The 271,574-nt window shown below is 40.0% G+C and overlaps 4 protein-coding genes and 1 pseudogene across 16 annotated transcripts; 3 read left to right on the top strand and 2 right to left on the bottom strand.

Moving 5' to 3' along the window:
• Positions 1-1,917: 1,917 nt before the first annotated feature.
• On the top strand, positions 1,918-2,440 carry LOC100972205 (small ribosomal subunit protein uS19). Its single transcript, XM_008978022.5, has one exon. It carries the CDS (start codon positions 1,958-1,960, stop codon positions 2,393-2,395), a length of 438 nt encoding a protein of 145 aa, XP_008976270.1. The 5' UTR covers positions 1,918-1,957; the 3' UTR covers positions 2,396-2,440.
• Positions 2,441-34,611: 32,171 nt separating this feature from the next.
• DCAF17 (DDB1 and CUL4 associated factor 17) lies at positions 34,612-85,432 on the bottom strand. 4 transcript variants are annotated; one of them, XM_034954482.2, is made up of 14 exons: positions 84,949-85,432; positions 84,439-84,542; positions 76,028-76,118; positions 70,836-70,972; positions 69,687-69,765; positions 66,434-66,523; positions 61,590-61,694; positions 61,190-61,295; positions 50,622-50,764; positions 45,678-45,787; positions 42,708-42,798; positions 41,588-41,671; positions 39,465-39,620; positions 34,612-38,683 (listed from the first exon to the last, which is right to left on the bottom strand). In XM_034954482.2, the coding sequence occupies exons 1-14, from the start codon at positions 85,072-85,074 to the stop codon at positions 38,543-38,545; spliced, it is 1,563 nt and encodes a 520-aa protein (XP_034810373.1). In that variant the 5' UTR covers positions 85,075-85,432; the 3' UTR covers positions 34,612-38,542. The 4 variants fall into 4 exon arrangements, with proteins under 4 accessions (XP_034810373.1, XP_014199498.1, XP_024783791.1 ...); XM_014344012.3 differs by having other exon boundaries at positions 85,386-85,425; XM_024928023.3 differs by lacking the exon at positions 84,949-85,432 and adding an exon at positions 84,645-84,680.
• Positions 84,852-211,234, top strand: METTL8 (methyltransferase 8, tRNA N3-cytidine). Of its 10 annotated transcripts, none has more exons than XM_034954484.3 (11): positions 84,855-84,978; positions 104,926-105,049; positions 127,438-127,592; positions 161,931-162,022; positions 182,966-183,336; positions 185,002-185,051; positions 190,621-190,684; positions 191,803-191,942; positions 196,357-196,463; positions 196,600-196,665; positions 198,171-211,234. In XM_034954484.3, the coding sequence occupies exons 1-11, from the start codon at positions 84,971-84,973 to the stop codon at positions 198,359-198,361; spliced, it is 1,368 nt and encodes a 455-aa protein (XP_034810375.2). In that variant the 5' UTR covers positions 84,855-84,970; the 3' UTR covers positions 198,362-211,234. The 10 variants fall into 10 exon arrangements, 8 of the variants coding, with proteins under 8 accessions (XP_034810376.2, XP_034810375.2, XP_063451512.1 ...); XM_034954486.3 differs by lacking the exon at positions 84,855-84,978 and adding an exon at positions 85,497-85,763; XM_034954485.3 differs by lacking the exon at positions 104,926-105,049 and having other exon boundaries at positions 84,852-84,978.
• LOC100973805 (small ribosomal subunit protein eS26-like) lies at positions 147,008-147,621 on the top strand. The gene has a single exon (XM_014343998.6). The coding sequence runs from the start codon at positions 147,127-147,129 to the stop codon at positions 147,490-147,492; it is 366 nt and encodes a 121-aa protein (XP_014199484.2). The 5' UTR covers positions 147,008-147,126; the 3' UTR covers positions 147,493-147,621.
• Positions 211,235-228,773: 17,539 nt separating the features above from the next.
• On the bottom strand, positions 228,774-244,750 carry LOC117979408 (small integral membrane protein 26-like; annotated as a pseudogene).
• Positions 244,751-271,574: the final 26,824 nt, after the last annotated feature.

Raw genomic sequence — 271,574 nt, 5'->3', positions numbered from 1 at the left:
GACTGAGTGTGTTAATCAGGGTCCTGGCAGAAAACAAACAGCATATTGGAATTGAGTAATTTCATAATGAACAAGACTGTTTATGAAGTTGTGGGCAGTGTAGGAAACCTCAGGGTTAGGCAGTGCCCCAGGTCTGAAGGGCAGAGAATTACTGGAATCCAGAGAGAAAATTGTGCGGAGGGGGAAGTCCTATAGAGGCCTTGAGTACAGGGATGCAGCCAGCCTGCAGAGACCCCATAGGGAGAAAGATGGAAGCAGATAAATATTCCAGCCTTACTCTTCTCCCCTCTGATCTTCTGCCTAGGGTGTCCCAGGGGCTAACCAGAACCTAATCAGAAGCCACAGGGCAGTCCATGTATCCATCCCAGGTCAACTTAGGGCACAGAGCAGAAGAGAGAAGAGTGAGAGCGGATCCCTAGGAATAAAAGGAAACTATCCCTGAATCTTCTGGTTTTATTTTTTCAGACCTTTTTTTGGTTCCTGAGTGCTGCAAACATTGCCTGTTTCATCTTACACTGATTCTTTTCCTTTGCGAACTTTAGCTTGTAATTCTATAATGACATCATTGTATCCCTATCCCTCTCCCTAAAAGTGTCTAGTCTTTGTCCTCAATTAATGTTTTCACCCCATTGACCTAACACCTTCACTCCACTCTTGAGTTAATTTTGCTTCATAGCAGCAGCAGATGAGAATCTCTGGGATTCCAGACCCCATTTAACAAAACATTTCGGGAGGATGAAAACATGGCCAAATGGTACCAATGGTGTTGAATCATCTTGAAGTTATATGTAAAACTGAGAGAATTTCAACTTTTAAATTATCTTTTAAGAACCTAACTTTGATATTAAATAAAACTGTCACTGAGAAGGGGAAATTTTTCAATAAACATTGTTGTGGCTTACTGTTAACCTTTTAATTAATTAATTAATTATTTTTCTTTTTGAGACAGGGTCCCACTCTGTCACCCAGATTGGAGTGCAGTGGCATGATCTTGGCTCACTGCAACCTCCACCTCCTGGACTCACCCTCCTGCCTCAGCCTCCCAAGTAGCTGGGACCACAGGCGTGTGTCACCATGCCTGGCTAATTTTTGTATGTTTGGTAGAAAGGGGGTTTCATCATGTTGCTCAGGCTGGTCTCGAACTCCTGAGCTCAGGAGATCCACCTGCCTTGGCGGCCCAAAGTGCTGGCATTATAGGCATGAGCCACCACCCCTGCCTGTGAACTTTTTTAAAACAGAGTTGTTAAATGATAGAAGTTTCCCTCTGGAGATTGTAAGCAGTTTGTCACCAAAGTACCTAATCAGACTCAATAACCTGTCAGCAATGCTGTTGGGTGATTCCTGATGTAGCAGGTGGGGGAGAGCATTGAAGAAGATGGCCTTCCTAAAAACCTAGAAGCTGGCCGGGCGCAGTGGCTCATGCCTGTAATCCCAGCACTTTGGGAGGCCAAGGCGGGCAGATCTTGAGGTCAGGAGATCGAGACCATCCTGGCTAACACGGTGAAACCCTGTCTCTACTAAAAATACAAAAAATTGGCCAGGCGTGGTGGCAGGCACCTGTAGTCCCAGCTACTCGGGAGGCTGAGGCAGGAGAATGGCGTGAACCAGGGAGGCGGAGCTTGCAGTAAGACGAGATCACGCCACTGCACTCCAGCCTGGGCGACAGAGCGAGACTCTGTCTCAAAAAAAAACAAAAACAAAAACAAAAACAAAAACAAAACAAAACAAAAAAACAACTAGATGCTAGAAACATGCTCATGCAGAATTTTTTGTCCCTCACACAGATGTAGAATGTAGAGTAAGGAGACATGTTGTGAGGGTTGTGGAAAGAAAATCCAAATCCTACCCACTGGGAGCCCTAGATGCCATCTGTCTTTTGAACTTCCACAAAATAATGTTGCATTTCTTCTGGTGCATACAGAAGTCCAGTATGCTGCTCTTCTGAGGATCCGGCAAGATGGCAGAAGTAGAGCAGAAGAAGAAGCGGACCTTCCGCAAGTTCACCTACCGCGGCGTGGACCTGGACCAGCTGCTGGACATGTCCTACGAGCAGCTGATGCAGCTGTACAGTGCGCGCCAGCGGCGGCGGCTGAACCGGGGCCTGCAGCGGAAGCAGCACTCCCTGCTGAAGCGCCTGCGCAAGGCCAAGAAGGAGGCGCCGCCCATGGAGAAGCCGGAAGTGGTGAAGACGCACCTGCGGGACATGATCATCCTACCCGAGATGGTGGGCAGCATGGTGGGCGTCTACAACGGCAAGACCTTCAACCAGGTGGAGATCAAGCCCGAGATGATCGGCCACTACCTGGGCGAGTTCTCCATCACCTACAAGCCCGTAAAGCACGGCCGGCCCGGCATCGGGGCCACCCACTCCTCCCGCTTCGTCCCTCTCAAGTAATGGCTCAGCTAATAAAGGCGCACATGACTCCAAAAAAAAAAAAAAGAAGTCCAGTATGCTAACAGAAAGTCGTAATAAGCTGCACACAGTGGTTTGCTTTGTGGGATAAGCCGAACATTTTTCACTTATGATTGTTGACTGTGTGTTGGTTCCTCTCTGTTTTCCCCTCCACTCTCCACCCTTTGCCTTGGCTTGTGCTCTGGGAGGCTGACGCCTACAACTGTGTCATCTGACCCTCCTTGTCCTCTGGCTTCCAATTGGGTTTGGCTGATGGCTGGTGCTGACTGGGGATTAGAAGGCAGGAAGCCAGGTCAGCCTATTTATCCCACTGTGACTCCTTGTTGGGACATGGTTTTGCAGTGGCTGCATTCCTCTTTGCCACGGGACTTTCAAGTGTTCCCTTCTCCACAGCTGTGGCTCTCACAGGGGTCCAGTAACACCATCACCACTTGCTTCTACGCGTCTATGAGTGGCATTGGCTTCCTGCTGTGCTTGTCCCTGGTCTTCACCACTCTTTGCCGAGTTCCCTTAAGGCTGTTGCACCTCTGTTAATAGTCCATTTATTAAACTCACTTCAATTAAATCCTTTGTGCAAACCAGCTATTTCTTGCAAGACCAGATACAAGTGGGGAAATATTCTGACCTGATACTACTGTTCTCCTAGCCTTTTGTTCATGCCTTCTGAAGACATATGATGAATGGAGGAACGGACGCAGTGTGAGAAAATCACAGGCAGGAGGGATGAACTCACATGCTTTCCCTTCCCACTTTCTCTTTTCCTCCCTTCTTCTGGTTAAGAGATTTGGACCAGTGGCTGGGCACAGTGGCTCACGCCTGTAATCCGAGCACTTTGGGAGGCAGAGGTGGGTGGATCACGAGGTCAGGAGCTCGAGACTAGCCTGGCTAACATAGTGAAGCCCCATCTCTCCTAAAAATACAAAAGATTAGCCAGGTGGGTGCCTGTAATTCCAGCTACCTGGGAGGCTGAGGCAGGAGAACCGCTTGAACCCAGGAGGCGGAGGTTGCAGTGAGCCAAGATCGTGCCATTGCACTCCAGCCTGGACAATAAGAGTGAAACTCCGCCTAAAAAAAAAAAAAGATTTGGACCAGAAAGCTGCCCCAGATGACCAAGACAAAGGAACTCCCTGCTGGCACCATGACTCATGAGGCAAGCCAAGCCCCAGAGTGGTCAGAGGCTTCTTGATGAAATAAAGCAAGGATTAATGCTTTGAAGAGAACATAGCCAAACCCATGTTAAATGGGAGGAATAAACTTTCTTCATGTAAGGCTGGACTGTGTTGTCTAAAACAAACACCTGCATTGCTGAGGGATTTTTCCTCTGAGGGAACTGGAGAGATTAGCTTCTGCTCTCACTGTGGGGATACTGGCTGTGGAAGCAGCCTCTACCAGTTCTCCAATTCAAGAGGCTCTGGGTCCACCTGCCCCACGTGGGCAGGGCTGGGGCAGTGAAAGATTTCATTTGTATTGGTCCATAGCCTCTTCCTTTGAGAAGAGGCAGGAAGAAACTCTCTCACTAAGGGAAGAGAGTAAGACACTGGACTGACAAGCAGACACAAGGATAAGAGGAAGGTATCTGGGAGAATGGGGAGTGAGCAGAGCATCTTTGAGAGGCATTCCAGCAAAATGTCTAATTCAGTACAGCCTCTTTTGTGCTACGTGGGGAGCATGGGAGAAGAAGAGCATGGGAAGAAGAGTAGGTTAGACCTAGGCATGACTTCTGTTCCCTCCACACTATACTGCTTTGTAAGATCTGTCTGATCCTCCATTTAAATTTTCAATACTTCTGTGAACTCCAAGTATCTGAGACAGGTCCCAGTCAATTTAGAAAGTTTATTTTGCCAAGGTTAAGGACATGTGCCCATGTCATAGCCTCACGAGGTCCTGACGACATGTGCCCAAGGTGGTTGGGGCACAGCTTGGTTTTACACATTTTAGGGAGACATGAGACATTAATTAATATATGTAAGATGTACATTGGTTCGGTCTGGAAAGGCAGGACAACTAAAAATGGGGAGGGGCTTCCAGATTATAGAAATTTGCATTTTTTAAAGTTTCTGATTAGCCTTTTTAAAGGAGGCAATCAGATATGCATTTATCTCAGTAAGCAGAGGGATGACTGGATAGAATAGAGAGGCAGGTTTGCCCTAAGCAGTTCCCAGCTTGACTTTTCCCTTTAGCTGAGTGATTTGGGGGCCCCAAGAGTTACTTTCCTTTCACACTTCCGTCACCATCCAGTGCAAGTTTGGTTTAAGGAAAACTGGTAAGGCAGGAAGCACTCAGGAAAGACATTGGTAAGTCTTCCTAATCATCTCCCTCCCCCTCCTTTTTTTTTTTTCTTTTGAGACAGGCTCTCCCACTGTCACCTAGGCTGAAATGCAGTGGCATGATCACAGCTCACTCCAGCCTCAAACTCCTGGGCTCAAGCAATCCTCCCACCTCAGTCTCTAGAGTAACTGGGAGTACAGGTGTGTGCCAGCACACCCAGCTAATTTTTAAAATTTTTTATAGAGACAGAGTTTCCCTATATTGCCCAGGCTGATCTTGAACTCCTGGACTCAAGGGATCCTCCTGCTTCAGCCTCCCAAAGTGCTGGGATTACAGGTGTGAGTCACCACACCTATTCCTAATCATCTTGCATCTTCCTAATCATGTGGCAAGATAAAATTAAAAGGACCCCATCCTGGTCGTTTCTCCCCAGCCTAGGCATTAGTAGGTGGAGTGTGCTCTAGGCAGAGTCTGGTCTTTATCCAGGCAAAAGAGAATTAGGATTAAATCCTTGATTCCCCAATTCTCATCTACTACCTTTATCCCATATGTTAGCAGAAAATACCCAGATGGGGAAGAAAAGGATGGTGCTTGATCACATCTAGGTTCTATTTATTTTAGAGCCCTCGCTCATGCAAATGTATAAACCCTAGGCTAAAATATAAGCTCCTTCAAGGATCTTCAGCTTTTCAAAGACAGATTTGGTGTGTCTTACTTGCTGCTGTTCTTCCAGCCTATTGTCTAAAAATTTACCTGGAAATTGTTTTGAGCAGATATAGTACAACACACAGACACAAAATGCCATGAAGGAAGGAGGTTTTTTATGTTCACAGTCCCCTGGAAACAGGAGGCAAGCCATGGCAGGCAGGGCCACATAGGGAAGCACTGAAGCCAGATGAGCAGGCAGAAAGGGCAGAAGCCTTTATTGTGGCTTTTGAAAAGAGGAAAGGGGAAAGTGAAGTAAGCAAGCAGAACAACCTTATGATTGGACAGTTTGAATAATTTCAGCAGGCCCTGTAGTGATCTGATAAAAGCAGGTAGGTTGGGGCGTGGAACCCTAATTGGTTGGTCTGCATATCAAAGATGTGCTGGCAGGCAAATTCTTATCTCTAGGAATTAGTTAACTCTGGGAGGAGTGGTTCCCCAGGTCCACAAGGCTCCACATGCCAGAGATCTAAGAATACAGAGAAATAGTTAACATAGCCTAGAACAGTTGTCAACAGAGAAGAGGCCGTTAAAAACACATTCAAGCACTGACTGGCTGACAGACTGATGAGAAGTTTAGAGAGCCTAAGACAGAGAATTAGCAAGGAAAGAAATGCCCTGGCACATTTTTCTTATAACCAAATTTTATGACATTGGACTGTTTGGATGGCACATTTTAGTATGTAAGAACTGGGTTATACGATTATCATAGAGTAGCCAGAAACATTGTTTTGCCTTTGGAGACTTTTTTTTTTTTTTTGAGATGGAGTCTTGCTCTGTTGCGCAGGCTGGAGTGCAGTGGCGCAATCTTGGCTCACTGCAACCTCCGCCTCCCGGGTTCAAGCGATTCTCCTGCCTTAGCCTCCTGAGTAGCTGGGACTACAGGCGCATGCCACCACATTCGGCTAATTTTTTTGTATTTTTAGTAGAGACAGGGTTTTACCGTGTTAGCCAGGATGGTCTTAATCTCCTGACCTCGTGATCCGCCCACTTCAGCCTCCCAAAGTGCTGGGATTACAGGCCTGAGCCACCACGCCTGGCTCTGGAGAACTTTTATTGGATGCTTTCTTGTTTGGCTTTGTAATAACAGGAATAAATGTTCTAATTATAATCTCTGTCACATGCATTTTTTAAAGGACGTTCAGTGGCAGTGTCTCAGAATTTTGGCTCATAGATCTGAGGGCCTTATTGAAGTATGAAGGAATCATGCAAGTCCAAAAAGAACTCTGAATGTAGACCAGAGAGGCCCTCTTAATAGGTCAAGTGTTTGGCTAGATAAATTTTGCCTACAAACTTTATCTTACACTTCAGTGGATCTTAGGAAGGCTTGACTACATTTCTGTTAGCAGATAAAGCTTTTTTTAAAAGAGAAATCAAATGGTATAAGTCAGCATTTTACCTTTGTTGGAAAATAATTTAGCTTGACTTCTGTCATTTGCATGTTGCTAAAGCCAATGCTGAATCCTTGAGATTCTAGTCAACATGAAGCAGTTTGGAATAAGGGAATAGATATTGTTCTAGGCCTTCAATCTGCTACTAGTTTACTTTGTCATCAAACAATTCACAGGGGTCAAAAACTGGGCTGCAGTTTGCTAATCCGTGACAGGACACTTTGGGACTAGATTAGTGTTCTTAACCCGGTATATGTGGACAGGACATGGATGAGGGGAAATTGCATCTTTATTTTCAGTAACTCCTAACTAAAATTTAGCAATCTCTTTATTATGAATACAGACAACAAACCCCACTAGTATTCATAGGACCTGTGACCTTGTCACCAATATAAATCACTGATAATTTCATGTTGCATGAGAATTTTTGCAGATATCTCAATTTATCAATTATACCCAGCACTTCTTCAAAGTAACCCTAGTTACTTTGTAGGGAGGGAGGAGGGGGAAGTTCTTACTTGATTTACTGTCATAGGCTGGCACACATGCAAAGCTGAATACCTCTCATGGAAAAACACCCATGGGTTCTTTGGGGGCTCCCCTGCTGAGCCCCTCTAGCTATAATTCCTCTGTCACTGCTGTACAGCCTATTCCTCGGCTACTGTTATCCGCTCAGCTCTGGGTTTTTCATTCAGACTCTTCCTATTGCAACTTCATCATCTGCTTCCTCTTTCCTAAGGCAGGAGCAAAAACACTTGTTCCACAGAAATGACCTATTTACTCTGTCATGACAAACTCTGGGAGAGACAGGCTGAGCTGAACGCAGCTGCAGACCTTCATCCTCTGAAACCAAAGCAGATCACCAGCTCATCTTTCTTGCCCTTTAGGTTTCCTGTGCAGCAGTTAGACTCAGTCCTTTGTGGCCCCAAACTCAAGGGGATACAGACTAAGTTCTTAAAGCCCCTCTAATTAGTGAAGGGAAGGGGAAGTTACCCTCAGTCCCCCTCTCCTGCTGGGAGGGAGAGTGCAAAGTCACAGCTGTGCCCAAAGAAAACCTCACAAAGTAGTCCATCTCTGCTTTTGCCATCTTTCTATATCTTCCTTTGAGTTTGAGAGCCACATCATATGTTCTAGGCCATCCACTTGGAAATTCCCACTTGGTATTGTGGCATGCATGGTGGCCTTGACCATTTATTATGTTACAGTGCAGTATTAGTTTTCCATTGCTGCTGCAACAAATGACCACATGGCAGCTTAGCTAACACAAATGTATTATCTTACAGTTGTGGAGCATATAAGTATGACATGGGTCTCACTGGGCCAAAATCAAGGGTTCACAGGGCTGCTGAGCTCCTCTCTGAAGCTTCTAGGGGAGAATCCATTTATCTGCCTTTCCAGCTTCTATAGGCCACCGACATTCCTTAGCTCATGGCCCCCTCCTCCACTTCAAAGCAAACAATACCTGCAGCTCTCTGAGCCTTTCTTCCATCATCACAACTCTTTCTCTGACCCTCTTCTCCTGCCCTCTTCCACTTTCATGCACTCTTAAATGTTCCACCTAGATAATTCAAAATAATCTCTACTTTAAAGTCAGCTGATGATCAACCTTAATAATTCTATCTGTAACTTTAATTCTCCTCTGCTGTGTAAGCTAACACATTCACAAGTTCTGGGATTAGGAAGTGGCCATCTTTGGGATGCTGTTAGTCTGTTTGCCATAGTGACTCAATAACATTTCGTATTTACACAACCAGGTACAATAGTAATGTATTGTGAACATACACTCGTGGGCTTAAACATCCTTTATAATATATTATATTTTAATTTTAATTTTAATTTGTTTTTGAGACAGAGTCTCACTCTGTCGCCCAGGCTGGAGTGCAGTGGCACAATCTCAGCTCACTGCAACCTCCACCTCCCAGGTTCAAAAGATTCTCGAGCCTCAGCCTGCTAAGTAGCTGGAATTACAGGCGTGTGCCACCACGCCCAGCCAATTTTATATTTTTGGTAAAAACAGGGGTTTCGCCATGTTGGTCAGGCTGGTCTTGAACTCCTGGGCTCAAGTGATCCACCTGCCTTGGCCTCCCAAAGTTGGGGATTATGGGTGTGAGCCACCACACCCAGCCCCCTTTGTAATATATTATGTTCTAATGTGTGGATGTTTCATACATTTTTAACCATTTCCGTATTGTTGGAAGTTAGGTTGTATCCTATTCTTTATTATCACAAGTAATACTGCAATAAAAATCTCTGTAGTTAATTTGTGACACGCGTTACACAGTGACTTTGTATGGTGTCACGTAAACTGGACTTTACGTTTCCCAGACCCCGCCTCCCTGCATGCTTCTGAGCTAATGAGAACCATAAAAAAATTGCATGAGATTTGGATGGTGGAATAGTAGTAGCAATCATGCTTAGGCTTGGAAGATTGGTGCAGGGTCAGGCACCATTGCAGCTCACATACATTGTCATGCTGCCTCACCTTGTTAAAGGAGCCAGCAACCAGACCAGTAGCAATTCCAGCTCTGTCTCCATGGGGTAATATCTGGGTCCAACAGATCCAGCTTTCAACTTCTCCAGATTTTGGCCCTTGTACATGTGCAGCTCCATGGTGGAATGCATTAGATCATCTCGAAGTCTTCCACATCATTGAAGTTGAATGTTTGGAAACAATGAGAGGCAGATGCAAATTTTAGTTTCACTTTATCAGTTTTAGCTCAACCTGTGAATCCCCGTTTGTCCTTGCTCACTCCCACTTCACATGCATCTTCCCTTCCTAACTACGGGCCCTGCTGACTTCAGGCTCAGTACCACACAAAGGATCACAGTCATACAAAGACTGCACAACCAGCTCCTACACTGACTTAATGTGTAAGGTCTGTCCTCTACACAAATCCCTCTGGATCACTCATAGTTGTTCTGCTTCTCTGATCAAATTTTAATTGACATTCATAATTATTTCCTTTGGATAAATTCCTAGACATGCAAAAGCTGAGCAAAGATAGTTAGTTCAATTTTATATTACCTTAAATATTTATTTTTTGTTCATTTTTTGTATTTAGTAAAATCTTCTTTTAAGAAAAATTTCAGTTTATTTCTATTCTATCAAGAATTAAAAGAAGGTATTTTGCCCACTTGTGTGAGAACTTTAATGGCAGAGTAGTGCACCACTGAGCCACAGTGCCCATGGCAATAGCAAGAATCCAGAGGAGGTGAAATTCAAGGTGACGCCTACTGAATCACTCCTTGATGACACCCCGAGCTGCCAAAACCTTTAAGATTCTGTTTTCTGTTAAAGACAGAAATATTTCCTTTTGGGTCCATCTTCTTAGTCTGGAGTCCTACCTCTGAATCTTTGACTATTAGTAGGCTTTCTCTGTTCCAACTGTATGTATTTCCTATTTGGACAACTATTTATTTATCATTCCTGCATTCCCAATCTATGCTTGGTCTATTTGTTAGGACATACCATCTAGGTAAATAGCATCATCTAGGGTTGTGCAGTGCATGATCTGAACAACCATATGTGGGAGCCTAGATCAGTTTTATGATACGTTAGGTTGCATTTTCCTGTTATTGACTTGGTCTTTCTAACTGTTGTTTACGGCCATAGCTTTTGGATACCACGTTCTGACTGCTGGGCTGGACATCCACTCATGGTCATCATTAGCTGGGTCTGTCCCTTCAGGGTCTTCTTCAACCTGGTAGGCCAATTAATTCTGAAATGAGAAACTACAGAAAGCAGCACAACCCAGATCATAGCCATTAACCAAACCAAGTCCAGGTCCAGCCATGTTCCAAACTATGACAAACCCAGCTTCTAGAAATTCCTCCAAGCCCACCTTCCTGTCTCGTAGGTAATACATTTACATTTGAGATGTGTCAAGATGATTACTTAGCTCTAAAGTACTAAAAAGGTGTTAGTAACCTCCTGGCTTTCCTTCTGTAACATCATAAAGGCTTCCTTTACTATTTAATCAAATATAACTTAATCAGTGGCTCAAGCAAAGAAAGTATAAGAATATATTCTGCTAGTAAAATACACATAAGCTATTTGGTCCTTGAAGACTTCAAGTAATGTGAGCATTAACTTGCTTTACTCCGAAGATATTCTGCATTAGATACCCTGGTGTTCTAAACTGGAAAACTTGGAAGACATGAACGTCCTTTTTCTTTATTTGCTTCCAAAACCTTACAACTATAATCTTAAAGCAAGAAATGGACTTCAGTTCAATTAGTAATGTACTAAGTTAATGATTATTTATATTCTTATCATTTAGATTTATTTATGAATGCTTAAGAGGCAGGGCTAGTTTTCTATCATCAAAGTATCATGGGAAGGTGCTATTAACTTCGGTGTGCAAAGGAAGAAACATAAAAGAATCTGTTACTGATTTTAGCATCATACCTTTAATTCCATGACATCTAATCTGTTGTGAGACTTCAGACTTCCATGCTCATTTAAACTACTTTCAAATAAATGATTCACAAATTTATTGACTAGATTAAAAGTTTGAGAGTAATAAATCTTTGTAAAGATTGGTTCTTGATAGGGAAAGAAAAATAAGATATTCTTCCGCATGTAAAGAATAGCATTTGAGACACTTGAAGCTCATGAAGCAATGAACTTGCATTTGATCAATTTTGATTAGTATTCCATGTGTACTCGGAAGGTTTTACTTTTTCCTTCAAATCTCATAAAATCTCCTTCTTAATGAGTTCAATGAAATACCCAAATTGTAACACTGCATTGATTCTTTGTCAAAAAGTAATGTGGTATATTTCTTTTAAATTACATAAAGCAACTATTCCATGTAAATGTCAGCATGTATAAACAATATAAAATTATAAATTGATACAACCTCTATAGAGGAAATGTGACGCAGTAATTCTATTTCTAGGAATTTATAATACAGATATACTCACACAGGTGTGAAATGACACTGCAACATTGCTTGTGATAGCAAACAATTGGATGGAATCTACAGATCAATAATTGGGAAATGGGCTAAATAGATCCCATACAACAGATGGCTATGCAGCCTTATAAAATGAAGACGCTCTATATGTAATGATCTGGAGCACTGTGCAAAATATATTATTAGGGACTTTCAAATATCCTATAAAGGCTGACTAGGTTTGCTGAAGCATCCTTCTGCTATGGAATAATTAGACCTTGGATAGACTCATTTCTCTGAGACAGTGTTAGTCTCTTAAGAGGTAGCGAAGGTCTCTAAAGAAACTTCCCCTCCAAAAAAGAAAACAAAACCAGAGTTGTCCTGAGCAAAATGCTGATAGTAGCAGCACTGCTATTAAGATACTATAGTTTTGGCCAACACACGGTTGGGAAGGATGAATTGAGCCAAGACGCTGAAGTGGTCCTGAAATGGTATTAGGTTGGTGCAAAAGAAATTGTGGTTTCGGCCGTGTGGTGGTTCATGCCTGTAATCCCAGCACTTTGGGAGGCCAAGGCAGGTAGATCACCTGAGGTCAGGAGACCAGCCTGGCTAAGATGGTGAAACCCCAACTCTACTAAAAATACAAAAATTAACCAGGCGTGGTGGCATGCACCTGTAATCCCAGCCACTCAGGAGTCTGAGGCAGGAGAATTGCTTGAAACTGGGAGGTGGAGTTTGCAGTGAGCTGAGATTGTGCCATTGAACTCCAGCCTGGGCGACAAAAGCAAGACTACATCTCAAAAAATAAAAAATAAAGAAATTGTGGTTTTGCCATTAAAAGTAATTGCAAAAACTGCGATTACTTTTGCACCAACCTAGCATCTTTGGCTACAAACAGAAGCAGGAACAAATCCTCTCTGGAAGAGAGCTTTCCACTTTGGAGCTATAGGACCCACAGATTCAGATCGAGCTTGCAATCAAAGATGATCAAGTTCATGAGAAGGCAAAGCAAGCCACCCTTAGTGAGAATCTGCATAAACAATAAACAAAATATAAAAAAGCTATAAATGAAATGTTTAAGAAAGTTTTTTAAAAACACAAAAATCAGTTCCAGGGATATGAAAGACCTAGCTAAGAAAAGAAAAATAATGCTCCTAGAAAAGAATGTGTAATAATATCTAATAACAATGGAGCCTTTTGAGGAATAGATGTTCTTAATTTTAATGTGGTTGAATTTATCAGTCTTTTATTTTGTGGTTGTTATAGTTTGGATCTTTTTTCTTACATTCTTTACTATTCTAAGGCATGGCCTGTAACAAAGCAAATAACCACAAAACTCATTCTCCAGGTCAAAAAATAGATTATCATTGTACCCTACAAGCTACATGCATACGCCTTTCTGATAATAATTCTACCTCTCCTCCAAGATATAATCAGTATCCTGACTTCCATTATACTAGTTATCCCGCTCTACTTTATAAATTTACTATCTCTGTATGCATCTCTAAGCAAAAGAGCTTATTTTATCCTCTTCTTGGACTTTTTAAATTCCCTCACACCATACAAAACATAATTTGTGATAGATTATGAACTTAAATATAAAAGCTAAAACCATAAAACTTTTAGAGGAAATTGAATATCTTCATATTCAGAGATAGGTAAAAGGTCCTTAGATAAGACACAGAAAGCAATCGCCATATAAGAAAAGATGATAAACTTCATCAAAATTAAAAACTTTGGCTCACCAAAAGGCACCATTGAAAAGAAATATAGGTCTGGATGTGGTGGCTCATGCCTGTAATTCCAGCAGTTTGGGAGGCCGAGGCAGATGGATTGCTTGAGCTCAGGAGTCTGAGACTAGCCTGGCCAACATGGTGAAACCCCCGTCTGTACAAAAAAGATGAAAACTAGCTGGGCGTGGTGGCTCACGCTAGTAGTCCCAGCTACTTGGGAGGCAGAAGCAGGAGTATCACTTAAGCCTAGGAGGCGGAGGTTGCAGTGAGCCGACATCATACCATTGCACTCCAGCCTGGGCAACAGGGTGAGACCCTGTCTTAAAAATAATAAAATAAAGTAATAAATAAATGAATAAAAAGAAATATAGCAAACCACAGACTGTGAAAGAATATTTCCAAAATGTATACCTGAGGGCAGTTTAACATAAGAAAATCAATCAATGTTGTATACCACATTAATAGAATGAAGAAAAAAAAGGCAGATGATATTTCAATTGATGAAGAAAAAGCATTTGACAAAATCCAACACCCATTCATGATAAGGGACACTCAGAGAACCAGGAATAAAAAGAGAACTTCCTCAACATGATAAAGGGCATTTGTGACACTTCCCTCCAACATACACAAAGCCCTCAGTTAACATCACACGCACTGGGGAAAGACTGAAAGCTTTCCCTTTAAGATCAAGAAAAAGATTGGGATGCTTGCTTTCATTGCTGCGGTTCAACATTGTACTGGAAATTCCAGTGAGAGTAATCAGGCAAGAAAAAGAAAAGGCATCCAAATCAGAAAAGAAGAAATAAAACTATCTTTATTTGCAGATGACATGATCCCATATATAGAAAATCCCAAAGAATACACACACACACACAAAATACCACCACCACAACTAACAACAAAACCACTAGAGGTAATAAATTCAGCAAATTTGCAGAGTACAAAATCAACACACAAAAGTCAGTAGCGTTTCCTTTTTTCTTTCTTTTTTTTTGAGACAGAGTCTTGCTCTGTCGCCCAGGCTGGAGTGCAATGGCACAACCCCGGCTCACTGCAACATCTGCCTCCCGGGTTCGAGGAATTCTCCTGCCTCAGCCTCCAGAGCAGCTGGGATTACAGGTGCCTGCCACCACACTCAGCTACTTGTTTGTATTTTTAGTAGAGATGGGGTTTCACCATTTTGGTCAGGCTGGTCTTGAACTCCTGACCTCAAGTGATCCACCCGCCTTAGCCTCCCAAAGTGCTGAGATTACAGATGTGGGCCACTGCGCCTGGCCAGGAGTGTTTCCATATGTCAGTAATGAGCAAATTCAAAAGAAAATTAAGAAAACAATTCCATTTACAATAATGTCCAAAAGAATAAAATACTTAGGAATAGATTTATCCAAGGAGGTTGTTCTGCAGTGGGCAGATCTATGCAAATCTGCCCCAAAGTCTGAGGAAGCTGAGAGGGTGAAGAAAGAGATTGATAAATCCAATTTCTTGGAAAGAAACATTTAATAGGAACTTAAGAACAGAAGTCATGTCCGTGTCTTGGGTGGTGGTGAGACAAGATGGTGGATCCCTGCACCATTACCCCTCAGACCCAGGGCTTATCTACCACAGGGAAAGAGTGATTCAGAAGGGATGTGTAGGACAATTGAAGTACAATAACATCAAGGTCGTTTGACACAAGCACAGGATTTATGGTTAGTGCCTGCTCTTAAACAAGGAACAATAAGTAAACTAGAAATCTTAGAGGCCTTTCCAGAACTTGGATTAATCAGAAGCCCATGTGGTGGATTAGCAGCCAAGATGGAGTTGCTTTGGCCTCCACAGAGGTAAAGCTTGGGCACTGAAAAGTATAAGACATTGCTGAAAGAAATTAAAGATAATCTGTGTTCATGGATTGGAAAACAATGTTGTTAAGACGGCAATACTATCTAAGCAATCTGTAGATTCGATGGAATCCCTATCAAAATGCCAATACCTTTCTTTTTGCTGAAATGGAAAAATTGATCCAATAATATAAAAGAAGAAAAAGGTTGGAAGACTTACACTCTCTGATTTCAAAACTTACTACAAAACTACAGTAATTAAAAGAGTGTGGTACTGGCATAAGGATAGACACATAAACCAATTAAATAGAATTGAGAGTCCAGAACTAAACTCATCCATCTATGGCAAATTGATTTTTAGCAAGGTTGGTAAGACCATTCTAGGAGGGAAAGAATAGTCTTTTCAGAGAATAGTGCATGACAACTAAATATCCACATGCATAAGAATGAAATTGAACCTCTACCTCACACCATATACAAAATTAACTCAAAATAGATCAGCAACTGCTATTGACTGAATGCTTGTGTCACCCTAAAATTCATACATTGAAAACCTAACTCCCAATATGGTAGTGTTAGGTGGTAGGGCTTTTGGTAGGTGATTAGGCCATGAAGTCAGAGCCCTCATGAATGAGATTAGTGTCCTTCTATTAGGCTAGTGCAAAAATAATTGCAGTTATAAAAGAGTCTCCAGAGATCTCTCTTGCCTCTTCCAGCATGTGAAGACACAAAAAGAAGGTAGCCTCTATGAACCAGGAAGCCCTCACCAGACAGCAAATCTGTTGGCACCTTGATCTTGAACTTCCTAACCTCCAGAACTACAAAAAATGAATTTCTGTTGTGTATAAGCCACCCAGTCTATGGTATTCTGTTATAGCAGCCCCAACAGGCTAAGACAAGTACCTAAATAGAACTAAACCCATAAAATTCTTGGGATAAAACATTGAAGGAAATCTTTATTACCTTGGATTTGGCAATGGAGTCTTAGATATGACACCAAAGCAAGATAAATAAATAAATTAAAGGCTGGACACAGTGGCTCATGCCTGTAATCCTAGCACTTTGGGAGGCTAAGGTGGGCGGATTGATTGAGTCCAGGAGTTTGAGACCAGCCTGGGCAACATGGCGAAACTCTGGCTTTATCAAAAAAGATACAAAAATTAGCCAGGTATGGTGGCTCCTGCCTGTAGTCCCAGCTGTGTGGGAGGCTAAGGTGGGAGGATTGCTGGAGCCCAGGAGGCAGAGGTTGCGGTGAGCTGAAATGGCGCTACTACACTCCAGCATGGGTGACAAAGAGACCCTGTCTGAAAAATAAATAAATAAAAATAAAATAAATTGGACTTTATCCAAATTAAAAACTTTTGTACATCAAAGAACACTATCAAGAACAGTGAAAAGACAACTTACAGAATGGGAGAAGGGAGAAAATATTTGCAAATCATACATCTGATAAAGGTCTAACATCCAGAAAAAGAACTCTTAATCACTCAACAACAAAAATACAAACAATCCAATTTAAAAATGGGGAAAGGACTTGAAAAGATATTTCTCAAAGAAGATAAAAAATGGCCAAGAAGCACATGAAAAGACGATCAACATCGTTAGTCTTTAGGGAAATGCAAATCAAAACCACAATGAGATATCACTTCATACCAACTAGTATAGCTATAATTTTTTGAAGGGGAAAATAATAAGCTTTGGTAAGGATTTGAAGAAATAGAATGGCTATAACTTTTTTAAAGGGAAAATAATAAGCTTTGGTAAGGATTTGAAGAAATAGAGATCCTCATACATTGCTTAAGGAAATGTAAAATGGTATGGATGCTGTGGAAAAGGGTGGGACAGTTTCTCAAAAAGTTAAACATAGAATATGACCCACCAATTCCACATCTAGGAATATGCCCCAAGTAATTGAAAACAGGTACCCAAAGACATACATGTACATGCATATTCATAGAAGCACTATTCACAAAACTTTAAAGGTGGAGACAACCCAGATGCCCATCAATTGATGGATAAACATATTGTGGCATACACATACCATGGAATGTTAATCAGCCCTGAAAAGGAATGAAATAGCGACACATGTTACAACATGAATGAATTTTGAAAACGTTATACTAAGTGAAAGAAGCCAAACACAAAAAGTCACATATTATATGAATTCATTTATATGAAATATCTAGATTAGGCAAATTCATAGAGATAGAATACAGATTAGTGGTTGCCAAGGGCTGTGGGGAAGGGAGACTGGAGAGTAACTGTTTAATGACTATAAAGTTTCCTTTTGGAGTAATAAAAATGTTTTGGAACTAGATAGAGATGTTGGTTGTACAATATCATGAATATACTAAATGCCACAGCATTGTTCACTTTTAATGGTTAATTTTATGTTATGTATATTTACCTCAGTTTTAATTTTTATTGATTGATTGACTGACTGATTGATTCAGATAGGATCTTGCTCTGTTGTCCAGACTGGAGTGCAGTGGTGTGATACTATTTCACTGCAGCCTCGAACTCTCGGGCTCAAGCAATCCTCCTGCCTCAGCTGCCAGAGTAGCTGGGACTACAGGCATGCGCCACCATGCCTGACTAATTTTTTTAAACTTTTTATAGAGACAGAGTCTCGCTATGTTGCCCAGGCTGGTCTCGAACTCCTGGGCTCAACTGATTGTCCTGCCTTGGCCTCCTAAAGTGTTTGGATTATAGGCATGAGCCACTGCACCCAGCCTCACCTCAATTTTTTAAAAATTTGAATATTTGAGAAAAAATTTCTATATACTTGAGAAAGTTCTGGTATTCAGGGTATAAAAGGAATATCTACAACTCAAGATGTACACAACTCAATGTGTTGGGAATATCTACACGAATATCTACAACTCAATGTGTTGTTTCTATAAGCACAAACAACACATTTCTTAAAAAATGGCCCAGAGATTTGAACAGATACTTTACCAAAAAAGATATGAGTGGCCAAGATATGAGTGGCCAAGAAGCACATAATTTTCTGTTTCTTTACAATCTTTTTCCTCCTTGTAGTTTAATGTTTTCTAATAGCCTGTCTTTCATTCACTAATCCAATCCTGCTGTTTCCAGTCTGCTGTTAAAGCCATCCAGTGAGTTCTTAATTTCACAGATTATGTGTTTCAGTTCTAGAATGTTCATCCTGTTTTTTAAAATATATTTCAATTCCATGTTGAAATTCTCCATGTTTTCATCCATCTTTTCTATATTTTCCTCTAACTTAACATATTATAACAGTTAAAGTCTTTGCTATTTCTGATATCTGGATCCTCCATTGGTCTACTTCTATTGTTAATATTTTCTCTTGGTCATTGGTCATATTTTTCTGCTTCTTTTTTTCTTTTCTTTTCTTTCTTTTTTTGAGACAGGGTCTCACTCTGTTGTCCAGCCACTGGAGTGCAGTGGCATGGCCAGGACTCACTGCAGCCTTCACCACCCAGGCTCAAGCAGTCCTCCCACCTTAGCCTCTGAGTAGTTGGGGCTACAGGCATGTGCCACCATGCCCAGGTAATTTTTGTATTTTTTGTACAGATGAGGTTTCACTATGTTGCCCAGGCTGGTCTTAAACTCCTGGGCTCAAGTGATCTGCCTGCCTTAGCCTCCCAAAGTGCTGGGATTATAGGTGTGAGCCACCATGCCTGGACAGGTTTTCTGCTTCTTTACATGTCTTTTATTATATGACAGACCTTGTGTATAAGAGATGAAGGCTCCAACTGACATCTCTTACTAGTGGGTATTCCTCCTTTCCTCAGTTAGACAGATAGACTGAAGGACAGTCCACTCCAATCAGTGATTGAGTTGGGTCAGGGCTTTTAATTGAGAGTTTGTAAAGTCCTGATTTTACAAGTCCTAATTGAGTCCTCAGCCCTGAAAACATGAAGTCCTGTGCTTTAGAGGTGTGAGCTTAGCTCTTTGGCCTCCATTGTTATGGGCCGAATTGTGTCCCTCACAAATTCATATGTTGAGGTCCTCACCCCCAATACCTCACAATGTGATTATATTTGGAGATGGGGTCTTTAAAGAGGTAATTAAGTTTAACCGGGCTCATTAGGCCGGGCGTGGTGGCTCACCCTGTAATCTCAGCACTTTGGGAGGCCAAGGCGGGTGGATCACCTGAGGTCGAGAGTTTGAGACCAGCCTGGTGAAACCCTGTCTCTACTAAAAATACAGAAATTAGCTGGATGTGGTGCCTATAGTCCCAGCTACTCAGGAGGCTGAGACAGGAAAATTGCTTGAACCTGGGAGGTGGAAGTTGCAGTGAGCCGAGATCGCGCCACTGCACTCCAGCCTGGGCCACAGAGCGAGACTTCATCTCAAAAAAAGATAATAAAATAAAAAAATTAAAAGGCGGGGGGTTCATTAGGGTGGGTAGTGGGTAATGTGACTATGTCCTTATAAGAAGAGGAGATTGGGACATAGACACACACATAGAGGAAAGACCATGTGAGGACACAGGGAGGATACTGTTATCTACAAGCCAAAGAAAGAGGCCTCAGAAAAAACAACCCAATTGACATCTTTTTCTCCCCTCATTGGTCCATTGGGAGAAGACTAATTGACATCTTGATCTCCAGCTTCTAGCCTCCAGAAATGTGACAGTATGAATTTCTGTCTTTTAAGCTTTGTAGTCTATGGTACTTTGTTATGGCATTCCTAGCAAACTAATACTGTGTCAGTCCATTTTTTTGTTTGTTGCTATAAAGGAATACCTGAGGCTGGGTAATTTATAAAGAAAAGTTTATTTGGCTCACAATTCTTCAGGCTGAACAAGCATGTCACCAGCATGAGTGACAGACTAGTTGTGAATTTGTGAAAGACTCCTTTCCCTTCGTAGAATTTTTTTCCCTAAGCAGAACAAGACAATGGGAGAGTTCAGTTTGCCTTTTTGGCCCAGCTCCCAGCCTCACAGATCACCCTAAAACTCAGAAAATGTCTCACACGGGAAACTAGCCTTGCATTTGGGCTCTTCCAGTTTCTCATAGGTCACAACAGCCCTGTGCGACTGTCAAAAGTTCTACTGGTTTCTCCTTCTTCTACTAGCGTCTTTCTGCCTGGGGGTCAGGCCCGCAGGTGAAGAAAACAAAGACGATTGTTAGTTCACCTAGAGAGGGTTCTTACCCTTCTAGAATTTCAGTTCATCTATTCCTCCTTGTTCCAAAACTCTCTAATATCTTTAAAAGTATAATTTTGCAATTTATCCATTTTATTTTCTGATTGTTGCAGCAAAAACATTAGACTACCTCAAATTAATATAAACTGCTTATAAGTTAAAGTCTTCATTAAACAAAATAATGGCAAACTAAATATAAAAAAACTTAAAATGATACATCACAACAAAGTTGGGTTTATTTCATGAATATATGATTTTTTTTTTTTTTTTTGAGATGGAGTCTTGCTCTGTCACCAGGCTGGAGTGCAGTGGCATGATCTCGGCTCACTGCAACCTCTGCCTCCCGGGTTCAAGCGATTCTCCTGCCTCAGCCTCCTGAGTAGCTGGGACTACAGGCGTGCACAACCATGCCCAGCTACTTTTCTTGTATTTTTAGTAGAGACAGGGTTTCACCATGTTGGTCAGGCCGGTCTTGAACTCCTGACCTCGTGATCCGCCCGCCTCAGCCTCCCAAAGTGCTGGTATTACAGGCGTGAGCCACTGCGCCTGGCCCTATTTTTTAATACTACAGAAAACATTGTACTTAATGGTTGAAACTGTTTACTCTAAACATTTAGAGTACTAATTATACTGGAGGTCCCAACCAGTACAACAACAACAACAACAACAACAACAACAACAACAACTACAAAACAGAATTAAGGATAGAGGAAGAAATAAAACTGAATTCTTTGCATTCCTAGTTAAGCATCAAATGATTAAAAAATGAAATTTAAGAGAGATTCTCTTTACCATAGCATCAAAACATATCAAATATCTAGTAACAAATCTAAAAAAAGGTGTGTAATACCTCTGTCAGGCCTCTGAGCCCAAGCTAAGCCATCATATCCCCTGTGACCTGCATGTATACATCCAGATGGCCTGAAGCAACTGAAGAACCACAGAAGATGACATTCCAGCCAGGCACGGTGGCTCACGCCTGTAATCCCAGCACTTTGGGAGGCCGAGGTGGGCAGATCACAAGGTCAGGAGACTGAGACCATCCTGGCTAACACAGTGAAACCCTGTCTCTACTAAAAAATACAAAAAATTAGCCAGGCGTGGTGGCAGGCACCTGTAGTCCTAGCTACTCGGGAGGCTGAGGCAGGAGAATGGTGTGAACCCAGGAGGCAGAGGTTGCAGTGAGCTGAGACTGCGCCACTGCACTCCAGCCTAGGCGACAGAGCAAGACTCCGTATCAAAAAAAAAAAAAAAAGATGACACTCCACCATTGTGATCTGTTCCTGCCCCACCCTAACTGATCAATTGACTTTGTGACAATACACCCTCCCTGCCCTTGCAATATTCTTTGTGATATTCCCCTGCCCTTGTGAATGTACTTTGTACAATACACCCACCCCACCCTTGAGAAGGTACTTTGTAATATCCTCCCTCGCCCTTAAGAAGGTGCTTTGTAATATTCTCCCTGTCCTTGAGAATGTACTTTGTGAGATCCAGCCCCTGCTCGCAAAAAATTGCTCCTAACTCCACCGCCTATCCCAAACCTATAAGAACCAATGATAATCCCAACACCCTTTGCTGACTCTCTTTTCGGACTCAGCCCACCTGCACCCAGGTGAAACAAACAGTCTTGTTGCTCACACAAAGCCTGTTGGTGGACTCTCTTCACACAGATGTGTGTGACAACCTCTATACAAAAAACCTAAAAATATTTTTAAAGAAATGGAAAATGTCCTAAATAAATAGAGGTGTGTGCTTTGTTGATGTATTGGAAGACCTAAAATAGTAAAGATGTCATTTCTCCTTAAATGACAGTAGAGTCAATAGAGTCAATGAAGTCCCAATCAAAATTGCAATGAGTTAATTTTTGTGGAATTGACAAGTGGATTCTAAAATGTATATTTTTTATGGTCAAGAATAATCATGACAATCCTGAGAAAGAAGAATGTGCAAGGACATACTCTACTAGATATTAAGACATGTTATAAGTCTACAGTAATTGAGACAGTGTGATACTGGTAGAGATATGGACAAATAAACCGATAGAACAGAACCCATATGTAGAGAACTGATTTATGACAAAGGTGGTGTGCATGATGCTGGACTAATAAACTATTTTTTTTTTTTTTTTGAAACGGAGTCTCACTATGTTTGCCAGGCTGGTCTTGAACTCCTGGGCTCAAGTGATCCTCCCGCCTTGGCCTCTCAAAGTACTGCGATTACAGGCATGAGTCACTATGCCTAGCCTAATGGAAATTTTTTATGAAGGCAAGGAAGAGTTAGTCCCCATTTCACATTATAGATGAAAACAATTCTAGGTGGATTGTAGCTCTAAATGTAAAAGATAAGGCTCAGGAAGAGAGATAATATGGTTTGGGTGTTTGTCCCCTCCAAATCTCATGTTGAAATGTGATTCCCAATGTTGGAGGTGAAGCGTGGTGAAAGGCCATTAGGTCATGGGGGCCCATCCCTCATGAATGGTTTTGCACCATCCCCTTGGTGATAAGTGAGTTCTTGCTCAGTTAATTCACACAAGATGTGGTTGTTTAAAAGCATGTGGCACCTCCCCCTCCACTCTTACTCCCCTCTTACCCTGTGATGTGCCTGCTCCTTCTTCACCTTCTGCCATGATTGGAAGCTTCCTGAGGCCTCACCAGAAGCTGAGCAATGCTGGCACCATGCTTGTACAGCCTGCAGAACCATGAGCCATTAAACCTTTTTTCTTTATAAATTACCCAGCCTCAGATATTTCTTTATAGTAATGCAAGAACAAACCTAGAGAGTTCAGAAACAGACCGAGAAAGAGGGTGAGAGGGTGATTTACTTTTCATTTTTGAACATTTTGAATTTTGTAATTGCAAATGAACTTGTGTGTGTATGTGTGTGTGTGTGTTGTGTGTGTGTGTGTGTGTATTTTCTTTGCCAGTGACCATACAGCAAATTAACTTTGAGGTACCCTGCTACAGTACATCTAAGTGACACTGGGACAAGGTGGTTCACAGTAATTCTTGAGTCTTTGTTTTTTTGTTTTGTTTTGTTTTTTTGAGACAGAGTCTCTCTCTGTTGCCCAGGCTGGAGTGCAGTGGCACCATCTCGGCTCGCTGCAACCTCTGCCTCCCAGGTTCAAGCAATTCTTCTGCCTCAGCCTCCCAAGTAGCTGAGATTACAGGTGTGTGCCACCACGCCAGGCTAATTTTTTGGTATTTTTAGTAGAGACGGAGTTTCACCATTGTGGCCAGGTTGGTTCCCTGACCTCAAGTGATCCATCCACCTCGGACTCCCACATTGCTGGGATTACAGGCGTGAGCCACTGTGCCTGTCCAGGTTCTTTGAAGAGATCTAGACCTCTTTCCTGAGATAAAGGCCCAACTTTAGGAACTATGCTGTCAGAAACCATTTCAAACCAGGTTCCTTCCTTTGTGATGCTGATCGTGAGGCCAAGGAGCTCCACCGAACTGTGATCCCCAGGTTTCCTGTCCTCAGTTATATCCTGAAACAGTCCAGTCCCAAGTGGGGCATTTCCAGCTGCTTTGCACATCTTGGATAGCTGCCGCATTAAGACATTTCCCTATCCTGCAGTGTAGTTCATTCATAGACCTTCATGAGTCTGGGCAGTTATGCTAAAAAGAACTATGTGCCAATTCTGCTCCTTCCTGATAAATCTGTGGATTCTCTTTGAATTGCCAATATATTTTTCAAGACTTCAAAGATGAGTATTACATGTTCTAGGTATTTAAACACATTAACTGCAGTACCATAACCCAAATGACATTCTCAGAATGACTGTCAGGGACTATGCACTTCTGAACACACCTAAATACGGGATTTCTTATTTAACAGAATTTTAAGGTAACATCAGCACAGATGAAAATAGTTTTGCTTCATCAGTCTGTATATAATCATAGTATTCTTTGATGTGGAAATTCTACTTTTTAGCTACATCTCCCTATCTAATATACATATCTTCTAGCAGGTATCAATAGTTATTAAAATGCATTTTGTTTTATTCCTACATCATTAAAAGCACAATTGACTTCTGGTTTTTTCTTTTTTCTTTTTTTTTTTGCTGATAGAGAGCACCTACTGAGTTCAGTGATCAAAGTCATGAAATAGCCACACAGGTCATTGTGTCTAAATATAGCAGTTATTATTTTGTAATGTAGTTATTATTATAGTAGTTATTACTCTGTGGTGTAGTTATTACTCTGTGAGGACTCAAAAGCCTTCTTAAACACTTGTATGTAGTCTATTAAGTTCAAAATGATAACAAATATTTATCACAGCACATTGACGAAATTCTGATAGGTTCAAAGGCTGAAAAGGTTAACAATTGCTCAGAAGTGCATACAAGCTAATAACATAGCCACTATTTTGCTGTCACCTAGTAGTGTCAACATTTATAAAATAACAGGTATTAATTTCATAGCATCATACAATGTGCAGTCACTTACTGTAGGAGCATATGAAAACCATATCCACCTGAAGGTTGGGGAAATATGCTTAAGTATTATAGAATAGATAGCCCCTCTCAGTGAGCCTGTACTGGTGTGTTGGCAGTATCTTTGTGTTTCTCCCATACTTCCTCTTAGGACTGGATAAAATCTTGTTCCTCCAGCTCTAAGTGAGGCCAGTGGCTGGGGCTTGCTTCTGTCACCAACTCCTGTTTCAAAGTGGGCTCCCAGCAATATCTCTTATGGCCCTCATGCTCATCCCTCATGGGGCAGTCCCCAGCCTTGTGTTAGTGAATACACTTAGAATCAAACTGCCATTTGTTTCCTGCGTAATAGAAGGAGGGAGTAAGAAAGTAAATAGTGTTAACATTAAATTCCATTCGTTCCAAGATTATAGATTAAAATAATGTAAAGGTAAGAGCTAACTGAATCCTCTTAGAAGAACACATAGGAGTAAGTCTTTGTGAACTTAGATTAGACAGTTGTTTCTTAAATATGACATGAAAAAATAAGTAACAAAATTTAAAAAATGAATCAGACTTTACCAAAATTAAAACTTTTTGTGCTTCAAAGAACACCATCGAGAAAAAGACAACCCACAAAATGAGAGAAAATATTTGCAAACTACATATCTGATAAGAGGTTTGTAACCAGAGTATATTAAAAAATTGTTACAACTCAACAACAAAAAGACCATCCCATTAAAAATTGCCCACAGATTTGAGCAGATATTTCTCCAAAGAAGATATACAAATAGCCAATAAACACATGAGAAGATGCTCAAAATCCTTAGCCATTAGGGAAATACAAATCAAAACCATAATGAAATACCACTTCATACCAACTACGATAGCTATAATCAAAAAACGGAAAATAACAAGTGTTGGCAAGGATTTGGAGGAATTGAAACGTTCATACCTTGCTGCTGGGAATGTAAAATGGTGTAACAGTTTGGCAGTTGCTCAAAAAGTTAAACATAGTTACCAAATGGCCATTGATTTCATTCTAAGTATTTACCCAGGAGAATTGAAAACATATGTCTACACACAAACTTGTATATAAATGTTTACAGCAGTGGTATTATTATTTTATTTAGAAAGAGGGTCTTGCTGTGTTGTCCAGTCTGGTCTTGAACTCCTGGCCTCAAGTGATCCTCCTGCCTTGGCCTCTCAAAGTGCTGAGATTACAGGTATAAGCCACTGTGTCTGGCCTACAGCAGCATTATTGATAATAACTAAAATATGAAAATTATCCAATATCCATAAACAGATGAATGGATGTGACACATACACACAAAATGTGATACATTCATAAAGTAGAATATCATTTGGACAGAAAAAAATGAAATTCTGATACATGCTACAGCATGGATGATATTTTGAAAACATTATGCTAAGTGACAGAAGCCAGACACAACAGGTCACATTTTGTGTGATTTCATTTATATGAAATGTCAAGAATAGGCAAATCCATGGAGACAGAAAGTAGATTAGTGGTTGCCAGAAGTTGTGGGGAGAGGGGCATGAGAGTGACTGCTAATGTGTACAGGGTTTCTTTTGGGGCTATAAAATGTTCTGGAATTATATAGTGATGACGGTTGCACACCTTTGTGAATACACTAAAAACCACTGAATTCTACACTTTAAAAAAAAATTAGCATTATTTATTCTGAAAAGTAATCATACTTTCAAGTAACAGATATTACCTTCCAATATAATCTCCAGGCATACTTTGTAGTTCTGAACCAGCAGTCTGTGCAGAATTTATTTATATTCCATCACTGGCAGTAATTGCACTTGTTGTAGCAGGACTTTAAATTATTCTGCTGCAATCTTTAAGACTGCTGTGAAAGGTGTACTTTGAGGAACACTGAGTACTTTGTACAGCAGCCGCAGGTCGGACGTCAGAGTGATCTTAAAGGAAAGCTTTGACATGGTGGAGCTGGTAGAAGCAGAGAATTTGTGCCAACTCCAAGTAGCCCCACTTCCTCTGTGAATTGTATACTTTGAAACGGTGAATTTTATGGTATAGGAATCAGAGCTCAATAACAGTATTGTATTATAAAAAAAGCAGTAAGGCAGAGTCTTGCTCTGTCGCTCAGGCTGGAGTGCAGTGGCTCGATCTGGGCTCACTGCAGCCTCTACCTCCAAGGTTCAAGAGATTCTCTTGCCTCAGCTCCTGAGTAGCTGGGACTATAGGTGCCCGCCACCACACCCAGCTAATTTTTGTATTTTTTTAGTAGAGACGGGGGTTTCACCATATTGGCCAGGCTGGTCTTAAACTCCTAACCTTGTGATCCACCCACCTCGGCCTCTCAAAGTGCTGGGATTACAGGCGTGAGCCACCGTGCCCTACCTTTTTTTTTTTTTGTGATAGAATCTCGCTCTGTTGCCCAGGCTGGAGTGCAGTGGTGCAATCTCAGATCACTGCAACCTCTGCCTTCTGGGTTCAAGCGATTCTCCTGCCTTAGCCTCCTGAGTAGCTGGGACTACAGGTGCACCACCACGCCTGGCTAATTTTTGTATTTTTAGTAGAGACGGGTTTCCACCATACTGGGCAGGCTGGTCTCAAACTCCTGACCTTGTGATCTGCTCGCCTCAGCAGAATTTTTTTTTTTTAGACAGATACTTTATTTTTTAGGAAAAGAGCCATAATTATCTTAAATGTGAAAAACCACATCCAGTAAACCCATATAAGTTTCTGGAACAAGGGAATATCTCGTCACATGTTCACAGTGAAACCCATTTTAATGCAGGTCCAGCGCCAACTGCAGTCCTGTCCAATCCCCCATAGGTACAAGGGCCTGGCTCCTCTTCCTGTATACTGCCAGACTTCCTCATCTCACTGGGTTCAGCCTAAAGCAGATGTCCATTGTCTTCCTCGCATATTGTGATTGTGGCTTAGAGGTAGGCACAGCACCACTCCAGCAGCGAGGGGTTTGCCTTACTTAAGAACAGCGCTCTTTTTTCTCTTCTGTATGAGCTTTCTCATGTTAAAGCCAATTGTTTTCCAAACAATACTGAATACGACTTTCAAATTCCTTTGGGTTATATTTGGAAACCAGGATGGGAATAAAGGGATCCAGGGCATCAAATCTTTCCTTTACCAGCAACTCCTGGAGCAGATAGGCTTTCCGGGGCTTAAAGAGAGACCCAGTCTGGTTCAAAGTCAACACAATGGCACCTCCATGCCAATCATTTTTCATCATTTTCCTCAGGTTGTGAAACAAGTGCTAATTCCTCTGGGGCAATCAGGCATTTATCTTCTCTTTTCAGAGCGGTCCTTCCCCAAAGAGCATTGATTCCATCCACGGCCACCAGGAGGTGGAAAACACCCAAAGAACTTTGCCTATTTAGCTCTTTCAGCACAATTCCAGCGGCATCTGTGGCGTTCCTCACCCGTGTTATGCCCTATTGGGAGAGACAGTGGATTGCAGTGCTGCCAGAGGCCTTCTCTCATTATTGCATGTTACACGTTCAGTGACTTCTTTTTTTCTTTTCTTTTCTTTTTTTTTTTTTGAGATGAAGTCTCACTCTGTTGCCCAAGCTGGAGTACAGTGGCGTGATCTCGGCTCACTGCAACCTCCACTGCCCGAGTTCAAGTGATTCTCCTGCCTCAGCCTCCTGGGTAGCTGGGACTACAGGCACGCGCCTGGCTAATTTTTGTATTTTTAGTACAGACAGAGTTTCACTATGTTGGCCAGGCTGGTCTCTAACTCCTGACCTCCTGATCCTCCCACCTTGGCCTCCCAAAGTGTTGGGATTACAGGCATGAGCCACCGCGCCTGGCCTCAAGAATTGTTATTTTTACAGTGGATCAGAACTCAAAGACGCATATGAAGAAATCTGAGCCCAGGATCCAAGTTTTTTTTCATTTACCTCTTTTATCAAACAGCTTGCATTAATTCCGATCTTCTTGGCCTCACTATTCTCTTGTTCCAGCCACCGCTACCAAGACTGTTCTGTGTGGACTCTGAACTCCCTGCTGGCACAACCTGCCAAGCCAACAGTACTTCATGTACGTCATGTTGCTCTGAGTCCTCCTTGCTTCCTGTCCACTGATGTCAAGGTGAATTCTGCCTTGGGCAATCTGAAAATTCAGGAGAGATTATGTTCTGGGGTGAATCTTTGAGGAGTGGCAGATAAGAGCTGAGGAATCATAAATTCTTCCCAACCCATCTCACACATACTGTTTGGAGGTGTGGTTTATGTGATTTCTCAGAGGTGTGACCATGAGATTAAGCATTTCATTGCATTTATTGGTGGCCAGCTTGATGTCACATCCTCATATTGGGTTTCCTTCTGGATCTGCTTCACTCTGCTGACCCCCCATTTTTGCTCTCTGAGATTTCACTCCTTACCAAGGAGGTAGCATATAAGCTTTTGCCTCAGGCTCTCCTTTTGGGAGCACCCAAGCTAAGACATCTCTCAATCTTTTACAATTATTTTGAACACACTGCATTTGACAGCAATTTCTAGTGACCTGATTTTAGCGAGTCTTTCCAAAGTTCTCAATCTTTTTAAAAGAAAAAGCAAATTTTTAATCACATTTCATGGGTTAAAGTCATAAATATATAATTATAATAACACACATAACTGGCAAAAAGAGGTTTAGAAATAAACATACTTGGCCCTTGCTAGGGATACAGCCCATGAGTATATTGGAGAGAAGTCATGAGCCTGCAGGTTAATTTTGTTTGGCTTGTGCAATATTTTAAGATTCTAATTAAGGGCTGTCATTTAAAAAACTGGAACATTTAACATAAATCAAGATTTCTACCATTAAAAAAATGGCAAGACCTGGCAACATTGGACTCGTAGAAATGGACTCCAGACAGGTATGGGGAAGTCTAGGCCTGCTAAGGGATATTAAAACTAGGAAATTAGGGCTGGGCACGGCGGCTCACGCCTGTAATCCCAGCACTTAGGGAGGCTGAGGCAGGCGGATCACGAGGTCAGGAGATCGAGACCATCCTGGCTAACATGGTGAAACCCCTTCTGTACTAAAAATACAAAAAATCAGCCAGGCATGGTGGCGGGCGCCTGTAGTCCCAGCTACTCGGGAGGCTGAGGCAGGAGAATGGCGTGAACCCAGGAGGCGGAGCTTGCAGTGAGCCGAGATTGCGCCACTGCACTCCAGCCTGGGTGACAGAGCAAGACTCTGTTTCAAAAAAAAAAAACAAAAAACTAGGAAATTATGCTTCATCTTATGTAGTCTCACAGTAAAAACTGAGGCATGTGCTGAGATTGCTTTGTATTAGTTGTACCTCAACAGGTGGCACTTAAAGAGTCTCTAGAACCAGGAAAGTATAAAATTCCCTATAACGGAGCAAAATTGAGTAGCTCATGCCTGGATGAACATCACTGTGTGTAACGGGTAACATCGTCAGCTATATATCCTTGTGAGAATTTGTAAACCCTGTGCCTCCAGCATGCTGTGTTGTTCCATCATTTTTGGGATCATCTCTGTACATTTCATGTACTTTTCTATTACGGAAATGTTTCCCATCCTGTCTGTTAGTGTTTTTATATTACTTTATATCACTTTCCTGTTTGACAGTACAAATTGGTGTCAGAAGTGAGACTAATACAAAGACAGCAGACCTTAATGGCTAGGTTAATTTGAGGGAGACATAGATAAACTGCAAGAGAAAATATGATCCAGGAATACCAGGGTAGCAATAGGACCACCCTTGGCAGAGGGGATTGTAAATGGCTTATAGATAAAAATGGAAAATTGTTTCAATGGACTATGTCCATTACCCCCTTGATTCATTATGGGAAGTCTGGCATACCAGATTGAAAAGAAATAATAATCTGTAAATGGGCAGATTTACGATTTCCTGGTTACTTTTATTAACTCTAGCTAGGGTGACCATATGCCCCCTTTTGCTCAGAATAGGCTTGGTTTGTGCCTGTTGTCCAGACATAATGATTATTGGTATCTCCTTTCACTTTCAAAAGTGTCTGAGTTTGGACAATAAATTATATGATCACTCCAGAGGGGCAGAGGCACTCAAGACTTTCTACAGAAATTGAAACAGGAAACTACTGGATCATGAGTCCAGCTGGTAGGGCAGACCAAGACAAACTCTGGGAATGGGACATTTGGGATGTTCTATTAGGTGTGGCAGTGAGGCCGAAGGACTTCTTCAAGTCTACACTGGATTCAGCACATCCTCAAGTAGACGTTGTGTAACAGCTGAGGTTTTAGATGAGGTTGGGGTTGGGAATTCCTTTACTTCTCACTGGTTTTGCTCTTTAAAGAGAGGCAGACAGATCAGAGACAGGAAAATGAAGTGTTATAATGGCTTTTAAAGTGTAATTCTTTTAACATGCTTTAACTAGTCTTGTTGCTCTAACAGGTAAAACTTGAAAAGCTGTGCCTTTGGAGCTTGTGCTTTTCAAAAACACAAGTCGTGTTTAGAATAGGATTCAAAAACGGTTGTCTACTTGAGCACATACCCTTTTAAGAGAAAATAAAAAATACTTAATTGAGCCGTAAAACATTTGTTACAGAGCATTTGCTGGTAAATGCTATATGGCAAAAAAAATTGCTAAATTATTGGTAATTTTCTTTTGAAAATTTCATTTAAGAGGTCAATTTATAGATGCATATTATCTTGGCAGGTAGAGTGTCCTGAGTATGAATTTCACTTTCACCGACTGTTACTTTTATGAATTTTGTTAACTAGAAGTTTCATCACTTCCATGGTGATCCAAGGTTTCAAAGTACATTGAACTAAAATAGGTTCAAGGCATTAACTAGGTCAGAGCAGGTATTAACTAACTTTAGACATAATTTAGATATACTACTTTAGATATGAAGTATTTCTGATATAATTTTATTCAGTATATGATCCTTCTGAACTGAGATAAGACTGGGAGAGGCTGGCAACATGCCCAGAGCTTCTCCAAGGTTGTAAGTCCTGGGAAGAAAATAATTTGAGTCTGTTAGTATTTGTGTCTTTGGCCGGGTGCAGTGGCTCACACCTGTAATCTCAGCACTTCGGGAGACTGAGGTGGGAGAATTGCTTGAGCCCAGGAGTCTGAGAACAGCCTGGGCAACATAACATAGTAAGTCTCTCTCTCTCTCTCTATTTTAAGTGCAGAAGATTTTGGCTAGGCACCTGTAATTCCAGCACTTTGGGAGGCCAAGGTGAGTGGATCACTTGAGGTTAGGAGTTTGAGACCAGCTTGGCCAACATGGTGAAACCCCATCTCTACTAGAAATACAAAATTAGCTGGGCATGATGGTGCACACCTGTCGTCCCAGCTACTTGGGAGGCTGAGGCACGAGAATCTCTTGAGTCCGGGAGGTGGAGGCTGGAATGAGCTGAGATTGAGCCACTGCACTCCAGCCTGGGTGACAAAACGAGACTCCGTCTCAAAATAAAGAAAGAAAAATAAGTACAGAAGATTTCACTATGTCATCAAAAAGATATACACACAACAAATAAACATGAAAATGTGCTTATCATTATTGGTCAAAAGGGAAATGTAAATTTAAACCACATTGAGATGCTACTACCTATTAGAATGTCTAAAATTAAAAAAAAAATCCAGGGTCCTGAGATCATAAAAACAATTTCATATATGTAATATATATATATATATATATACACCCATACACAATTAAAAAGATTGGCCATATCAAGTGCTGGCAAAGATATGAAGCAACTAGAACTCTCATATACTGATAATGGGAATATAAAGTGGTACAGCCATTTTGGAAAACCAGTTTGGAAACTTCTTAAAAAGTTAAGCATACACCTAACGTAGGAGCCAGCCATTCCCTCCTCAGTATTTACCCAACATAAAGCGTATGTCCATACAAATAATTATACCTCGTAGCTTCATTTGTAGTAGCCCAAACTGGAAACAACTGAAATGTCCATGAAAGGCAACAGTATAAACAAACTGCAGACATATCCATACAATGGAGATTACTCCACAATAAAAAGGAATGATCTATTGATACATGCAATACAGATGAATCTCCAAATAACTGTACTGAATGAAAGCAGCCAGCCAATAAAAATACTTACTGTTTTATTTCATTTATATAAAATTCTAGAAAACACAAACTAACCTGAAGTTACAGAAACAGATCCGAGGTTGTCTTGGGAAGTGGGGACAGAGGGGCAGAAGGGAGGGATCACAAAGGTGCAGGAAAAAAACTTTTTGGGTAATGGGTATGTCCTTTATCTTGATTGTGGTGATAGTTTCGTGGCAAAACTTATCAAATTGTATACTTTAAATACATGCAGTTTACTTTGGAAGGCCCAGGCAGGCAGATCAGTTGAGGTCAGGAGTTCGAGACCAGCCTTGCCAACATGGTGAAACCACATCTCTCCTAAAAATACAAAAATAAGCTGGGTGTGGTGGTGCCTATACTCCCAGCTACTCTGGAGGCTGAAGTGGGAGGATCACTTGAACCCGAGAGGCAGAGGTTGCAGCGAGCTGAGATCGTGCTGCTGCACTCCAGCCTGGGTGACAGAGCGAGATTCTGTCTCAAAAAAAAAGTGTTTACTGCACGTCAATTATACTTTAATAAGTCTATAAACAAAATTTAAAGATCTCTGATAATTCTAAGTAATAATTTGATTTTATTTGCTGACATCTTTTTATTGGATTTACCACCTTTACAAAGTTGGTTTTTCTGAGAAAAAAAAGTGTAGCCAAAATTCTTTATGAAACTAAAATTCAGTGTTGCCTCTAATCAGGAATAACACTTGTATTCATGAAAACAAAGAATTAAAGGAGAGTATCAGACAAATATTACAGGCTATTGCTGATCTCAATCCTCCCTTTCCTTGCTATTGTCTGTTAATCTCAGTGGGTTCTATCTGAGAGCTTAGTGTTCACAGCATGGTGTTTTTTAATGTGCCTATATAGGAGGCTGAGAGTCCCCCTCCTTTCCACCTTCACCCTTCTATAGGACTCAGGTTATAATGAGGAAAGGAATTGAACCTGCAAACTTCGGCACAAATTCTAAGACACTTGAATCGAGAATCAAAAAGCATATAAATAAATAAATACTTCTGAAATTTTGTGCACCTCTAAAATTTGAATATACTAATTTGCTATCACAACATATCCGGCCTAGAATACTACAGTTAGTGAGAAAAGGATACAGCTTGTTTAATATGCTCTCATATTAGAGAAAAAAAATTCACCTGATTTCACCTGTTATCATGTACATGATAACATGAACTCATAACTTTTGAAGAAAAAAGTCACCTTTCTGCTTTTATTATAATGATTGTTGTGACCTCTTCTCCAGTGCCATTTTGTCCAGTTCCAGTAGTAATGTGAAACGGTGGAACACGTGCCCTTAGAACCCAGGTTGTTCCCAACTATGATCTCCATTAAAGGAATCAGGGTTCTTTGATGAGCAATGTATCCCATGTTTGAGAAAGAATAATTCAAGCTGAGTTTTGGGGTATCTTAACTATTATCACAAAGAATGTTTTCAGCAGTTCCTGGGGAAGGAAGGAGGTCAAGTTGACAAGAGGGTTGCTAACCACAAGTAGAAACAATCTGAGTATCAACTAGAAATGATTACACACCCAGCATAAATACTAAGATAAAGAAGACTAACAACCACAAATGTTGGAGAATGTGTGGAGCAAGTGGAAGTCTCCCACATTGCTGCAAGCATGTAAAATCGTACAATCCTTTGGGGAAAAGGTCTGGCAGTTTCTTATTAAACTAAACATACACCTATCCAAGGACCCGAAAATTCCATCCCCAGATATTTACCCAAGAGAAATAAAGACATATGTTCACAAAAGAATTGTCTAAGAATGTTCATAGCAGCTTTATTCATAACAGTAAAAAACAAGCAGAAAGAGCCCAGTGTCCATCAACAGAAAGATAAAAAAACAAACTGTGATATATTCATACAAAAGAATACTCAGCAATAAAAAGAAATGAATCACTGACACATGCAACAACATGAATAAATCTCAAAAACATGCTAAGTGAAAGAAGCATTACATTCTGTATAATTTCACTTATATGAAGTTTAGAACAGGTAAATTTAACCTTTGATATAAAAGAATGAGAACAGTAGTTATACCTGAGGGGTGGGGAGGGGATAGACTGGGAGAGGGATTTAGGAAACTTTCTGAAGATGATTGCAATGTTCTAAATTTTGGAAAGGGTTTGGGTTACACAGGTGTATATGTCTGCAAGAACTCAGTAAATTTATACTTAAGATTTGTGCATTTTATTGCAGGTAAATCTTAAATCAAAAAAATTTAAAAACTAAATAAATACTAAACTCTAGTTAATAATCTGCAGTTGAAGTACTAGGGGGAAGTATATCAGCAACTGCAATTTATTTTGAAATCCATCAAAAAGTACGCTGGATAGGAAAATAATAAAACAAGTAGAGTAAGATGTAGAATCCCCGTGGTCAGTATTTACTATAAAATTCTTTCAACTTTACTGTATGTTTGAACATTTTTTATAATAAAATGATGGGAAAAAGACCTCAGTAGGTCTTATCTTTCTATTGTATGTCCCTTGTTTGAAATAAATTATTCTTTCTGCAAGATACAGATTTGATAGCAACACAGGGACCAGAAATTAGCTCCCTGGGATTCTAAAAGATGGATGATATAAGTAAACATGGTAAGAAGGAGAAGAAAATATAAAAATTATTAATATGGAAGCCAAATAATATGAAAACTACTAATACTGATTATCACCACAAACAAAGGGAAAGTACCTTTTAATGACTGCTAACCATTGAATGAAGAACTACATTTTCTGTCAATTTATGTGTGACTTGTATCTTACCCAAATTTGTTCAAAATTTAGACACTGAATCATCAGTAAAAAACGATTATTAAGCACTTTCCTACATATCTAGTATTATAGTTGTTGGTATGCTAAATTGGGATAAAATAACATGCCTTGCCTTTTGAGAGCTTTGGAGGAAATTTGGCACAAGTTCATGCCGAACAAATCTGGTTATGTTTCCCACCTCTGCACTGACTAGTTGTGGGACCCTGGGCCAATTAACTTCTGTGAGCCTCACTTTCCTCATTTGTACAAAGGGGAAAGATAATGGCAGTTCATACTTCATGTGGTTATTCTGAATATTAAATGAGACAACCCATTTTACTTATACTGTATCACAGTGACTAGTAGATAGAAAGTGCTCAATAAATATATTATTTTAAAAAAGAACTGTAAGATACAAAACTTTCAATTGGTGGAAGAATGTGAAGTGTCTTAATTTGTCTAAACAGAGCAGTATCTCCTCACTAGGTAGCACAAATAGTAAATAGGATAAGATTTGTTTTGTTTTCTCCCAGAGTTGTGATAAATGTTGTAAAAAATTGAGGAACAATAAGCTTGCTGCATTGATGCTCTGAGAATACAGAAACTTAGATCCAGGAGTGCAATGCAGAATGCACCTCTTTTCAGCTAACGTCTGTACCTGCTGATGGAAGCTACCCTGCTTCACCTGGGCTTGCATTAAACACTCAGAATTGTTACCCATAATGTTTTGTACCTGTCACTAGTACCTGTTAAGTAGGTGGGCATGTAACTAGAGTCTCGAATTAAAATATCAGGTAAAGAGGGGGTTTAGGTAGGGCAGGAAGACATTAATGTCTGGCAGGTGGCAGAATGAGCAGCTGTGTGACACTCTGGCGAGCTGGGAAGCATGCTTCATTGTCTCTCGCTATGTGTGGTATCCAAATTCCCCACATTCTTTGCTATCTTCTGTATCTTCTGGCATCTTTTTACCATCTATCTTTTTAACAACCAGGCAGCCTACATTCCCACATACTGTTGCAACTGGCTGAAACTAAGCAGTAGCAGCTGCTCCTTTTAGTTGGGGCATAGCTCTCCTGTTTGTTACACTGCCCACAACTCCTTACTGTCTTTCACATGAGGTATATTTCCTGCCTGGCCTGGATGGCATTTGGACCCTGGTCTAGTTAGATTTAGGCAGTGGTGACATACTGGGGGTTTCTTAGTGGTAAGTTATATCTAGACCAGAAGTATTCCACCCTCTACCCCCAGCAAAAAAGCAGCCAGGAATTCAGCTATTTCTCAAATGCCTTTCAGAATAGACGAGTTCCTTACTATCATTTCATAAAAGGAAGGTGATGACTTAAAGGAGAAGGAGAAACTCAATAATCACCTAAAAAAAAATCTCTGACATGACTGAAGTCTTAAGACATCCTATTCTGAAACACTCTTGGAAATGGAGAATGAACATTCTACTTTTACACAGCATTGCAGCTGCTTTGAAACTCACACGACATTGGTTTCTTTCTTTAGTACTTTCACTGGCCTCTTACTGGTCTTGTTTTTCAAGATGTAAGTTTACTGAGTGGGACTATTTAGATACAGCTAGTGTCTAATTGAAAGTATGGGGCAATGTCTAGCACCAGGGCAGAACTGGGAAGAATTCACATCATTCTTAACATGGCATCAAGCCAAAACTGAAAAAAAAAATGGAAAGATTTTAATATAAATCATCCAAGCTAAAAATTCCATATTTTAACCTTAAACTTGAATCAGCAATGATTGTTGCTGCTGTTTCCTTCCCTTATTACCAGTTATTCTTTTGAGGTTACATCGGATAAATGTGCAGAACATGCGAAATGGAAGCAACTGAACTTCTCAAACAGGAAGCACAAAGAAACATTTTCTCCCTTTACTTGGGTTGCCTTTATTTAACATTCTAAAGAATGATTATTAAAAGTCAAGGATCATATTTAGATCTTTCCTAACAAAGAAGAAATAATGCTTGTTCCATAAGTAAGCCAAAAATTTTCTCTGGTTAATCAGGCAACTCCCAAGCTAGTAAGAACTTCTTCTGGGACACTTTATCCACTCTTCTACAGGAAACAGAACTACTGCAGGCAAGGGTACCTTTATCTTATTGCATAAGTATGCAAATATTGCCTAAACAAGATCAGAAAACTCACTAAATGAGTAGAATGGTGAGATGAGAACATCCTTAGATACATTAAGAGCTAAACAGGATGCAAATCAGAAAACAATTTCACTTAAGGTTTGCTTGGAATCTTTTACATTAGCCTATATAGAAACACAAATATTCAATATGAACATCAAGCCAGGAGAACAAAACCAAGGAAGAAAAGATAATTTGGGAACTAGAACCAATTCCTGATACTATATACAAATATGAAACACATATAAATACATATATAAGATTTTTAAAAACTGTGATGACACATTTTGGGCTCAAAATAATGTTCTCACATAACACATCTCATTTCTCATCCTTAAGCAAAGTTTGGTATAGAGGATATAAGATTTCTTTCTGCATGTTTACTTTTGTCTCTCCCTGTCTTTCCTAGCCTTAACAAACAAAATTCCATACCATCCTTTAAGAACTCATCAATGACCCACCCCATCAATGACTTACTCCTCAACAATTGGAATTAACCTGTCCTTTTCTGTTCCCAGCATTTTATATTTGCATTACCACCTAGCTCAAAGCTGCAAAACACTAAACTTCTTGGAACAGTATTCTAAAAAACCTTTAAAAAAAAAGAAGTCCTCACCATCTTTTACAGCAAGAGTTTCAAAAAGAAGTCATAGTCATCTGAAGTCAACACAAGACTTTTTTGGAAAATACTGGAGAATGTGCCATGCAGATAATAAAATGGATTGGACGCAGCTGCTGGGGTGTTTGGCTAAAAGTCTCTTAGGTTACAATTATCTCACTCTTTTTAACAGCTTCTGTTTATGGTTTCTTCTTCTTCCCCAGTGTCACATATCATCTGGTAAACATAGCAGCTGAAGACTCTGTTGGGTTTCTGCTCTATGTGTAGCACCAAGTCTCTGTCAAAGTAGACTTCATGGCTATATGTCTGTAACAAAACACAATCATATGGAGTCCTTTTCACACAGCCATATTCACTACTGTGTTACTAAAATGTCACAGTACCTATGCTAGGGATCTTCAAACATACACTTAGAAGAAAATAGTTGCTAGAAAGAGGTTTATTTTTCATTATTTGTGGATATGCAGATTATTAACAAAAAAGGCATTCTACAAAATATAGAGAATAAAAAGAACTCTGGACCCAGGAGTCTAAATACCCAGATTCTATTGCCAACGCTGCTATTGTCTATCTCACTGTGTGATCATTTATGAGTTGCCAAACTTCCCAGGTTCTCCACTGATAAAACAAGACCTGGATAAAATGATGTCTATTGTTCCTTACAACTTTGACATTCTATAATAGTTGAAATATCAGACAAATGTATACAAGAGTACCTGGGAATCCCGCATGCTTAGATATGGTCTCTATTAAATAATTGTGGGGATTACCATATTCTCTTATTTTAAAAAATTTTTCCAAATTTATAATTGAAAGAAAATCAAAGACTAGGGTAGGGAAAGAGACAACATGTCTCAGGAAAACACATGAAGTTTTATCTTTAAGGCCACTGGTAAGGATCCCCTAGTGCCCAGGGGAGGAAGGCTTAAGAAGTACTCTTTTGTCCTGTATATAGGACAATAACCTCTTTCACAGGGTCATTGGCATAGGTGAGTCTGGACTGACATGAACACAATAACATCTGTTCTAATAAATGGCACCTATAAAGAAAAGGTTTACAACTTTGTATTCCACGGACTCTACTTACCACATCCCATGACTCCACTAGTGGAATGCTTTTAAGTAAAGTTCCATATTCATTACAGTGGAAATCCAGGTGAGCTTTTCCTTCAGCATCTATTTGAGTAACAGCTACCACAGAAAGCAAATCTAACTCATCTTCATAGTCCACAATTTTGAAAGTCTTTGGGATAGATAGATAAAATAGAGGGAAAGGGGCAAAATCCAGTTATTCAGGTAGGCTTATTTCTGCATTTATAGTTTAAGTATTCTATTACTTACAAAAATATGGGAGAAGAATGAATGAATGGGAAGAATAATAGGTAGAAATGTATCTGTTTATATGCCTAGTAAAACATCAGCTCCAAGATTTTCAAGAGTTAAGCAGTATCCTACAGATTTGATAAACAAAACCAAGTCTATGTAGATCTCAAAGTATAAATGAAATTCTCTACAGTGACAGCAAATCAGAGATTCTCTAAATTTAAAAGAGTATTCAACTGCTGCCTCTCACAAGTGTGTTTGCTGATTCCTGGACAGGACTAAACACATGAAGCTCGGTCCTGAAACCTAAAGACTGCTCACTGAGCTCTGAAATTTCTCACACCAGAAAAACACAGTCATTTCTAGAAGGACGGATAACCCATCATACACTATTTATGACTTTTTACCACCTTTTAAAAAAAATCCTTTTGGTTTTTTAAATAAAGCAAAAATGGCTGCTTATACTTGAGGGAGAATATTAGGAAATGAAATCCAACCCACAGAACAGGACTGGGACAAGAGGGTTAGCTATGGTAAAGAGAGAAAAATCCCAGAACTGTGTCTCAAGGAAGAAAACCTGAGACTCCAGAAACCTTGCACGGAAAGCAGATCAGTGCCCAAGCATCCAGGAATAGACCACAGGAAGGTACATCTTGGCTGAATGCCTGGCATCAACTTTAAAGACAGGCATAGCATGTTTCCCTCAATCACTATGCACTAATTCTTCACCTACGTTTGGTCAAACTGCTCTCTAATCCACTGACATTTTCTGCCTTTACCACCTTAAGACATAAAAATTTATATGGATTTATTACGTTTGATTATTAAAATGGACTTTTACGTTATTTCCTTTTTGCCTTCACCTTACCATGGTCAAACTTCAAAGGGTGACTTCTTGCCTTGGTGTCTGTGATTTTATAGATTTTAGTCACTATTTCTTCAAACTTTTCCTTTACAGGCTAAAATATTTTGTTTTTTAATCTCATGATACAGAGCATCTCCTGTTTTGCTACCACCTCTCCCCCCTTAATGAATTATGCTACCTTTTGGAAATTTTAGTACATCTTTCTGGAATACAGTTTTATATGCAGAGTATGTTGCTTTCTTCTTTGTTCTCAATAGGTTTGTGTGGTCCAAAATAATACTTTTTTGTGTGTTTTTTTGAGAACAGCTACATACTGGGCCACCTCTAACCTATTTTAAAAGAAGTTCAAAAACTGTCCTTAGAAGGCCACTCTAATGTTTCTACCTAAAAATGGTCCTACAAATAATATAGTTAGATAGTCTAAATGGATTTAGAATTTACACAATGGTTTATATGTTTAAAGCATGATCACTATCAGTTGATTTCATAAATACTTCCAATGCCTTTTTAAAGGAAGGGGATAAAAATGTATTAGTTCAGTGACTCATAAAACCAACTTGAAGATAAGAGCTGAACTGATTTATCACGCCCTCACATCCTCTTCCTCTGGACTATGGACATTAACAAACATATTCAAGTCTAGCAAGTAAAAAATGAGGCAAAAACCATAAAGTCCTCAGGATATAACTCAAGAATTTTCCCTTAAGAGATTTCCCTAGAAAATATACACATCAACAAAACAAAACAATACAAAACAAAACAAAACAATAAGCTAATCGTGTTTTCAAATTATTTTGGTCCTATCAACTTTTCTGCAAATAAAACTTTAAGAATAATTACAATATGAAAAGAGAGGATGATGGGTTTGCACTGGTTGAAATAGCATGCGCAACCCCACCCAACTGGCCTGCCTGCAACCCCTCAACCCCAACCTCTACCCCAGGATATGGGGAAGTATTAATATGAAATTCACAATGCAAGGACACACTGGTTTGGTTTGTCATCTCTGGCCAAAGCAATACCTCTTGTTCTGGGTCATCATCCAGAAGGTTAAAACTTTTTTTTACCACCCGTCCAGAAGCTGTAACAGTGAGTACATTTTCATTCTATCATATGGAAAGAAATAAAAAGATATGACAAGTTCTATTACATGCAGTCAAAGGTAAAACTGTATTAACAAATTTGGTAAAACTTACCAACCCTTCTCCCACATCCACAATTCTTTCCTCAACTGAGAAAATTCTGAATCAGATTTCTGATCCTCCGTTTCATATTTTGAGACAGGGTCTCATTCTGTCGCCTAGGCTGGAGTGCCGTGGTGTGATCTTGCCTCACTGTAGTGGCACAATCTTGGCTCACTGCATCCTCTGCCTCCCAGGCTCAAGTGATCCTCCCAGCTCAGCCTCCCCAGTAGCTGGGGCTACAGGCATACACCACCATGCCTGGCTAATTTTCTACTTTTTGTAGAGACAGGTTTTACCATGTCACCCAGGGTGATCTCGAACTCCTGAACTCAAGCAATCTGTCTGCCTTGGCCTTCCAAAGTGCTGAGATTACAGGTGTGAGCCACCATGCCCGGCTCAAAAATACTTCATTAAAGTTTTTAATGGCTAAAATGCCAGAATGGGCAAAAAAAAAATTATTTAAAAGATTATAGATTAGCTGCCTCATTCACCTGACTTTTGCCTTAGTATATAGCACAGCAAATAAAAAGTGGATCTGTTTTTGAAATTGCTCTCCCCATAATTTTCTTTGTGGTCTTAATTTATACACTAAAAGAAAAGTACCATCTGGAGTTAAAGTATGGTATGTGATTTTTAAAGACTTATATATTACCCCAATTAAATTTAAGTTTGCACAATTAATTAGACCCAAAGGTTGATAATTCATCAATAAAAACTTAAAAGGAAACTCAGAAAAGAAGCGGAAATCAGCAAAAGACAAACTCAATATAGTCAACTTTCTTTAAATCTGAAATGTACATGGGGCTAAAACTGGCTACCCATGTAGACAAAATGTACAGACTTTTATAGGGCTGTGCTGTTGTTTTCTGCTACACTCAAAGGCAAATATATTAGCATATTATAGTCTTATATAGAAAGACAATGATATATAAAGGATTTTAAAGTACTCTTGACTTACTTTATTGTTCTCCCTGTTGGCCAAAATGACAAAATCTTCAGAGATCTGATGCTGAGAACTATTATTTTCTATTTCAGTTAGCTTCAAAACTCTGAGAAGGGAAAAAGGATTCTGAGAACCTAAGACTTCAAAACACCATCAAAGTGCCAAAGTTTAAGTACTGAAATAAAACTCAACAAATAAAAATTATAGTAACACTGAGGTAGTTCTCTTGATTAGTCTGCAATACTAATAAGTGATCACTAAATGTCCATGAACTCCTTCAAATTTGGAGATTCTGTTAAACAGAAAAACGTGGGAACTGTGACAACAGGTGCCACTGAAGTAGGTAATGATCAGCTTGGCCAGGCCTAAGCTATTTTCCAAACTGGCTTAATGAAAGTTACTCTGAAGAACCTTACCTCTGCTATGCTGTAACAGGTCTCTAACATTTCAGCTCTAACAATTAAAGCAGATATTTGCATTTTTATTTCTGAAGTAGGATGAGATATCTATGAGCAACACTTAGGGTTAACTAAAAAGAAATTCAATCAGCAATGAAATCTATACCTAAATAGAAACTAAGAGTTTTCATGATAGATTAATATTTAAAAACTACAACTGAAAATACTATTCTTTTTTCTTAGGATTGGTTATATTTAAAGATTTGGGGGTTTGGAGTGCAAATGGCCTCATGGATCAAGCCTATTAAAAGAAAATAAAATAATTTGCTCACCACCCACAGAAATCTGTTTACATTGTTAACAAGCTTCAAAAGCACAATGTTTTACAAGCTCAAAGTCTCAAATGCAAAAAAAAAAGAACAGCAGAGAGAAGCAGCTATGTGTCCAGAGAGTGCTGGAGACCTCAGAGTTCCCAAAGACCAAGAGATCAAATAATAATTTAAATTATTCACTTAGTTTTTTTAGTGGCAATATTTTTAAATGCTTATATTGTAAAACCTGGCAAAAGGCCATACACTCTTTGTGGGCCTTGTTTTCTTAAGTTCAAACTAATATGGGTGGTAACAAACATTAAAAGTAAGGCTTACTGAAGCGGAACCACAGTTTAAAATGTGTAAAAATAATCTTATTTCATTAAATCCTTTCATCTTCCTTATATTAAATAGATCCAGAGAGGTAGACTGATTACCATGAAGCATAAAAAATAAAGGCAGACACTTCCCTTTGTTGTTTTTTATTTTTTAAGAGACAGGGTCTTACTCCATTACCCAGGCTGGAGTACAGCGCTACAATCATAGCTCACTGCAGCCTCGAACTCCTGGGCTCAGCTGATCCTCCTGCCCCAGACTCCTGAGGAGCTAAGACTACAGGTGCCCACCATCATGCCTGGCTATTTTTTATTTTTTGTAGAGACGAAGTCTCACTATGTTGCCCAGGCTGATCTCAAACTGCTGGTTTCAGGGGATCCTCCTGCTTCGGCCTCCCAAAGTGCAGGATTATAGGCCTAAACCACCAAGCCCAGCCCCTTCTCTTCTTATTCAACAAATACTGAGCATCTACTCTGTGCAAAGGGCTATGCTTAGTGCTGGGGTCATAGGTGTCAGCAAAACAGACTCTTTCCCTGTCATCATAGAGTTTATGATACCAAATAAGTTATTTAAGCAGAAGATCACAAAAATAATTTATTTAAGTTGCCCTAAGTGCTACAAAGGAAGACGACACAGTGGGTGCAATGAAAATATGATGGGCAAGCAAATCTAACAAGGGCATCAGGGAAGGTCTGTGGAAAAGTGACATTGAAGCTGGGCCATAAAATATGAATAGAAATTAGGCAGAAGAGGTAGGGTAAACAGACTCCAAACAGAGGGAACAGGCCCTCAGTTTTCTGAAAAGACAGCATGACTAGAGTAAACTGAGTTGAAGGAGGGTCTTTCGGACCATGCTAACTATATTGGTTTTTATCCTAAGAGCAATGAAAAGCCATTAAAAGGTTAAAGCATTTGAATTCACTTGCATAGGTTTTTATATTTCTTCATGTTCTTAAAAATCATGCTAGCTGCTGAGAAGAAAACAGACAGCGCAAGAGTGATCCTGGAGCCCTGGAGTGGGCTATTACTGTAGCCTTGGCTAGTGATGACAGTGACCTGGCCAAGACGAAGACAGTGGCCAAGGGCAGAAATAGGCAGATTTAAAAAATATTTTGTAGCAAAATAAACTGGATTAAGAGGATATATGGTGTGTATGTATGAGAGAAAGAGAATGCCTGTGTTTAAATGTATGTACATTGATGAAAGACAAATTGCTAAGAAGGTATCAGGAATGATTCAAGATTTCTGGAATGAGTTTAGATGAGAGGTTGAGGCTAGTATATACATTTTGGAGTTCTCATGTATACATGATCTTGAAGCCAAAGGAATAAATAGAATCATGCAGAATGGAAATAGTGAGAAAAGAAGAGGGCCTAAGACCCAACTATGGACATTCAACAATTAAAGTCTGGGTAGAGAAGGAAGAACATGAAAGCAAACTAAAAAATATAGATGAAATAGGAAAATATTCAGAATTGTGGTGTCAGGGATGCCAAATGAAAAGTGTTTAAGGGAAGGAGAGCTCAGTTTGTGGGAGTTGTGTGTGCCCTGAAACCAATCAAAATAAAACAAGATTTACTTCAAACAATCTACTTCCTTTCCTGTGTCTAGGCTGCCTTTCAGAACAAAGACAAATACTCTTCTTTCTTATTAACCTTATAGGATTAACTAAGACCTGATGAGAAAGGGCCAGTCTGTAATTCCCTTTTACTTGCATATCATCCATCAAATAACGTTTTCAAATTTAATATTTACAAACAGTAATGTTGAGTCTCAAAGAATAAATTCAGGTTTTCTGTATGCCAGTCTCTGAGGAAGCACCCAACAACAAGCTAATTATTTCCATTAATTGGCTCACTAGTTCGCTGGCAAAAATAAAGATGCCAATAAATGCTACCAAAAGCTGCTCTTAACTTTCAAGTGCTAATGAGATTACTCACTTGACTTGATTTGGACCAACATGTATTATTCTACCAGAAGCATCAGGATGGAAATAGATCCAGTCAGATTCTAGAGAACAACAATCCATTTCTTGGATCCCATTTTTTGCCTGAAGTTGGAAAAAAGTATTAAAGACAAAGATTAAGGGAAAATCAAATGATTTTACAAATCTAACCCAAGTGATAGATCAGTAGGTCAAAGGTACACGGAAGAAAAAATATTAACCAGTTAAAGTGGAATATATTTGAGGGCCAAATGAGGACATGCAAATTTGAGAAATTCTGAACATTTAAATTCAGAAATGTCATGGATTTGTTCTGTAACATACCCTATATCTCACAAACAGGAGTAATAACACAAGAGATACCATATCTCAAGCATCTACTTTGTGTCAGGAACTGCGTTTGATGCTTTATAGGCACTGTTTCGTTTAATCTTAGTAACACTCAAAGGAAGTACTGAAAACTGATACACAAAGAGAATAAATCATTTGCCCAATTTTTTTTGGTGTATGTTGTTTGTTTTTTTTTAAATAGAGATAGAGTCTCGCTATGTTGCCCAGGCTGGTATCAAACTCCTGGCCTCAAGTGATCCTCTCACCTTAGCCTCTTAAAGTGCTAGGACTACATGCGTAAGCCACTGCACCTGAACTTTTCCAATATTTTCAACCTACTAAACAGCAGATCTGACTCCAAAATCCATGGACTTTCCATTATATAACTCTGCCATAATCATGCACATGCAGTTCTCCACAACTTCTTCCTCTCTTCCCTATCCCCAACTATCTTTCAATCAGAAGAGCAGATAACAAAAAATGAACATGTAAACAAACCTAAAGCCTCAGACATGGGTCACAGAATCTTGGATAAGTCAAATGTTGAACTCTAATATCTGAGGAAATGATCTAATACTGCTTAGCTTTTAAGGCAAGAAGAGATTTCACTGTAGTATATTTAGAAATTAAAATAAAGAAAAAAACCATCTGATATGTTATCACATGTGTACACAAATGTATTACCTTATATCCAGAAGCACTGGGAACGAACGCCAACTTGGATATATTAACTTCACTGGCTTTACAGAAGTCATTTAATTTAATTTCTCTAATGTAAAATGAAATGATGCCATATTTCCTACTAGATATTCATGAGTTTTGAAACACTAAAGCTTTTAAATTCCATTAGCATATATTGATAGGCTACTATGTTCTAGGTATCAGACTAGGCATTCATACCTCACATCAATTAAACATAATCCTTGTCATCAAGAAGCTTATAGTCTGGGGGGAGGCAGAAACATAAACAAAAAATAATAAGGCAGTTACTGTGAGCTATGATTGTGCCACTGTACTCCAATAAGTGATTGACCCATGCACCAGATATCCAAGTGAACAGAATTTTGGGAGTTAAAAAAAGGCTGAAATGAGCCTTAAAGGATAAGTAGAAAATAGCTACAAATAAGAGACAGTAAAATCAAAAGTACAGAAGTGTTAATCGGCCGGGGGCAGTGGCTTACGCCTGTAATCCTAGCACTTTGGGAGGCCGAGGCAGGTGGATCACTTGAGGTCAGGAGATTGAGACTAGCGTGGCCAACAAGATGAAACCCTGTTTCTACTAAAAATACAAAAATTAGTGGGCATGGTGGTGTGTGCCTGTAATCCCAGCTACTCAGGAGGCTGAGGCAGGAGAATGGCTTGAACCCAGGAGGCAGAGCTTGCAGTAAGCCGAGATCGTGCCACTGCACTCCAGCCTGGGCAACAGAGTAAAACCCTGTCTCAAAACAAAACAAACAAAAAAACCAAAAGTATAGAAGTGTTAATCCATATAGTATGCATATAAACATGAGTAGGAGGTAAAATTAAACTGAAAAGTAGCATCCAGCCATGATACTGGAGAGGTAGGCTGGGGTTATATTGTAAGTGCTTTCTATGCCATGATTTATTTTTATTTTTTATTTTTTGAGACAGGGTCTCACTCTGTTGCACAGGCTGGAGTGCAGTGGTGTGATCTTGGCTCACTGGAGCCTTGACCTCTTGGCCTCAATCAATTCTCTCACCTCAGCCTCCCAAGTAGCTGGGACCACAGGTGCACACCACCACACTCGGCTAATTTTTGTATTTTTTGTGGAGGCAGGGTTTCACCATGCTGCCCAGGCTGATCTTGAACTCCTGGGCTCAAGCCATCTGCCTGCCTAGGCCTCCCAAAGTGCTGGAATTACAGGCATGAGCCACTGTGCCTGGCCTCATGATTTTTAAATTTTTTGGAATGTAATACATTTTATGTATCAAATCAATGAATGAGTTTCAATTTTTCAAGAATTTCTACAAGAATCCTAATTATATCTAATAGAAATAGTGGTATTATTGCATTTTACATAAAAGAAAATTAATGTAATTAAATATGTTGATTGATTGTAACCACTGAAATTAATGTGTCCATGATGGTATTAGCTCCAGATGCTCCTTTAATACACAATATGCACACACTATACATATCTTTTTAGGAGATTGTTCTCTTTACTGTAATATCTAATTAAAATATGAAAAAAAGATTTTTGTGTGAAATACTGGGCAGCTTATTATCAGCTTCTATTGTTTTTATTTGCTCAAATGTTAGATTTTAAAGCTCAGTTTAATAGAGAAAGCTATGAAACATTTTCTGAAATCTTAAGTTCGGCTGCTTACTTTTTTTTAGTTATCTACTCTTCTGACTAACAGGTGGGGAGTTAATAGGCATACAAATCATTAAAGCAATGTCACAGTGATAAAGTTGTGATAAAAGGACTAAAAACTTCCCCTGAATTTGGCAGCTCTTTAAGAGTATGCTGAAATATAGATTGGAATAAATGTTATAATCAGTTATTATAGAAGGAGAGTATGTGACAAGCATGCTTGATATACATGTTGAAGGCCATTATTTAGATTTAAAGTAATTCCTTGGAAACCACAGGGGATTGCTTCCAGGACCCCTCACAAATACCAAAACCCACGGATGCTCAAGTACCTTATATAAAATGGTGCAGTATTTGCATATAATCTATGCATCTATGCACATCATCCCTTATACCATCCTTTTTTTTCTGAATATTTCCAATCCATAGTTGGTTGAATCCACAGATGTGGAACCCACGGATATAGAAGGCCGGCTGTATCTGTACGTGTGCGTGTGTTTGTGTATGAAATAATAGGTATTATCAGTTCTTATAAAAAAGAATACGTGTTAAATGTCCAGAATGTGAACTGTGCAGGATTTCACTAGATCCAAAGTTAAGTGAAAAAGGGATGTGACAGGTCCTGGTGGCTGAATGATGTCCACTTGCTGGGAGGTGACCAATCAAACCAAGACTTGTCACAGTGGAAAACAGCCCTTAGAGAGTCCTTTATAAAAGAGAATGTCACTGGGCTGGGCCAAATAGGAGCTGCCATGTGATAAGTACTTGGGTAAATGGAAGGGAACAATGCTCCTACAAAAGAAAACTAGAAGACACATTGTCCCCTGATGGCCATGACATCAAGGGAAGTGGATAAATGGACCCAACGCTATGCTGATCTGCAACATGGTAAAAGGTGATCTGTAACGTGCGTGGTGAAAGGTGATCTGTGACTCTAAAAGCCACTGGAGCCAACAGTGACTGATTGAGCAAGGTCAGCATAAGCTGAACCTGCCTCAAAAAAAAAAAAAGCAAATTCTTCTGATATATCAAGAGGGAGGATCACTTGAGGCCAGGAGTTTGAGACTACCCTGGGAAACATAGCGAGGCCCCATCTCTACAAAAAATAAAAAAGTAGCCAGGCATGGTGGTGCGCTCCTATAGTCCCAGATGCTCAGGAGGCTGAGGTGGGAGGATCACTTGAGCCCAGGAGGTTGAGGCTGCAGTGAGCTCTGATTGTGCCACTGCACGCCAGGCTGGGCAACAGAGTGAGACTCTGTCTCTAAATAAATAAAAAATAAATAAAAGTAGTGTTGCACTGACATGTCCACATGAAATGAGAAAAAATATCAACAATTAAAGCTTGAGTGATTTTTCTATAGTGCTAGCTACTCAGGAGGTTGTGGCAGGAGGATCACTTCAGCCCAGGAGGTTGAGGCTACAGTGAGCTGTGATTGTGCCACTGTACTCCAGCGTGGATGACACAGTGAGATCCTGTCTCGAAAAACAAACTAACCAACAAAAAACATAATCAGCAATACAAAATAAAAATGGAACTCCCCCCTTAACTCACTTTTTGCACTTATCACAATCACTGTACTTAATACACTGCATCTTATTTTTCTACATGTTTCCTTTAAGAGTATAACTTGAGGGAAGAGATTGTGTCCTTAGTCATGTCTGGCACATGGTAGGCCCTCAATAAATGTTTATTAAATGACAAATCAACACCTAAGCCATTTTAAAAAAGAAAATAAAAATGAATTCGAAGGGTAGAAATTTCCATTGTTTTGCCACGTACCATTTCTACCTACTCTGCCATAAATAACTTAAGAATATCCTTAAAAATTCAAAGTGCTTCAATTTACCTACACTGTGACCACCAGAGTTCCATCTGGTTCTGCTCTGGAAGGCAAAGAGCAACAAGCCATGGAGAAGCAGAACCAACAACACATTCCACCAGCAATTTCAGAAGCAATGTGAACACATTCCATTGGTGATTCCCACTGTGGAGAGGTTTTACATGAGATTCCTTGCTGGGAGATTGGTGAGATTAAAAAAACTATAAAATTCTTGTTGCTATAAGAATTTTCAAATGTTAATGTTTTTAAATTATGGGTGATACATACAAATGTTTTCTATATTGTCTGTATTCTTCTGTATTTTAAATTGTTTGCAAATTGTTAAAACAAATGCATAAAAAAGTAATTCTTAGGAATGTGGGCCTATTTGAGAGGTAGAAAATAAAGAACTTGATACAAATCTGCTAATAAAAAGTCTGATCACTCATTTACCAGGGAATTGTCTTTTAGGGCACAAATATGGAAAACTCCTTTCTGTTTCTTCTTATTAGGTGTGATGATGTAGTGCCAAGGATGGCCTCCAATCTGAAAAGCATTCTCCAGGGATGACACCTCAAAGAGCAGTGGTGGCATGTCTGTAGAGACAGGAAAAGGAATTCATTAGCTGTACTGTTCTGGGGGCTCTGGACTATTCATTAACTGAATTCAACCTTTCTTTGCATGCAACATCTATTAATTTCTATTAATGAAAAATTACTATGTTCAAGGAAATAAAATACAATCAGGTAAGGAGTTTATTGTAAGAAAAGAAACAGCCAGTCGGAACCTAAATTAGGCTGAATCAACTTTCTAGGTATCTGTTTTCAGGAGGTATATGTGGCCCGCAGGTGAGCAGAGATTAAAACTGGACTAAAGGTATTTATGATGGTAAGAAATGACAAAGTACATTTAATAAAAGTAGCGGCCATTTATTGAACATCTACTATGTAAAAGACTCTGGGTTAGATACTATTTCCAACTCTCATAATAATCCTACAAGGTAATTAGGTCTAATAATGCCTTCAAATGTGAGGAAGAGATCTTCCACATCCTGGACTAACAGCCATACTCAGGTATACATCTATCTTGCTTAAGATTTCCAGTACAGAGGAGTATTAGTCCCAATGAATGTAACCACTTAGGAAAGGGCCTGTCACAATGAAAGCTTTATTATAGGATAGTCACTACTACCACTATCATCATCAGACAAGTTAACTTTAAGGTAGTTCAGATATATCCAGTCAGTTTCTTTTGAAGACTGACACTGTAAAATAAATTTCTCTTGGTGCTAAAAAGCACCAAGAGAAATTTTTAGTCATCTTCTTTTATCACAACTTTAAGTAGGGCATAATAGATCTATTCTTAGATGCATAAATAGAAGGTATAGCAATTTTAGAAGACCCGAATTCATTTCAAGCAGCCTTTAGGAAACACCACATGGTCTGTTTGGGCAGGTGGCTAACCTATGACTCCCTTATTTACCCTCTAACTTGAGAATTTAATTTTTAGTTTATGAGGCCACTACTATTAGTAAAGGGGCTTGTCTTAGGAAGATCATTCGTGTAAGAGTCACATGTTATATACAGAAGTGCATACTTCATTAAGCATCTTCATAAGGACAATGTACTACTTAGAGCTATACATGGGAAAAAAAACCAAATGGTTCACCCTTAAACAACATGAGGGTTAGGGGCACCAATCCCCTGTGTAGTCAAAAATCCACGTACAACTTTTTGTTTTTGTTTTTGTTTTTGTTTTGAGACAGTCTTGCTCTGTCACCTAGGCTGGAGTGCAGTAGCACAATCTTGGCTCACTGCAACCTTCACTTCCTGGGTTCAAGCAATTCTCATGCCTCAGCCTCCTAAGTATTACACAGCCTCCTAAGTATTACAACCTCCTAAGTATTACAACTGGAATTACGGGTGTATGCCACCACACTCAGCTAGTTTTTGTCTTTTTAGTAGAGACAGGGTTTCACTACGTTGGCCAGGCTGGTCTCAAACTCCTGGCCACAAGTGATCCGCCTGCCTCGGCCTCCCAAAGTGCTTGGATTACAGGTGAGCCACTGTGCCCAGCCAAACTTTTGACTTCCCCAAAACTTAACTACTAATAGCCTACTGTTGACCAGAAGCCTTACCAATAACATAAATAGTCAATTAACACATAAATTAGTATCTACATATGTTTGATGCACTCATCATGTACCTAAATTTTTCTTAATTTTTTCCATATTTCTAGGCTATGCGGTTCATCTGTGATTTTTTTTTCAAATTGTGGCAAATCTCCAAAAAATTTTCCTGTATTTATTGAAAAACATCTGTGTATAAGTGGACTTGTGCAGTTCAAACCTGTGTAAAGGGTCAACTTTCATAAAAAGTGGTTCACAAAAAATCTTGAGGAAAAAGAAGAGACAGGCATAAACATATCAAATATATGTCAAGTGCTTATTTTTTTAACCTTTTAAGAAAAGGGTAGTATCTTTAATATATAAAGGTCTTTTAAGCAATAAAAAATATAAACACCCCAATAGAAAAAGGGACAAAAGGCATGAGTTGGCAAATTATAAGAGAAATACACACATTGTATGTGATGATATGGTGGATGAAGAAGAGAAAAATTATTAAAAGAAAAACATACAATTAGAGTTTGAATTTGGGGTTGAAATCAACTAGGTATGTTATACAGAATGTGAAATTTCATATATAAAGAATATGAAATTCAATATAGAGGACATAGGAATTCAAAATAGAAAAAAAAACAGTACAAACAGATGTACTTAAAAAGAAATACCTTTCCCAGTAAATGCAAAAAATGACCCAAAAGTAGCACTATTTCACTGTCCACAACTCTAATGTGCCCTGCGAACCCAAGAGTCCCAATTTTGATCTCTAATATTATTCTCAATGAAAAAGGCCTAAAAATTCTCAGAGTAGCTGATTCCATGTCTTGTGGTAAGAAAATTTTATGACGGGTGTGGACAATCTGTTGTTTCGAGAAAGCAAGGATGTTCACAAGGATATCAGAGAGAAGTGTTAAAAGAGTAGGAGAGCCAGCAAAAGGGCTTCCACTTCCCACATTGTGAAAAAAAGGGGCCTTAAAAAGAAAACAAATATTATGATTAATTAAAATACTTTGAATCTGTGAAAGGTCAAATAATACTTTAAAAGACAATTTTAACATAAAGCATACAAAATAACTTTACTATTAATCAAAGAAGAAGGGCTACACCTGTAATACAATATGATTTTTTCTAGAATTTTTAAATGTAGGGGATAATTAACTTGATATATTTCTTCTACCGAATAAATGTTTACTTAGAAAATTTGCCCAGGTGTGGTGGCTCACGCCTGTAATCCCAACACTGCAGGAAGCCAAGGTGGGTGGATTGCTTGAGCCCAGGAGTTCGAGACCAGCCTGGGAAACATGGCAAAACCTCACCTCCACTAAAAATAAAAATTTTTTTTTAAAATTTAGATACATGTTAAGTAAAATTATAAGGTATAGAACAGAGGATATGATATACTGCATTTGATGTAAGAAAGAAGATTAAATATTTAAAGTATGCAAACATATATTTGCTTATTTTTGCAAAAAGAAACAATAGTAAGATAAACCAGAATCTAAAAACAATTAATCCTGTTACTGATGAGAGTTAACAGGATTAAAGGAAATAATAAAAAATAAAAACAGAAAGCAATGAAATAGAAAATGGGGCTGGGCACAGTGGCCCATGTCTGTAATCCCAGCACCTTGGGAGGCCAAAGCGGGTAGATTGCCTGAGGTCAGGTGTTCAAGACCAGCCTGGCCAAGGTGGCAAAACCCCACCTCTACTAAGAATACAAAAAAACAATTAGCCAGGTGTGGTGGTGTGTGCCTGTAGTCCCAGCTACCCAGGAGGCTGAGGCAGAATTGGTTGAACCAAGGAGTGGAGGTTGCAGTCAGCTGAGATCACGCCACTGCACTCCACCCTGGGTGACAGAGCAAAACTCTCAAAACAAAAAGAAAAGAAATTTCCAAGAGTGTATCTTTTTATTCGGTTTCAACCTTTCAACTATATACACATTTCACAATTTCAAGAATAAACTCAAAAGGAAAACAGCAAACCCCAAAATCTAAAACAAAATGAAACAAATGAATCTAATTAGGTCATGCTGGTAGCTTAATCCTATAGAAAAATGATTTCAAATTGCCTTTGAACACATCACTCCATGTGTATACTTACAGGGCTGTACACTAAGGAGAAAAGAAACTGCAGGGAAATCTTAACCTTCACTCCATACTTTTTTTTTTTTTTTCCTTTTTGAGACAGAGTTTCACTCTGTCACCCAGGCTGGAGTGCAGTGGCGCAATCTCGGCTCACTGCAACCTCCACCTCCCGGGTTCATGTGATTCTCCTGCCTCAGCCTCCCGAGTAGCTGGGATTACAAGTGCACACCACCACGCCTGGCTAAATTTTTCTATTTTTAGTAGAGACAGGGTTTCACCATGTTGGCCAGGCTAGTCTTGAACTCCTGACCTCAAGTGATCCACCTGCCTTGGCCTCCCAAAGTGCTGGGATTACAGGTGTGAGCCACTGCACCTGGCCCATACTTTAGTTCTTAGTAGTAACACTGGTACTGCAATTTTAAGACTACCATATATATATAGTAGGATAAAGTTTTATTAGAAATCAGGAAGCTCAGTATGAGTTAAGAGAAATACAAATATAATCAAAAAAGAACGGCTAAATTTGGAAGTATGAAAATGAGCCAATGAATTTTTGTTTTAATGTATTTCTCAGCTCTGCTCATTGAAAGGACCTAAAAGTAAAGATATCCAACTGCAATGAACACAACTAGATCTGGGTCTCTGTTGTGAGTTGACTTGTGTTCCCTCAAAAGATATGTTAAAGTCCTAACCCCCAGTACTGGTAAATGTGACTTTATTTGCAAATAGGATCTTTATAGATATAATCAAGTTAAGATCATACTGGATAAGGATAGGACCTAAATTCAATGACTGGTGTCCTTATAAGGAGAAAGAGATTTGAAGACACAGAGGGAGAAAGGCCATGGAAAAGTGAGAGGCAGAATTTGGAGTTATGCTGCCACAAGCCAAGAAACACCAAAGATTGTGAACACCCACCAGAATCGAGAAGGGGTAAGAAAGGATTCTTCCCTAGAGCCTTCAGAGGGAGGCTACCTCTGCCAACACCTTAATTCTGAACTTCTAGCCTCCAGAACTGTGAGAGAATCAATTTCCATTGTTTAAAGCTGCCCAGTTTGTAGTGTTGCTCTCTAGGAAACTGATGGTCTCTAATGACGTTCTCTACTAAAATGGCCCCCTATCAGAAATAGGAAAGTTAAAGGTAAGCCTGGGACACATTATTGTTCTAGAAAGCGAGGAAATTCTCTGAGATTACTGGAGTGTGTCAAAATGGAGTTTCTGTTGGCCAAATTCAGGACAATTTGAACATCATTAAGAATAATAACTATTACTATATAATATTGGACAAATAAAAAATCCATGAGTCTATTGTGTTTATATATGTGTGTTTGTCTGTAAAACATTTTGCTGGCATCAAAAGTGACTATTATACCAACTCCTTGCTCTGAATATTGATAATTAAAGGGAAGAAATAAGTCTTTAACTTGCCTTTTGGAAGGAATTACAGTTTATCTCTAGTTGATGAGTTAAAGCTTTTATTTCTAGAAAAATGCCAGCTATTGAAGGTAAAAGCAGTAACAGAATTTTTAAAACTGCCATTCTGCAAATCACATGACATAACTGATTCAGGGAAGGATCACTAATAGTTATAGAAATATGCTATTTGTAATCACAAAATTAGAAACAAACTAAATGTCCAAAGTAGGGAACTGGTTAAGTAAATTATGGTTCATTTGTAAAATGGCATATAGGTCAAGTTCTGAACATCTCAAGGAGATGCACACACACAGAACCACTTTTTCACACAGGTAATACAAGCACTACATTTTAAAAGTATCAGAAGATATAATGAAAACAAAGTCTTCCTTTGATCTGTATCTCTTCCGATTTATCAAGTTTTTATGTGTCCTTTCAGATATTCCAAGCAAATCCAAAAGCACATCACCATATATACATTCCTTTAATACATGAGTATGAATACTTTACACAATACTTTACACAAATGAAGATTTTTATATACACAGTTTTGCACCGATTTTTTTTTTTTTTTACTTAATAGTACACATCCTGGAAATTATCCTATACCAGTGCAAAAAGAATTCTTCTTTCTGTTTTTTTTTTTTTTTAAATCTTGCTCCGTCGCCCAGGCTGGAGTGCAGTGGCGCAATCTCACTCACCGCAACCTCTGTCTCCTGGGTTCAAGTGATTCTCGTGCCTCAGCCTCCTGAGTAGCTGGGATCACAGGTGCTCGCCACCACACCTGGCTAATTTTTGTATTTTTAGTAGAGACAGGTTTCGCCATGTTGGCTAGGCTGGTCTCGAACTCCTGACCTCAAGTGATCCACCTGCCTCCGCTTCCCAAAGTGCTCAGATTACAGGCATGAGCCACTATGCCCAGTTAAAACTCCTCCGTCTTTTTAACAATTTAGCAATTAAATTTGTGATACAGCTATATGATGATATAATAATACTAATGCCACTTATCAATGTATAGATTGTTTCCAATCTTTTGTATACGATGATATAATAATACTAATGTCACTTACCAATGTATAGATTGTTTCCAATCTTTTGCTATTAGAAACAATGTTTTAATTGTACATTTATCACTTTCTGTACAAGTGAATATATCTGGGATAAATTCCTAGTACTGGAGTTGCTGGGTTCAAGGAGTACATGCATTTAAAATTTTGATACATATTAACAAACTGCCATATTGACAAATTGTTGGAGGCCATAAAGGGTCCCAACAATAAATGAAAGTGCCTAAACTTTTACCAACCATATTGTATTGAAAGTTCTAACTTTCTGATATTTAAGAATCTGAAGAGATGTTATCTTATAATAATTTTAATTTACATTTCTCTTATCAGTGACATTGAGCTTTGCACTCCCCTAATTAAAAGTCATTTATATTTCTGTTTCTTTTAAACAATATCCTTTGATCATTTTGTAATTGTGCTATCACTCCTTTTCTTATTGATCTATAGAACCCTTCACATATTAAGGAAATTGCCTTACAGTATGATTTGTAACTATGTCTCCTGTTGTTATTTGAGTTGGTTTATGTTGTATATTTCTGGGGATTTTTTGCCATGCAGAATTTTATTTTTATATAATCAAATTTATCAATCTCTTCTTTTATGGCTTTGGGTTTTGTGCCATACTTAAAAAGGTCTTCCCCACACTGAGATAAAAAGATTCTCCCAAGTTTTCTTCTAAAACTTTTAAGTCTTTGATCCATCTATTATTTAAGAGTGAGATAGGATTACAACTTTGTTGTTTTCACAAGGCCACCTATTAAATAATCTAGATGGAAATATTCATAATATATTAACATCAAAAAGTGGGTTAGCTATAGCTACATGCAACAACATGAAACGAATCTCAAATATAATATCCTGAGTGAAAGAAGCCAAACCAAAAAATACATGCCATGTGATTTCATTAATATAAAACTCCAGAAAATATAAATTTAATCTACTGTGAAAAAAAAGCAGATCACTGGTTGCCTAGGGCTGGGTTAAGAGAGGAATTTACTGGGAAGAGCACAGGGGAACTTTTTGAGATGATGGAAAGATTCTAAATCTTGACTGTAGCGGTGATTTCGTGGATGTATACATTTGACAAAACTCAAACTGTACAGTTAAAATGGGTGCATTTTAATTATATGCAAATTATACCTCAATAGAGTTGATTTCTTAACAAGTGAGTTATAAAAGAGCACTTATGGTATGATTCTTTTCTTGGTTTTAAACATATAGAAATATATACATTATAAGATTAGAAAATAACACATCAAGGAGATAACAGTTAACCCCATGTAAGAGGACTATAATGTTTTACATTTTCTCTTTTGCTTATCTTTATTTCCCAATTTTTAAATTTTATTTTCTTTTTTCTTTTTTTCTTTCCTTTTGAGACAGAGTCTTGCTCTGTCGCCCAGGCTGGAGTGCAGTGGCACGATCTCGGCTCACTGCAACCTCCGCCTCCTGGGTTCAAGCAATTCTCCTGCCTTAGCCTCCTGAGTAGCTGAGATTACAGGCTAATTTTTTGTATTTTTGGTAGAGACGGGGTTTCACTGTGTTGGCCAGCCTGGTCTTGCACTCCTGACCTCAAGTGATCTGCCCGCCTCAGCCTCCTAAAGTGCTGGGATTACAGGCATGAGGCACCATGCCTGGCCAATTTCCCAATTTTTTAAATAATGCAAAGGAACTGCTTTTGCACTAAGAAAAAAAATTATTTAAAGTTAAAATAAATACTATTTGTATAGACCTTAAGATTGAAAAACAAATTTGGAGAAATGAATGGGATTTAAGTCTCTACAGTATGAAATAAACACTGAAAGCTTCCAATATAATGTGCTAATTTTCTTAGTCAAACATACAAAAATCATTGAATTATTTTTTTTACAATGACAAATGATTTCATAGATCATGTTTTCAAATATTATTATTTCAAAGTTTCAAAATTTGAGGCCCAGAGAGGTTAAATAACTTGCCCACTATCAGCTGGGCACAGTGGCTCATGCCTATAATCCCAGCACTTTGGGTGGATGAGGTAGGCAGACTGCTTGAGCCCAGGAGTTCAAGGCCAAATTGAGCAACATAGTGAAACACCATCTCCACCAAACAAAAAATACAAAAATTAGCTGGGTGTGGTGGCATGCCCCTGTAGTGCCAGCTACTTGGGAGGCTAATGTAGGACGATCACTTGAGCCCAAGAGGTGGAGGTGGCAGTGAGCTGTGATCTCTCCACTGCACTCCAGTCTGGGCAACAGAGTGAGACCCTGTCTCAAAATACTAATAATACTAATAATACTAATAATACTACTACTAATAATAATTTGCCCACTATCATACCACCAATTAGTAGCAGAGTGTCACCCTTACTATTCAGCAGACTAAGATTCTGATCCCAAATCCAGTCTTCTTTCTTAAAAAAAGGGATAAAACTCCAGGACAATTCTTCAGGCTCTATGTACTTTGTCTTTATCATCTTTGTTCTTTTGTTTTACTCACTTTTTTTTTTTTTTTAGATGGAATCTTGCTCAATCGCCCAGGCTAGAGTGCAGTGGCGCGATCTCGGCTCACTGCAACCTCCATCTCCTGGGTTCAAACAATTCTCCTGCCTCAGCCTCCCAAGTAGCTGGGATTACAGATGCCTGCCACTGTGCCTAGCTAATTTTTGTATTTTTAGTAGAGATGGGGTTTCACCATGTTAGCCAGGCTGGTCTCGAACTCCTGACCTCGTGATCCACCCGCCTCAGCCTCCCAAAGTGCTGGAATTACAGTCTTGAGCCACTGTGCCCAGCCTTTACTTACTTTTTATTTGCATTTCAACAAGAATAATGCTACCATTTGGAAAAACTCTGTCCGAAATAACCCATTTCAAAATAACCCGGTTACCACTGCAGCCTACAGTTTTAAAATTCTTAATAGATTGCTTTTAATGTATTTGTACTGAATACAGGAGGTATTGCTAGGGCTGAATTTTCATACAACTGCCTAATTCAGTTTGTCCAAGGCATCTAAAAACTTGAGTAATTTTTAAAATATTTATTTTGAACTTCATGAATAACTTACTTGAACTCCCAGTAGTTTTTATAATTTGTCATTTACTACCAAAAATAATATTTTTTTCCCTTTGAACAATGAGATCGTTCATTTCTGTTTCTTGGTCTATTACTAATAAAATGTTAAGGAAAAATGACAGAAAAAATTCTTATCTTATTCTGCATATATTAGAAAATCCTTTGGCGTTTCACCTAAAAATATAATGCTTATTGGTTGGTTATAAATAAGAGGAATGTCTTCAACATGATAAGGAATGAGTCTTAATGAACAAGAATTAAGATAAACAGATATTAGGATAATTAAAAAAATTTTCTCTTTTAGTTTACTCATGTGATCTTTATAGCTATTAAATTTGTAAACATTAAACCATCCTTGGATTCCTGAGATGAACTCTGAACAGTCATGATCTATTTCTTTTAATGTACTACTACTGAATTTGAGTAATAGTTGATTTCTTTTCTTTTTTTTTGAGATGGAGTTTCGCTCTTGTTGCCCAGGCTGGAGTGCAATGGCATGATCTTGGCTCACCACAACCTCTGCCTCCTAGGTCTAAGTTATTCTCCTGCCTCAGCCTCCCTTGCGAGTAGGTGGGATTACAGGTGCCACCATGCCTGGCTAATTTGTATTTTTAGTAGAGATGGGGTTTCTCCACATTGGTCAGGCTGGTCTCGAACTCCCAACCTCAAGTGATCCGCCCGCCTCAGCCTCCCAAAGTGCTGGGATTACAGGCATGGGCCACCATGCCTGGCCAGTTGATTTCTTTTCTAACAACTGAATTTGATAAGCTAAATATAGAACATTTTTACTATATTTATAGAATTGGATATAATTTTCTTTTTGTGATTTTGCACTCTTTAAGTATACTGGGAAGTTCTGTCTGTGTCTAAGCTCTATGTTCAGATGGCATGATAAAAATTTTTTCTTGGAAAACACCTTTCTTAGAGAGGGGGTAAATTTCATCGAATTGTAAAATACTAAGTTATAAGAGAGCTAAGATGGTATCATTTGCTGCAACTCATTTTGCAGATAAGGAAATCAAGGATCAGAAAAGTAAAGTGAATTGCTGAAGGTCTGTGGCCAAGCAAGGCTCAGCATCCCCAGGCCTTTGGTTCAATGAATAACTGATAGATTTTCCTCGAAGCTTATTCGTTATTGAATAGCAAGGCACATGATGTATAGGAGTAAAATGAATTGAGTTTTTTAAATAAATGAGAAAAACATTTGGATGACTATAATTAATAACTATTTATATGACCACTTATTTTTTTAAGGTGAAAAAATACTATAGAGTAGCCATACCTGTGATTTTAATATTACAAGGAATGCCAAAAGGAGCCTCTCCTACAGTTCCAGTAGTCCCACCCCATCTGCATGCACACCCTAAGTCAAGTTTCTGTTGCATGAACTAAAAACAAAACAAAACAAAAATGGTGGCTTTAGCACCTATTTATTTGATATCTGGAGAGAACAAAAATAAAATTCACATGTATATGACAAAGAAAATGTCTTTTTCCAATGGCCTTTCTGTTTATCTTCCCCACCCCTGCTTTAAAGGTTACTTGTCTTCTACATTTCTACAGTTTTTTAGAGCCAAAATCTACAGAAGTGCCTTACTCTAAAAGCATCTCACTAAAAAAAAATCATACTTTAGTCGAAAACTCATGCTAATAGTAACATGACAAATTTCAGTTTTCTCTACCTGTTCAGCGATGGTTTGGAAGCTATAAAGTCTGACCAGTCCTGAGCTGTACATCACAATCAGTATTCCATGAGACAAGGTAGCATCTGTAACGTTCCCAAAAATCTGGCGGGGGGAAAGACAGATATCACCTGAGAAAAGACTGGAAGTCCAATCCTCTGAATGTTCACAGTGGTTTGTACTCTTGCTTAATATTCATGTCACTATGATAACACTGCTGCCTAGCATTAAAACCTCATTATAATTTATCACCTTGAGGCTAGGGTGTTATTAAGAGTGAGCAGTAAGCCACTGGATTCTCATACTGGAGCGCTAATGGAAGTGCGGCACATATCCCTCAGAATAATGCACCAGCATTCATTTGCTTCATAGCATTGTCAATATCTATTAATAACAAATTCCATTCCTCATAGACACTGGCATACACCAAGGCCATGTCGTTCTAAATGAATATTTAATCTACTATTCATACTCTTCCAAGGATCCATTCTTTATGCTAAAATGTTCTTTATAAAATAGAGACAAATTTTTAGTTAATTAGAGGTGCCCAGCCCCTGGATAGTCTTTCATGCATGGTAAGTGAAAGATGTTCTTCAATCCCAAGTAACAATATTTAAAACCAAATCTCTCTAATTGCATATTTTTCTATTATTCTTATTTTTATACAATTCACCAGCTTAATCAAAAACAAACTACTTAAATGAAGATGTCCTTGTCCAATTACCTTGGAAATACAGGAATAGAGGAAGATGTCCAATTACCTTGGACATACAGGAATAAATAGAAACAGTTTATTACTTTGCCACATATTCATTTCTGTTGCAGACTGTAATAAGCAAACATAAGTACTTAACCTACAGGCACAGAGAAAACAATTAAATTATGAGTTGTATTTTTTGTCATCTCTTAGAAGGATAAGTATTGTTTACTCTGACATTGACTAGTTCATGACTTTTTAATTCACTGATCCTAGTTTCCCACTTTGAAAAAAGACAACTTGTCACTCCCCTTGAAAACCAGAACAAGACAAGGATGTCCACTCTCACCATTCCTATTCAACAGTGTGTTGGAAATTCTGGCCAGAGCCATCAGGCAAGAGAAACAAATAAAAGGCATTCAAATAGGAAGAAAGGGAGTCAAACTATCCCTCTTTTCAAACAACATGATCCTGTATCTAGAAAACCCCATTGTCTAATCCAAAAGCTTCTTAAACTGATAAGCAACATCAGCAAAGTCTCAGGATACAAAATCAATGTGCAAAAATTGCTAGCATTCCTATACAACAACAACAGTCAAGCCGAGAGTTAAATAATGAACAAACTCTCATTCACAGTTGTCCTAAAAAGAATAAAATACCTAGGAATACAGCTAACAGAGGAAGTGAAAGATCTCTACAAGGAGATCTACAAAGATGACACAAACAAATGGAAAAACACTCCATGTTCATGGTTAGGAAGAATCAATAGCATTAAAATGGCCATATTGGCCAAAGCAATTTATATATTTAATGCTATTCCCATTAAACTACCATTGATGTTCTTCACAGAACTAGAAAAAACTATTTTAGAATTCATATGGAACCAAAACAGAGGCTGAATTAGCCAAGGCAATCCTAAGCAAAAAGAACAAAGCTGGAGACATCACGCTATCTGACTTCAAACTATACTACATGGCTACAGTAACCAAAACAGCATGGTACTGGTACAAGAACAGAAACATAAACCAAGAGAGAACCCAGAAATATTAATAAGACTGCACACCTGTAACTATCTGATCTTCGACAAACTTGACAAAAACAAGCAATGGGGAAAGGATTCCCTGTGGTGCTGGGATAACTGGCTAGCCATGTGCAGAAAATTGAAACTGGACCCCTTCCTTACACTATATACAAAAATTAACTCAAGATGGATTAAAGACTTAAATGTAAAACCCAAAACTATAAAAACCCTGGAAGATAACCTAGGCAATATCATTCTGGACATAGGCATGGGCAAAGATTTCATGATGAAAACACCAAAAGCAATTGCAACAGAAGCAAAAATTGACAAATAGGATCTACTTAAACTAAAGAGCTTATGCACAGCAAAAGAAACCATCAACAGAGTCAACAGACATCCTACAGTATGGAAGAACATTTTTGCAATCCATACCTCTGACAAAGGTCTAATATCCAGAATCTAAAAGGAACTTCAACATATTTACAAGAAAAAAAAACCCATTAAAAAGTGGGCAAAGGACATGAACAGATATTTCTCAAAAGATGGCATACATGTGGCCAACAAGCACATGAAAAAAAGCTCAACATCACTGATCATCAGAGAAATGCAAATCAAAACCACAATGAGGTACCATTTCACACCAGTCAGAATGGATATTATTAAAAAGTCAAAAAATAACAGATGCTGGCAAGGTTGTGGAGAAAAGGAAACACTTATACACTGTTTGTGACAATGGAAATTAGTCTGACCATTATGGAAGACAGTGTGGTGGTTCCTCAAAGACCTAAAGACAGAAATACCAGTTAACCCTGCAATCCCATTACTGGGTATATATCCAAAGGGATATAAATCCTTCTATTATAAATATAAAAGACACATGCACATATATGTTCACTGCAGCACTATTCACAAGAGCAAAGACATGGAACCAACCTAAATGTCCATCAGTGATAGACTGGGTAACGAAAATGTTGTACGTATACACCAGGGAATACTATGCAGCCACAAAAAGAACAAGATCATGTCCTTTGCAGGGACGTGGATGGAGCCAGAGGCCATTAACCTTAGCAAACTAAAACAGGAACAGAAAACCAAGTACTCCATGTTCTCGCTTGTAAGTGGGAGTTAAATGATGAGAACACATGGAATGATGAGAATACATGGACACATAGAGGGGAACAACACACACTCGGGCCTATCGGAGGGTGGAGGGTGGGAGGAGGGAAAGGATCAGGAAAAATAACTAATAGATATTAGGCTTAAACCTGAGGAATGAAATAATCTGTACAACAAACCCCCATGACACATGTTTATCTATATAACAAACCTGCACATAATGCACATGTACCCCTGAACTTAGAAGTTAAAAAAAAAAGTATATAAAGAAAAGCTTTAAAAAAAGAAAGAAAACGTAAAAGAAGAAAAAGAGGACTTGCGCAATTCAAACTTTTTTTTTTTTGAGATGGAGTTTTGCTCTGTTGCCGTGGCGCAATCCTGGCTCACTGCAATATCTACCTCCTAGGTTCAAGCGATTCTCCCACCTCAGCCTCCCGAGTAGCTGGGACTACAGGCGTGCACTACCACCCGTGGCTAATTTTTATATTTTTAGTAGAGACGGGGCTTCACCATGTTGGCCAGGCTGGTACTGATCTCCTAACCTCAAATGACCGGCCTGCCTCAGCCTCCCAAAGTGCTGAAATTACAGGTGTGAGCCACTGTACCAGGCCAATTCAAACATATTTTAAGATAATGAGTGCTGGCCAGGTGTGGTGGCTTATGCCTGTAATCCCAGCACTTTGGGAGGCTGAGGTGAGCAGATCACAAAGTCAGGAGATCGAGACCATCCTGGCTAACACGGTGAAACCCCGTCTCTACTAAAAATACAAAAAATTAGCCAGGTGTGGTGGCAGGCGCCTGTAGTCCCAGCTACTCAGGAGGCTGAGGCAGAAGAATTGTTTGAACCCAGGAGGCAGAGATTGCAGTGGGCAGAGATCGCGCCACTGCACTGCAGCCTGGGTGACAGAGCAAGACTGTCTCAAAAAAAAAAAACAAAATTAATAATAATAATGACTGCTATAATAAAGTAGCCAATCTATTTTAATTCTAGATCCTCTACTTGCCACCTTTAGGATTTAGGTAGCTGCTTTTTATTTTTTATTTTAATTTTTTAGAGACAGAGTCTAACTCTGTCACCCAGGCTGGAGTGTAGTGGTGCAATCATAATTCATCAAAGCCTTGAATTCCTGGGCTCAAACCATTCTCCTGCCTCAGCCTTCTGAGTAGCTGGGACTGCTGCTTAACTTAATTAAATATATACATTACAATGTTGTAAAATATTCAAAGTGCATGGCACAAAATAAGCAATGAATGGTAACTAATATTACTCTTTAGCCATTATGCAGTTTAGTATATAATGCTTACATAATGTAAAATTTTAATACATTCATCTTGTTTGCTTATAAAGATCAGTAGATCCTCAAGATACTGTCCTCTACAATACTTCAGGTGCTGAATTAAAGACCAGTAGGAGAGCTCAATAAATAACTATGCACCAAGAGTAAGTAACTTTTTTTTTTTAAAGTAGAATCCTATTCATTATTTTACTCAAAGGAAATTTGCTCCTTCTTTCCTCCCATGTAACTGCTCCACAAGTCAAGAACAAATGGGAACAACAATAAAACCCAAAACTGAATGAATTGGAAAATTTACATATTTAAATATAAGGCTTGTTATATATCATAAAGCAAGTTTTAGACCTATACCTTGCAATTAAAATGAAATATTTTGTTGCAACTTTTCACCTTCCTTTAATGATCTTTTTAACGAGCTTTGGAATGTTCCTTCTGAAAAAAAAAACCTTACTCATTTTGTAATTTCATAACATAGTAGTTTGTTAATGACCACAGGTATCCAATATGATCCACTTGAGAGGCATAAAAACATGCAGAAAGATGAAGGGATATTAGGCAAATGTTCTCATGTATTTTGTTACAAAATAAACCAAGTTAGTGAACTTTTTATAGTGAGGGGAGCATTTCCAATCAAATATCTCATAAATAATTAAATAATGACATTACAACTTATTGTCAATAAAATATTGCAATCAAATAAGAAAGGAGTTCTTACCTTTTTGTTGATCTCTAGAATCCCTACAAGTGAAAAAGGTAGAACTCGGAACACTGCAAGGTACAGCAAAACATGTTGTTGAATGCCTGCCTAGAAGGAAAGACTACAATTACACACAGCTCTCAAAAGTACTTCAGAAACACAGTGTTTTCATTAGTTGAAAAAATCCATCTGTTTTAGCATGTAGTTATACAAACATTTTCATATTATGAAAACATCCATCTATTTAGATTGCAAAGTTACTTAAACGGAAGGGCAACATATTCAAAACATGTCCACTAAAGCTTCAGCCCTTCAGACACACACGCGCATATATACAGACAAAAATCCATAAAAGTAAACATTTCTTAGCAATAAAATACCATGCATTTATATTTTGAATTGGAGTTTGAACAATAAAGAGCCTAATAAAAAGATATGTAGTTATCATGCTCATATCATTTGAAAGTTGCTGGATCAGGTAGCTCACGCCTATAATCCTAGCCCTTTGGGAGGCTAAGGCAGGAGGATCGCTTGAGGCTAGGAGTCTGAGACCAGCCTGGCCACTCACTGTAGAAATAGTGAGACCTCGTTTATACAAAAAATAAAAAAATTAGCTGGACATGGTGGTGCATGCCTGTAGTCCCAGCTACTCAGGAGGCTGACGTGAGAGGAGCACTTCAGCCCAGGAGTTTGAAGCTGCAGTGAACTCTGATCAAGCCATTGCACTCTAGCCTGGGCATCAGACATGCTGTCTCTAAATAAATAAATATATAATGAAAGTAGTGTTGTGCTGACTCCTTTACAGGAAATTAGAAATAATAACATCAATGAAAGCTTGAGTGACTTTTCTGCTTGAAAAGGATAGCCTCCTTACTTTGAAGAACAAGGTCCAATTTCTTGCCACTATGAAATGTAAAACAATCTGTTGTACTTCTCCAATACAGTTTTGAAGGGAATTTCTTAAATTTGTGTTAGGCAAAGCTGTCTGCCCCATCACAGCCAGTCTCTGCTTCAATAGAACTTTTAAGGCTGGAACCACCAATCAAAACTGCTATAACTAAAATTTAGAAAACAAATAAACAGCAAATAAAAAAGATTGTAATGCTTAAAGCCCAAAAGATTCTCACTTTGAAAGGGATAAATTTTTATTGAACTAATATCTTCAAGGTAAATCAGACTCCTTCTGTGTTCCTTAAACCCAAAGGATTTGGGTTTATACCCAAACTAAGAGCTACTACTTGTTGGCTGGAGACTGTAGGAAAACAGTCCAGAATATAGAAATACTGACAAGATTTTATTAACATTATCAGGTGATGGTAAATGTAAAACATTAACATATGATAACGTATAGAATTAAACTTAAAAAAATTCTTGGCTGGGAGTGGTGGTTCACGCCTGTAAATCCCAGCACTTTGGGAGGTCAAGAGATCGAGACCATGCTGGCCAACATGGTGAAACCCCGTCTCTAGTAAAAATACAAAAATTAGCTGGGCGTGGTGGTGCACGCCTGTAGTCCCAGCTACTCAGGAGACTGAATCAGGAGAACTGCTTGAACCTGGGAGGCGGAGGATGCCGTGAGCTGAGATCTCACCACTACACTCTAGCCTGGCAACAAAGCAAGACTCCGTCTCAAAACAAAACAAAACAAAAATTCTTGCTCTTTAGCAATTTAAATTATTAAAAAGGTACATCAGACAAGACACTTTAGAATTCTCAAAGTAGCAAAATGTTTTGCTTTTTTATACTATCCCACTTTTCTGAATTTTCCTTTACCAAAGTAAAAGCAAGGTAGTAAGAGTATAAAGAGAGAAGTATTACTAAGAGAGAGACAGCATCTCTCTTTCTTAGATGTCATACTAAATAAATCAGGAAAAGGGTAAGGAGATTCCAATAAAAGGCATGCAGTTAAGTTATTAATGTGACTGGGCAGGATTAGTAAAGGGTAGGAAAACATTCAGATAACCATGATAAAAAGTAAGTAGAAGCAGCCAACAAATAGTTTGCTTGGCTTCAGGGGCATACAGAAAAAGTAGACAAGAGAGATGAGGGAGGAATGAAAAGCAGAGTTCACAGACCCAGCGTGTATGGGAATACACTGTAGGGTTGACAAGGAAATGCTTGATGTAGTTATCTAAACAAGGTAAAATTAGAGGAACTACTTAACTTTTTTTTTTTTTTTAATGCTAGAGTTCTATATAAACTTCACCTGCCAGTCCATATTACAGAAATTTCAAGAAGGGGCAGCTTGCTACAGTGCATAAGAGCAGGGACTCTAGAGCTAAACTGCCTGAGTTTGAGCCTAGGTTACCAACACTATGATGTTGGATAAGTTACTTAGCCTCTCTGGGGCTCAGAATCCTCACCTGTAAAATGGGATGATGAAAGTATCTACTGAAAGGAGTGTGCTGAAGATTAAATTAGTAAATACAGGTAAAGAACTCAGATCAGTGCCTGCCTGTTTTGCCATCAAGGACACTAGTGAGAAAAAGCTGAAGTAGTTCAAATTAAAAATGAGAAAGAACTACAACAGACTCTGCCAAGGGGAGACACAAAATAAGTATTTGCTTTTTCTAGGTGTCCAGGTGTATAAAGAAACAGAAAACCTCTAAAAGCAGTCTATATCTATTTTTTAAGTGCTCAATAAATGCTTTCCATAGTATTTCCCCATAAGTCACCAATAGAAACAAAAAGTTTCTTGATATAAATTTCCAGACTTTATAAAATCTAGTAAATCCTGGGTAATTCTTTGAGAAAGAGAAAAATCTCTTTAAATAGCACGCTTCAGAAAAAAAAAAAATCTACCTATCAACTTTTCTTTTTAAAAATATTTTTATTATTATTTTATTTCAATAGGTTTTTGAGGAACAGGTGGTGTTGGGTCACATGAGTAAGTTCTTTAGTGGTGATTTCTCAGATTTTGGTGCACATATCACCTGAGTGGTATACACTATACCCAATGTGTAGTGTTTCATCCCTCACCCACCTCCCACCCTTTCACCCGAGTCTCCAGAGTAAATTGTATCATTCTTATGCCTTTGCATCCTCAAAGCTTAGCTCTCACTTATGAGTGAGAAAATACAATGTCTGGTTTTCCATTTCTTAGTTACTTCACTTAGAATAATGGTCTCCGATTCCATCCAGGTTGCCGTGAATCCTATCTTTTACAGCATGCTTCAGAAATAAAAGATCATTAGATTTTTTCATAACAAATCTGCAGACAAATTCCTATGAAAAAGAGTCTTCATTTTATTGAATGTTTAAATATGTATACCTGCCGGGCCACTGCTGAGCCTCTGTTCTGAGCTGACTTAACTGCAATGACTTCTTGAGGAGTGTCCCAGCTCAAGTATCTTTTAAAAGAATGAAGAGAAGTTTATTTATTTGGGTCACTTTCCTTATACTTAAAACCAAAATATTATATTTTATAAGTAAACTATTTTTTAGTTATTTAAATTATAAAAGCAAAGTGATCTATTCTAAAAAATAAATAGCTAAAAAAATTTCCTCTATATCCCTATATGGACATATCCCTATTTAAATACATACATAATTTTAATCTTTCTAGAGCATTGGTGAATAAAAATTGTTTTTGATCTAAGAGTATTCAAAACTTAGAAAACAAAATAACCATTTCTACTTTAAAATGGAAGTATAAAAAGCACTAAAAATGTTACTTTCACACATTCCATGAACATATTCACTCCAAACATTTACATCTAATTTATAAAACTAATAGTTAAAATAACAGTTCTTGGATTGTACACAGCAGACAATTTAACTGAAACAGACTAGCCTTCAGGAAAATCTACCATAAAGAGCATCTTACATAGAAAATACTATTTGTAGAATACAGGGAATTTTTTTTTTTTAAAGTTTATTTAAACTACTACAGGTTAGTTACTTATTAGGGATACAAAGATAAATGACAGCTGGGCACGATGGCTCACGCCTGTAATCCCAGAACTTTAGGAGGCTGAGGTGGGCAGATCACTTGAGGTCAGGAGTTTGAGACCAGCCTGGCCAACATAGGGAAACCTCAGCTCTACCAAAAATAAAAAAGTAGCTGGGCATGGGGTGTACACCCAAAATCCCAGCTACTCGGAAGGCTGAGGCCGGAGAATCACCTGAACCTGGTAGGTGGAGGTTGCAGTAAGCAGAGATCACGCCACTGCACTCCAGCCTGGGAGACAGAGCAAGACCTTGTCTTAAAAAAGAAAAAAAAAAAAAAGACAAATGATAGAGGGTCTCTATACTCAGACCTCTAAATGTAGTCATGAGGGGAGAAAAAGAAAATAGGTTTATTAATTGAGATCTGGTAATGGATTAGAAAACTGACAGGGAAAAAAGGCTTGAAATTTCCTGGGCCACAGGTTTCAAATTTTTAAAATAAAATCTTGAATAATAAATTCACAGTAAATACCTGAATTTGCAATAAGCTGCAAGATATATTTTCTCAAGGATTTTTCCCGTAGTTGCTGATATACGAAGTAGCCAATTATGAGCAGTCAGTGCTATGAGTGAGGACTTATAATCTGATGAATTGGGAAGTATATCTCCCTAAAAAAAAAAATGAGATATAAAAATGAAACTGCTTGGCCATAAACAATTTGCAGTAATCAATGTTCAAAGAAAATAGCTAAATATTCAAATAGCCAAATAAATAAACCACAAAAGAAAGATTAAATGCCCAACTAGAGAATTAAGACAAGGAAAGATAAGATTGTGGGTAATTATTTCATCATCACTTATTGAGTTTATTCACATAAAGCACTTAAACATGGCCTGAAATAATTTATTATTATGAATTAGTTATTATTTTATTAAGTATTCACAAATGTTAATCGTAACAGTAGAAGACAATGATGCTACTTCTGTGATAACAATAACAACAATAACAGCTCTTAAAATCATGTATATAGCATAGCGATTAAGAGTCCTCTGCTATTAGCATGGTGGTGAGTGCCTGGAGTCCCAACTACTTAGGAGGCTGAGGCAAGAGGATCGCTTGAGGCTGGGAGGTCAAGGCTGCAGTGAGTGATGACTATGCCACTGCACTCCAGCCTGGGTGACAGAGTGAGATCCTGTCTCAAAAAAAAAGGGTTCTCTGCTAGAATAGACATTCATATTGCCCCCTTTTTCCTTTACCACAGGACTTGTTTCCTTTAGATGGAAGTCAAAACTGGCAAAATGCAAATTACTTCATTATTCACTGTGGTTCTGACCTAAGCTCAAATGAAAAGCTAGAAACCAATGAAGACAGCTAAAGTACAGAAAATGGACCTGGTTTGAAAGATGACCTATGTCACCAATGAATTATCCTAGAAAAGGGAGAGGATAGCTGCATGGGCACTCCTGTCACTGAGGAGCCACCACAAGGTGGAAGTCTAAGGCAGGAAGAAAAAGAGAAGCAAAGTTTTCTTCTTTAATTTGTAGACTAAAAGGGCATCGTGGTCCCCACCTGTAATCCCAGCACTTTGTGAGAGTGAGGCAGAAGCATTACTTGAGCCCAGGAGTTCGATATCAGCCTGGGCAACATAGCAAGACTCTGTTTCTAGATAAAAAAGAAAAAAAGAAGTGGCTAGGTGCAGTGGCTCACACCTGTAATCCCAGCACTTTGGGAGGCTGAGGTGGCTGGATCACGAGGTCAGGAGATTGAGACCAGCCTGGCCAACATGGCGAAACCCCATCTCTACTAAAAAAAATACAAAAATTAGCTGGGCGTGGCGGTGCATGCTTATAATCCCAGCTACTTGGGAGGCTGAGGCAGGAGAATCACTTGAACCCGGGCGGTGGAGGTTGTGGTGAGCTGAGATCGCGCCACTGCACTCCAGCCTGGCGACAGAAGACTCCATCTCAAAAAAGAAAGAAAGAAAGAAAGAAAAGAGAGGCTGAAATTAATCTAGTATCTGCTTAGGCCAAAAAGTGAATAGAAAAGAATGAAGACATAGTTATTTTATATATGCTCCCTAAAAATTTGTCTTGCCTTTCAAATGTTAAGGAAAAAAATAATTTTTGTTTGTATGCTAGTGTTTTTTTTTGTATAACTACATATAATTGAATAACACATTATACACCATTAAATACTAAAACAATACAAAAAACCCACAATTATAAATTTCAGCAAGAAATAACATAATGACATATACCCAAAACAAACCCAGGAAAACAGCGTTCCTTAATGTGGTCAGAAATCTCTATGAAGCTGAAATTAACTGTCCGAGAAAAAACTGAAAGTAGAGTTCTTGATAGTAAAGACAATACATTTCAGTCTTGACCCTTCATATTGGTCATACCATTGTCCCTTGATCTCAAATAGTTTTTTGAAATTAGGCTTTTTTGTTATATTTTTCATACTCAAAGATCTGAAACATCTTATTAAAATTTCATAATATTTTCTATTTAACATTTTCTCAATATGTCTAAAAGGGTGAGATTAAAGGATTGATAAAAAATGTTACATTCACAATGCAATTTAAAAAATCTTATGTTCTCATTTGTTTTAAATTCTCAACTTAGCAGTCTCCACACTGTTATCCTGCTCTTTTCCCCTGGAAACCTAAAAAGAACCCTGAGATATTAAGATTGTAAATAAATCTCTTATTTAGAGAATTTCCTGAATGTTTATCACTTAGATTCATTATTTTTCTTAGTTGACTCTCCTAGATTTTTTTTTTTCTTTTGAGACAGAGTCTTGCTCTGTCACCCAGGCTGGAGTGCAGTGGCATGATCTCTGCTCACTGCAACCTCTGCCTCCCAGGTTCAAGCAATTCTCCGCCTCAGCCTCCCGAGTATCTGGGATTACAGGTGCGTGCCACCACACCTGGCTAATTTTTGTATTTTTAGTAGAGACGGGGTTTCACTATGTTGGTCAGGCTGGTGTTGAACACCCGATCTCGTGATCTGCCCGCCTCGGCCTCCCAAAGTGCTGGGATTACAGGCGTGAGCCACCACACCTGGCCACTCTCCTAGATATTTCTTACAAGAAGGTTGGAATGAATCATTTTGCTAAAATTAATTCCTTTGTTAGGTAAAGGAATAAAGCTCTCCATATTTAAAAGAACAGAAAACAAACAATGTTCCTTTGGTAAGTATAATCAAGTTTCTTAAAATACTGGCTATAAGATTTTTATTTTTTAAGTTTATTAACCCTTGGAGTCTTACACTGGATTCAGGGCAATGATATAAATGCATTTATTCTACAATGTCTTATCTAAATGTTGTTTCATGAAGATTTAAAAGTTTTTGGCTGAGCGTGGTGACTCACACTTATAATCCCAGCACTTCAGGAGGCCAAGGCGGGCAGATCACTTGAGCCCAGGAGTTCAAGACTAGCCTAGGCAACATGACAAAACCCCACCTCTACAAAAAATACAAAAATTAGCTGGGTTTGTTGGTGCACATTTGTAGTCCCAGCTACTCAGGAGGCCAAGGTGGAAAGATCACTTGAGCCCAGGAGGTAGAGGCTACAGTGAGCTGTGATTGTGCCACTGGACTCCAGCTTAGGCAACAGAGTGAGACCCTGTCTTAAAAAAATATATTTAAAAAATTTAAATTTAAAAAAATATACTATTTATATCTTGCCTATCAAAATAATTTGAAGCAGCAAATATAATACGTTTGAAATATTTTCTTAAACAAAAAGCTGTAATTCACACAGAGTCTTGGAAAAGATGGACACTAACTTAAAAGTAGTTTCATATCAGTGTGTTAATAACAATTCAATATGCTTCTGGTTTTTCTTAAGAGAAAATCTTGCTGCAGTTGAAATGAGAATAAAATGTTTAAAAATAAGTGAGAATACGGACCGGGCATGGTGGCTTATGCCTGTAATCCCAGCACTTTGGGAGTCCAAGGAGGGTGGATCACTTGAGGTCAGGAGTTCGAGACCAGCCTGGCCAACACGGCGAAACCCCGTCTCTACTAAAAATACAAAAATTAGTGGGGCATGGTGCTGGGTGCCTGTAGTCCCAGCTACTTGGGAGGCTGAGGCAGGAGAATTGCTTGAGCCTGGGAGGCAGAGGTTGCAGTGAGCGGAGATCATGCCACTGCACTGCAGCCTGGGCAACAAAGGGAGACCATCTCAAAAAAAAAAAAAATAGTGAGAGTAGGAATTAGGTTACTAAATTTTTGGTGTTTTATACTAGTGTATTAAAAACTTTCTCAATTAAGAAATCTGTCGTCTTCCCCCATACTCCCCAGTGAAAATGGATCAAAAAGCTTTAAATTGCTAAAGGCACAACAGTTACTTTTAGCTTTCAATAAGGAGTTGAAGAAGAAAACATAGGTTTAAAAGCTTTCTAATTTTTAAATAGGAGCCTTCAATGAACAGACAATAAGTATTCAGAGAAAAAGAAAGCAGCAGCTCCAGAAAACTAAAACTTTATGTAAAATTGATAGCCTGAAAAAAAAATTAACAATAAATTTAGCATATAGCCTCTTATCCTTTAAAAATTATTTTTGGTCACATATTATGAGTTCCGTTTTTCCTAAAGGACAACCAACCAGATTCAAAGACCTGATTAATCTGTTGTAGTATTTCCTAAGTGCATTTCTTAGAATAAACACTGATCCTATAGAAAACAAATACAGGTCGATTATCCCTTCTCCTACTGAAACATTTGGGACTAGAAGTGTTTCAGATTTGAATTTCTTTGGATTTGGGGATATTTGCATATGCATAATGAGGTATCTTGGGGATGGGACCCAAGTCTAAACACAAAATTCATTTATGTTTCATATCTATCTTATACATGTAGCCTGAAGATAATTTTACATAATATTTTCAATTTTGTGCCTGTCACATGAGGTCAGGTGTAAAATTTTCCACTTGTGGCGTCATGTCGGCATTCAAAAAGTTTTGAATTTTGGAGCATGTTGGATCTCAGATTTTCAGATTAGGGATGCTCAACCTGTACTCAGAAATATTCCTTAAACAAGGAAGTTCTATGATCAAAAGAATTTGGGGAAATGGCTTGATAATCATCATACCTATTAGTATTATTGTATTATTATTATTATTATTATTAAAGGCTCTGAGAAGTAATTCTATCAATAGACATGTTTACAGTCTCAAACTCGGAATGTCACAAACTTAGTTTTTCACAGCCCAATTCCCCCTAACTCCTCTGACACCCGTTAACATTCCATGAAAACAGTGTTCTGAAAAATATACACCCAGGCAAAGCTAGCCTTATGAAATGAGCTTATCCTATTATTTTATTTTTATTATTTTCCTAACACGTAAAATAACTGTTGCTCTAAATACTTTGTTACTGTTTCAGTATATTGAGTGGAATGATCTCTTAAACACTAAGATAATTATACATTAGCTTATGCTGCTTATATAACTTTTAATCGATTTATAACTTTTTAGTTTTCAGTATCTAAAAAAAAATCTATCTAATTTTAAAAACACATTCATATTAGTAGTATTTTTAATACAGAAATTATTTCATGAGGAAAATAAAAGATACACGCTCATCTTGATTGCTTTAAAGATGCAAGAGTCACTATGATATTTAAGTTGTATTATTTTATGCAATATGTTAATAATAACTGGTTCTTCTAGGCTAAAAATGCTTTAGAAACAAATGCTCTAAAAAGAAATCTTACCACTGGGCATTCCCATAATAAAGCATCCTCTATTTTTTCTGATTTGGAACATTTTGGCATTTCATAAAGTTTTCTTGGCTCAGATGCAACACTGGGAAAAAAGAAAAATAAATGATTATTATTCTTGATAACCAAGACAGTATTTGTTCAGGTTTGAGAGACTATTTTTATTCAGAGATATGAAATACCAAGGCACAATTTATTTGCTTTCCTCGTCTTAACTAAATGTTAATATTTTTTTCTGATCCCATAATTCATAGAAAAAAATTTTAAAAATATAACAAGATTAAAATAGTTTACAATACTATAAAACTGCCAAAAATAACCCTTATTAACATTTTGGTTCATTTCCTTCTGGTTTATATACATATACGTACCTGGACGTTGTTTTCCAAAAATGGTTCATATTAAATTCTTTCTTTACTTCTGAACATTTACTAAGAATATCTCTGTTGAATTCCATCAAGATCAAAAACTATTGTTCTGATATTTAAAATGAAAATTACTGGATAAAATGGGTCCCATTATTTTAGAATGAAAACTAGTGGATTTAAAAAAAACAAAAAACAAAAAACCCTTTATGGTTTTTGTTTTACTCCCCAATTACTTTTCAGAAAGGTTGAGTAAATTTATACTTCTGCCAATATTGAATGCTATATCTTTGATGTGAAAAAGTCTCTTTTAATTTGTACTTCTCTGATTAGTTGAGATGTGATCATAAATGTTTAATTTTATTTTGTTCCTTTTTTTTGAGACAGTTTCTCGCACTCCAGGCTGGAGTGCAATGGCATGATCTTAGCTCACTTCAACCTCCACCTCCCAGGCTCATGTAATTGTCCTGCCTCAGCCTCCCAAGTAACTGGGACTACAAGCTCATGCTACTACGCTTAGCTAATTGTTACATTTTTTGTAGAGGCAGAGTTTTGCCATGTTGCCCAGGATGGTCTTGAACTCCTGGACTCAAGTAATCCACCTGCCTCAGCCTCCCGAAGTGTTGGGATTACAGGTGTGAGCCACTTTGCCTGGCGCTTTTCTTTTTTTTTTTGAGATGGAGTCTCACTCTGTCTCCCAGGCTGGAGAGCAATGGCACTATCTCGGTTCACTGCAACCTCCGCTTCCCAGGTTCAAGTGATTCTCCTGCCTCAGCCTCCTGAGTAGCTGGGATTACAGGTGCATGCTACCATGCCCAGCTAATTTTTGTATTTTGTATTTTTGGTAGAGACAGGGTTTCACCATGTTGGTCAGGCTGGTCTTGAACTCCTGACCTCATGATCTGCCTGCCTCAGCCTCCCAAAGTGCTGGGATTACAGGCGTGAGCCACCGCGCCCAGCCCCTTTTCATTTTTTTAAATGAACTTTGAAATTAAATTACTGTTGAAAGAGAAACAATTTTCAGGTGATAATTTTATTGTACCTCTTTGACATTCTCTCACTGATTCAAAAGTTTAAACCAAACAGTTTCACAAGAATGAAGGCAACTTCATATGCGATTATAACCTGTGGATAAAACACCATTGGACATTAAATAACTCAATAATATTTAATCATTAGAACACTAATCAACACCACTTACTCTAATTTAATTTTTTTTTTTAAGTTAAAGCAGGAAGTTATAAACTTGACATTAAATGATCCTGAAGAATTGTTGCTCATTTTCCTAGGTGTGATAATGACGTGATAAGAACATGTCCAGATTTCCACTTCCAGCATGAGGGCATGAAGAGCTCTGTGGACAAACTCTTTGGCAAAACTGGTGAAAATCATAAAAGGACAACTATTTAAAGTCTCTGCAAATGGTCCCGGGGACATACAGCATATGAAGAAACATTTATTCAAGAAAACCTACTACTGCTCAGTAAGAATAGTGAGTCAGTGGTGTCTGAACCAGGGCATAGTCCCTTCCTTCCCAATCCCAGCTCAGCAAGATGGAAACTCCACTCCAGACTGGTGCAGCCAAGAGTACAAGGCTCCCTGTTTTCCAAGCTTCCACTCAGAGAGCTATCTTCCTAGGAGGGGTGGGATGACAGCATTTCTCATCCAGTCCCCAGCTGCCTATTGCTGGGGCTGAGTCTTGGGTCAGTATAGTCAAGAGGTGGGGGTCCCTTCTTCCGCCCAGCCCCTATTCATGGGATGGAGGATCTACCTTGGATGTAGCACAGCTGAGGACACTGAGGCCCTAACTGGCCTTATCCTCCTTAGAAAACAGTGGTTCTACACTGAGAGAGAGACAAGGTGGGAAGATCTGAGGTCAGTGTTTCCTCAACTCCAAGTGCTCAGCTTCTAGAGTAGGGGAGTCACTCAGAGAGAAGCATGGCATTGACTCCCACAACCAGGTAAAGAGCCTTAGTTCAAAAACTGTGCAGGAGGGGAGAAGCAGGCCATAAAACAGATAGCTCCGTGGCTCTTTCCAGAAAAACTAATTTTATTTGCAACAGAGTGTGGAGAAGTTAAGGCCTAGGAGCACTAACAAAACCTGTGGAGTTTGTGATGAAAGGCAAATGGGAGGAGACTGGTAGACTCAGCGGAGATACAGGCTAAATTGTAGGCTGGCTAATTTGCCAGAAATAACCAGAAAAAGATAGCATGACAGAGCCCTCTTGGGGTTAGAACAAATCTCAAAAGCTGACTATTCTCTCTAAATTCTGGTTTCTGGTCCAAGACGAAAACAGCCTGGAAGTGCCACCCCTGTCTGTCCTCACAACACGAAAAATGCTGAACAATCTGAAAATCCATAATTATTCTTAGATCCATCAGAGAATTCAGGTCACAGGGCAAACTGCTGCCTCCAAAACTGGAGAGAAAGGTGGATACTGACAATTACAGCTTTCCAGGAACATAAGCCCAGGAACAAGCCACTGGAGCCAACAATGGGGGAGACAAAAATAAGCACACTAGAGGAAATTTTAACCTCTAATACCTACAGCTACAACAAACAATAATCATAGCCAAACTCCTACTCAGATAAACATAAAATCTCACTCTAAAGGCCTATTTAATTCTTTTTATCCAATATATCTTAAATTTGTAAAATTTTTTGAGACAGGGTCTCGCTCTGTTGCTCAGGCTGGAGTGCAGTGGCATGCGGACGGCTCGAGCAGCCTTGACCTCCTGGGCTCAAGCGATCCTCCCACCTCATCCTCCCTGGTAGCTGGGACTACAGGTGTGTGCCACCATGCCCAGCTAATGTTGATATTTTTTGTAGAGATGGGGTTTTGCCATGTTGCTTAGGCTGGTCTCAAACTCCTAGGCTCAAGCAACCCCAGACGTTGGCCTCCAAAAGTGCTGGGATGACAGGAGTAAGCCACTGTGCCTGGCCTATCCAATATATCATACGTAGCCCTCAACCAAAAAAATGACAAGGCATGCTAACAGGCAAAATACAAAAGTTTGAAAAAACAAAACAAACATCAGAACTGGATTCAGATATGGCAGAGATTTTAGAGTTAGCAGACCAGTAATTAAAATAACTATGATTAAGCCAGGTGCAATGGTATGTGACTATAGTTCCAGCTATAATCAGGAGGCTAAGGGAGGAGGATCACTGGAGTGCAGGAGTTTGGGGCTACAGTGCACTATTATCATACCTGTGAAAAGCCACTGCACTCTAGCCTGGGCAACAAAGCAACACCTCATTTCTTGTTTTTTATTGTTTGTTTGGGGTTTTTTGGGGTTTTCTTTTTTGAGTCTCGCTCTGTTACCCAGGCTGGAGTGCAGTGGCATGCAATCACAACTCACTGCAACCTCCACCTCCCAGATTCAAGCAATTCTTCTGCCTTGGCCTCTGGAGTAGCTGGGATTATGGGTGTGTGCCACCATGCCCAGCTAATTTTTGTTTTTTTAGTAGAGATGGGGTTTCACCATGTTGGCCAGGCTGGTCTCGAACTCCTAGCCTCAAGTGATCTGCCCACCTAGGCCTCCCAAAGTGTGAGATTACAGGTGTAAGCCTCCGCACCCAGTCACAAGACCTCATTTCTAAACTAATTAATTAAATAGCTGATTAACAGGATCAGAGCTGGGAAAAGTGGACACCATGCAAGAAAAGATGGGTAAATTAAACACAGATAAAAATTCTAAAAAAAAAAAAAAAAAAAAAAGGAAAAAAAAGAAATACTAAGAATCAAAAAACACCATAAGAGAAATGAAGAACGCCTTTAACAGTCATCAGTAGACTGGATGCAGCCAAGGACAGAATCAGTGAGTTTGAAGATAGGTCAACAGAAATTTCCCAAGCTGGGGGAATAAAAGAGGAAAAAGAAAGAAAAAGTAGAACAGAATATTCAAGTATTACAGGAAAATTGGAGAACATATAACATCCACATAATGGGAATACCAGAAGGAAGAAAAAGAGAAAAATAAATATTTGAAGTAATAATGGCTGAGAATTTTCCAAAACTGACAGATACCAAGCCCCAAATCTGGGAAGCATATTCAAACTGCAGAAAATCAAAAGTGAAGAGAAAATCTTCAAAGAAGCCAGATGAAAAAAAAGCACCTTAACTATATAGGGGAACAATAAGAATTAATTTGGATTTCTCTTCAGAGAGCATAAGAGCAAGTAGAGAGAGACATAAATACCTAAAGTGTTCTGGTGGCTCGTGTCTGTAATCCTCAGCAGAGGCTGAGGTGGGAGGACTACTTCAGGTCAGGAGTATGAGATCAGCCTGGGCAACACAGCACAACTGAGACCCCTATCTCTAAAAAAATTGTTTTAAAAATAGCCACATGCCTATAGTCCTAGCTACTTGGGAGGCTGAGATGGTCGGATTGCTTCAGTCCAGGAGTTTGGGGTTACAGTGAGCTATGATTGTGCCACTGCACTCCAGCCTGGGAGACACAGCCAGACCCTGACTTTGGGGGGAAAAAAAAGGCACAGATAGATTAAAAGTAAAGGAATGGCAAAAGATACAATGTGTAAACACTAAACAAAAGAAAGCTGGAGTAGCTATACTAATTTCAGACAAAGTGGAATTTGGCAAGGAAAATTACCAGGGATTAAGTGGGCATAAGATAATGAAAAAGGTGTCAATTCTCCAAGAAGGTATAACAATATTTAATATATATGCATCTAACAACAGAGTATCAAAACGCAATGTGGCAAACACGGATAGAAATGCAAGGAGAAATAGATAAATCCACTCACTATTATAGAGATTTCAATACCCATCAGTAATTAACTCATCCAGCTGGCAGAAAGTTAGTAATTATGCATATACTTAAACTGAAAGGTACAATCAGTCAACTGGATCAAACAGAATATCTCATCCAACGACAGCAGAACACACATTCTTCTCAAGCTTACACGAAACGTTCACCAAGGTAGACCACATTCTGAGCCATAAAAGACACCTTAACAAATTTAAAAGACTAGAACTAATATAAAGTATGCTCTTGGGTCATAGTGGTATTAAACCACAAATCAATAAAACAATGATAACTGGAAAATCCCAATATACTTGCAGAGTGAACAACACACATCTAAATAACACATGGGTCAAAGAAGTCTCAGGAGAAATTTAAAAATATTCTGAACTAAATGAAAATGCATATACAACGTATCAACATTTGTGGGATGCAACAAAAACAATGCTTAGAGGAAAAGGTATAGCAGTAAGTGCATATGCAGAAAAGGAGAAAGACTTCAAATCGTAATCTAAGTTTCTACCTTAGGAAACTAGTAAAAGAAGAGCAAATTAAATCCAAAGTAAGCAAAGAAATAACAAAAATTAGCTCAGAAAGTAGTAAAATTGAAAACCAAAAATCAATAGAGAAAATCAACAAAACCAAAAGCTGTTTTTTTGAAAAGGTCAACAAAATTGATTACTAATATGAGAAATTAAAGAGTGGCTATCACTACCGATCTCATGGATGTTAAAACAATAATAAAGAAATATCATGAATAAGTCTAGGCTCACAAGTTTGGATAATTTAGATGAATTCCTTGAAAGACACCATCTATCAAAATTTACCGAAGGAGAATTAGATAACTTGAATAAGTCTGTATGTATTAAAGAAATGTAATCAATAATGAACAACCTACCAAAACAGAAAGTGCCAAGCCCAGATGCTTTCAATGGTTAATTCCACCAAGCATTTAAAGAAGAAATAACACAGCAGCAGTGATCAAGACAATGTGGTATTGACATAAGGACAGACATACAGATCAGTGGAACAGACTTGAACGTCCGGAAATAAATCCAAAAGTGTCTATGGTCAATTGATTTTTGACAAGGGTGGCAAGGCCTTGCAATGAAGAAAGAAAAGTCTTTCTAATAAATGGTGCTAGGACAAATGTATAGCTGCATGTTAAAAAAAATGGAGTTGTATACCTACCTTATATCCTATACTAAAATTAACTCAAAGTGGATCAACCACCTAAATATGAGCTAAAACTATAAACCCTTTAGAAAAAAACCTAGGAGCAAATCTTAATGACCGCAAATTTTGCAATGGATTCTTAGATATGACACCAAAAGCATGAGTAATGAAAAAAATTTAGATAAATTGGACTTCATCAAAATTAACCTCTCTGTGGCTGGACGCGGTGGCTCATGCCTGTAATCCCAGCACTTTGGGAGGCTGAGGCGGCCGGATTACCTGAGGCTGGGAGTTCGAGACCAGCCTGACCAACATGGAGAAACCCCGTCTCTACCAAAAATACAAAATTAGCCAGGCGTGGTAGCGCATGCCTGTAGTCCCAGCTACTCGGGAGGCTGAGGCAGGAGAATCACCTGAACCCAGGAGGTGGAGATTGCAGTGAGCTGAGATCACACCATTGCACTCCAGCCTGGGCAACAAGAGCAAAACTCTGTCTCAAAAAAAAAAAAAAAAAAATTAAACTGTGTTTCAAACAATAACATCAGGAAAGTAAAAAGACAATCTACACAATGGGAGAAAGTATTTGAAATCATATATCTGATAAGGGACTTGTATCTAAAATATATAAGGATTTTTGTAAAAAAAAAAAAATTTACAAGTGGGCAAAATATCTAACCAAACATTTCTCCAAAGAATAACATACAAATGGCTAATATGCACAAGAAAAGATGCCTGGCGTCACTAGTCATCAGGAAAATGGAATCAAAACCACAGTGAGATGCTGTGAGTCACACATCAAGTGTTGACAAGAATGTGGAAAAATCAGAACCCTCATATACTGCTTATGGGAACATAAAATGGTACTACCACTTTAGAAAAGTGTATGGCAGTTCTTCTAGCTATTAAACGCAGTTATAGTATAATCTTATGACCTACCAATTCCATTCCTAGGTATAATCTAGGAGAAGTGAAAATAAATGCCCACATAAAAACTTACATGGAAATGTTTATAGCAGCATTATTTATAATAGCTAAAAGGTAGAAACACCAATGTCTAACAACTGATAAATGGATAAGTAAAATGTGGCAATTGATACAATGCAATATTATTCAACTTTATAAAGGAATTCTGATGCATGTGACAACATGGATGAACCTTGAAAACACGCAAAGTGAAAAAGCCAGTCACAAAAGACCATATATTATATGATTCCATTTATATGAAAAGTACAGAATAGGTGAATCTACAGACAGAAAACAGACTAGCGGTTGCTTAGCGCTGAGGGTAATGGTGGTACTGAGGTGACTGCTTAAAGGTACATGGTTCTGTTTTGAGGTGATGAAAATGCTCTAAAATTAACTGTGGTAGTGATTACATGTATCTGTGAATGTATTAAATATTACTGAACTGTACACTTTAAATGGGTAAATATATGGTATGTGAATTATATCCTAATAAAGCCTATAAAAAAAGCCCATTTTTTAAAAAATGCAAACTGATGTATGTTTAGAATATGCTTTAAAAGAGGTCATGCAAAAGGAAAAGTGGGTTAGATAAAGCAAATGTGGCAAATCTTGATAGTTTTTGAATCTGGGTAATGAGTATATGGGGATGCATTGTGGCTTTCCTTCCCCCCTCATGTTGGACAGTTGTGGATAAGGTTGACTGTTAAACATTTTGGATCTCTAAATACTAGGCTTTTGCTTGAAAAAATTTCTCTAAAAAAAAAAAAAAAGGCAAGTACTTCCAAAACACAATCCATCAATTCTCCAAAGCAGCATCTAATTATTTGATTGGCAACTGGATTTCTTGACTGTGGTGTAAGTAGATTAAACGCTAAACAGTACTCTGAACAATCGGTGGTTTTGCCTGCACTGTAGTTTTGCTTTAAGTTGGTATTTACAAAAATGACACCTGCAACTTTAGATTTAACAAGAGTCTAAAATTACATGCATTTTTTACTGCCTAGTCTTATTTTGGACCCATTTTTTTCATTCTATTTCACTAGGCACTAATGTAGGCATGTGGTTCTATACAAATTATAGTTAAGATCAACAGTGAGGTGAATTACAGCAAAATTATCAATAAAAAGTTACCTGCTGACACAGCGCCGATAATTGTCAAAATATATTCTTCCTCTCTCATAGGCTATAGGTGACCTGGAATGAGTTGTCCAAACATTCTTAAATTTAGTACTTTCCTAAAAGACATAAAGAATTTCCGTTCAGGAAAGAACTCTTAGGCTTCCACTGTAGACCACTTTTAAGTTAGATTTTAAATTTTCAAAGCAACATAATTTCACCTATATTATTTAAAAACTTTTTGCATCCTTCCTCCACTCTGCCCTCATGTTTTGGCTTAATGAGGTGACCAACTTTTAGAATAATTGTTTCCAGGTAAGACATAAGAAGCGTAAAACTAAAAGCAGCTGGTGGCCCTATTACCACCTATTGACTAATCTCCCAGATTCCGGGCTTGTATCCTCCTCCCCATCACATGTGACCCTATAAAGGGAGGCCCCAGCGCGTTAAAACCACATCCCCGCAGGAGGCTCGGCCGCCGGGCGCCCGCGGCCCTCCGTCCCGCCCCGGCCGGCTGGCGGTCACCTGGCACACCAGCGCCCGCAGGATGCCCAGGTTGGTCCTCTGCACCACGCCTGCGTCGCGCGAGAAGCAGCCCAGCGCCCGGCGACTCAGCCGGCTGCACACGTTGGGCTTCCGGGTCGGGCCCATGGAGGCGCGGGCCGGGCCCTGGGGAGGCTGGGCCGCCGAGTGGCGCGCCCCACACTCCCGTGCTGGGCAGCCGCCGCTGCCTTCGAATTTCGAGGCCCAGACTTTCCCGGCGGGGCCCAGGGAAAGTTGACACGGGGAGGCGGGCAGGGAGCACCCGACGGCGGGGCGAGGGAAAGCAGAGCCGCTTGCACCGCCACAGCGCGGAGAGAAGGGAAGAAGCACTCCCTTTTTGATCTGCCCCTCCCAGGCTCTCTGGCCGCTGACAGTGCGACGCTCCGGTACCGCGCGGCCGGCCGGAGCCGCTCTCTCACCGGGAAATGTAGTTCCCAGTGCCTCGTGAGTTCTCCCAGGAACTACAATTCCCGTCAGGCGGCGGGGAGCGAGGGCTTGCCCGGCCCCGCCTCTGCCTGCCGCGGCCCCGCCTCCTCCGGCCCGCGGAGGCTGCGCTGTCTTGCGGGCGCGCTTCTCTGTGCTGCGAGTGGCTAGCTGGGCAGAGCCCTGGGGGCGCGGTGCTGCCGCCTCCAGGTCTCCGCCCCGTGTGTGCGCCCTGCGCTGAGGGATCCCTCCCTCACTGCCCCTGTACTCACAAGCTTCTCGGCCCCGACCTTCGCCCTGGGAGGTTCTGGCCGGGTGCCGGGAGGGGCGCTGTGTCGAGGGCGATCCCCCCAAAGTAGCGTCCCGTGCTAAAGGTACGCCCCGCGGCTTTCCCTTCAGCCGCACGTTGGCTGAGGGGGACGGTAAACTGTACTTTTGTATTAGGAAGATGCTGGCTTCCCCTTCACTCTTAGTTTCACCCTCCAAACTGGGATTGAGTTACTCTTTCCCGGAGGCTCGTCCTTGGGTGGCCTGCGGGGACACTGACTGGTTTTGCGATAATTGCTTCATTTCATTTCCTCTCGCCTCCATTCTTTTTTCTTTATAGGGAATAAAATATGAAATGCTTACATTCTTATTGGACGGCCTAAGATATTCCTCGTCGATGTCTTTAAGTAAAAGATATACTTTGTTAACTAGCCCTGCCTGTATGTTCAAAGTTCCCAGCACACTAAACTTTCAGCAAGCTTGCACCACATGTGTCCCACCGCCTTGCTCTAAGTCCCTTAAGGGTGGGGCCGCTGTATCTCCCACGTGGACTTGGGCATGCTACCTCTTGTTCATAGGTGCTCAAAGAAAGCCAGCTATCGCACCTGACTGGCAGAGCAAAAAGTACAGTACAGCAGGTCCTCGAATCGCATTTTATCGTTCAGTGTCATTTTGTATAACTTGATGAGAAAAAATAATAATTTCCTACCGGGGCTACTGTTTGTGTGGACCTTGCCCCTTCTCCCCACGTCTGCATGGGTTTTCACCAGGTACCCCAGGGTACTGCCTCCCACATCTCAGTGCAGGCTGGATGAATTGGCCTTGTCTGTGTTTCCTGTCTGAGTGTGAGTGTGAGTGCTCCCTGCGATGGAATGTCGTCGTGTCCAAGGGTTGGTTCCCACCTTGCACCCTGAGCTGAGGGGATAGGCTTCAGCCACCCTCGACCCTGAACTGGAATAATTAGATAAATAACTATCTTACTTGTTTTTATTAATTTTCCTTAAATGTATGTATAGCTCCCATTTATTTCAATGTTTAATATTAGAAGTGTTTTGGTTTGTATTTAGGAGTTTGGTGATGTTTTTGTGACCAGAAATATGTTATAGGAACTTAACTTTTGTTTATATCAATTGGCCTATGGTAAAAATGGTTTTGTTATATGTCATTTTGATTACAGTCGGTTTCCAAAAATCTGTTGATGACATTAAGTGAGTACTTACAGTACTGGGTGAGTGTGTTGGGTCACAGTTTAAGGGTTTAGTAAAAATTGGCCATATCTCTTTTTAACCCTGCTGAATTTCCTTCAGGGCTCGAGCTTTTGCTGATTTTTCATGACTTATTTACAGCATACGGTAGAGTGCTTTGTATATTTTTAGAGAGTGCTACAATAGTTAATTTGGTAATTCATGAATGCAGCTGTCACTGAGAAAACTGGAACCCAGAAAAGATAACTGGGTTTTCTTTGGCTTAAATGAAATTCAAATCATTTCTGAATTGAATTCATCAACTCTCTCATTTCTCTTTCCTCTTTGCCCCCACTTGTTTGTCTTCTTTCCTGTGGCCTTTATTTCACCACCAAGTCGTCACCAAGGGAGAGTCATCCTGGATGCTTTGCTGTTCCTCACCCACAACCAAGTCCTTTAGACTCTCTTATCCATCTCATCTTCATTTCACCTAAGTAATTTAGGGCCTCACCATTTTTTTATCACATTATTAAGTAGTCTCTTAATTTCTGCCTTACTTGTGACACAGGAATTTTTTTTTTTGACGTTGCTTTGCCACTGGAGACCTCCGCAGCTGGAGACCTACCCAGGCCTTGCTCGGGCTGGGCTTGCCACAGGAGGTGCCCTGCACAACTGGCCCACTAGGCCACTCCTGGATTGCACGCAGGTGTGGATCCTGTGGCCACCTGACTGTGGGCTCAGCCCCTGGCAGGAGAGGGTGTCTGAGCTGGTGAGTGCAGAGTTGTGTGGTATCCAGCTGGTTGCTCCAAGTGCCGGCACAGGAGCTGGCTCCATGCACCGCTTGTGGCTGGACCAGGCATGTCACAAGTGACTCCCACAGTGGACTCTGGAGTCCAGACTAGGGGAAGGTGGTGGTAACCAAATGGGTCAGGCAACCCAGAAGCCCCAGAGGTGGGTGTTACAGCATGCTAACAGCTCTTTTAGATCTGCCGTCTGCAGCCTGACGAACAGGGGCATGTTAACAGCCCTATCAGTCCTGTTACCCCACTCCCGCCCATGGCCCTGGGGCTGGCCTGGCCCCCCGCCCTGCTTCTTGTTGCATAGGGTGGCTACCAGGCGCTGCTGGTGGGGCAGAGAGCTACCATGTTACTCTCTTCTTCCTACCCATGTTTGGTGGCATCCTGAGCTCTTGTCCTGTGTCCAAGAATGAGATTACACTAACAATCGGAGGGTGAGGAGGACAGAGAAGAGTTTTATTGAGCAACAAAACAGCTCTTGATGCAGGATTTTTGCTCTTAGCTCAGCTAGGTCTGAGTTTTTGTCTCACAATCAGTAAGAATTAGGTGTGTGGACCCCAGAGAGTGAGTGGAGTAGAATTTATTTAGTGAAAGGAAAGCTCCCAGTAAAGAAAGGGGTCCTGAAAGCAGGTTGCTGGTTGCCCCCTTTACAGTTGAATACCTGGGCTTAAGGTGCAAATTTCTGGAGGCTCCACCCCATCCTTCCAGTGTGCTCGTGGGCCCTTAGTCTGAGCTACTCCATATTGGTTATTTCCCTTACTGCACATGTGTTAGGGAATGGAATTTTCTATTGTGGGCATGTTTAGGCAAGCCCCCTGTGCAAATTCCCTTATGTGCACAAAGCATCTGGTGTAAGCACTTTTGGGGCAGGTTGTAGGTTCTTCAGGGATGCTTCCCTTACTGTCTGCCTAAAGCAAGCTGGCTAACTCCTTTCATTCTCAGCCAAGAGGGGACGCAAGGGTGGTCCCCCACCCAAAGTATGGTGGCCTGTCTTCTGGCATGGCTGGGTTTGGGGCTTTTATGGGCTCAGAATGGGGAAGTGCATGCTGATTGGTTTGTGAGTATGCAAAAGAGGCTAAAACAAAGGCACCACTCAAAGGTGGGCACAACAGTGTGAAAAAACAAAGTAGAGAAGGGTGGGTATATGTAAAATAGGTGAAGGGTGGGGATCAATCAGAGGAAAGTGCGCCAAATGGGAAGAGAGGTTCTCGATCTGGTCCATAGATTTATCCAGGACATGTAGCTAGGCTTTAAGCTGTCTTCAGCTTGAAGGTCAGGTTTCACTGGGGACCCACTCCCATCTGCCTAGGATTTGTCTGCCTCCTGCTGCTATCACTTGGGTACTTTTAATTCCAGCCCTCCTCCATACTGCTGCCAGAGTGATTTTCCTAAAGCACAAGCTGTCACTTGCCTGTTGCATTCTTTCAGCAGCTCCGAACACCCATAGCAGAATTTCTTATTTATTTATTTATTTTTATTATACTGTAAGTTCTGGGGTACATGTGTAGAATGTGCAGTTTTGTTATATAGGTATACATGTGCCATCGTGATTTGCTGCACCCATCAACCCGTCACCTACATTAAGTATTTCTCCTAATGCTATCCCTCCCCTAGCCCCTAGACAGGCTCCCTTTTTTTTTTGTTTTTTTGTTTTTGAGATGGAGTCTTGCTCTGTTGCCCAGGCTGGAGTGCGGTGGGGCTATCTCGGCTCACTGCAGCCTCCACCTCCCAGGTTCAAGTGATTCTCCTGCCTCAGCCTCCCCAGTTGCTGGCATTACAGGCGCGCACCACCACCCCTGGCTAATTTTAATATTTTTAGTAGAGACGGGGTTTCACCATGTTGGCCAGGCTGGTTGTGAACTCCTGACCTCAGATGATCTGCCCACTTTGGCCTCCCAAAGTGCTGAGATTATAGGCATGAGCTACCGCTCCCGGCCCATAGCAGAATTTCTTTTTTTTTTTTCTTTTTGAGACGGAGTTTTTTTGCTCTTGTTGCCCAGGCTAGAGTGCAATGGTGTGATCTCGGCTCACTGCAACCTCTGCTTCCCGGGTTCAAGTGATTCTCCTGTCTTAGCCTCCCGAGTAGCTGGGATTACAGGCGCATGCCACCACACCCACCTAATTTTTGTATTTTTAGTAGAGATGGGGTTTCATCATATTGGTCAGGCTGGTCTCAAACTCCTGACCTCAGGTGATCTGCCTGCGTCTGCCTCCCAAAATTCTGGGATTACAGGCGTGAGCCACCACGCCTGGCTGAGCAGTATTTCTTATACCCAAATAAGATACCCAGGATCCTCCATTGTTAACTTAAAACCTTTTTAGTATGTCACATATATGCAAAGATAAAATTAGGTATAAACTCCTCATCTTGTCTCTTTCTTGTTTTTTGTCTTTTTAATTTTTTTTGTGTGTGTGTTGTATCTTTTATACACCGATAACACCCGAACATTTACAAGTTAAATGAAACAAAGCTATAAAACCAATAAATTCAAATGATTGTGAGCAATGAGACTTTAGTTGGACCTAAAAAGCTCTAATCATGAATGTCCTCTGTGGCGTACCTTCCTTACAGAAAGGTCTGTCCATATTGCCCTTGTGTTGAGAGATTACTTGATGCCTTCACCTCTTTTCTTTATATAAATCACCACAAAACCTTCATTTGTTCAGTATGTCATGGCTTCATTTGTCCTTTACTTGACAAACAACATCATTTACATACAGTAGTCCCCATTTCATTCTCATTAACATGTATCAATGACAAACAGCACCACTTGTTTAGCAATACACTCCTAAACACACGTGTGAATTCAAATCTTGTGACAGCACTCAATTAAAAAGTGCTCATTCAGATGATCCAGAGTGTCCTTTTGTTAATATTCTTTTTTTTTTGAAAGATTTTTATCAAATTGAAAATGAAAGGTTTCTCCTACAGAAATCTCATAGCCTTGAAGATATGTGTACAAAATCCCTAGGGGTTCACGTAAGGTACCTTATAGTACAAAATCTGAATCTCTTTGGGTAGAATACCAGGCACTTCATTATCTCCCACGTTTTCATTATCTTGCCCACATTTTCAGCCTCATCTCTTTGGCCATCCCTCATGTTTGCTTTTGTGGTTCTGACATGTTTGCTGACTTTCTCAAGCCAATGTGCCTTTATATTTGAGATTTTCTTTATCTGAAGCTTCCTTTCCTCTCCTCTTATCAGTTGATCTCAAGACTCATCCCAGGTATCACAGCTCCACTGAGACCCTTCCCCTAACTCCTCCAGCTTGGTTAGTAGCCTTTTCTGTGCTTCCATGTTACTGTGTATACTGTTGTGGCACTATTCTAGAATTGTCATTTGTCTGTCTTCTCAACTAACCTGGGCAGAAACTGAGTAGTAATATAATTCTCCCTGCTTTACACTACCTAAAATGTGGTTAATGCATATGTATGTTGAATAAATGAATGGGCTATAAAAAACAATATGTTTATATAGAATCTATTATCAACAGCTAAGTACTTTTTTTTTTTTTTTTAACTTTATTTTATTTGCTTGAGAAGAAATCTCAAAGGCTGGTGCTGAACTCCTGGGCTCAAGTGATCATCCCGCCTCAGCCTCCTGAGTAGCTGGCATGTATAGTGGGATTACAGGCATATACCACAATACTTGGCAATAGCAGCTACTTTTAGCTTAGATGCAGATTTAGTCTCCACTTATTCCTTAAATCAGTAGGAAGTCACAATATTAATAACGTTCAAAAAAACTTAAATCCTTAAGACTTCTACCTATGAAGTAGATATTTTCCATTTGTTGAAGGTAAAATGGCATAAATAGATACAGTTTTATGATTGGAAAATGATTTCTCTTAGTTTTGGGCATAGAACAAATATTAGTTCTTCTTTTTTTCTATTCTTTGTCTGTGTTATGTTTACAGAATACTTAACCATCCTAGCCATGATATTTTAAAGACAAGAAAGAAGAAATATTAATTCAAAAGTTAATAAAATGCTTTTTGTTCATATACTTTGTTTAAAGAAACATAGTATAACTGAATAAATGTATAAAATACTCAGGTTATTAAACTTTAACATTTATTCAGAGACAAATTTTAACTAAGCTATAGGAAGCCATTTGTTCAACATGTTTTTGTTTTTCATCCATAATGTGCAGGGGAAAATTTTGGCATAGGGTATAGCAGTAAACAGGATAGACAGGGTCCCTACAGGTGGGAGGAGATAGACAATAAATAAATAGATGAAAAAATAAGATTTCCAGGTAGCAATAAGTGCTGTGAAGAAAATAAAACAGGGTGATGTGCTGGAGGGTGGTTGAACACCCTGCTTTAGCCAGAGTGGTCAGGGAAGGCCTTTCTAAAGAGAACACATGTAAGCTGAGCCCTGAATGATGAGGAGGAGCTGATCTGCAACAGTCCAGAGTAGTAGTCCAGGCAAAGGGATGCTTGAGTTCAGGATTCCTAAGGCTTATAATAAGAAGTCGAAAACTCTCAGAAGGCCAGTGTGGCTCTTTAGTGTGCAGGAGGGAGGTAAACTTGGAGCAGTCGGATGGGAGCAAGACGTTAAGCTTTGTAGGCAATGGTAAAGAATTTTGGATTTTATTCTGATAGGAGGCTTTGAAGAGGGGAGTGATATGATCTATTTTGTGTTATAAAAAGGTCATTATGGCTATAGAGTGGAAAATACATTGTGGAAGGCAAGAATAATTGTAAGGAGACAGGTGGCTATTGCATTCGTCCAGGTAAGAGATTATAGTGTTTTGGACTAGAGTGGTAACAGGAGAGATGGAAAGAAGTGAACAAGATTCAAGATATATTTTGGAAGTAGAGTTGATAGGACTTCTGATATAGTGGATATTAAGGATGAGGAAAAGAAAAGAATCAAGTGAAATCCTAATAAAACAGAACCATGATAAATATTCCCAAACTCTTCAAAACAAATTGGAAACATGATGTGATGCCAAAGAAACAATGCCTGGATTTTATTAAAGGTGCACATCAGCATTATACATTAGTGCTAAGGAATGTTAGGATTTGTTATGTGGCTAGGGCATGTGGGAAAAGTGAATAAAATCAGATCTCAGAAGTACGTAGGGGTCAGACCATGTGGAACTGTGGAAATGTGATGGAAAACCCTTAGAGTGATATGACATTCTTCTTAAACAGATACTTGGCTGCAGCATCAAGAACAAGAGTGAAATATAAGAGACCACTTAGCAGGTGATTGTAGTAGTCCAGGTGCAAGTCACTTTTAGAAATTTATTTTGAAGTTATTGAACCTTTTGACCACAAGTTTGGTTCTTATGTTTTCTTTCCTCTCTATATTTTAATGATGTGTGTCTGAACACACAGTATATTAATGCATATACGAAGTTTTCAGCAAGATTTAGGTTTAAAGGATTGATAGTAAAGCTCGCAGACTCACCCTCTTATTTTAGACAATATTTATTCAAAAGAATATCAATCCTTTTATGCTATATTACAGATATCATAGCATAATATACAAATAACAATTATAAAATGAACACCCATATACTTATCATCAACTTAAAAATAAACAGAATATTACCTAAAACTTTGACATCTCTTATGTGCCCTGCTGGTTCCCAGATCCCTCTTTCCTCTTTAGATAAATAAAAAATTGTTTTAAATGTTTTTGAACATCATTCATATTATATATGTGTACTCTTCTATAGCTTGTCTATATTTTTCTCAACATTACATTTTACGACATACCTGTAATTCATTCATGTTTACTACTGTGTAGTATTTCCTTGTATAAATTTATTACAATTAATTTATCCCCTTTCTACTAGCCAGGCTTTTTGTTTCTTTCATGTTTTTTGTTTTGTTTTTGTGTTTTTTGAAATGGAGTCTTACTCTATTGCCCAGGCTGGAGTGCAGTGGCGCAATCTCAGCTCACTGCAACCTCCGCCTCCTGGGTTCAAGCGATTCTCCTGCCTCAGCCTCCTGCGTAGCTGGGATTACAGGTGCCCACCACCATGCCCGGCTAATTTTTGTATTTTTAGTAGAGATGAGATTTCACTATGTTGGCTAGGCTGGTCTCGAACACCTGACTTCATGATCTGCCTGCCTCAGCCTCCCAAAGTGCTGGGATTACAGGCGTGAGCCACCACACCTGGCCTCTTTCAGGTTTTTTATTTCTAGGAAAGTGCTGTTATAGACATTCTTATCCCTGTCTCCTGGCACACGTTAAAGAATGCGTTAGTTTTCTTTTGCTGTATAACAAATTACCACAGTTTTAGTAGCTTAAATTAACACCCATTCATTACCTCAAATTCCTGTAGAAGTCCTAAAACAGCGTAACCTAATTCTCTGCTCAGGATCTCACCAGGCTGAAATTATGGTGTCAGCCTGGGCTGTGGTCTCATCTGCGACTCACAGTCCTGTTCTACCCTCACTGGATATTGACACAATTCCATTCCTAGCAGCTATAGGACTGAAGCCCTCAGCTCTGAGACGTTGCCCACTATTCCCTGCCTCATGGCCCTTTTCACAACCTGGCAGTCTGCTTCTTCAAGGCAAATAGGAGAATGTCTCTCTGACCTCCTCTGCTAAGATGAGGTCTTACATAAAAGTAACCTATGAAGGAGATGACTGTCCATCATTTTCACAGGTCCCATCCACACTGATGGACTATGCAGAGGATGAGGGGGTATCTTGGGGACTGTGTTATAATTCTGCTGCCACAAAGAGTTGCTCCAGAGTTTATACCTAGGTACTTAATTTCTGAATTATATGGTATGTGCATTGTATTAGTCCATTCTCACACTGCTAATAAAGACATACCTGAGACTGGGTAATTTATAAAGGGAAGAGGTTTAATTGATTCACAGTTCCTCATGGCTGGGGAGGCCTCAGGAAACTTACAGTCATGGCGGAAGGAGAAGCAAACACACCCTTCTTCACATGGCAGCAGCAAGGAGAAGTGCAGAGCAAAGTGGAGGAAAAGCCCCTTATAAAACCATCAGATCTCATGAGAACACACTCACTATCATGAGAACAGCATGAGGGTAACCACCCCCATGATTCAGTTACCTCCCACTGGGTCCCTCCCACAACATGTAGAGATTATGGGAACTACAATTCAAGATGAGATTTGGGTGGGGACACAGCCAAACCATATCATTCTGCCCCTGGCCCCTCCCAGAGCTCATGTCCTCACATTTCAGAACACAATCATGTCCTTCCAACTGTCTCCCAAAGTCTTATTCCAGCATTAACTCAAAAATCTAAGTCCAAAGTCTCATCTGAGACAAGGCAAGTCCCTTCTGCCTATGAGCCTGTAAAATCAAAAGCAAGTTATTTATTTCCTAGATACAATGGGGGTACAGGCATTGGGTAAATACACCCATTCCAAATGGGAGAAATTGGCCAAAACAAAGGGGCTACAGGCCCTATGCAAGTCCAAAATCCAATAGAGTAGTCATTAAACCTTAAAGTTCCAAAATGATCTCCTTTGACTCCATGTCTCATATCCAGGGCATGCTGATACAAGAGGTGGGCTCCTATGGCCTTGGGCAGCTCCACACCTGTGGCTTTGCAGGGTACAGCCCCTGTCCTGGCTGCTTTCATGGGCTGGTGTTGAGTGTCTGAGGCTTTTCCAGGCACATGGTGCAAGCTGTCAGTGGATCTACAGTTCTGGAGTCTGGAGGATGGGGGCCCTCTTCTCACATCTCCACTAGGCAGTGTCCCAGTAGGGACTCTGTGTGGGGGCTCCAATCCCACATTTCCCTTCCGCACTGCCATAGCAGAGGTTCTCCATGAGGGCTCCACCCATGCAGCAAACTTCTGCTTGGACATCCAGGCATTTCTATACATCTTCTGAAATCTAGGCAGAGGTTCCTCAAACTCAGTTCTTGACTTCTGTGCACCCGCAGGCCCAATAACACGTGGAAGCTGCCAAGGCTTGGAGCTTGCCCCCTCTGAAGCCATGGCCTGTGCTGTACCTTGGCCCCTTTTAGCCACAGCTGGAGCAGCTGGGGTGCAGGGCACCAAGTCCTGAGGCTGCACACAGTAGGAGGGCCCTGCATCCAGCCCAGGAAACCACTTTTCCCTCCTAGGCCTCTAGGCCTGTGATGGGAGGGGCTGCCTCAAAGTTCTCTGACATGCCTTGGAGACATTTTCCCCATTGTCTTGGTGATTAGCATTTGGCTCCTTGTTACTTATGCAAATTTCTGCAGCTTGCTTGAATTTCTCCCCAGAATATGGGTTTTTCATTTCTACTGCATTATCAGGCTGCACATTTTTCAAACGTTTATGCTCTGCTTCCTCTTGAGCACTTTGCTGCTTAGAAATTTCTTTCTCTAGATACCCTAAAACATCTCTCTCAAGTTCAAAGTTCCACAGATCTCTAGGGCAGGGACAAAATGCCTCCAGTATCTTTGCATAGCAAGAATGACTTTTAGTCCAGTTCCCAACAAGTTCTTCATCTCCATCTGAGATGACCTCAGGTGGGGGGCTCTATTGTCCATATCACTATCAATATTTTGGTCAAAACCATTTAACAGGTCTCTAGGAAGTTCCAAACTTTCCCACATCTTCCTGTCTTCTGAGCCCTCCAAGTCTCTAGGAAGTTTCAAACTTTCTCACATTTTCCTGTCTTTTGAGCCCTCCAAACAGTTCCAACCTCTGCCTGTTACCCAGTTCCAAAGTTGCTTCCACATTTTTGGGTATCTTTACAGCAGCACCCCATTCCTGGTACCAATTTACTATATTAGTCTGTTCTCACGCTACTAATAAAGACATACCTGAGACTGGGTAATTTATAAAGGGAAGAGGTTTAATTGTCTCACAGTTCCACATGGCTCAAGAGGCTTCAGGAGACTTACAATCATGGCAGAAGGGGAAGCAAACACATCCTTCTTCACATGGCAGCAACAAGGAGAAGTGCAGAGTGAAGCAGGGGAGAAGCCCCTTATAAACCCTCAGATCTCATGAGAACTCACTATCACAAGATCAGCATGAGGATAACCACCCCCCATAATTCAATTACCTCCCACTGTGTCCCTCCCACGACATGTGGAGATTATGGGAACTACAATTCAAGATGTGATTTGGTTGAGGACACAACCAAACCATATTATGCACCTTCAGCTTTTTTAGGTGATACCATGTTGACTCTATATGTCATTATAGTAATTTCTATCCTGTTAGCTGACTTCCCATTACTTTACATCCTTGCCTGCATTTGTATTGTCAGACTTAAGTTTTTGCCAATGTAGTGAATATAAGACTATCATATTATGATTTTTATGCATTTTCCATATTATAAATACAGTTGAGCATCTATTTTTAATGTCACTAGGCATTCCTGTTTTCATTCTTGTGCAAAGCCTGATCATGACTTTTGCCCATTTTCTATTAGATTGTGTGTCTTTTTCTTCTTGAGTTTAGAATGTTTCTGCATGTTTCTCCGTAACAATTCTTCATTATAATATGTGTTACAAATGTCTTCTCCCAATATGTGGCTTATTTGATACTATATAAAAAAAGAAGCTCACATTAAATGTGGTAAAAGTAGTCAGTATTTCCTTTTATGGTTATAATTTGACTATTGTTTAAGAATTGCTTAACTTGAGGTCATAAAGATATCCTCTTATTCTTTTTCTAGGTTTTAAAGTTTTAACTTTCCCACTTAAGTCTTCAGTCAGTGATGAAATTGATTTGAGGGTATGGTATAAATTAGAGATCCTTTCATTATTATTATTTTTTGTATATGAATAATCACTTGTTCCAGACCCACTTATTGAATAGTCTCTTCATTTCTTCACAGATCTGTGGTGCTAGTTCTGTTGTAGATCAAGTTACCTATCTGGTCAAGTCTATTTCTATGCTCTGTTTTCTGTTCCATTATCTTATTTTTCTGTCCCTGGGGTGATAAGTGACCACTTATTCACTGCAGTTTTATCATGAGGCTTGAGAGCTGGTAGGGGAAGTGTTCCATCTTACTCCTCTTCTTTAGGAGTGTCTTATTTCTTTTTTGCCATTGACACTTTCATATACCTTTTAAAATCAGCTTGGGCTTCCCAAAAGCCTTATTGAAATTTTGATTGGGATGGCATTAAATCTGTATATCAGTTTGAAGAGAACTGACATCTTTACAATATCAAATAATCCTATCTATGAAGACTATAGAGTCTTTCCTCAGTATACTAGGGAGATTGGTTCCAGGATGCCCGCATATACCAAAATCCACACATCCTCAAGTCTTTCAGTTGACCCTGTGGAACCCAAGTATATGAAAAGTTGGCCCTCCTTATATGCAGATTTCACATCCTCCAAATACTGTATTTTCAATCTGAGTTTGGTTAAAAAAATCCTCATATAAGTGGACCCATGAAGTTTAAACCCATTGTATTCAAGAGTCACTATGTAGCTCTCCATTTATTTAGTTAGATCTTCATTAGTGGCTCAGTGAAGTTTTATAATTTTTTCTTTAAAGGACTTGCATATTTTACAACTTCCTAAGTATATCATATTTTTGGTCATTGTTATAAATGATGTGTGTGTGTGTGTATGGATGTGTGTATGTATTTTTTTTTGAAGTAGGGTCTCACTGTGCTGCCCAGGCTGGAGTGCAGTGGCTATTCACATGTGTGATCATGGTGCATTACAGCCTCAAACTCCTAGGCTCAAGTCATCCTCCTGCCTCAGCCTCCTGAGTAGCTGGGAGTACAAGTGGTGCCACTGTGCCTTGCTAAATAGTATATTTTAAAATTAGGTTTTCTAACTATATGTTTGCTAGTATATGAAAATATAATTGTCTGTTTTTGTATATTGATCTTTTATTTGGCAATCTTGCCAAACTTTCCATTTAATAGTAATAATTGTCATTTGTAGGGTTTAGGGAATTTTTTCTGTGTAAATAATCATATCCTTAGGAAACTGTGACAGTTTGTTACTTCCTCCTCCACCTTTTACTTTTTATTTCTCTTTCCTTTCTGACTGTCCTGGCCAAGACCTCCATTGCAGTGTTGAGTAGAACCATTGATAATGGACATCCTTGTCTTATTCATGTTTATAAAGGGAATACTTCTAATATTTCACCATTAAGGATGACATCATAAGTTTTTGGCAGCTACCCTTTATCAAGTTAATGAAATTGTCTTCCATTTCACAGTCACTGAAAGTTTTGATTTTTAATCATGAGCGAATGTTGAATTTTATCAGATGCCTTTTCTGTATCTGCTGAGGTCATTATATGATTTTTTATTTTAATCTGGTAATGTGGCAAATTACATTGATATACTTTCTATTGTTAAACCAAACTTGGGTTTATTTAGATCAATTTTTGTGACACATTTTGTTTTTTATACATTGTAGGCTTTGGGTGGTTGCTAACCTCAGTGCTCATTCAGCTCTGGACTTTTGCGAGCTTTTGGTCTCTGAGTATTTCTCTTTCTTGCTGGCTCAGGGGTATGTTTAATAAGATTTCTTTTTAAAACATATTAATCCAGCCATTTAGGGGTGGTTGATAGCAGCAAGGATTTTGGAGTATAAAGTTCACCTAATTTGCAGAACTAAAATTCCACTTTATTATACTTTTAGTTTAAAAGCTTCTGTTAATAATATATGCTTTCAATAATCACTTACCACCATGTCTGCCTCATCTTCTTTTTCTTCTTCTTGTCTCTCTGCATAACCATGCCACTCTCTACTGAAAAGACAAAAGAATAGTCTAGCGGGAAGAGCATCATACCAGGAGTCAAAAGCTACAAGTTCTAGTGCCAGCACCATCACTCCCTGAGATCTTGACCAAGCCGCTTTCTTTTGTTGTTGTTTTTAAATAAAATTTTTATATTTTTTGTAGAGACAGGGTTTCACCACATTGCCCAGGCTGGTCTTGAACTCCTGAGCTCAAGTGATCCGCCCACCTTGGCCTCCCAAAGTGCTGGGATTACAGGTGTGAGCCACCGTGCCCAGCCAACACTTTGTTTCTCTAAGTTTTACTCAGTCATCTGCTTGGTGGGAACACTCAGGATTGAAGTGAGATCACATATTTATAAATGTGAACATGTTGTTAGGGGAAAGGATGAGAAGCAATGATATACAGTACATTCTCTGTTTAGAAAATGTAACAGAAACAGGGAGTTTGGGGAAGGGAGAGATTTAAATCAGTCACATGGGATTTTTTTAGGGTGGTGGAACTATTTTGTCTGAGACTATAATGGTGGGTACATGACACCATGCATGTGTTATGTACAGCACAGAGTGGAATTTAACATGTTCAGAATTTTTAAAATGATATCAGGAGTGTGGGGATTCCAGGATGGAATGCAGAGTGACAAAATAATCTAACTGTATTACAAATGTATGCAATAACCTGACTGAAGGGGGCCAGAGAAAAGGTGTTGACCTGAGTAACTTTGGAAATGAGACCGTAAGACTAAAGGCAATGGGAACTGTACATAAGCACTATACTGCAGTTGATAAAGTTTCCTGTGGCAGTATGGGGTAATAATTCTGAAACCACTATACAGGTGTACTAGACTCGAACAATTTATTAACTGGATGGTGATGATGGGAACCAGGTTTCTTACTGTTGGAGTAGAAGGCTATAGACAAGCAAGAAGGGAAGGCTGGAGTTATCTGTGTGGTAATAGATTAGAGTTGGAGCTAGTAGTATGAACTCTAGTTTAATATAGATACAAATGAATGCATATAGAAACACATTATATATAGATATATGTATATACTTGGTTTATTATGCACACCTATATTTCCTTGCTTTGTCCCTTGAGAGGACTGAGAAGCAAGGACAACCTAGTAACAAGGAACACACCTGGTGCCCAGACCATTCTCTAATAAAAGGAACAAAGATTCTTTGGAGAAATGGCTGTTTCTAGGACTAGATCAAGGAATACACAAAATGAGTGCCAGAAAGTAAGGAAGTGCTAAAAACAAAAACACAGTGATGGAACTATGTCAAAAGGAATATAGGAGCCAACTGAAAGAGGATTTTTTTTTTTTTTTTGAGACAGGGTCTCACTCTGTCACGCTGCGTGACTATACTCATACTGGAGTATACTCATACTGGACTATACTTATACTGGAGTATAGTCACCCAGGCTGGAGTACAGTGGCATGATCTCGGCTCACTGCAGCCTCTGCCTCCCGGGGTCAAGCAGTCTTCCCACCTCAGCCTCCCAAGTAGCTGGGGCCACAGGCACATGCTACTATGCCTGGCTAATTTTTTGTATTTTTGGTAGAGATGGGGTTTCGCCATGTTGTCCAGACTGGTCTTGAACTCCTGAGCTTAGGTGATCCTCCAGCTTCGGCCTCCCAAAGTGCTGGGATTATAGGCATAAGCCACCGTGCCTGGCCTGAAAGAGTTCTTAATGGCCAAAGCTCAAAATAATTTGAGCAGCAAAATAACTGTTAGTATTTAGTTATAACATGAAGTGTAACATAAGTATCCCTGGTCCGTACTGATATAAATAAAGGATTGAATAAATAAATGAATGGGAGAGAAGAGACAAATTGTCCATGCAAAAGAATTCCAAATATTTTGTGTAGATATTCTGCCCTTAAGGAGGTAGAGCCTAAGTGCCCACTTTTTAAATGTGGGCTCTGCATAATGATTTCCTTCCAAAGAGTACGCTATGTAAAAGGGGCATATACCTTAACAGTAGGGAGAAACCTGTTAAACCCTGACTAGTATACCTCAAAACTGTCAAGGTCTTCATAAACAAGGAAAATCTGAGATACTGTCAGAATAAATAGGAGCCTAAGAAGATATGATGACATGGCCGGGTGCGGTGGCTCACACCTGTAATCCCAGCACTTTGGGAGATTGACACGGGTGGATCATGAGGTCAGGAGATCGAGACCATCCTGGCTAACACAGTGAAACCCCATCTCTACTAAAAATACAAAAAATTAGCCGGGCATGGTGGCGGGCACCTGTAGTCCCAGCTACTCGGGAGGCTGAGGCAGGAGAAAGGCGTGAACCCAGGAGGCGGAGCTTGCAGTGAGCCGAGACTGCGCCACTGCGCTCCAGCCTGGATGACAGAGTGAGACTCCATCTCAAAAAAAAAAGACATGATGACATGATCTCATGTAATAAGGGATCCCGGAACAGAAAAAGGACATTAGATAAAAATTAAGGAAATTGAATAAAGTATGGACTTAAGTTTATAATAATGTATTACTATTGAGTTGTTAATTATAATAAACATACCATAATAATGTAAGATTTAATAGTGGGGGAAACTATATCACATATATGGAAACTCTCTGTACTATCTGTAACATTTTTATAAATCTGAAATTAAAAGTTTACTTTAGAAATGCAGCAGGAATATGGTAGACACCACTATATAGGGATAGCACAACTTAGTAATTAAGAAGATGAACTCATGTACCAGCCTGCCTGGGTTCAGATCTCAGCCTCACTGCTTAGTATCTGTGTAACCCTGGTTACCTTAAGTAACTAGAACTACTTAACTTCTCTGTGCTTCAATTTCTTTATCTGTTAGTGAAGATTCTTGGGAGGACTAAATGAATTTGTGTGTGTGTGCATGTGTATGACTTGGAGTAGTGCCTAGCACAAAGCAAACCTTATATAATTGTTTGAATCTGTTTATTATTACTACTTTTGTTCTTTAGTTTTGGTGATTATGGCTAAATTTCACTGCATCTCTCTTCTTCAGCATACTGATTTTTAGCTTGGCACTCCAACAAAACAGTATCCATAGTACTTTGTTTTCATGGGGGAAAATCATCGAGATTATAAAGATTCAAGAGAAAGCAGGACCAGAACTTGAGAATCCCCAACCCAGTTTCATGCTTCATATATAGCATTGACTTAGTGAAAGCTACAAAGCCTGACAGGATATACTTTTTATGGGCATAGACATGCCACACATAGAAATTCTAAGTTAATTTTATTTGGTTTTCAGTAGATTTCTTACTAAGATATCCACTTCCCTTGTTAAGCTGATGTTCTTTTTGGGAAAAGCACTGCCTGCAATGCAAACCCCTCAGATGTAGGGTTCAGCATCTAAAATTTAGATGACATTTGAAGCAAAAGTGGGATGTATTATGGAAACATGTATTTCCGGTCTCTTACCTCTCTGCTAAAATTCATGCCAACTCTTTAGAAAACTTCTGATGGATCAGCAGCTCAGATGGAATAGCGTACTAAGTAGAATATAGAATCTGGAGTCAGGAGCCTGCTTGGAGAGTGGACTCTTGTGGCTATGTGACCAAGTGCTCGAGCCTCAGCTCCTGCATCTGTACAACAGTGATAACAGAAATGCTTTTCCCACCCTTGTCCCTCACTTACAGGATAGTTGAAGATCAGATGTGAAAATGAATGTGAGAGCTTTTGTAAGTTATAAAATCTGTACAAATAAGATCTGTTAGAGTGGTTCTCAGATTTTCAACCAGAGTAAACGCTAATGGAGCTTTATAGCCATATTAAGTGTTGCAGCCATTTGGACACCTTTAATTATTAAGTAATAAGGTGAAATCGTTGAACTTAAAATGCTCTTGATGGAAAATTTTCTCACAGCACTTTAGTTTTTAGGATGTTTCTCTTTGGCATAATAAAGGAAGGCATTGTTTTAGTCTGGAATTGTCTGTTTGAGGTGGCAGTTTGAGGAAATGGTTCCCAAAGTCTTCACTGAAATTAGCTGGAGAATACAAAGGTGAATCCCTGTGATATGGGAAGCTACCTACCTCCTTTGGACACAGATCCTCTTGTCCTGGTGTAGAGATGACCAGCAGAGGGTGCACGAGCTTTCCTAGGAGCTGACTCCAGCTTCAGCAGCAAGGCTGGGCAGACCTGACTGGTACCATCTGTGTTTGCTGTCTGATGATTAACAAGTACTATAAATGAAACGATCCTGGCGCGTCAGAAACACAGTCACCAAATGGAAAGAGAGAGCAGCCATAATGTCAAACAACAGTGTAGCAAGTGCCTGCCATAGTTGATGAATAGGAGGTTTCTAGATAACTGGAATTCAGCATTCTAGCATGGGCTGTTTGTTTCCCACATTCTCCTGTTACCCTTTTCCTTTTCTAATAATTTCTTTCTACTTCCTGGTTCTTTGCTCCACCTTAATCAGCATCCATAATCATCTGCCTTACCCAGTCTGACAATTAGAGGTCTTTTAAGCAACTCTTCTCTGGACATTTACCCTTGGGTATTTGGGTCCAGAATCCAGCATTCTAGTGTTGCTGTCACCTACTGCCTATTATACCATCTTTTATTCCCTAGAGTGGATCCTCTACTCATGAGTATTATATAGAATTTGTATATTTAGTGATTTTAAAATATTTTTATATTTTCTAATTATAAAGGTAATTTGGGTTTACATAGAAAAAAGAATATTTTAGGCCAGGCGTGGTAGCTAATGCCTGTAATCCCAGCACTTTGGGAGGCCAAGGTGGGTGGATCACAAGGTCAGGAGTTCAAGACCAGCCTGGCCAACATGGTGAAACCCCACCTGTACTAAAAATACAAAAATTAGCCAGGCATGGTGACAGGGGCCTATAATCCCAGCTACTTGGGAGGCTGAGGCAGAGAATTGCTTGAACCCGGGTGGCAGAGGTTGCAGTGAGCCAAGATCGCGCCACTGCACTCCAGCCTGGGCAACAGAGTGAGACTCTGTCAAAAAAAAAAAAAAAAAAAAAAAAAGATTTCGAGATATATTAAGAAGAAAATGCAAGGAAGATCTGTGAGCCTTTCAATCAGTGACAACTGCTATAAATTCTACTAGACTTTCCCTATGCATATGCATGTTTCTTGGTATATAGACATTAATTTTTTAAGATGAGACTGTACTATAAATACTATCTTGTACCTGACTTTTTTTTTCTACCTAATAAATCATGGACATCTTTTCATACCGTGTTAGTTCATTTTCATGCTGCTGATAAAGACATACCCCAGACTGGGTAATTTATAAAGAAAAAGAGGTTTAATGGACTCACAGTTTCATGTGGCTGGGGAGGCCTCACAATCATGGCAGAAGGCAAAAGGCATAGTTTACATGGCAGCAGGCAAGAGAGAGAATGTGAGCCAAGTGAAAGGGGTTTCCCCTTATAAAACCATCAGATCTCGTGAGACTTATTCACTACCACGAGAACAGTATGGGAGAAACCGCCCCCATGATTCATTTATCTCCCACCAGATGCCTCCTGCAACATGTGGGAATTATGAGAGCTACAATTCAAGATAAGATTTGGGTGGAGACACAGCCAAACCATATCACATACCAATAAATTTAGGGTTTTAGTAACCTTTTTTTTTTTTTTTTAGAAACAGAGCCTCACTCTGTCACCTAGGCTGGAGTGCAGTGGTGCAATTATGGCTCACTGCAGTTTCAACCTCCCAGATTCCAGTCATCCTCCTGCCTCAGCCTCCCAAGAAGCTGGGACCACAGGTACGCACCACCATGCCCAGCTAATTTTTTAATTTTTTGTAGAGATGGGGGTCTCACTATGTTTCCCAGTCTGGTCTTTAACTCCTGGCCTCAAATGATCTGCCTGTCTTGGCCTCCCAAAGTGCTGGGATTACAGGTGTGAGCTACTGGGGCCAGCCTTTAGCAAGATTTTTTTTTTTTTTTTGAGACGGAGTTTCGCTCTTGTTGCCCAGGCTGGAGTGCAGTGGTACGATCTCAGCTCACCGCATCCTCCGCCTCCCGGGTTCAAGCGATTCTCCTGCCTCAGCCTCTCGAGTAGCTGGGATTACAGGCATGTACCACCACACCCGGCTAATTTCGTAGTTTTAGTAGAAATGGGGTTTCTCCACGTTGGTCAGGCTGGTCTCAAACTCCCAACCTCAGGTGATCCGCCCACCTTGGCCTCTCAAAGGGCTGGAATTACAGGGATGAGCCACTGTGCCTGGCTTTAGCAACATTTTTAAGCAGCTACATAATTTTCCTTTCTATGCATGTACAATAATTTAGTCAGTCTTCTAAAAATTAATATTTGTATTGTAGTTTTTCAGTATAATATACAAATAATGCTATGACAAATCCTTAATATATTCTTCTGATTATATCCATAGGATATATTTTTAGAAACGAAATTTTCTTTCTAATTTTTTCTTTAAAATTTTCATATGTATTACCAAAGCCCCCTCAGGAAAGGTCTCTCAGTTCAGTGCCCCCTCAGTTTGCCAGAATGCCTGTTCCTGCACACCATTTATCACAGTGTTTTTACCTTTGCCAAAATGACAGAAGATTATTTTACTGTTTTCTGTGTGATGGGCTTTCCGCTATCCATATCACCCAGAAAATTAATCTAAGGCAGCGAGTCTCCAGCTTTTTGGTCTCAGGACCTCTTGACACTGAAAAATTATAAAGGCTCCAAAGAACATTTGTTTATGTGGCTTGTAGCTATGGATATTTACTACATTTGAAATGTAACCTAAGAAAAAATTAATTGTTTAAATATTTATTAAATCTTTTTGATCACAACACCTGTAAAAACTGCATTATTAAGTGATTTAAAAATAAGACTAATAAACTCATTGTATGTTATTATGGCATATTTTTATAAAAAATATTTTCCAAAAGAAAAATATTAGAAGAATGGCATTGTTTTACATTTTTTGCAAATCTCAATGTCTCACCTAAGAGATGACTGGATTCTTATATCTGTTTCTGCATTAAGTCTGTTGTGATATGTTGTTCTGGTTGACATATGTGAAGAAATCTGATCTCACACAGATATATTTTATAAGTGGTTAGAAAGGGGAGGAGTGCTTTGTCTCTTCAGATGAATATGGGTATTCTACTTTGCTACTACACCAAATCCCAGTAAGTGGTAGTATCTTAAAGGTTAATTGCAATATTACAATTTGAAGCCTTGTCAGTGAATTTTTCATATTCTGCTACATTAAAATCCATTGGTCTGTCTTGTATTATACTTTGACTGGATCTTTAGCCCGTGCTTGATTTTGTATCATCTTATGTTGGTCATCTGGAAAATACTGGCTCATTGAGTTGTATAGGTCTTCCAAATGTTGACACATTTCATTTTATAGTACCAAAAATATCTTGTTCTCATCTGAACAGTGTTTAAGAATTAGAAAGCTGTTAGGCTTATAGTGGTGAACACAGGTTTTCCAGAATTCTAATTTTTGCTTAAAAGCTTAAATTTTATCAAAGGCAACAAATGGTGTCAGTTGTTTTCTTGGCAGTCTTACTTCATTTATTTTTGAGAAAATACCAAAGTTAAAATGATGCTCTGTGAAAACAATTTTTATTGCTTCATCAAGGAAATGCTTACGTGAAACTGCCTTTTTTTTTTTCTGTGAGTCCATAGTTGGTGAAGAAGACAGTGATCTTCTGTATAGTTTGATGCCACTGTTTTGATTTAGGCAAAGGTGCTAATGCTTTTATCCACATTGCCTGTGCACCATCGGTGCAAATGGCACTACAGTGTTTTTTTTTTTTTTAAGGCAAATAATATGTTGATATTATCATGAAAATAATTCTAGCCTTTTGAAGACTGCCTAAAGGGGGGTAGGGTTCCCCAGGAATTCGTGAACCATACTCTGAGAACTTCTAGCTTAAGATTCTCTTACCAGAGATTGATTTGGGAATAGTTTGTGACCAAATTCTGGCCAGTGAAATCTGAGAGCAAGTCTGGCTGGGAAGTTGTGGATAAGTTTCCTCCTCCCTAAAAAGAGACACAAGAAAGAGATGGTCCTTTTCTTTTGCTGGATGTTGCCATGTCTGTGTGATGCTTGGGACTGCTGCAGCCATTTTGTAATTGACAGAGGGACTTAGCCTTAGGATGAAGGTGATGCTGCGGAGAGCAGGATGGAGAAATGGCAGGAACCTGGATCCTCGATGACATTGTAGAATAGCAGATGAAACCTTACCTGGAACTTGCCCAATCTTTGGGCTTTCAGTTATGACAGATATTATTTCCTTATCATTTAAGCCACTTTGAGTAGTGCCTTCTGTTATTTGCAGTCAAAAGAATCCTAAAGAGACATTTATTATTAGTGTGATGAACAGTGTCAAGTGTCTAGTGGCCATCTGCATTTCTTTAGTAAATGCTTATTCATAGCATTAGCACATTTCCTGCTGAGGTCATTTCTACTTATTATTTTCTAAGCATTCCTTATAAACTAACACATTGTAATATTTTGCAGGTTATTTCCACCAGTGTCTTTTATAGCATATTTTCCCATACATTTAAATGTAAGCAATCTATTTGTCTTGTTCTCCTTTTTTAAATAGTTTGTGGCTTTGGTATCATGTTTAAGAGTCTTTTTTACCCCATTTTTTGGGAAAATATTCACTTTTTTTCTAGACTAATAAAGATTTAATTTTTCACATTTAAAAGTTTAACTCATCTGGAATTTATTTTGATGTTAGATATGGAGTAGCGATGTACCTTTTTTTTCCAAACGGGTGGCCCTTTTCTTAATATACATCTTTGAATAGGCCAGCTCTAACCCACTAATTTGAAATACTAGCTTTATTACAAATGGAATTCTTATATATGTATTCTAACTCATTTCTGGACTTTCTATTCTGTTCCATTTGCTTTGACTGTATCTCCTGTGTTAGAGGTATGCCCAAGACTTATTTGTTTGACAGCGTGTTGTAATGTCTGGAAGGACAGGTACACACCATCCCCCAACTCCACCCAACACAATCACATCACTCTTTCTCCCTGTAGTATTTTTCTGGTGCTTCCTGCATGTTTATTTGTCCAGATGAACTTTTAAATTATTTGTTAAAGTTCTCCCAAAACATTTTTGGAATTTCTATTGGAATTACTTTAATTTTATAGATGATTTGGTGAGAATTTATATTTTTACAGTATTGAATCTTCAGCCCCAGAAACCCATGTACTGTCTTCCTACTTATTAAAATTGTCTTCCATGTCCCTCTGTACAGTTGTATAGCTTTCTTCATATTGGTCTTGTATATTTCTGGCTAGGTTTATTCCTAGGTATTTCATATTATTTTATGTTGAATTTGTAGAGGGATCTTTCCCACTGTATATGTTCCATTTAAATAAAAACACTTTTTAAAAACATCCAGCTCATATTTCCAGATAACTTTGGCTTCTTAGAAAAGAGTAACATTTAAGGATATTATCTAAGTAATATCTAAAGATACTATCATTTGTGGTATTACAGTATGTACTATGTGAACTGGATTTATGAGGTATGACTGCTTAAGACTGTTCAAGGAAATAACATACCAGAAGCTGTATCTTAATGAGTATTATTCTTCCAAGCTGTTTATGTCAGGAGTTTATACATGTATGGCAACAAGAACAACAACTTACTCTGAAAGCAAAAGGTATTCTTCTAAAGCAAAGAGTTTGCCATCATTGAGGATATGAAAAAGAACAATAGCTTGCTATGAGGACATTATCTGAAAATGGAATTTGAAAAATGTTTTGCTATTATTGGAATAAATAGTAATATCTTAAAGTCACTTATTTGAAGGGACAGCACTTATTTTGAGGTACAGGTTTAGTTTTTAGCTAAACAACATTAGTACCTTCTAGACACATCTTAGGTTGTCAGGTGGCAGGGAGTTGGTTGACAGGTTTTATGTGTTTTGTTGTTGTTTGGAAAGAATCATATTTAATCAGATTGTTTTTGTATTAAATAAGATTCGAGTTGCCCCAGGCAGTGTGGATTGGCAATGTTTCAGCTATTTGGGAAAATAGGATTTGCCAGTTTTCTAAGACCATTTAAAATAAACAAGGACATTTCTTTTCATCCACGTTATGGATTTAAAAAGCATGTGTGGACTAGCCTGGTTTCTTAATCACCATTTAAAATGTTCCTATAGAAAATGTGGTTCTGAGCTCTTAACAGCTGTCTTACAAATGAGCGTAGGAATAAGACCGTTCATAGGTGAAAGATTACTAAGGTTTCTCTATATGATGTATTCCTTGGAGATTAAGAACATAATTAATATTCTCAATTATTCTTTAGCAGCTTGCTGTGACATTATTATTCATGGGCTTTTCTAAACCTTTCTTAAATTTATTGATTTTTTAAAGTTTATATAGTTTCCTGGGATAAGGTTTACTTCTTTGTGGGTGAGGAGTCTGGCTCTAGGTCGAAATTCCACATGTGATCTTTCCGGCCTGACCGTAGACAATTACAAGGCTCTGCCTGGAGGGCCTCATGGGGAGAAGCTGCCTTCCCCACACCATAGTTGGTGCACAGCTAGAACATTGCAGTTTCCTGGAGGGGCTGTAGTCTAGGAATCAGCCCCCTGCATTCCTAGCCCAGATGCCTCCATTCAGAGGACTTCCTTCCATTCCAGGCTCCCTTCTCTGCCCTCCCGCGTCCCTGACCACCTCCACCCCAGGGGTCCATTTAGAAAAGCGAGAGCCTTCTCCCACCCCTCCTTGACAGTAAGACAGTGTCCCCATCTATGCCGTGTCTACTTGATCCTCACCCAGTGCTGCCATTCAGTGGGGGAGAAAGGAAAGCTGGGGAGCTAGCACTTCTTTTTGCCTCCCGCTTGCACTGTTGCAGAAAGTAAGACTTGATTGTTACTTTCATTTTAGCTTGTGGTCCTAACTGACTGCCTCAGTACCTGATTGCTAGACAGTGGGAGGTGGGAGGGTGTTCGTAATTATTTATTAATTTTATTTTGTGGGATTTTTTTTTTCTGTTTTAGTTTTAAGAGGTGCCCCTTAGAAATGTTTCCGGAATTTGTTGAATAATAATTTGACTTTACATTTGTAAGGCACTATGTAGTTTATAATTTTCTTTGTAAGAACTTCGTGACTTAAGAATTCTCTCCATTTTACGAACGCACTGATAGGCGTAAGCAAAGTGACTTTCCCTAAAAAATCATGAACTGACAACAGACTTAATCTCAACTTCAAGTCCCGGCTCAGCCACCTATTAAGTGACTTGAACTTGGGACTAAGCCTGTTGTCGGTTCAGCCCTCTACTATACCATCCTGCTTCATTGGTAAATTAGTCTTTTGTCTTCTTGAAAAGTTGGGACTACTTAGGGCTGTTCAAATTAAGCAGCATCTTAGTGGAAGGCTTGATCCTGTGGTATTCACAAAGCCCTGTGGAAATTGTGAGGAGACGCAGACTAATGATAACAGCAAATGGGTTAGCACTGATTGAACACTTACCACGCACCCAGCACTAAGCTACATGTGTTACCTCCCAGAAGCTTCCTATCTTTGGAAATAACCTTATTAGCCACATTTTATTAAAGAAATTGAGACTAGCGAAGTTAGGTATCATGCCAGAGGTTGTAAAACTAAGACAACCTCTGGTAGTGATACAACCTGTGGTAGTAAGTGGCAGATCCTGAACCAACCTAGTCCATACCCTTCAGCGCCTCCTGAAATTGCTTTCTGCAGAGAATTGAGGTGACTCTGCCCTACTTAGGGATATTTCTGCTATTAAGGAGCAGTAAGAGTAGAATTCCCAGCAGCTGGTCACGGTGGCTCACACCTGTAATCCCAGCACTTTGGGAGGCCGAGGTGGGTGGATCATGTGAGATCGGGAGTTCGAGACCAGCCTGACCAACATGGAGAAACCACATCTCTACTAAAAATAAAAAAAGCCAAGCGTGGTGGTGCATGCCTGTAATCCCAGCTACTCAGGAGGCTGAGGCAGGAGAATCACTTGAACTGGGGAGGCGGAGGTTGCGGTGAGCCAAAATCTTGCCATTGCACTCCAGCCTGGGGAACAAGAGTGAAACTCCATCTCAAAAAAAAAAAAAAAAAAAAAAACTGTAGAATTCTCTGGAACAGAATTTTCTAATACTATTTCTAAATGCTGAGAAATAAATCTCTGTTTAAAGGAAAAATATTCTCAGGTCCCTCAGTTGACTTAAAATATTCTTACTATGTTGTTTATGAACACAAATCCAGGTATAAGCTCCTTGTACATAGAGCTCCTATTCAGCCACAGAATCAAAATAAGTAGAAGTACAACCACAAAACCAATAAAACTCGAATTAACAGCAGTATAGTGTGACTGCTGATGTTTTACTGAAAATAAATTGCAACTCTCATTATAAAGAAGCTACTGACCATCATCACGCAGGTTCTTTTGACTTCAGCCCATCTGTGCTGTTGTGTGCTATGTGTCTTCCCAATTCCCTCACCACTTTTCTCTATTCAAAATACTGCAGAATCTTTTTACAGTGTGCTGTATACTCAGATGCATCATTTATGTATTACATCTGTGCTGCTTATTGCCAGCAAGATCATAAATGCAAACACAGGCACTGAAATCAAGTAGCAGTTATACATGGCTCCTATTGAATTTTAGATTATTATCATAATAAAAATGCAATTTAAATAATTGTCATAGGACCTTGGTTGGACAAACCCTGTTTTAGCAGATGTGTCCAGTGGGGGACTGTTCCTGAAGAGCAAGGGATGGAGATCTATTATAATGACTTTCAGAAGATTAACATAAGATGGTGGACGGGAGTCCATGTTTTAGCTTTTGTCAATACTAAAAGCTTTCTCTTTCATAGGCATTTGTGGCCTTGTGGTTTTGGCCACACTGTAAGAGCCTCTCGTTCAAAGCAGTAGTTCCTTCTCATTGTTACAGTGTTTACTGTTTTTGTTACTAGGTGAGATGGGTTAAAAAAAAAAACTTAGAAGGCCTCATTCCTAACCAGTACCTCCTATCTGTCTTCTCCCTCCCCCGTTTCTTTCCATTTCCCCCCCGCTTTTAGAGTCCGGGTCTTGCCCTGTCACCTAGGCATGATCAATGCTCACTGCAGCCTCAAAATCCTGGGCTCAAGTGATCCTCCCACCTCAGCCTCCCAAGTTGCTGGGTCCCTCCCCTTGTTTCTTTTAAACCCAGACTCTAGCCACTTTAAGTCCATCAGCTCCTCCAATTCCTTCTACCCTCCTCTTCCCTCTCTATTATTTTTTTCCCAGTCAGCATGGGCTTACTCTGTGGTTACTAGTTATATTTTCCTTCAGTTCCACCATCTTAAATCACCATTGCTTTCCATACTACAAGCCTAAATAGTCCTAATCCAGATCAAACCAAATATTTCGCCCCACAAACTAGGTACTAGAGGAAATCAATAACTGCCCTATCAGTTAGGTTACTTTTGGTTGCAGATAACAGAAAACTCAGATGGCTTAAACAATTAAGAAATGTATTGGCTCGATAACTGAAAAAAAAAAAAGAGGAATTTAATCCAACTACTTAACAATGGGACTTATGAACCTCTTTTTAGCTTCCTAGTTTTCTTGCCTCATAGTTGGCTTCATCCTATATTTGTACCATGCATACCTAACGTTAGGCCCACTCATGGCTCCAAGGTGGCTTTTGTTATGGACTGCATTGTGTCCCCCTAAATTCATATGCTGAAGGCCTACCCCACAATGTGACTTTATTTAGAGATGGGCCTTTATGGAGGTAATAAAGATCAAGTGAGGTCTTAGGAGTGAGGCCCTAATTCAATAGAACTGGTGTCCTTATAAAAAGAGGAGAAGATATCAAAGATACCTCTCTCCCTCTGCGAATGTACAGAGGCCATTGGAGGACACAATGAGAAGGTGGCTGTCTACAAGCCAGGAACCAAATCAGCCAGCACTTTGATATGGGACTTCTAGCCTCCAGACCTGTGAGAAAATAAAATTTCTGTTGTTTAAGCAACCTAGTCTATGATATTTTGTTGTGGCAGCCCAAGCTGACCAATATAGCTTTCAACAGCTTTGGGGCTGTTGAAAAAGCCCCTCTTTCATACATAACAGGTGCTTCCTCTTTCATACCTAATAGGTATTAAAAATTATCTTTGTTCCCAGATCTCTAGCAGTAAAACAGAAAGGTACTCTGTTGGACAGGTTTGGCCACATGCCCACTTCCTAACCAATCACTATGCCCAGAGGTATAGAAGTGTGCCAATTGGCTTAGCATAGGGTATATGTTCACCTCTGGCTTCAATCATGTCCACTCTGGCCTCTCAGAAAATGTACAGATTTCAAGTCCATGAGCTATGGGAAGTAGGGAGTGAATACTTGAGAGACAACCAATAAATAACCACTAATTTGAGCTGCATCTTTAGATAGGCAACTTATATTCATTGACATTCTTTTATTCAAATGTTGTTAGTGTCCTTTCCCATTTTTTTTCTGTTCCTCCTTTTCTCATGCCCCCTACCTTACAGCCTCTTACTTCACGAAGAAGAGCTCATTGGGAAAGGAGTGTCTTAGCCATCTTCTCTTCTACTACAAACTCACCTGTTCTTACTCTTCAGAGCATAAAGTTGTTCTAGATACCTCACATAGCTGATGTGTTTTCTGTGTACTTATTTCCCCTTTCTTTGGCCTACTTATTCTCAAAACTTGTTTTGTCAGCAATTTTCTTTTTTCAGTATCTTCAGTCTTTGTGTGTGTGTGTTCTCTCTTCCTACAATGATACTCAAGAATCTTTGCAGCTTAACAAATACCCTTCTTTCACCTACATGATCCCTCAAAATACAGCCCAACTTCTCTCCTTTTCTCTCCTCTGCCTGTCAGTCTTCTACATTCATTACCTCCTTTACTCCAGTGACTTATATATTGATTAAACTGTTTTCTGCTGGCAGAGCCAGGTTTCAAATCACCTTGATAAAGGTCATCACTGATTTCCTATATTTCTAAAACCAATTGTTTATTTTTGGCTTCTTTTAATATTCTTTAGTATTCAGTCCCATAAACTAACCCCTCTTCTTCCTAAATATCAGTATTACCATTAGTTCCATCTGCCCTATTTTTTTTTTCTTGATCAGTCCCTCTCGACTTCAGCCACCACCTGTAAAACCAGGACTTGATTCCCAGATACACATCTCTAGCACCTACCACTCACATGAATTCATTTCTAAGTACCTATTGGGGCTATCCATTTGAATATATTGTAGAATCCTTAAAGTTTGTCATGTGCAAATTGAACTCATTATCTTCCCTTCCCTACCTTCATCCCACCATTATCCAGCCTTTTTGCCTGTGTGTATGAACTCTGTTTTGAATACCATCAACATCTACTCAGCCATGCAAGCCAGAAACCTTGTCTCCTGTTTCACTGCACACAACTTTTACATCTAGTCATTGCAAGAAATTCATTGATTCTCCCTCTGAAGTGTGACTTGAATATGTGCCCTCGCTGATACTCATGGCCACTGTTTTCTTTAGCTGTCATGATCTAATAGTCTTAGTGTGTAGCCCTGGGCCTCTTTCTCTTCTCATTAATTCTGTATCTGAGTGGTTCTCAATCCTCAATGTACACCAAGATTGTATGGGGAGATTTTAAATGCTACACATGCCCTGGTCCCAGAACTTTGATTTTCACTGATCAGTCATTGGTAGTATAAGGCCATTATAATGTATATAAATACATTTTATAAATCTTTATAATCTTTATAAATAATGTCTCCCATTATCCATGGTTTCACTTTCCATGGTTCATTTACCCACTGTCAACCATAGTTTGAAAATATTACATGGAAAATTCCAGAAATAAACAAGGCAGAAGTTTTAGACTGCATGCCATTCTGAATAGCATGATGAAATGTCACACCATCTCACTCTGTCCTGCCCAGGAAGTGAATCACTCTTTTGTCCAGTGTATCCACTCTATAAATTCTAACTACCCGGTAGTCATCATCTGCTCCTGACAGCCAGCCATTGACACCGTCATGGCTCCATGATCCAGGATTACCTGAAGCAGCTGATCGTCCTTCAGATGTAGGTCAATAGTAGCTTAACACTATGTCACGATGCCTGCATCATTCACCTCACTGCATCTTATCACGTAGGCATTTTATCATCTCACATCAACACAGGAAGGGTTAATACAGTATAATAAGATATTTTGAGAGAGAGGGAGAGACTATATTCACATAACTTATTGTATATTGTTACAAGTGTTCTGTTTTATTAGTTATTGCTAATCTCTTAAGCCTAATTTGTAAGTTAAACTATCATATATATATATATATATTTATATATATATGAGAAAGCATAGTATGTATAGGGTTTGTTACTATTCACAGTTTCAGGCATCCACTAGGGATCTTGGAACCTATCCCCTGCAGACAGGATGAGGGGGGGACCACTGAACAGATCTCATCATCTTGCTCTCTTATTTAAAATTCTGTTTGTTGCATTGCCTGTGAGAAAATATTCAAACTGCTTAATTTGGTGTACATGAAGATTCCTATCTGGCCTCTGCCTAACTTTCCAGCCTTATAACCACCTCCCCACCCCACCTGTCTGCCCCTCACATCATAGTCTGTAGTCATACAAAATTATTTTGTTTTACATTTTTAATTTTAGAACACTTTTAGATTTATGAAGAAATTGTGAAGTTAGTATAGAGAGATTCCATATAGTCCATACCCCGTCTCCCTTGTTAGTAACAGATTCGTATGGTACATTTGTTACAGTTAATGAACCAATATTGATACATTATTGTTAACTAAAGTCCATATTTTATTCAGATTTCCTTACTTTTTACCTAATGTCTTTTTTGAGTTCCAGGATTCCATCCAGGATACCACATTACATGTAGTCATCATGTCTCCTTATTTTGCTTGGCTCTGGCAGTTTCTCAGACTTTCTTTGTTTTTGATGACCTTGACAGTTTGGGGAGTATTAGTCATATTTTATAGAATGTCTGTCAACTGGGGTTTATCTGATAGTTTTCTTATGATTAGACTGAAGTTATGGGGGTTGGGGAAGAAGAACATAGAGGTAAAGTGCTGTTTTTGTCACATCATATCAAGAGTACATGCTATCAGCACTATCACTGTTTGTGTTAACCTTGATCACCTGGCTGAGGAAGTCTTTGTGAAGTTACTCTGCTGCAGAGTTATTTTTCCCCCTTTCCACACTGAACTCTTTAGAAAGAAGTCACTATGTGCTGCCCACACTTAATAAGGAGTTATGTTCCACTTCCTTAAGGGAAGAGTATTTATTTACATAAATTATTTAGAACTGTTTGCATGGACGATTTCTCTCTTCTCCCTCATTTATTTGTTTATTTAATCATTTATATCAGTATGGATACATGGATATTTATTTTATACTTTGGGTTGTAATCCAAAACTACTTTTTATTTTGTTGCTCAGAGTGTTCTAGCTTTGGCCATTGGCTACACGTTCAGTTGGCTCCCGTGTCCTTTTGACAATACCCTCAGCACTGTAGGTTTTTTTGGTTTTTCGGGTGTATGTGTGTGCACTTCCTTACTTTCTGGCACTATAAGATGCTCTAGGCTCATCTTATATTCTCTACCTCAATCCTAGAATCAGCCAGTTCTCCAAGCAGCCATGGTTCTGTTTTATTAGAGAATGGTTAGAAACGAAGATCTGGGTACTGGGTGTGCTTGTTGCCACCGGGATGTGATGACTTCTAGGCCCTCTCAGATGACAGAGTAAGGAAATATATGTGTGTATACTAATGAATGTATACATACATATCTACAGATATTTCTATATATAACGTATGTATATTAAGCTAAATATGAGTGCATACAAATGACTCGCATTCTAAGTCATTACCATATAGATTATTCTAGCCTTTTCTTCTCCCTTGTTTGTAACCTCCCACTCCAACAATGAGAAACCTGGCTTCTGCCAAGTATCACCTACTTCCTAATTGTTCAATTCTGATTTCCTTGTATACTGATTTCAGAATTGTTAACCCTTTATCAACTAGAGTACAGTGCTTATTACCATTCCTATTGCCTTCAGTTTTATAGACACTATTCATATCCAGAATTATTTAGGTCAGCACCTTTTTCTATATTATTTTTATTCTCTGAATATTCCATGTTTTCACACCTGTTTAATCTTTATTTGTGCTAATCCTCCTGCCTGAAATTCCCTGGCTTTTACCCTTTTCTCCGTGGAATGTTACTCATTCTTCTATACCCAGCACAAATATTGCCTCCACCAGAAAGCTTCTCAGAGCCACCACTAGTAGACTTAATCATTCATTCCTCTGTGCTCCAATAGCATTTTGTACTTACCTTTACTATATATCATGTCAGGATTCTTTGTTTGCATCTCTTTCTTCTTCACTTAATGGTAATTCTTGAGAGCAGAAACCAAATGGATTTGTCTCTGAAATCCCAGGACTTAACAATAATACATATTACGTAACAGAAAACCTAATAGTGGCTAAAATACAAAAGGATTTACTTTTTTCACCTAGCAAGAAGTCCAGAGATAGACTATCATTGGTTTACCTGTTCAATGATGCCATCAAGAATCCAGGCTTTTTTCCTTCTTCCGTACACAGAAGTCTAAATGTGAAATGCCAGGTAAATAAGTTAAAACCAATTTCATTCTGGCCCAGTATAATGTGTTTGGAGACAACGTCCAGAGAAATAAGAATAGTTCAGATATTTTGGATTGAGATGGCTTTGAGATGAGCTTACATTAAATCCCTTAGAGAAATAACTTCTGAGTCCCAGTTGCCTCTTTTTGTGTGAGTGAGTGTATCATGTAGCCACCATTCAGGGCAGTCATGGAGAACAAACACTAAGCATGAAATTCCCATTTTGAAGCTGCAGAGTTACTGACGTCATAGTGTGATCAAAGTGCTCTGCAAATACTTACTGTAATTATTGTTGTTGTTCTGTTCTTGCTAATAACCTTATTTATACCCTGAAATTATAATCATCCAAAGAAAGATTAAAACAAGATGCATGAGTTGCCTAAGCTGTTTGTCTGGCAGATGGTCACCCTCTGAGTTCTCTGAAATTGCCAGGGTTAATTGAAGCTTCAGTTTTCACTGCAGTGTAGTTGATACTTAAGTGTTTCTTACCTGTCAGCTTTTGCTCTCCAAAAAAGTACAACAGTAGCGCTTAATTTGTTCTCATTAATGCTAGCCTCTCAGGTAATGTTTAGTGCAACTTCATTCTAGATGATGTTTGCTTCCCAGCTTCCCAGCTGAGAAGAAATGCTAAACAGTTACAAAGGTGAAAACATGAATGTCTCACTAATTTATTTATTTAAAGGATACTCAGAACTCAGGAAACATTGAAGGGAAGTTAACTTTTAAATGGTGGACTGGCATTTAGTGTATGGTTAATAGCAGTTCCTCTCCCTGGGGTTGCAGTGAGCTGAGACAACTGGGAATCATCCTTGGGGAGTTTTACAAATAGTTTTTCCTAGAGCTAGCTAAGTGCTCCAAGGATAATCGTTATAGATTCACACAAACAGCAGTACTGTTTGCTCTATTTCTTTGGTGTTCCTCTAGTAGTATTAAAATGCAAGAAAGCAGTCTTAGGAACCATCTTAAAAAGCAATGGAACTAAGAAGCCGTTCTTTGCCTCTACTACTCAGCTCTGCAGAAGCAAACCAGTGAAAAGACGTGGGTGTTAAAATGTTACATTATTTAGGTGATGCAAGAGCCTTTTGTCTGCACCTGGAGGTTTGAGTACAGATTATACATATTGTTATGTATGGGTTCAGCACATATAGTAATATGACAAGCCAAATAAGAGAATGACTGTGCTTTCCTAAATCTGGGGACTGCTGACTACCAATGGCATTGCTTGCTATTTGATTAAGGCCCAAGAGAAAAACAGAGTTGAGAGATGAAGGGAGAGAAGGAATTCTGGGCCTCCTTAAATCAGTTACAACAAAATTAGCAACCCCATTAAAGACTGGGGAATCAGTAACATGATCCTTCTTGTATATGTGGTGTACAAAAGTAGAAGGCAAATGGGTGAATTATATGTATGTGAATAATAATGCTGTTCAAAAAAGCAAAAACAAAAACATCCAAAAAGGTAGAATGTGGATTCTTTAATTAGACTGCTTGGACTGGAATTGAATCTCTATCAATTTTTAGCTGGGTGACTTTAGGCCTGTTAGTTTACTTCGTCCTTTATAGGTTTTTTTTCTTAAAATAGTACCCCTTGATAGGGAAATGGAAGCTAAATAAGATAATATACTGTATATAAGTGCTTAGGATAGGTCATCACACATGGTAAATATTTAACTTTTTTTTAAAAAATGAAATTTACATGGAAGAGATATTGGAATTGGTGCTTTATTTCCTTTTATTTATTTATTTTTATTTTGAGATGAGGTCTCTCTATGTTGCCCAGGCTGATCTCAAACTCCTAGGCTCAAGCAATCCTCCTGCCTCAGCCTCCAAAAGTGCTGGGATTACAGGCATGAACCACTGTGCTCAGCCTTTACTTTCTAAAATATTTTTTCAATTTGCAAAATATACTATGGAGTCTTTCCTTTTATTAAAATCCTTCTTTAAAAAAAAGTATTACTCAAAACTATTGCTCCCCAAAAGCAAAATTTGCAGTTAAGAGGTATTTTGTCATGTGCATTACATGCATTTTACCTATTCCTGTAGCATATGTTATAGTTTGTTGATATGGTCAGGCAGATGTATGAATCATTGTGAAAAGGATCCCATTTTAGTGGTAGGCAAAGCATCTAGCCAAAATTTGTAGCTGGGGAGAGATCTGCTCCCCATAAGTTGGCCTTCTGTATCAAGGCTGCTGCTTTTGCCACTATGCTCATTGTGGTGGTAGTCTGCTCAGGAAACTGGGAACTATTAAAACCACCTTCTCCTTGGCTTGTCATAGTTACTATGTATGCTGAACCCAAGTCCTTTTATACATTTGTTCTTTTCCTTACATTCTAAAATAGGCACATACCTACCTACACCTAGAGCTGGCAGGAAGTCTGTCAGCTTTTCTTGGTATGCCTCTTTATACTTGGTAGCATAATAAATGCGATTTTTAATGACACTGTCAATCTAATACTTGAATGAGCTTCATTTCCTTTCTCGTCTGTTCCTTAGTGATTGCTTTAACCATTGCCTATTCATGACTGAGCCTTGGCATTAAGATCTCATAGGGGCATGGCCCTAAAGTCTTGCTTGTTCTGTTTCATTTTGGCCTTCTTAGGATTCAAGAGGAAGGACCTTCATAGGATGGTGAGCTGAAAATGGGAACCTGTGGGCAAAGTTGGTACAATATATACCTTTGATGTGACATTAATTTGAGTTAAGTGAAGGGTCAGGACCGCGTTTTCAGATTTTTCACATAGTAAATTTTAAAAAACTGAAACACCTTATCAGGATTTGTGGAAATTTTTGTTGCCTTCTTCATACTTCATCCATTTCCAGAACTTTTTCATCTTCCCTAAATGAAACTCTTTATCTATTTATTTTTTACTTTTTTGGTATCTAGCTTCTCTTCTTTAATTGTATATATAAGGTATACAAGAAGATGTTTTAATATACATATACACAGTGAAGTGGTTGCCATAGGCAAGCAGATTAACAAATGTATCTTCTCACATAGTTACCTTTGTGTGTATGTGTGGCAAGTGTACCTGAAATCTACTCTTTCAGCAAAAATCCCAAATATAATACAATATTATTAACTGTAGTCCTCGTATTGTACATTAGATCTGTAGACGTGTTCATCCTACATATCTGCAACTTTGTATCCTTTGATCTATGTCTCCCGGTTTCCTCTCGCCCCTCCCCTATCCATTAAAAACTTAATTCCCCATTCCCCCTTCCCCAACCTCTGCCAAACACCACTCCACTTCCTGTCTCTATCAGTTTGACTACTCTAGGAACCTCATATAAGAGGAATCATACAATATCTATCCTTTTATGACTAGCTTATTTCACTTAGCATAATATCTTTAAGATTCATCCATGGTTGTATCATGTGTCAAAATTTCCTTTCTTTTTAAGGCTGGATAATGTTCCATTGTACATATATATATATATGTATGTATCACATTTTGTTTATCCATTTATCTTCAATGGACACGTGGGTTGCTTCTACCTTTTGTCTATTGTGAATGATGTTGCTATGAATATGGGTGTACAAATATCTCTTTGGTCTCTGCTTTCACTTCTTTTGGGTATATACCCAGAAGTAGAATTGCTGAATCATATGGTAATTCTATGTTTAATTTCTGAGGATTCACCATAATGTTTTTTCATAGCCGCTGTATCATTTTATATTCCAATAGCAATGAATAAGGGCTCCAATTTCCTAATTTCTCCACATCCTCACCAATACTTGTTATATTCTGGGTTGTTGTTGCTGTTTTTAAATACCAGCCATCCTATTAGGTGTGCTGTTTGTTTTGATTTTAATTACAAATGTAATTAATAAATTTAGGGCTATTCAGATTTTCTCTTGTGTTATTTTGTTATTATTGGTAAGTTATGGTTTTCAAGGACTTTGTCCCATCTAATGAATGCAATAAAATTGTCCATAATATCCCAGTATTAGCTTTTCAATGTCTGTGAGGTCTGTGGTGATATCTCATTTTTCATTCCTATTATTGGAAGTTTGTGTTTTGTGAAACACATGTTTGATATCAGTCTTGCCAGAAGTTTATCAGTTTTATTAATCTTTCCAAAGAACTTAACTTTTGACTTTGACTTTTCCCTGCTTTGCTCATTTTCCCTCCCTCCCTCTCTCTTTTTTTTTTTTTTTTTTTTTTTTTTTGAGGCAGGGTATTGCTCTGTCGCCCAGAATGCAGTGCAGTAGCATGATCATAGTTCACTGCAGCCTTGAACTCCTGAACTCAAGTGATCCTCCCTCGTTGGCCTCCCAAGTAGCTGGGACTACAGGCACTGGCTAATTTTGTTTGTTTGAAGTTTTTTGTTGTTGTTGATGTTGTTTTGTTTTTTTTTTTTTTTTTTTTAGAGACAAGGTCTCACTATTTTGCCTAGGCTAGTCTCAAAGTCTTGGCCTCAAGCCATCTGCCCACCTTGACCTCCCTCCCAAAGCTCTGAGATTACAGACGTGAACCACCATGCCTGGCCCTGTTTTCTATTTCATTGCTTTCTGTTTTTATTTTTTATTATTTCCTTCTTTCTACTTACTTTGGGTCTAATTTATTCTTATTTTTCTAGCTTGTGAAGATAGAAGCTGAGGCCAGGCAAGATGGCTGATGCCTGTAATCCCAGCACTTTGGGAGGCTGAGGTGGGAGGATCCCTTGAGCCCAGGAGTTCAAGACTAGCCTGGGCAACATAGGGAGACCCTCTCTTAAAAAAAAAAAAAAAAAAAGTAGCCAGGTGTGGTGGTACATGCCTGTAGTACCAGCTACTTGGGAGGCCAAAGCAGGCCTATGAGCTATGATCGTGCCATTGCACTCTAGTCTGGGTGATAGAGCAAGACCTTGTCTCAAAAAAAAAAAGATAGAAGCTGAGATTATTGATTTGACATCTTTCTCTTTTGTAATAAAAATATGTAAAACTATAAATTTCTCTCTATACACTGCTTTAGTTGCATCCCATACATTTTGATATTTTGAGATTTTGTTATCATTCAGTTCAACATATTTTCTAATTTCTCTTCAGATTTGTTCTTTTACTCATAGGTTATTTATAGCTGTGTTGCTTAATTCCTTAACATTTGGAAATTTTTGTAGCTATCTTATTATTATTTCGAATTTGGATACAAAAGCAAGGATTGACAATATGCTGCCTATTAGAAAAGCACTGCCTATTAGAAAAGCACACAAATAGACTAAAATTTTTTTAAAAGATACACAGCATGCCATACATGACATTACATTAGACAACTGGTAGGGCTGTATTAATATCAGACAAAGTAGACCTCAAGAAAATGACTGTTACCAGAGATAAGAAGGGATATTTATTAATACAAGTTAATTCATCAAAATATTAACATTTAATATTATTATAGTCAAAAAGCACACTCTATGATTTTAATACTTTGGGATTTATTTTTATTTATTTATTTATTTATTTATTCATTGAGACGGAGTCCCACTCTGTCACCCAGGCTGGAGTGCAGTGGCACTGCAACCTCCGCCTCCTGGGTTCAAGTGATTCTTGTGCCTCAGCTGATTATAGGCACCCGCCACCATACCCAGCTAATTTTTTTTTGGATTTTTAGTAGAGATGGGGTTTCACCATGTTGGCCAGGCTGGTCTCAAACTCCTGACCTCAGGTGATCTGCCCGCCTCGGACTCCCAAAGTGCTGGTATTACAGGCATGAGCCACTGTGCCTGGCCAGCCAAATTTATCTATTTATTGAGACTTGTTTTATAGCCCAGCATATGGTCTACCTTGGTGAATGTTCCATGTTCATTTGAAAAGAATGTGTATTCTTGCTATTGCTGTATGATGTTCTTTCTATAAATGTCATCTAGGTCAAGTTAATAATGTTCAAATCTTCTTTATCCTTTTTGATTTTTAGATAGCTTGTCGCTGGTTATTTTTCTATTTATTACTGGAAAAGGGTTGTTAAAATCTCCAAGTATTACTGTGAATTTGTTAAGTTCTCCTTTTAGAAAGTTCTATCTTTTTGCTTTATTTATTTTACAGCTTTGTTATTAGGTACATGCATATTTAAGACTGCTATGTTGTCTTGATGAATTGGCTTATTATCATTATTAAATGCCCCTCTTTATCTCTATAATAGTCTTTTCATTGAAGTCTACTTTGTCTATTAATACAGCCCCACCAGCTTTCTTATGCAGTGTTTGCATGGTATACCTTTTTTTATGTTAATCTATTTGTTTCTTTATATTTAAAGTGCTTGCCTTATAAACAGTATATTGCTGGGTCTTACTTTTTAAAATCCAAGTTAATAATCTGCTTTTTAATTGGAGCCCATTTACATTTATTGTAAGTATTGATATGGTTGGGTTTAAATATGCTATCTTGGTATTTGTTTTCTATTTGTCCTATTTGTTTTTCATTCCTCTGTTCTTCCTTTCTTGCCTTCTTTTGGATGAATGGAATATTTTAAACTGTACCTCTTTGTGTTGTTTCAAATAAAAATACTACTTATTCACACAGTTTTGTTGTGCAAATATCTGAGTTAAACTGGTATTCAAATTAGAGTATGCCAAAAGAGAGCTAAGAGAAGGTACATAAAGGGATTGGGTCATTCTGGTGGCAGAAACCTACTTTTTCTACCACAATTTTATTCGGGGCTGGCCCTGCCCTTCTTTTCCCACAAAATTGAACCATGACCAGCAAACCTTAGGCTAACGTGGTAGTAATAATACAAAGCACATATTTGTTAATCATCGTAGTTAATTTAATTGGATAGCTACCTGTACATTGTCACATTCTTCTATCACTTCCTTCGCACTGCAAGGATCTTAATTAGGATCCACCCTGGAAAATATGAAGTAACTTCCATCCAATTAGATTTATGTCAGACAAATACCATTTTTATGTAATCAGTCAAACAATTCATGAGCAGCCTGGTGCTGCCTCTAGAAGCTTGCAATTTAAGTAAGAAGGCATTTATATAATTTTATTATGTATTTATATTATCTCCTATATACAGTTATTATATATTTATGTAATAAGATAAATAGCAATGCAAGGCTGTGCATAACTGTTATAGATAAGCAAGTGAAATAAAGATGTTTGTGTAGTTAATTAAAGAAACAGCTCCCTAAGTAGGGAAATTGCCACATATTTAGACCCTGGCCACACCACGCTTTCTCCACAGACTAGCAGCCTGCAAGATTCACATTTCTCTGACATTTTCCTGAATTGCCTAATAATCCAATCTGGTTGTATCTTTTTGTCTCTGTCTACAGAGGCTCTTGGTCATTTATAGTGAGAGAAACTCTTACTTTTTTTTCTTCCCTCTTCTATATATAGATGAGTATAGATAAGTATCACGTGATTATTTAAAGGATTGAAATTCCATTTTGATTTGCCTTTCCTGGGTAGGAAACATTTACATCATTTTATACTTTTGAGCATGAATTGCCTCGCTTTCTAGGTGTAATCAATTTCTACTCTTCAGCATACAAAAGATTTTATGAATACTATTCACTGCAGAAAGAGCTCTAAAAATAATTTTGCAGGTAGGGTTTTATAGAACACTGATAGTCTTATGTGGAACATTGGCAGGCAAAAAGAACAAAGGCACATCAGGGTAAAGGTGGTGGTAGGTGGAGCATTTCATTTCATTTGTCTCCACCAAAGAGCTTGCATTTACTGGAGAAGGAAAACAAATAAGAAACAGGAGCATCTGCACTTGCTGTTGAAGGTTTCATTTCTTATCACTGTTAAGTCACATTTGAATGGAACCATTACAGTCTTGTTGGTATGTATAACTATGCCCCCACTTTTTTTTTCCAAAAGGAAAATCTTGAATTTTATGTTTAAAAGTACAAAGAGCTGTTTTTGACATTCTGCAGTTCATTTTGGAATTCACAGTCTTAAACCTATTCATTTTCAGTAGGGTGGTAAAGAGTGCACAGTATATGGCATTTTTACGCCTAATAGCACCTCCAATAATCTGTGATGCATATTACATACACACACCTTTTAGCATCTGTTTCCACCTGACAGCTGACAGCATTAGGCTGAATGTTGTGATGAACAACTGAAATGTCAAGCAGTATTACAATGGTTTCTTATTGGAAAAAGTAAGCACCTTAGAGCTTCTTTTTAATACTTTTCCATAAAGATTTTAAAGTGACATATTTACAAGTACATAATTAAGATGACATACTCTTTAAATGCTTGTTATTCTTCCAGAAATGGAGATGGATTTGGGCTAATCAGCAGATGATTCTCCTCTTGAGCTAGGGTATAAGCATGCTTTTTTTTTTTTTTTTTGCTTTTTTATAAGACAGAGTCTTGCTCTATGACCCAGGCTGGAATGCAGTGGCACGATCATGGCTCACTACAGCTTCAGCCTCTAGGCTCGGCCTCTCGTGTAGCTGGAACCACAGATGTGCACCATCACCCCTAATTTTTTTTTATTTTTTGAAGAAACGGTCTCACTATGTTGCCCAGGCTGGTCTCTAACTCTTGGATTCAAGTAACTCTCTCACCTTGCCCTCCCAAAATGTTGGGATTACAGGCATGAGCCACTGCACCTGGCCTTAAGCATGCATTTTTGTTTTGTTTTGTTTGTTTTGAGACAGAGTCTTATTCTGTTGCCCAGGCGGGAGTGCAGTGACACAATCTCGGCTCACTGCAATCTCCGCCTCCCGGGTTCAAGCGATTCTCTTGCCTCAGCCTCCAAGTAGCTGGGATTACAGGAACTCACATCACTCCTGGATAATTTTTTTTTTTTTTTTTTTTTTTGTATTTTTAGTAGAGATGGGGTTTTCCTATGTTGGCCAGGCTGGTCTCGAACTCCTGACCTCAAGTGACCCACCTGCCTCGGCCTCCCAAAGTGCTGGGATTACAGGCATGAGCCACCATGCCTGGCAAAGCATGCATTTTGTTCAGGGAAATCTATTTTGCATCCATATTACTGACTATTCTTAAAAATATATGTATACAGGATTGTTAGAATTAAGAATTGCTAAGATTCTGTCTTAATATTTATTTATTTGACTGATTTTCATATTATTAAGTTCAGCACGGAGAATGAGAGTTACAGGTTTGTTTTCTTATTCTTCTACCATACTTGGGATTTTTGTCTAGTGGTCACAAAATATTTCCTAGAAATATATTTTCGTAGAATTACCCCCCCAAAAATAAAATTACTTTTAAAAAAAAAACTGTCTTTAGTACACAAATTCAGACATGCTTTGATCATGTGATAAAAATTAAATAAGCAAATAAAATATCGAACAAAGCAAAGTTGGTCAAGGCTATGGCTTCAAAAAAATGCCAGCCAGTATTGCCCACCCTAAATATTTCTCTCCCATCTCTTGGCCTGAATATACTTCAGGAGAGAAGCTGTTATGCTCATCTTTCATTAAAAAGTTTCTAGTTTTCATGTGCATTCTCAGATTGAAAACCTTTAGAACCAGGTTTTGGGTATTAGATAAACAATACACTGTTTAATCTATGTTGACTAATTAATCATTTGTAACTTTTTAGGTACTGCTTAGGATGAATATGATTTGGAGAAATTCCATTTCTTGTCTAAGGCTAGGAAAGGTGCCACGCAGATACCAAAGTGGTTACCACCCAGTGGCCCCTCTGGGATCAAGGATTTTAACTGACCCAGCCAAAGTTTTTGAACACAACATGTGGTGAGTTTTCTTTTTAAGTCTGATATTATGTGTATTTCTTAAATTTCACCAGTGGTATTATTTTCATTTAGAATTAAGAAAGGGTTTTTAAAGCTGATGACCTAACTCATGTTGTAGAGGTCCAAAAGCTAGGGTAACCGATCCTGACTTAAGTGTTGCTGATTCTGAATTTCATTGCAAATGGAATTGGAAGAGTGAAACTTCCCATATGCTTTTAGTAGCCTTGGAGTTCTTGCAGACCCTTCCTACTTACCTCTGATCCTGATTTGCCTGCTGTCACTGGGTGGGGGTGAGGATTCTTTCCTAGGTGGGGCCCTCCTCCTGCTCCACAGTTCCTTCCCTCTTTTTCATACTTGTCATCCAGCAAATGCAGATCAGTACCTGTGGCTTACTGAGCACCAGGGAGATCATATTGGTATGATTCTTGTCTATGCTTTCAGGGAATCCACCCTATTTGGAAAGATAGATATTTACAGAAAAAGCTGATAATTACCCCTACAAGGCAGTAAATTGTGAGGGCTCAATGAGTGTTACAGACTATATGCCATATGAGAACAACTCAGTAATGCAAAAACACTTCTGTTTGGGCATAGTCAGAAAGATTTCTTAAAGTGAGGGAAACTGAGATTACGATTACAGGCACACCTCAGAAATGTTGTAGGTTTGGTTGAGACCACTGCAGTAAAGCAAATATTGCAATAAAGTGAGTCACACAATTTTTTTGGTTTCCCAGTGCATATAAAAGTTATGTTTACACTATACTGTAGTCTCTTAAGTGTACAATAGCATTATGTCTAAGAAAACAATGTACAAACCTAATTAAAATAATTTCTTGCTAAAAAATGCTAACAGTCATCTGAGCCTTCAGTGAGTCATAATCTTTTTGTTGGCAGAGGGTCTTACCTCAGTGTTGATGGCTGCTGACTGATCAGGGTGGTGGTTGGAGTGGCTGTGGCAGTTTCTTAAAATAAGACAACAATGGAGTTTGCCTCATCAACTGACTCTCCCTTTCATGAAAGATTTCTCTGTAGCATGTGATGCTGTTTGATAGCATTTTACCTACAGTAGAACTTTCAAAATCAGTCAGCCCTCACAGATCCTGCCACTGTTTTATCAACTAAGTGTATGTAATATTCTAAATATTTTGTTTAATATTTAGAATTATGTCTAAATTCTTTGTTGTCTAAATTATGTCTAAATTCTTTGTTGTCTAAATTATGTCTAAATTCTTTGTTGTGATTTCCACAGTGTTCACACTGTCTTCACCCCGAGTAGATTCCATCTCAAGAAACTACTTTCTTTGCTCATCCCTACAAAGGAACTCCTCATCTGTTCAAGTTTTATCATGAGATTGCAGCAATTCAGCCTAAATCTTTAGGCCCCACTTTTAATTCTAGTTCTCTTGCTGTTTCCACCATATCTGCCGTTACTTTTTCCACTGAAGTCTTGAACCCCTTATCATCCATTAGAATCAACTTCTTCCAAACTCCTATTGATGTTATTATTTTGACCTCCTCCCATGAATCACAAATGTTCTTAATGGCATGTAGATTGGTGAATCCTTTCCAGAATGTTTTCAGTTTACTTTGCCCAGATCCACTAGAGGAATTACTATATATGGCAGCTATAGCTTTACGAAATGTAGTTCTTAAATAAGACTTGAAAGTTGAAATTACTCCTTGATCCAAGGGCTGCAGAATGGATATTGTGTTAGTTGGCATGAAAGCAACATTAATATCCTTGTACATTCCCATCAGAACTCTGGAGTGACAAGGTATATTGTCAGTGAGCAGTAGTATTTTGCAAGGAATTCTTTTTTCTGAGCATTAGGTCTCCACAGTGGGCTTAAAACATTCAGTAAACCATGCTATAAACAGATGTGTTGTCATCCAGGCTTTGTTGTTTCATTTATAGAGTATAGGCAGAGTAGATTCAGTATAATTTTTAAGGGCCCTAGGATTTTGGGAATAGTAAATAAGCACTGGCTTCAACTTAAAGTCACCAACTGCCTTAGCCCTTAACAGGAGAGTCAGCCTGTCCTTTGAAGCTTTGAAGCCAGGCATTGACTTCTCCTTTCTGGCTATGAAAGTCTTAGATGACATCTTCTTCCAATAGAAAGCTGTTTTATTTACACTGAAAGTTTGTTTTTTAGTGTAACCACCTTCATCAGTGATCTTAGCTGGATCTTCTGGATAACTCGATGCTACAGCTTCTCCATCAGTACTTACTGCTTTGCTTTGTACTTTTATGCTATGGAGATGTCTTCTTTCCTTAAACCTCATGAACCAACCTCCACTAGCTTCACTTTTCTTCTGCAGCTACCTCATCTCTGTGAGCCTTCATAGAATCAAAGAAAGTTAGGGCCTTGCTCTGGATTAGGCTTTGGCTTATGGGAATATTGTGGCTGGTTTTATCTTTTTGCAGACCACTAAACCTTTCTCCATATCAGTAATGCTATTTCACTTTCTTTTCATTCATGTATTCACTGGAGCAGCATCTTTTTCTTTTTCTTTTTTTTTTTTGAGACAGGGAGACTCTGTCACCCAAGCTGGAGTGCAGTGGTGTGGTCACGGTTCACTGAACCTTCACCTGGGTCAAGTGATTCTCTGGCCTCAGCCTCCCAAGTAGCTGGGTCTATAGGCATTCACTGCCATGCCTGGCTAATTTTTGTATTTTTTGTAGAGATGGGGTTTCACCATGTTGCCCAGGCTGGCCTTGAACTCCTGAGCTCAAGTGATCTTTCCAACTCAGCCTCCCAAAGTGCTGGGATTACAGGTGTGAGCCATAGCACTCAACCTGGAGTAGCATCTTTAATTTCCTTTAAGAACTTTTCCTTTGCATTTCACAAGTTGACTAGTGCTAGAGGCCTAGGTTTTGTCCTATCTCAGCTTGCAAAAGGCCTTCCTCACTAAGCTTAATCTTTTCTAGCTTTTGATTTAAAGTGAGATATATATAACTATTCCTTTCATTTGAACACGTAGAGGCCATTGTAGGGTAATCAACTGGCCTCATTTCATTATTGTTTTGTCTCAGGGAGTAGGGGAACCTGAGGAGAGGGAAATAGACAGGGAAAGCCAGGTCAGTGGAGCAGTCAGAACACACATAACATTTATCAATTAAATTAGCTGTTTTATATGGATATGGTTCATGGTACTCTAAAACAATTACAATAGTAACATCAAAGATCACTGATCACAGCTCATAACAGATATAATAATAATGAAATAGTTTGAAATATTGCAAGAATTACCAAAATGTAACAGAGACATGAAATGAGCACATGCTGTTGGAGAAATGGTGCCAATAGACTTGCTCAATGCAGGGTTGCCACAAACCTTCAATTTGTAAAAAATGCAATAGCTGTGAAGTGTGATCAAGCAAAGCATAATTATACAAGATATGCCTGTATTTATATTGCCTGCCGTACATAGCACAATGCCTGACACACAAATATTGTTGAATTAATGCTTTGAATAGGTAAACTGAAATAAGGGCATTCTAGGTGGATAGAAAATCATAAAGCACTGAGATGAGGAAATATAAGGCATTTTCAGGAGATAGAGGATAGGATAGTTTGCCTTAAGAAAGGCTTTTCTAGGAGATTGGTGAAAGATAAGGTTGGAATGACGTAGGCCAGATGGGGGGTAGGTTTAAGATGTGCATGGTCCTGAATTCATAGCTGAAGTATAAGGCATTATAGAGCCACTGAAGATAAATAAATGACATTATACTTAGTGTACTAAGTGTATATATTTGGTAACACCATGCTAGACTGATCAGCAGGAAGAATTAGAAGCAGAAAAGAGCAAGAGATCGTGACAGAAGAATAAACAGAATTTGGTGCTTGTGCAGAGTAAAGAAAAAGGAAGAAGTTGACTCTGAAGTTTTGATCTTAAGTAACTGATAGAAATAGGAAAATCAAGAGGTAAATGTATTTGTTTTATTTTGGAAGAAAGATGGTTAATTTGGTTTTAGACATTTTGAATAACAGGCTTTGTGAGCAGGACATTCAGGTGTAAATGTCCAACACGCAGACACTGCTGCTGGGAAGAGGGAGAGTGGTCAGAGCTGAAGAAGTCAAGTTGGGCATGATATCTGCAGACAAAATTGTTATCAGACTAGCCTCTGGAACAGCATCTCTGGGGCTAGGAAGGTGATTCATGGGCTTTTTATGTTTTTATTGCAACCGAATCTCAATTTTGAAAGGGAATACATTGATTTTTTAATTAATTAGTTCTACACTATACAATATGGTAGTCACTAGCCACAGGTGGTTATTCAGCACTTGAAATATATTAATAACTGGGCTGAATTGAGATGTACTGTAAAATTTTAAAAACTTAGTGCAAAAAATAAGGTAAACAATCTCAATAATTTTTATATTGAATTATATGTTAAAAGTGAATGAAAATTTGGATATATGCAATTAAATTATATATATATACACACATACATACATATATATATTAAAAAAAAATTTTTTTTTTTTTTAAATAAGACAGAGTCTCGCTCTGTCGCCCTGGCTGGAGTGCAATGATGCAATCTCAGCTCACTGCAACCTCTGCCTCCCAGGTTCAAGCAATTCTCCTGCCTCAGCCTCCTGAGTATCTGGGATTATAAACATGCACCACTGAAAGGGAAAAAGCTCCTATGTCCCCCTCGCAGGATGTGCGATGGGGGTGTGGCTCACTTCTTCAGTGCCCCGCTGCTCAGACCTCTAGGGGAGCATACAGATGGGCAGGCTGTGGGGCTCCTACCCCATGACAGTGTATAGGGGTGAGTGTTTACAGCTCCTGAAGTCCCAGTGAGCGCGTGTTACAGGGTGCTCTTTTAGTTTAGCCATGCATAGGCAGCTTGTGTTAGCTCGGTTATACCCCTGCCTTATCGTAAAGACAGAGGGCTGTCTGTATCCCAGGGTTCTTGCCTTGGTGTATGGGAAGAATCGGATCACTTATGAGCTTGGAGAATGAGTGCAAGGTTTTACTGAGTGGAAGTAGCTCTCAGCAGATTGGGGAGTCAGAAGGGAGATGGTTTTCCCCTGGAGTCGGACCGCTAGGTGAACTGGGCTCTCCTCTGGCTGCCCTAGCCAAATGTAGTTCTGCTGGTGGGTGGCCTGCTGGTGTGCTGGTGCCTCCTGATGTGCTTCTCGCCATGTCCAGCCACCTGTGTGTCTGCCTGCTGGGGTCTGGGGGGAGGGGATTGTTTATAGGCATAGGATCGGGGCGTGGCAGGCCAGGGCGGTCTTGGGAAAATACAACATTTGGGCAGGAAATGCCTGTCCTCACCCAGGTTCATGTGGGTGGAGCCCTAGCCAGGGACCACGTCCTCCTCTAAGTAACGCTTCCCTTCCCCGCTTCTGTATCATTTAAAGGGACCACACTCTTCCCTTCCATATCGCCACCACGCCCAGCTAATTTTTGTATTTTTTGTAGAGACAAGGTTTCGCTGTGTTGGCCAGGCCGGTCTTGCACTCCTGACCTCAGGTGAACTGCCTACCTCGGACTCCCAAAGTACTGGGATTACAGGCGTGAGCCACTGTGCCTGGCCTAAATAAAATATATTTTTAAAATTGGTTTCACCTCTTTATTTTCATTTTTCCTTACCATGGCTACTAGAAATTTTAAAACTACGTATGTGGTTCACATTATACTTTTTTGGACAGCTGCTCCATTAAACCGTTTTCACTACCATCACCAATATGGATAGTTATCACAGGCTATGAGATAAAATGGGCCCTTTGCCAGGCAATTAAATCTCCAGAGCAACTTCTGATCTTAGGCAAGCTCCTCATTTATCAATTTTTTTGTTTTCTTCATTAGACCCTAGTGATTTAGCTATCTATATTCTCTTTTTCCATCTGCTACCACCTGCTCTCTTGCCTGAGATTCTTGCCTACTGATTTAAGTTCTGTTTTGTCATAGACTCAGGAAAGCAAGGATCATCTGGTCCAGCACTCCTCAAATACACGGGCTAGCTTTGGGCTGGCTGCACAAGAATCCTTCAGGGAGTTACTATTTCAGTAGGTCTAGAGGTATGGCCCAGGAATTTCTAACTTGAAAAGGCTCTTTTAGTAATTCTGTTGAGGAGCCAGGTTTGGGAACCCTTGATCCAGTCCAGTGGTTTTTATAATTTTCTTTAGCAACAGAACTATTTTCAAGTGAAGCTTTAACATGGAATCCTAGGATTTAAAAGATAAAAGCAAACCTGACCTGAATGAATTAGGCATAGAGGCCTGGAGCATCAACAGCACCACTTCCTTTTCCCTCTCACTTCTCTTCACTTACTCTAGCAGCCAAGAGGACCCTTAGGGCTCTGTTATTCAGTTTGAAAAACATTGATCTAGTCTAGACAGCCATCCGTCTTCATAGCATACCCCCCAAGGGGTTGGCCAGTCTGCACCCGACACCTGTGGTGAACTCTCTACCAACACAGATACATACTGTAAGAGCAGTAATAAAAACTTTCACCCAGGGAAGAGGAAGGTAGTTGATTCACATTATCTTCCCACACACCTTTTTTACATTTTTTTCTTCTTAAGGAGAAGATTTGTAAATTAAACGAAACCTGGTTTGTTCTCCCCATCCTTCAAGTCCAAAATTCTGTTCAAAAGTTTTTGTTTTCTTCCTTATTTTCTCCCTTATATTTAAGAATAGTGTTTCCTCTCTTGCTGAATTTGATTTTTTTTTTTTTTTTTTTTGAGACAGGGTCTTGCCCTGTCACCCAGGCTGAAGTACAATGGCACTATAATGGCTAATTTTTAATTTTGTTTTCTTTTATTTTTTTTAGAGGGGGGGGGGTCTTGCCATGTTGCCCAGGCTGGTCTTGAACTCCTGGCCTCAAGCAGTCCTCCTGTGTTGGCCTCCCAAAATGCTGGGATTACAGGCATAAGCCACCACACCTAGCCTGAATTTGATTTTTTAAAGATGTTTCTAGAAAAGCATATGCCAGTTTTCTCTCAGAGGTGTTGCTCAGAATTATCTACAGTTCATTTTTCCATTTAGCCTTTGGTTTGTAAGGATTATTTACTCTCTATATGACCATATTTTTTTTTAATTTTAAGAAAAAATAAAGATACTCTTTTTTATTTAGTTTCTAATATGCTGAGAAAGATTTGCCTTCCAGATTCTGGGTATTTGTATTACTAGTACTTATATCTGCCTATAGTCTTTTACTTATTTACTTACTTTATTAATTAATTAATTTAAAGACAGCATCTCGCTCTGTCACCTAGACTGGAGTGCAGTGGCATGATCACAGCTCATTGCAGTTTTGACCTCCTAGGCTCAAGTGATCCTCCTGCCTCAGCCCCCCAAGTAGCTGAGATTACAGGTGTGTGCTACCCACACCTGGCTAATTTTTTATTTTTTGTAGAGGTGGGGTCTCACTATGTTGCCCAGACTGGTCTGGAACTCCTAGGCTGAAGCAATCCTCCTGCCTCAGCCTCCTAAAGTGCTGAAATTACAGGAATGAGCCACCACAGTTTGTCTAGTCTTTCATTTTTTGTCTGTTTGTTTGTTTGCTTATTTGAGACAGAGTCTTGCCCTGTCACCCAGACTGGACTGCAGTGGCACGGTCACAGCTCACTGCAGCCGCGACCACCTGGGCTCAAGTGATCCTCCCACCTCAGCCTCCCAAGTAGCTGGTGCTACAGGCGTGTGTCACCATGGCTAGCTAATTTTTTTGTATTTTTAGTATAGATGGGGTTTCACCATGTTGCCCATGCTGGTCTTGAACTCCTGGGCTCAAGTGATCCACCTGCCTCAGCCTCCCAGTGTGCTGGGATTACAGACGTTTAAGTCTCCGCACCCAGCCATTCTGGATATTTCATAGACATGGAATCATACAATGTGACCTTTTATGTCTGACTTCTTTCACTTAGCATAATGTCTTGGAGGGTCATATACCTTGCAGCATGTATTGGCACTTTGTTCTTTTTATGGCTGAATGATATTCCATTGTTTGTATACATCACAGTTGGTTTATTCATTCATCTACTGATAGACATTTGGGCTGTTCCCCTGTTTTGCCTCTTGTGAATAGTTTTGCTATGAACATGGGTGAACTATGTTCTCGTTTGTGTCCCTGCTTTCATTTCTTTGGAATATATACCTAAGAGTGGAATTGCAGGGTCATGTGGTAATTCTGTGTTTAAGTTTTTGAGAAACTCAAATTGTTTTCCACAGTGACTGAACCATTTTGCATTTTGCCTATTGTCTTTTAATTATACTTAGTACATTTATCAATTTTGGAGGGTGGTGACAGGAAATGATATTCAAAATGCTTTTGAGACATGGCCCAGAGATCTGTCTATATTGAGCAACTTACACAGTTACTTGGAAAAATCATTCCTTATTCACAATGTTCTTGGTTTAAGCATATAGAAACTTTTCAAGGGATCTCGGCCATTTATAAGTAAGCACTAAGCACTTGTTTTACATGACTACATCAGCTAGGCCATTGGCATGCTCCCAGTAAGAAACACACTTTCCATCATGGACCAGCACATGTGTACATAACATATACACATATATAAAACAGGAACAAAAGTTTCCAGTAAAGTTTTTACCATGTGAGGTGTGCATCCAGTATTTTCCATTTATTTTATTCTACTCTGTTTCTATTTCTTTATTCAAGGGTTGCTTAGAGTAACTAAATTGATTTCATGACTCACCAAGGTTTATGACCTTCAGTTTAAAAACACTGAGCTAAGCCGTTTTCTGTAGATCCAAGGTAAGACTGTGTGTTGCAACGTGATTTCTATTATGTAACCCACTTAAATAATAGACAGTTTACAGAATCTCAATGGGGTTCATATCCCAAGAATTCTTCATTATATAATTTTCCTTATATAAAAATTATACTTATCATCTGATTCCTCTTGCCCTGTTTCATATATGGTTCTTTTTGTTTTTTACATGTTCAGTACACATGTGTGTTTTTTGGGGTTTTTGTGTTTGTTTGTTTCTTTCAGACAGAGTCTTGCTCTGTTGCCCAGGCTGGAGTGCAGTGGCTCCATCTCAGCTCACTGCAAACTCCACCTCTCAGGTTCAAGTGATTCTCCTGCCTCAGCCTCCCAAGTAGCTGGGATTACAGGCGCCCGCCACCACACCTGGCTAATTTTTTGTATTTTTAGTAGAGATGGGGTTTCACCATGTTGGCCAGGATGGTCTTGAACTGCTGACCTCAGGTGATCCACCCGCCTCAGCCTCCCAAAGTGCTGGGATTACAGGCGTGAGCCACCGCGTCTGGCCCAGATGTGTGTTTTTTGTTTGTTTTTTTGTTTTTTTTTTTTTGTAGTTTTCTTTTCTTTTTTTCTTTCTTTTTTTTTAAATTTTACTTTGCGTTCCGGGATACATGTGCAGAATGTGCAGGTTTGTTACATAGGTATACATGTGCCATGGTGGTTTGCTGCATCTATCAACCCATCATCTAGGTTTTAGGCCTTGCATGCATTAGGGATTTGTCCTAATGCTCTCTTTCCCCTTGCCCTCCACCCCTGGACAGGTCCCTGTGTATGTTGTTCCCCTTCCTGTGTCCATGTGTTCTCATTGTTCAACTCCTACTTATGAGTGAGAACATGCAGTGTTTGGTTTTCTATTCCTGCGTTAGTTTGCTGAGGATGATGGCTTCCAGCTTCATCTATGTCCCTGCAAAGGACATGATCTCATTGTTTTTTATGGCTGCATAGTATTCCATGGTATATATGTACCACATTTTCTTTATCCAGTCTATTATTGATTGACATTTGGGTTGGTTCCATGTCTTTGCTATTGTAAATAGTGCCGCAGTAAACACATGTGTGCATGTGTCTTTAGAGTAGAATGATTTATATTCCTTTGGGTATATACCCAGTAATGGGATTACTGGGTCAAATGGTATTTCTGGTTCTAGATCCTTGAGGAATCGCCACACTGTTTTCCACAATGGTTGAACTAATTTACATGCCCAGCAACAGTGTAAAAGCATTCCTGGCTGGGCGTAGTGGCTCATGCCTGTAATCCCAGCACTTTGGGAGGCCAAGGTGGGAGGATCATGAGGTCAGGAGGTTGAGACCATCCTGGCCAACATGGTGAAACCCCGTCTCTACTAAAAATACAAAAAAATTAGCTGGGCGTGGTGATGCGTGCCTGTAGTCCCAGCTACTCAGGAGGTTGAGGCAGGAGAATTGTTTGAACCCTGGAGGTGGAGGTTGCAGTGAGCCAAGATCATGCCACTGCACTCCAGCCTGGTGACAGAGCAAGACTCCATGTCAAAAAAAAAAAAAAAAAAAAGTGTTGCTATTTGTCCACAGCCTTGTCAGCATCTATTGTTTCCTTTTTTTTTTTTTTATTTTTTTTTTTATTTATTTTTTTATTGATCATTCTTGGGTGTTTCTCGCAGAGGGGGATTTGGCAGGGTCACAGGACAATAGTGGAGGGAAGGTCAGCAGATAAACAAGTGAACAAAGGTCTCTGGTTTTCCTAGGCAGAGGACCCTGCAGCCTTCCGCAGTGTTTGTGTCCCTGGGTACTTCAGATTAGGGAGTGGTAATGACTCTTAAGGAGCATGCTGCCTTCAAGCATCTGTTTAACAAAGCACATCTTGCACCGCCCTTAATCCATTCAACCCTGAGTGGATACAGCACATGTTTCAGAGAGCACAGGGTTGGGGGTAAGGTCACAGATCTACAGGATCCCAAGGCAGAAGAATTTTTCTTAGTACAGAACAAAATGAAAAGTCTCTCATGTCTACCTCTTTCTACACAGACAGGGCAACCATCCGATTTCTCAATCTTTTCCCCACCTTTCCCCTCTTTCTATTCCACAAAACCACCATTGTCATCATGGTCCGTTCTCAATGAGCTGTTGGGTACACCTCCCAGACGGGGTGGTGGCCGGGCAGAGGGGCTCCTCACTTCCCAGTAGGGGCGGCCGGGCAGAGGCGCCCCTCACTTCCCGGACGGGGCAGCTGGCCGGGTGGGGGGCTGACCCCCCCCCCCACCTCCCTCCCGGACGGCGCGGCTGGCCGGGTGGGGGGCTGACCCCCCCCACCTCCCTCCCGGACGGGGCGGCTGGCTGGGCAGAGGGGCTCCTCACTTCCCAGTAGGGGCGGCCAGGCAGAGGCGCCCCTCACTTCCCGGGTGGGGCGGCTGGCCGGGCGGGGGTGCTGACCCCCCCACCTCCCTCTCGGACGGGGCGGCTGGCCGGGCAGAGGGGCTCCTCACTTCCCAGTAGGGGCAGTTGGGCAGAGGCACCCCTCACCTCCCGGACGGGGTGGCTGGCCGGGCGGGGGGCTGATACCCCCACCTCCCTCCCGAACGGGGCGGCTGGCCGGGCAGAGGGGCTCCTCACTTCCCAGTAGGGGTGGCCGGGCAGAGGCTCCCCTCACCTCCCGGACGGGGTGGCTGGCCAGGCGGGGGGCTGACCCCCCCACCTCCCTCCCGGACGGGGCGGCTGGCCGGGTGGGGGGCTGACCCCCCCACCTCCCTCCCAGATGGGGCGGCTGGCCGGGCAGAGGGGCTCCTCACTTCCCAGTAGGGGCGGCCGGGCAGAGGCGCCCCTCACCTCCTGGACGGGGCGGCTGGGCGGGCGGGGGGCTGACCCCCCCACCTCCCTCCCGGACGGGGTGGCTGGCCGGGCAGAGGGGCTCCTCACTTCCCAGTAGGGGTGGCCGGGCAGAGGCGCCCCTCACCTCCTGGACGGGGTGGCTGGCCGGGTGAGGGGCTGACCCCCCCCACCTCCCTCCCGAACGGGGCGGCTGGCCGGGCGGGGGGCTGACCCCCCCACCTCCCTCCCAGACGGGGCGGCTGGACGGGCGGGGGGCTGACCCCCCCACCTCCCTACCGGACGGGGCGGCTGGCCGGGCGGGGGGCTGACCCCCCACCTCCCTCCCAGACCGGGCAGCTGGCCGGGCAGAGGGGCTCCTCACTTCCCAGTAGGGGTGGCCGGGCAGAGGCGCCCCTCACCTCCCAGACGGGGCGGCTGGCCGGGCGGGGGGCTGACCCCCCCACCTCCCTCCCGGACGGGGTGGCTGGCCGGGCAGAGGGGCTCCTCACTTCCCAGTAGGGGCCGCCGGGCAGAGGCACCCCTCACCTCCCGGACGAGGTGGCTGGCCGGGTGAGGGGCTGACCCCCCCCACCTCCCTCCCAGACGGGGCGGCTGGCCGGGCAGGGGGCTGACCCCCCCACCTCCCTCCCGGACGGGGCGGCTGGCCGGGCGGGGGCTGACCCCCCCACCTCCCTCCCGGACGGGGCGGCTGGCCGGGCGGAGGGCTGACCCCCCCACCTCCCTCCCGGACGGGGCGGCTGCCGGGCAGAGACGCTCCTCACTTCCCAGACGGGGTGGCTGCTGGGCGGAGGGGCTCCTCACTTCTCAGACGGGGCGGTTGCCAGGCAGAGGGTCTCCTCACTTCTCAGACGGGGCAGCCGGGCAGAGACGCTCCTCACATCCCGGACGGGGCGGCAGGGCAGAGGTGCTCCCCACATCTCAGACGATGGGCGGCCGGGCAGAGATGCTCCTCACTTCCCAGATGGGATGGCGGCCGGGAAGAGGCGCTCCTCACTTCCTAGATGGGATGGCGGCTGGGCAGAGACGCTCCTCACTTTCCAGACTAGGCAGCCAGGCAGAGGGGCTCCTCACATCCCAGATGATGGGCGGCCAGGCAGAGACGCTCCTCACTTCCCAGATGGGGTGGCGGCCGGGCAGAGGCTGCAATCTCGGCACTTTGGGAGGCCAAGGCAGGCTGCTGGGAGGTGGAGGTTGTAGTGAGCTGAGATCACGCCACTGCACTCCATCCTGGGCACCATTGAGCACTGAGTGAAGGAGACTCCGTCTGCAATCCCGGCACCTCGGGAGGCCGAGGCTGGCGGATCACTCGCGGTTAGGAGCTGGAGACCAGCCTGGCCAACACAGCGAAACCCCGTCTCCACCAAAAAAATACGAAAACCAGTCAGGCGTGGTGGCGCGCGCCTGCAATCGCAGACACTCGGCAGGCTGAGGCAGGAGAATCAGGCAGGGAGGTTGCAGTGAGCCGAGATGGCAGCAGTACCGTCCAGCTTCGGCTCGGCATCAGAGGGAGACCGTGGAAAGAGAGGGAGAGGGAGACTGTGGGGAGAGGGAGACCGGAGGGAGAGGGAGAGGGAGAGGGAGAGGCTGTTTCCTTTTTAATACTTGCCATTCTGACTCGCGTTGAGATGATACCTCATCATGGTTTTGATTTGCATTTCACTAAAGATCAGTGATTATGAGCCTTGTTTCATATGTTTATTGGCTGCATAAATGTCTTCTTTTGAGAAGTGTCTGTTCATATCCTTTGCCCACTTTTTGATGTTTTTTTTCTTGTAAATTTGTTTAAATACCTTGTAGATTCTGGATATTAGCCCTTTGTCAGATGGGTAGATTGCAAAAATTTTCTCCCATTCTGTAGGTTGCCTGTTCACTTTGATGCTAATTTCTTTGGCTGTGCAGAAGCCCTTTAGTTTAATTAGATCCCATTTGTCAACTTTGGCTTTTGTTGCAGTTGCTTTTGGTGTTTTTGTCGTGAAGTCTTTGCCCATGCCTATGTCCTGAATGGTATTGCCTAGGTTTTCTTCTAGGGTTTTTATGTTTTTTGGTTTTACATTTAAGTCTTAAATCCACCTTGAGCTAATTTTTGAATAAGGTCTAAGGAAGGAGTCCGGTTTCAGTTTTCTGCATATGGCTAGCCAGTTTTCCCAGCACCATTTATCAAATAGGGAATCCTTTCCCCATTGCTGGTTTTTGTCAGGTTTGTTGAAGATCAGATAGTTGTAGATGTGTGGACTTGTTTCTCTGTTTAACAGAGGTCTGTGTTCTGTTCCGTTGGTCTATATGTCTGTTTTGATACCAGTACCATGCTGTTTTGGTTACTGTAGCCCTGTAGTATAGTTTGAAGTCAGGTAGCATGATGCCTCCAGCTTTGTTCTTTTTGGTTAGGATTGTCTTAGCTATATGGGCTCTTTTTTAGTTCCATATGAAATTTAAAGTAGTTTTTTCTAATTCTGTGAAGAAAGTCAATAGTAGTTTGATGGGAATAACATTGAATCTATAAATTACTTTGGGCAGTATGGGCATTTTCACGATATTGATTCTTCCTATCCGTGAGCATGGAATGTTCTTCCATTCGTTTATGTCCTCTCTTATTTCTTTGAACAGTGGTTTGTAGTTCTCCTTGAAGAGGCCCTTCATGCCCCTTGTTAGCTGTATTCCTATGTATTTTATTCTCTTTGTAGCAGTTGTGAATGGTAGTTCATTCATGATTTGGCTCTCTGCTCGTCTATTGTTGGTGTATAGGAATGCTTGTGATTTTTGCACATTGATTTTGTTTCCCAAGACTTTGCTGAAGTTGTTTATCAGCTAAAGGAGTTTTTGGACTGAGACCATGGGGTTTTCTAAATATAGGATCATGTCATCTGCAAACAGAGACAATTTGGCTTCCTCTCTTCCTATTTGAATACACTTTATTTCTTTCTCTAGCCTTATTGCCCTGGTCAGCACTTCCAATACTATGTTGAATAGGAGTGGTGAGAGAGGGCATCCTTGTCTTATGCCAGTTTTCAAAGGGAATACTTTCAGCTTTTGCCCATTCAGTATAATATTGGCCATGGGTTTGTCATAAATAGCTCTTATTATTTTGAGATATGTTCCATCAATACCTAGTTCATTGAGAGTTTTTAACATGAAGGGATGTTGAATTTTATTGAAGGCCTTTTCTGCATCTATTGAAATAATCATGTGGTTTTTGTCATTGGTTCTGTTTATGTGATGGATTATGCTTATTGATTTGCATATGCTGAACCAGCCTTGCATCACAGGGATGAAGCCAAGTTGATTGGTGGATAAGCTTTTTGATATGCTACTGGATTCAGTTTGCCAGTATTTTATTGAGGATTTTTGCATCAGTGTTCATCAGGGATATTGGCCTGAAGTTTTCTTTTTTTGTTGTGTTTCTGCCAAGTTTTGGTATCAGGATGATGCTGGCCTCATAAAATGAGTTAGGGAGGAGTCCCTCCTTTTCAATTGTTTGTAATAGTTTCAGAAGGAATGGTATCATCTCCTCTTTGTACCTCTGGTAGAATTTAGCTGTGAATCTTATCTGGTCCTGGGCTTTTTTTGGTTGGTAAGCTATTACTGCCTCAATTTCAGAACTTGTTATTGGTCTATTCAGGGATTGAACTTCTTCCTGGTTGAGTGTTGGGAGGGTGTACGTGTCCAGGAATTTATCCATTTCTTTAGATTTTCTAGTTTATTTGCCTAGAAGTGTTTATAGTACTCTCTGATGGTAGTTTGTATTTCCATGGGTCAGTGGTGATATCCCCTTTATCATTTTTCATCTATTTGATTCTTCTCTCTTTTCTTATTAGTCTAGTTAGCAGTCTATCTATTTTATCAATTTTTTCAAAAAACCAGCTCCTGGATTGATTTTTTTTTTTTTAAGGGTTTTTTGTGTCTCTATCTCCTTCAGTTCTGCTCTGGTCTTAGTTATTTCTTGCCTTCCACTAGCTTGTAGATTCGTTTGCTCTTGCTTCTCTAGGTCTTTTAATTGTGATGCTAGGGTTTTGATTTGAAATCTTTCTAGGTTTCCGATGTGGGCATTTAGTGTTATAAATTTCCCTCTTAGTACTGCTTTAGCTGCATCCCAGAAATTCTGGTACATTGTCTCTTTGTTCTCATTGGTTTTAAAGAAGTTTTTGATTTCTGCCTTAATTTCATTATTTACCCAGGAGTCATTCAGGAGCAAGTTGTTCAATTTCCATATAGTTGTGTGGTTTTGAGTGAGTTTTTAAATCTCGAGTTCTAATTTGATTGTAATGCGGTCTGAGAGACTGCTTGTTATTATTTCAATTCTTTTGCATTTGCTGAGGGATGTTGTATTTCCAATTATGTGGTCTATTTTAGAGGAAGTGCCATATGGCACTGAGAAGAATATATAATCTGTTGTCTTGGGGTGGAGAGTTCTGTAGATATCCATCAGTTCTGCTTAATCCAGAGCTGAGTTCAAGTCTTGAATATCCTTGTTAATTTTCTGTCTTGTTGATCTGTCCAGTATTGACAGTGGGGTGTTAAAGTCTCCCACCACTATTGTGTGGCAGTTTAAGTCTCCTTGTAGGTCTCTAAGAACTTGTTTTATGAATCTGGGTGCTCCTGTATTGGGTTCATATATATTTAGGATAGTTAGCTTTTCTTTGTGAATTGATCCCTTTACCATTATGTAATACCCTTCTTTTTTTATTTTTTTTATTTTTATTTTTTTAGATGGAGTCTCACTCTGTCACCCAGGCTGGAGTGCAGTGGTGTGGTCTAGCTCACTGCAACCTCCACCTCCCGGGTTCAAGCAATTCTTCTGCCTCAGCTTCCCAAGTAGCTGGGACTACAGGCGCATGCCACCACACCCAGCTAATTTTTGTATTTTTAGTAGAGATGGGGTTTCACTATGTTGGCCAGGCTGGTCTTGGACTCCTGACCTCATGATCCACCCACCTCAGCCTCCCAAAGTGCTGGGATTACAGGCGTGAGCCACTGCATCCAGCCATGTAATGCCCTTCTTTGTCTTTTTTGATCTTTGTTGGTTTAAAGTCTGTCTTGTCAGAAACTAGAATTGCAACCCCTGCTTTTTTCTGCTGTCCGTTTACTTGGTAAATTTTCCTCCATCCCTTTATTTTGAGCCTATGTATGTCTTTGCACATGAGTTGAGTCTCTTGAGTACAGCACACCAATGGGTCTTGACTCTATCCAGTTTGCCAGTCTGTGCCTTTTAATTGGGGCATTTAGCCAGTTTACATTTAAGGTTAATATTGTTATGTGTGAACTTGATCCTGTCATCTTGATGCTAGCTGGTTATTTTGAACACTAGTTGATCCACTTGTTGGTTGATGGGCATTTAGATTGGTTCCATGTTTTTGCAATTGCAAATTGTGCTGCTATAAACATGCATGTGCATGTGTTTTTTGTTTTGCTTTGTTTTGTTTTTTTCCATATAATTACTTCTTTTCCTTTGGGAGATACCCAGTAGTGGGATTGCTGGATCAAATGGTAGTTCTTCTTTTAGTTCTTCAAGGAATCTCCATACTGTTTTCCATAGTGATTGTATTAGTTTACATTCCCACCAGTAGTGTAAAAGTGTTTCCTTTTCACTACATACATGCCAACATCTATTTTTCTTTTTTTATGGCCATTCATGCAGGAGTAAAGTGGTATCTCATTGTGGTTTTCATTTGCATTTCCCTGATAACTAGTGATGTTGAGCATTTTTTTCATATGTTTATTGGCTGTTTGTACATCTTCTTTTGAGAATTGCCTATTCATATCCTTTGCTCACTTTTTGACAGGATTATTTGTTTTATTTCTTGCTGATTTGAGTTCCTTGTAGATTCTGGATATTAGTCCTTTGTCAGATACATAGTTTGAGAATATTTTCTCCCACTCTGTGGGTTGTCTGTTTACTCTGCTTATTATTTCTTTTGCTTTGCAGAAGCTTTTCAGTTTAACTAGGTCCGATTTATTTATTTTTGTTTTTGTTATATTTATTTTTTGTTGTTATATTTATTTTTGTTTTATTTTGTTTTGCTTTTGGGGTCTTAGTCATGAATTCTTTGCCTAAGCCAATGTCTAGAAGAGTTTTTCCGATGTTATCTTCTAGAATTTTTATGGTTTCAAGTCTTAGATTTAAATCTTTGATCCATCTTGGGTTGATTTTTGCTTAAGGTGAGAGATGAGGATCCAGTTTCATTCTTCTGTTATGTGGCTTGTCAGTTATCCCAGCACCATTTATTGAATAGAGTATCCTTTCCCTGGTTCATGTTTTTGTATGTTTTGTTGAAGATTAGTTGGCTGTAAGTATTTGGCTTTATTTCTGAGTTCTATATTCTGTTCCATTGGTCTATATGCCTATTTTTATACCAGTACCATGCTGTTTTGGTAACTAAAGCCTGATAGTATAGTTTGAAGTTGGGTAATGTGACACCTCCAGATTTATTCTTTTTGCTTAGTGTTGCTTTGGCTCTATGGGCTCTTTTTTGGTTCTGTATAAATGTTAGGAATGTTTTTTCTATGAAGAATGATGATGGTGTTTTGATGGAAATTGCATTGAATCTATAGATTGCTTTTGGCAGTATGGTAATTTTTACAATATTGATTGTACCCATCCATGAGCATGGAATGTGTTTCCAATTGTTTGTGTCATCTGTGATTTCTTTCAGCAGTGTTTTGTAGTTTTCCTTGTAGAAATCGTTCACCTCCTTTGCTAAGTGTATTCCTAAGTATTTTATTTTATTTTTTGCAACCTTTATAAAAGGGATTGAGTTATTGAGTTGATTCTCAGCTTGGCTGTTGTTGGTGTATAGCAGTGCTCCTGATTTATGTACATTGATTTTGTATCCTGAAACTTTACTGAATCCATTTATCAGATCTAGGAGCTTCTTGGAAGAGTCTTTAGGATTTTTTAGGTATATGATCATATCATCGGTGAACAGTGATAGTTTGACTTCCTTTTTTCCAATTTGGATGCCCTTTATAATAAGTGTGAAGACAGTGAAGACCAAAGGAACTCAGGATAGGAAGAGATTCCCAGGATGAGGTTGGAAGAGCAGGTAGGATTTAACTTGAGCTTTGAAGGATAAAGAGTATTTAAATAGTGAAGATAATGTTTTACCCAAGTGGTAGCATGAATAAAGATGTGAATTTGGGAATAAATACAAGAGATATATTCAAAGCAAGCAAATAGACCAGCCCAGTTGGAAGAGATGACTCAACAATGTTGCAGTTGGATGCCCAGTTAGTTAAGAACTACAAAGTGAAATATTTCAGTAAAGGATCATTTGACAAAGCAAAAGACCCAGACCCTCATAAAGGCTACCAGTCTCCCCTGCTACAGAAAAATGCAGAAAATACATAATGTCTAGTCTTTGAAATGAAGCTTACAGGGCAAGAGAAGCAGGTCTCTGGAAAAGGGTGGGTGTCAGGGAGAATTTACCTGCAAAATAAAAGGAAAGAAGGAAGGATAAAGAACCTAGAATGCATTGTAGATTCATTTGTATTTTCCAATATTTTGTATAAACAGAATCATTTAATATGTTTTATCTTTTTGTCTGGCCTCTCTTACTCAGCATAATTATTTTGAGATTTATCTGTGTTGCTACATGTATCAATAGTTTGTTCCTTTTTACTGTTGATAAAAGATTCATAATCAGAATAAATTTAAAACTCCCAAAATTCAATAATAAGAAAGCAAACAACACAGTAAAAATGAACAAAATTTTAAGATACTTCACCAAAGAAGATATACAGACGGTAAATAAGCACATGAAAAGATGCTGAATATCATTAGTCATTAGAAAAGTGCAAATGAAAGGCACAATAAAATACTACTACACACCTATTTGAATAGCTGAAATTAAAAGTACTGAGCTTACCAAGTGTTGATAAGGATGTAGAGGAACTGGAACTTTCATACACTGCTGGTGGGAATATAAAATGGTATAACCATTTTGGAATACAACTTGGCAGTTTATTTGTTTGTTTCGGTTGTTTTTACTCACCACTATGCTAATGAGGAACTTGTCAGTTTCTTTAAAAGATAAACATATATCTCTGGTCCGTGCCTCCAAGATGACAAAGAAAAGAATGAACAACGGTCATGCCAAAAAGGGCCGCGGCCACGTGCATCCTATTCACTGCACTAACTGTGCCCGATGCATGCCCAAGGACAAGGCCATTAAGAAATTTGTCATTCGAAACATAGTGGAGGCCGCAGCAGTCAGGGACATTTCTGAAATGAGTGTCTTCAATGCCTATGTGCTTCCCAAGCTGTATGTGAAGCTACATTATTGTGTGAGTTGTGCAATTCACAGCAAAGTAGTCAGGAATCGATCTCGTGAAGCCCACAAAGACCGAACACCCCCACCCTGATTTAGACCTGTGGGTGCTGCCCCACGTCCCCCACCAAAGCCCATGTAAGGAGCTGAGTTCTTAAAGACTGAAGACAGACTATTCTCTGGAGAAAAATAAAATGGAAATTGTACTTAAAAAAAAAAAAAAGTTGAACATACACAACATGGATGAATTTCAGAATAATTATGCTGAGTGAAAGAAGTTAGAAATAGAGTACATACAATACTTTCTTGTGCTGTACTAGAAAATGCAAACTAATCTATAGAGACAGAAGGCAAATCAGTGGATGCTAGTGGTGGAGGTGAGTGGGGAGAAGGGGAGGGGTGGGAGGGAGGAATTACAAAGGGGCACAAGGAAACTTGAAGGGAATGGACATGTTCATTTTCTTGATTATGGTGAAAATTTCACAAGTGTCTACATATATTAAAACTTACCAAGTTGTACACTTTGAATACAGTTTACTGTATGTCAGTTACACCTCATTAAAACCTTAAAAAGTTACTTCCATACACTGGAAAATAATGTAGCAGTTAATAAAAATGAGAGATCTATGTATACTGAAATCAAGAGATGGGTATGATATATCATTAAATGAAAAGAGCAAGCTGAAGAGAATTTTCTCCAGTATGACCTCATTTTTGTTAAGAAATTATTGTACCTGTGTTAGGATACAAAATCAATGTGCAAAAATCACAAGCATTCTTATATGCCAGTAACAGACAAACAGAGAGCCAAATCATGAGTAAACTCCCATTCACAGTTGCTTCAAAGAGAATAAAATACCTAGGAATCCAACTTACAAGGGATGTGAACGACCTCTAAATAAAAGAGGACACAAACAAATGGAAGAACATTCCATGCTCATGGATAGGAAGAATCAATAGCGTGAAAATGGCCATACTGCTCAAGGTAATTTATAGATTCAATGCCATCCCCATCAAGCTACCAATGACTTTCTTCACAAAATTGGAAAAAACTACTTTAAAGTTCATATGGAACCAAAAAAGGGCCCGCATTGCCAAGACAATCCTAAGCCAAAAGAACAAAGCTGGAAGCATCACGCTGCTTGACTTCAAACTATACTACAAGCCTACAGTAACCAAAACAGCATGCTACTGGTACCAAAACAGAGATATAGACCAATGGAACAGAACAGAGCCCTCAGAAATAATACCACACATCTACAACCATCTGATCTTTGACAAACCTGACAAAAACAAGAAATGGGGAAAGGATTCCCTATTTAATAAATGGTGCTGGGAAAACTGGCTAGCCATATGTAGAAAGCTGAAACTGGATCCCTTCCTTACACCTTATACAAAAATTAATTCAAGATGGATTAAAGACTTGGATGTTAGATCTAAAACCATAAAAACTCTAGAAGAATACCTAGGCAATACCATTCAGGACATAGGCATGGGCAAGGACTTCATGTCTAAAACACCAAAAGCAATGGCAACAAAAGCCAAAATTGACAAATGTGATCTAATTAAACTAAAGAGCTTCTGCACAGCAAAAGAAACTACTGTCAGAGTGAACAGGCAACCTACAGAATGGGAGAAAATTTTTGCAACCTACTCATCTGACAAAGGGCTAATATCCAGAATCTACAAAGAACTCAAACAAATTTACAAGAAAAAACCAACCCCATCAAAAAGTGGGCGAAGGATATGAACAGACACTTCTCAAAAGAAGACATTTATGCAGCGAACAGACACATGAAAAAATGCTCTTCATCACTGGCCGTCAGAGAAATGCAAATCAAAACCAGAATGAGATACCATCTCACACCAGTTAGAATGGTGATCATTAAAAAGTCAGGAAACAACAGGTGCTGGAGAGGATGTGGAGAAATAGGAACACTTTTACACCGTTGGTGGGACTGTAAACTGGTTCAACCATTGTGGAAGACAGTATGGTGATTCCTCAAGGATCTAGAACTAGAAATACCATTTGATCCAGTCATCCCATTACTGGGTATATACCCAAAGGATTATAAATCATGCTGCTATAAAGACACATGCACACGTATGTTTATTGCGGCACTATTCACAATAGCAAAGACTTGGAACCAACCCAAATGTCCATCAGTGATAGATTGGATGAAGAAAATATGGCACATATACACCATGGAATACTATGCAGCCATAAAAAAGGATGAGTTCATGTCCTTTGTAGGGACATGGATGAAGCTGGAAACCATCATTCTCAGCAAACTATCGCAAGGACAGAAAACTAAACACCACATGTTCTCACTCATAGGTGGGAATTGAACAATGAGAACATTTGCACACAGGAAGGAGAACGTCACACACCGGGGCCTGTCGTGGGGTGCGGGGAGTGGGGAGGGATAGCATTAGGAGATGTACCTAATGTAAATGACGAGTTAATGGGTGCAGCACACCAACATGGTACATGTATACATATGTAACAAACCTGCACGTTGTGCACATGTACCCTAGAACTTAAAGTATAATAATAATAATAAAAAGAAATTATTGTAGCTGTGTTACATGTATATACACCTTTGCTTTTATATATAGAGAGAAAAGTCTGCAAAGGTCCACATTATCCTGATAATGGTATTTACATCAGAGATGGGAATGGGGATGAGAGGGAGGGTAGAGATGTAACTATATTTTATATGCATTGGTATTGAGTTTTAATTAAAAAAAAAATGCCCCCTTCCTTATGTACCTATTTCCCATCTTGCTATCTACCTGATGACAAATTCTGTATTCTTTAATACTAATTCCAACTTCTCAAAATTTTGAGTTCTACCAAATCTTCCTCATTTTTGTGTCCTCAGTTCACAGGCCCAGTGCCTGATAGATATAGGTTCCCACTAAATATTTAATGAGGCAGGTGGGTATTGGTTTCTTCAGCAGCTGTGACCTCCATCCCATTGTATGCAAAGTAGAAAGGCATTGGCTCTATGTTTGTGTTTTTTGTTAGTCACACAAGTAAGAAACTCAGGCTGGTGTGGTGGCTCACTCATGCCTGTAATCCCAGCAGTATGGGAGGCCAGGCAGGAAGATCGCTTGATGCAGGAGTTGGAGACCAGCCTGGGCAACAAAGCAAGACCCATCTCTACAAAAATAATAATAATAATAATAATAACAACAACAACAACAATAATGTAATTTAAAAATTTTTAAAATCAGCTGGGCGCCGTGATATGCACTTATAGTCCTAGCTACTCAGGAGGCTGAGGCCGAAAGATTTCTTGAACTCAGGAGTTTGAGGCTGTTAGAGGTTTTCCCAAAGGCTAAAAAGGTTTTTTTAAAAAAAACTTGTTATAGGCTGGGCACGGTGGCTCACACCTGTAATCCTAGCGCTTTGGGAGGCCAAGGCAGGCGCATCACCTGAGGTTGGGAGTTCAAGACCAGCCTGGCCAATATGGTGAAACGTCATCTCTACTAAAAATACAAAAATTGGCTGGGCGTGTTGGCACGTGCCTGTAATCCCAGCTACTCAGGAGGCTGAGGCAGGAGAATCACTTGAACCTGGGAGGCGGAGGTTGCAGTGAACCGAGATGGTGCCACAGCACTCCAGCCTGGGTGATGGAGTGAGATTCTGTCTCAAAAAATAAATTAATAATGGAAAATGAAAACAAAACAAAAACAAAAACTAATTTACTAATAACAGTAACCAACTGAAATATTCATTATAGCCAAAAAGAGAGGTAGGCATCCTGGAGTTACAAATATAAATTAGACTCAATAGTAGAAAGGAAGATTTAATTGAAGTTACTTCAGTTATTAGCTGATATGCCTATAACAGCTATATTTTATCTTTTCTGAGACTCACATTTTTATTTACCTATTAACATCTCTGAAATCATGACATTTTTTACAGTTTGTGCATCTTAAAATTATAGTTGAAAATGTTTTTTATTACTGGTACAGAAAATAATAGCATATTGGATTTGATGAAATAGAATAATTATAATTTCAGAGTACTTAATCTTTTTCTTTTTTTAAGTACTCAACTTGATTTATTTACAAAGTGTAATACGTCCACATGCCCAGCACTCTAGTCAGGAGCAGAACATTGCAGACCCCAGAAGCCCTTAGGTCCTGTCCACCTTAATTACTTCCTCCCAAGGGAAACCAAAGTCTTCAAAGTACTTAATCTTAATTTGTATGTTGGTTATTTATTTATTTATTTATTTATTTATTTATTTTTGAGACGGAGTCTCACTCTGTCGCCCAGGCTGGAGTGCAGTGGCCTGATCTCGGCTCACTGCAAGCTCCGCCTCCCAGGTTCACGCCATTCTCCTGCCTCAGCCTCCCGGGTAGCTGGGACTACAGGTGCCCACCACCACACCCGGCTAATTTTTTGTATTTTTAGTAGAGATGGGGTTTCACTGCGTTAGCCAGGATGGTCTCGATCTCCTGACCTCATGATCCGCCCACCTCGGCCTCCCAAAGTGGTGGGATTACAGGCATGAGCCACCGTGCCCAGCCCGTATGCTGTTTTGAGAACTATTACTAATACAAAAACCAAAGGAGAGAGAAAAAATTTAAATGATTTTCCACTGCCATACATCAGGGCTAACCTGTAGAACATTTTTTATATTGTCAGAAAAGCATTATATGCTAATAATTGATAAATGAACAATGTACATAGATAGAAAGTTGATCCAGGAGGAAGTACATGTGAGCATACAGGAAAATATTTAACAGTTAAAAAAATACAAATGGAAAGAATAAAGTAATTTTTGGACCTATTAACACCAAAGAAAATAGAAAGAAAAGAAACTTAACACCTAGTCCAGGTAGCATTGTATATTAATATAATTTTGTTTGGTTGTCTGTTTATTTTTTAATTTATCTCTTCTGCCCTTTTTTCCTCTGTTCCTTTTTTCCTGCCTTCTTTTGGATAAATTGAAAAATTTTTTTTTTTTTTGAGATGGAGTCTCTCTGTGTTGCCCGGGCTGGAGTGCAATGGCATGATCTCGGCTCACTGCAACCTCTGCCTCCCAGGTTCAAGCGATTCTCCTACCTCAGCCTTCCGAGTAGCTGGGATTATAGGCACGCACCACCATGCCCAGCTAATTTTTGTATTTTTAGTAGAGACGGGGTTTCACCATGTTGGTCAGACTGGTCTTGAACTCCTGACCTCATGATCCGCCCGCCTTGGCCTCCCAAAATGCTGGGATTACAGGTGTGAGCCACCGTGACCAGCCTAATTGAATAATTTTTTGTATCCAATTTTTACTTCCTCTACTGGCATTTAGCCATACATCTTTGCATTCTGTTTTAGGAATTATTTCAAGGCAATAGTTTCAAACATTTTGGTCTCAGGACCCCTTTACACTCTTAAATTACTAAGAACCGCAAAGACTTCTTATGGATATGGATTATGTCTATTGATATTTTCTGTATTAGAAATTAAAACTCAGACATGAAAACATTTATTAATTCCAAAACAATAATGAATCCATTACATATTAACATAAATGACATATTTTAATGTAAATGTATATTTCCAAAAGTGTAATGCAAAGAGTGGCATTGCTCTAAATGTTTGCAAGTCTCTTTATAATGTCTGCCATAATGGAAGAAATTGGATTCTCATATCCTCTTGCATTATATGAAGATAATTTGGTCTCTCACAGATATGTGTTTATAAAGGAGAGGAGTTTTGTTGTTGTTGTTGTTGTTGTTTTGAGACAGAGTCTCGCTCTGTTGCCCAGGCTGGAGTACAGTGGCACGATCTTGGCTCACTGAAAGCCCCGCCTGCCGGGTTCATGCCATTCTCTTGCCTCAGCCTCCTGAGTAGCTGGGACTACAGGCGACTGCCACCATGCCTGGCTAATTTTTTGTATTTTTTAGTGGAGACGGGGTTTCACCGTGTTAGCCAGAATGGTCTCAATCTCCTGACCTTGTGATCCGCCCACCTTGGCCTCCCAAAGTGCTGGGATCACAGGCGTGAGCCACCGCGCCTGGCCGGAGAGTTTTTAATAGCCTTTATCAGATAATTGTGGGTTTTTTTTTGATATTACACTAAATCTCAATAGTGGTAGTTTCTTAGTTGCAATATGGCATATGAAACCATATCACGGAACTTTTTATATTCTGCCATATATATATATATTTTTAAGACCGGGTCTCACTATATTACGCAAGCTGGCTGTGAACTCCTGGGCTCAAGCCATTTTCCTGCCTCAGCCTCCCGAGTAGCTGGGACTACAAGACTGCTCCACAGGGCCTGGCTCTATATTCTGCCATATTATGATACACTGGTATACCTTGCACTTTGGATAGATCCTTTACCTATGCATGATTTATAATATCATGCATGGATAATTTGGAAAATATTGGTTCCCTGTTTGATGTAGATCTTCTAAATGTTGACACATTTTATTATAAAATATTTAAAAATCACATTTGTTAATATCACCACCAGTCTCATCAGGAAAATCTGTATTGGGAAGCTGTCAAACTCATGGTGGTGGACACAAGCTTTCCAGAAGTCTAATTTTTGCTTGGAAGCACAAAATTTATTTTTGCAAACACATACCGTAATTTGTTTTTCTTAATGTGATAGGTTCATTTTGTTTACTTTTGAGAAACTGTATGCCACATGCCCAAGTCTAAATAACTATAGCTTTATCGGTAGTTGCTCTTTCAAGTAAAAATAGCATTCCATGAAAAAAGCAGCTAGTTCAGCTCACAGTTCATATGAGTACTTTTCCTCAGTCAAGCCATCCATTGTACTTCAGTACAGAAGTGCATGCTTTCCATCTTGTCACATAGACTATTAAAAAGATTTGTACCCAAGGGTCAATATTTCATAAAATTAATAGTTTTTACTGCTTCCTCAATCAGCAAAATTGAAAATTTTTTAATTGTTTAATTTTTGTAAAAATTGTTATATTCTTTGCCGCTCACTGGATGGTGGCAGAGAATATGACAGTTAACACATTTTGGTGCCACTGCCTTCTTTCATTCCAAGGCAGTTGTAGTTTTACCCCTCATTGTTTTTATACCATCACTGCAAATGTCAACACAGTGAAAGAGCAAAACACAGTATTGTTATGAGAATAGTTTCGATTTAGTGGTCCACCTCAAAGGGTGGACAACAGTTTGAGAACCACAGCTCTAGACATTACAGTGTGCTTTGTCAACTTAGTATAGTCTGCTTAGAATTAATGTTGTGCCACCTAGCATAAATTAAGAACCTTACAACAATATGTTTCTACTTGTCATCCCTCCAACATTTGTGATATTGTTGTCATACAGTTTACCTCTATATATAAATGCTATAATCATTGTTTTTACTTTTGCTATATATAGTTAGTTGAGTTTTTTAAAAGAAATTTAAAGTTTTTAAAAAGATTATTTTATAATTACCCACATATTTACCACTTCTGGTCTCTTTTTTTCACCCTGTAGATCTGAGACTCCGTGTAGTCCCCTTTTCCTTTAACCTGAAGATCTTTAGCATTTCTCGTAGTGCAAATTCTGCTGGTAACACATTCTCTCAAATTTTGTTTATCTGAAAATGTCTTTATTTTACAAATTTGAAAGATCTTTTTACTGCATGTGAAATTCAAGGTTGACACATCCCTCCCATCCCCCTGTGCCGACATAAGATCTCCTTGCTTTATCTTCTGGCCTTCATTATCATTGTTTCTGATGAGAAATCAGCTGTAGTTTGCATTTCTTTTCCCACTGTATATGGTAGCTACTTTTCAAATTTATCTTTATCTTTGATTTTTATCAGTTTTCTCTGTATTTATATTGCCTGGGGTTTGCTGTGTTTCCTGCCTGGATCTATTGAGTATTTCTTTTTCTTCTTTCTTCTTTTTATCTTCAAATTTGGAAAAATTTTAGTATTTCTTATTATTATTTTTAACTCATTTTGTCTCTCTTTTCTACTTCTGGGCTTTCAATTTATGTGTTTTTTAGACCAATTGGTATTATCCCACAGGTTACTGAGACTCACACTTTTTTTCAATCTTTGTGTCTCTGGTCTTCAATCTGAATAATTTCTACATCTGTCATTAAGTTTACTGACCCATTCTCTCCAGTGTCTGTCAGCTGTTAAGCCTCCCAATTTTTTTTTTTTTTTTTTGAGACAGGGTCTCACTCTGTCACCCAGGCTGGAGTGGTGTGATTATGGCTCACTGCCACCTCAACTTCCCATACTCAAGTGATTCTTCTACCTCAGCCTCCCAAAGTGCTGGGATTACAGGTGTGAGCTACCATGCCCACCTGAGCCTACTCAACTCTTTATTTCAGATAGTGTGTATGGGTTTGTTCTAGAATTTCCTTTTTTAAAAAAAAGTTTTCATTTTTTTCTGAGATTTCTTCCATCTGTGCATTCATTCTGTCCATCTTTTTCTTTAAATCTTTTAACATATTTTTCAATACTGTTTTAAAGTCCTTGTGTACTAATTCCAATATTTGGTTTTCTCAAAGTCTATATTTATTGACTGACTTTTCTCTTGATTTGCATGTCTTAATAGTTTTTGATTATATGGTGGACATTATGGATAATATCTTCTATGCAGTCTGGATTATGTTGCCTTCCTTTAAAGATGTCGAGTTTTTTCTGGCAAGTGGTTAAATTTCTGCCAGCTCCTTCTTGGATCAGGTTTGATTTTAGGTGTTGTTTGGGTGGGACTATTTTGATAATATCCTGAGTCTAGTGTGGTTCTTGTTCCTATGGCATGGGATTTCTAGGGTCTTAACTAAATACTCAAGGTGCTCAGATAGATCTTTCCACTGTGGCTTAGCCAGAACTCCAGTGTCACCAAGTACTATACTACCTATCTTGTCAGTTCTCTTTTCTCCATCCTCATTCCTAGAATCCTCTCTCTTCTACTAGATCCTGTGGCGACTCTGCCTGTAGATGAGCAGCTAGCACTAGCTGAAAACCTTAGGAGAACTCTTGTAGACTTCAGGGGCCCTCTTGTCTGTCCATCTCCCCTTTAGTATCCTGTTGCACAAACCCTCACCACCTCTGCAACTCTGAACTCTGATCTCTGCCTTCTCAACTCATGAAACTGCCACTCAGTGAGACAGCCTCTCTGCAGCACAGTCTAGAATGTGTCCCCAGACAGAACAGGTGGATGTGGGGACTCACCTTTTGTGTTTTTCTTCTCTTAAGGATCAGTCTTGCACTGTCTGAAGTGTAGTCCAGTGTTTAAAAGCAGTTGCTTTATATATTTTATCCAGTTTATAATTATTTGTGGCAGGAGGGTAAGTCCATTGCCAGGTACTCTGTCATGGCCAAAATCATAAGTCCTATACCAGAGTTTTAAGTCATAATTATGTTGAAGATTTTGTAGTATATAGAAAAATGTGTGTGTGTTTGTTTGTGTAACTGTGTAATAAATATGCCTTTGTGTTGGAGAAACCAGCCCCATACCACCTGGCGGGTACCCAGATTCCAGCGGAGACAAAGGAATTAGAAAGAAACTGAATAAGAGTTTAAAAGGTGGGACCAGGGGACCAGAGCATCAGAGGCTTGCTCACGGCCCTGAGCTCTCGGCCTCCACCCAATTTATTGGTTTACAAGCTCTTCGTTCTTGCAAATGGGAGGGGTAGGAAGGGATGAGGAAAAGGATTAATCAGTGAAGGGGAACTCATGAGTCATTCAATAAGATGTATAGCAGTGACGGTTTCTGTGAATTTCCTGGAGCAAAGTAGTCTCTATACTGCTTAAGATCTTTAACTTATTGGGACTAAAATGGGTGGGAGTGGGTTTCAGGAGAAGCCAAGATGTTTGATTATACTCCACTGCTTCAAAGGAGTATTATTTCCCCGAGCAACCTGTGGAATGCCGTGGAGCTGTTATGCTCTTGGGGCATAAAGACAGGAAGGCAATAAGGAGACTTTTCTCCTCAGATGCCGCCCATGGCTCCCCGTGGGTGTCTCACACAGGGGAGACCAACTCATCTGGCATCCCAGAAACTCTCTTCCCCACACTTTGTTATAGAATTAAGAATTATTGAAATAGTTTTAGGCTGAAAGTAATAAACTATTTTTTCCTTTAACCTAAGAATAAATATTTTCTTTTTAATTCCCTAGTCATCTAATACATTTGTCAAATTTGTCAAATATCATTGACTTATAGAACAAAATTGTGTTCTATAGTGAGGCCATCACATACATAGTAAATGACAAAGATAGGAAAATAGTTTATGTTGGGTACTTTGGTTTATATCTGATTATTAAAAGTTGTAACAGGAAGCAACACTACATTCAGCAGAAGTTTCTCTAGGTAAGATTATCAAAAACTTTAGTATCCAACTTAAATAATTGGGGTGTGTGTGTGTTTTAACTTTTCCAAATCAAACCAAATACACAATTATTTAGATTACTGTTGCCATCAACTAAAAGCTAAATCAAGGAAACATTATTCAATTGTACTATAGATATGGAAGGAATAAGAAATATATATAAACTATGTATACAAACAAATTATAGGGCATGTAAAAATTTGTTTTACTCAAAAATCTATTTTTGAGGTTTTTTTTCTCAAATTCAAATTTTCGTGAAAAGTATATTTTGTACTTTCTGCCCAAGTTTCTTTTTTATGTCTTTCCTTTTTTAAGAAAACATAACTTCCTTCTTATTATAAGGGTTGATGGCTTTTTCCTCAAGGAGGGTAAAGTTTTAAAGACAATTGTTGTATGTCTTAAACATAGAGTACAGGTTTTACATATAGTTTTTAAAAAATTATCTCTAGTTGAAGCTCTTTACGATATTAAGGAAATTTAAGATAGTTTGTTCTTACTCCTATTCAAACATAATTGGTTTTAGTTCACCACTTAGAATCTTCACCCTGTGTGTACATAATTTTAAACAGTTGTACTTATAATACATATATAATTTGGCCGGGCGCGCAGTGGCTCACGCTTGTAATCCTAGCACTTTGGGAGGCTGAGGCGGGCACCTGAGGTCAGGAGTTGAAGACCAGCCTGGCCAACATGGTGAAACCCCATCTCTACTAAAAATAAAAAAATTAGCCAGGTATGGTGGCACACGCCTATAATCCCAGCTACTCGGGAGGCTGAGGCAGGAGAATTGCTTGAACATGGGAGGTGGAGGTTGCAGTGAGCCAAGATTGTGCCACTGCACTCCAGCCTGGGGAACACAGCGAGACTCCATCTCAAAAAAAAAAAAAAAAGATATATATATATTTGTAAAATTTGGGGATGTACTTTTTTAACCTCATGTTATTTTATAAATACTTTTCCATATTGTCATATAATAGTCATATTTATTATCCTAATGTCTGCATAATATTCCTTTGATTTACTATAATTTTTTCATTCCTCTATCACTGAAGTTGTTTCTAATTTTTTGCTATTAATATTATATTTAGTGTTCCAGTGAATATCTTCATACAAATATTTCCCTGTACAGAATTTCTTAGTTCTTTCGAGTTACTTCGTTTCAGTAAGTTCCCAGAAGTACAATTTATTGGCCAAACTCTATAAACCACTTTTTTCCTTTGGTTTTTATTGCTGTTAAATACTTGATTATTTCCAGTTTGTTTATTATTTGTTTCTATGCTTAAATTCTATAGTTGTATTTATTACTAATAAAAAGTTGTATGATTCTTATTGTCAGCTGTTGGGTTTTGGGATACGTGAATCCAGTTCTTCCAAAATAAAGAACTGCCATAAAGCAGCAGGGCTGGAGGAAGTCCCCATAAATACAGTAGGAACATTTTATAGGTTTCTGTGGGGATTCTGTAACTGTGGTGTAAAAAAAAAAAAAAAAAAAAATCTGTTCTGCAGGAACTTAGGATATACTATTCCCCTCACTTAGCAGTTAAGAAAATGAAGTAACATAAAGAACAGTGTAAGGAAGTTACAGTTAAGAAATAACTAAATCTATTAAATAAGAAATAGCAAGTTAAACTAAAAGCTTAAATGCTTAAAGCGGAAGACCACATATACTCTTACTGTCTCACAGCTTGATTCTTCCCAGGGAAATAGATTGTTCTATTTTCTTTCCTATATGTGGTAGAAATTTGTAGATGAAAAACTCATCCCTAGCCCTAGAAATACTGTTTTTTCAATAAATAACTTGTTGCCTTTAATTTCACAACTGTCATGTAATTGTATTCAATATAGTATATTTAATATATACAGAATTTAAAGTATAGTTGCCAGCCCCAATTTATATGTGATTGCTCACATATGTTAAAGTAAGTCAAAATAAGTCAAAACAAAAACTATTCTAACCTCATTTGTTAAAGCAAGAGACAAAGCTGTTTAATGATTATTTGGCTTGTACATGATTCGGTTTTATTTAAATACTGGTGGTTAAACTTTTATCTGTGAAACTCTGAAAACATTCTCATTCAGTTTTCCTGGAGACTGCAGCATACCAATTTTGATTTATTTATTTATTTATTTATTTATTTTTATTTTTTTAAGGAAAACAGTTTCGTACCTTCAATGGTGTATTTATAGCCAGGTCACTGGAATGAATATACCCTCTCATATCTGATTGTATAAGCAATACTTAAAATAGTACCATGCTTATCATCATTCCACCCAATGTAACTCCATATTCTGTCATTGTTACCCCCACTTTCCTAGATACTCAGTTTTAAGACCTTAGAATCATTCATGACTCTTACACTTCTACTCCAATATCTAGTTAATCTCTAGGTCTTAATTTCAGTGTTTTCAGTGTCTCGCTCTCCCCCTTTCCTTCCTGTTCTCCATAGCTACCACTTTAGTCGTGGGACTCATTACTCCTAGACCATTCCAACAGTCTAATTGGTCGCTTTTCCTCCAGTCCTTCCCCGCTTCACTGTGTCTTGCATACTACTTAACTGTTCAGCCCCACATTTAAGATCCTCTGAAATCTGACCATTACCCAGCTCCCAACTTCATCTGCAGTTGTCCAAGAGAACCAGTCAAAATGGAGTTTTTTAACTGTTCCCTGTATGCACTGTCTGTATTGTCAGCTTCTGAGTGACATGAATTTGCACCACCACTTTTCCTCCTAACCTGAGCCCAAACCTACCTTCTCTTAAGCCTTCCTATTTGCCCCAGCTGCATTAATTGGCTGCACTCCCCTTCATCAGGTGCTAGCCATGCATGTTTCACTGTATTATCATTTACTTATTGTTTACCTGCCTGCACTAGGAGAATATAAACCCAAGATGGACAAACGTTACATCTTAAATCTCTCTGTGTCCCCCACTGCCATGGTAGAAAATAATAGACTAATAGTTGAGAAGATGGACTTTGAAGTGACACAAACCTAGGTGAATTCTGGTTCTGCCACTTCCTGGCTATATGACCTTGAATAAGTTATTAAATTTCTGTTAGCCACTATGCAAAGTGGACATGATTATAACCCTATCAAAGGATTTTTGAAAGGATTAAATAAGACATATGTATGTAATGTGCTTATTATAATACCTGATATGTAATAAATAAAGGATGGCAGTTACTATAATTATAATTATGATCATCCTAATTACTCAATGTTTGTCGGTCACAGCATGATGCACTTCCAAGAAAATTGTATAATTTATCCCTTCTCATCAGTCAGGTGACTACATATATCATATGATAATAGTGTTAGGGGTTTTTCTTCTAGGCTAAATGCAACTTGAATATGGGGTGTGTAATTTTTTTATTGTTTAGCGATAAAAAATTATTCCTGGTTTATTCCAGGAAATTGCTTTGCTTATAGTCTAACCTATTGCAAAAAAAAATGCAAACTTTGTGAAAATGAAACTTAAAAAAAATTACCTTTCTTGTATACAGTTGTCGCTTCTATTCCAAGAAAGACATTTTTGTGCAGCAGAAAATAGTATCTTCTCATATAGGGAGAGTAGATTCTGAAACTAAAAATACTTATAGAAAGTACCAGAACTTAGAAAGGTGACCTTTTCACATGCTGTATCAAGTACTCTATCACTTAAATGCAAATGAACCCTTTTACAGAAATTAAAATAGCTAATAAGAAAAATAAATCTAAAGTTACTTTAAAAATTGCAGGCTAAGTACAAAACATTTTAAAACTTTCATCTCTTTGACAGCAAAGTGTTAGAATACAAGTGTGGTAAGAGGAGCATTTAAAAACTACTGAAGAATGTTCTGTTCATAAATTAACAAAAAGGCAAATAAATTTAGCCTTAGAGTAAAAACCGGCAAACCATACCAGCACCCAAATAGTCATACACCAGGGTGTTTTGAGGACATTACTTTAGCAGCCATTTCCCAGAGGTAGCTGGGGCTTGCAGCACAACCAGATTTAAACAGAAGAATCGTAGGAGTTCCAGGGTTATACCAGCGCCATCAGTAGGAACATCTGACACAAAATGTATTCATTCCATGTGGAATTAGTCTGTATCATATGTCTTCAGCTAATCTAGAATGAAAGATGTGGTTCCTTGTCACCTTTTTTCTGCCTTCTTCAATGATAAAGCATATTTTACAATCTTTCTATTTTTTTTAATAGGGATCACATGCAGTGGTCTAAGGAAGAAGAAGCAGCAGCCAGAAAAAAAGTAAAGGAAAACTCAGCTGTGCGAGTCCTTCTGGAAGAGCAAGGTAGCCAACTGCGTGCTGTAGCTCCTAGAGCCAGAGCTTTAGTCACTTTTCCTCCTCCTCGTGTCATTGCTTCTGAGAGTTCTTAGCCTCTCCTGATGCCAGTCCACTTGTTCCATTTGGTAGAATTCCCAGTTCTTCCAGTGTAGTGGGACCAAAGTTAATGAAATTTGTATTCACCCTATAATTGGGTCTTTGAGTAGTCATATTATTGCTTTTTCTGGGAGATACACACATGGGTGGCATTTCAAACAAAATATGAAAACATAATTTTAAACTTTTCCACTTGCTATGCTGCTATTACTATGCTATTATGCATTTCACTTCCTAGGAACTTTGAACAAATTTATAAACTTTGAGCAAAGAAGATAAAGTCACATCAAAATGGTGCTGAAGTTTTAGGATAAATATAGTTTCAGTAAGGATTGAAGGCAATTTTCTTGAAGGCCTTTATATTTGAGTCTAATTTAAGTAAAGCCTTGCCAACCTTCATAAATGGCTTTTTAAAAATTGGCCTATGCTACCATCAAAAAAACTCAGCAGCCGGCGCGGTGGCTCACACCTATAATCCCAGCACTTTGGGTGGCCGAAGTGGGCAGATCACAAGGTCAAGAGATCGAGAAAACCTGTCTCTACTAAAAATAACAAAAATTAGCTGGGCGTGGTGGCGCATGCCTGTAGTCTCAGCTACTCAGGAGGCTGAGGCAGGAGAATCGCTTGAACTCGGGAGGCAGAGGTTGCAGTGAGCCGAGATCACACCACTGTACACCAGCCTGGTGACAGAGCGAGACTCTGTCTAAAAAAAAAAAAACCGGAAATGTTGATTCCATGTTATGGCCGCTATGAATAGAGCTGCAGTAGACATGGGAGTGCAGTTATCTCTTTGACATATTGATGTCCTTTCTTTTGGATAAATACCCAGTAGTGGCATTGGTGGATGATATGGTAGTTCTATTTTTACTTCTTTGAGGAAACTCCGCACTGTTTTCCATAGTGGTCATACTAATTTACATTCCCACCAACAGTGTATGAAGGTTCTCCTTTTTCCACATCCTCACCAGCATCCATTCATTATTCCCTGTCTTTTTGATATACGCCATGTTAGGTGAGGTGAGATGATATCTCACTGTGGTTTTGATTTGCATTTCTCTCATGATTAGTGATATTGAGCATTTTTTCATATAGCTGTTGGCCATTTGTATGCCTTCTTTTGAGAAATATCTATTCAGATCTTTTGCCTTTTTTTTTTTTTTTTTTGAGACAGGGTCTTGTTGCCCAGTCTGGAGTACAGTGATGAGATCATGGCTCACTGCAGCTTAATCTGACTGGGTTCAGGTGAGCCTCCCACCTCAGCCCAGGTTGGTCTGAAACTCCTCATCCTCCCAAAGTGCTGGTATTACAGGAGTGAGCCACTGCCCCAACCTTGCCCATTTTTTAATCTGATTTTCTTTTTTTTTTTTTCTATTGAGTTGTTTGAGCTCCTTAATATATTCCCATTATTAATCCCTTGTCAAATGGGTAGTTTGCAAATATATTCTTCCATTCTGTGGGTTGTCTCTTCACTTTGTTGATTGTTTCTTTGCTGTACAGGTGCTTGTTAGCATGATATAATCCCATTTTCTATTTTTGCTTTGGTTGCTTGTGCTTTTGAAATCTTTTGACAAATGACAAAATAGACAAATAAAAATGCTCCAATGTCCTGGAGCATTTCCCCCAATGTTTTCTTCTAGTAATTTCATAGTTTCAGGTCATAGATTTAAGTCTTTAGTCCATTTTGATTTGATTTTTGTATATAGTAAATAAGAATCTATCTAGTTTCATTCTTCTGCTTACAGTTTTCCAGTTTTCCCAGCACCATTTATTGAAGAGACTGTCCTTTCCCCATCGTATGTACTTGGCACCTTTGTCAAAAATGAGTTGATTGTAAATGCATGGATTTATATTTGGGTTCTCTATTCTCTTCCATCAGTCAATATGTCTGTTTTTATGCCAGTACCATGCCAATTTGGTTGCTGTAGCTTTGTAATATGTTTTGAAGTCAGGTAGTATGATGCCTCCAACTTTGTTCTTTTTTTTTTTTTTTTTTTTGGAGACGGAGTTTTGCTCTGTTGCCCAGGCTGGAGTGCAATGGCACGATCTCAGCTCACTGCAACCTCTGCCTCCCAGGCTCAAGCAATTCTCCTGTCTCAGCCTCCTGATTAGCTGGGATTACAGGTGCCCACCACCACACCCAGCTAATGTTTGTATTTTTAGTAGAGATAGGGTTTTGCCATGTTGGCCAAGCTGGTCTTGAACTCTTGACCTCAGGTGATCTGCCCACCTCTGCCTCCCAAAGTGCTGGGATTACAGGTGTGAGCCACCACACCTGGCCTCAGCTTTGTTCATTTTCCTCAGGATTGCTTTGGCTATTCTGGATCTTTTGGGGTTCTATAAAAATTTTAGGGGCCAGGCACAAGTGGCTCACACTTGTAATCCCAGCATTTTGGGAAACCTAGACTGGAGGATTGCTTGAGCCCAGGAGTTCAAGACCAACTTGGGCAATATGGCTAAAACCTGTCTCTACAAAAAATACAAAAATTAATCCAGTGTTGTGGTCATGCACCTGTAGTCCCAGCTACTCAGGGGGCTGCAGCTGGAGGATCATTTGAACCCGGGAGTTTGAGGCTGCAGTAAGCTGTAATTGTGCCACTGCACTCCAGACTGGGTGACAGAGCGAGAACCTGTCTCAAAAAAAAAAAGAGAGAGAAAAATTTCAGGATTTTGTGCTCTATTTCTGTGAAGAATGTCATAGGTATTTTGATTGGGATTCCATTGAATCTATAAATTGCTTTGGGTAGAATTGTCATTTTAACAATATTAATTATTTGGACCCATCAGCATGGAATATCTTCCCATTTTTTAATGTCCTTTTTAATTTCTTTTAAGAATATTTTATAGTTTTCCTGTATAGATTTTTCACATCTCTGATTTAATTGATTTCTAGGTATCTTATATTCTTTGCAGCTATTGGAAATGGGATTGCTTTCTTGATTTCTTTTTCAGATTGTTCACTGTTGGCATATTTAAATGCTACTGATTTTTGTGTGTTTATTTTGTATCCTGCAATTTTACTAAATGTGTCAGTTCTAACAGTTTGTTGGTGGAGTCTTTAGGTTTTTCTAAGTGTAAGATCATATTGTTGGCTGGGCACAGGGTCTTACGCCTGTAATCCCAGAAATTTGGGGGGCCAGGGTGGGCAGATCACTTGAGGCCAGGCGTTCGAGACCAGTCTGGCCAACATGGTGAAACCCTATCTCTACTAAAAATACAAAAAATTAGCTGGGAATTGTGGTGCATCCCTGTAGTCCCAGCTACTCAGGAGGCTGAGGTGGGAGAATCACTTGAACCCAGGACACAGAGGTTGCAGTGAGCCAAGATCACTTTTGCACCACTGCACTGCAGCCTGGGTGACAGAGTAAGACCCTGTCTCAAAAAAAAAAAAAAAAAAAAATATTGTCTTTGAACAAGGCTAATTTGACTTCTTCCTTTCCAACTTAGCTGCCCTTTATTTCTTTCTCTTGCCTAATATCTCTGGCCAGGACTTCCAGTATTATGTAAAATTAAAGTGGCAAAAGTGGGCATCCTTGCCTGTTCCAGATGGATGAATGGATAAAGAAAATGTGGTATATATACACAATGGAATATTATTCAGCCATAAAAGAGAATGAAATCTTATCATTTGCAGCAACATGGAGGAAATGGAGGTCCTTAAGTTAAATAAGTCAAGCACAGAAAGACAAATACTGCATGTTCTCATCCATATGTGGGAGCTAAAACAGTGGATTTTATGAAAATAGACAATAGACTGGTAATTACCAGGGGCCAGGAAGGGGTGGGGGGTGAAGAGAGATTGATTAATGGGTTAGATAGAAGGGATAAGACCTCATGTTCAATATAGATCAGTAGGGTGACTAGTTCACAATCTACTGAACATTTCAAAATAGCTAGAAGAGGCCGAACAAGATGGCTCATGCCTATAATCCCAGCACTTTGGGAGCCCAAGGTGGGTGGATCACCTGAGGTCAGGAGTTCAAGACCAGCCTGGCCAACATGGTGAAACCCTATCTCTACCAAAAATATAAAATTAGCCGGGTCTGGTGGCACACACCTGTAGTCCTAGCTATTCGGGAGCTGAGGCAGGAGAATAGCTTGAACCCAGGAAGCAGAGGTTGCAGTGAGTCAAGATCATGCCATTGCACTTCAGCCTGGGTGACCGTCTCAAAAAAAAATAGCTGGAAGAGAATAAATGTTTCTAGCATGAAGAAAAGACAAAAAGGTGTGGTTCCAAGGTGGCCAAATAGGAACAGCTCCAGTCTACAGCTCCCAGCGTGAGCGATGCAGAAGACGGGTGATTTCTGCATTTCCAACTGAGGTACTGGGTTCATCTCACTGGGGCTTGTCGGACAGTGGGTGCAGGACAGTGGATGCAGCCAACGGAACATGAGCCAAAGCAGGGCGAGGCATCACCTCACCCAGGAAGCACAAGGGTTCCGGGAATTCCCTTTCCTAGCCAAAGGAAGCGGTGACAGACGGCACCTGGAAAATCAGGTCACTCCCACCCTAATACTGCGCTTTTCCAACGGTCTTAGCAAACAGTACACCAGGAGATTATATCCCATGCCTGGCTTGGAGGGTCCCACACCCACGGAGCCTTGCTCATTGCTAGCACAGCAGTCTTGAGATCGAACTGCAAGGCAGCAGCGAGGCTGGGGGAGGGGCGCCTGCCATTGCTGAGGCTTGAGTAGGTAAACAAAGTGGCCAGGAAGCTCGAACTGGGTGTAGCCCACCACAGCTCAAGGAGGCCTGCCTGCCTCTGTAGACTCCACCTCTGGGGGCAGGGCATAGCTGAACAAAAGGAAGCAGAAGCTTCTGCATACTTAATCGTCGCTGTCTGACAGCTTTGAAGAGAGTAGTGGTTCTCCCAGCACAGAGTTTGAGATCTGAGAAGGGACAGACTGCCTCCTCAAGTGGGTCCCTGACCCCCAAGTAGCCTAACTGGGAGGCACCTCCCAGTAGGGGCTGACTGACACCTCATATGGCCAGGTACCCCTCTGAGACGAAGCTTCCAGAGGAACAATCAGACAGCAGCATTTGCCGTTCTGCAATATTTGCTGTTCTGCAGCCTCCACTGGTGATACCTAGGTTAACAGGGTCCGGAGTGGACCTCCAGCAAACTCCAACAGACCTGCAGCTGAGGGTCCTGACTGTTAGAAGGAAAACTAACAAACAGAAAGGACATCCACACCAAAACCCCATCTGTACGTCACCATGATCAAAGACCAAAGGTAGATAAAACCACAAAGATGGGAAGAAACCAGAGCAGAAAAGCTGAAAATCCTAAAAATCAGAGCGCCTCTTCTCCTCCAAAGGAACGCGGTTCCTCGCCAGCAATGGAACAAAGCTGGATGGAGAATGACTTTGACAAGTTGAGAGAAGAAGGCTTCAGACGATCGGTAATAAACTTCTCTGAGCTAAAGGAGGATGTTCAAACCCATTGCAAAGAAACTAAAAACCTTGAAAAAAAAAATTAGACAAATGGCTAACTAGAATAAACAGCATAGAGAAGTCCTTAAAAGACCTGATGGAGCTGAAAACCATGGCACGAGAACGATGTGACGCATATACAAGCTTCAGTAGCCGATTTGATCAAGTGGAAGAAAGGGTATCAGTGATTGAAGATCAAATGAATGAAATGAAGCGAAAAGAGAAGTTTAGAGAAAAAAGAGTAAAAAGAAACGAACAAAGCCTCCAAGAAATATGGGACTATGTGAAAAGACCAAATCTACGTCTGATTAGTGTACCTGAAAGTGACGGGGAGAATGGAACCAAGTTGGAAAACACTCTTCAGGATATTATCCAGGAGAACTTCCCCAACCTAGCAATGCAGGCCAACATTCAAATTCAGGAAATACAGAGAACGCCACAAAGATACTCCTTGAGAAGAGCAACTCCAAGACACATAATTATCAGATTCACCAAGGTTGAAATGAAAGAAAAAATGTTAAGGGCAGCCAGAGAGAAAGGTCAGGTTACCTACAAAGGGTAACCCATCAGACTAACAGCGGATCTCTTGGCAGAAACTCTACAAGTCAGAAGAGAGTGGGGGCCGATATTCAACATTCTTAAAGAAAAGAACTTTCAACTCAGAATTTCATATCCAGCCAAACTAAGCTTCATAAGTGGAGGAGAAATAAAATCCTTTACAGACAAGCAAATGCTGAGAGATTTTGTCACCACCAGGCCTGCCCTACAAGAGCTCCTGAAGGAAGCACTAAACATGGAAAGGAACAACTGGTACCAGCCATTGAAAAACATGCCAAATTGTAAAGACCATCGATGCTAGGAAGAAACTGCATCAACTAACGGGCAAAATAACCAGCTAACATCATAATGACAGGATCAAATTCACACATAACAATATTAACCTTAAATGTAAATGGGCTAAATGCTCCAATTAAAAGACACAGACTGGCAAATTGGATACAGAGTCAAGACCCATCAGTGTGCTGTATTCAGGAGACCCATCTCAGGTGCAGAGACACACATAGGCTCAAAATAAAGGGATGGAGGAAGATCTACCAAGCAAATGGAAAACAAAAAAAAGCAGGGGTTGCAATCCTAGTCTCTGATAAAACAGACTTTAAACCAACAAAGATCAGAAGAGACAAAGAAGGCCATTACATGATGGTAAAGGGATCAATTCAACAAGAAGAGCTAACTATCCTGAATATATATGCACCCAATACAGGAGCACCCAAATTCATTAAGCAAGTCCTTAAAGACCTACAAAGAGACTCCCACACAATAATAATGGGAGACTTTAACACCCCACTGTCAACATTAGACAGATCAATGAGACAGAAGGTTAACAACGATATCCAGGAATTGAACTCAGCTCTGCAGCAAGTGGACCTAATAGACATCTACAGAACTCTCCACCCCAAATCAACAGAACATACATTCTTCTCAGCACCACATCACACTTATTCCAAAATTGACCACATAGTTAGAAGTAAAGCACTCCTCAGCAAATGTAAAAGAACAGAAATTATAACAAACAGTCGCTCAGACCACAGTGCAATCAAACTAGAACTCAGGATTAAGAAACCCACCCAAACCGCCCAACTACATGGAAACTGAACAAGCTGCTCCTGAATGACTACTGGGTACATAATGAAATGAAGGCAGAAATAAAGATGTTCTTTGAAACCAATGAGAACAAAGATACAACATACCAGAATCTCTGGGACACATTTAAAGCAGTGTGTAGAGGGAAATTTGTAGCACTAAAGGCCCACAAGAGAAAGCAGGAAAGATCTAAAATTGACACCCTAACATCACAATTAAAAGAACTAAAGAAGCAAAAGCAAACACATTCAAAAGCTAGCAGAAGGCAAGAAATAAGTAAGATCAGAGCAGAACTGAAGGAGATAGAGACACAAAAAACCCTTCAAAAAATCAATGAATCCAGGAGCTGGTTTTTTGAAAAGATCAACAAAATTGATAGACCGCTAGCAAGACTAATAAAGAAGAAGAAGAGAGAAGAATCAAATAGATGCAATAAAAAATGATAAAGGGGATATCACCACTGATCCCACAGAAATACAAACTACCATCAGAGTATACTGTAAACACTTCTATGCAAATAAACTAGAAAATCTAGAAGAAATGGATAAATTCCTGGACACTTATACCCTCTCAAGACTAAACCAGGAAGAAGTTGAATCCTTGAATAGACCAATAACAGGTTCTGAAATTGAGGCAATAATTAAGAGCCTACCAACCAAAAAAAGTCCAGGACCAGATGGATTCACAGCCAAATTCTACCAGAGGTACAAGGAGGAGCTGGTACCATTCCTTCTGAAACTATTCCAATCAATAGAAAAAGAGGGAATCCTCCCTGATTCATTTTATGAGGCCAGCATCATCCTGATACCAAAGTCTGGCAGAGACACAACAAAAAAAAGAGAATTTTACACCAATATCCCTGATCCCTGATGAACATTGACATGAAAATCCTAAATAAAATACTGGCAAACCGAATCCAGGAGCACATCAAAAAGCTTATCCACCATGACCAATGGGCTTCATCCCCAGGATGCAAGGCTGGTTCAACATACACAAATCCATAAACGTAATCCAACATATTAACAGAACCAAAGATAAAAACCACATGATTATCTCAATAGATGCAGAAAAGGCCTTCGACAAAATTCAACAGCCCTTCTTACTAAAACAACTCTCAATAAATTAGGTATTGATGGGACATATCTCAAAATAATAAGAGCTATTTATGACAGACTCACAGTCAATATCATACTGAATGGGCAAAAACTGGAAGCATTCCCTTTGAAAACTGGCACAAAACAGAGATGCCCTCTCTCACCACTCCTATTCAACATAGTGTTGGAAGTTCTGGCCAGGGCAATCAGGCAAGAGAAAGAAAGGGAATTCAATTAGGAAAAGAGGAAGTCAAATTTTCCCTATTTGCAGATGACATGATTGTATATTTAGAAAACCCCATTGTCTCAGCCCAAAATCTCCTTAAGCTGATAAGCAACATCAGCAAAGTCTCAGGATACAAAATCAGTGTGCAAAAATCACAAGCATTCCTATACACCAATAACAGACAAACAGAGAGCCAAATCATGAGTGAACTCCCATTCACAATTGCTTCAAAGAGAATAAAATACCTAGGAATCCAAATTGCAAGGGATGTGAAGGACCTCTTCAAGGAGAACTACAAACCACTGCTCAACAAAATAAAAGAGGGCACAAACAAATGGAAGAACATTCTATGCTCATGGATAGGAAGAATCAATAGCATGAAAATGGCCATACTGCCCAAGGTAATTTATAGATTCAATGCCATCCCCATCAAGCTGCCAATGACTTTCTTCACAGAATTGGAAAAAACTACTTGAAAGTTCATATGGAAACAAAAAAGAGCCCACATTGCCAAGACAATCCTAAGCAAAAAGAGCAAACCTGGAGGCATCACGCTACCTGACTTCAAACTATACTACAAGCCTACAGTAACCAAAACAGCATGGTACTGGTACCAAAACAGAAATATAGACCAATGGAACAGAACAGAGCCCTCAGAAATAATACCACACATCTATAACCATCTGATTTTTGACAAACCTGACAAAAACAAGCAATGGGGAAAGGATTCCCTATTTAATAAATGGTGCTGGGAAAACTGGCCAGCCATATTAGAAAGCTGAAACTGGATCCCTTCCTTACACCTTATACAAAAATTAATTCAAGATGGATTAAAGACTTAAATGTTAGTCCTAAAACCATAAAAATCCTAGAAGAAAACGTAGGCAATACCATTCAGGACATAGGCATGGGCAAGGACTTCATGTCTAAAACACCAAAAGCAATGACAACAAAAGCCTAAATTGACAAATGTGATCTAATTAAACTAAAGAGCTTCTGCACAGCAAAAGAAACTACCATCAGAATGAACAGGCAACCTACAGAATGGGAGAAAATTTTTGCAATCTACCCATCTGACAAAGGGCTAATATCCAGAATCTGTGAAGAACTTAAACAAATTTACAAGAAAAAATCAAACAACTCCATCAAAAAGTGGGCAAAGGATATGAATAGACACTTCTCAAAAGAAGACATTTATGCAGCCAACAGACATATGAAAAAATGCTCATCATCACTGGCCATCAGGGAAATGCAAATCAAAACCACAATGAGATACCATCTCACACCAGTTAGAATGGCAATCATTAAAAAGTCAGGAAACAACAGGTGCTGGAGAGGATGTGGAGAAATAGGAACACTTTTAAACTGTTGGTGGGACTGTAAACTAGTTCAACCACTGTGGAAGATAATGTGGCGATTCCTCAAGGATCTAGAACTAGAAATATCATTTGACCCAGTCATCCCATTACTGGGTATATACCCAAAGGATTATAAATCATGCTGCTATAAAGACACATGCACACGTATGTTTATTGTGGCACTATTCACAATAGCAAAGACTTGGAACCAACCCAAATGTCCAACAATGATAGACTGGATGAAGAAAATGTGGCACATATACACCATGGAATACTATGCAGCTATAAAAAAGGATGAGTTCATGTCCTTTGTAGGGACATGGATGAAGCTGGAAACCATCATGCTGAGCAAACTATCGCGAGGACAGAAAAGCAAACACCACATGTTCTCACTCATAGGTGGGAACTGAACAATGAGAACACTTGGACACAGGATGGGGAACATCACACACCAGGGCCTATTGTGGGGTGGCGGGAGTGGGGAGGGATAGCATTAGGAGATATACCTAATGTAAATGACGAGTTAATGGGTGCAGCACACCAACATGGCACAAGTATACATGTGTAACAAACTTGCATGTTGTGTACATGTACCCTAGAACTTAAAGTATAGTAATAATAAAAGACAAATATTTAGGTTGATGGATATACCAATTACACTGATTAGAAGGTATTAAATTATCACATGTACTCTGAAAATATTTATATCTATTATATATCAATAAAAATAAATAAATGTTTTATAAACCTGACAATGACAAGCATTGACAAGGCTTTGGAGAAACTGGAGCCCTTGTGTATTGTTGGTAAGATTGTAAAATGGTGTGGCTACTATGGAAAACAGTATGGAAGTTCCTAAAAAAATAAAAAATAGAACTGCCATATGACCCAGCAATCCCACCTCTGGGTTATATGCAAAAGATTTGAAAGCAAAGTCTCAAAGAGATATTTGCACACCTATGTTCATAGCAGCACTATTCACAATAGGCAAAAGGTGGAAGTACCCTAAAATGCCCATCATCAGATGAATGGTTAAAACAAATGTGGTATATACATAAAATGGAATCGTATTCTGGCTTAAAAAGGAAAGAAATCCTGTCACATACTACAACATGGATGAACCTTGAGGACATGATGCTAAGTGAAATAAGCCACCACAAAAAGACAAATACTGTATGATTCCACTTATTTGAGACATCTAAAGTAGTCAGATTCATAGAACGAAAAATGGTCGTTGCCAAGGGCTCAGGAAATGGGGGAAATATTAAGAAAATTTAGGACAATTCCCTCTTAATCCTACTGTTCTAACATAATTGTTTTTAGTTCATCATTTAGAACTTTTACCCAGTGTGTATATAATTTTAAGCAGTTGTAATTATAATACATATATAATTTGGGGATCTACTTTTTTAACCTCATGTTATTTCATAAATAAACACTTTTTCTGTAAAAGGGGGAGTTGTCATTTAATTGGTATGTAGTTAATAGTTTAGCAAGATAAAAACATCCTGGAGGTCTGTTTCACAACAATATGAATATACTCAACAGTACTGAACTATACATTTTAAAATAGTTAAGATGTTAAATTTTACATTATGTGGTTTGTAATCACAATTTTTTTAAAAAGCACACTACAAACAAAAGAACTTGGCCTGCGTCATCCTCATTGCACAGCTGGGAACCCACAGACACTTTGCCCAACTCTTATATTCTCTCTATAGGACTTTCTGCCTTATTTTTCTTAAAATGATTTCTCCCTTAGAACATGTTGGTTCTTTTTTTTTCTTTTTAAAAATAGTTTATAAAATAGACACAGAAATTTATACAACTCATAAATGAATTCTCGCATAGTTCAATGAATTTTCACAAAGTTAACACCCCTATGTAAACATCAACCATATCAAGAAACAGAATATTACTATTAATCCAGAAGCTTCCATGTGCTTCTTCCCAATTACAGTACTCCCCCTGATTCCTGACCCCACTAATCCCACAAATAGTGGCCCATAAGAGCCACTATTCTGGCTTCTAATACAATAGATTAGTTTTGCCAGAACAACTTGGTTCTGGTCATCATTTTTTGGTCACTCTTGTGGCAACATCAGTGTAACCGTTAGATGAAGCAAGGGTCAGCAAACTAGTCTATGGTCGAAATCCAGCCTGCTGCCTGTTTTTGTGAATAAAGTTTATTGGAACACAGACACACTCATTTGTTGACATACTGTCTATGGTTACTTTTGAGCTATAGTCACAGTGTTGAGTAGTTGCAACAAAGACTGCTGCAGCTGGCCCACAGGGACTAAAATACTATCTGGCCCATTACAGAAAAAGGTTTCCAACCCCTGAGATTGAATTTTGTTTCTAGATTGATCAGCTGTCCTGGAACTCCCCAGGGAAAGATGTTAGCATTCCTCTGTGTAAACCAAGTATAAGGAAGATCACTAATCCCACTGGTAGTTAACTATTGTTCTGGTGACTTTAGTCTACAAATTGAGGCCAAAGTTTGAAGCAACAGTAGTTGGGGAGCCTAAGCTAATGAGACTGCCCTCATTAGCTGCCCTTCCCTAGTGAAGAGGGCAGTGCCTACCTCTTATCTTCTGGTATCACTTGCTATTCCGTAGAGCCAGTTCTCCATCCTCCTCCTAAGCTCCTTATTGTATCCTGGAGAGTGGACAGAAACAAAGAGCACCTGATCCACAATGACATCATTCTATTTTTATGAGCTTCAACCACGAAGTCTTTGAGGGGAATATGGCCAGGGAGTATTAGGGTTGGATTCGAGGGTGCATACCAGTGGCAGTACTGCTTACAAATCAGCCAATATTGCATTCCTTTGCAGGAACTCTGTCACACTGTTTCTGAGGAAGTATAACTGTGCTTCTTTGCCAGCAGCTGCACAGACATATTTTCCACATTACTCAAGCTTCTGCTGGTGGCCACCTGGATGTGACAGACAGAGTCAAGCCTAAACTGAATTAAAAGTTGTCAGCCATCTTAATTCATTTCCAGGAAGTTAAAAATTATCCACAATATATTTCCTGATAATATGAAAAACCAAGGATTTTTTTGCCCTATTTTGAATATTTCCGTTTAGAACATAAATAGATGAGCAGTGCTGATAATGTTCCCTTAAAGTCGTTTGTATGTGGCTGCCTATTTTGTCCTATTTATGTTAACAATGAACTTGGTGAAGCTAATGAGAAGGTTATTTTAGGGCCTTGGAAACCGCAGTAAAGGAAAATGACAGTTCCCATAGAACCGTACGTAGTGTGACTGAAATAGAAAGGTGGTGACTGGCCTCTCTCTGTAGAAGCAGGAAAGGCAGGCAGGAGAGGGTTGATGATACCACTTTGAAGCATTTGATTTGCTTATTAGTATGTCCAGTCTCTTTCTGTGCAAGTTTTCTGACTGCTGCAGAGACACAGAACAAAAAATTCCATTTCAAAATGACTCAAAGAGATAAAGGCTTCTGCTAGGTCCCTTCTGCATCCCCTCTGTAACACTTCAGTGTGGTGGGCTTTATACCTGTCAGGGGACCACTGCAGGGAGAAGGAACGCATTATGGGGGTGACCATCTTATCACACGTAAGCAAGGGCACACAGCAATAACTGAGGCTGCCCGGAGGGTGGCAAAGGAAGAATACTTTTGTTCTGAGGAACCATGTTGAGTGGCAGGACGTTACAGTGAGAGCCATCCAGCGCAATTTTTGTAGGGATCACAGACGTGCCAGTCTGCAGCACCCTGGGTGAGGCTTCAGGTTTGATATTTAATGTCTCTGATGAATATGGGTCAAGGTAAATAGATTGTTTAAAAGCTCTACTTTCAAACACTGTGAGAACCCAGAGGAAGCAGTGACCTGGCTCTTCGGCAAGTGCCTCTGTGAACCACCATCTTTTCTTATCTAGGAGAGTCCTAAATCTTTGAAAGAGCCAGTGTTCTCCCATCACAGAGTATTCTATATGCAGATTATTATACAGCAGGAGCACTGTTTACTGATCTTATCTCACTTTATTTTAATGCAACTGGGAGGAAGTACTGGTTGTTCTCCCATGCTGGCCAACTCTCTGGCACATTTCTTTTGGTCTCTGTGTGTCTCAGGCTCTCCTGTCACTCCCATTTCCCATTTCTCACATATTGTCTCAGCTGTTGGTGAGAACTGAAGTCAGGAAACACTCTCACAATCTGAAAGTAAGAAATTATGCATCACAAATAATAGTCTTGCTGCAGGATGGTTGACATTTCATTTTTGTGATTAAAATGTATATGGCATCTGAGACCTGATGTGGCCCACACCTGTAATCCCAACACTTTGGGAGGCCAAGGTGGAAGGATCTCTTGAGCCCAGGAATTTGAGACCAGCCTGAGCAACAGTCAGACCCCATCTCTACAAAAAATTTAAAAGTTAACCAGGCGTGGTTGTGCGTGCTTGTAGTCCTAGCTACTTGGGAGGCTGAGATGGGAGGATCACTTGAGCCCAGGAGGTCAAGGCTGCACTGAGCTGTGATTGCACCACTGCACTCCAGGCTGGGCACAGAGTAAGCCCCTGTCTCAAAAAACAAAAACAAAAACAAAAAAACTATAGATCCAGGCCCTCATTTCTTTCAATAAGATTGCCCAGATTAATGATTTTTAATTCCACATTTCCTTTTTGTAATTTATTTTCAATTTTACTATAGCTCAAATTTATTTTAAAAGCAAGTTAATTCAGAGAAATGAAAGATACATTTGGCAGTTTTTGAGTTAACATAATTATATTTTATAATTTCCTAAAAAACATCTCCAGTGTGTCATATCTCAGTTATTTAGCAAATGTAATGAGTCTTTTAAATGGAATAACAAAAGCAGCTGCTATTTTTACTTTAAAATATCCTGTAATTAACTATCTACCTATGGAAAGTTACCTATGTCAAGCAAAAGAATGAGTCTCACTATACTTTACTTTGTGAATACCTTACCATTGAGAGAATGTTCAATGTGAAAAAAATATATAGAGAGAGTAGCTAAAAGTTTTATGCTTATAAATTTAGGTTATTTGTTTATAAGTTGGCTTTGCTTGTTTAAAATTTTATGCAGTGCTCTTAGAAACATACTTTTAATTTCATAAGTTTAAGAGTTTTCTTTTATTAGACAATGAATTTTCTCACTGATGTGTGGAAATTTCCAACTTCGAGAGCTCAGGTATTTGCGTAATTGATGTGCAAAAATAACTTTAAATTGCTTTTTGTTACATGGAAACTTAGAATAAATTTTCATAGTTCATATTAATCATATTATATATGTCATACATAAATGGTTTAATTCAATTTCTTAGTTGTGATGTTCAGTGTGATTCAGAATGAATTCTGAATATTTAAGGATGGTTAGCGTGCATATTCCTTCTTTCCCTCAGCAATATTGAATTTAATAAGTGAATAATTGAGAAGTTGCTTCATTGGGCTGTAGTTAAACAGATCGCTACATCCCTCTTACTGCCACTGGCATAAAGCAATTAACTCTGAATCACCAACCTAGGAAAGAAAAAAAATTTTCCTCCAAGAAAAATTTGTCATTAATACACCTGTTTAGAAAGTCAGTTAAACAAGATGAAGACAGGGCAGATTTCTCCACACTATATTATTTTATCATTCCTGACCTGCCTTACCAGCAGCTTGATACTGAATTTTTTACTCATGGTCAGAGCAGTAATTCCTCCAATTCCCCTGTTAACACAGGGGAGTATCTACTCTTGCAGTTCAGGAAATTAAATCATACACTGAAGGTGTTTGTTGTCTCATAATCATAATTCTGATGATTGACCAAGCTGTGGGGTCTCAGAAGCTCTCACACATTACTGGGAACTATGGAGTTGCCAGCATTGATTGGAGAAGCTGCTGAAAGCCAAATTCCAGACACTGGTGCTGCTTCTCTGTTTTGTTTCTGTCCCACAAACCCATATATTCTCATAGAGCATTTAATGTTCCTATTGCTCATCATTTCATCATATAACTGCATGGTTTATATTTCTTATAATTTAAAGTATGCAGTTTAATTAATTATGTATTTCTGATCTGTCTTAATGAAGGGTAACTCCAATCAGCATTATTTTTACAATGTAGTTACACTGTAAGCCACACTGAGGTTTTAATTTCAACTTGGTACTTCATAATTGAGAAGAAAGTATGAATCAGAAAAGCAGAGATGATTTTCAGGGGGTTCATATTGACTTTGTGTTCGGAAGGCAGTGTAGTGTAATGGGTGAGAGCATGGGCTTTAGAGTTTAGCAGACTTAGGCTAGGTCTTGACTCTGTTCTTTCTGGCTGGGTGACCTTGGGGAAATTCTTTATTCCCTCTGACATTGAATTTCTTTCTCTGCAAATTGGAATAATAAAATCTATCTGAGAGATACTGCTAGGATTAAATGGGAGAAAAAATCCAAGTAAAGCATTTGACATAGTGCGTAGCCCATAATAAACACGTAATATGTGTTATTCTTGTCATTTTTAATGCTACTATTATTGGTATAATTTATGTAATTATCTGATTTCTTTTCTCCTAATTCCTGAGTGGGAAATAGTTGGAAAAGGCTTGAAAATAGGTATATTAGCAAAGCCTGACTATTGCCTTCTAATAGTAATCAAGTTCTTTTTATAGATTACATAGGCTAGAGTTGAATTTAGTTGCTTGACATGTTTGGTTTCTGAACCAGATTGCAGTCACGTCACTACAGATTCATTTTCTCTTTAAATTGTAAAAATTAAAACAGTAGTACAGACTCATGTTTAAAACGGCAATCTGATCCAAGATTGCCGTAGTCTGTAGAACTGATAATGTTTAATGTTCTCCATAAATTCATGGCGCTTAATAGGAAAGTACACAGAATTTTTAGAGCTTAAACAGACTTTAGAGATACTACTCTAATTCAAACCTTTCATCAAATGAGGAAATTCTGTAGGCAGTTTGAATGAAGAATTCAGCTAAGATTCTTTAATCTTTGTTTAAGAAGTAGATACAGCTTTGCAAAAGAAAGAGCTACCTAATAATGATTAAATTGTTATCATTGCTTCAAATTTTCAACTTATTGTTATGAATGACTATAAAATAAATTTTAGAGCTGCCATCAACGTATATACTATTCTGTGTATTTTCTCTTAATATTATTTTCCTTTATTATTTTATTTTTTATATTTATTTATTTATTTATTTATTTATTTATTGAGATGGAGTTTCACTCCTGTTGCCCAGGCTGGAGTGCAATGGCGCGATCGCAGCTCTCCGCAACCTCCGCCTCCCGGGTTCAAGCAATTCTCCTGCCTCAGCCTCCTGAGTAGCTGGGATTACAGGCATGTACCACCATGCCTGGCTAATTTTGTAGTTTTTGTAGAGATGGGGTTTCTCCATGTTGGTCAGGCCGGTCTCGAGCTCCTGACCTCAGGTGATCTGCCCTCCCTGGCCTCCCAAAGTGCCGGTATTGTAGGCATGAGCCATCATGCCCCGCCTATTATCTTTTATTTTTAAATTGCTACATAAGGTTACCCTGTTTGAACTGCATGGTTTGCTTGCTCATTCCCATGTTGTTGGGCATTTGAGTTTTCCCCACTTTTTCCTAATATAAATAGAACTGCTATACACACATTTTTTTTTTAAGTAGAGACAGGGTCTTGCTTTGTTGTCCAGGCTCATCTTGAATTCCTAGCCTCAAGCAGTCCTCCTGCCTGGGCCTTCCAATGTTGGGATTAGAGGCATGAGCCACCTCGCCTGGCCGCTATGCACATCTTTTATTAGGTTACTCCCCTGTACTTCCCCCACCCCACTTAATTCCTAGAGGAATATTCCCACAAATTAATCAAGATATAGTAGTATTACAGTACATTCTAGTTACTGGTAATTGGGCTCAAACGCACTTCACAAGTAGCTTGATATTGTAAACTCAAATACTAGAGATTTCACTAAATATAGGTCTTCTTAGGTGGCTGCTTTTTGTTAGGCAGAAAATCTTTTACCTGCATGGAATGAGTTACAAAGAGAGTTTTTTTTTTTTTTTTTTAAGGTAAAGGAAGAAGAGAAAGCTTGAGAAGACCCTGGAGAAATTTGACTCTTTTATAATTTCTCCTGAGTCTGATTTTCAGAGTGTCATTTTGTTTTCTTACACAGTATATCAGGCACACTCCAATTTTTAAAAGTGGAGATATACCAAAATTATTGAAAAAGAAGGAAAATAGAGATAGAAATATTTAAAAGACAAATATATAGTTTTAGATCAACCATAAATAGGTTTGTTTCCATTAGTGCAGAGGTGAGCATGTTTTGGACTTAATATCACATAATTCTTTTGTTAAAAAGATCCACTTTCATTTCTCAGACCTTAAATACAGATGGGAGTTTCAGTCTTTATAGCATTCCTGCTGCCAGATACAATTCAGCCTTGATGGGAAGGAAGTCTTGTGGCCAGATGGGTGGAGATCCATGGTACAAGGCCATAAAGATAAAATTGGAAAGAAGAAAATTATAAGGGCCTCAGGACAGGGTTCTGTAACAAAGATGAACCTGATTACAGGCAACTGCTTGTTCTGAGAGTAGGGGCTTCTTTAAAATTGTGAAGGAAATGCATCTCTTATTTTTATTTTTAGTTTAATTTATTTTTGGAATGTATAGTAAATTCACATGGATCAAAATTCAAATGAAAATTCTCCTTCCAACTGTGGTCCCCAGCCACTCCTTTCCTCTCCCTAGAGGCAACCAGTATTACTGATTATGTGGTTATCTTTCCAGAAGTATTTTGTACCTTCTACAAGTGTGTGTGTGTGTGTGTGTGTGTACATGAATATTTCTATGTAACCATACATGCATATTTTCTTCTTATTTTAAGGAGTGGTTACAGGATATAGACACTGTTATATACCTTGCTTTTTCACCTAACACCAAATCTTGGAAATTATTCTGTATTCCTAGAAAGAAAGCTTTTGCACTTTTAAAATGGCATGCGTCTACAGTAGGTTGAAGTAATTCCTAATGCGTGGATTAGGCCTATTACATAATAGCACTCAAGAAATTGTTATTGCCTGTAGCACTGCCCAAGAATACGGAAAAAAAAAAAAAAGGAAAAAAAAAGGAACGTGCCAGGCGCAGTAGCTCACGCCTGTAATCCCAGCACTTTGGGAGGTGGAGGCAGGCAGATCACTTGAGGTCAGGAGTTTGAGACCAGCTTGGCCCACATGGTGAAACCCTGTCTCTACTAAAAATATAAAATAAATAAATAAATAAATAAAAGAAATGTTTGTTGAATAAATGAGGGAGAGAGTGGGTTACTTTATTAATTTTTTTTTTTTTTTTTGAGACGGAGTCTTGCTCTATGGCCCAGGCTGGAGAGCAATGGCATGATCTCGGCTCACTGCAACCTCCGCCTCCCAGGTTCAAGCTATTCTCCTGTCTTAGCCTCCTGAGTAGCTGGGATTACAGGCGCCTGCCACCACGCCCGGCTAATTTTTGTATTTTTAGTAGAGATGGGGTTTCACCATGTTGGTCAGGCTGGTCTTGAACTCCTGACCTCGTGATCCGCCCGCCTCGGCCTCCCAAAGTGCTGGGATTACAGGCATGAGCCATCGTGCCCGGCCCTTACTTTATTAATTTAAGGAGCAAATAGAGGCAGAAAGCGAAGAATTACCTGAAGCTCTGAGACTATTGACCTAACCCTGACCACAGGATGACATCATAAAATGCATATTTGTTTTAAGAGCATCAGAAATTTTCTTTAAGGCTTCATCTTGGGAGATGTCAGTAGGAAGAGATGCCTTGGAGGTTGGGGGAAGAATGGAGTTACGGGATGGCCTCCAGATTCCAAAAGTCAGGAGACATGGCCATGGATTCACTGTGATGGGGCTCTAGGACTTGGAACAAGTGGATTTAGGTCCTTTCTTCAAATGCAAAAAGGGAGGTTGGAGTAAATTGTTCCAATGGACACTTTTAGCTCTTAAATTATGTTGTTTATAATTTTGAAATTTCCTGTCTGATCACCAATTTGCATTTATGCTGAAATTGTATTTGTAAATACATTAAAAATGAGGTGTCCTTTCTTTTATTTGTTTATTTACTTATTAACTTTTGAGACAGGGTCTCACTCTGTCTTACTGCTCCAGGCTCTTTTTTTTTTTTTTTTTTTTTTTTTTTTGAGACAGACTCTCACTCTGTTGCCCAGGCTGGAGTGCAATGGTGTGTTCTCTGCTCACTGCAAATTTCTCCTCCCAGGTTCAAGCATTTCTCCTGCCTCAGCCTCCTGAGAAGCCATGATTACAGGTGTCTGCTACCACACCCAGCTAATTTTTATATTTTTAGTAGAGATGGAGTTTCAACATGTTGGCCAGGCTGGTCTTGAACTCCTTACCTCAAGTGTCCATCTGCCTCATCCTCCCAAAGTGCTGGGATTACAGGTATGAGCCACTGCGCCCAGCCCTCATTCTTTTTTTTTTTTTTTTTTTTTGAGACGGAGTTTCACTCTTGTCGCCCAGGCTGGAGCGCAATGGCGCAATCTCACCTCACTGCAACCTCCACCTCCCAGGTTCAAGCAATTCTCCTGCCTCAGCCTCCTGAGTAGCTGGAATTACAGGCACCTGCCACCACCTCCGGCTAACTTTTTGTATTTTTAGTAGAGATGGGGTTTCACTATGTTGGCCAGGGTGGTCTCGAACTCCTGACCTCGTGATCCACCCGCTTCAGCCTCCCAAAGTGCTGGGATTACAGGCAGGAGCCACCGCGCCCAGACCTTTCTTTAAGATAATAAAAACCCACACAGCTTATTGGTAACAATGTGATTGTTAAGATAAAATTAGAAAGTTGTTTGCAGTGATTATATTTCTCACAAAAATTGGCTAAACTATTAAGATAAAAGCAGATTCACAGGGGTAGGACTAAATAGCCCACATTTTGACACATTTTGAGAGAATTAAAGCTCTGTAGTTTCAACCTTTTATCAGATAGATTAAAATATTATAATATTAAAGTTATTCATTTGTAAATATAATTGTTATAAATGATAATGTATATGTTTAACAATAATTATCAAGACAGTAGCTAATAGTAAATATAATTCATAGTAAAATAAATCTTTCTTTTTCCTCTTTATTTTAGTTAAGTATGAGAGAGAAGCTAGTAAATACTGGGACACATTTTACAAGATTTATAAGAATAAGTTTTTCAAGGATCGTAATTGGCTGTTGAGGGAATTTCCTGAAATTCTTCCAGTTGATCAAAAACCTGAAGAGAAGGCGAGAGAATCATCATGGGATCATGTAAAAACTAGTGCTACAAATTGTTTCTTAAGAATGCACTGTCCTACTGTGCCTGATGAAAAAAATCATTATGAGAAAAGTTCTGGTTCTTCAGAAGGTCAAAGCAAAACAGAATCTGATTTTTCCAACCTAGACTCTGAAAAACACAAAAAAGGACCTATGGAGACTGGATTGTTTCCTGGTAGCAATGCCACTTTCAGGATACTAGAGGTATTGTGCTCAAGGGACAAAAATGGGAGGTGACAAATAATTTGAAAATGTACATTCTGTATTGTTTTATTAATAATCCAGATTTTTTTTGGTGGAAAACTATCAAATGTAAATAAGCATTCAGTGTACTTTTGTGCATAAATAATGTTTAAGGGACTCATGTCTTTAATCAGTCAAGTTTTAAGTTTGTGGTTTAAATCTGGTTTTGCTGGTTTAAAAAAAAAAAATTGTCTGTTTTCATTTTAATCTGAGGGCAGTTTTAAGTACCAATGAAGCTTTGGCCTTAATTTTTACTCTCTTTGTTATTACCCCTTTTTAGATGAAATAGAAATAAGTGAGATATATAATTTGCTATAATCTGGTGTAGACCTTGGTTTTCTATTTTTAAAACTAAACCCTGTCTTTCTTATTTTAAAGGCAATGTATATTGATTATAGAGAATTTGCTAACAAGGAGATAATTTATCACCAATCCTACAAACAAAGGATTTAACCACTGTTAACATTTTAGTGACCTTTTTCTTCTTTTTTTTTTTTTTTGAGACAGACTTTTGTTCTTGTTGCCTGGGCTAGAGTATAGTGGTGCCATCTCAGCTCACTGCAGCTTCTGCCTCCCGGGTTCAAGCAATTCTCCTGCCTCAGTCTCCCGAGTAGCTGGGATTACAGGTGCCTGCCACCACACCCAGCTAATTTTTTTGTATTTTTAGTAGAGACAGGGTTTCGCCACGTTGGCCAGGCTGGTTTTGAACTCCTGGCCTCAGGTGATCCGCCGCCTCAGCCTCCTAAAGTTCTGGGATTACAGGCATGAGCCACCGTGCCTGGCTGACCTTTTTCTTCTTTTATTACTGTACATGTATTCTGTTTGTTTCTATTTAACATGGTATCATAAGCAGTTTTCACTATCTTTAAAAATTCTCTGTAAATATTTTGATGGCTACAAAATATTTTACTATGTGGAGTACTATAATTTTACTTATCTATTTTCACACTACTGGGCATTTTAATTGTTTTCAGATTTTCTGAAGCAAACATTTTGGGTATAGCCTTTACCTGCATTTTCTTTTATTGTTTTAGGTTAGATTTTCTAGTTCATAATTTATGAAGATTTTTAATACTTTTAAAACATATTGCCCACTTGCTTTCTAAGAAGTTGTACTAATACCATTCCATGACAGTGTATGTCTGTTTCATCACACCCTCATTGATTGAAGTATTATTTTAATGTTTTCCACTTTGTTAGACAAAAATTGTACCTTGTTTTAATATGCGTTTCTTTGATTACTAAGCAGGTCACATACTTCAAATGTTTAGAATCATTTGTACTTCTTTTTTGTTCTGTCCATTTATTTTCTCTGCTTATCTGTTTTTTTTTTCCTAATGAGCCCTGCCCTTTATCATATTCATTTCAGTTTTCTTCACAGCATATTGGTTATTTTTAAATTTGGTTTATTTTGGGTTTTGGTGTGTAAAAAATTTAAATGTTTCCATAGTCAGATTTCTTAGTGTTTATTCCTGTGATTTATTTCATTGCTTTTGAGTTTAGAAAATTCTACTGTGCCCAGAGATCCAGTAAGTCTAATTGTTTTTTTCTTTAATAGAAGATCTGACATTGGTGACAAAAATTTAACTTTGCTTTTTTGATATTTGCTTGTTCTTTTGATTTTAGGTTGGTTGTGGAGCTGGAAATAGTGTGTTTCCAATTTTGAACACTTTGCAGTGAGTTTTAAGAGTTTTCTTTCTACAGAATTTTACATATTTATGGAATGTTGAGAAATTCTGGGAAAATATTGTCACGTGTATGCCAGTAGTGTTTCTAATTCTTATATGAACAATGGCTCAAGCAAATTTCAAAAGAAATGTCTTAATCTCAGTGTCTACTTTCATGTGAACTGGGAATTACTCTGAAAATAGTGTTTCATAGCCATGGGTTGTCCATCATTGTTTTGAAGTAATTTTTTAAGCTTATGTGTATATGGATGAGAGAATAAGAAAAGAGGAAGCAGACTGGGCATGGTGGCTCATGCCTTTAATCACAGCACTTTGGGTGGCTGAGGCGGGTGGATCGCTTGAGGTCAGGAGTTCAAGACCAGCCTGACCAACATAGTGAAACACCACCTCTACTAAAAATACAAAATTAGCCAGGCATGGTGGCGCATGCCTGTAATCCCAGCTACTTGGGAAGCTGAGGCAGGAGAATCTGCTTGAACCAGGAGGCAGAGTTTGCAGTGACCCGACTGCGCCATTGCACTCCAGTCTAGGCAACAAGTGCAAAACTCAGTCTCAAAAAAAAAAAAAAAAAAAAAAAAAAAAGAGGAAGTGATTTCATCCTTCCACTGAGCTGTGAACTGCTAAACTTCAGAGATTATTTACTCTCCCTAGATACTTAGATGTCATTTTACACATAGACAATTGAATGTAAAGCTTACAACTTAAGCCTCATTTTGTCATCCCTTCTGAAGCAACACCCTATGTAAGATGTTTGCATGCCAAATCATTGTGTCTAGGCTTAAAATTGTTTGGAGGTAGCAGCAACTAATCCTAAGACTCAAAAAAGCAGCCAATCCTGGCTAACACGGTGAAACCTCGTCTCTACTAAAAATACAAAAAATTAGCCAGGCGTGGTGGCGGGCGCCTGTAGTCCCAGCTACTCGGGAGGCTGAGGCAGGAGAATGGCGTGAACCCGGGAGGCCGAGCTTGCAGTGAGCCGAGATCTCGCTACTGCATTCCAGCCTGGGCGACAGAGTGAGACTCCGTCTAAAAAAAAAAAAAAAAAAAAAAGCAGTCGGGCGTGGTGGCTCATGCCTGTAATCCCAGCACTTTGGGAGGCCAAGGCGGGCAAATCAGGAGATCAGGAGTTCAAGACCAGCCTGGCCAACATAGTGAAACCCCATCTCTACTAAAAATACAAAAAATTAGCTGGGTGTGGTGGCGGGCGCCTGTAATCCCAGCTACTCGGGAGGCCGAGACAGGAGAATCGCTTGAACCCAGGAGGTGGAGGTTGCAGTGAGCTGAGATGCGCCACTGCACTCCAGCCCAGGCAACAGTGCGAAACTTTGTCTCAAAAAAAAAAAAAGCCGAGTTTGACTACAGGGACAGAGATTTGCTCCAGGCTCACCCTTCCTGTTCACCATTTCACCTGTGTCTTTTACTTTTTCCATGATGAACACACAAAACTCTTCAAACACCTTTTATCTATGGCCAATCTGCCAAGCTCTATTCTTTTTTAAGTTTACACATTTTTTTTAAGTTCACATTATTTTTCCATTATAAAATCAGCATTAGCACGTTGCAGAACATTTCCATTAGAGGAAAAGGAGAGGGAGGGAATCACTCATCATCCTAACATAGCCACTGACAAAATTTTTGTTTTAATTCCTTTCAGTCTTTATGCATATTTTTAAATGATGTGATCTTTTAAACTTTTTATTATGAAAATGTAAAAGCATCTGGGGCCTGGTGCAGTGGCTCACACCTGTAATCCCAGCACTTTGGGAGGACGAGGCAGGCAGATCACTTGAGGTCAGGAGTTTGAGACCAGCCTGGCCAACATGGTGAAACCCTGTCTCTACTAAAAATACAAAAATTAGCTGAGTGTGGTGGTGCACAATTGTAATCCTAGCTACTCGGGAGGCTGAGGCAGGAGAATTGCTTGAACCCAGGAGGTGGAGGTTGCAGTGAGCTGAGATCGCACTACTGCACTCCAGCCTGGGTGACAGAGCAAGAGACTCTGTCTCAAAAAAATTTTTTTTAATTAAAAAACATTCAGAAAAGCAAAGAGTACAGTGAATTTCCATATGCCTACCACCTCAATTCAACAATTACCAATATAATGCCAACATCATGATACTTTATCCTTGATTATTCAGGATATATCTCCCAAAACTCAGTATACTCTCTAATATTATTATAAACCTAACATAATGAATAGTGAGTAATTCCCTACTATCATTTAATAACCAGTTAATGTGGCCAGGCCTGGGTGATGCTGGTAAATTTACAGTTCTGAATGTCCTTTCTGTTTGTGTCTTTGTTAGTTTTGTTTTCCTTTTTCTAGTTTCTGGGCTGAAATTTCAAACTTGCTTATGTCACATAGCCATATTCCTTTACCCCAGTGGTCTCTGAGCTTATAATACATGTAAATACACTACATTGGCAGTTGATTGTGTGTTACTTTATGACTGATCTTAAGGTATTATTTAGCATGTCATTTCTTTATGCCTTGTCTCTCCGACCACTTTTTATATTCCTTAAGGTAGAGGGCATATTTTATCCTAATCTGATTTCCCAGGTTGCCTAACAGTACAGCTTAGTTAGAGCTCAATACATATTGCCTGATTAATATCTCTCATTCCCCCACTTGCTAGTTGTATTTTTCACCTCTGCTTCTCCCTTCAGCTTATAATTGCAAGCTCTTGGTTCCTCACTCCCTAACTCTTTCTTCTTAGCTGTGTCTTTCTTTGCCTCATACCTATGTTTTAGAAATTACTGTAGCTCAATAACCTCAGACAATTAATTCATCTTTTAAAGGCAACCAGTGATTAGCCTTCCAAAGGAATGATTAGACTTTTTTTTTCTGCTTAAGAAATTATGTTTTACTACTTTTAGAGAGTGTAGGATTAATGTTTTACATTTTCAGAATATTTTACCATAATTAGACCTCTGAAATGGAGAGGTCATATCATTCTCCAAGGATCATTTAATTCATAGACCCCTGCCAAGAGAGTGCTTGGTGGTGTGGTGGTAGTAGTGATATTTACACCTGTTTGCTGGGAGAAGAGCCAAGGTAGTCAGCTGATTTTACAGAAGGGTTCTGGAAAGTCACTGGGTGGTCACAAGACATCACCTTGGGCTGCTGATACAGTGGTAATTCCATCTTAGAGGTCATGCTGCCACCGTGGCAGGACACATGGCAAATGGCACATGCTTTCCTTTAGCTCGTAGACTGTTCTATATCTTATGGGTATGTGGTAACTACTGCCCAAAGGTAGACTGCAGACCTTTTATAATGAGCTAGACATACCAGTGTCCAGAAAAGCATTTTGAGCTATATGGAAGTTTTTTGGTTTTTGTTTTGTTTTGTTTTGTTTTGTTTTAGAGGACTATGTTAGTTTTTAAGCTCCTGGAAGGCAAAAACAATCTCCTTTAATAATAATAGTGATGATAATAATAGCAACAACAATTATAATAATGACTAACATTTATTGAGTGCTTACTCTGAGTCAGGCACCTTTCTGGAAACTTCAGCTATAAGAATCCATTCACTTCAAACAACCATCTTAGATGCCATGTTTATCTCTTTTTTTAAAGATGAGGGAACTGAATTAAAGAAGAGATTAAGCAACTAGCCCAAGGTCACGCAACTAAGTAGTAAAGCTGAGACTCAAACCTTAGGCAGTCTTGTTCCAAAGCCCTTGCCCTTAACCATTAGCCACATAGTGCTGAGTGTTTACTGAGAACATTTCAAATACATTTCAAACACCCAGCAAATTATAAGTCACAATTATATGGATTTAATCAGAAAAAAACAGGGGAACATGCTGAAGTAAAGTGCTATTTTTATGTTTGACAGATGAGAAAAGACCAAGCAGTATGAGTTTTAACTTTCATTCAGTACTGGTTAGCTTTTCATAACAAAATCCTATTAATCATACTTTAACTTATTTGGATAGATCTTAAATTGAATGCAAATCCCTAGTGCCATAGAATGAGTGAATTATATGTTATCATAGTTATTCATCAATGAGTTGCCTTTAAGAATATAATCTGAGGCCAGGTGCGGTGGCTCACTCCTGTAATCCCAACACTTTGGGAGTCCAAGGTGGGTGGATCACCTGAGGTCAGGAGTTCAAGACCAGCCTTACCAACATGGTGAAACCCTGTCTCTACTAAAAATACAAAATTAGCCGGCCGTGGTAGCACATGCCTGTAATCCCAGCTACTTGGGAGGCTGAGGCAGGAGAATTGCTTGAACCCAGGAGGCGGAGACTGCAGTGAGCCGAGATTGCACCATTGCACTCCAGCCTGGGCAACAAGAGTGAAACTCTGTCTCAAAAAAAAAAAAAAAAGAAAAAAAAAAGAGTATAACCTGCGCCTGGGTCAGATTTCGCTAAATGCATATTTGGGCTTGTATTCCATATTTATTTAGAAGTTCACCTTGCTTGGGATGCTTCTTGAGTCAGATTAGAAGTCTTAATGATATGCTTCAAGGCCCACCTTTTTATCCTACCATATACCAGTTTGGGCTCTCAGGATTAGTGCTACTTCTCATCCCTGGCATGTGACTCCCACTTCTAAACTCTTCAACCATTTCCCCTTCGCCTCACTTAACAATACATCCTCCTCCTTCAGAAATTTTAAGACTTATACCTCAGGGTGCTGACCCTCTTGACACCCCTGTAGAAGTTGTATAAAACCAATTATGTCCCCAACTAGACTATAAAACCCATGAGAGCCAGGACCATCCTTACTGTTTAATGACATGCTGACCTCTTTCTGTAGTTCAGACATGGTACTAAGCAACATGATGCAAGGATTATTTGATACCAGCATACACAGTATAATCAAGAGGAGTATTAGTCTACAAATTTCAGAGTATATGGCTGCCTTAAGTAACCATGGTCCAGCCATCATTACTGAATTTCAGATAAAGGCCAAACAGAACATATTTAAGTTAAGAAGAGTCCAATTAAAAATCATACCACCTATTGGCCAGGCACAGTGGCATACATCTGTATGTAGTTCCAGCTACTCGGGAGATTGAGGTGGGAGAATCACTTGAGCCCCAGAGGTCGAGGCTATAGTGACCCGTGATTGTGCCACTATACTCCAGCCTGGGTGACAGAGCGAGACCCTGTCTCAAAAAAAAAGCTGAGGGGCGGGGGTGGAAATAACTTAACAAGTCAGACCTACAGTTTCCTTTCTTCTCTAGTTTGAGTATTTCTAGACTCCAGATATAAATATTTCTTCTGGCCGAGCACAGTGGCTCACACCTATAATCCTGACAGTTTGAGAGGCTGAGGCAGGAGGATCATTTGAGAACAATAGTTCAAGACCAGCCTGGGCAACATAGTGAGACCCCATCTCTACAAAAAAATCTAAAATTAGCTGGGCATGGTGAGGCACATCTGTAGTCCTAGCTACTCAGGAGGCTGAGGAAGCAAGATCGCTAGAGTCCAGGAGCTCAAGGTTATAGTGAGCTATGGTCACGTTACTACACTCCAACCTGGGCAACAGAGCAAGACCCTGTCTCCAAAAAAGTAAATAAATATTTCTTCCATCTTCATAGGAACTCTCCGGAGTCCTTTCTGTATTGTTGTGATTTTGCTTCTGGAGCTGTGGAGCTCGTAAAGGTATGCTACTCCTGGGAATCATACCAACTGATGCCTAAGGTATTACCCCAGAACAATAAAAGTTGTTTTGATTTTAAGATCACTAGAGGCAGGGCGTGGTGGCTCACACCTGTAATCCCAGCACTTTGGGAGGCCAAGGTGGGTGGATCACCTGGGGTCAGGAGTTCAAGACCAGCCTGGCCAACATGGTGAAACCCTGTCTCTACTAAAAATAAAAAAATTAGCTTGCTGTGGTAGCACATGCCTGTAGTTCCAGCTATTCGGGAGGCTGAGGCACGAGAATCGCTTGTACCTGGGAGGTGGAGGTTGCAGTGTGCCAAGATCGTGCCACAGCACTCCAGCCTGGGCGACAGAGCAGACTGTCTCAAAAAAAAAGAAGAAGAAGAAAGGCCAACAGCGCCAGGCATGGTGGCTCACGCCTGTAATCCCAGCACTTTGGGAGGCCGAGGCAGGCGGATCACAAGGTCAGGAGATCGAGACCATCTTGGCCAACATAGTGAAACCCCGTCTCTACTAAAAATACAAAAATTAGCTGGGCATGGTGGTGGGTGCCTGTAATCCCAGCTACTTGGGAGGCTGAGGCAGGAGAATGGCTTGAACCCAGGAGGCGGAGGTTGCAGTGAGCCAAGATTGCGCCACTGCACTCCATGCTGGTGACAGAGCAAGACTGCGTCTCAAAAAAAAAGAAAGAAAGAAAGAAAGAAAGGCCAACAACACACAAGAAATGACCAGAAAGGGTACTGACCTACAAAATTTAGAATGTATGCCTGCCCATGAATAATCGTAGTCCAAACAGAACCTCTTTAAGTTCAGAAACAGCAACCCAGAGCAGGCCTCTAACAACACTGTCTACTAACTCAGAAAGCCTACCCTCCTCTACTTTTAAAGTTAAAGAGGGATTGCGAAGGATATTTGTTATCAAGGCCAAGAGCTAGCCTTAATTTTTTTAGGGCAGCTTGAAATAAGCTAACAATACTGAATTGGAAAAAAGTGTTCAGACTGACAGAGGAAAGGCTTTTGGGAGAAAAGGTTAAAAATTTGACCTTTTTATTAAAAAAAAAAAAATCCCGGAAGTCTACTAAGTCCTCTTTTTGCTTTCTGATCCTTTATCATGACAGTCACACTCGTCCTACAGAGCAACCCAGTGTTTTGCCTTTGTTCATGATGTATGTGATGATGGCTTACCTTACCCTTTTCCAGATGGGATCCTGGATGTCATTCTCCTTGTCTTTGTGCTCTCTTCTATTCATCCTGACAGGTAAATGAAGACGAAAGGGCAAAGCGGATGTGTAAAGCTCCTTTATCAGTAGTGGTTTTCAGAACTACCAAAGCAAAAATGACAATTTTTGAATTTATTATTTAGTGAGCAACATTATGTATAATACGCAGCCTTTTAAAGGCAGTTTTTCCTTTCTTCGTACTTTTAGACAGAAACTGGTCAGACTACTTCATTAATGAGCTTTCTGTCACTGTCAGAATGAAGTGAGCATATCCTGGCAAGACACATACCTATTAAAAGTGACAGTGCTTCAAGGAAATTACAAATTCAGAACAACCTAATAGACTCCCAAGAGGGAAATTGTACTTGGTGATCAGAAACAAACATCTTTAGTGTAGTGTCTTCCTGAATGTTCATGAAGAGGTGGGCTTGGGATCTGTTTGGCTTCACACAGGCCTGTTGATGGGCTTTAAAAATTTTGTTCTAAAGAAGCACACTAGGGAATTAGGAGTTACTAAGATTTGCCAGATTATCCTTGGACCTTTATGATCTAAGGTTAGCCTGATGCCATCATTTAAATATTTATGACTTAGTTTCATACAGTGTTTTAAAACTATAAACATAGCTTTTCTCCAGAGAGAAAACATAAAGAGATATTACCAGCAATTAGAATGATTACCTTTCTTAAATCTTGCCATCTTCTATGTATTAAAGGGTACATATGGTAAGTACCAGGTCTGTGCTTTCATAAGGTTTCTTAAAATTGGGTTCTCACAGTTCCCTGGTAGAAGATACAGACTTGGCGTCAACCACTTTTTGTTTGATGAGTGTGACCCTTTTCCATAGAAACTGAGTTACCATGTGCTTATTTCTTTGCAATTAAAAGGCCACTAGGACCCTTTACAGTTCTTTTACTTCCCATTCAGAAATGAGCACTTTGATTACTTGTAGAAGAACAAATTCCATTTCCAAATAAATCTGAAATAAGATATTTTAGCACCTAGTCAGGTATGTCAGGTTTTATGAAGCTACTGTTTCCTCCCAGTTTCTATAACCTATTTCTTTCTGCTAATCTGTTTAGGCTATAGGCATTGTTCAGGTACTAATAGAAAGTTGTCATCTATGTGTTTGGTTTCCTTATATGAACAGTTAAAAGGATGGAGAGGTGGATAGAGAACAAGATTCCCCATTTGACACCCATAACAAGAAACATCTAAATTCTACATATGACCACAAAAAGACTATTTGAAATTAGTTCAGATAATGTATTTTCTCATGATTTGAATTGAATGTTATAGAGAAGAGAAAGGCCAGGTGCAGTGGTTCACGCCTGTAATCCCAGCATTTTGGGAGGCCGAGGTGGGTGGATCACCTGAGGTCAGGAGTTCCAGACCAGCCTGGTCAACATGGTGAAACCTCGTTTCTACTGTGAAACCTCTGCCTCCTGTAGCCAGGCATGGTGGTGGGCGCCTGTAATCCCAGCTCCTTGGGAGGCTGAGGCAGGAGAGTCGTTTGAACTCAGGAGGCAGAGGTTGCAGTGTGCCGAGATTGCACCACTGCACTCCAGCCTGGGCGACAAAGCAAGACCTTGTCTCAAAAAAAAATAAAAGGCTGGGTGCTGTGGCTCACGCCTATAATCCCAGCACTTTGGGATGCCAAGGCGGGTGGATCACCTGAGGTCAGGAGTTCAAGACCAGCCTGGCCAACATGGTGAAACCCCATCTCTACCAAAAATACAAAATTAGCTGGCTGTGGTGGCACACACCTGTAGTCCCAGCTACTTGGGAGGCTGAGACAGGAGAATTGCTTGAAACTGGAAGGCAGAGGCTGCAATGTGCAGAGATCGTGCCACTGCACTCCAGCCTGGGCAAGACAGAGTGAGACTCCGTCTCAAAAAAATAAATAAATGATAAAAATACAAAAATTAGCTGGGCGTGGTACTGCATGCCTGTAATCCCAGCTACTCTGGAGGCTGAGGCAGGAGAATCACTGGAACCCAGGAGACGGAGGCTGCAGTGACCCAAGATCACGCCACTGTACTCTAGCCTGGGTGACAGTGAGTAAGACCCTGTCTCAAAAAAAGAAAAAACTAAAGCCAAGGCAATGTCTATAGTGTCACTTAGGACTATAGTAGTAGATTCAACCCCAGAAAAGTTCTAGAAAAGTAGCATCTTGGTAGCTTGGAAAATTCAGGCATAAGCAAATGGCAAGCAATTTGGCTAGACCTTGAGTCTGGAGGACCCAGCTTAAATGGGAATAAATTGTAGGTGGCTACAAAAGAAGAGCGAATTGTCCTTCTTGTCACTGAAATGAAAATACAAAATATTACAGAGCCAAGCATAAAGCAGGCAGTCAATACATTTTTTATCTCTTCTTTTCCTTCTCCTCTCCCTCTATCCAGAGATAAGTGAAGACAGCAGAGTTGGCCCAAGTAGGATGAAGAAAGAAAAGGGGCTTCATGCCATTCCTGTCTTGTCCATCTCACCCCCAGCCCACTCCCACCTGCAGTTCTCAGGAATTGGCTTGGGAACTGCACTATGAACCAAGATGAGATGAGCAAGAAAAGTAGCTCCCGTTCCTTGCCTTTATCCTCAACTCCAGACATTAAAGGATAGCTGAGAGGAAAGAATTTGCAGGAGGAGGTGGCTACATTTTAAAGTGTTTAATTGTTTATTTTTCTGCATTTTAGTTTCATGCTTGTTTTACTAATAATTACAGAAAGATTTTGCTATGTACATAAAATATTTATCTTGAAAGTGAATATTTTAAGGTTTAGATATGATTTTCTTTCATTCGCAAAGCCTATGATATAAGCACAGTATGAAAATAACCTGTAATAAAATAAACAAAAAATACGTTTCTTTTTTCTTTTATGTCCTTATGTTCTAGTTTTTTTAAAAGGACTTTTCACCTAATCATGCCACCTCCTTCTGTCCTACTTCTTTCTTGTTTTATAGTTGCTTTCATTTTCTCAGTATCTGCTTCCTTCATAACATGACATAATCTGAGTTTTACCTCACTATTCCACTGAACAGTGTTTTAATTGAAAGGAATTTACAGATTATCTGATTCAAACTTTTCAATTTTTTCAAATAAGAAAACCTCAGCAGCTTTAAGTAGCTTAGATAAGGCAGAGACAAGGACTTAGCACACAAGCTGCCATTTACCATTCTCTGCCCATGGCAGACATTGATAATCGATTTTGTACTCTGTAACTCGCAATGAGCTTTATGAGTCCTTCTCAGAGCTCTGTAGGAAGCCGATGCCGTCACTCAGAATATGAGATCTGAAATCTATGCCATCCTGGCCCATAATCACACATAAAGCCATGAACACTCAGCCAAAAACACTAAATCAAGAGCAGCTATAAGGGATTGTATTTGACTGGAAGCCAAATAAGTAGAATAAACAGTAAAGGAGAAAAGCAAAGGCTCCCTGCTGTTGAACTAGGGCTTGGAATGTGAATAAAATTTAAATAGGCAGACAGTAAGGAGGAGAGAATTCTTTGAGGAAAAACCATGTGAGCAAAGGCAGAGGCTGCTCAGGGCCAAGCATGACAGTTTGGCTAGGGGAGCTGCTTCAGATTGGAAAGCTGTTGGTAAGATTAATTGGGGTCAGTAGTAGGAGATCTTAAGAGCTCAACTAAGAAATTGAAATTTTATCCTATGGATTAAAATCGTGAAAGTTTTTGAGCAAGGAGATGATTTGACAAAATTATCATTTTAAGCAGAATTATTCATCGATAACATGCAGGAAGGATTGACAGGGAGAATAATACAGCGTGTTAGGAAGCAGATTTGTTTCCAGGCCTAAGGAGATAGGGGTTGGTACTAAGGGAGTACAAATGGGAAACAAAAAAGACAGGAAATATCAAAGATGTCATTAAAAATAAAAATTAAAGAGGACATAGAATTTTATGGCCACATGGAGAGGACAGTGGAAGAAAAATAATTTCTCTTTCATGAGGTAAATGGTGGTACCTCTGAACTAAATAAAGAAAAGGAGAATGAGCTCGTTTTGGAGGAAAGATATTCCCTCTTTAGATATGTACAACTTGGGATGGCTTTGGCATATTTTTTATCTTGCAAGGAAAATGAAGCACACTCCATTTTTGTCTATCTCAGAACTACCTTAATTTTCTGTAAGTACCAGGAAACATCTGTGGTTTTGAAGTTTAGCTTTGACATCATACGTCAAGCTCTGTGAAGTTACCACTCTGGTCATTTGGGTGATTTCTTGATACTCTAGGACTTTTGAATCTAGTCATTTAGCAAGTTGGTTTTGTTTTTTCCTTCTTTACAAAATATTTTTATTTTTGTTACCCTTACGTTTATGGTTTAGATTTCTTTGGCCTTATCAAGCTTTTCTTATTTTGTCTTCAACAAAGTTAAATCCAGCATATAAAACAATATTTCTACAAACTGGGTATCTTTTTAATACTTTGTTTCCAAAGGATGCAAGGTGTTGTAAACCGACTGTCCAAGTTACTGAAACCTGGGGGAATGCTGTTATTTCGAGACTATGGAAGATATGATAAGACTCAGCTTCGTTTTAAAAAGGGTAATAGTATATTCAGTTTGAGGTTATTTTTAAATGTTCTAAAGAATGCCTTGTTTATATTTCACATCAGAGTATTTAGTTGTTTTTTTTTTAAAGGAATACCCTTAAAAGTTTCTCTTTTCACAATTTTTTTCAGGACATTGTTTATCTGAAAATTTTTATGTTCGAGGAGATGGTACCAGAGCATATTTCTTTACAAAAGGTATGCTAATCTACAAAAGGAAATAATTGGTCATAATTGTTCTTGTTAGTTATTATCTCATTGATTATAGCTCAGAAGCTATGAAACTGAGGCTTCAGTCATTGATTAAGCATTAGATGTCTTCATACTTTGATGCTTATTACTGGTCTACATAAAAGGTTGAAAATGGCCGTTTACTGTTTAATCTTTTTCCAGTTAAAACTGCTTTAAAGTCTCTTGTTTTACCCTCATACCCAGATGAAGGTGAAGGCTGTTCCATTTTGGAGATATTGTTAGCCTAGATATGAAAAAAATTGATGATAGCCACAGCCAAAGGAGGACAGTTGATAAGTTTATAGAAAATTACTTATCTTGGCCTGTCACAGGGGTGCTCACCTGTAATCCCATCACTTTGGGAGATGAAGGTGAGAAGATTGCTTGAAGCCAGGAATTTGAGACCAGCCTAGACAATAAAATGAGACTCTGTCTCTACAAAACAATTTTTTTTTAATTAGCTGGTCTGGTGGTGCATACCTGTAGTCCTAGCTACTTGGGAGGCTAAGGTGGAAGGATCACTTGAGCTGGGGCAGATGAGGCTACAGTGAGCTATGATTGGACCACTGTGCTCCAGCCTGGGCAGCAGAGTGAACCTTATGTCTAAAAAAAAATACATTTTCAAAATAGAAAGAAGGAAAATTACTTATCTCTAGCTGATTTCTCTTTTTTTTTTTTTTTTTTTTTTTGAGACAGAGTCTCACTCTGTTGCCTAGGCTGGAGTGCAGTGGCACAATCTCAGCTCACTGCCATCTCCACCTCGCCGGTTCAAACGATTCTCCCACCTCAGCCTCCCAAGTAGCTGGGATTACAGCCTCCCAAGTAGCTGGGATTACAGCCTCCCAAGTAGCTGAGATTACCTACCTCCACGCCTAGGTAATTTTTGTATTTTTATTAGAGAAGGGGTTTCACCATTTGACCAGGCTGGTCTCAAACTCCTGACCTCAAGTGATTCACCCTGGCCAGGCTGGTCTTGAACTCCTGACCTCAGGTGATTTGCCTGCTTCAGCCTCCAAAACTGCTGGGATTACAGGCGTGAGCCACCATGCCCGACCAATTTCTCATTTTTAAAAATGCATTTCTAACAGTACCAAGTGAATGCTGCATTCAAGGATTTCCCCAAATTTATGTGAGTACTTTTATAATCTGCAGTTTTGGGTTTCTGTAAACCAACAAAAACTCAGAAAGGGAGCACCTTTCAAAATATTGAAAGCTGCAACCAATAATTTTATATATCTGTTGATGTCTGCCGTGTTAGTCTGTAAACAGGTGTATTTTTATATGCATGGTGTATTTTTGTGAAATAGAAGAAACTCGCTTGGTTTCACAGGTTTCCTTCACCAAATTGTTCTAGAGAGTGTTTCTTGTATAAATGAAATTTAGATGGTCAGTTATTCCATCAGTGTTCTATTCCTGACCTCCCCCATCTCTAGTCACATGTCATATCTTTTATTGCCATTTTTGTCTCACAGGGGAAGTCCACAGTATGTTCTGCAAAGCCAGTTTAGATGAAAAGCAAAATCTGGTTGATCGCCGCTTACAAGTTAATAGGAAAAAACAAGTGAAAATGCACCGAGTGTGGATTCAAGGCAAATTCCAGAAACCATTGCACCAGACTCAGAATAGCTCCGATATGGTATCTACACTCCTTTCACAAGACTGAACTTTGTAACATGTTAAGGTACAAAGCCAGAGGACTGTGCTATTCAAGGACTACTGTAAGTCTATCGTTTCTCAAAAGACAATGAGAAAAAAAGAAGAGAATTTGTATTTCCTGCCGTTTTGTCATAGGTGAGCTCCTTTGTGCATTTTAAGCACATGTAAGTGGTTCGGCACAGTGTGCCTTTTTCTGTGCTTTGAAAACTTGATATGCCCAAGCTTGTTTGAATTTATTACATCTAACCATTTTGCTTGTTCCTTGATTTTTATAAGCATTCAATTAAGTTAGTATTATGTCAAGTAATTTTGAGAAAATGTAACTTGACATTTTTTGCAAGTAAAAAAAATTGTTTATTTGTTTAGGCTTAGTAAACCAGTTCCCAAACACAGTCAGACTCTTGCCATTGTCATCTGATTGCAGAGAGAAAGCACACCTTATTTCCAGGGAAAGCTACAACAAGCCCAAGGTCAAAGTGTATTATTTTTTGTCTTGTTGTTGTCTATTTTCTCCCAATTTTTTTTTGAAATTCAGAGGCTCATATCTGAAATAGAATTTTAGTTCCTCTTTCCTTTCCTAAAATTGGGGAAGTACAGCCCATGCTGACATTATTTTCAGGCTATTCTTAGATATACAAGTTGTTAGGCCAGGTGCAATGGCTCGCACCTGTAATCCCAGCACTTTGGGAGGCTGAGGCAGGCAGATCGCTTGAGCTCAGGAGTTCAAGACCAGCCTGGACAACATGGCAAAACCCTGTCTCTCCCAAGAATACAAAAATTAGCCAGGCATGGTGGCACACACCTGTGGTCCCAGCTACTCAGGAGACTGAGGTGGGAGGATCGCTTGAGCCTGGGAGGCGGAGGTTGCAGTGAGCTGAGATTGTACCACTGCGCTCCAAACTGGGTGACACGGTGAGACCTTGTCTCCAAAAAAAAAAAAAAAAAAAAAAGGTATGTAAGCTGACAAGCTCTTGTATCAAGGGCTTTTGAACCAGAGCAACTTCATCTTGAATAGGGACTGTGTAAAATGAGGCTGAGACCTACTAGGCTGCAATCCCAGGAGGTTAAGGCATTCTTAGTCACAGGATGAGATAGGAAGTCAGTACAAGATACAGGTCATACAGACCTTGCTGATAAAACAGGTTGCAGTGAAGAAGCCAGCCAAATGCCACCAAAACCAAGATGGCAATGAGAGTGTCCTCTGGCTGTCCTCACTGCTACACTCCCACCAGTGCCATGATAGTTTACAAATGCCATGGCAACATCAGGAAGTTACCTATATGGTCTGCAAAGGGGAGGCCTGAATAATCCACCCCTTGTGTAGCATATAATCAAGAAATAACCTTAAAAATGGGCAACCAGTAGCCCTTGGGGCTGCTCTGCCTATGGAGTAGCCATTCTTTATGTTTTACTTTTTTTTTTTTTTTTTGAGATGGAGTCTTGCTCTGGCACCCAGGCTGGAGTGCAGTGGCGTGATCTCAGCTCACTGCCAGCTCCACCTCCCGGGTTCACACCATTCTCTTGCTTCAGCCTCCTGAGTAGCTGGGACTACAAGCACCCGCCACCACGCCCAGCTAATTTTTTTTTTTTTTTTTTTTTTTTTTGTATTTTTAGTAGAGACGGGGTTTCACCATGTTAGCCAGGATGGTCTCAATCTCCTGACCTTGTGATCCACCCGCCTCGGCCTCCCAAAGTGCTGGGATTACAGGTGTGAGCCACCACGCCCAGCCTATTCTTTACTTAAGCTTGTTTTCACTTTGCTGTATGGACTCAATTCTTTCTTGCACAAGATCCAAGAATCCTCTCTTGGCGTCTGGATCCAGACCCTTTCTGGTATCAGTGGTAAGCTCTGTTTAAGACAACTGTCATACCCAAGAAAATTCTTAAATTGTGGCAGTTAAAAATGTATTTATCCCCTCGAGGGCCGGGCGCAGTCGCTCAAGCCCGTAATCCCAGCACTTTGGGAGGCCGAGGAGGCGGAACATGAGGTCAGGAGTTCAAGACCAGCTTGACCAACACTGTCTCTACTAAAAATACAAAAAAAATTAGCCAGGCGTGGTGGTGGGCACCTGTAATCCCAGCTACTCGGGAGGCTGAGGCAGGAGAATCACTTGAACCTGGGAGGCAGAGGTTGCAGTGAGCCGAGATGACACCACTGCCCTCCAGCCTGGGTGACAGTTGTTAGACTCCGTATCAAAAAAAAAAAAAAATTTATTTACTCCCTTGCTTCAAAAAGGACATAAGTTGGCTTGCAAATCACATTTTGTAGAAATGAAGTTTTTAAGATTAGTCTCATACTCATTACATAATATTTATTGACTACTTACATATTGAGTGCTAAATTCAGTGGAATAATACAAACAATAAAGACCCAGCCTTGTTTATGCTCTTCAGGGAGCATAAATAGAGTACAGCTGGCAAAACAAAATGTGCATATCCCAAACCTGTAAATCATGATCTAAGACAATATACAAACACTCAAATAGGGAACTTACCAGCTAGCAGACTTTGATTATGAACCACAGAACCTAGAATAAATAAATAGTCTCTTGAAAGAACCATCATTGGAATAATTAAGTTCCAACTGTTTTTTCTTTCTGAATTCACTTAAAATCCAATTTCTAGAAGAATATCATTGGTCCAGCTTTAGTCATTGGTTCATCTCTTAACAGGCTGGGGCAGGGCAGCTTAATTGATGATGCCACCAGAATGGGCAACATGGGAAAAACCCTATCTCTACCAAAAATACAAAAATTAGCCAGTGATGGTGGCACACACCTGTTGTCCCAGCTACTCAGGAGGCTAAGGTGGGAGGATCTTTTGAGCCTGGGAGGCAGAGGTTGCAGTGAGCTGAGATCGCACCACTGCACTCCAACCTGGAGTGGAAGGAAATTTCACTTCCTGGAATGGAAGAAAGTTCTTCAAAGGAAAATCAAGACACTGCTGTCAAAAAACACCAGGGGAGGGATGCTGTCCAGTCACAGCCAACACATCATATAGCAGTGGTAGCAGTAGTAATAGTATTTCCAGAGAGAGAGAGAGAGAGAGAGAGATTAGCTCTGAAAAAGAATGGAGAAGAATCAGGTTTCTTGGGGGAGGTAGGTCTCAGGCTAGTTCTTGAATGTACATTCTCAGCATATGGTGAGAAGACAAGTGTGGTGTGGGACATTAATGATGAGGGATAGGTAGAAAAGATGGGAAGGGGGTCAGCTTGTAGATAACAGACTAGCAGGTGTATGACTTCTAGGCTCTGAACTGGAGCCATCTGAGATCAGTTTGAGATACGGTGTCTTATAAATGTATTGAGAGAGGTTGAGGAGTTGTCTATAGAATGGAATGGAGTGAGGTCAGAGATCAGTGGCAAGGAAGACCACATAAAGGTTTTTGCACAAACTTGCCTTGATGGCAAGTCCTCAAAAGTACAATTATCAAGCTTTCTGTTTAAACATGCATAAGTCAGTAAATATAAACATTAAAATTTGCCCAAGACTCTTAACTCAGTTGTATTTCATAATTAAAGTGTACATTAAAAGGCCAAACTAGTCATGAAAGTATTACATACAGCAAGGGCAGTTTAGATAAGTTAATGTTGCTATGGGAACCCCAGCAGATCTCCTTGTGTCTCCATTTAAAAATCATGGCCCAAGGTGGTTTTAAAAACAACAGAAGGTAAAATTATTCTCACATTCTCACACATGTAAATTGTACTGTCTCTCTCAGTTCTAAATAGCGGATTCAAGCCAGCCTCTTGACTGGCACAGTAAAATTCGGCTTCATGTCTTTCTATAATGTATTACAGCATGTGAGTTAACCTTTAGAAGCTTCAAAAATACATCAACCAAATTTGGACTGTGAGACACAAACTGGTCTCTTTTGGGCTCTGTCCAGCATAGCCTTCCTATTCCACATGGCTGCGCAGCAGGGCCATTTCCACCAGTGTCTTCTGCTTGCCTGGTCAGTCTTTCTGTCTCTTAACCTACCTACAACAACTTCCTTATCGGGGTTTGCTGCTAGATAGAAATGTAGATTTTGGCACAGAAAGAAAAGGGAAAGACCTATTTGGAATTTTGTCTATAGATGTTAAGAAATCATGAAGTGTTGCAAATGTAACTGCTTGGGTATTAGTTTAAAATATTTGATAACTGCATGAAATTCTAATTTACCCCTCACATCCATGAAGCTAGGACCAGTTGGTTAGGCAGAGTTTGATATTTAAAAATTCATCTTCTGAGAGAGCTGAATTTCAAAAGGACCATTTTCTTTCCAGGAGTAAAAGGTATATTCTTTCATCTTCTTACAATACAGAAACAATGGAATATATTGTTTAAATGCACCCTTCATTTTTTTCTCCATTTCTAAAAATTCACTTTTGAGCATCGTCCAAATGTAAAAATTCTCACACATGAGGAACTGTTTCCGAAGGTTGTGAGAAAGTCAAGATAACAGTTTCTATTATTAAAAGTTTTGCATTCGGTATGACACATTTGCCTGTATTGAAACACCCATTTAACATTGATTTCTGAGAACTTATTTGCTTTGCCTCTCTCGATTCCATATGCTTTGTCTACAAATTGTGAACACATCCCGGTTTCTACCCGTGTGTGATTCTAAGTCGTTGCTGTACTCTAGGTTGTACGTGAAAATTCACCCATATGCAGATAGCTGCCCTCTTGGAGGCAAAACTTAAAGCTATCAGAACCATCTGGATTGTTAAACCCCAAAACTTCCAACTCATCAAAGTCCTGAAGCCTGAATAGATCACACATTGTTACTTCTAATTGGTTTTGATGTTTGTTATGCTCCTCACAAGTGCAGATAACTTCACATTTGCATCACTAATCGACCTCTTTCAAAGCCTCTGCTCCTCCTGCTTCCTGCCTCTATTAGTCATCAGGAGACTTAGTGTTGGCGTGGGTATTTTCCCCGCTTGTGAAAGTGCATTGTCAATTCTAGAGCATTAAATATATGTGAGGTATTGTTATTAATCTACAAGGCAGTACACACAGTATTCCAGCAACAGTGACTTTTTCAAAGGTTTTATGAGACATTGTAAGAAAGACAGTATCTTTCCATGGAAAAAAGTGTTGCCTCAGAGTCAAACAGGAAGCATGGGTCCTAGTTCCTATTGAACTGCTTAGCTACTCTTAATTTAGCTCTGAATGCTAGATTTTGTGTATACTATACACATTATTTAATCCTCAAACTCCTAGGAATTCATTTTGATGATAACCATTTACAGAAGAGATGTTGGGTAACTTGCTCAGGATACCACATCTAGTAAGTAGCAGAGTCACAACTCGGACCCAGAACTCTCCGATTCCAAAACCTCTACTTGCTGCTCTTGTAATGGATGGGCCCAAATGCTGCTGGGAAAGGCACCAGGGAAGAAAGAGCTTTCTGAGTCAAGCAGAAAACGATAGCAGTGGAGAGGAGTTTGTTTCGGACGACCTTCAAGGTTATGGCTCATTCTAGATCCAATCATTCTAGCAAATAAGTAGGTTACACTTGTCCACAATTACAAATTGGAAAAGAAGAGAAGGAAAGGAACTGAGAGGAATGACAAAGCAAAAAGCTTTCAATCAGTTCTTTTCAGCATTCTGCTTCTGCCTAGTTCTGCACTCGCCCCACCCCCTCAGGCTTCAGCCTTCCACTTGGCATCCTTCCTCGCAGAGCACTCTCACTTGCATACTCCTCACTTAAAGAAAAAAAGCATTCTGTACTGCAGTGGGGAAAAAAAACCCTTAAAATGTCTTCAGAAGGATTCAGCTCTAGGGTAATGTAAAATATGTGAAATCAGGAGGTGTCCATAATAAAATATGAGTGAAAACATCGTTATTTAAAACATTGTATGTACATTAATGCCACATTAATACCAATTCAGGCATGAAATGTTGAGCATTTCTTGGAATACAGTTTCTTGGAATATGGTTGGGGATTTGAGAGGCACAAAGGTACCCGCAAGATGGCTTTGGTGTAGTTATAAATATAAATAGAAGTAAAATAACAGTTGCATCTTCATTTATAATGAATCTATATTGTGGCCTCAAAGCTACAGAGAAAAGTGGATGCCAAAATCTGTCTTTCATTAACATATGTCTTAAATGACAAGGAAGAGGTGTTGAAGATAAAATTACTTTTTCCTATGAGTATGAATCAGCAACATGCAGTAACAAGCAAGTAATAATAGTTCTGCGTGTGAGTGCCTACAGAGGGTAAGAAAAATAGCATCAGATTGAAAAAGCAAGTGCACCTGCAGAAGGGACCCAGGAGGCTGCAGAGCACAGCTCCCTTGAGCATCATCTCAAAGTGTCTCAGAGCACAGTGACCCTAATTCTGGCAAGTCAGGTTGGCATGAGATGGATGGAGCACACTGAAACCTCCAGATGGTCAGACAGCCCACCCTCAGCTGCCCCTGGAGCTCGGCAGAGGCAAGCTACAAGGCACTGCTACTTGGCCAAGAGTTTAAAACAACAGCTTCTGATTCTACAGTGTCTGTGGTTTCACAACCACTTAACCTTAAGTAAGGAACAGCTAGAGGCAGCTGAATGAATAAATACACGTTAACGTTACATAAAGAGGGGAAAAAAGCAATACTTGAGCACATAGACTTCAAATAGTGTCCAGCTAGCTGTGTCCTTGGCATCCCAGTGATCTGGGTCTTTATCTTTGATTTTCTCCAGCAGGTAGGCACTAAGTAGATCCAGGGCCCAGGGCGGGAAATGCTTCTGTATCAGATGTTACCTATCAAATAAAATTAGCCTTTGATTGCCTCCTAAAGCTCCAGCATCATCTTTCCTAGTTGGGCTGTTGAGGTTTGGTCCAGAAAAATGGAATTTTGTTATGCTTATAAAAATTATTTGGCCAAATATTTTCAATCCATTGCTCCTAGTTCATTGCAGAAAACGCAGAAATTAATTTTTTCCTCAGTTAACCTTTATATATCAAGTATTGGTTGTTTCAAAAAACACTGGAGGACAGTCACCCTTTGGGCTTTTAAGGCTTTTCCGCTGGAAGCAAGCACTAAACCTGTGTGACTTCCTAAAATTAGCAATGAGCCCGCTGCTGAGTCCATTGCATTAGTGGGGTTTTTTTGTTTTTTGTTTTTAATGCTCTGTACTTAGCACAAGCAACACTATGTAATTGCTGCCTCATTTCTCTCACCTTCTGCCTCCTGAGAGCAACTTGTGTTCCTCCTGAGGCAGTCCTGCTAAACAGAATGCTTGGCGAAAAGAATGCGATCACTCTCCTTACATCTTTAGTTGTGCCCTGCTCCCTCAGGTGAGCAGAGACATATCCCCCTAAGCAGCGTTTGGCACTCGCACTGAAAATTGCCTGAAAGAGAATGGCTGAAATTGCCAGCATCACATGCTGCATTGAAACAAGAAAGAAATTTCTGCCTCCAAGGATAATTGCTTTTCTCATTGCTCATACTTTTTCTTTCGCAGCCCTCATTTATTTTAATATTTATATTTTTACTTTGACTTTCTACAAGATATTTTTTAAGTTTCTTTTTAATCCAAATGAAAGATGAAATTCAGGATCCCAAAAAGCAGGGAAGATCTAGCCTTTCCATGAATATATTCTTAATCCACCACTCTCTGAGATGTCTCTTCATTTGCAGCTTTGTTTCTTAATAGAACACCTGGGCTCTGGAGATTAGTGAGACAAAGCTTCATTATAACCTTCCTTGTTTTACTCACATTTCTTCCATGCTTTCTCTCCCTAACTCACTCTCCAGGTGCTTCTTTCTCTTGCCAAATAGTGCAAGGAAATACTTTTGCAGATCTTTTGTTTACTTTAGGAAAAAAACATGGATCCAGGCTTTCCCATTCGGCACTGCTGCTCATTTCCTGACTGGCCTTTAAAGTTTGGCTCAGTAGCAACTTGGGGACTTGTTTTCTACCCACAGGAAAGGAGCTGGGTGCCCAGCAGCCCCATGCCGGCATGAGAATTAAGTCCTGCTCATTCCCTGGATAAGCAAGCTGACGTTTTCCTCATAGATTTTCTTTTCCATTTCTCCAAGCTTTATTGCATACTCATTTAGCTTTGACTTTTAAAAAGACATTTTAATAGTGTTGTTTTTCCTCCAAGCGTGTGCAAAAGCTGATCATGTGCATGAGGAAGCTCTCGAGAATAAAGAATTACCTCTTTGCTGTTTTTCACCTACTACGTCACACACTACACAACACACCCAGGGCTTACCCCTACTCCAGTGTCATTGGCAAGTGCCTGGCCTGGTATAGGAGGAACTGTGACACCAGAGGAATTTGGCTTGGGTTACCTCACTTTCTAGGTTCCCAAGATTCCCAAGTTAAGGAAGCTTTGGTTATTACATAGTTGAACATTTTCTTATTTCATGTAAGTTTTGTAAATCTTCTGTGATTTCTTCTCCTCTTTGGCACATTTACATTAAATTTTATTCTAGTTATGTAACTGTATAGTATAATTATGTTTATATATGGATATAAATTGCTCTGTTCATCCTACTTTGGGGAATTTATTCATAGTTTGCTATGAGGTCAGTAACTTTCCAAAGAGACAGGCTTTCTAAACTTGAAGCCTATACTTTTATATATTAATGCATTTTTTTTTTTACATTAGAAGATAGTTAACCTAAGAAAGTTGAATGATAAGTAGAATGAAAGTAGAAAGCATTGACTGACAAAACAAAGATCTTCAGTACATCAGGGATGAGTGTTGTCTTTCTTAAGGACTTAATCTGTAATATAAAATGTCAAATCAAATACCATATTCGGCCAGGCGCAGTGGCTCACGCCTGTAATCCCAACACTTTGGGAGGCCGAGGCGGGTGGATCACCTGAGGTCAGGAGTTCGAGCCCAGCCTGGACAACATGGTGAAACCCATCTCTAATAGTGCAAGGAAATTAGCTGGGCATGGTGGCGTGCACCTGTAATCCCAGCTACTCAGGAGGCTGAGGCAAGAGAATCGCTTGAACCCAGGCGGCGGAGGTTGCAGTGAGCCGAGGTCATGCCACCACACTCCAGCCTGGGCAACAACGAAACTCCGTCTCAAAAAAACAAAAACAAAAACAAAAAAAAACCCAGAACAACAAATACCATACTTATGGTGGTACAGACAAAGACTAAGCTATTGGCATAGACAAGGTCCAATTGAGGAAGCACACTCTGTCACTGGTGATGAGGAATCCAGAGTTGGTCATTCCTCTAAAGCTCAGTCAGGAGCAGTCACCTGCAGGGAAGGCTACCAGCAGAAGCCAGCAGCACTCTGACCTTATGGAAAGTGGACAGTGTTCACAGGCACATTAGCTAAATACTGCTTTAGTGACCCAAAGAAAAATGCAAAATCACAGAAGATTGTAGCAAGAGTGACTTATGACTGAATCTCAGAGAACTGAACTGTAGGCTTAACTATCCCCTGCCTGAGCTCAGAGAAAGAACCCAAGAAAGAGCCCTAGCTGAGCTTTGGAAATAGGAAAGCTAGAGGCCGGGAGCTTTTTTCTGCTTACCTGAAACACCATTTCAGGTGTTTTTGTAGCACAGAAATGGCTACTAAAAGCATTAGGGTGCAGAAAACAATGGTCCAAATGATGGTGCTTCAGCATGCTGAGCACACTGAACTAAAGGAAATTAAAAGGCCATCAAAGCTGCCTCAGAACCAAGGAGTCGGCCAGGCATGATGGCTCACGCCTGTAATCCCAGCACTTTGGGAGGCCGAGTTGGGCAGATCACTTGAGGTCAGGACTTCGAGACCAGCCTGACCAACATGTAGAAATCCCGTCTCTACTAAAAATGCAAAATTAGCCGGGTGTGGTGGCGCATGCCTGTGATGCCAGCTACTCAGGAGGCTGAGGCAGGAGAATCGCTTGAACCCAGGAGGTGGAGGTTGCAGTGAGTCGAGATCGCGCCATTGCACTCCAGCCTGGGCAACAAGAGTGAAACTCCGTCTCAAAAAAAAAAAAAACAAGTACTCTTGGTTTCTCCACCCCACATCAAGCACAGGAAGGGGTTCTCTGTGGAAGTTTCCTTATCTGACTGAGTAGACTTCTTCCAAAAGAAATGCTGTTGGCCTAAAACCGCCTCCCTAGGAAATCTCATTAAATAACCAGGGAAGATTAACTACCATAAGAGATTAAAAGTCACCTTGCCCAGACCGACTTTTCATCTGTTTTTCTGAGGGCAGTTCCAAGAGGTTACCTGGGAGACCTTATCCACATAATAAGACAACCTTTGTTTACAATGAAGTTCTGCCTCTTGCCTTCCTAAAATTTGTTGCCACCTCTCACAGAGCACAACAAATTTTGTCCCGGCCATTATCTGTTCTCTGGTCCCATTCAGTTTTCAAAGAGAATCATTTTCAAACTACTCTCTGCTCTTTGGGTCCACTCAGTTCTCCTAAAAATCATTCACTGCCTGTGTTAGTTTGTTCTCACACTGCTAATAAAGACATACCCAGCCAGACATGGTCTGTCACACCTACAATCCCAGCATTTTGCAAGGCAGAGGCGGGCGGATCACCCGAGGTCGGGAATTTGAACCTCCACCTCCCGGGTTCAAGCAATTCTCCAGCCTCAGCCTCCTGAGTAGCTGGGATTACAGGCACCTGCCACCATGCTTGGCTAATTTTTATGTTTTTAGTAGAGACGGGGTTTCACCATGTTGGCCAGGCTAGTCTCAAACTCCTGACCTCAGGTGATCTGCCCACCTTGGCCTCCCAAAGTGTTGGGATTACATGCGTGAGCCATAGCACCCGGGCTGCAAGTTAGGTATTTTCTTTTTTTTCTTTTTTTTGAGATGGAGTCTTGCTCTGTTGCCCAGGCTGGAGTGCAATGGCGTGATCTCGGCTCACCACAACGTCCGCCTCCCAGGTTCAAGCAATTCTCCTGTCTCAGCCTCCCGAGTAGCTGAGATTACAGGCATGCACCACCACACCCGGCTAATTTTGTATTTTTTTAGTAGAGACAGGGTTTCTCCATGTTGATCAGGCTGGTCTCGAACTCCTGATCTTAGGTGATCCACCCACCTCTGCCTCCCAAAGTGCTGGGATTACAGGCGTGAGCCACTGCGCCTGGCTAGTTATTTTCTAGATACAATGGGGGGTACAGGCATTGAGTAAATATACCCATTCCAAATGGGAGACATTGGCCAAAACATAGGGGCTACAGGCCCCATGCAAGTCCAAAATCCAATGTGGCAGTCAAATCTTAAAGCTGCAAAATGATCTCCTTTAACTCCATATCTCACATTCAAGTCATCCTGATGGAAGGGGTAGGTTCCCATGGTCTTGAGCAGCTCTGCCCCTGTGGCTTTGCAGGGTACAGCCTCTCTCCCAGTTGTTTTCACGGGCTGGTGTTGAGTGTCTGTGGCTTTTCCAGGTGCACAGTGCAAGCTGTTGGTGGATCTATCATTCTGGGGTCTGGAGGATGGTGGTCCTCTTCTCCTAGCTCCACTAGGCAGTGTCCCAGTAGGGACTCTGTGTGGGGGCTCCCACTCCACATTTCCCGTCTGCACTGCCCTAGCAGAGGTTCTCCATGAGGGCTCTGCCCCTGCAGCACACCTCTGCCTGGACATCCAGGTGTGTCCATACATCCTCTGAAATCTAGGCAGAGGTTCCCAGACCTCAGTTCTTGGCTTCTGTGCACCTGCAGGCTTAACACCATGTGGATGCTGCAAAGGCTTGGGGCTTGCACCTTCTGAAGCCATGGCCCCAGCTGTACCTTGGCCCCTGCTAGCCATGGCTGGACCAGCTGGGATGCAGGGCACCAAATCCCAAGGCTGCACACAGCAGGGGGTCCCTGGACCCAGCCCAAGAAACCATTTTTCCCTCCTAGGCTGCTGGGCCTATGATGGGAGGGGCTGCCACAAAGGTCTCTAACATGCCCTGGGGACATTTTCCCCATTTTCTTGGTGATTAACATTTGACTCCTTATTACTTATGCAAATTTCTGCAGCTGGCTTGAATTTCTCCCCAGAAAATGGGGTTTTCTTTTCTATCACATTGTCAGGCTGTAAATTTTCCAAACTTTTATGCTCTGCTTCCTCTTGACGCTTTGCCACTTAGAAATTTTTTCCACCTGATCCTCTCTCTCAAGTTCAAAGTTCCACAGACCTCTAGGGCAGGGACCAAATGCCACTGGACTCTTTGTGTAGCAAGAGTGATCTTTATTCCAGTTCCCAATATGTTCCTTATCTCCATCGGAGACCACCTCAGCCTGGACTTTATTGTCCCTGTCACTATCAGCATTTTGGTCAAAGCCATTCAACAAGTCTCTAGGAGGTTCCAAACTTTCCCACATTTTCCTGTCTTCTTCTGAGCCCTCCAAACTGTTCCAACCTCTGCCTGTTACCCATTTCCAAAGTTGCTTCCACATTTTCGGGTATCTTTACAGCAGCACCCCACTCCTGGTACTAATTTACTGTATTAGTCTGTTCTCGTGCTGCTAATAAAGACATACCTGAGACTGGGTAATTTATAAAGGAAAGAGGTTTGATTGACTCACAGTTCCACATGGCTGGAGAGGCTTCACAGTCATGACCGAAGGCAAATGGGGAGCAAAGTCACGTCTTACTTGGCGGCAGGCAAGAGAGCTTGTGCAGGGGAACTCCTATTTATAAAACCATCAGATCTCATGAGACTTAATCACTACCACGAGAACAGTATGGGGGAAACCACCCCGTGATTCAATTATCTCCACCTGGCCCAGCCCTTGACACATGGGGATTATTACAATTCAAGGTGAGATTTGGGTGGGGACACAGCGAAACCATATTATTATCCCCCAAAATAGCCTGTATTCCCCCATCTCCCTCTCTTCTGTGAAGAGGGAACTATGTAAGCTCCATCTGGCCCTTCCTTGATGCTTATGCAAGTTAATAAATTTGTTTGCTTTTCTCCTTTTAATTTGTGTAATGTCAGTTTATTTCAGTGGGATAATTCACTTATTGAACCTTCAGAGGGAAAGTTTAAACTTCCCTACATTAAACACTTTTTCTTGACACTGTTTTGAAGAGCAGTGACTCACCTTTACCTGATTCTTTGTTTGATTCCAGAGCCCTTGGACTTTTATGTTTGTTTTCTACCATGACATCACAAACCACGAGTTTGTTGATGCTTCGTAAATGTGGAAAGATGCAGCACAGATTTAGGAGAAATATACCCAGAGATGTAAAGGGGAAGGAGACATTGGCCAACCAGAAGATCACCCTCATTCCTCAGTGAAGGAGAAAGGCCTGACTCCTACCTTGTGTAAGGGAACTAAGGGAACTGGCTAGGTATCAGTATAACAGAGTCACCAAGTGATTCAAGATTTACTGTCCCCCTCTGAGGAAATAAACAGAGGGCAAGCAAAGAATACAGGCCAGAATAGTCTACTAGACAAGACCACAATGTGGAATCACAGCCATCCGGTGACGTTTGAGAGAAACCCAATAAATAATATCCCTATGTTCTCTGCCCAAGTTTTAAACCAATCAGAGAGATTAAGGTGTCAATAAATGAAGATTAAAATGTCAGCTCAGCCTGGGCGCAGTGACTCACGCCTGTAATCCCAGCACTTTGGGAGGCTGAGGTGGGTGGATCACCTGAGATCAGGAGTTTGAAACCAGCCTGGGTAACATGGCGAAACCCCGTGTCTACTAAAAGTACAAAAATCAGCTGGGCGTGATGGTGGGCGCCTGTAATCCCAGCTACTCGGAAGGCTGAGGCAGGAGAACCGCTTGAACCCGGGAGGTGGAGGTTGCTGTAAGCCAAGATCGCGCCATTGGACTCCAGCCTAGGCAACAGAACAAAACTGTGTCTCAAAAAAAAAAAAAAAAAAATGTCAGCTCAATTACAGATGAAGCTGTACTGGAAAGAATTGGCTTTGGGTACAAGTAATTAGTGTCTTCCTAATACTGAACCCTAGAATCAGGACTCACAGCTAGACAGCCAAAGACTCTACACAGGGGGCCCTGCCCCTTTGAGGCCTATTGCAGCACACTTTCATCCAACAGAAAGAGCAAAGAAGAGCTGGATTAAACAAGCCTAAGTAACCGCCCATATTCACTGATTACATAAATCACTCCACCTCTCCCAGGAAGGAGGAGGGTGGGATTAAAGAGGCTGGCAGTCTTAAATCAGTTGCTGTCCCTCCACATGGCAGGAAAGAACAGGAGTGGGAATTACCTAAACCTTTTATAAGTGCTGGGTAAAGCATATGCTACATAGACCAAATCTAGAGCAGTGTGGGGTGGACTCTGCTTTGTCCCTTTGCTGTTTGCTGAGTAGTCTGCTCAAAGATGCACTTGTCAATGGCTCTTCAGCATCTCACCACCTAGCTCTCACCAGGGGTCCGGGTAGTTATGGTTCCTTTTATTTGTTCACTTTCTAAAAAAAAAATTTGACTTTTTGTGAATATTTGAATAGATACAAAATAGTTTCTATGCGGACTTAACATGGAAAGGGAGATGGTTGTATTTTTGGTGACATTACAACGCATACACGCATGTGTGTATGTGTGTGTCACACTGAATGATATTGTCAATGCTGGGCTGATGCCAAATTTAAGGAACATGGAGAACTTGGGAAAAGGCCAGAGATAGAGAAAAGATTGTTAATGGTTTGTTTATAGGGAAGAAATGGGTTTTCTCTAAAATAAATGCATACTAGAAGATGAAAATGATAGTGCCCAGGTAGAAACTGGCAAAAAGGGTTCTCAGAGCAAAAACATGGGACCCATTTTGGATATAAGTCCTAACTTCACTATTGCTGGTTTTGTAACCTTAAGGAAGACACTTGAAATCTCCAAGCTTCAATGCACTGAACTACAAATGGAAATAATGCTTATCTGCAGATTGTTGCAAGGACTAAATATAATGCACATCAAATGCTAGGTATGATGCCTGGTGATAACTGGCACTTAATAAGTGGTAATTAATATCATTATTAATATATAATAGTATATTATATATTTATAAAATATATATATTGTTATATATATATATATATATATATATATTTTTTTTTTTTTTTTTTTTCAAAGGATGACCTGATGGTTAACTTTAGGTGTCAACTTGGCTGGATTAAGAGATACCTAAATAGCTGGTAAAGTATTATTTCTGGAGATTGGTATGTGAGTCAGTGAATTGAGTGGGGAAGATCTGCCCTCAATGTGGGCAACCTGAATAGAATAAGGTAGAGGGAAGGTGAATTTTCTCTCTCTCCCGGAACTGGGACACCCCCTTCTTCTCCTGCCTTTGGACTCCAGGTTATCTGGCCTTTGGACTCTGGAACTTGCACCAGCAGCTCCTTTGGTTTTTAGGCCTTCAGACTGAGAGTTACACTATTGGCTTCCCTGGTGCTGAAGTGTTTGTACTTGGACTGAGCCATGCCACTGGCTTCCGTTGGTCTCCTGTTTGCAGATGGCCTGTCATGGGACTTCTCAGCCTCCATAATTCTGTGAGCCGGTTCCCCTAATAAACCCTCTCTTCTCTTTATCTTTCTCTCGTTCTCTTTCTCGCTGTCTCTCTCTCCCCTATTGGTTCTATCTCTCTAGAGAACCTTGGCTAATACGGATGGTGAACAAGTCTTTGTCTCTTTTGAGGAGGATAAATAATTACAGGATAAATAATTTAAATATTTAATTATTTATATATAATATAAGTATATTTAATATAAAGTTATTTTTAAATAATTATTTAAATAAATAAATTATTAAATATTAAATAAATATTAAATAAATTAAAATAAATAATTTTTAAATAATTATTTTAAAATAATTAAATTAGCCTAAGAAACTTGCTAACCGAAAAGTTGAGTTTTCTTATTTAAGAAAGTCATTGCTGTTTCTTTGGCTTATGTTTAATTCAGATAATCAAATGCTTATTAAGCATCTACTGTGTGCCAGAAAGTGTGGTGCATACTGAGAATACTGAAATGCACGTGGCTGATGAAATGAACCCCTGCTCTTTAGATGCCTGCAGTTCAGGATAGATGCCCATTTGTCTGAAATGTGGTAAGCACCTCCTACTTAAATCTTTAGCTCCAATAGACCATCACCATTTGGCCACCATAGTTTCGCCAACCTCAGCATATCAATTGGTATCCGCATTTTTTAGACCCTTTTCAAGAACCTCAGAGAACAAATCTAGCCATGTGCTATATGGCAAAAGCCAAACAAAGCATGTGAAATGGGTCCTTAAGGTATAGCTTTTGTACCATCTACCCTTTGGCATCCAAGGTCGCTTTTAACAATGCTGCCCATAACTCTGTGCAGAATGCCTCCTGCCACAGCATGTAGGACTTCTACTCACAATACCTAGCAGCACCTCTAAGCATCACCACAGTCCATCCAACTGGTCATGATTAAGATAAGATCTGAGCTGCTTTCCGGAGATCTGTAAGATTCTCCAAAATAGGCCAAAGACGGCTATAAAGCCTCACACTATGCATCATTTACTCAAAGTGGTCATCCAAGCATAGAACCTGATCTGACTCACCTTTACCACAGTTATCACCTGATCCTCACATAAACTCAACAAATAGCCCTTTTGGAGTCCAGAAATAAATACCTGCACATATGGTCAAATGATTTTCCATAAGGGTGCCAAAACCATTCAATGGGGAAAGGACAGTTTTTTCAACAAATAACATTGGGAAAACTGGATATCAACTTGCAAGAGAAATTGGACCCCAAATTTATGCCAGATACAAAAATTAAATCAAAATGGATTAAAAACCTAGATGTAGAACCTAAAACTATAAAACTCTTAGAAGAAAACAGAAGAAAAACTTCATGACATTGGGTTTGGCAATAATTTCTTGGATATGACAACGAAAGTACAGACAACAAAAGAAAAAGAAAAGTTGGACTACAACAACATTAAAAAGTTCTGTGCATTAAAGGACACATCAGCAGAGTAAAAGGCATCCCACACAATGGGAGAAAATGTTTGCAGATCATACATCTGATAAGGGTTTAGTATCCAGAATATATGAAGAACTCTTACACCGGGCATGGTGGCTCATGCCTGTAATCCTAGCACTTTGGGAAGCTGAGGTGGGAAGGTTGCTGGAGCCCAGGAGTTCAAGACCAGCTTGGGCAACATAGTGAGACCCCTGTCTCTACAAAAAAAGAAAAGAAAAAAAAAAGAACACAATTAGCTGAGCATGGCGGTGTGCATCTATAGTCCCAGCTACTTAGGAGGCTGGTGTGGGAGGATCGCTTGGGCCTTGGAGGTCAATACTGCAGTGAGCTGCGATCGCGCCACTGCACTCTAGCTGGGGTGACAGAGTGAGATCCTGTCTCAAAACAAAAAACAAAACAAAACAAAACAAAAAAAACTCTCACAACTCAACAATAAAACCCTCAATTTTAAAATGGGCAAAGAACTTGAATAGACATTTCTCAGAAAATGTTATACAAATGGCAATAGCGTATAAAAAAATGCTCAATGTCATTAATCATTAGGGAAATGCAAATCAAAACCACAATGGGATACCACCTCAAACCCATTAGGATGGCTACTACCAAAAACCAGAAAATAATAAATGTTGGCAAAGGTATGGAGAAATTGGAACTCTTGTGCACTGTTGATGGGAATGTAAAATGGTGCAATAGCTATAGAAAACAGTATGGTGGGCCCCCAAAAAATTAAAAATAGAATTATCATGTGATTCAGCAATTCTTAGCATATACCCAAAATAATTGAAAGCATGGACCTGAGGAGGTATTTGTACATGCATGTTCATAGTAGCATTTTTCACAATAGCCAAAAGGTGAAAGTAACCCAAGTGTCTTAGTCCGTTTTGTGTTGCTGTAACGGAATACCTGAGACTGGGTAATTTATAAAGAAAAGAAATGTATTTGGCTCATGGTTCTGGAAACTGGGAAGTCCGAGGGCATGGTACTGGCAAATGCTTGACGTCTGGTGAGAGCCTTCTTGCTGTGCCATTCCATGGTGGAAAGTGGAATGGCAAGAGAGCATGAGAGGGAGAAAAGGAGGTCGAACGAATCCTTTTATCAGGAGCCCACTTGTGTGATAACTGCTTTAATCCATTCATGAGGGGAGAGCCCTCATGACCTACTCACCTCTTAAAGGTCTCAACACTGTTGAATTGGGAATTAAGTTTCCAACCCATGAGCTTGGGGAATACATTCAAAGAATAGCACCAAGTGTCCATCAACAGATGAATGTATAAGCAAAATGTGATATATACATAAAATGGAATATTATTCAGCCTTAAAGAGGAAGGAAATTCTGACACATGCTACAATATGAATGAACCTTGAGGACATCACGCCAAGTGAAATAAGCCAATCACAAAAGGAAAAATATAGTATGATTCCACTTACATGGGGTACCTGGAATAGTCAAATTCATAGAGATGGAAAATAGAATGGTGGTCACCAGGGCTGGGTGACAGGGGGATGGGGAATTGTCACTTAATGGGTACAGAGTTTTAGTTTTGCAAGATTAAAAGGGTTCTATGGATGATATTGATGGGCCCGATATTGATGGTAGCACAACAATGTGAAAGTACTAATGTCACTGAATTGTGCACTTAAAAATAGTTAAGATGGTAAATTTTATTATATGTGCATTTTACCACAATTTTTAAAAAAGCAGCTAGCGGCCAGGTGCAGTGGCTCACGCCTGTAATCCCAGCACTTTGGGAGGTCAAGGCAGGCGGATCACGAGGTCAGGAGTTCAAGACCAGCATGTCCAATATGATGAAACCCCGTCTCTACTAAAAATACAGAAATTAGCCAGGCATGGTGGTGCGTGCCTGTAGTCCCAGCTACTCAGGAGGCTGAGGCAGAAGAATTGCTTGAACCCGGGAGGCGGAGGTTGCAATGAGCCGAGATCGCACCACTGCACTCCAGCCTGGGTGACCGAAAGAGACTGTGTCTCAAAAAAGAAAAAAAAAAAAAAAGCAGCTAGCCCAGTGTTCAGTCTGGCCTTCCAAAACTATGAACTTCTGCCCTCTATTTCTAGCTCCCTGGACTTGCCATCCACTTTTTTCTTTCTTTCTTTCTTGTTTTTTGTTTGTTTGTTTGTTTGTTTGTTTGTTTGTTTGTTTTGAGACAGAGTCTCACCCTGTTGCCAGGCTGGAGTGCAGTTGTGCGACCTTGGCTCACTGCAACCTCCACCTCCTGGGTTCAAGGGATTCTCCTGCCTCAGCCTCCTGAGTAGCTGGGACTACAGGTGCACGCCAGCATGCCCAGCTAATTTTTGTGTTTTTAGTAGATACGGGGTTTCACCATGTTGGCCAGGATGGTCTCGATCTCTTGATCTAGTGATCAGCCCACCTTAGCCTCCCAAAGTGCTGGGATTACAGGCGTGAGACACCGTGCCCGGCCACCATCCACTTTTTATATACACCACGCTGTTTTCCACCATTTCTCACTATGGCCAGCCGATGTTGACTGTGCCTGGCACTGTGCATATACTCCTGTCATCCAGTCCCAGAGGAAGGACTTAATTATAAGACATCCTGGACTCCCACCACCACAGAACCTTCTCATAACACTCCACCCCACAGTATGCTCTGGGATCATCACAACTCTTTGCCAAGCAAACCTGGGAAAGTTCAGCCCTTCCATTACTCCTTATGGTTGGTGATGGACAAGTGGAGAGAGTCTGAAGCAAAGGAGTTACACATGACCTCCCACTTAGTGTGCCTGGCACACCATAGGAGAAAAACCTCAACATTCTTTGAGGGTCAAGTTTGGCATTTTAAGAACTATATTTTTTTCTGTCTCTCCAGCCTCTTACTTTTTTTTTTTTTTTTGAGACAGAGTCTCATTCTTTTTCCCAGACTGGAGTGCAGTTGTGTGATCATAGCTCACTGCCACTTCAAATCCCCGGGCAGAAGCAATCCTCCTGCCTCAGCCTCCTGAGTGGCAAGGACTACAGGCACATACCACCACACCTGGCTAATTTTAAAAATTTTTTTGGTAGAGATGGGATCTCATTTTGTTGCCCAGGCTGATCTCAAACTCCTAGGCTCGAGCAGTCCTCCCGCCTCAGCCTCCTCAAGTCCTGGGATTACAGGCATGAGCCACTGCACCTAGCTGCCTCTTGACCTCTGACCAAAGTGCTCATTTCCCATTTTCTGGTCTTAAATCTCCCTTCAGAGTTCATGCTCATCTTCTTACCTATTACTTCAGCTTCTCTGTTATTTCAATCCAAATGTCACCTCCAACTGCATAGCCTAAAGCTTGGTGCTAGGGAGTGTCACTCACAGCAGGCCCTTCTGGACTCTTATGACATGACTACGGTCACATACAGCAAACCTGGGAGGTAGGAGGCAATATAGGTATGTCCATGCTATCAATTTAGCATTTCGTTGACTGTGATTCATATTTAGATGAGGCGACTCTCTTAGCCCATTTGGGTTGCTATAACAACAGAAATGTATTTCTCACAGTTATGGAGGCTGGGAAATCCAAGATCAAGGCACTGGAGGATTTGGCCAGATATGGTGGCTCACACCTATACTCCCAGAACTTTGGGAGGCTGAGGGACAACTGAGCTCCTTCAGGACTCTTTTATGATGACACTAATCCCTTTAGTTCTCATGACCTAATCACCTCCCAACAGCCCACCTTCTAATACCATCACTTTAGGGGTTAGGATTTCGACATATGAATATTAGGGGGATACAAACATTCCAACCATAGCAGTGACCAAGTTAAAAATTTGGGTCATAGGCTGGGCGCAGAGGCTCAAGCCTGTAATCCCAGAACTTTGGGAGGCTGAGGTGGACAGATCACTTGAGGGCGGGAGTTTGAGACTAGCCTGACCGACATGGAGAAACCCCGTCTCTAATAAAAATACAAAAATTAGCCAGTCATGGTGGTGCATCCCTGTAATCCCAGCTACTCGGGAGGCTGAGGCAGGAGAATCACTTGAACCTGGGAGGAGGAGGTTGCGGTGAGCCGAGACTGCGCCATTGTACTCCAGCTTGGGCAACAAGAGCGAAACTCCGTCTCAAAAAATAAAAAAATAAATAAATAAATTGGGTTGTATTAAAAGAGGTCCTGGCCAGGTGTGGTGGCTCATGCCTGTAATCCCAGCACTTTGGGAGGCCGAGGTGGACGGATCATGAGGTCAGGAGTTCAAGACCAGCCTAGCCAACATGGTGAAACCCCCTCTCTACTAAAAACATAAAAAATTAGCTGGGTGTCGTGGCAGGCGCCTGTAATCTCAGCTACTTGGGAGGCTGAGGCAGGAGAATTGCTTGAACCTGGGAGGCAGCGAGCCAAGACTGCACCACTGCACTCCAGCCTGGGTGACAGAACAAGACTCAGTCTCGAAAAAAATATAAAATAAAATAAAGAGGTCCTATATACTTTCGTTTTTACCCTTTTGTTAAGGTTTAAAAAAAGTGTTTTTTTGTTGTTGTTAGTTACTTGTCTCTGGCCCCTCTACTCTGGAATTAACCACCTGTCTTAATTTTCCTAGATCTTTTTATAAGGTGATTTGCAGACTATTAGCGTTAGCATCACCAGGAGAGGCTGTTAGCAATTCAACATCGCAGTCTCCAACTCGGGCCTAGCAAATCAAGATCTGCAGCTTAATAAGATCCCCAGGTGATCTGTATTACATTAAAATTAGAACCGTTCCAGAAAGATTCTAACTGCTCTTGTTGGAACAATGGGTCTCTACCCTCATTGTTTATTGGAAGAACCTGAGAAGCTTTTAACACATACTGATTTGGCTTGGCACAGTGGCTCATGCCTATAATCCCAGCACTTTGGGAGGAGGAGAATTGCTTAAGACCAGGAGTTTGAGACCAGCCTGGGCAACATAGCAAGATTCCATCTCTACACACACCCCCAACCCCCCACCACCCCCAGGCAAAAAAATAAGTCCAGCATGGTGGCATGCGCCTGTAGTCCCAGCTATTTGGGAGGCTGAGGTGGGAAGATTGTTGGAGCCCAGGAGTTCAAGGCTGCAGTGAGCCATGATTGCTCTGCTGCACTGCATCCTAGGCAACAGAGTGAGACCCTGTCTCTCTCTAAAAGCAATAAGCAAACCTACTGATTCCTGTGATCCACCACCAGATTCTGATTTCATCTATCTATGGGAGGCCTAGGCATTGGTGTGTGTTATGTTTTTGCATTTTTTGTGTCTGTTTTTGTTTGTTTGTTTCCTCTGTACAGATGATGTTTTTTATTCTCTAGGAGATTTTGATGGTTAGCCAGGCTTGAGAACCACTGAGTTATGACTAAGAGAAAAATATCGTGGAGAATACCATGGATAGTGAGCTCGTTTACAGTTGTAAAAAACAGAGTCAGATTATTAAATTTGAGTAGGTCTTAACCTTAATATATGACTATTAATGTGAAATTACAGATTGTATGTAGAAGCAATTTCTCCCCTAAAAGTCTTCCTCTCTGATTCTTTATATTTCTCTTGTTTTCTATTTCCTTAGTCCCTAGGGTATGTGTCTCAACAGCTCTTAACCTCTATTAAATAGTGTCCAGGGCTTCCAACCAAGTCTCGTGAGAGGGTCATGCTCCTGTCCCAGTGCCCAGAGCTGGTGCTGCTTCCTGCTGCTGCTGAAGCCCCAGCTGCAGAGCACTGTTGGGATCGGCCATCACCACCACCTTGGTTGCTGGTGCGATGTTCGGTTGATGCCCCTAGAGACTCACAGTGCCCTGAAGTGAGCACATGATGGTTTTACATACTCCCTGCAGATCAATCTTGTGGCCGTGACATACCAGCCCCAACAACCAAAACAACTTTGATAGCCCCATCAATCTGTGACTTCTAAATTTTCTTTAGCATCTTCCCATGTTTTTCTTTTTTTTTTTTTTTTTTTTTTTGAGACAGTCTTGCTCTGTCACCCAGGCTGAAGTGCAGTGGTGCAATCTCAGCTCACTGCAACCTCTACCTCCCAGGTTCAAGCGATTCTCCTGCCTCAGCCTCCTGAGTAACTGGAATTACAGGCATAGGCCACCACGACTGGCTAAATTTTTTTTTTTTTTTTTTTTGTATTTTTAGTAGAGACGGGGTTTCGCGATGTTGGCCCGGCTGTCCTCGAACTCCTGGCCTCAAGTGATCTGCCGGCCTTGGCCTCCCAAAGTGCTGGAATTACAGGCGTGAGCCACTGCACCTGGCCTCCATTTTCCTCTGGTCTTTCAGAGCCCAGGCAGAAGCTATTATCATCAAAGGTAGGTTTAAGATTAATGAGCCTCCCCTGCCAGCTGGGTCTCACATCTCCTGAGGACATGCTTTGCTGTTTGTGATCACAGGTGAGTAGATGAGGGTCTCCCTGTAAGGCTATGTAAACATTTACATATTTACTCATATTCATCATTTTCATCCCAGAAACTAATTTTTAGCAGATTTAAAGCAGATTTTTTAGTCAATGTTAGAAAACATTTTTTAATGTATGAAAGTGAAATTCAATGTAATTAATTTATTAAATCTTAATTGAATTCCTGCTATTTCCATCACCGGAAAATGACTACCACGTTTTCCATTGTTATTTGAAATACTCATCTTCTTTATAAATATTTTGACATTTTTTGAAATGCCAAGAATATGCATGGTGTGTGCTATGTAGTCAAGAATTAGTGCTTTTGCTTTGGCCTAAAGCAAATTTCAGGTGGGGAAAGGAGGCAGTTGATAATGCAGATCTTAAAAAGTAGAATTAGGCTAAAATAGTTATTTTTATTAACGTAATCTGCTTCAAGATAGGGTCCTAACAACTTAATTTCTCTGCAAGAAATGTACCCTAAATGATTGTGGGTCACTTTTGGAGTTGAAAATTCTGGCTCCTAATTAAATATGTGTGATTGAGCAAGTCAATCTTTTTCTGCCTCAGAGTATTTATCTGTAAAATTAGGAAGTTGCACCAAGAGTCTGATAAAGCCCCTTCCAGCTCTAAAAGTCAATGATTCTATGAATGCTCAGCTACATTCTGTATCACCAAAAGGTAGAAACGGTATCTTCTATTTTTTCCTAACTCCCGATTTTGCCATCATATGGAAAACAACAAAAATAAAGGTAATTAAAAATAGGAAAGAAATGGACTTAAAATTATGCCATCTGATGTCTCAGGCGTTTTCATTTTATGTTCCATTCTGGTCCTTGAACATATGTATACATAATTTTACATAGTTGCAATCATAAAATAGGTAAAATGTTATATTTGGCCTACTTCACTTAACATTATGTAACTTTAATATTATCATTATCACTGATAATTATAGTTTAAATGGCTACATGGTACTCCATTTCATTGATGTATCATAGTTTACTTTAAAAGTCCCTATATTTGGAACTTTAGACTGCTTTCAATGTTTGATACCATAAAGAAGCTACAGCAAATTTTTTATTCATATGGCTCTTTCTTTTGAATAACTTTCTAAGAATAAATTTCTAGGAGTGTAATTACTGAATTAAAGGGAGCCTCTTTACCATTGTTTATAAGTATCAGCAAATGGCTTTCCTGAAAGCTTACACTGATTTACATTGTTGCCACCATATCTGAGAGTGATAGTTTAAGCCTCCCCAAAGGTGCGGTATGAAATTACTTAATGTTTTAATTTACATTTATTTGATTACTGGCAATCTTGAACGTTTTTTCATTTGAGATTGCATTTTGTCTTATGTGAATTGTCTGGTTGTGCCCTTTTCCATTTATCTGACTGTGAAACCATAGGTGAGTCACTTAACCTCTCTGGGGCTTGGTTTTCTCATCTATAAGCAGGGTAATAATAATTTCTATCTCAGAGATGTTGTATGGATTTCTCAATGTAAAGTGTATACAATAGTACTTGATATATGGAGAACCTTTTTAAAAAAGTACTAATTGTATTAGAACATTCCTGATTTTCATTACAATTTATGATTTCCTCTGGTCTTTGTATAAATGCATAAATATCTTTGATTAACTTATAAGACAAGTCTTTATATAACATAGATGTAATCATTTGGTCTGCTGGGTTTGGCTAAGTGTCTTTCTCTGTTGTTTTAATTTCTGTATTGGTTTTGCGTGTATGTTCAGACATGCACATATGAGTGTACGAGTATGTATTTTCTCACAAGTCCAGAAACACAGAGTCTATGCCAAAGGGGCAGCTCATAAAAATGCTGACTGCCTGACAGTGCTCAGAATGGTGCAGTCATCTCTGTTGAATAACTGTTCAACCAAATCATTTAGAAAAATAACAAACAAGCAAAATCAAACCACATACATACACACACTCACAAAACCAAAACCAAACCCAAACCATGCACATACACACATGCACATTACAAACAAATGTTTTAAGCCAGAGAGATAAAAGAAATTGTAAACCATATAAATTATTTCTCTTTAAGAATAATTGATTTTGTTGTTGTTGTTGAGACTGAGTCTTGCTTTGTCGCCAGGCTGGAGTACAGTGGTGCGATCTCGGCTCACTGCAACCGCTGCCTCCCGGGTTCAAGCGATTCCCCTGCCTTAGCCTCCTGAGTAGCTGGGACTGCAGGCATGCACCACCACGCCCAGCTAATTTTTTGTATTTTAGTAGAGACAGGGTTTCACCTTGTTGGCCAGGGTGGTCTCGATTTTCTGACCTCATGATCCGTTCGCCTCGGCCTCCCAAAGTGCCAGGATTACAGGCGTGAGCCACTGCGCCTGGCCGTAACTGATTCTTTATATATAATTGTTGCCTAATTCCTAGCATACTGAGATCCTATTTATTTATTTATTTATTTTCTGAGATCTAATTTAGACCATGGAGAAGAAAAACAAAAAGGTGGTATTAATAAACTGCTTTGGGGAGTAAAAGAACCTCTTAGAATCCACGACATCATGGATGGAAGAGATCCTTAAGGAGGGAATGAAGCACAGCTCAGAGTGGGAAGGTTAGCAATGTTCAAGACCAAAGTTAATCATCTGTACATGAGTCAATTGAAAGAAAAGAATTAAAAGCATTAAAAAAAAAAAACAATGTCAGTAATGGGAGGAACTGATGAAGCCTGCTGCCCAGATGAGGATTGGAAACTATTTAAACTGGATAATACAGTATGTGTTTTGGCTCTGAGAAAACAGAAGTTGAACTTTTGAGTAGTAATCAAGGGCACGGTCTCAAAGTATTTGCAAATAGTGCTGGTGTGGAGAACAGATGCCGACATTATTGCCAATGGGAATCACAATGTGATAGTTGGAGTGAGAGACTAAAAGAAACCACAGGGAATTTTTGCAGAAAGCTTGGCATTGAACATGATTTATGGTTGATTTAAGAAGGAGACAAGGAAAATAAGGCTACAGTGTATACCATCTGACTGCTGCAGACCAAGGATGTAAACAGTTAGCCATGGCTCTCCAACCTCCTGGAAATCAGGATTCTGCTCATACAGAAAGGCGCCAGAATGTTTGTCTGAGTTAAGTGCATACTTCTTTTTTAGTATCTAAGAATAGTTATCCTCCTTTCCTCTCCCATTACTGCTTGGGTATCCTTAAAAATCCTCACCAGCTATTAAGTGTCATGGAGTTACGCAAAGAGGTCTGCAGGGAACTTGATGGCTTCCCAAAGTGGATCAGAGAACCTCACAGGAGGCCCTAGGCTTGAAAGGTGAGCAGCTCTATTTTGTTGCTCTCATGTGTGTGATGTACTTTTATGTTAGAAAACTGAGGTTTGGAGGATTTAAGAGAGTGAGGTGAATCTTCCAAAAATATCTAACAAAGTATGCTGAGAAGGTAAGTTAGAGCGGAAAATACGTGACCATTCCTTGGCCTTGGGTCACTTAAGTTATAACCTCCCTTCAGAGAGTAGAGAACAAACATTGCCTCTGAGACAAAAATAACTTCTTTTTTGTTTGTTTGTTTGTTCTGAGAGAGGGTCTTGCTCCGTCACCCAGGGTAAAGTGCAGTGGCATGATCATGGCTCACTGCAGCCTCAACCTCCTGGGCTCAGGCAATCCTTCCACTTTAACCTCCCAAGCAGCTGGGACTACAGGTGCATGCCACCACGTCTGGCTACTTTTTAAATTTTTTGTAGAGACAGGGTCTCCTTATGTGGCCCAGGCTGCTCTCAAAGTCCTGTCCTCAAGCCATCCTCCCACCTTGTCCTCCCCAAGTGCTGGCATTATAGGCATGAGCCACCATGCCTGGCCAAAATAAGAACTTTTTGAGCTATTCTATAGGGCGTCTGAGTTTTGAAACGGGAAAAGAGAGCTATATTTGACTAAAAATAGTAGGACTTTCATGTGAGGGAGACAATCTAGAGGGAGGTCAGTGCTGGTCCTCAAGTCCTTGGGACTACTAGAGAATTGGGCTCATATAAGGGGAAAAGATGAAAAACAATAACAACCAAAATGTTGCCAAAGGTTAGAAACAATGAGCTTTAATACCTGGCCAGTGACAATGCTTTCTGAATAGCAAAGGAAACAGATTAGATGAGGAAAATAAGGTTAGGCTTTGTGCCCAGGAACCTGAGCCACTGAAGCCTGTCAGTGGCCAGAGTTCCATTACCTTAGGAAAATGGCTCCAGGCTCTCTCAGCATGTCTGTTTATAGGCATTCTCCCCGCATTCATATCTCACCCTTATTTCCTAGTTGTGTTTCCTTTGAAAACTTATACTCCTCGAGCCTGTGCTAAGACTGCAGAGGTCCATCCAAACCTGGACCACAGTAACTAGCGAGATCCAAGTGCACCCTTGGTGTGCAGGGTGCCTGTCTCAGGAGCATAGTCAGAGAACAGCTGATACAGCGAGGGTAGATGGAAAGGTGAAGATTATGTCTGTCTGCCTGCATTGTCCTCTCCACCCTCTTGTTTTCTTGGCAGAATCCTTGATCATTCAGGATCTGCTCAAATGTTAATATCTATTATCTCTCTGTAAACCCCATTGATGGAAAGAGCTCTATTCCCACAGCATCTTGTACACAGCATTAATTATGCATTTGCTGCATTATTTTCTAATGGTTTGTGTGTCCATCTTTCTTACTGGACCATCAACTCTAAGATGTTAGGGACTGTATTTTGCATCTATCTCCAGCCCTAAATCAGTATCCAGAACTATATTGTGCCGTATGGTAGCTGCCAGCTACATGTGGGTATTGAGCAGTTGAAATGTGATAAATTCCAACTGAGATTGTTGTGAGTGTAAAATACACATCAGGTTTTGTCAACCTAGTATGAATAAGAGAATGTAGGCTGGGTACAGTAGCTCATACCTGTAATCTCAGCATTTTGGGAGGCTGAGGCAGGCAGATCACTTGAGGCCAGGAGTTCAAGACCAGCCTGGCCAACATGGCAAAACCCTGTCTACTAAAACTACAAAAAATTGGCCAGGCATAGTGGTGCATGCTTGTAATCCCAGTTACTTGGGAGGCTGAGGCTCAAGAGTCACTTGAACCTGAGATGCAGAGGTAGCAGTGGGCCGAGATCACACCACTGCACTCCAGCCTGGGCAACAGAGTGAGACTCTGTCTCAACGAAAAAAAAAAGAGAGAGAGACAGCCGGGCGTGCTGCCTCAGGCCTATAATCCCAGCACTTTGGGAGGCCGAGGCGGGTAGATCACCTGAGGTCAGGAGTTCGAGACCATGCTAGCCAACATGGGGAAACCCCGTCTCTACTGAAAATACAAAAATTAGCTAGTTGTGATGGCGGGTACCTGTAATCCCAGCTACTCAGGAGGCTGAGGCAGGAGAACCACTTGAACTCACGAGACGGAGGTTGCAGTGAGCCGAGATCTCGCCACTGCACTCCAGCCTGGGTGACAGACAGAGACTGTCTCAAAAAAAAAGGGAGAGAGAGAATGTAAACTATCTCACTAATAAATTTTTATAATGATTACATGTTACAATGATAATGTTTGGGATGTATTGTGTTAAATAGGATATATTATTAAAATTAATTTTATCTGCATCTTTTTACTGTCTTTCATGGCTACTAGAAAATTTAAAAGTATATATATGGCTCCTGTTATCCTTTTATTGGACAGGGATGGTCTAGAACATAGTAGAGGCTTGAGTCAGGGTCTTAGCAGGCAAAAGAAAATACATTCATTTTGGATTTTGAAGAGATGTTAATGAAGGGGCAGTTTACAGAAGTGTGGGCAAGGTTAAGGAAACCCACAAAGGATGCTGAAGCACCAAGAGACTAGCAAAAGAGGGGAGCAGTTAGCCTACAAAGGAGAGGAAAAGCTGTTGCTAGAGCTGGTGAGCACTGGAGGTGCCTAAGAGGAGCACCCAGCAGGAGCTCCAGTTCCCGTCACTGCCAGAACCATGCCTTGCTCCCACTGGCTGTAGGGAATCAGAAGCTGGAAGGCAGAGATCCTGGATGATGCAGCCCTTAGGGGACCGCTCCCACCACCCTGGGCAGAGAAGAATGGAGAATAGGTGAGGGCAGGAGGAGAGCATGGGATAAAGAGTAATGAGCACAGAGCTCAGTACATTTGTTCAGTGAATGAATGAAATGAAACTAGTCACTAAGGAGAGAATGGAGGACAGTGGAAAATTAACTTTTTCCCATCTGGAATTATTTTGCAGTAGTGCTTTTCAAACTGTTCTGTGACACTGAAGAGTTTAGTGAAATTATGTTAGGGGTTCCACAGACATTTCTTTCTTGTTCTAAATATGTATATTTCTAACTATTAAAATACCGTCCTTGAGGATGGGCGCGGTGGCTCACATCTGTAATCCCAGCACTTTAGGAGGCCAAGGCAGATGGATCACTTGAGGTCAGGAGTTTGAGACCAACCTGGCCAACATGGTGAAACCCCATCTCTACTTAAAATATAAAAATTAGCTGGGCATGGTGGCACATGCCTGTAGTCCCAGCTATTCGGGAGGCTGAGGCAGGAGAATTGCTTGAACCTGGGAGGCAGAGGTTGCAGTGAGCTGAGATTGCAGCACTGCGTTCCAGCTTGGGCAACAGAAGAAGACTCCATCTCAAAAAAAAAAAAAAAAAAAAAGAACTTCCCTAAAGCACAGGAACATGCACATCCAAACGTGTTATATATCAAAATTTTTAACACACGGGAAACAGGTCACACGTCAACTTGTGCTGCCAGGTGAATTTTTGTGCAAGCCTAAAAACAAGAGTTCCTCCTGTCTCTTTTGTGCTTTTATTTGAACATCATTTTTTATTCTTTTAATTTTTCTAGTCAGTCTCTGCTTACCCATTAATTGAATATCTTAAATGTGTCACTAATTAATGTTTAGGTCTGCATTAGTCTTTTAGAAAAATTCAGGTCTACACGTGTCCGTTTATATAAAATTGCACACATTTGTATACCATTGTAACACATGGGCACAGGTAAATTAAATGCTGAGCAATGTTCAGGAATGTGTATTTGACACGTGTTCATGTCTCATCATGTATCTCACTTGCTATCATGTTTATGTAAAAATGATACATTCATGTTAAGGAATTCTACAATAGCGGATATTGTAGGAATTCAATCTGAAATGCATTTCTGGCTATTTGCATTTGGTGTTCCCTATGCCTTGAAGATATTTCCTTCAGCTCTTGGTAAGGCTGAGATTAAGATGTTCCTTAGTTCTATTTATCCTTTTTATCCTTTAGCTTTTAGCTGAAATGTTTCCTCCTTGGGAAAGGCTTCCCTGACCACCTAATCACTTAAGTAGGTTCCCCTCCCCATTCTCTCTTTAAGCCTTATTTCAGCCTTCGTAGCACTTATCACAATTGGTAACTGTTTTACATAATTACCTCTTTATTGGTTTTCGCCTGTTTCCCTAGCAAGAATTTAAATTTAATCAGTGTAGGGATGGGGTCTCTACTTAGCATGGGTCAGGGACTATTTGAGCTTTACCCATATTCATTCATCTACTCACAATCACCTTGTGAGGGCCCCTTTGAAAGACAAGGACACCGAGATGCAGAGAGGGTAAGTGGCCTGGTCAAGGTCTCCTAAGCTATTATATGAGAGAGCCAGGATTCAAACCCAGGAATCAGTGGGGGCCCAAGAGTACAGCAGCATGTTAATATTAAAGGCTTCCAGCTCCAGGTCCCGAAGTGCTAACAAAAACATCGGATTTTTTTTTTCTTTTCTTTTCTTTTTTTTTTTTGAGATGGAATCTCGCTCTGTCGCCCAGGCTGGAGTGCAGTGGCGTGATCTCCACTCACTGCAACCTCCGCCTCCCAGGTTCAAGCCATTCTCCTGCCTCAGCCTCCTGAGTAGCTGGGATTACAGGCATCCACCACCACGCCTGGCTAATTTTTTGTATTTTTAGTAGAGATGGGGTTTCATTATGTTGGCCAGGCTGGTCTTGAACTCCTGACCTTGTGATCTGCCCACCTTGGTCTCTCAAAGTGCTGGGATTACAAGTGTGAGCCGCTGTGCCTGACCAGGCTAACATTTTTTGAAAGCTTGCCACGGTGCTGGGTTATGTGAATTATTTTTACTATTACAATAACCTTATGAGGTAGGTACTATTATCCCAATTTACAAATGAGTTGAGACCTAGAGAAATTAAGTGCCTTTCCAAAGATCACCCAGCCCAAAAATGGCAGAATGAAGATTTGAACCTATCCTCCTAACCATCTTGCCCTATCACCTGCCTGGAATTCCAATTCTCCTACACGCTACATGGTACCTTGTGTCAGACCATGCGTGGACATCGATTTCTCATCCATGAGTTGAAAGAATATGTATTTGCTGGGCCAGATGCAGTGGCTCATGCCTATAATCCCAGCACTTTGGGAGGCCAAGGCAGGTGGATCACCTGAGGTCAGGAGTTCAAGACCAGCCTGGCCAACATGGTGAAACCCCCTCTCTACTAAAAATACAAAAAAATTAGTCAGGCTTGGTGGTGCACACCTGTAGCCCCAGCTACTCGGGAGGCTGAGGCAGGAGAATTGCTTGGGAGGTGGAGGTTGCAGTGAGCTGAGATCATGCCACTGCACTCCAGCCAACAGAGTAAGACTCCATCTCAAAAAAAAAAAAAAGTATCTGCTGATCACGTCTGTGTTCTCTGGGTGGAGAGCTGGAGGGCGGGTATATGTAGATGAGGTGTATTAGCAGAGGTCACCAGGAAACCTTTTGCTCATTCTAATCTATGTCCTGTCCTCTCCAAATGGTGTTCTTCTTGGGCTTCCCAGTTTAACATTGTCATTTCCCTGTGGAAATGCTGGGAAACACAATGTGTGGAAATTAAACAATATACTCCTAAATAACCCATGGGTCAAAGAACAAAGAAGAAATCAAAAGAGAAATTAGAAAATAATTTGAGAGGCAAAAAGTACTTTGAAAAGAGGAAAAATGAAGACACAACATACCAAAACTTAGGGGATGTAACTGAAGCCTCCTGTGTACAGAATAGAGGGGACTTCAAAAAGTTCATGGAAGATTATTAAATTAAAAGACAAAAATGAAAAATATAAGCTTTATTTTTCAACATAAGCTTCATCAAGTCGAAGACACTTTTGTAAACAATGATACCAGCCATTTAGTCTTTTCCTAAAGAACGTAGGGTCCTGGGAATGTAACCGCGTCAAGGCAGTCTTTTTTTTTTTTTTTCTTTTGAAATGGAGTCTCACTCTGTCACCCAGGCTGGAGTGCAGTGGCATGGTCTCCGCTCACTCCAACCTCCACCTCACGTGTTTAAGCAGTTCTCCTGCCTCCCAAGTAGTTAGGAGTACAGGTGCATGCTGCCACACCCAGCTAATTTGTTAAATTTGTAGTAGAAATGAGGTCTCACTATGTTGCTCAGGCTGGTCTCGAACTCCTGGCCTTAAGCAATCCTTCCCCCTCAGCATCCCAAAGTGATGGAATTACAGGTGTAAGACACCAGGCTCGGCTAAAGACTTTTTAAGATTATGAAACAAAAAGAATTTCAGGGCTGGGCACGGTGGCTCACCCTGTAATCCCAGCACTTTGGGAGGCCGGGGCAGAAGTATTGCTTGTGTCCAGGAGTTCAAGACCAGCTTGGGCAACATAGAAAGACCCCTACTGATCTCTTTGGGACATTGTTTCCATAAACTTTTTGTAAAGCATCAATGATTTCACTATTTTTCTACACAAACCATAAATTTGATGTTGGTTTTTTTTTTTTAGACAGAGTCTTGCTCTGTCCCAAGCAGGAGCACAGTAGCGCTATCTCAGCACACTGTGACCTCTACCTCCTGGGTTCAAGCAATTCTCCTGCCTCAGCCTCCCGAGTACCTGGGATTACAGGTGCGTGCCACCATGTCCTACTAATTTTTGTATTTTTAGTAGAGACGGGGTTTCGCCATGTTGGCCAGGCTGGTCTGGATCTCCTGACCTCAGGTGATCCGCCCACCTCAGCCTCCCAAAGTGCTGGGATTACATGTGTGAGCCACTGTGCCCAGCCTTAACATTAGTTCTTGCTTCAATTTTATTAATAGCAGAATTCATGTTGCTCTGATGGGGGCTCTTCTCAAACTGATGTCTTATCCTTCTTAGTGCCCCAAACTAGATCCTGTTCAGACATGCCATAACAAATTAGTATGAGTTTATTTTAGTGCAAACATTTTGAATTCTCTGCATAGTTTTTTGATAATACACATTTTCCATGAATTTTTTTGAAGAGCTCCTCATACGTGTGTGTTTAACTTATTTCTATCTTCTCTTTCACATGATTCACTTTTTTTTTTTAAATCTATTTAAGCAGCACTTACCGAAGGCCAACTCTGGCCAGACACTGTGCTGAGATTTGGAGACACGGATGACCAGAACACGGTCACAGTCCTCTAGGGATGCTAGGCAGATGGAGCACATAAACTAATGATTACACCAATTAGTTGGCCAAGGATTTGAACCAGGATTCTAGTCAGCAGGACCAGAGGAAAGATATTACCCTTTTGGCCTGTTACTATCTCATTTTGTCTTTTATTGTATCTTCCTCCAGCTTTCCTTTTCTCTCAAAGACTTTCTTTTCTGGCTATCTCATGTTCCCCTTTTTCCCTACTTTTTAATTATTTATACAGCCAATTCCAGGTGACCTCTTTTGTGAATTTTATACAATTAATGCTTGGCCCCCCAACTGCTGGAATCTGGATTTAATCCTCCACCATCAGCCCCCCACTCCCCAGAATGATGAATGCTCAGGGAACAGGGATTAATTGTAACATTAGCCTAAGGAAAGCTGAACTAGGCAGTCATTAGTTCCTTACCACTCCCTATTTCCTTGCTTTCCACAAAATTTAGGATTTCTTCCCAACCCACATAGAAATGACTTTTTAAAAAAAATTTCTCAGTTCTCTGCTCCATCTCCATTGGCACAAACATTACAAATAGATGTCTTGTGACTTCTTTCCTGCTGTCCCTGGAATTGTGGAATGTTGTTTTGAAATTCTTCTTTGGATTTTTGTATCCAGAGTTATATCCCCAATTCTTAGCATACTGCCTGACACATAATAGGTTTTCAATAAATATATGTGAAAATAAATGCAAAGTGAAAAGAGAGAAAAATATTAGTAGATGATTTTTACATGAACAATGTTGCTATGTTTTTATTTAGAAGTTTATGCATCCATTTGACCCCTAAATTATATCGTCCTCAAGAATAAGGGGACTAGTTTTTCTTCTTCTTTATATTCTCTCCTGCCCTGTGCCTAAAATAATACCTGATACGGCACAAAACCGTAATCTATATTTGTTGAATGAAGAATAAGTAAAGACTAGACAGTTGATATCTGTGATTGATGTGGATGAGGATTTATATTATTAATGTTGTCTTAACTATTTTCTGGAACAAAGTGTAAATAACTTGGATAAATAAACTATAAATGGGATTAGAAGAAGGTCTTGGAGAAGAAACGTCATGGGTGGCACTAACGCTGGGGGAGCCCCCGCTTACGATGGGTGTGCCTGCCGCTGTTTCACTCCCCTGGAGAGAGAACTCTGGAGATAGCTTTGCACATGGAATGGGGGTACAAGAGTGTGAACATGTGGCTGTGGGATTTTGTTAACATAGTATTTGCCTTCCAAACACTTGAAAAAGACTTTTCTAATCCTATTCTGTTGCTATTGCCTCTGTGTTTTCGCCTCATATCACATTTAAATTCTATGGCTTGTCCAGTTAATGTGGACATGCATAACAAGTGGGCCCAGATCTTATTCTAAATGGAAGCCAGAGCCAGTGTCCAGACACTAGGAAAGCATAATTACCCCAAGAGCAGAGTTGTGTTTTCTGAGAGGGCTTTGAGCAGTGTCTATGGAGCCCCAGATGTAAATTTCCGCATTAGACAAGTAAAAAGATTTATGAAACACGTTTCTCCTCTTTCTTGGAGAAAAAAAAAAAAAAATCTTCTCTTTTGCGAAAAGACTTAGTGTTTGAGTACTTCTTGACCCTTAAGGGAAAGGAAGAAAATTATATCAGAAATCTATGCATGCTAAAATAACATTCATTCAAAATGAGGAATGATTGATTCTTTCCATATGTTCTTATCCTATTTCAATTTAAATTAATTTTGCAGGAGTCATTAACTATCTCCACAAAATTTGCTGGGTTTTCTCCGAATGCTGGCTTTGGCACACCTGCAGCCAGTGCATGTCTTTATGGTTAATCTGTAGGAACCAAAATTAATTTCAGTAAAACAGCTAAATGGTCCTCAAGAGTCCTTACTCATGTGTCTGGTTAGCATTCACCAGGGGCAGTAAACACAGCCTGACAAGGGTGATAGAAATGTTTCAAGGGACCTTTCCAAGTTTTCTCACTATCTTTTCTTCTTTTTTAAATTTGCAGGTGCAAAAATTCCATTTATAATTCTTTAATTCCAAGGGCAATGGGTATCTTGGGGTCTCAGATTCAGGACAAGTGGCCAGCTGGGACACAATATTCTGCTTGCAAGTCATGGCAGGTGCAGAAGGAGGGCAAGCCATTAAAAGTTTGGCCTGTTCTCCTTTTCTCTCTTTTTGTGCTTCCTTTTCCTCTTCTAGACGGGTGTACAATTACATGAGCTGAATTAGTTATCTCCCAAAGCTGTGCTGTTGTACATCCAGGAAAAGGACTTGATTACTCAACCCATGGTTCCAGGAGCCTTATTTGGGTTCTTTTGTGCAGCAGAAGAAAAAAGTGCTGAGTGCACCCTCTATTTGTTTTGCGATTTGCCTGCTGGGCACATTACTTGCTATCACTCTGGTTTCAATAGATGTCTTTCCACGGAGATTTTAGGATGTCTATATTTAGAAAACAATAAAATATGTATAAGATGGAAAAATTAGGGGAAAGCAGAAGTGTGCTGAGGAGGAGAGAAAAGGGCAAGAGACAGTCATGGATCCTTCTCATGACAGGAGCTGTCCCTAGCATCCAGGCTTGACTTCTTTCTTGCCTTGCCAAGTGTTCCACTGTGCAGTGTGGAGTTATTAAGTGTGGAGATAAGGGGAGGAACAAGAGACAAGGAAAACCTAGCTCCAGTACTCTGGTGTCTTTGGAGAGAGTTTTGCCAGGGCATGTACCGGACACAGTGTGAGAATCCAGGAAGGGAGAGACATGTCAGCTGTGAGAAGCATATCCATGCAGTTATTATGGCCACATGTAATCTTTGTTGGGCTTTGTCAGCATATGAGCTGCTGATGAGGATGACTTCTTTCCCAACCAGGAATGGTTTGTATGGCTTTTCTGCAAGCTATTGCTGGGAGTTTAGGTTTGGGGATTCCTGAGGTGGGTGTAACTAGAACAGGCTCTGGTTTATATTCACTCAGACTTTGATAATTTGAAAAGATTAACAGGCAAAATACTCAAAGATTAAAAACAAACAAATGGAAAAAGAAAGGAAGGATGGAGAACTTGAAAGCAAGGAAGAAATGACTTTTAGATGGTCTAGTCTCTTGTCCTGTGTAGCTATAATGACTTCATTGCACATGATCTCAGATAGTAGGTTAATTTGGTTCTGGGCCTGGTATATGTTTGTTCAATTTTATGTGGTCTCCTTAATGCTGTGTGGAATATTGTAAATTTGTAGTTATTTATTTATGTATATATTTACTTATTTAACTGTACACCTAGCATAGAGACACAGCTAGTTGGGTACTTAACAAATAGATATATGAGTTGCCATAGCTACAAACTACTACTAACAGTAGGATGTTCATAGCCATTTTCTTTTTTTTTTTGAGATGGAGTTTTGCTCTTGTTGCCCAGGCTGGAGTGCAATGGAGCGATCTCGGCTCACTGCAACCTCCACCTCCTAGGTGATTCTCCTGCCTCAGCCTCCTGAAGAGCTGAGATTACAGGCACCTGCCACCAAGCCCAGCTAATTTTTGTATTTTTAGTAGAGATGGAGTTTCACCATGTTGGCCAGGCTGGTCTTGAACTCCTGACATCAGGTGATCCACCCGCCTCAGCCTCCCAGAGTGTTGGGATTACAGGCATGAGCCACCACGCCCAGCCCCCATTTTTTTGATATTAAAAATGCAATGAAAAAAAGAGAAGAAAGGGTTTATTTGGCCAAAAAAAACATAATGACTTTAAGATGTATAATTTAACACCAATTTCTTCCTTAAAAAGTTAAAGGCCCGTGATCATTTTAAGTGATATGATTAGGAGAAATAAAATTGTGTGATGAAGTAGCCACTGTCAGGTTTCAGCTGCCTGGTAGCCACAGGACTAGCCCTGTCTCAAAACATCAGATTCCGGTGTTGTGAATAAGAAAGTATCCCCCAGTAGTCCATCCTTCTATCAGGGGAAATAACTTTCCTCCAGCATTGAATCGCTTTTCTAGGTAGAAAGTTTTGGATATAACTCCTTCTGAAATGTTCCTCCCCAGGCCAGACCCCTGAACTTTCCTGAGGAAAGGAAGTGGCCCACAACCTATCTCTGCCTCATGGTCTCCATGCAGACTAGAAAAAAGAAAATAATACTATCAGAAAACTTGAGTTCCACTCCTGGCCCAGCCACTCTTGTGCAATGTAGAAAAATTAACTTCATTTCCCTGGACCTCAGGTCCTCATGGATGTAAAGAAGTGTGCTACTTGCTCTGATACTTCAAAAGACAGTTTACAGAGTAGCAAATAATGTCATGAAAAGAATGACAGCTTTGGAGTCAGCCAGATCTGGTTCATTCTTCAACAAATCTTTATTTAGCATCTACTATATGCCAGGCGCTATTCTTGGTGCCAGATGCTGCCTACATGAAGCTCACATTTTAATGTGGGGACCAATACTAGTTTGTGGCCTTGGGCAAATCATTTAGCCCCTCTAAGCTTGTTTTTTCCACCTGTAAAATGGACATTATAATAACATTTCAAGATGTGTTGTCAGGATTAGATACAATGATATTTAAAGCACCTATTATACACTAGAGGCTCAATGAATGGTATGTAAATAATACCATATGATACATGATAAAACACTTTTTTCAATTGTACGATTCTATCCAGATAGGCAAATTATTATTTTTTCATCTCTGTACTGTGTGACTCTAAAGCCATAGACAATCACAAAATTACACTGCAGATTTAATAAATTTCCTTCTCTTTACTGCCTTAAAAGCAACTTCATTTATCAAGGAAATATTTTTTTGAGTCTCTACTATGCATTAAATACTAGGCTGGCCCTAGGGATATGGAAATAAATGAGACTTCCCTGCCCTTACTTAGGATCATAGCAGTAAATGTTTGGATTTCACCAGGGTCCTCACTTTTGGAGAGCTTATTCTTCTAGAGTTTGTATTAGTTATTGACTGTTTAGAAAGAAATCAAGAAAGGAAAACAACCCTCTACTTGGCAAGTGGGTTAAGCTAAAGTTTTCTTAGAGAGACCTAAAGTTGTGTATATAAGACCCTTGGCAATCTCACTCTACTCAAAATGAAACAGATAGGAGAACGCATCTTTCCTATAGCTGCCTTAGAGGTAAAATTTCAATCTACCAACATCTTTTGCAACAAAAGAAAATCAATTAAGTTATTTACTATACCCAGCCATGTGACCAGTGTTGTTACACATATTTCAGAGATATAAATGAAAATAAGGAGATATTCCTGGAGCTCAGCAGGAGTCATGACACCTGCCCTTGAGGCAGGAGGTAGAATGTGTTCATTTATTTACTTATTTATTTAGTCACGAAAAATCTGTTTAGTAACCATGGCCTTTGAGGAATCACACGGAGTGCTGGGAACACTAAGTGGGAGAACCAATAAAGTGGAAGAACAGTTATTGAGCACCTATTGTGCACCAGGCACTGTCCATCATTTTACCTCCATCATCTCAATGCATTTCCATCAATCCTAAAAGAATTTTTTTCTAAAAAAGGTTGTATGCTTTGACCTCAAGGCATTCATTGGGGTGTGAGAGGACAGAAAGCATCAATCCACAGCGAAAAGGAATGCCATGGAGGAAAATGCCCAGAGCCAGTGAGCTCAGTAGAGGACAGAATGGTTCACTGTCCCCAGAGGGTAGGGGCAGGCTTTGAAGAGGTTGTGGCATTCTAGTTTTTAAGCAGGAGCAACACAGGTGAAAGAGATCACTACTAGGTAGGCAGGGATACAGATGACAGAGAGATAGGAATTGACAGCACAGACCATTCATGCTATAGGAGCTGGCCAAACCCCAAGGCTCTCAGAGCACCAGGTTACCAGTTGCTTCCCAAGCATTCACCCAGAGTAGTTGCTCATCTGAGAAGCTCTGTTTCCCTGAAATAATGACACTGGGATTCAGATTTCTAGCCCAATTCATGGTGCACTTGGGGCCTCACTTATAACCCATTCTTGGTTTTATGAAGCAAACAGTTTCCTTCTGCTCTGTGCTCTGTTTTAGAGTCAGGAGCTGATCTTTGCACTGATGCCATGCTAGATCTTTATTTGTTTTGTGCTGATGAGATTTAGGAGTGAGAAGTGGAAAACAAACTGATCCTCTCTATCTCCCACTACTGGGTTTTGATAGATAAAGTGGTCCTCTTGAAGTTTTTCTTCTTTCATTTGGAAAGTGTCATAAGATGTAGGTTAAGCTGGGTGTGGTGGCTCACGCCTGTAATCCCAACACTTTGGAAGGTGGAGGTGGGCGGATCACGAGGTCAAGAGATCCAGACCATCCTGGCCAACTTGGTGAAACCCCGTCTCTACTAAAAATACAAAAATCAGCTGGGCGTGGTGGCAGGCGCCTGTAATCCCAGCTACTCAGGAGGCTGAGGCAGGAGAATCGCTGGAACCCGGGAGGTGGATGTTGCAGTGAGCTCACTCCACTGCACTCCAGCCTGGTGACAGAGCAAGACTCCATCTCAAAAAGAAAAAAAAAAAAGATATAGGTTAAGCAGTAAAGTGTGGTGCCAGGCTGGGAGTGGTGGCTCACGCTTGTAATCCCAGCACTTTGTGAAGCCAAGGCGGGGTGGATCACCTGAGGTCAGGAGTTTGAGACCATCCTGGCCAACATGGTGAAACCCCATCTACACTAAAAATACAAACATTAGCAGGGCATGGTGTCGCCTGGTGGTAGTCCCAGCTACCCAGGAGGCTGAGGCAGGAGAATCGCTTAACCACGGGAGGCAGAGGTTGCAGTGAGCCAAGATCGTGCCACTGTACTCCAGCCTGGGCGACAGAGTGAGACTCCATCTCAAAAAAAAAAAAAAAATGTGGCACCAGATAGACATAAGTTCAAATCCCAGATCTACTTCTTATTATTTGGGTGATCTTGAGCATTGACTTTTCACCCAAATTTGGACCCAAATTCTGAGAGGTGAGATACAACTGTAAATTTGGACCCAAATTCTGAGAGGTGAGATACAACTATAAATTTGGAGTGCACCAAGGAAAAATTTAGAGAGCTCTTCTTTACTCCTCTGTTATTGGAATAAACAGGTATAACTCAGTGATCACATCTAGAGCATCAAGGCCATAAACAAAGAAAAAAGCAACCACAGGCTGGCTCTCTAACTAGTTTACTCTTCATTGCCTAATTCAGCAAGCTAAATACCTGATCCAAAAGGAAATTATTAAGAGTTTTTTGCAATAAATATTGTATACAGGCTCCACTTTATCTTGGAGGTCTGTGATTATGTTTAGAAAACAGCTTCTATTGAAAAGCTAAACTTATGAATAGGTAGGAAGCTAGAACTTTGGACCTACAATAATAATAATAGCAATCATAATAACTTTGGGAGGCGTTTACTATAAGCCAGGCACTATTTTAAGCACTTTATTATGAATTGATTCATTTAATCTTATAGTCATCCTATGAAATAGGTACTATCATTATCTCTATTTTAAGATAAGGAAATTAGGCCAGGCACAATGGCTCATGTCTGTATTCCCAACATTTTGGGAAGCCAAAGTGGAAAGATCCCTTGAGGCCAGGAGACTGAGACCAGCCTGGGCAAAAAAGTGAGACCCTGTCTCTGCAAAAAATTTAAGGAATTAGCCAGGCATGGTGGCCTGTGCCTATAGTCCCAGCTGCTTGGGAGGCTGAGGCAGAAGGACTGCTTGAGCCTGGGAGGTCAAGGCTTACAGTGAGCCATGATAATGCCACTGCACTGTAGCCTAGGCAACAGAGCAAGACTCTATCTCAAAAAAAGAAAAAGAAAAAGAAAAAGAAAATTGAGCCACAGAGAGGGAGAGTGGCTTGCTGACTTGTCGGAGCCAGGATTTTTACCTACGCTGTCTGCTTTAGAGCCTGTGTCATGAACCTCTCTCCAGTTCTATAAGCCAACTTCTTTTAAAATAATTATAATAATAACATTTTGTGTTCCAATTATAAAACTAAGTCATGGTAGGAATTTTTGAAATTAGAGAAAGGGGTAAAGAAACTGAAATTATTTATATTTTTATTACCCAGGGATAACATTTATTAACATTTGGGTCTATTTCCTTTTGGAAATTAAATTGCATATATAATTCTCTTTTCAAATAGCATAACACCACATATGACTTTTTAAATTTAATGTTACAATTTGAGCATTTTCCCATGTTATTAAATATTCTTATAAACCATAGATTTTAATGGCTGCAAATATTCCAATTATCAGGCGGTCCCATCATTTACTTTAAAAATCACATGATATTGGGCCATTAGCTTGTTTCCAATGTTCTTGAGAAACGTTGGTTGTACTTCTGTGTTGGTTTCTGGAGGATGCCTTAGCCTGGTACTTTCAAGAGCTGCGCGGGCTGTTTGAAGAGCGGCTAATTTTCTACTGAAGGGACTGTGCCCGAATCCCTGTCCCCCAAGTAAGAACACCCTAAGCCACTGAAAACAGGTGAGAATTTTGAAAAGTCTCTTGAGTATCTGAATTCTCAGTGAGGGTCCACAATCTTATTCAATTTTTTAAAAACTCGTATTATTTCCCCCTAGTTTAGTAAGTAAAACATGTATCTTGTGTTAAAAAAAAAAAAAAAAAGTAGGACATGAAAATGAACAAACAAGAAAAATAAAATTAATCTAAAATCACACCACAGCACAGCTTGTCAAGTATTTATCTTTGCACACTACACACTATCTTGTTACCTGTTGTTTTACTCAATGACATAATATGCACATTTTCCTATTAATAAATGTAGGTCATCATACCAGATGGTAGCTGATCTCTGCCCAGCTGCTCTCCCACCCTCAGGCCTGATCCCTACAGGCAATTGCTTTTCACTGATTTATGTTTGCATGAATATAAAGCATGGTTCCTCCTTCTCCATTGTGCCACACCTACCGGAGACTAGTTCTTGTACTTTCCGAACCCAAAGCAGCTGCCCTGCCATCAAGGCGTTGGCCTTCTACTGGAGGAGTATATTATTGAAAAAAATAAATAAATAAAATAAATCCATTAAAAAGTGACCCAAAGTGGTGTTTTTAATAAGGGGGAATAAGGAAATGTGGGAATAAGGAAATATCCAGACGATTTTACAAACCCAAACCCGTTATCCTATTTATGACACAACCTATGGTGTTGAGTTTTTCTTGTGTTTCTCTACCTCGAGCTGGTAGAGAAAGGGCCTATCGAGTTAGCTATGCCCATCTATGATCCCCCGGTTAAATTTCTGCCTCTGACTTTTAAGGAGACACTTTTACCTCATCTTCTTCCTAATTTTCCCAAGAAAGGAGAGTTCTATCCAAGTTGTGTCAGAAGCTAAGTCTAAACTTATTTTAAATGACTATTTTTGAAATTAGTAAAGACAGGACTCTGACCCCCGCCAGTCTGTCCAGACAGGCTTTTTTTGTTTTTGTTTTTGAGATGGAGTCTCACCCTGTTGTCCAGGCTGGAGTGCAGTGGCGCCATCATGGCTCACTGCAGCCTTGACCTCCCTGGGCTCAGGTGTCCTTTCATCTCAGCCTTCTGAGTAGCTGGGACTATGGGCACGCGCCAGCACACCTGGCTGATTGTTTGCATTTTTCGTACAGACAGGGTTTCACCATGTTTCCAGTCTGGTCTCGAACTCCTGGGCTCAAGCCATCAGCCCGCCTCGGTCTCCCAAAGTGCTAACATTACAGGTGTGAGCCACCACACTCAATCCAGACAGACTAAAGGGATCTTTATACTATAAAGCGATCTTATACCTGGAGGAATTGTGAGCTTAGATATTACTATACTAAGACCACAAGTGGTAAAAATCAGATAAAGCAGTAATCATCTTACTTTGTGATCAAATTAATGGAGAAAAAGTAAGAAATGGTTTGACCTTGTAAGCTCTCTGAGGAAATAAGCAGTTTCAATTAACACTGCTGTCGCAATCCCTATCTCACAGCTTCAACTTAATCCCATAGCAACACTCAGAACTCATTTTTATTATAATTACAGTTGACCCTCGAACAATGCAAGGGTTAGGGGCACTGCCCTCCCCCTTTGTCTTGTACAGTAGAAAATTCTCCTATAGCTTTTGACTTCTCCCAAGCTTAACTAACTTAACTACTAATAATAGCCTCTATTGACCAGAAGCCTCACTGATAACCTAAACAATTGATTAACACGTATTTTATATATGTATTATACCCTGTATTCCTACAATACAGTAAGTAAGAGAAAAGACAATGTTAAGAAAATCATAAAGAAGAGAACATACATTGTCAGTTCTGTACTGTATTTATCCATACCGGAAGTTCACGCCATCCATTTACAAGATATATCATCTGTCTGAAATGGTGGCAACTGCAGTGTCTGACCGCAAATTGTGGTATGTATCAAGCCATTCAACTTTTTCTTTTAATGTCATGACTTTTCTCTGCTTCTTGGGAGCACTTCCAGCATCACTAGTGGCACTTTGTATGGGTCCCATGATGTTATTCAAGGTTCACGGTATTGTACTAAACATGATGAAAAATACGCAAGAACTGGGGGAGATCACTTTTTACTGCAATATGCAATTTACTGAAGGGACAACTGCTCATAAGGAGATTAGGGTCGCATGGTGTTTTAAGCAGATAATCCCAATACTTGAGCTCACAATAGCAACAGGAGGTGGCAATGAAATATTACAGTAGTACAGTATGTACTGCTGTTAATTTTATGCAGCTATGATTTAATACTGCATTCTTATATTTGTTTACATTTTTCTCGACTTCAAATGGCACCACATATGGTCTGTGTTTGTGTGCGTAAGTTTTGATAAATTGTAACTTTTTATAATAGATTTTTGGTTTTTTTATGGTAGTAAATGATAAAGGCTTAGTATCTTCATATATTTTATGCATTCATGATATACCTTTTTCTTAATTGTTTTAATATTTCTAGATATGCACGCAGTTCATCTGTTTTTTCAAATTGTCTCAAATCTCCAAAAATGTTTTCAATACATTTATTTTTAGAAATCTGTGTATGTGGAGTCACACAGTCTAAACTCATGTTTTTCAAGGGTCAACTGTACTTATTATAGTCCCACAATATCTCATTATTTTTGCTTTAAATGGTCAATTATACTTTAAAGAGGTTTTTCTAAATAACAAAAGAGTCTTTTATTACTACTCAAATAGGTGCCACTTCTGATTCTCTTCTTTCCTTTGTGTAAACCTAGATTTCCGTCTGATATCATTTTCCTTCTGCCTCAAGGACTTCCTTTAACATTTCTTATAGTACAGATTTGCTAGTGAAAAGCTTTTAGCTTTCATATGTCTGAAGAAGTCTTTATGAGGTTTTCACTGGGTATAAAATTCTACGTTGACAATTTTTTTTCCGTCAGTACTTTAAAGATGTTGCTTCACTTTCTTCTGGTTTGCATTGTTTCTGACAAGAAGTCTACCTTTCTACTTTCATTCTTATCTTGTTTATTCCATACATTATAAACCTTTTTTTTTTTTCTGGCTGCTTTTAAGGTTTTTCTCTTTGTCTCTGGCTTTGGACAAGTTGTCATGTGCCATGGTATAGTTTTCTTCTTGTGTCTTGTGCTTAGGTTTGTTGAGCTTCGTGGATCTCTGGGTTTAGAGTTTTCATCAAAATTGGACAATTTTCAGCCATTATTTCTTCAAAAAAATTTTGTTCTCCTATCTCCTGTCTGTTATGGATTGAATTCATACATTGAAACTAACCCCCTTCAATCTGCATTTGAAGATGGGGCCTTTAAAGGGGTAATTAAAGTTAAAGTTATAAGGGTGGGACCCTAATCAAATATGACTGGTGTCCATATAAGAAGAGGTAGAGACAACAGGGAGGCACACACAAAGAAAAGGCCATGAAAGGAGACAGCAAGAAGGTGGCTGTCCACCAGCCAAAGAGAGAGGCCTCGGGAGAAACAGAACCTGTCAGCACTTTGATCTTAGACTTCCAGCCTCCAGAAACATGAGCTTAAATTTTTATTTAAGCTATCCAGTCTGTGGTATTTTGTTATGGTAGCCCTAGCAAATTAGTATACTCTGTCTTGGGACTTCCATTACATATATATTAGGCTACTTAAAGTTATTCCAATGCTTATTGAAACTTTTTTTTTTTTTAGACTTTTTTTCTCCCTCTGTTTCATTGAGAACTTTCTTTTTTTTTTTTAGTTTCCTTCAAGAAAAGATTTATTGCATATTATTAGTGATTATGTTTTACAGCAAAATTAAATATATATGCATTTCACAAACACAAAATGGGAATCAAGGCATCTATCAAATTTAAATGTTGAACCAAGTCTTAGTTTTCAGAATTCAGTAGCCAGTCATGGTTCTGCACCAGGGCCACCAGTCCATGATTTCCAGTTGTTGAGGATCTTTTCAGTAATTGGAACAAAATCTTCCTTATCTGTGACAATTGTTTCCACATAAAACCCTTTTGGGGGTTCAGATAGTTCACTGGGTACTTCACTTGTTGAGCCATCCTTTTGCTGTACTTCATCACCTGACAACTTTGCCATTTTCTGGCCAAAGTAAACCATTGAGCCCACCAGAGACCGGGTGCCAATCCCATAGATCACCAGCCGATCCCATAGACCACCAACATCCACTGGTACCGGGCCGTAAACTGGTTTTGACACATGGGTACACTGGCGAGGGCCTCGATTCTCACAGGCCCACGGTGGAGGCGGCTCCTTGTGAACTTTCTATTGCTGTGTCTTCAAAATCCATAATTTTTTCTTCTGCATTGTTTAATCTACCATTATTCCCATGCAATGGCACTTACATTCCCATCCAATGGCAAAATACATCCAATGTATTTTCATCTCAGATGTATTTTTATCTCTAAAAGTTTGGTTTGGGTATCTAAAGTTTTGTTAAAATGTTTGTGGGTACATAGTAGGTATATATATATTTATGGGATACATGCAATATTTTAGTACAGACAGGCAAGGCATAATACTCACAGCAGGGTAAATGGGGTATTTATGACCTAAAGCATTTATCCTTTGTGTTACAAACAATTCAATTATATTCTTTTAGTTATTTTTAAATGTACAATAAATTATTGTTGACTGTAGTCACCCTGTCGTGCTATCAAATACTAGATCTTATTCATTCTAACTATATTTTTGTACCCATTAACCATGCCCACACTCCACCCCGCCTCTGACTACCATTCCAGCCTCTGTTAACCAACCTTCTATTCTCTATCTCAATGAGTTCAATTGTTTTAATTTTTAGTTTCCACAAATCAGTGAGACTATGTGAAGTTTGTCTTTCTGTGCCTGGATTATTTCACTTAACATAATGATCTCCAGTTCCATCCATGTTTTTGCAAATGACAGGATCTTATTCTTTATTCATGGCCGTATAATACTTCATCATGTATATGTACCACATTTTCATTATCCATTTGTCTGTTAATGGACACTTAGGTTGCTTAGGGAATCTAAATTTTTTATTAATATATTTTATTTTTTAGAATAGTTCTAGATTTACAAAAAACTGAGAAGAGGCTGGGCGTGGTGGCTCAGCCTGTAATCCCAGCACTTTGGGAGGCTGAGGCGGGCGGATCACCTGAGGTCAGAAGTTCGAGGCCAGCCTGACCAACATGGAGAAACCCCATCTCTACTAAAAATACAAAATTAGGTGTGGTGGCACAGGCCTGTAATCCCAGCTACTCAGGAGGCTGAGGCAGGAGAATTGCTTGAACTCAGGAGGCGGAGATTGTGGTGAGCTGAGATCACGCCATTGCACTCCAGCCTGTTCAACAAGAGCAAAACTCCATCTCAAGAAAAAAAAACAAAAAACTGAGAAGATAGTTGTTGTGAATTGACTCATGTCCTCTCAAAATTTATATGTTGAGGCCCTAGCTTCCAAAGTGACTGTATTTGGAGACAGGACTTTTAGGGAGGTAATTAAGGTTAAATGAGGTCAGAAGGGTGAGGCCCTAATCCAATAAGACTGATGTCCTTATTTTAAAAAAGAGAAAAGACACCCCTCTGTCACTCTCCCTCTCTACAAGTGTAGGGAAGAGGCCATGTGATGACGCAGCAAGAGGTAGCTGCCTACAAGCCAGGAGGAGAGTCCTCAACAGAAACCAGCCCTGATGACTCTTTGATCTTAGACTTTTTGCCTCCAGAACTTAAAGAAAATAAATTTCTGTTGTTAAAGCCACCCAGACTGTGGTGGCTTTTATGGGCAGTCTGAGCTGATTAATGCAGTGCACAGGCTGGGCACAGTGGCTCACACCTGTAATCCCAGCACTTTGAGGGGCTGAGGTGGGAGGATCATTTGAGGCCAGGAGTTCGAGACGAGCCTGGGAAACATAGGGAGATCCCATCTCTACAAAAAGTAAAAATAAATTAGCCGGGCATGATGGCACATGCCTGTGGTCCCAACTACTCAGGAGGCTGAGGTGGGAGGATTGCTTGAGCTCAGGAGGTTGAGGCTGCTGTGAGCTGTGATCATGCCACTGCACTCTAGCTGGGTGACAGCAAGACGCTGTCTCAAAATAAATAAATAAATAAATAAATACAGTGTACAAATACATCTGTTCAAACTATACTTTCAATTCTTTAGGGTATATACCAGAAGTAGAATTGCTAGTAGTTCTATGTTTAATTTTTGGAGTGACTGCCATACTGTTTTACGTGTGATTAATTGTTAATAATAATAAAAACAAGGCAGCAGTATGTTGTTTAAAAAATTCATAAAACTAGAATTTTAGCCATGCCTTTGCTACCAGCTCACTTCACTATGTGACCCTGACAAAATATTAAATCTCTTGGGGCCTCAGTGTCCTCATGTGATACAAGAGTTGTGCCGAATGATTTCATGGTCACGTCAGTGCCAGTGTTTCTTGGTTCTATGATTCTAGGTGCTAGGACACCTGGGATCCATAGTTGTGCATATTTGACAATACTACTGCTTTTTAAGTTGCCTGCTATTAAGGGCTGAGACAGGGTAAGGTCCCTAGTGGGCTGAATTGAGTGTGTGGTGATCTCCAGAATGGCCAAAGGCAAAAGGCGCATCGAAGATTGGGACAATAAGGGTAATGTCAGTCATCAAAACTAAGGGTCAGGAGCAAGGGCTTTGTATAGGAGCCAGGGATCCCAGGAAGAGGTCAGGCTAGAGGTTGCCAAGCTAGACTGCAGAGCTGAGTGGTGACTGGCTTCCTTATGTTGGCCATAGGCGGTGCTGGACCCCAGAGTTCTGTTAGACTTCTCTGTGTCTCAGTCTCCCTTGCTGTAAAATAGTGCTATTAATTGCTATTTTTCTACCAGTTAGGCTAGAGATAAATGGAAATACAAACTTTGGAAAGAGCTAGACCTTAATTTTTTTTTTCTCAAATAAAAAAACTAAATGTTAAATTTATTTAAGTTGGAGTAAAAATAAAAATTGGTGAATTTGAGTAAGAGTATATGGGAGTTCTTTGCACTATTCTTGCAGCTTTTCTGTAAGTTTAAAATTACATAATTGGATTCATGTGGACATAAAGATGGGACCAATAGACACTGGAGACTCCAAAAGGAGGAAAGGCAAGCAAGGCTGAAAACCTTCCTATTGGGGACTATGTTCACTATCTGGGTAATGGGACCAAAAGAAAGAAGCCCAAACCCCAGCCCCATATGACATACTCTTGTAACAAATCTACACATGGACCCCCCTGAATCTAAAATAAAAATGAAAATTTAAAGATAAAATTACATCAAAACTTTAAGTTCCCAAGGAAAAGAGGAAAAACTTATTTAAGAAGGAGAGCGAGGCCAGGAGCAGTGGCTCACGCCTATCATCCCAACATTTTGAGAGGCCTAGGCAGGAGGCTCACTTGAGCCCAGGATTTAAAGACCAGCCTGGGCAACGTAGTGAGACCTTGTCTCTACTAAAAAAAAAAAAAAAAAAAAAAAAAAAAATTAGCTGGGCATGGTGCCACACACCTGTAGTCCCAGTTACTCAGGAGCTGAGGCAGGAGGATAGCTTGAGCCCAGGAATTCGAGGCTGCAGTGAGCGGTAATTGTGCAACTGCACTCTAGCCTGGGTGACAGAATGAGACCCTGTCTCAAAAAAATAAAAAAGAAAAGAAAAGAAATTTACCCACAGTTTCTTTAGAGTTGATTTTGGCCCAGCATGGTAGTGTGTGTCTATAGTCTCACCTACTCTGGAGGCTGAGGCAGGAGGATCATTTGAGCCCAGGAGTTTGAGGCTGCAGTGTACTATGGTCATAACTGTGAATAACCCCACTGCAGGCCAGCCTGGGCAACATAGGGAGATCCGTCTCTAAAAACAAACAAACAAAAAAAGGATTGATTTTGTATGCATAGATGAACTGCTTCCAAGGCAAAACATCCAAATCATATTAAAATGTCTTTTAACATTGACCCTGAAAGTACATCCAAATACTAATGTATTCGTATCAACAACTCTAATTTGTCATTAAAAATTCAAGCAGCAACACTTCCAGATTTATCAGCTGATGATAAACACTTTCATTGTACACTTAAATATTGTGAATTTTATTATGTCAATTGTAATCAATTTTTTTAAAAAGGAAAACTTTAAAAATAAGTCATTCCTTTTTATTGCCACGCTATTTTTATCCCAGTGGATATCTGGTGTTAGAATCACAGTAACTGCCATTGGTAATAAATAATAAACAGCATCAATTGATGAATGTTGAACATGGGACACTTGGAATGACCTAAATTCCCACCTTCTCTCTTTTGTCAGTATAAATTAAAAATAAGAGAGAGCAGGTGGTTAACATAATGGAATTTGCTTCACCAGGAGGCTGCTGTGGTGAATTATTTGATCTGAAATAAAAAGGTGATAACGATGGGGATCATTTGAGATCAGATGTATCAACTCTCCTTTTTATTCTAGAGCAAATATTAGAGGGTTGAATGATTCTCAAGCTGTAGATATTTCTCAGGTCTATTTTTAAGCTCAAACTGGCTCTTTCCCAGAAAGAAGAGAAACAAAAATCTACTGGCAGTAAAGCCTTTACCTTTTTTCATTGAATTTTCTGAGGGGATTAAAAAAAAATCTTCTAAAAATCCAGGACAGATGGAGCATTATGAAGAACACTGCAAAACAGAATACTTTCAGAGAGTACTTAGAAGAAAATAAAATGTTCAAAAAGACCTTGTCTTCAAAAAAAAAAAAAAAAAGAAAAAAATCGGTTGACTAAAGACAAAGTATCTGATGTAGTAAAACATTTGCCCCATCTAGGCGCGGTGGCTCACGCCTGTAATCCCAGCACTTTGGGAGGCCGAGGCAGGCGGATCACAAGGTCAGGAGATGGAGACCATCCTGGCTAACACCGTGCAACCCCGTCTCTACTAAAAAAAGTACAAAAAATTAGCCGGGCGTGGTGGCGGGCGCTTGTAGTTGCAGCTACTTGGGAGGCTGAGGCAAGAGAACGGCGTGAACCCGGGAGGCGGAGCTTGCAGTGAGCCGAGATTGCGCCATTGCACTCCAGCCTGGGAGACAGAGCGAGACTCTGTCTCAAAAAAAAAAAAAAAATTTGCCTTTCTTTGAAGGAACTGAAAACAATAAAACCCAGTCACATTAAATTGTTCTCAAAGTTGGTGTATCAGGCACCAGTCCAAAGGATTTCCACCTGAAAAGTTGGTAGAATTCTTTTTAGCAATAAGATAGTTGAATGATTTGGGTAATGTTGGAGAGAACTGGTAAAAATGTTGCTCATTAACATTCATTCTCTCTTTTTCCTAACTCTAAAACTATTCTTTAGCTATCAGAAAAGTTAAATTTAATACAGTGTAAACTCTCCAAGGGGGGAAAGGAATAGCAGAAAAATTCCAGATGTCGCAGCCCTGTTGTGTGCTCACAGAGGTTGCACAATTTCCACTTGTAGATGGGTGAAAAGGTGTTAGAATCAGTTACCTGGCTCTTCGTAACATGTAAAGAATGTGAGGTGGCCTATGCCAGCCTGGAGGGAGAGTGAGAAGGGCTCTGAGTGTTGACATTACTTCCCAGTTCACCATGACTCATTCATCTGACTTGCTACCAAACCATTGGGAATGAGCCAGTATAAGGGAACATGTTACAGCAGCCAGTGAAATAGACCAAAAAACTGTCAGTCCCAGGAAAGTACTGGAGAGGAGAATTGCAAGTGTGGTGGCGAATCTTTGCCAAACAGATACAGTTGATTTTTTTTTTTCCTTAAAAAGTCACACTTGACAAATCCTTCCTGAGTTTCAAGGGGAAAAGACACATAAACTTCCGTTTTGCTATCAATAAAGGTAGCAGGATATAAAAGGCTTAAATACCATCTTAAGAATAAAACATAGAGGCAACATGGCAAGCTATAGCAAGAAAAGAAAAAATAAAATAAACGAAGAAAAAGAAGTGCAGTGAAAAACAACAAAAGAAAAATCTTCCTTGAAGGGAAACTGGGAGCACATTTCCTTGGCTGAAGATCCAGTGTGAATAAAAGGGGGAGAAAATAACATCTTGATAAGACCAAATGAAATGGCAAACCAACCTTTAGTATTAATGAGCTTGTCAAGAGATCTTTAGATGGGTGATTTGGAGTGCTGGCATTTTGACACCTGAGGCTGTTTACTAAGCTTAAAGAAATTGGCAAAAGTCTCAAAATGCTTTCAAAATCACTTCATTGTGATGCTCTTTAGATGAGCAAAATCAAATAGATGCCTATAGCTCATAGATGCCTATAGCTCATGATGAGGGGGTATGAAAAAGCATGAATGTGTTGTTGTAACAAATCCAAAGTGTTTGTAAACCATTGTCTGTGTCTTTGAATGTTTGGAATTGCAGGATGATTGCAGAAAGGATGACCTACAAGTGGATGGTCAGATCTGGCTGCAAATGGATGTCTGAAAGAAAACGGGGATCCTAGGAAACCCATCACAGCCCTCTATGAGCTTCAGAAACCAGCAAGGTTAATTATGTCATTGCCTCTAAGTGAATGCAGGTGACATTGTTTTGATAATTTGATGAACATGCCTCCTCCAGGAACAGTGTGATCCAAGATGCCAGGTCCATTTCAGGGCCTGAATCTGATGTCCAGAATCTCAAAAAGACTGGGAATTAAAACTGGGTTCTCAAGGGAGAGGACTTCTTAAGGGAAATTTTTTTTCTTGGCTAAAGAGACACTCAGGAGGAAATGTCTTTTCTTTTGCTGCCATTGAATGACTAGATCATCTATCTATCTATCTGTCTGTCTGTCTATCTATCTATCTATCTATCTATCTATCTATCTATCTATCTATTGTTATATTCAAAAAATATTTTCTCAGCATCTACTATATGCCAGGGATTATGGTAGGTGCTGGGGATAAAATTAGTTAATAAGACCCGCACGGAGTTTACATTCTAATGAGAGAGTCCCAAATAAACAAGTACGCAGATAAATATTATACTTACAGATTCTGAAGAGTTCTGAAGAAAAAAAGAGGGTGATGAAGAGTGAATAAAAAGGTGACTAAATTGAGTAAAGGTCCCTTTAGTCAGAGTGGTCAGGCCATGAGAGGCAAGTCTTGAGTGAGAAAAAGCTAGGCCTATGGATGGAAAGCAGTGACAAGGAAGGAAAGAGTATTTCAGTTAAAGGGAACAGCAAGTACAAACCTATGAAGTAGAAAAGAAGAGGCATGCTCTACTGTGGTTGAGTCAAGGGAAGAGTGATAGTAGATGAGGTTGCAGGGACAAGAAGTTAAGATTTTATTCTGAGTGCATTGGGAAATCATTAGTGGCTTTTAAGGCAGAGAATAAGGTTAGTCATATTTTAGTAAGATCACTTTGGCTGTTACATGAAAAATGTATTGGAGGAGGACAAATACGGAAGCAGTAAGACCAGTTAGTTGGTACCAGGTGATAGTGACTTGTGCTGTTTATCCCATTAATACGGTTTGGATCTGTGTTCCCACCCAAATCTTGTGTTGAATTGTAATCCCCAGTGTTAGAGGTGGGGCCTTGTGGGAGGTGATTGGATCATGGGGGTGGTCTTTCATGAATGGTTTAGCACCATATCCTGGCGAGGCTCTCCTGACAGTGAGTGAGTTCTCATGAGTTCTACTTGTTTAAAACTGTGTGGCACCTTACCCGCCCCTCCCACCCCACCCCCAGCACTTCATCCTGCTCTGGCCATGTAAAGCTCTTCACTCGCCTTTTGCCTTCTGCCATGACTGGAAGCTTTCTGAGCCCTCCCCGGAAGCAAATGTTGCCATGCTTCCTGTATAGCCTGTGGAACCATAAGCCAATCAAACCTGTTTTCTTTATAAATTACCCAGTCTCAGGTACAGGTATTTCTTTATAGTAGTGTGAGAGCAGACTAATACACCCACCAAGAAGGAATCTCTACACCTCCTTCTCTTGACTCTGGGCATGCGTGTGGCTGCTTCTACCAATAGAGTAGCAGTGGAACCAACCCCGGGACATCCACATTTAGACCATAAAAGGACATGGGAAGCCTCTGTCTTGTCTGCTAGGACATTGCATGGTCTATCACATAAGAAGTCCACCTCAGGCTAGGCTCTGTGGCTTACACCTGTAATCCCAACACTTTGGGAGGCTGAAGTGGGCAGATCACTTGAGGCCAGGAGGTTTTTTGTTTGTTTTTTTTTTGAGACAGAGTTTCACTCTTGTTGCCCAGGCTGGAATGCAATGGTATGGTCTCAGCTCACTGCAACCTCTGCCTCCCAGGTTCAAGTGATTATCTTGCCTCAGCCTCCTGAGTAGCTGGGATTATAGGCACACACCACCACATCGGGCTAATTTTTGTATTTTTAGTAGAGATGGGGTTTCACCATGTTGGCCAGGCTGGTCTTGAACTCCTGACCTCAGGTGATCCACCCACCTCGGCCTTCCAAGTGCTGGGATTACAGGCATGAGCCACCGCTCCCAGCCCGAGGTCAGGAGTTCTAGACCAGCCTGGCCAACATGGCGAAACTCTCTCTCAACTACAAACACAAAAATCAGCTGGACATGGTGGAACGTGCCTGTAATCCCAGCTACTCGGGAGGCTGAGGCAGGAGAATTGCTTGAACCCGCAAAGCAGAGGTTGCAGTGAGCCAAGATCTTGCCAATGTATTCAGCCTGAGGCAACAGAGCGAGACTCCGTCTTAAAAAAAAAAATAAGTCCACCTCAGCTGGGGACGGTGGCTCACACCTGTAGTCCCAGCTACTAGGAAGTCGGAGGAGGGAGGATCACTTGAGCCCAGGAGTTCAAAGCTGCAGGAGCCATAATCACACCTCTGCATTCCCATTCTAGCCTGGGCAACAGAGTGAGACCTCATATAAATAAAAATAAGGAAGCCCACCTATCCTTAGACTGCCCCGCTATGAAGGAATCCAAGTCACATGAAGTGTAAATGTTCCATTCAGCAGTCCCAGCTAAGGTCCCGGTCAGCAGCCAGCATTGACCACCAGATGTGTGAATGAAGAGGCCTTCAGATGATTGCAGCCCCTATTGTTAAGGCAACCCCAACCTCCAAGTCTTCCCAGCAGAGGATTCAGCTACTATGGAGTCAAGATAAGTCATTCCCACTGTACCCTGTCTGGGGTCCTGACACATGAAGATTGGAAGTGGTTTGTCACATAGCAACAGTAACTGAAACACTGGGAGAGGGACATCTTTAAGAGGAGAAATTAAGTTCCCAATGAGATTTTAAAGATGTACTAATGAAACAATCAAGTAGAGATATCAAGTAGTTAGTTGGACATGTGAGCATAAGCAGACTACTTGGCTGGAGATATACCAATGGCAAACAGCATATGGATGTCATTTAATTTCCCAGGCTTGGGTGAGATCACCTACAGCAGGAGGTGGACAGAGAAGAGGAGCTGGTTCAAGACCTCATTCTGAGGAAGCCCAGTATTTAGAGGTAGGGAAGAGAAGGAAGAGCCAGAAAAGGGAATTGAGACAGAGTGCCCAGGGAGGCAAGAAAAAAAAAAAAAAAACCCAAGAGAATGGTTTGTCACAAAAGCTGAGAGAGAACATTATTTCCAGAACAAAGAGAGCGGTCAACTTTGTGGGAAACTATTGAGAGTCAAAAAAGATAAGAGAAAAATGGTCATTAGATTTGGCAGCAAAGAGATCACTTGAGACCTTGAAAAGAACAATTTCAGTGGGAGTGGATGGGGCAGACACATAATGGGGGTTTTGATCTCTCAGGGAAAGAAGAGCAGTCTATTATTTCAGAAAAAGTTGGATCAGCCATGCCATATGCAGCTAGCTTAAGTGCTACTGAAACGACACAATTTACCTGCTTAGACAAACAGCATAATGTAACAAACAGCATAAATTTTTAGCATTAGACAGAACTGGGTTGAAATTCTACAAATTACTTAAACTCATTAAGGTTCAGTTTGTTTATCTGTAAACTGCAGAGGAAAAAACCACTTTTCTTCTATTCTCCTAGGTTCTACAGTTAGGAACCTAGAAATTGAACTGACAAAAGACAGGTTAACAAGAGAAAAACAGAGCTTATGAATGTGTGCAATGCACATGCATTTGGGAGAAACTCAGTGATGAGTAACTTGCAGGAGTAGTTGGAACTTGGGGCTTATGTAGCATCGTAACAAAGAATGGTGTATTTGTAGAGATGTGGCAAAACAAAGGAAAAGGGGTTTAAGCTTTTGGAGTGACAAATTGTGGGGAGGTAAATATGTGGAGAGAAACTAATGGAAAATAGGAGTTATTTTATTAGGGTTTACTATGTAGGTACCTTTTGGTGCTATCTCTGGGCTAGAGTTATCTCCTTGTCTCTAGTGATTATGAGTCTAAGAGTTTCCTCTTCCTGGTATGCGAGAGAGAGAGAGAGAGAGAGAGACGCCTTTGCAAATGTATTTTTTTATTAAAAAAATTGTTAATTGCAGAGATGGGTGTCTCGCTATATTGCCCAGACTGGTCTCAAACTCCTGGCCTCAAGTGAGCCTTCTGCTTCGGCCTCCCAAAATGCTGGGATTACAGGTGTGAGCCACCAAACCTGGCACAAATGGAAATTTACGTCCTACTTTTAGGCAAGTAGGGAGGAGGGCAGAGATACTTCTTGGCATGTGCTGCTTCTCAACTGTTTTCAGCTCAAAATAATCCTTATGCAATAGTTCATATTTTGGGGTGGCATATTCTAATCACCCCCTCAAAATAAGAATAATACTTTTTCATAGGGTTGTTGTAAGCATAACATGAGAGAACATTTTAGCATAGTAGTAAGCATATGTAAGTTGCTTAAGCTCATTCATTTAAAACATACTTATTAAGTGTCTACTGTGTACCAGGCCCTGTGCTGAGTGCCTGGCATACAAGGATGAAGTCTCAGTTCATGATCTGCAGAAATTTATAGACTAGTGAGGAGACAGACCTGCAAACAGTTGCATTACAGTAAGATTATTGCTTCAGTAGGATTGTGACAAAGGAGAAGAAAACCTGAATGAGTCTGAGGGGATCAAGAAAGGCTTCACAGAAGAAGCAGTATTTTATCTGTGACTTGAAGACACGGGGTGGGTTTGCCAGGTGGACAAGCTGGGGAGGGTGTTCCAAGTAGAGAGAACATTGTATACAAAGCTTCAGGAATGGGACTGAGCATAGCATGCTCTGGAACCAGATAGCTGAGTGTTACTGGAGTAAAACTTGTGTGGAACAGGTGGAGGTGTGGTGGTAGGAAAATAGTGAGGGATGAGGCCAGACAGGTAAAAAGAAATCAGAGGATGGAGAGTCTCATTTGTCACGAAGAGGAGTTTAGATGTTATCTGAAGGGATCAGGAGCCACTGAAGTACTTGGTAATAAGGAAGTGAAAAAAACATTCTTTTTGTTGTTTTTTAGAAATGAGGTCTCAGTCCGTCACCCAGACTGGAGGGCAGTAGTGCGATCATGGCTCAATGCAGCCTTGACCTCTTGAGTTCAAAGGGTCCTCTAGCCTCAGCCTCCCAAGTAGCTGGGATTACAGGCAGGAGCTGTGACCCTGACGACAAAATCATTCTTATGCGTGGAAGGTGAACTGAGAGTTTGCTTAGCTTTGTAAAATGCCCTAATCTTTGCACTTAAAAAATGGTGCCTCTGACCAATGCTCAGCAGTATATGTGCTATGATTTGTTTTTTCAATTGTTCCTCTGAACTATTCTTATTCTCTTGTAGGGAGATATTTGCAGACCAATTGAACAGAATAGAGTTTCCAGAAAGAGACCATCTAGAGGAAAGACTAAATTAGCTTGCCATTCTTTCTATAGAGAATGATACCGATGTCATGTAAAGCAATGATCAAAGAGTACATATCCAGCCTGGGCAACATAGTAAGACCGTGTCTCTACAAAAAATAAAAAATTAGCCGGGAGTGGTGACATGCACCTGTAGTCCTGACTACTCGAGAGGCTGAGGTGGAAGGATTGCTTGAGCCCAGGAGATTGTGGTGGCAGTGAGCTATAATCACACCACTGCACTCCACTCTGTCTCGAAAAAGAAAAAAAAAAGTACATAGCAAAAACAAAAATATATATATATGGAAAAAAGTATTAAAGACAGGTGATTAATCGTGATATGATATTATCTAGATTTTATCATATTTGATACTTTATGATATTTTATGACAATTTTGATATTTATAGTCTTAGAAATTTGGTTTGATGTGCTTTCTCATTCTAATTCATTCTTTTTGTTTTTTTAAGAGATGAGGTCTTGCTGTGTTGTCCAGACTGGAAAACAGTGGCTATTCACAGGTGTGATCATAGCACACTACAGTCTCAAACTCCTGGATTCAAGTGATCCTCCTGCCTTAACCTCCAGAGTAGCTGGGCCTATAGGCATGTGCCACTGTGCCCAGCTACTTAATTTTTTTTTTTTTTTTTTTTTTTTTTTTTGAGACGGAGTCTCGCTCTGTTGCCCAGGCTGGAGTGTAGTGGCGCGATCTTGGCTCACTGCAAGCTCCGCCTCCTGGGTTCACGCCATTTTCCTGCCTCAGCCTCCTGAGTAGCTGGGACCATGGACGCCCACCACTACGCCTGGCTAATTGTTTGTATTTTTAGTAGAGACGGGGTTTCACTGTGTTAGCCAGGATGGTCTCGATCTCCTGATCTCGTGATCCGCCCGCCTCGGCCTCCCAAAGTGCTGGGATTACAGGCGTGAGCCATGGCGCCCGGCCTCCAGCTATTTAATTTTATTCTTGCACCTACTTTTGTGTCATAATTTTGCATTTTTTTCTTAAAGAAATACATGCTTTTTCTTAAAGAAGTTTCTAAAAACTGAATATTCATTAGGTCCCACAAAATCTGAGTAAGTGTCTGAGTACTGCACTATCCTTTATTGATTGCTCTAAACCTGCTTGCAATTTTGTAAATAGTCATTTTATTAAACTCTTCTCAGTTTGCCCATGTCCTCTGTTTCTAGGACCATGACATTCAACAATGTTCATGTTGGTCATAATCTTTGTTCATCACTTATACAATAGATTCTCTTGTATGTATAAAGACATTCACAATAATGAAAAGGATATGTGATATATACATATATACATACATATATACACATACCACCTGTGTGTGTGTGTGTGTATATATGTGTGTATATATATATATATATATATATATATAATGTCTATGCCAGTGCCATGTATAGATACTTAAGTAATTGTTAACAATACTTCCTGGAGAGAAACAAGGGAATAGGGGACAGAGATTAGATGAGGAATTATTTCGTCATATTCCTCTTTCTTTCTTTTTTTTTTTAATTTTTAATTTTTGTAGAGATGGAGGTCTTGTTATGTTGCCCAGGCTGGTCTCAAACTCCTGGGCTCAAGTGATCCTCCTGCCTTAGCCTCCCAAATTGTTGGGATTACAGACATGAGCCACTGTGCCTGGCCTGTATTGCCCTTTCTTGCCTAAACTTTTTCATGTTTATATATTTGTTTCTCAAATTTAATTTTGATTTCATTTTTGTTCAAACAAATTCACTAGGTACTTTTTGAGGGGGAGGAGTCAAAACTTAAGAGTTAGGTTTCATTCAAGATTAATCAGTATGGTTTATTTTCATGTTCTCATGACAGTGTTCCCATAGTTGGAGGACTCTGGAACTGGTGAGCAGTCTCTAAAGAATAGAATAGCCTCATGTTGCCCATCAGGTAATGGGCATAAAAGCAGCACTTTTCACTTTATTCAGATCTTACCTTTGTTTGAAAATATTCTCTGAAGTGTTTCCTATGAGGACAGATTACATTATTAGAGGACTATGTTGATTTTTATTCACTTTGGGGGCACTCTCCAGAGTTCCACAGGAATTTCCAGACATGACATGAAATGCCCACATTTATTTCACAGATCTCCCCAGCCATATAGCTGAGCCTCAGTGTTGCACCATCAGGAAACAAGAACATGCGCCGTGGGAACCTGGAAATAGAAAATAGATCCCAGCCCCATCCAGCTGACTGAGACCAATGCCTGATTCCCCAGCAGGGCAACCTGCCAGAAGTAGAGTCTGTAGTCCTGAGTAACTCTCCTGCAGGGGTTCCCCTCACACACTCCACTTGTGCAGAAGACTAGAAAGATGGCCAGAAACATAAAAAACACATCACGCTGCAGAGTGGTCTGCCTCTTGGCCTGCTGGGATGGCAGCCCTGGTGCCAGGGAGGCAGCTGAGGTATGGAAAGTTATATTAGGAAGAGAGGAAAGGGAAACATAGCCCCACAAACCCAGAAAAGAAAGAATGGAGAAATGGGGCCTCCAAAGTTGAATTCCTGGCCGGGCATGGTAGCTCATGTCTGTAATCCCAGCACTTTGGCAGGCCGAGGCAGGCAGATCACCTGAGGTCGGCAGTTCGAGCCCAGCCTGACCAACATTGAGAAACCTCGTCTCTACTTAAAAAAAAAAAAATTAGCCGGGCATGGTGGTGCATGCCTGTAATCTCAGCTACTCGGGAGGCTGAGGCAGGACAATCACTTGAACCCAGGAGGTGGAGGTTGTGGTGAGCTGAGATCGTGCCATTGCACTCCAGCCTGGGCAACAAGAGTAAAATTCCATCTCAAAAAGAACAAAAACAAAAACAAAGTTGAATTCCTGGCATGGTGAAACCCCATCTCTACTAAAAATACAAAATTTAGCTGGGTGTGGTGGTGGGTGCCTGTAACCCTAGATACTCAGGAGGCTGAGACATGAGAATCGCTTGGAACCTGAGAGGTGGAGGCTGCAGCGAGCTGAGATCACACCACTGCACTCCAACCTGAGGGATAGAGCGAGATTCTGACTCAAAAAAAAAAAAAAAAAAAAAAAAGTTGAATTCCGGCCAGGCGCGGTGGCTCACGCCTGTAATCCCAGCATTTTGGGAGGCCGAGGTGGGCGGATCACGAGGTCAGGAGATCGAGACCATGCTGGCTAACACAATGAAACCCCATCTCTACCAAAAATACAAAAAATTAGCCAGGCACGGTGGCAGGTGCCTGTAGTCCCAGCTACTCAGGAGACTGAGGCAGGAGAATGGCGTGAACCCGGGAGGTGGAGCTTGGAGTGAGCCGAGATCGCGCCACTGCACTCCAGCCTGGGTGAAAGTGCGAGACTCTGTCTCAAAGAAAAAAAAAAAAAGTTGAATTCCTTGGCTCTTATAGGCATGTGCCTGCAATGTATCTGCTTCAGTCACCCAGTGCCTCAGGAAAGCAAATGGTTTCTGGAATATGGTAGCTGACGATACTTTCCTTTGGATGATTCAGTTTCTTCACTACACAAATGATTCCATCGTAGCCAGGAAAGCATGCAACCTTGTGACTTCCCTCCCCACCAACCCAAATACTTCCCCTTCTCCCTATGCCTCAAGTTCTTTCAATAAGACAAAGCTTTTTATTCCACAATTAAGGACAAGGAGCCCCACTCTAGGAGCTGGAACATATTGTCTTAGATACACAGGAAGGTTGTTATGGGCTTCCCTTGGGAAAATCTCCCGTATGGGGCCTGAAGACCCTCTGACACTTCATTGTAAAAATTCTTTCTTCTTTTGGGAAGCAGATGGAGTTAACAGGCTGTAACATTTGTCTATTGTTCTTAAGCAAGGCACATACTAATCTCTTTGTCCTCTCTCAGAAGATAGGCTTTATATCTGCGTCGAGACAAGACCATCTAGAAATACATTACTTTGTTTAGAATTTATGCTCACTCTTTGTTTCTATGAAATAAAACAAAGCATCCTGCCCCATAGTGACTCAAGTAGGTCAAGAGAATTGTGTTTGAAAAACCCCAAGGGTCTTTAATTTCTTCCTGGAAGAAAGAAAAAAGCTCAACTCTGTGGCCCCCACCTCCTTTCCATCACCTTGGATGGCTTGCAAAGAACTTATCTGTAGAAGCACAGGCCTTTATCTGCTCCCTAACTCCACAGAAGAACTACTAGTTCCTAGGCCTGAACCATGTTGATGACTAAAAGAATCTCAGCTTCAAAGAGTCATAAGGCCAGAGTGTGGTAAAGTCTAACACTGATTTTTTTTTGAGATGGAGTTTTGCTCTCGTTTCCCAGGCTGGAGTGCAGTGGCACAATCTCAGCTCACTGCAGCCTCCGCCTCCTGGGTTCAAGTGATTCTCCTGCCTCAGACTCCTGAGTAGCTGGGATTACAGGCACATGCCACCAAGCCTGGCTAATTTTTGTGCTTTTAGTAGAGACGGGGTTTTACCATGTTGCCCAGGCTGGTCTCGAACTCCTGACCTCAGGTGATCCGCCCACCTTGGACTCCCAAAGTGCTAGGATTACAGGCATGAGCCACTGTGCCTGGCCCCTAGCACTGATTTTTAAAAATAACTGATATTTATGTTTCTACAGCTTTATTGGGGTATAACTGACTTACAATAAATAACATATAGTTGAAATGTACAGTTCGATAGGTTTTGACATACGTATATGTAAACCAAAAAGTATCTGAGACAGGTCTCAATCAATTTAGAGGTTTATTTTGCCGAGGTTGAATACACACCCAGGAAAAAGAGACACAAGCCACAGTAGGATCTGTGGCCCTTATTTTTTCTGCAGAGAATTTTGGGGGCTTCAATATTAAAGGGGAAAAGTAGGCAGGAGGGGAAAGGGGAAAGAAAAAAAAGAGGAAGGGTATGGTCACATTCTTGTGAAGTCACATGTTGTGCATGAAAAGGAAGGGGTAGGGGAAAAATCAATTATGTATTTGACTCACACTCAGTAAATCTGCTCTTTTACATAAGGTGAAGTAAACATAGAGTAGAAAAGCAGTCAAACATGCATTCAGCTCAGGATGGAAGGGGATTTCGAATCTCCTCTTTCCCCTCACTCCTCCACCCCCAAGTCCATGAAGATAAGCTGTTCATTTACATTGTCAGGGTGAGGGAGGCCCCCTGTGGCCTTCTATCTGTAGCTATCAGTTTAGGAACAAACATAAAGGCAGTTTTGGAGGTTTTTTCATGACTCAGCTTCCAAGCTTAACTTTTCCCTTTTGGCATCGCGAATTTGGGGTTCCAAGATTTTATCTTCCTTTCGCATATGCAACTATGAAACCATTGCCACAATTAATATAGTGAAAATACCTCAAAAAGTTTCTTTGCTTTTGTAACACTTTCTTCCTGTTCTTCCACATCTCCTCATCCACCAGGAAACCACTAATCTGCTTTCTGTCACTATACGTTAGTTTGCGTTTCCTAGAATGTTATTTAAATGAACTCATACAGTGCATACTCTTTTTCTGGTCTGGCTTCTTTTGCTCAGCATTAATTATTTGGGGATTCATCCATGTCGTTGAATGTATCAATTGTTCATTTCTTTTTATTGCTGGGTAGTATCCCATCAGCTGGATATACCAGTTTGTTTCACCTGTACATGGACATTTGGGTTGTTTCCAGTTTGGGGCTATTACCAATGAAGATTCTATGAACATTTATGCATAATTCTATATAGATGCATGTTTTTTCTCTTATACCTAAGAGTGAATGGCTGGATAAAATGGTAGGTTTATGTTTAACTTTCTAAGAAACTGACAAACTGTTTTCCAGAGTGGTTGTACTGTTTTATACTTTCCCCAGCAAGGTATAAGAGTTCAAGTTCCTCTACCTCCTCACCAACACCTGGTATGGTCAGTCTTTTTAATTTTAGCCATTCAGTAGTTATGGTTTTAATTTGCATTTTCCTAATGACTAATGATGCTGAGCATCTTCTTATATGCTTCATATGCTTATTTGTCACCCATGTTTGTTTGATTCTTTTGCTTATTTTTTAATTGTGTTGTTTTCTTATTATTGAGCCTTTTATTCTTTTTTTTTTTCTTTTTTTTTTGAGATGGAGTCTTGCACTGTTGCCCAGGCTGGAATGCAGTGGCACAATCTCCACTCACTGCGACCTCCACCTCCCGGGTTCAAGCGAATCTCCTGCCTCAGTCTCCAAAGTAGCTGGGATTACAGGCACCTGCCACCACACCCGGCTGATTTTTTGTATTTTTAGTAGAGATGGGGTTTCACTATGTTGGCCAGGGTGGTCTTGAACTCCTGACCTCGTGATCCTCCTCTCTCGGCCTCCCAAAGTGCTGGGATTACAGGTGTGAGCCACCGCACCAGTCCTTTTTCCTTTTTCTTTTTGAGATGGAGTCTCACTCTATTGCCAGGCTGGAGTGCAGTGGCACCATCTCAGCTCACTGCAACCTCTACGTCCTGGGTTCAAGCAATTCTCATGCCTCAGCCTCCCGAGTAGCTGAGATTTCAGGCACATGCCACCATGCCCAGCTAATTTTTGTATTTTTAGTAGAGATGATTCTTCTGCCCCAGCCTCCCAAGTAACTGGGACTACAGGCGCCCACCACCACACCCGGCTCATTTTTGTATTTTTAGTAGAGATGGGGTTTCACCATGTTGGCCAGGCTGGTCTTGAACTGATGACCTCAAGTGATCCGCCTGTCTCAGCCTCCCAAAGTGTTAGATTACAGGCGTGAGCCACGGCGCCAGTCCACAGAATTTTATAATTACATAACTCCACTTTTCCCTCCCAGCACTTAGGCTACTGTTTTCTTTATGCATATGTTGTAATCCCCACAACACATTGTTATTATTTTTGTTTAAACAATCAATATATTTTAAAGATATTCAAATTATAAGAGAAAAAGTCTTACATATTTGCCCATGTAGTTATCATTTTTGTTGCTGTGAATTTTCTGTATAATCATATTTCCATCAGGTGTTATTTTCCTTCTGCCTGAAAGATTTCCTTTAACATTTCTTATATTGCAGATCTGTTAGTGATAAATTATTCCGGCTTTGGTATATCTGAAAAAGTATTTATTCCACCTTCATCTTTAAAAAATATTTTTGCTGGGTATAAATTTCTAGGTAACAGTTTGTTTTTCCTTCAGTAGCTTAAAGATGTTGCTCCACTGTCTTATCACCTGTATTATTGTTTCCTATGAGGAGTCTTCTGTCATCCTTATCTTTGGTCTTCTGTATATAATGTGTCTTTTCTTCTCTGGCTACTTTTAGTATTATCTCTTCATCACTAATTTTGAGCAGTTTGATTCTGATGTGCCTTAGTGTACTCATTTTCTTCATATTTTTGTGCTCAGGATTTATTGACTTTCTTGGACCTGTAGGTTTTTAGTTTTCATCAAAACTAGAACATTTTCAGCTATTATTCCTTTGAATAGCTTTTCTGTCCCTCCCCCTACTTTAGGGACAACAATTACATATAAATCAAACTGCTTAAAGTTTTCCTACAGCTCACTGATACTCTTTTCATTCTTGTTTTTAATTCTCTTTTCTCTTTGTGTTTTATTTTTGGATCAGTTCTATTGCTATGTCTTCAGATTCACTAATCTTTTCTTTTGCCATTAATCTCATCAGTGTAATTTTAATCTCAGATATTATAGTTTTTATCTCTAGAAATCTGATTTATGTTTTTAAAATAGTTCATGTCTCTCCTTAACTTTTCAAATATCTGGAATATAATAATAACTACTATTTTAATATCCTTGTTACTAATTCCTATATCTGTGTTATTTTTTTATCAATTTCAACTAGTTTATTTTCCTCTTCCTTATTGGTTATATTTTCCTGTTTCTTTGCATGCTTGGCAAGTTTTTTTAATGCATAATATTGTGAATTTTAATCTATTGGGTGCAGGATATTTTTGTATTCTTATAAATATACCTGATCTTTGTTCTGGGATGCAATTAAATTATTTGGAAACATTGAACATTTTGCATCTTGCTTTTAAGATTGATGAGGTGGTTGTTTTTGGAGCTAAAAATTAAAACAATTGAACTCATGGAAATAGAGAATAGAATGAAGGTTCCCAGAGGCTGGGAAGGGTAGTTCAGAGGAGTAGGGGGCAAGTGGGGATGATTAATGTGTATTAAAAAATTGAAAGAATGAATAAGATCTAGTATTTGACAGCAAATAGGATGACTTTGGGAAGCTGAGGCAGGCAGATCACTTGAGCCCAGGAGTTCGAGACCAGCCTGGGCAACATGATGAGACCCTGTCTCTACAAAAAATACAAAAATTAGCAGGGCATTGGCTGGGCGCGGTGGCTCACCCCTCTAATCCCAGCACTTTGGGAGGCCGAGGCGGGTGGATCACCTGAGGTTGGGAGTTTGCGACCAGCCTGGCCAACATAGAGAAACCCTGTGTCTACTAAAAATACAAAATTAGCTGGGCTTGGTGGTGCATGCCTGTAATCCCAGCTACTCAGGAGGCTGAGGCAGGAGAATCACTTGAACCTGGGAGGCAGAGGTTGTAGTGAGCCGAGATCGCACCATTGTACTCCAGCCTGGGCAACAAGAGTGAAACTCTGTCTCAAAAACAAAACAAAACAATAACAACAACAAAAAAAATTAGCTAGGCATGGTGGTTCACGACTGTAATCCCAGCTACTCAGGAGGCTTGGGTAGGAGGATCACTTGAGCCTGGGAGGCAGAGGTTGCAGTGAGCCAAGATCACACCACTGCACTCCAGCCTGGGTGATAAAGTGAGATGAGATCTTGTGTCACACACACACACACACACACACACACACACACACACAGTTCTTTTTTTTTTTTTTTTTTGAGACAGAGTCGTGTTCTGTCACCCCAGGCTGGAATGCAGTGGTGCGATCTCGGCTCACTGCAACTTCTGCCTCCCCGGTTCAAGTGATTCTCTTGCCTCAGCCTCCCAAGTATCTGGGACTATAGGCACCCGCCACCGTGCCCAGCTAATTTTTTGTATTTTTAGTAGAGATGGGGTTTCACCATGTTATCCAGGATGGTCTCGATCTCTTGACCTTGTGATCCGCCCGCCTCAGACTCCCAAAGTGCTGGGAATACAGGCGTGAGCCACTGCACCCGGCCAAGATAGTATTTAAAAAAAACATGAAAGTATGTTCAATTCCAGAGAGAGGAGGCAAATTCAAAATTCAAAGTGGGAAAGACTGATAAGAGCACATCTCTGGAGAAGAGAATTTAGCAAGAGAAAGAGGGAGACACAGCAAATATATTGTAGGAAAATTTAAACTTTCCCTCTGAAGGTTCAATAATTGAGTCATCCTGCCAAAATAAACAGACAATAGACAGATTGACAGGAGAAGAAGCGTACAAGTTCATTAACATGCACGTGGACATGGTAGTCCCACAAATATGAGACTCAAAGGCCCGGTAGCTGAAGCTTAGATAGCACCAATTTCATAGGGAAGAGAGAAATGGGAAATGTAGGCAGTTATGAAGGGCAGAAGTTATTTTCAAGGGAAATGAATGAGTCCAAAAAACAGACAATGGGTTGGGACAAAGTTCCTCTGAGCTCTGGGGGAGGTGGCAGGAAGATGAGGGGTGGAACTTCACTGTGAACAAAGGTTGTCTTATTGCATAGATAAAGTCTCCCAGGTATTCTCTCAGAGTGCCCTCAGAAGAATAGATGAAGAGTCTGTGTGGGCATGATGACTTTTAGTCTTTTCTCTTCTCTAGTGGTTCATCTTTTCTGGTCTTAAGACAATTGCATTTTTATTTTTTTGAGACAGTGTCTTCCTCTGTCACCCAGGCTGGAGTGCAGTTGTGCGATCTTGGCTCACTGCAACCTCCACCTCCTGGGTTCAAGTGATTCTCCTGCCTCAGCCTCCTGAGTAGCTAGGGTTACAGGTACACAGCACCACGCCCAGCTAATTTTTGTATTTTTAGTAGAGATGGAGTTTCACCATGTTGGCCAGGCTGGTCTCGAACTCCTGACCTCATGATCTGCCCGCCTCAGCCTCCCAAAGTGCTGGGATTACAGGCGTGAGCCACCGTGCCAGGCCTGACAATTACATTTCTTTTGGAAGAAGTTTTCCTCAGATAAGGGAATGTCCAGAGAGAGCCTCTCCCTGCACTTGAGGGGAGGAGACAAGAGAAGGTTAGAAAGTCCTTGGTTCTGAGGCAGCTTCTAAGGCTTTCCAATTTCTTTTAATTCAAAAGTGCTCAGCAAGCTGAAGCTTTATATTTTGGGGCATCATTCTCCATGCCCCAACCATGTCATGCCACTGCAGGGAGGTTCCTAATCACTAAGTCTGGCTTTTGCCCATTTTATCAAGAACAGTCTCTTGACCCAGGAAGGCTTGTTCAATATTGGGATGCCACATGGCTATACTTCCCAAAGAGAGCCGGTGTTCATTCAAGGCAGTTACGATAACAATTCTCAGGGAAGATAGTGGAAGGGAAACAATGTAGGAACCAGTTATTTTAACACTGTGACTTGCTATTAGAGAGTATCGCTACATATTTAGGGAATTCCCCACATTATGGGTTCCCACCCCATCACTGCAAAAGCCAGACACTCATTGTTCCAGCCTCCTTTGTAGCTGTAACACACACACGTGATCTGGGATTCATCGGTCAGATCCACCAGTACCAGAATCCAAAGCTTGTATACAAGTAGCAGGCACTGGCTGAATCCATTCTGGTAAAGTGGAAAAACGACATTCCAGTTTACAGAGGCGGCAATGCCAAGGCTCCTACAGTCCTGTCCAGTGCCTGATGTTGGGAGTATTAGCAGGACCTTGGGTGGTACAAGTGAAGTCTTCCTGAATCAGCAGTGTGAAGTGTAATTTTATGAATTTCCTGACTCTGTTTCCTCTGAGACTAGTTTTCTGGTCCCCTTGGAGAGTCTGCATGTGTCCTAATATTCTTTAATACAAGAATTGGCAAACTTTTTCTGTAAAGGGTTAGCTAGTTGCTATGGACTGAGCTGAGTCTGCCCAAAATTCATATGTTGACACTCTAACTCTAATGTGATGGTATTTGAGGTTGGGGCCTTTGGTAGGCAATTTGGTTTAGATGAGTTTATGAGGGTGGGGCCCTTATGATGGAATTAGTGCCCTTATAAGAAGAAACAGCAGAGTTTGCTATCTCTCTCTGTCTTTGCTGTGCAGGGCACAGCAGAAAGGCAGTCATCTGCAACCCAAGGAGAGAGCCCTCACCAGAAACCAACTGTGCTGACATCTTGATCTTATACTTCCAGTCTCCAGAACTGTGAAAAATATATATTTCTGTTGTTTAAGCCACCTAGTCTATGTTATTTTATTAATAACATAGACTACTAAGCCAACTAAGCCATTAATAAATAAGCCTTATAATAAATAAGCCATTAATAAATAAGCCTTAGCCAACTAAGACATTAATAAATATTTTAGGCTTCGTAGGCCATATATGAGACTCTTCATTGTAGTTACTCAATCCTGCCACTATAGCATGAAAGCAACAAGAGACAGTACTTAAGCAAGCGAGTGTGACTGTGCTCCAATAACATTTTATTTATGGATACTGAAATGTGAATTTCATATACTTTTCATGGGTCATGAATATCCATCTTTTAAAATGTTCTTTGTCCAACTATTTAATTATGTAAAAATTATTGTTAGCTTGTGGGCCATACAAAAATAAATGCCAGGTCACATTTGCTGACTTCTGCAAAAAACATGCCTTTTCTGCTTAAATGACCTACTGTTGGCTTCTGATTTGCAACTAAGAACCCTGACTAATACATTTAGTCTATGCCTGTTTTGGGAGAAGGTTATTCTTAAGCCACTGAGAAAGACAAACACTCATTCTGCTTTTCTTCAACTGCCAGAGAAGAATTTTTTACATAAACCTCCATGGGTCATCTGCTGCAATTTTTAGCAACTCATAGGCTCCTTGAACTGTCTGATATAACCCCAGAATCTCCTCACAAGGAAAGATTTGAAATATATAGTTTTTGTTCCTCTCCTATAGATTACCTTGCTCTGGAGAGCCTATGTTCATCTGAGTGAGCTATTTGTTTCGTTGTCACCTGAACCACATGACTGTGGATAGATACAGCTCAGTGGCCATAGCTGTAGCTCAGCCTTTCTGTAACTGACAGGAAAGATATGTGAAATAAGACACATAGACATGGCAATAAAATGAAGTAGGCTGCAAGATGAAAGCAGGTCATTCCCTGGACTCTTTTGTAAGGTGGATTTAGGAAACTGTACCACACCATTCTGGAAGTTCGCACTTACCAAAGTCAATGACATTTAGACTCTGTCCCTCTTTACCCAGGCACTTCACTACAAGACCCAGGCTCTGTTTGCATTTTCAAATAGAGTACCTTGGCTAATAAAAATATGGTGCTTAGCAACAGAAATGCATTACAACTATTTTTAGCCAAAGCAAAGCTGTCTAGAAATGTACCGGACAATATGATTGACACAATTGGCAATTCCTCCTGTCCTTTACTGACAGTATCACCTGGTTTATATTCTGATGTGAGAAGAGTCTCGTCAGTCTGAGATGATTTGATTTTTCAGGGCAGCAATGAGAAGGCAGAGGCTGAGGTAGACAAGGAGGCTTCTCTTTGGTTATGTTTATAATTTGTAGAATTCTCTCCACCTTTGAATATTTGATCCCCAATTTCACTTTCAAAATTACAATAATCAATCAAAAGAGAAAGCAAAGGCTGGGCATGGTGGTTCACGCCTATAATCCCAGCTCTTTGGGAGGCTAAGGTATGTGGATTGCTTGAGCCCAGGAGTTCAAGACCAGCCTGAGCAACCTGGCAAAACTCCATCTCTGCAAAAAATACAAAAATTAGTCAAGTGGCTGGGCTTGATGGCTCACACCTGTAATCCCAGCACTTTGGGAGGCCGAGGTGGGCAGATCACCTGAAGTCAGGAGTTTGAGACCAGCCTGGCCAACATGGTGAAACCCTGTCTCTACTAAAAATACAAAAAAATGAGCCGGGCATAGTGGCGCACACCTGTAGTCCCAGCTACCTGGGAGGCTGAGGCAGGAGAATTGCTTGAAGCCAGGAGGCGGAGGTTGCAGTGAGCTGAGATTGTGCCATCACACTCCAGCCTCAACAGCAAGAGCAAGACTTCGTCTCAAAAAAAAAAAAAAAGAAAGAAAGAAAATTAGTCAAGTGTGGTGGCACATGCACCTGGAGTCCCAGCTACTCAAGAGGCTGAGGTAGGTGGATCGCTTGGGCCCGGGAGGTGGAGGTTGCAGTGAGTTGTGATCACACCACTGCACTCCAGCCTGGGTGACAGAACGAGACTCTGTCTCAAAACAAAACAAAACAAAAAACATACACACAAAGAGAGAGAAGTCAGTGTTATTTGGGGACCTGGAAGAAGGTCCCTGAGATTGAGAGGAAAAAAGGGGCTCCCAAACATAAACAGTAATAAGTCATGTTAATAGTATGTACCATTGATATGATATGAAGAAAGCGGCATTTTGCCTCTGTGGTCCTCCTCCCCAAAACCCATAACCTTATATAATCATGAGAAAAACTTTACACAAATCTCAGTTGAGGAACATCCCACAAAATGCCTGACCAGTACTCCTCAAATGGTCCTCACAAACGAGGAAAGACTGAGGAACTGTTACAGCCAAGGAGACATGACAGCTAAACGTAATGTGCTGTCCTGAATGGGATTCTGGAATAGAAAAAGGACATTAGGAAAAAAACTGAGGAAATCTGAATGAACTCTGGACTTCTGTTGATAATAGCATCAATATTGGTTCATTAATTGTAGCAAATGTACTATTCTAATGTAAGATGTTAGCAATTGGGGCATACAAGAACTCTCTACTATCTTTACAAAAATTCTATAAATAAAAAACTGATTTAAAATAATAAGCTTATTACAAAGAAAAAAAGTGAACCTTTCCTTTTGGCTAGACTTACTCACCAGTCTTCCACAAACAACCAGATATTCACTCCGCACTGAGCTCAATCTGCGATCCATTGTCTGCGTCTGGGTAATAAAGGACATAAGTGATCAACCAAACATTTTTTTAACCAAATCTACATAAAGATTGGAATTAAAATAGCGTACACAAAAGAATAACTTTCCAAAGCATTTTGTTATTTGTCGATGCGAATAGAACATAATCTGTGAGAAACTCCAAGACTGAATTCGACCTTTTATTTTTAACACAACAGCTGAACTCTCAGTGGTTGCCTGTAATAACTACCATCATTGCCTATAGACAGCACCTCTTCCAAATTAAGAAACGTTCCTTGAAGTTCTCATTAAATGCACATTACTGTTTGGGGTTTGATATCCTGGGAGTGATGATTGTTCAGGTTACTCTGTACAGAGCTGAATTCTTATATGAAGCAGAAGCATTATGAGGAATCTGAAATGGATTCTGCACAACAGGTTTGTTTTAATTGTGTTATTCAGTACAAATATCTCCTTTGGGAATTTTACCAGAGAAAGTAAAATTACGACTGATTACGACTCTCTGTGATTTTAGCAGTAATTTCTCCTCTTAAAATAACTTCACACAGGTCATTCTTAAACAGAGAAAAATTGATGAGTGATTATCTTGTCACTGCCCCTCACAATTGGTCACACTCTAAGCTGGCTGATAGAAGAAGGAGGAATCTCTTGGTTTGTCTCTTTAGCAGTAAAAAAGCACGGGACTCAAAAGCCTATTTCTGCTGCTTCCAGGTCCTGTTTTTGAGATTTGGAAGCTGCATCAGGTCATTTTGATGACCTTTCTGATCCTTTTTTTTTTTTGAGACGGAGTCTCTCTCTGTCGCACAGGCTGGAGTGCAGTGGTGGGATCTCCGCTCACTGCAAGCTCTGCCTCCCGGGTTCACGCCATTCTCCTGCCTCAGCCTCCCGAGTAGCTGGGACTACAGGCGCCCGCCACGACGCCCGGCTAATTTTTTTGTATTTTTAGTAGAAATGGGGTTTCACCATATTAGCCAGGATGGTCTCGATTTCCTGACCTCGTGATCCGCCCGCCTCGGCCTCCCAAAGTGCTGGAATTACAGGCGTGAGCCACTGCGCCCGGCCGACCCTTCTGATCTTTACATGAACTGAGTTCTGATCATGCATCTTTCTCTCTGCTTTTCTTTTGCCTGCATGATAAAGATTTACAATGGAGGCTGGGCGTGGTGGCTCACTGCCTGTAATCCCGGCACTTTGGGAGGCCAAGGCAGGTAGATCACCTGAGATCAAGAGTTTGAGACCAGCCTGGCCAACATGGTGAAACCACATCTCTACTAAAAATACAAAAATTAGCTAGGAATGGTGGTGGGCAGCTGTAATCCCAGTTACTCGGGAGGCTGAGCCAGGAGAATCTATTGAACCCAGGAGGCAGAGGTTGCCGTGAGCCAAGATCGAGCCACTGACTCCAGCCTGGGTGACAACAGTGAGACTCCATCTCCAAAAAAAAAAAAA

Source organism: Pan paniscus, chromosome 13 (genome assembly GCF_029289425.2).
Source record: "Pan paniscus chromosome 13, NHGRI_mPanPan1-v2.0_pri, whole genome shotgun sequence".
NCBI lineage: Eukaryota > Metazoa > Chordata > Mammalia > Primates > Hominidae > Pan > Pan paniscus.
This window is presented reverse-complemented; position numbering and strand designations above follow the sequence as displayed.

Coding starts and splice junctions, on each gene's coding strand:
- LOC100972205 (XM_008978022.5), top strand. CDS start 1,958: ATGGCAGAAGTAGAGCAGAAGAAGAAGCGGACCTTCCGCAAGTTCACC.
- METTL8 (XM_034954484.3), top strand. Junction 127,593..161,930: donor GTTTTTGAACACAACATGTG/GTGAGTTTTCTT, acceptor TTTTTTTAATAG/GGATCACATGCAGTGGTCTA. Junction 190,685..191,802: donor GAGCTGTGGAGCTCGTAAAG/GTATGCTACTCC, acceptor TTATCATGACAG/TCACACTCGTCCTACAGAGC.
- DCAF17 (XM_034954482.2), bottom strand. CDS start 85,074: ATGGGCCCGACCCGGAAGCCCAACGTGTGCAGCCGGCTGAGTCGCCGG. Junction 76,119..84,438: donor TATCGGCGCTGTGTCAGCAG/GTAACTTTTTAT, acceptor CTTTTTTCCCAG/TGTTGCATCTGAGCCAAGAA. Junction 61,695..66,433: donor TTCTAGAGATCAACAAAAAG/GTAAGAACTCCT, acceptor TCCCCCCGCCAG/ATTTTTGGGAACGTTACAGA.
- LOC100973805 (XM_014343998.6), top strand. CDS start 147,127: ATGCTAATGAGGAACTTGTCAGTTTCTTTAAAAGATAAACATATATCT.